Source organism: Oncorhynchus kisutch, linkage group LG4 (genome assembly GCF_002021735.2).
Source record: "Oncorhynchus kisutch isolate 150728-3 linkage group LG4, Okis_V2, whole genome shotgun sequence".
NCBI classification, from domain to species: Eukaryota; Metazoa; Chordata; class Actinopteri; order Salmoniformes; family Salmonidae; genus Oncorhynchus; species Oncorhynchus kisutch.
The window spans coordinates 35,323,840-35,565,380 of NC_034177.2; the positions used below are offsets into that span (position 1 = coordinate 35,323,840).

The window sequence follows — 241,541 nt, forward strand, 5'->3', positions numbered from 1 at the left end:
GGGACAAAGTTGTGGAGAAGTACAGATCAGGGTTGGGTTATAAAAAAATATCTGAAACTTTGAACAGCCCACGGAGGACCATTTAGCCAGACCTCAATCCAATTGAGAATCTATGGTATGATTTAAAGATTGCTGTACACCAGCGGAACCCATCCAACTTGAATGAGCTGGAGCAGTTTTGACTTAAAGAATGGGCAAAAATCCAAGTGGTTAGATACCCCAAGAGACTTGCAGCTGTAATTGGGGGGGTGAATGGTTATGCATCAAGTTTATTTGGTTTTATTTTTTTTGTTTTTATTTCTTGTTTGTTTCACAAGAGAAAATGTTATCTTCAAAGTGGTAGGCATGTTTAAATCAAATGATACACCCCCCCCCCCCCCCCCCCCCCCCCCCCCCCCCCCATTCCAGGTTGTATTGCAACAAAATAGGAAAATGCTAAGGGGGTGAATACTTTCGCAAGCCACTAACTCTATTTTATAAATGAGAATTGGGGCGGGGTCACAATATTCAAATATGCTCAATGTATTGATATAAAAAATATAAATAAATTAAACATTTGCTATGCTACGACAGGCAACCACGCACCGCCGTCAGAAATAATCTAAAGCAAATGTAATAATAATCATAATTTAACAAATTGCCTTTATTATTACTACCGGTTCTAGTATTACGGCGTACTGCAGTTCTGCGTGTGGTTTGTCCAAGTGAAGTTGCCGGGCCCCAGCAGAAGACGTTGCTGGACTGCTATGTGTAGGTACAATCTATGTCAAACACTGTACTGTCTCTCTTTTATTACTTTCAAATGTATTAAAACGTGGGAAACCTAGAATGTAATATGAATGTTACGTGGGCTATAACACTGTCGATTGTGCTAGTTTTAACGTCAACGTCATTTTGCGCTGGAACTGTAATTGTGGAAATAAATAATATTTAGCTAAAAGTGTCAGTAATTGCATGGAGTGGAAACAAACGTTTTTGGTGAAAACAGGCCGATTTGCGAGTGCTAATCAATCACCCATCGCTAACGTTAGCTATCATAGCTAAGTTACATAGAAAGTTAATTAGCCACACATTCACCCAGCGACCAACAATGGTGCTCACGGGCGTATTCAACTAACTTTAATGTCTTTATTACGTTATATTTGTCAGAAAGCTTATGCGAAGTCTGAGTAAGGTGTCAATCATTTGTTGCGCTGCATGTGTAATTTATGTAGACAGTAGTACCTTTTCATTTACTGCATATTTGTATACTGTATATGCTTATGATTAACAGCATTATTAGTGTTTGTTTGATTAAAGTTCAAGCAGTTTTATTAGTCAGCTTTTATTCACAGTGATGTTATCATGAGCAAGAGGAAGGGTGGCAGTGACATTCGTCAGTTTATTTTTTTGGACCTCAGAAAAGTATGTTGAGAAAATGAGTACAAACCGATATAAGTATACAGTAGTACAAGAGAAGAGTCAATGTTTCTTGATATAATAATCATTGCCATTCAAATCAGAAATGTTTAGTAATCCATTCCTGAACATCAGGGCAAGAAACCCCACTTGTTTACTGATATTTATTTCATGGTCACTCTGGTGCATTCAGAGTAAAGAGAAAGCATGAGGATGCTAACAGGGCAGGGAGAGCAGATGACATGGAGGTGAGTGAGAAAAGGAGCAAATATTGATGACTGATCTGATATCTCCATGTTGGTGTTGTTCCTACGACATAATTAATGTTGGCACAACTGAGCTTAGTGGCTGGCACCTGTGCCTTAACCTGAGGTTAGGGTTAGGTCAAAGGGTGGGGTGCTAGGGAATATTCTGTCTTTGGACTGGGGTAACCAACTAACTACAGGTCAGTTGCAATGATGGTCCAGGAGAAACAATGTCTTAGGAACAACACCAAGACGGAGATATCAGATCGTGCAAATATTGATGGTTAAGAGTCTTGTATCCGCAAGCCTACAAAGCGTTACACCAGTCAGGCTGCCAGAGGTCTCTTCAGTCAGGTGGAAGCTTTATTAAGGCTTCTGCTGATCGTCCCTGCCTCCTCTGTAGAGGCTGAGAGGAGTTTTAGTGCCCTGAGGAGACTTAAGACATGGCTTAGATCATCGATGAGTCAAACAAGGCTAAATAATGTGGCCATGTGTCACATGCAACTGGACAGACTGGACCTTGAAGGAATATGCCAGTATTTTATTAGTGTCAACAATAAGCGCATAAAGGCCTTTGGATCCTTTGCTTGAAGAATGGCAAGTCAAAACACATGTCATTGCCTGGAGGGGAGATGAGAGGAGAGCAGAGCAGAGGAGATGACTGGAGAGCAGGGGAGAGGATCGGAGAAGAGGTGACTGGAGAGGAGAATATAGGAGGGCTGCAGAGCAAATGCCCCTGCTGCCCACCCAAGTTTACTTGTAAATATGTAAGTAAAAACAGCAGATTGCGTAACCTTGGACACAATATTTGTACTTGTCTTCATAACAATGCATAGATTTGTTTTATGGTTATGGTTGTACTTTATTCATCCCTAATCTCTGCCATTACATACAAGAAAAGGTCAAGAAAAAAGAGCAATGTAATACATTGTAATAAATAAATAAAAAATATTCATCCCATGTGTTAGTGTATTTTTAAATATTTTAGAATTGCTGGAAATTAGTTGAAATGTTGAGTTTCCCCCCCCCCCCCCCCCCCCCCCCTATAAGGTGAGTCAAAAGGAACACATAATGTGGGCTACATAGAGAACATAAATACAACTGTTTATTATGGATTCTCATAACAATTAGGTTGGCATACGCTACATGGTGTATGTGAATTGACACTACTCTCCACGCAATTTTGACCCCGTTGATGGTGTGGTTTCGGCTTAATTTCCTTTGTACAAATGACCCACGCAAGGTATCTTTTTACCAGCATTGCTCCGTGTAGACTGGAGAAAAATATACTACTAATTTTACGTGCGATTACACTGTTGACGCTAGAGGACAGATTTGTTATAAGGGATATTATACTTTAGTAATCCACAATTACCTGGTGATGTAATGTCATTATTAGATTTTTATCTTCCATTTTCCTACAGATAACTGGTGAATATTTCAAAACAATGACCTACAGTTACCGTGTAGGGCACTGCAAGGTTGGGTGACCAGGGCCATCTGGGACTGTCTCCTGGAGGAATTCAGGCGTGTGAAGGCTACCTATGTCCTTCATAACTTCATGAGGATGAACACGAGGTCCAGAAGAAGATCTGCAGCTCACCGCCATGTGCCAGAGGAGAAGTCTGCTGCTCTGCAGGATGTTTCAAGGATGGTGTCCAACAACGCAGCAAGAGGCAATCTGTGTGCGGGAGATCTTCACCTCCTACTTCTTCGAAGAGGGTGCTGTTCCCTGGCAACACCATAGAATACACTATGCACAACCAAAGGCTCTTTTAAGACCCATCCACATTGCAATAAGAGTATTCTTCCATTTACTTAGCTATGTCAACTGCAGTTTCAATTCCCATTTTCTCTCCCTTTGATTTCTACTTCTCAGGTGAGGGTGCTGTGTAGGTAAGGGTGTGATATATGTACAAAAACAAAACAGGTTATTTTAAGTCACCCATATTGATTTTTTTTTTTGAACAATTAGACACCCTATAACCCACACCTACACACATGTATCAATCGGATTGTTGTGCAGTAAGCAGGCTCAGGTGTATAACTGTGGCTCCTTCCACCTTCAAAGAATAGGCAAGAGGGCCAACCATGGAGAACAGTAAGACACTTCATTATTTCTATGCTATATTGTTTGTCCTCGTGTCTGCATGTTTTTCAGTATAAAGTACTCTGCAGCCACTTAGTGTGGACACCAGGTGAGGCCACAAGCACGTATTCAGGTCAGGTCAACGGGAAGTATTATTAAAGAGATGCTTTACATTGAAATAGAGATAATGATCCAAGGTCAGTTTTGCATTTCACCTCCTGATGATTGATAACTGACAGTGTTAGAATAAAAAACAAGGCTTAAACATCTCTCCATCTGTCTCTCGTCTGCAGGTATGTTCGTATATGTGAGAGAGGATGCCAACCCCCAGTCCCGTCATCGCCACCTCACCCGCTCTTAAGATAACCTTCGGGTCGACTGGGAGCCCAAGGTTCATAGGCTAGGTTCTGAACTAATATGTATACCAAACGTTTTAGGGTCCATACACAGATCAGCTACATAGCTAGCTACACATCCATAGGCATACAGGTTTTTTAAATTCTCCATTGCACAATAAGCAAGAAATGAGTTAACTAGCTACTTTATTTAACCTATCTGTATTGCATGGCAAATATCAGCAAGGCAAGCTTACACAATTGTACATTAAATGTGCAGTAAATGCTTTAGCTAGCTAGATTCTTTACATCCACTGTTTCACAAGACGACAGCCTGGTTTGTTGGTTGTTTCAGGAGTCCATACAGCCAGAATGACAATTTCATACTCATGTCACAACACCCATAACGCTAGCCAGCTAGCTGGCGAATGTTAGACAGTCAAATCGCGATTTTCGTAAATAAACTTTACGACAAAAAAATGCATAATCGTTTGTCTCTACATTAACTTTTTTTGCATGATTTGTTATGGCGTTATAATCACTTACATTTGCTTCCATCCTAGTATTTTTGTCAGCCGTCTTTGCTAAAGAAAGTCTCCAGCCTTGGGTCGAATAGTGTCAAATTCGTCATGGGAGCCACTCGTTATGATTGGTCACCGCTGCTGACTTTCCATACATTTGGGAAAAGTTTATGTTTCACCGCCTCCCACGCCACCTTTGCACCGCCCAAAGGACCCACGACCTCTCCGGTTCTCACCGCTCCCCCCCATTGAAATGAATGGGAAGTGGTGTTTCACCGCGCAGCATCTTGTGCTAATTGTACATGGGCCGTCATCACACACTATATGCATTCTATTTCCAGCGTTCGCGCACTCTAATTTATTTTATTTTGAATTGGGTTTATGTGGATGGAATGGCTCTCTCGTTCTCTGGATGATAGTGTCATTGGACCCATTTCTGAAAGCAGTTACCCCATAACAAGTACCCCTGTATGTTTTATGTCTGCTAGCAAAGGACATTTTTAGTGACTTGTTTTTGATTTGTAGGGCCAGGGGTGTTGTAACCGCAGGGAAACTAATCAGCAGTGGTTCATGTTTAGTGTGGGGGTATGCTAGGAAATGGGTCATATAAAATAAATGCATACCTATAATAGTATTATACAGGACTGTTTTGTCTGGGACCATTCTGTAGGAATCTAGCAGTTACAGAGTAGCTATGGCACAAAGGCGTATTTCTTGGCAGAGATTACTATGCCTTTTTTTTTTTTAATCAAACATCTTGCCAAATAAATATTCCTGGGCCATGACTATGTTTGGGAAAGGAGCAGGGCTCCTAAATGCTTTGACAGTTTGTTCAGTATTTTTTTTTTGAAGGCAAAATCTTAATATAATTGTGGGAAATAGCAAGAGGAATGGGGGCAGAGAGATTGTTCTGCTGTGTGCTCTCAAAATGAAATGGCTTCAGATTGACTCACAATGGGAGTGCAAAATGGCATAAACCGTATGGGTGAAAGGTTTGAGTAGACCTGCAGTACATCAAGGCCTACAGACTAATGCCCCATTTATGTAGAGCCATTTTTATTTAACTAGGCAAGTCAGTTAAGAACAAATTCTTATTTACAATGACGGCCTACCGAGGAACAGTGGGTTAACTGCCTTGTTCAGGGGCAGAAGGACAGATTTTTACCTTGTCAATTCGATCCAGCAACCTTTCGGGTTACTGGCCCAAAGCTCTAACCACTAGGCTACCTGCCGCCCCAAAAATATGTATTGAATGCTGGTCACCTCATATTCTGTTTTATATACTGTTGTTTACTCACTGTGTATGTATATATTGTATTCTAGATATAGCTCATCCTAATACTGTACATACCATTTTCTTTCCCAAATTATATACGGTCTATACACACCACATTTATATTCTGGATTCTCACATATGCTCAATCCAATATATCTACTTGGATTGTTATTTCTTGTTTTTTGGGACAAAGCAGGAACAACAATATTGAACAAAGTTCAAGTTTACCATCTGATACAGAATTAATTTGAATGCTCTATAAAAAGACAACGTATTTAAATGTGTTCAATGTGTCAGTCATTCCATCCTGGGGTAGTTTGTTAATTCAACCTGGTGACGTGGTATTTCTGCTGTCCTCTCAGATGTGCCGGTTCCATCTCCTCCTGCAGCTCCATAGATGTGACCCACAATTCTGGATCTGTCTGGCCGTATTCCGTCTGACTGTGCTCTGTCTGGCTGCAGGCTCTGTTGTAGGAGTGAACATAGTCCTCCACACTCTTTCCTCTGAGCTCAGGAGGGGAGTGGCACAGCAGGCCAGAGTGGCTCACCCCTGGGTGCAGACGTAGCCAGTACACCAGGTAGTGGATGCTGAAATATTAATTGATCTATTTATTTCATGGTTTATTTATGAGGGACAGGCCCATTTGAAACATTGACACATTGAATGATTCACGGTCAAATGCATTGTACCTGTAATAAGTTGTTAGAGTTACCTAAAAGTAGTGCTACCCACCTGTAGTCACAGACCCAGGGGTTTCCCCCCAACCTTAGCAGGGACAGGAAATAGAGGTCTTCTAGAACACCATAGTGGAAGAAGTGCAGGTTGTTGTTGGAAAGGTCCAACTCATGGAGGTGGAGAAGGCCAGACAGGGAGGCTGAGAAGCAGAGAAGTGTGATTATCAAGGTCAAACTACACTTAAGAAAAATATAAATGCAACATGTAAAGTGTTGGTCCGATGTTTCATGAGCTGAAATAAAAAGATCCCAGAAATGTTCCATACACACAAAAAGCTTATTTCTCTAATTTTCTGCACAAATGTGTTTACATCCCTGTTAGTTAGCATTTCTCCTTTGCCAAGATAATCCACCCACCTGACAGGTGTGGCATATCAAGAAGCTGATTAAACAGCATGATCATTACACAGGAGCACCTTGTGCTTAGGACAATAAAAGGCCACTAAAATGTGCAGTTTTGTCACACCACCCAATGCTACAGATTTGAGGGAGAGTGCAATTGGCATGCTGACAGCAGGAATGTCCACCAGAGCTGTTGCCAGAGAATTGAATGTTAATTCGTTTTAGAGAATTTGGCAGTATGTCAAACTGGCCTCAAAGCCACACGTGGTCTGTGGTTGTGTGTTCGCGAGCGGATTGCTGATGTCAACTTTGTGAACCGAGTGCCCCATGGTGGTGGTGGGGTTATGGTATGGGCCGGCATGTGCTATGGACAATGAACAAAATTGCATTTTATCGATGGCAATTTGCACAGAAATACCGTGACGAGATCATGAGGCCTATTTATTTTAAGGTATCTGTGACCAACCAATGCCCATCTGTATTCCCAGTCATGTGAAATGTATAAATTAGGGCCTAATCAATTTATTTCAATTGACTGATTTCCTTATTTGAACTGATTTCCTTATTTGAACTGTAACTCAGTAAAATCTTCATTGTTGTATGTTATGATTTATATTTTAGTTCAATATAATATTTTCTTCCCTTTTTAAGTACTTCCAAGACTGTCCTGTGGATTCAAACATAATTAGTTCTCTGGCAATGCAAATGCTTCAAACCTCCCATGTGTTATTCATCTGCTGATGGGATACACAACTGTGTTTTATAGGTTTCTTCTGGATATCAGTGAATAGTAAACATATGGTTTTCATTTATCCATGATCTGGTTAAGGAATATTCTACCTGTCTGACTCCCACTCATAACAGGTTGATATTATAATTAGGCTTTCTGTTTCTCTGCCCCTTTCTCACTATCTCTCTCTCTCACTTACACACACACCTGTGTCCATGTCCTCCAAGTTGTTGTCGCTGAGATTGAGTGACCTTAGGCTTCTGGCCTCCACAAAGTCTCTGGCCTTCAGGCGCCGGAGGGTATTTTGGGACAGGTCCATGTGAACCATGTCCCCTGGGATGTCTGCAGGAACCTCCGCCAGATCTAGAGACCGAGAGGGGAATAGGGGAGATAACAGAGAGAGTTTATGGGTGATAGTCATTCTCTGTCGCAATTGTTTTTCCAAACTTTCCCCTCTAACAGATCGGCATGGAACAAGATGGCTGTAGTTAAAGGGGCAATCTGCAATTGCTACATACATTTTTGGACTTGTGAATTAATTGTATGTATCCATTGATTCTTGAAGAATATAACTTCCAAATGCCTCATGAGCTTAGTTCAACTGTCGAACCCCATCAGAACCCCAAATATAGGCTTGTTTTATTCCAATGTTTGGGACAGATGGAAAACTGGTAGGGGGACAGTTTGAAACTCCTCTGATTGCCCTGTGCAAAGCATCCCCTGGTGCCCTGACAATGGCTCAGTCCTGGATTTATAGTGGTTTACTTTATTCCCAAATAAAATTAAGACGTTATTGTTTCAGAGGGATTGTAGTCTGTTAGATATTGCTTGTTAGATATTAGTTGGACCTATAAACACAAGTATTTCGCTACACCCGCAAAAACATCTGCTACATGTGTATGTGACCAATAAAATGTGATTTGATTTTAATCTGATTTGGCATATAGATCGCTGATCCCTTATAAAGAGAGAGAGGAAAATATACTTCAGTATTCCATAGTAACATCTGACAAAAATATCTGAAGACACTGAGGCAGCAGACTGTGAAAATTAATATTTCTGTCATGCTCAAAACTTTTGGCCACGACTATATAAAACCGTGGGATTAAGTCCAAGAGAGTGATAGAGACTGAAAAATAGGACACCTGCCAGCCATGATCTCCCTCTCTCCAGCTCTGTCTCTAATTGTATGAATCCTCAGAGGAATGGGGGGTTGTCATTCCTGTGGTGTGACATGGTCTAGTAAGATTTTCACAAAGATACGTGTTCTCTGACATACAACATGGAGTGATTTCTTTCATCTGTCCTGTTGTGTTCGTAGCACGGGTTCTAAGTACTAAACATACACACGCAGATACACATGTACCAGGCATGGCCATAGTGTCTAACCATGAACCCACGTCAAGACATAGCTCTTTTCGTCACTTCCTGTTGAATGAGGGAGAGCTCGGTTTGTTGTTTTGGAAAGTGTATTGGAAAGTTTATTAGTAGCTTGCTAACATTTTAGTTTGGATCCAGCAATGCAGTTGGCATCAGTTGCTGGGACTGCTACTCTCTGTCCAGTGATCCTGCCGACCAAGGCCGGGTCTGAGGAGCTATTTGACAAAGCAGCTAGCCTAGCTGCTAGCTAACTGCCTATCAAGCTAGCAGGGTTCTTGAGGGCTTGAACGCAGCCCGTGACGCGGTTAGCCATTGTGGCTGGGACCGTGGATTGTCCCGGGTTTGTGGCTGTCTAGATCCCTGCTGTTTGTTGTTTTCAGACTTTCCTGTGACCTGCCCTGTCTGGAACTGCGATGAGTAACAACGTAACCTACATTGCTAGCTACCATGACAAAGACCAAAGCCAACAGGAGTACTGTTGAGGACAGTGGTGTCTCTCTATCACAGGTGAAGGATCTTTTAAACGATCAACAAGAGTTCTATAAGCAGTTGTCATAACACCAAGAAAATGGCTTCATGTGTTTTGTCCAAATACTGGTGGATTCAACTAATAAAATAATGGACGACCTGACCAGAGAGGTCCAGGACCTAAAGAACAGCTTTTATTTTCATTTAATTTTAATTCACCTTTATTTAACCAGGTAGGCCAGTTGAGAACAGGTTCTCATTTACAACTGCGACCTGGCCAAGATAAAGCAAAGCAGTGCGACAAAAACAACATCACAGAGTTTACATAAACAAACGTACAGTCAATAACACATTAGAAAAATATATGTACAGTGTGTGCAAATGTAGAAGAGTAGGGAGGTAAGGCAATAAATAGGACATAGAGGTGAAATAATAATTTAGCATTAACACTGGGGTGATAGATACTGGGGTGAAAGAGGATAAATAACAACATGGGGATGAGGTCATTGGGTGTGCTATTTACAGATTGGCTGTGTACAGGGATCGGTAAACTGCTCTGACAGCTGATGCTTGAAGTTAGAGAGTGAGATATAAGACTCCAACTTCAGTGATTTTTGCAATTCGTTCCAGTCATTGGCAGCAGAGAACTGGAAGGAAATGTGGCCAAAGGAAGTGTTGGCTTGGGGATGACCAGTGAAATATACCAGCTGGAGCGCGTGCTACAGGTAGTATATGGGGCTTTGGTAACAAAACGGATGGCACTGTGATAGGCTACGTCCAGTTTGTTGAGTAGAGTGTTGGAGGCTATTTTGTAAATGACCACCGAAGTCAAGTATCGGTAGGATAGTCAGTTTTACGAGGGTATGTTTGGCAGGATGAGTGAAGGAGGCTTTGTTGCAAAATAGGAAGCCGGTTCTAGATTTAATTCTGGATTGGAGATGCTTAATGTAAGTCTGGAAGAAGAGTTTACAGTCTAACCAGATACCTAGGTATTTGTAGTTGTCCACATATTCTAAGTCAGAATCGTCCAGAGTAGTGATGCTAGTCGGGCGGGCGGGTGTGGGCAACAATCGGTTGAAGAGCATGCATTTAGTTTTACTAGCATTTAAAAGTAGTTGGAGGCCACGGAAGGAGTGTTGTATGGAATTGAAGCTCGTTTGGAGGTTTGTTAACACAGTGTCCAAAGAAGGGCCAGATGTATACAGAATGGTGTCATTTGTGTAGAGGTGGATCAGACAATCACCAGCAGCAAGAGCGACATCATTGATATGTACAGAGAAAAGAGTTGGTCCGAGAATTGAACCCTGTGGCACCCCCATAGAGACTCCCAGAGGTCCGGACAACAGGCCTTCCAATTTGACACACTGAACTCTGTCTGATAAGTAGTTAGTGAACCAGGCGAGGCAGTCATTTGAGAAACCAAGGCTATTGAGTCTTCCGATAAGAATGTGGTGATTGACAGAGTCGAAAGCATTGCCCGGGTCGATGAAGACAGCTGCACAGTACTGTCTTTGTGAGATTGAGGGCATCTAGCTTAGATTGTAGGACAGCCGGGGTGTTAAGCATATCCCAGTTTAGGACACCTAACAGTATGAACTCTGAAGATAGATGGGGGGCAATCAATTCACGTATGGTGTCCAGGGCACAGCTGGGCCTGAAGGGTGTCTATAACAAGCAGCAACAGTGAAAGAATTGTTTCTAGAAAGGTGGATTTTTAAAAGTAGAAGCTTGAATTGTTTGGGCACAGACCTGGATAGTATGACAGCCTGCAGAATTCTATCTCTGTAGTAGATTGCAACTCCGCCCCCTTAGGCGGTTTTATCTGTCACGCCCTGATCTGTTTAACATGTCCTTGTGATTGTCTCTACCCCCTCCAGGTGTCGCTTATTTTCCCTGGTGAATTTATCCCTGTGTTTCCTATCTCTCTGTGTCAGTTCGTCTTGTATGTTCAAGTCAACCAGCGTCGTTTTCCCGTGCGCCTGCTGTTCTACTCTCTTTACTAGTCTTCCCAGTTTTGACCTCGGCCTGGTTTTCTGGACTCCATACCCACCTGCCTGACCATTCTGCCTGCCCTGACATCGAGCCTGTCTGCCATTCTGTACCTCTTGAACTCTGAACTGGTTTTGACCTTTTGCCTGTCCACGACCATTCTGTTGCCTACCCCTTTTGGATTGTTAATAAACATCTTGGACTAATCATCTGCCTCCTATGTCTGCATCTGTGTCTCGCCTTGTGCCCTTATACTATCTTGTTGGAAGATGTTATAGTTAGCGATGGAAATTTCAGGAATTTTGGTTGCCTTCCTAAGCCATGATTCAGATACGGCTAGGACATCAGGGTTGGCAGAGTGAATAAGCATGAAGCCAAGGCTTTTACGGTTACAGAAGTCAACAAATGAGAGTGCCTGGGGAATGGGAGTGGTGCTGGGGGCTGCAGGGCCTGGCTTAACCTCTACATCACCAGAGGAACAGAGTAGGATAAGGGTACGGCTAAAGGCTATAAGAACTGGTCGTCTAGTGCATTCGGAACAGAGAGTAAAAGGAGCAGATTTCTGGGCACGGAAGAATAGATTCAAGGCATAATGTACAGACAAAGGTATGGTAGGATGTGAGTACAGTGGAGGTAAACCTAGGCATTAAGTGACGATGAGAGAGGTTTTGTCTCTAGAGGCACCAGTTAAGCCAGATGAGGGGATGGAACAAAAGGGCTATTTAAGGCATATTGAGCAAGGCTAAGCGCTCTACAGTGAAATAAGACAATAATCACTAACCAAAACAGCAATGGACAAGGCATACTGACATTAGGGAGAGGCATGTGTAGCCGAGTGATCATAGGGTCCAATGAGTAGCACTAGACGAGTCAGGGAGCCAATTCCGTAGTTGCTGCTATGCTAGGCGAGCTGGAGACACAGTGATTCAGACAGCTAGCGGGCCGGAAGAGGCTGTTGAGACCACCTCGGACGGTTACGTCGGCAGACTAGTCGTGATGGATCGGCGGGGCTCTGTCAGCAGTAAAGGGTCCAGGCCAATTGGCAAAAGAGGTATTGTAGCCCAAGAAATGACTGGTGGACCTCTTTGGCTAGCCGGGAGATGGGCCTAGCTCAAGGCTAGCTCCAGTCTAACTGGTGCTTGCTTCGGGACAGAGACATTAGCCAGGAGTAGCCACTCGTATAGCAGCTAGCTAGCTGCAATGATCTGGTGTAAAGGTTCAGAGTTTGAGGTAGGAATCCGGAGATGTGGTAGAGAAAAAGCAGTCCGATATGCTCTGGGCTGATATCGCGCTGTGCAGACTGGCAGGAATTGACTGGGTTGAGACTGGCTGATGTCCGAGTTAATTGTGAGGACCGCTAGCAGTGGCTAACTGACTACTAGCTAGTTAGCTGGCTAGCTCCTGAAGTGGGTTCCGGTTCTAAACTATAAAAATAGCAGATCCGTACCACATTGGGTGAGGCGGTTTGCAGGAGAGTATATTCAGTCCGTAGATGGAAAATTAGATTAAAACATCTACAAAATATACATGAAGAAAAATATATACACGGGACAAGACAAAGACACACGTCCAACTGCTACGCCATCTTGGATTGAGATCCAGGCTTGCAGTTCTCCCAGGGTCAGCTCGATGAGGTGAAACAGGAGAACGACAAGATGACAGCAATCTGTAAATCATTGAGAGAGGACATCAGTTCTGTCTGTGAATCCATGATAACAATGACGGATAAATCAGACTTGAGGGACAATCAAGGCGGAATAACATGCTTGTGGACGGAATTGCAGAATCTCCATATGAGACCTGGACGGAGTCTGAGGACAAAGTGAGGGAAATGATCACTGATAAATTGAAGATGGACCACAGGAAGATTGAGGAGGAGCGTTCCCACAGGACTGGAAAACCCACCACCGGCACAGGTGACATGCCCAGGCCGATAGTGGTCAAGTTTCTGAGGTTCAAGGACAAGATAGCTGTTCTGTAAAGAGCCAACCAGGACCATCCTGAAGCTGTGCGCCAGAAGAGGAAAGAACTTATCTCAGCCATGAAAGCTGCCAGACCGTGCGGGGACATTGCTTACATCCACTATGACAGGCTCATTGTCCACCCTCCCTCTCAGAAGTCTGGAAGGGATGAGGGAGCCAAGCATATGGGTTCATAGCCTCAACCCCGCAGCACACACACACACACACACACACACACACACACACACACACACACACACACACACACACACACACACACACACACACACACACACACACACACACACACACACACACACACCAACTGATTAATAGACTGCTGAATGTCTATTTTTTCCTTGCTTTGTTTGCTCTTTTCCATATTATGTCTCTCTCTGATAAGCTACCCAGGAAAAGGCTGAACATAGCCCATATTAATATATGTAGCCTTAGAAATAAGGTTCATGAAATCAATATCTTGCTAACATCAGATAACATTCATATATTAGCCATTTCTGAGACTCACTTAGATATTTCATTTGATGACACAGCAGTAGCAATACAAGGATATAACAAATATAGAAGAGACAGAAATTCTTATGGGGGAGGTGTTGCTCTATATATTCAGAGCCATATCCCTGTAATGCTTAGAGAAGATCTTATGTCAAGTGTTATTGAAGTGTTGTGGTTACAGGTTCACTTGGCACATCTGTCAGTATCTAAATAAATAGTCAGTATCTAAATAATATATGTGAAATGCTTGATAGTTAGTGTATGTGATGTAAACAGAGAGGTCTTTCTTGGGGACCTGAATATTGACTGGTTTTCATCAAGCTGTCTGCTCAAGAGGAAGCTTCTCACAGTAATCAGTGCCTGTAATCTGGTTCAGGTTATTAATCAACCTACCAGGGTGTTTACAAACACTGCAGGAACAAGATAATCCACATGTGTCAATAGCATTTTTTTCTAATACTGCAGAACTTTGTTCTAAAGCTGTATCCGTACCCATTGGCTGCAGTGATCACAATATAGTGGCTATATTCAGGAAAGCCAAAGTTCTAAAATAGTATATAAGAGATCATACAAAATATTTTGCTGTGACTCTTATGTGGATAATGTTAAAAATATTTGTTTGTCTGATGTGATTAATAAGGAGCATCCAGACACTGCAGTTGATGAATTTATGAAATTGCTTCTTCCAATTATTGATAAACATGCACCTGTTAAGAAACTGACTGTTAGAACTGTTAAGGCTCAATGAATTGATGAGGAATTGAAAAACTGTATGGTTGAAAGAGATGGGGCAAAAGGAGTGGCTAATAAGTCTGGCTGTACATCTGACTGGCTTACTTACTGCAAATCGAGAAATTTTGTGACTAAACTCAACAAAAAAGAAGAATAAACTATATTATGAAGCCAAGATCAATAATATAAAGAAAGATGGAAAAAAAACTTGAGTATTTTAAATGAAATTATGGGCAGAAATACAAATTCAACTCAATCTTTCATCTAATCAGATGGCTTATTTATCACAACACCATTTGATGTTGCCAATTATTTTAATGATTACTTCATTGGAAAAGTGGGCAAACTTAGGCAGGAAATGGCAATAATGAACAGTGAGCCATCATATTCATACATAAAAAACTAATAATGAAAGAAAATCATTGCAAGTTTGAATTTTGTAAAGTTATTGTGGGAGAGGTGGGACAATGATTGTTATCGATCAATAATGACAAACATGTCATTGACAACTTAGATGGAAAGCTACTGAGGATGGTAGCTGACTCTATAGCCACTCCTATGTGTTATATCTTTAAACTGAGCCTAGAGGAAAGTCTTTGTCCTCAGACCTGGAGGGAATCCAAAGTCATTCCGCTACTAAAGACTGGTGAAGCGGCCTTTACTGGTTCTAACAGCAGACCTATAAGCTTGCTGCCAGCTCTTAGCAAACTGTTCGAAAAAATGTTGTTTGACCAAATTCAATGCTATTTCTCTGTAAACAAATTAACAACAGACTTTCAGCATGCTTATAGAGAAGGGCACTAAACATGTACTGAACTGACACAAATGACTGATGACTGGTTGAAAGAAATTGATAATAAGAAGATTGTGGGAGCTGTAGTGTTAGATTTCAGTCAAGCATTTGATATTATTGACCATAACCTGTTGTTGAAAAAACGTATGTGTTATGGCTTTTTATAAACTGGGTGGTTCGAGCACTGAATGCTGATTGGCTGACAAAGGGTACGACAAAACAGTTATTTTTACATCTCCAATTACGTTGGTAACCAGTTTATAATAGCAATAAGGCACATTGGGGATTTGTGATATATGGCCAATATACCGTGTTGCGTCGTGCCCAAGAACAGCTCTTAGTCGTGGTATATTGGCCATATACCGCACCTCCTCGGGCCTTATTGCTTAATCAACCTCTGCCATTCAGAGCTATCTATCTAATAGAACTCAAAGGGTTTTCTTAAATGGAAGCTTCTCTAATGTCAAAATCTACCTTCCGACAGCTCCTGGACATACAGACAGAGGGGGTTTAAGATCAATATGTGAACAGTGCTGGGCCACAACTGGCTGTGTGTTAGCTTCATATTCATACTGGATGTTCTGAAGGCACCTCTAAAGATCTATGATTTGTAACAAGTAATTTGACAAGTAATACTCCATAGTATTTATAAAGACAATGTGTTCTTTTATCACAGCTCTGCACCTGCAGCCTGTTATCAGCCTGATTCCACTAATTCAAGTCTTCTCACTTTCTCCGATTTGTGTAGGTGTGGGTTTTGGGGTTATGACAATATATGACTGATTATTTGACTTCTGGTAGGGTTTCCCCAGGTGAACGACCAACGTAGGAGGGCAAGAAAGGGGTGAGCGGGTTGGTGGAGGGATGTGAGGTAGGCAGTCGTAAATTGACTGTGGCATTTGATTGGGAGAAACTTTTTAACCTGAGTTTAGTCCTTGATAATCAGGAGGAATCCCATAAGAACAGCAGAGGAAGGACGGACAGAGAGAGAGAGAGAGAGGAGGAGAGGAGGGACTACCAGAGAAAGAGGGACGTGTAGGTATGTGTTGACAGCAGCACTGACAGTCAGATGGTTAAAAGTCTTTGGAAATGAACTGAAATAAGACTTTATTTCTGCAGGTTCATTCTTAGCCAGCTCTGTGAAGCAATTTCCAAAAATGTATTCTCTATGAGCTCATAGGTTTTAACAGAAAACCTAGCCTATGGAATTGCTTTCAGGTGTAAAATGTTTTGGAATATAAACACTAATGGAGAGGGTACAAAGACACATGGTCAAGGTCCCTGTTAATCGAAGGCTGTTCGGGTCAGTAGACAGCTTGTTATTTAACGTCTTAATTTTGACATAAAGACCTGAACGGCCTTCCATGCCTTTTGGGTTTGACAGACAAAGCCTGGTTTGGTTTTTCTCTCTCTCTGTTTCTCTCATTCATTGTTTCAGCTTGCCACATTATCTCACTACATAACTGGGATAACAGTATTGGGCAATCATAACTAGCGTACGGTTGAAGTCAGAAGTTTACATACACCTTAGCCAAATACATTTAAACTCAGTGTTTCACAATTCCTGACATTTAATCCGAGTAAAAATGTCCCTGCCTTAGGTCAGTTAGGATCACCACTTTATTTTAAGAATGTGAAATGTCAGAATAATAGTAGAGAGAATAATTTATTTCAGCTTTTATTTCTTTCATCACATTCCCAGTGGGTCAGAAGTTTACATACACTCAATTAGTATTTGGTAGCATTGCCTTTAAAATGATTAACTTGGGTCAAATGTTTCGGGTAGCCTTCCACAAGCTTCCCACAATAAGTTGGGTGAATGTTGGCTCATTCCTCCTGACAGAGCTGGTGTAACTGAGTCAGGTTTGTAGGCCTCCTTGCTCGCACAGGCTTTTTCAGTTCTGCCCACAACCTTTCTATAGAATTGAGGTCAGGGCTTTGTAATGGCCACTCCAGTACCTTGACTTTGTTGTCCTTAAGCCATTTTGCCACAACTTTGGAAGTATGCTTGGGGTCATTGTTAGAACGTATAGATTCAATGGTTGAAAAGATAGAGAGAGGTCTGTCCGTAATAAAGCAGACACCACACTCCACAAAGCAAGTCCTGCAGGTTCTAGTTTTATCTTATCTTGGTTATTGTCTCGTCATATGGTCAAGTGCTGCAAAGAAAGACCTAGTTAAGCTGCAGCTGGCTAAGAACAGAGCGCTACGTCTTGCTCTTCATTGTAATCAGAGGGCTGATATAAATACTATGCATGCCAGTCTCTCTTGGCTAAGAGTTGAGGAGAGACTGACTGCATCACTTCTTCTTTTTATAAAAAAAAACATGAATGTGTTGAAAATCCCAAATTGTCTGCATAGTCAACTTACACACAGCTCTTACACACACACTTACCCCACCAGACATGCCACCAGGGGTCTTTTCACAGTCCCCAAATCCAGAACAAATTTTAAAAAGTGTACACTATTATATAGAGCCATTATTGCATGGAACTCTGTTCCATCTCATATTGCTCAAGTTAACAGGAAACCTGGCTTAAAAAAAACAGATAAAGCAACACCTTTTTATTTTTTTTAAATGTATTTAACCTTTATTTAACTAGGCAAGTCAGTTAAGAACAAATTGACCTGCCTTGTTCAAGGACAGAATGACCTCATGGCACAAAGCCTCTCCCCTATTTGACCTAGATAGTTTGTGTATATGTATTGACATGTCGGCTACGTGTGCCTTTCGTAATGATAATTTATTCATTTTTGATGTATTTATGTAGTTCTGTCTTTGAGCTGTTGTCTATTAATGTTCTGCATTATGTCATGCTTCATGTCTTGTGTGGACCCCCAGGAAGAGTAGCTGCTGCTTTTGCAACAGCTAATGGGGATCCAAATAAAATACCAATAAAATACCAAATACCAATTTCTACACACAAACTCACATGTACACATTCTCTTGTTTTCATTCTAACCTGCCCTCTGACAAAGTAAATTGATGTAATTATGGTAATCCACATCTGTAGTGAATTTCCAGAGAAACACAAACATAAGGTTGGATAAAACATGCTGATTTGGTTAAGATATTCACAACCTACAGCTGCCAACTGTTAATGCTCCTGCTGCTTCGCTTCCTAGCGTAAAAGCAACCAGTCTGTAAACAGGTCTGCCTACACATAGATAGATAAAATGGTACAATGAAACCAATGGAATAGTTCCAAAAGTGCAAATACCACCCACCCTACATGCTGGTCAAGCAAGCTACACTGAATAAAAAAGATCCAGAGGCCTATTGTTGTGCCATTCATCAGCCGCAATCACCTCATGATTCAGCATGATAATGCATGGCCCCATGACACAAGGATCTGTACACAATTCCTGGAAGCTGAAAATGTCCCAGTTCTTCCATGGCCTGCATACTCACCAGACATGTCACCCATTGAGGACAACAGCGTGTTCCAGTTCCCGCCAATATCCAGCAACTTCGCACAGCCATTGAATTGGAATTGGACAACATTCGACAGGCCACAAGCAACATCTTGAGATGTGTCAAGCTGCGTGAGGCAAATGGTGGTAACACCAGATACTGACTGGTATTCTGACCCACGCCCCTACATTTTTTAAGGCATCTGTGACCAACACATGCATATCTGTATTTTGAAATTGTTGCATGTTGTGTTTATATTATTGTTCAGTGTAAATAAAGCGCACCTCAAGTATTTGAACCAGTTAGGTCTGATAGTTTGTGACCTCACCTCTGCTTCTGCAGTCCAGTCGGGGTGTGGGGAACAGGTAGGTATGGCAGGAGGTGGTGGCGTCAGGCTTGCCCCTGATGGGGATGGGCTGCAGAGGGTATGTGGAGTCCCTCTGGTCCTCCCACTGCGGGTCTGGGGGGTCGCTGGGAGGCTCCAGCTCCACACACAGCAGCTCTGGGTCCACCTGTCTCAGCTTCCTGCCCCTCAGCCCAACTGGCTCCGCACACCTAGATTGTGTTCAGTAGAGCATTTGTTTTAAACAGGGATGTGCTATAGCAACATGAAGATGAGAACATAGATTTCTGTTGTCCATTATATAAAGTATAGTACACTTATTTAGACCAATGCCCACAGATGTCATTTGGGACACCTCTGTTGAGCCCTGTGTCACATTCTATTCCCACCCACCTGGCATGGTTCCCCAGGTTACGGTTGCTGGGCACCTGCAGGGTGCGAACCAGACTGTCGAGTGTGCAGCGGCAGCTCCAGGGGTTGTCATGGAGACGCAGGTAGCGCAGGGCTGGCATGGGGATGAGAGCCTCCTCGCTGAGCGTGCCCAGACGGTTGTGCTGCAGCAGAAGGGTGGTGAGGTGTATCAGGCCCAGGAACACCCCCTCCTCCAACACTGAGATCCGGTTCTGCTGCAGGTCCAGGCTCCTGAGGCCCTCGAAGCCAGAGAAGGCCCCGTCGTGGAGGGCCCGGATACGGTTACGGGCCAGCAGGAGGTGGTCTGGAGCCCGTGACCAGGCTGACAATAAGAATGATCATGATATTATGTTTAATTTCCATAACACTTTTCAAGCAAAGCACAGGCGCAACGTGTTATATTTTGTTACAGTGAAGGTTGCAGCAGAAGTAAACTCCTTTATCGACGACTCAATATTAGGAAGGTGTTCACTGATGCCAAAAAATACATTTGTTCATATTGGCAGAAATTTTTATAAAATAAATAAATACAAATTCGCTGCCTTCCTTTTAGATGGAATAAATAAAACAGGGTTGGATGAATAACTTGAAAAATGTAATCCATAAGCCTACTAATACATTGATCGGCATAAATAACCTATGTAAAGTCTGTCCCAGTTAGCAATGAGGAACTGATTCCCGGGGGACCGGGACTGATTGAATTGGCCCAGAATCGGGTGTCGGACTCGGCCTGGAATCAAAATGAATGACTGCTCAGAATTGTTGAGTGCGCGGTGGTTCTGTACGCAGCGCAGTACCATCCACAAAACGTTTTGCGCGCCAAAAAGACAGATACTGTAAGCACTTTTCAAGACACTCGGCCCTCGCCAGTGACCTGATACTAGATTAATCCAGTCCTGGACTAAAAACCGTGTTCAGTGAAGAATCCCCATTGAAAGTTATGTTTTGTCCAGGAGTAGGCTAAATCTGTCCCTATTTGATCTTTATAGGCAGTAAAATCATAAAGTAAATAAGCTAGAATCCAGCGCATTATAATTACATGAGGCAGTGGGGATGGAGGAAAGTTTTCGCCCTTGGCAGTCCACGAAGAGGTCTTCAGAGTCGCTGTACTCTGAGCATTCAGGGACCTGATGCCTGGAGTCTCCTGACCTGCCCTGGCGCCCCTGACCTCTCACCCTAATGAGGAGAACAATACATTTTAGCATAATTAATGTATATAATATTTGAAGCTAAATAGACTTACTTATAACACCTAATAAAATCAATAAAACATTGTGGTTCAAACGAGTAAGATATAAAATGAGAGAAACCACCTAGAATCCATCCATACCTGTCCCGTCTGAGGAGGCGTCTGCCTACTTTGAGCCGCCTTCCCTGGCCTGCCTTCCTCAGTTGGGAGGGTGGTGGGAGCAGCAGGAGTACTAGGAGAGCCAGGAGGAGAGGGGAGGTCCTACGCATCCTCAGCCCAGCTGGGGCTGCCTCTCGCTCGGGATAGCTGGAGCGAAGCAGTGGGTGGAGTGGAGGTTTTACTGGAAAATGGGAGTGGAGGATTGCATGTTGACAGTGTCTGATATAATGGGATTCAGCTGCTGTTCCTGCAGAGAGAGAGAGGGAGGGAGAATGGGAAAGAGAGAAAACAGACAGTGTGAGTGACTGGGACAGAGAAAACAGACAGTGTGAGCGACTGGGACAGAGAAAAACAGACAGTGTGAGTGACTGGGACAGAGAGAAAACAGACAGTGTGAGTGACTGGGACAGAGAAAAAGTTGACAGATGGCATTAAAGCAACACAATGGTTAAATTTCAAGATTTCGAATATTGTTTGTAATTCTTTCTGCATTTAGCAGTTGCTTATTTTACTTACACGTGACAGTAAATTCAGCTGAAACCATGAAATCAATGTGGGCGAGATTACCCAGATAAAAACAGCTTTGTAAAACTTGATGAGACAAGTCATGGCAGAAACCAGTCCCTCCCTGTAAACATTCATCACAGTCAGGGATTTGTTTGTTGGTGTGTGTTTATATGTATTTGCTCCTGAGTATATTATTTCAAATAAAGCACACACATCTGGAAACATTCTTATGTTCCTTCTGCTGCTTTTCCATCTCACCGCTCTCTCTTTCTGTATCCCCCTCTTTCAGAGGTGAATGCAGAAACCTACAGGAGCTGAACCTGCCACTGTTCCAACATTAACATGAGTAACGGCAACATCCTGTCACGGGTACAAACTACCCTCTTATCTTATCTTCCAGGGGGGGAATTAACGGTAGAACAGGAAGAACATCTTTAGTTTATGCTTTTCATTCATTCCCTTTTGATAATGGGTGCAAACTTTGCACAGGTACAAACACCTTTGTAATCCAAGTGCTTAGCCTTGATGGGAATGCCACTGTTCTGAAGCTCATCACCACTCAGACTGACAGTTGGAGTCAGATTATTAAAACTAGACATTGCTTGATTATACAGCACCACTACTATTATCTACAACATGACATTAAGAGGACTACAGGGAATCATTCCTTTTTCCTTTATTCCATATGTTGTATACTTCCCAATACTGTTTAGTTGTAAAGCTACAGTGAAATCAGTACCACATGGGGACTCGGGTGGAGGGGGAAACTGCTTGTCGCATAATGTGATTTACAGTCACCATTCATCTTTACCGATAACACTACATTCTTTAAATAACATGTCATTACTGTAAAAAAATAGGGACACATTTTATATACCATTGGGTTCTTGGTTACCTCCCTGATCAAGGCCCTTCTCCCCCGATTACTTAGTTTGGCCGGGCTGCCAGCTCTAGGAAAAGTCTTGGTGGTTCCAAACATCTTCCATTTAAGAATGATGGAGGCCACTGTGTTCTTGGGGACCTTCAATGCTGCACACATTTTTTGGAACCCTTCCCCAGATCTGTGCCTTGACAAAATCCTGTCTCGGAGCTCTACGGACAATTCCTTCGAACTCATGGCTTGGTTTTACTCTGTGGGAGCTGATATAGACAAGTGTGTGCCTTTCTAAATCATGTCCAATCAACTGAATTTAATCATGTTGTAGAAACATCTCAAGGATGATCAATGGAAACAGGATGTAACAGAGCTCAATTGTGAGTCCCATAGCAAAGGGTCTGAATACTTATGTAAATAAGTTATCTATGTTTTTCATTTTTAATACATTTAAAAAATAAAAAATAAAAACCTGTTTTCACTTTGTCATTATAGGGTACTGTCTGTAGATTGCTGAAAGAAATCAAATATTTTATACATTTTCGAATGGGCTGTAACGTAACAACATGTGGAGAAAGTCAAGGGGTCTGAATACTTTCCAAAGGCACTGTACATATTGTTGTTTGTTAAGTGGCCCTGTTTGATTTTTTTTATGAACCATCTAATGAACTCTGAGGGCTTGTTTGTTATAAGGGACTACTGTGCCTTGCAAAAGTATTCACAAGGAGCTCTCCAAACAGGTCAGGGACAAAGTTGTGGAGAAGTACAGATCAGGGTTGGGTTGAAAAAATATCTGAAACTTTGAGCCTCCAACGGAGCACCACTAAATCCGTTATTCAAAAATTGAAAGAATATGGCACCACAACAAACCTGCCAAAAGAGGGCGGCCCACCAAATCTCACGGACCAGGCAAAGAGGGCATTAATCAGAGAGGCAACAAAAATACCAAAGATAACCCTGAAGGAGCTGAAATGTCCATAGGACCACTTAAGCCATACACTCCACAAAGCTGGGCTTTACGGAAGTGGCCAGAAAAAAAACATTGCTTTAAAGAAAAAATAAGCAAACACGTTTGGTGTTCACCAGAAGGCATGTGGGAGACTCCCCAAACATATGGAAGAAGGTACTCTGGTCAGATGAGACAAAAAATAGAGTTTTTTGGCCATCAAGGAAAATGCTATGTCTGGCACAAACCCAACACCTCTCATCACCCCGAGAACACCATCCCCATGCTGTGGGGATGTTTTTCATCGGCAGGGACTGGGAAACTGGTCAGAATTGAAGGAATGACGGATGCCGCTAAATACAGGGAAATTCTTGAGGGAAACCAACTTAAAGGAGCTGGAGCGGTTTTGTCTTGAAGAATGGGCAAAAATCCAAGTGGCTAGATGTGCCAAGCTTATAGAGACATATCCCAAGAGACTTGCAGCTGTAATTGCTGCAAAAGGTAGCTCTACAAAGTATTGACTTTGGTGGGGTGGGCGTGAATAGTTATGCATGCTCAAGTTTACAGTTTTTTCAATGTTGTCTAAATCAAATGATACACAACCCCCCAAAAACCTATTTTAATTCCAAGTTGTAAGGCAACAAAATTTAACAAATGCCAAGGGGGTGAAGACTTTTGCAAGGAACAGTATATGCATGCTTATTTAGTCTTATAATGCTATATGAGTGTGATATGTGATAGGACCAGGAAAATTATGTCGACTTATTGAAGCAACATCTCAAGACATCTGTCAGGAAGTTAAGGCTTGGTCGCAAATGGGTCTTCCAAATGGACAATGACCCCAAGCATACTTCCAAAGTTGTGGCAAAATGGCTTAAGGACAACAAAGTCAAGGTACTGGAGTGGCCATTACAAAGCCCTGACCTCAATCCTATAGAAAGGTTGTGGGCAGAACTGAAAAAGCCTGTGCGAGCAAGGAGGCCTACAAACCTGACTCAGTTACACCAGCTCTGTCAGGAGGAATGAGCCAAAATTCACCCAACTTATTTTGGGAAGCTTGTGGAAGGCTACCCGAAGTGTTTGACCCAAGTTAATAATTTTAAAGGCAATGCTACCAAATACTAATTGAGTGTATGTCAACTTCTGACCCACTGGGAATGTGATGAAATAAATAAAAGCTGAAATAAATGATTCTCTCTACTATTATTCTGACATTTCACATTCTTAAAATAAAGTGGTGATCCTAACTGACCTAAGACAGGGACTTTTTTACTAGGATTAAATGTCAGGAATTGTGAAACACTGAGTTTAAATGTATTTGGCTAAGGTGTATATAAACTTCCGACTTCAACCGTAGGCCAGTTATGATTGCCCAATACTGTTAGCCCAGTTATGTAGTGAGATAATGTGGCAAGCTGAAACAATGAATGAGAGAAACAGAGAGAGAGAAAAACCAAACCAGGCTTTGTCTGTCAAACCCAAAAGGCATGGAAGGCCATTCAGGTCTTTATGTCAAAATTAAGACGTTAAATAACAAGCTGTCTACTGACCCGAACAGCCTTCGATTAACAGGGACCTTGACCATGTGTCTTTGTACCCTCTCCATTAGTGTTTATATTCCAGAACATTTTACACCTGAAAGCAATTCCATAGGCTTTGTTTTCTGTTAAAACCTATGAGCTCATAGAGAATACATTTTTGGAAATTGCTTCACAGAGCTGGCTAAGAATGAACCTGCAGAAATAAAGTCTTATTTCAGTTCATTTCCAAAGACTTTTAACCATCTGACTGTCAGTGCTGCTGTCAACACATACCTACACGTCCCTCTTTCTCTGGTAGTCCCTCCTCTCCTCCTCTCTCTCTCTGTCCGTCCTTCCTCTGCTGTTCTTATGGGATTCCTCCTGATTATCAAGGACTAAACTCAGGTTAAAAAGCTTCTCCCAATCAAATGCCACAGTCAATTTACGACTGCCTACCCCACATCCCTCCACCAACCCGCTCACCCCTTTCTTGCCCTCCTACGTTGGTCGTTCACCTGGGGAAACACTACCAGAAGTCAAATAATCAGTCATATATTGTCATAACCCCAAAACCCACACCTACACAAATCAGAGAAAGTGAGAAGACTTGAATTAGTGGAATCAGGCTGATAACAGGCTGCAGGTGCAGAGCTGTGATAAAAGAACACATTGTCTTTATAAATACTATGGAGTATTACTTGTCAAATTACTTGTTACAAATCATAGATCTTTAGAGGTGCCTTCAGAACATCCAGTATGAATATGAAGCTAACACACAGCCAGGTGTGGCCCAGCACTGTTCACATATTGATCTTAAACCCCCTCTGTCTGTATGTCCAGGAGCTGTCGGAAGGTAGATTCACTGTTAAATGCTTACAGTACCTGGCCAAAGGGAAGGGCTGCCACAAGCTCATCCACCTCAATCTCTCCGGCTGCACTCAGTTCAGTTTCTGCGGTCCTCTCTGATCCATATGTCTCCTCTTCTATCTGCTTTAACTATATCCAGATCAGTTTTCCAACACATCTGTGTTCTCTGCCCCCTGGCTGCACTGGAGTCAGTTTGTGTGCTCCTCTCCAAGTCTGTATGTTGACCCTGGGGAATGAGAAAGGTTCTCTCTCTGGCTCTGAAAGGGAGAGAGAGAGGGAGAGAGGGAGAGAGGAAGGGAGAGAGAGAGAGAGAGAGAGAGAGAAGGAGGGGGCTCCAGCTTACGCACTGGTTTTAAATTACAACACACACACCCACATGCACATGTACTCCAGCATGAACAAGGACCAGGGCCAGCATTTTTCTAGCTGGTTAAGTGGTTGTACTTTGCTGCGAGAGAGAGACAGAAAGGTTGCAGCTAACTTGTTTGTTGAAAATTACATGTCCATATTCACCCGCTCCCTCTCTCACCCCACTGCTCTCTAATGTTCTAATGTAGTGTGTGTGTATGTGTGAGTGGGTGCGTGCGCGTGTCTTGTCCCTAAAGATCTCAGTGGATGGTTTCAGGTACATAGCAGCGGGCTGCCGTCTCAGACAACTAATTTAGGCTCTGGCCAATAGTTGTTCTCTTTCTAGGGAGTAGTACCATATTTTTTAACCACCATTGGCTACCTGTGTATTTTGTGAGTGAATGAGTTAATGGACCTCTGCCTGTCACTGTCTGGTTTCCTCCAGTTGGAGCTAGACTCTAAGTATCACTCTCTGTCTGCCATCTCCCTATGGAACACGGCCCATCTCTCAGACTTTGTCCATCTCTGAGATGGACAACCTCACCAAGTTCAGAGTGGATGGTGAGGGTCTGTGAGTGTGTGTGCCACGACTCATGTTCCATATCTGTGTATAAGTTTTCGTTGATTGTCTTGGCAACTATCGTTGTGGTGAGTCTCATTGCCGGGGTGATGTTTACAGGGAATCTGATTGGGTGACTAAGTGACAAGCTACAGGCCTTATTTCATGTGATTGGTCTGTGACATCAAACCATGATGCAGCATCCAGCAGCATGGAGAGAAACATCTTGTGGGCCAACCCTGGAACTTTGGAAATCCACACATTTTTGGCCTTATACAGTGCTGTATCTGGCACAGGTCACTGTTAAGTGATCAGCCAATGATTATAGCTCTTCAGCCAAAGGAGATAGTCAGTTTGTTTCTGAAGATGTGATTAGTCAAGACAGATGGTTCAGGGGCATTATCAACACACACATAGTTTGTTATGGTATGTGTTGTTCTGACAGTATATCTGTGTGTTCCTGTAGGTAGCAGTCAGAGCTCTGTGTCATAGCTCTCCAGGCCTCGCTACACACCATGCTGCTTACTGCCCCAGAATGACTGACGCCAGTCAAGTCTATGGGTGCCATCCAAAACCTGGTCTATCTCAACATCTCACACTGCAGTAGGTGTTTGTGTGTGTGTACTGTCTCTCATCTCAACATCTTTTATATGCATTACAACAGATTATTGAATTTCATTTACATCATACAGCAAAACAGTTTTGCAATGAAATCATATTCAAAAAACAAAATTGCCTCAATTATTTAATTGTCAGTGTTCATGTCAACACTTTTCCCAGTATTTTTTATTCACAGTAAATTGAACCCCCCATGAATAGTTTAAAATAAAAGGCAACAACAAACACTTGTCATTCTTTTACGAAGCATCCCAAAACATTTTGTACATTATGCAGTTTCACCCTACGGTCAGAAAGTCTTAAGAGTGAGGTTCTCCTGGTTTGTCATAACAAACAAGACAATTATTTTCCTCAATAGTGTGTAATGAATTCTACTCGATGAAAAGCCAAAATGAATATACATCCTGCCATTAAAAGAAATCTAAAACATTTACATTTCACATACTATCAAACTTTCTATTTTCGCATAGTATTTAAAACACAAGCGCGGGCATTCAGAAACAGCCAATGACTGAACTAGCCTGGCTGCCACTAGATTCATGGGGCGTCAGGGTAGCCTAGTGGCTAGAGCATTGGACTAGTAACCGAAAGGTTTCATGTTCAAATCCCCGAGCTGACAAGGTACAAATCTGTCGTTCTGACCCTGAACAGGCAGTTAACCCACTGTTCCTAGGCCGTCATTGAAAATAAGAATTTGTTCTTAACTGACTTTTGCCTAGTTGAATAAAGGTCAATTTTATTTTTTTTTAAATTATGCTTAAGCCATTTCATGACAACAGTTGGCTAAAGCAGAAACATGATCGTGATCATGTTTTGCAACTGCATTTAGACACGTAATAAAGCCTAGTAGCCGTTGTCAATGCTACAGATATGATTTAAACTTGATCATGAAATTCACCAAAAACTATTGATTAAGAACAGAAATCAATGAGATTTTATTTGGTTTAAATCTGCTCTCATGGGGTTCTCCGTCTGCATGTGTCAAGGCTCCCAGAGGGCGATTCATTTCATCGTATCACTGATCTGTCTCCCAGTTCCACATTGGCAACTTTCTCTTTTCTTTTTTTTCTCCTCTTCTATGTCAGCTCAGCAGTAACCGAGAAAGACAACTGTGGTTGGACTCTGCCCAACAGTCACAGTCAATGAGATAGTTATGCCTACAATTCTTGTCCCTGGGGACTTAGTTTAGTAGGTAGAGCGGAGGTAGGTAGGACATTTTTGGAATGGGGCGTAGCAGTGAAGCCTCAGCTGCCCAGCTTCAGAGACTCAAACCAGCTCTGTGCCTTCAGGGTGATGGAGCCTCTGTCTGCCTGGGCCCTGATCCACTGGTCACCCTGGAGTTGCCCATTCATATGGCCTACAGGGAGAGCAGAATAAATGGAATCGGGTGGGTTTAGTAATAACAGTAGCAGTTGTGTACTATACTCACTGGGTGAGTAAACATAGTAGGAGTAAGTGTAACTCATTGGTGAGTTTAGTCCCAGTAGTATTTATAGGGATGACTGACCAGTGACAGTAGTCATGCTATCTTTGGAATCTCTCTCTGCTTGCTGAAGGACTATCTCTGGGCTGATCTCTACTGACATTCCACACAGCTGCACTCCTGCTCTTATAGAGGAGGGGACACGCACAGACACTGCACCTGAGAGAGGGAGAAAGAAGGAGGGGGGGGGAATAGAAAGCAAAAGGGAGAAAATAGTGATGGTAAGACAGTGACAGGAGAAGACTGGGTCAGAGGTGTAACATTGGAGAGAGAGAAAGAGTCAATTCAGAAGGATGACCAGATGTGGCTCATCCTATTGAGCATTCTGTACCCAGTACATCCACCCAGAATGTTATGTTTACCTTGCTGAGAGTGGAGTTCTGCACTGCCATTGTCTCCTACATATGCATCAATGTTTCCACTCTTTGACAACACCTTCAGGTAGCCATTGTTAGAACCATCTGGCAAAACGTGTCAAAGTAAAAAAAAAAGAACAACGCTTAAAATCAGGTTAAAATAGCCTCAAACAAAATTTGACACAATCGGTTTTCAAATGTAGAACAGAGTATTGTCCCACTTACCTACAATTATATCTCCAGTCTCATTCCGCACTGTGGCATCGCCTGTATGACAAAGAAACTAAACGTGAGATGCTGATGTACCCAGAGAGCTCACAGGCTAATGGTTTCCATGTCCTCTAGAAGAACAGAGAGGCTGTCTATCTCAGAGGAAATCTCCATTAATTATGGCTGACTCATCCTCTTCTCGCCTCACTTTCTCTCTGTTAATTGCTCTTCCTGGTTGTTTTCTTTACCAGAGGTTCCTCTTCTTCTTTCACTCTACCTAACCTTGATTCATCTAAGCAGTGACTCACTCAGGCCATCCACAACTTAATCATCTTGTTTACACCAAGTTAGGGAAAGCATTTAAGTCTCTAGTCTAATGGTAGTCACTAAACCAAAACAGTACTGACCAGGAAAAACTCTGTGCCTTAGATATAGCTGATAAATAGTGCCCAGGGTTTTTGCATGACATGTCAAGTGTTCACTAAAAATTCAGGGCCCTAACTAAAAGTGCTGGCCAGTATTTGGCAGTATACAGTTGAAGCAGATGGCAGCATGAGCAGATTATTTCACTTATAATTCACTGTATAACAATTCCAGTGGGTAAGAATTCACATACACTAAATTGACTGTGCCTTTAAACAGCTTGGAATATTCCAGAAAATTATGTCATGGCTTTAGAAGCTTCTGATAGGCGAATTGACATAATTTGAGTCAATTAGAGGTGTACCTGTGGATGTATTTAAAGGCCGACCTTCAAACTCAGTGCCTCTTTGCTTAACATCATGGGAAAATCTAAATAAATCAGCCAAGACCACAGGAAAAATAATTGCAGACCTCCACAAGTCTGGTTCATCCTTGGGAGCAATTTCCAAACGCCTGAAGGTACCATGTTCATCTGTACAAACAATAGCACACAAGTATAAACACCATGGGACCACGCAGCCGTCATACCGCTCAGGAAGGAGACACATTCCGTCTCCTAGAGATGCACTTTTCGCACCAAAGTACGTTCAAATCAATCCCAGAACAACAGCAAAGAACCCTGTGAAGATGCTGGAGGAGACAGGTACAAAAGTATCTGTATCCATAGTAAAACAAGTCCTATATCGACATAACCTGAAAGGCCGCTCAGCAAGGAAGGAGCCACTGCTCCAAAACCTCCATAAAAAAGCCAGACTGTTTGCGACTGCACATGGGGACAAAGATCGTACTTTTTGGAGAAATGTCCTCTGGCCTGATGAAACAAAAATAGAACTGTTTGGTCATAATGACCATCGTTATGTTTGGAGGAAAAAGGAGGAGGCTTGCAAGCCCAAGAACACCATCCCAACCGTGAAGCACGAGGGTTGCATCATCATGTTGTGGGGGTGCTTTGCTGCAGGAGGGACTGGTGTACTTCACAAAATAGATGGCATCATGAGGCAGGTTGGATATATTGAAGCAACACCTCAAGACATCAGTCAGGAAGTTAAATATTGGTAGCAAATCAAATCAAATCAAATTTATTTATATAGCCCTTCGTACATCAGCTGATATCTCAAAGTGCTGTACAGAAACCCAGCCTAAAACCCCAAACAGCAAGCAATGCAGGTGGAGAAGCACAGTGGCTAGGAAAAACTCCCTAGAAAGGCCAATACCTAGGAAGAAACCTAGAGAGGAACCAGGCTATGTGGGGTGGCCAGTCCTCTTCTGGCTGTGCCGGGTGGAGATTATAACAGAACATGGTCAAGATGTTCAATGTTCATAAATGACCAGCATGGTCGAATAATAATAAGGCAGAACAGTTGAAACTAGAGCAGCAGCACAGTCAGGTGGAAGTTGAAACTGGAGCAGCAGCATGGCCAGGTAGACTGGGGACAGCAAGGAGTCATCATGTCAGGTAGTCCTGGGGCATGGTCCTAGGGCTCAGGTCAGTTGAAACTGGAACAGCAGCATGGCCAGGTGGACTGGGGACAGCAAGGAGTCATCATGTCAGGTAGTCCTGGGGCATGGTCCTAGGGCTCAGGTCCTCCGAGAGAGAGAAAGAAAGAGAGAAGGAGAGAATTAGAGAACGCACACTTAGATTCACACAGGACACCGAATAGGACAGGAGAAGTACTCCAGATATAACAAACTGACCCCAGCCCCCCGACACATAAACTACTGCAGCATAAATACTGGAGGCTGAGAAATGAGTCTTCCAAATGGACAATGACCCAAGCATACTTCCAAAGTTGTGGAAAAATGGCTTAAGGACAACAAAGTCAATGTATTGCAGTGGCCATCACAAAGACCTGACCTCAATCCCATAGAAGATTTGTGGGCAGAACTGAAAACGTGTGCACGAGCAAGGAGGCCTAGAAACCTGACTCAGTTACCAGCTCTGTCAGGAGGAAGGGGATAAAATTCCCCCAACTTATTGTGGGAAGCTTGTGGAAGGCTACCTGAAAGGCAATGCTACCAAATACTAATTGAGTGTATGTAAACTTCTGACCCTCTGGGAATGTGATGAAAGAGAAAAAAAGCTGAAATAAATTATTCTCTCTACTATTATTCTAACATTTCATATTCTTAAAATAAAGTGGTGATCCTAACTAACCTAAGACATGGAATTTTTTACAAGGATTACATTTCAGTAATTGTGAAACTTAGTTTAAAAGTATTTGGCTAAGGTGTATAGAAACTTCCGACTTCAACTGTATATGACTAGGTATACAGTATTATATTGTGGCCAAGATGTACAGTCCATTCGGAAAGTATTCTGACCATTTGACTTTTTCCAAATATTGTTACGTTACAGCCTTATTCTAAAATGTATTACATTCATTTTTGTTCCTCAAATCTACACACAACATCCCGTAATGACAGTGAAAACAGGTCTTTAGAAATGCCTTATGTAAATAAGTATTCAGACCCTTTGCTATGAGACTCCAAATTGAGTGCAGGTGCATCCTGTTTCTATTGATCATCCTTGAGATGTTTCTACAATTTGGAGTCCACCTGTGGTAAATTTAAATGTATTTAGCGAAGGTGTATGGAAACGTCCGACTTTAACTGTATGTGTGAATTCAAACCGATATCACAACGACAAAGTATCCCACAAACCACTGTCATTACCATTGACTCATAAAAGCCAAAGCTCTGGGGTGACAATGTTTCAAGTCTCATGAAGGCCATGTTACTATGCAATCCTAACTGTACCATCCACTATATGCGCAGCACTCCCCTCCTCACCATGTATGTGTCCCAGCTGTATCCTCCCTGAAGAGGACGATATGGAGGTGGACTCAGCGTAGATGGCTTTCACCTTCAGAGGGCCATGTTCTGTCGACACGTTCATAGTAGTACCCTGGATCTTCTTCACATTCACCGCCTACAGACACAGAGCACAGAAAGAGCTTATATCTAGTATTAACTGTAATACTCATAACATTCAACACAAATATACTTATATAAAATAAACATAATTGGGTAGGGTAGGTCTCAGAGTATAACAGCAGCTATTGTACACTGTGTCCAGATGTGCTGATGTCCACATTGCCATGGATGGTTCCCACCCCAGTGACGTTGCCCCCCTGGGACTGGACCTGCACCTGGTGACCCTGTAGAGTAGAATAAGAGATTTTTTACGATGGAAATATTTTTTGCTCCTCCCATTGCCCCCAAAACCCACACAAGAAAATGCATGCCCAAGCAATATCTAATCTCCCCCTAACCTTCTAGGCATAGCCACGGGAAGTAGGGGTGCTGAGGGTGAAGCACCCACTGACAAATCGAAATCAACCTTTCACCTGTGAGTTCCAAATATGTCTAATGGTCATCCCAGCGTGAGTTGTTTTATGCACGTGATGTCCGAATGCAATCACGGTTACAAAATGTGATTATTATGCAACAGGACACCCGCGCTGCCTGCTAATTATATTTTTATCATGTTGTTTCTACTGTATGTATATATATCTATGATAATGTATTTACTGTATTATTCACATGTTTTCAAGTACTGTGACAAATAATGCATTCCGATTATCGCATTGATTGTAATGGACACCTATGATGCTAAAGGCTAGACTTGTAGCCTACATTTTCCGGTTTGCATGATTGTGTTATGCTTGTGTTATCCAGTCAACAGTTAATTAAATAGAAATTGTATAGAGGGGAATAGTCCTATAAATAGTCCTATAATTCCTATAATAACTACAACCTAAAACTTACCTGGGAATATTGAAGACTCATGTTAAAAGGAACCACCAGCTTTCATATGTTCTCATGTTCTGAGCAAGGAACCGAAACGTTAGCTTTCTTACATAGCACATATTGCACTTTTACTTTCTTCTCCAACACTTTGTTTTTGCATTATTTAAACCAAATTGAACATGTTTCATTATTTACTTGAGGCTAAATTGATTTTATTGATGTATTATATTAAGTTAAAATAAGTGTTCATTCAGTATTGTTGTAATTGTCATTATTACAAATACATTAATTTTTATATATATATATTATTTTTTGCAATCTTTTTTTTAAATGTATTTTTTCACATTTAAAATCGGCCGATTAATCGGTATCGGCTTTTTTGGTCCTCCAATAATCGGTATCGCCGTTGAAAAATCATAATGGGTCGACCTCTACCCTCGACGGTTCTGACTTAGAATATGTGGACAACTACAAATACCTAGGTGTCTGGTTAGACTGTAAATTCCCCTTCCAGACTCACATTAAGCATCTCCAATCCAAAATTAAATCTAGAATCGGCTTCCTATTTCGCAACAAAGCATCCTTCACTCATGCTGCCAATCATACCCTCGTAAAACTGACCATCCTACCGATCCTCGACGATGTCATTTACAAAATAGCCTCCAACACTCTACTCAACAAATTGGATGCAGTCTATCACAGTGCCACCTGCTTTGTCACCAAAGCACCATATACTAACCGCCACTGCGACCTGTATGCTCTCGTTGGCTGGCCCTCGCTTCATACTCGTTGCCAAACCCACTGGCTCCAGGTAATCTACAGGTCTCTGCTAGGTAAAGCCCCGCCTTATCTCAGCTCACTGGTCACCATAGCAGCACCCACCCGTAGCACGCGCTACAGCAGGTATATCTCACTGGTCACCCCCAAAGCCAATTCTTCCTTTTGCTGCCTTTCCTTCCAATTCTCTGCGGCCAATGACTGGAACGAACTGCAAAAAAATCACCGAAGCTGGAGACTCACATCTCCCCCTCACTAGCTTTAAGCACCAGCTGTCAGAGCAGCTCATATCACTGCACCTGTACATAGCCCATCTGTAAATAGCCCATCCAACTACCTCATCCCCATACTGTATTTATTTAGCTCCTTTGCACCCCATTATTTTTATTTCTACTTTGCACATTCTTCCACTGCAAATCTACCATTCCCGTGTTTAACTGGTATATTGTAATTACTTCGCCACCATGGCCTATTTACTGCCTTAACCCCTTATCTTACCTCATTTGCACACATTGTATATCAACTTTTTCTAACTGTATTATTGACTGTATGTTTGTTTATTCCATGTGTAACTGTTGTTGTATGTGTCAAGCTGCTTTGCTTTATCTTGGCCAGGTCGCAATTGTAAATGAGAACTTGCTCTCAACTAGCCTACCTGGTTAAATAAAGGTGAAATAAAATAAAATGAAAGCTGTGGATGTAAACGTGGTTAATATAATGTTTTGATTCAGTCTCGTGTCAGGTGAACCTTTGTGTCCTCACCTTTTGGTCTAATAATTTTCTCAATCTCCAAACTGTTTCTTTTCAATTGCTACCATGTTTATCTATATGCTTTATATATTTATTCTGTATTAACTTGCTTTGGCAATGTAAACATGTGTTTCCCATGCCAATAAAGCCCTTTGAATAAGAATTGAAGGGGCTGCTTGGCCATTATAACAGATGTGGCTGTAGTTTTAATCAAACTATAACCTTATTCATATTTCACTTGACTGTACAGACTTTAATCATATTTACCTTGATTGAGTGCAGCACACAATTCCCCCTCTCTGTCTGCACCCTGCAGGTATCACACTCCATCTTCTGGACATGCACGTTGCCCTCTCCTTGAGTGGTGATGTAAAGGTCTGACACACACACACACACACACACACACACACACACACACACACACACACACACACACACACACACGATTTCACTCACCGTTTTGTTGTCATATCTAACTAATCACTGGTTTTATAAGAGGGAGGGGAAGTGCTTGGCTTGGGGTCATCATATCAATAATGTAATCATGAGCATCAGCTGACAGTCTGATCCTAGTACAGTTGGTACACCTAGAGCCATTCTCTTAATGGACTTAATTCATGAAGCAGACAGTGCCTCTAAACTCGTGATTCAACTTCACAAACCAAAACACTCACCGCTTTTGATGGGAGCGGTCAGCTCCACTGACACGTTGCTGTTTTTGACCTCGGACAAGATGGACAGTTCCTTGTTTTGGTCATCATAGTGTACCTGGAAGTTGTCTAGTTGGACGGCTTGATCTGCGCTGGTGCCATGAATGGTGATGAAGGCCCGGTTCGCCTCGGGGAAAGCGTGCGGGTCCAGAGGTCGTACGGAGATGTTACATTGGAGCTGAACCCGTACTTTGCTGAAGGGGTTAACAACAAGAGTCCACTGCTTCAAGGGTTTGCTCGCCTCTTTATTGGTTGAAGAGCAGGGAGAGGTCGAGAACGCCTTCAGCATCAACAAGGAAGAGTCTTGGAGGTTATTTGGACACGCTGCCAGAGACCTCCAGCGTAGAAGTCCGAGACTTATACGTTGGTTCGCGGAACAACAAAACATCACGGTCACAGATCATAAACAGTCTTGAAAAGACTTAAACATTTGCACCAGGGCTCCTTTATTGCGGCGCGGAACTCCGTTGCGTTACGCTCCACGTCCTACGGGAAGACAATACTTTTGGCCAAAGAATGATGAAACAAGTTCGAACTCCTTAGGTGATATTCTAACCAAATACAGGTTTCGAACCACTGTGTTTTTGCCCTGTCCAAAAATAAACCAGCCTCTCGTCACTCACTATCAGCGTCTAAGTACTTCCGGGTGAGGGAATTTTTGAAAATGTCTAAATAAAAGTCCCCCGCGTAATAGTAGAAAACTGTAATTAACCTGTATTTATCATAACATATGAAATATAATTGTCTAAACATTAAACAATGATTCATATTTGCTCATATTTAAGTGACATTTACATTTCCCCACAAAGTTAAACAAATGCCCCCAATGCAATACACTGTAGACCTATAAATTACACATTGGCTTGTAGAGAAAAAAGTATTCTATGTACCACTGTAAGAGGAGGGTTGGGAAACCTGTCGAGCCTGTAGCACAGGTGGTTGGTGGAACCTTAATTGGGGAGGACGGGCTCATGGTAATGGTTGGAGCAGAATCGGTGGAATGGTGTCAAACACATGGTTTCTATGTGTTTGATGCCATTCCATAAGCTCCGTTCCAGACATTATTATGAGTAGTCCTCCCCTCAGCAGCCTCCACTGGTGTAAAATCTATATATGGTCTTATTTCATGGGGGACTCTGGTCTAAATACCCAGCAACACTTTATACTCCACCCCAATGCAATAATACAAAAATGATTTTTTAGCCTACCCTGTTTGCTTCCAGTGTGAAATAAAATGCCATTCCATACTAGACTTTCATGAACTCATGCCTTGCCCTAATGGAGGTGCCAAATACTAATTATTAGTAGGTGATTAGTTACTTCAAAGACACAATGTAGGACTGACATACTAACCTAGATTAAGGATGAGCCAGTCGCGCCTTATACACATTTTAGTCATTTAGCAGATGCTCTTATCCAGAACCACTTACAGTAGTAGTGAGAGCATACATTTTCGTACTGGTCCCCCATGGAAATCAAGCCCACAACCCTGGCATTGCAAGCACCATGCTCTATTAACTGAGCCACACGGGACTACACATTAAAATCAACACAAGGCCAGCCTTGACCTGTGCCAAAAAATGTATCTTGGCCAGACGTGTAAAATATTTTTGAGGCCATATCCTAGTAAAATCATATTGCTATACTTTTATATTATCCCAAATATTCATTGCCTTCCAACGATTCTGTTAAACCCACATTGGTCTCAATACAGTGTTTTGGTTGTTATTGGTACATTTTTTGTCACTATTACTGTGTATGTATGGAGGTCTATGTGTTGTTAATTTAATAGGTCTACATGAGTTGGAGTCAAATTGAAGTCAATAAATTCTGGAAGTAATTGTAAATTAGAAAATTGAGAGAAAAAATAGCTTCTTGACTTTAAATAGCTTTCCTTATCAGCTTATTTAGAAGAAAATGAAAATAAACAACCTTCAGTTCAAATTGAGCCCAACCCTGAGGCCTAAATCCAGCACTCAAATGAGATGAGGATCGCACTGCACTCAATGCTTCACAGATCCATAGGCTATCCAATTCACATTCATTTACAGTTGAACTCCATGTTCAAGTAGGTATAGTTATCAATAGTGTGTTTCTTTGTTGTAATTGTTAGTCATTCAAAATGTATGGGCCTCTTGTGTTTTCTTGTGAGACATTAGTATCTGTGCATTAGACACTAATCAAAACCCTTACTTTAAGAAAGGGCTGTTGGACACACTTTTCAAAAACGTTCTCCCTGTAAAACAAACTTGGTCTGACCTTTGACAGGAAATGTACAGAGGTTTTCTGCATCATAAAAGTCAAAACCAAGACGGAATAAGTAGAGCAATTAGTGAGGTAATGTTCAAAATCATAGTTTTATTTCTTGATGATACAAAACATAGAATTGACGAGTGCATTGTCAAAATCTATACTCTGCATAAAGCTATCCAGAGAAACATATGTGAGAAAACCTAACTTGGAAATCCCAAAAGGCAACGCATACTTCCGAACCCGAGGAAAGCTGTGAGAAAAGGGGGGGGAAAAATCACCAAAGCATCTCTGTAGGTCTTTTCAAATGATTCCAGCTATAAGTTCTGAATCATTCAGTCTTAATGAAAAAGACAGGGATGAACAATGATCAGAATTTACTGTGTAATGTGCCAAATCTGGTCAATAGGTTGACATTTCAGCAGGATTTCTTAAACGATACAAAGATAAAAATATGTAGATTTGCAAACAGGGCTTCAAACTGTTGGTTCAACTCATCCTTGCATCATTGTTATATCTCCGGATAGTGAATTCTACCTTCAAACATTTTGACCCACAATCCATGGCAAAATGTTCAGATATTAAAGAAGAACTTTGCTGCTCTCTTGTTGTCTGCAGTTCAGAGGCCTGGACACATCTAGATTTGACGTATCAATTGCTCCTGGTTAAAATAGTTGTGCATTTAAACAGTGATCAGTGCTATGCATACTGATAGCTGTGAAACTTGCAAAAACAGCATCTCACACAATGAGAATTACTTCAGCTACATTTTTCAGGTTAGTCTAAATACAGACACATCATTGCTAGATATTATATTCAGACAATTAATCACTAAAGGGGGTGCACACACAAAATGCAGTCAATGTGATGGTGTATTGATTAGACAGACTGATTGGACCACCACACCAGATATTCTTGTTATGTCTGTGCCCCATGTAGCAGAAAATGGTAGAAAAGCTGTGCTTGGTTGTGTATCATTATGGAGAATTTTATAAAAATTAACACAACTGCTTCCTAACGCCCTGCATCTTCATTACAGAATAACACCTCACCTCATGGAAGCAGCAGTCGATCAAGGCATCTCCCAGATGGTCAGCGAACAGGAAGACCTACTTCGCCAACAACACGACCAGCTGGCTCAACTGGTGACGGCTATTGGCGAGGTGTATCATCGTTGCCCAAGAGGCTGGGATACTGTTGAGCCAGTATACCAGCCTATCCAGCAGTCTGTCCAGGTCAGCTCTGTTCAGGGGGGTCTTCGATCATCCACCAGAGATGGAGGTGAGTGCTTACTCCACCTACGGCAGGAAGGCCAGACCTCTGCGGATTACACCCTCATCTTCAGGACAGTGGCAGCATCCAGCAGATGGACTGAGCCGGCACTCCGCACCCTATTCCAAAGAGGGTTGCGCGAGGAAATCCAGACGGTGTTGGCGTGCTGAGATCTCTCCTTGGACGCACTTATCGTGATGGCCATCCATCTAGATAACCTTCTGCGGGAGCGTAGGTACCACCACCTCTCTCCCTCCTTCATTGACCAATCTGAGTCAGAGCCTGAACCCATGGAAGTAGGGGCCCCTCGCCTACCTGTGGCTGAGCGACAGTCGGAGACAGCTGGGGATCTGTCCCTATTGCGGACAGGAGGGGCACCAGCTTCAGCAGTGTCTGATATGCCCAACCCGGGGTCCACAAGAGTAGAGGGACGGTCCCGTGATCATCCGTCTCCTGGGTTTGTATTCCACCATCCTAACTTTCCGCCAAACCCTTTCTAGAATCCATATCACTAGCCGGCTGTCCCTCAAATGTAACCCCACCATCTCCTGATCGAGGATGAGAATCACCGCCTGGGCACCAGGATGCCGGAGCACCTGCTTTCCCTCACCTTGTGGTTCCACTTCTGAGAGCCGGGTAGCGCCCACCAGCCTATCCCGCCTTTACTGTTGGCCCCGTGTTTTGGGACGTGGATGTGGACATCCGCCAGGCTCTGGAGAGGGAAACCTCTACCTGCCCTCCTGAAAGCATCTACATCCCCCTCGGAGGTAAGGAATAGGCTATTGACTTGGGCGCACACATCCCATACTGGACACCCAGGTATCACTCACACTATTCACTCCATCTCTGAGAAATACTGGTGGCCCACCTTGGCGCAGGACACGGCCCACTAGATAAACTCATGTTCCGTATGTGCCCAGACAAAATCCCCCTGGCATGCTCTAGCAGGGAAGCTCCCTTCCCGTGCCTCAGCATCCCTGATCTCATCTGTCCATTGACTTTGTTACTGATCTCCCCTCTGATGGTTACACCACCATTCTGGTGGTTGTAGACAGATTTTCTAAATCATGACTGTTTATTTGTCTCTCTGGTCTCCCTACCGCTCTCCAGGTCACTAAGGCACTGTTCCATCAGGTCTTCCGACACTGGCCTTCTGGAGGACATTGTCTCCGACCGTGGCCCCCAATTCATGTCACAGGTATGTAGGGCTTTCATGGAGAAACTGGGGGTCACAGTCAGCCTCACTTCCAGGTACCGGCCTCAGTCCAACGAGCAGGTGGCGAGGACGAATCAGGAGCTGGGGAGGGTCCTGAGGAGTCACTACCAGGACCGGAAGGGGGAGTGGGCCCGACTGCTTCCCTGGGTGGAATACGCCCAGAATTCATTACATCACTCCTCCACCGGGCTTACTCCCTTCCAGTGTGTCCTGGGTTATCAGCCAGCCCTGGCTCCGTTGACTCTGAGCCAGACTGGACCTACTCACTGTCACAGTCATACTCTGGACCTAGTTTTGTCCACTGGAATAAATGTTGTGGATCTTAATGTTTTTTTCTCATAATCCTGGACTATCGGACCACCATGTTATTACGTTTGCAATTGCAACAAATAATCTGCTCAGACCAAGGAGCATCAAAAGTCGTGCTATAAATTCCCTGACAACACAAAGATTCCTTGATGCCCTTCCAGACTCCCTCTGCCTACCCAAGGACGTCAGAGGACAAAAATCAGTTAAACACCTAACTGAGGAACTCAATTTAACCTTGCGCAATACCCTAGATGCAGTTGCACCCCTAAAAACATTTGTCATAAGAAACTAGCTCCCTGGTATACAGAAAATACCCGAGCTCTGAAGCAAGCTTCCAGAAAATTGGAACGGAAATGGCGCCACACCAAACTGGAAGTCTTCCGACCAGCTTGGAAAGACAGTACCGTGCAGTATCGAAGAGCCCTCACTGCTGCTCGATCATCCTAGTTTTCCAACTTAATTGAGGAAAACAAGAACAATCCTAAATATATTTTTGATACTGTCACAAAGCTAACTAAAAAGCAGCATTCCCCAAGTGAGGATGGCTTTCACTTCAGCAATAATAAATTCATGAACTTCTTTGAGAAAAAGATCATGATCATTAGAAAGCAAATTACGGACTCCTCTTTAAATCTGCGTATTCCTTCAAAACCCAGTTGTATATTATATGTAAAAATATATTTTTATTTGTATAACACTTTTCTGATTACTACATGATTTCATATGTGTTATTTCATAGTTTTGATGTCTTCACTATTATTCTACAATGTAGAAAATAGTAAAAATAAAGAAAAACCCTTGAATGAGTCGGTGTGTCCAAACTTCTATTTCCAATATAGTCACATTTTCAGACAAAAACTAAGTTGTGAAATGGTATACATGTCATGAAAAGCTTTGGCATGTAAACTGCACTGAGACATCAAAGTTGTCAGTGGCTGTAGTTTAGAATTACTCAGCAAATTGCTGCACAAAGACACATTTTGTCATGTTGCATATGACTGGATAAGTAGAGTAGAGGTTCTCCACTTTGGTCTCAAAACGTAATTCACTAATGCACTGTCTAATGCAAGGAATGTGAATTTTTTTCAACGTAAAGACATTCCTAAGCCAATTCAGAGAAAACTGTCTTCACTAACCGCTGAGGATTTTGATTCAATAAGCAATGGAAAATGGTTCAGTGATAAGAATTTGTGTTGCTTGATCTTGTAAACTCTTATTTGGAGGATCACTTTGAGTTGATGTGCCCCACTTATTTTGTTAGCCAACAATTACAGAATCTCTGTTCTGAGAGGATAGATGTTCTGCCTAAGGTACCTAGAATAGCATGCAATTGGCAATGTTTGAGGCAGAGGTCCAGTGTCTATGTTCTTTTGCCCATCTTTAATATTTTATTTTTATTGGCCAGTCTGAGATATGGTTATTCTTTGCGACTCTGCCTAGAAGGCCAGTATCCCGGAGTTGCCTCTGTTGACGTTGAGACTGGTGTTTTGCGGGTACTATTTAATGAAGCAGCCAGTTGAGGACTTGTGAGGGGTCTGTTTCTCAAACTAGACAATCTAATGTACTTGTCCTCTTGCTCAGTTGTGCACTGGGGCCTCCCACTCCTCTTTCTATTCTGGTTAGAACCAGTTTGCGCTGTTCTGTGAAGGGAGTAGTACATAGCGTTGTACGTGATCTTCAGTTTCTTGGCAATTTCCCACATGGAATAGCCTTCATTTCTCAGAACAAGAATAAACTGACGAGTTTCAGAAGAGAGTGCTTTGTTTCTAGCCATTTTGAGCCTGTAATCGAACCCACAAATGCTGATGCTCCAGATACTCAACTAGTCTAAAGGCCAACTTTATTGCTTCTTTAATCAGCACTACAGTTTTCAGCTGTGCTAACATAATTGCAAAAGGGTTTTCTAATGATCAATAAGCCTTTTAAAATGCTAAACTTGGATTAGCTAACATAATGTGTCATTGGAACACAGGAGTGACGGTTGCTGATAATGGGCCTCTGTACGCCTATGTAGATATTCCATTAAAACATCTGCCAATTCCAGCTACAATAGTAATTTACAACATAAAAAATGTCTACACTGTATTTCGGATCAATATGTTATTTTAATGGGAAAAAATTAGCTTTTCTTTTAAAAAAAATGACATTTCTAAGTGACCCCAAACCTTTGAACGGTAGGGTACATTACCCAACAAAATAGACAGAAAATCTATCCCTTCCATATCTATCCAATATGTGATCAACATAGACATCCTCTAGAATCATTCACGCACAATTGCAACAAAGGTGTACTGCCTGTAATCAAATGTAAGAAATTTGATGAAACAAATGAATGAAAATAAAACATAACGTTTAGCACGCATTAATTTGCATCAAGACTGTGTTGAGCATTTGGCCATAAATTCTCATCCATATCACAGTGAATGTCATTGTTCATGCACCGTGGGAAAAACCTTCTGGTATGGCGAATCCAAGCCTGACATTGGTCTGCATTAATATCGTTGCATGTCTCATCCATGGCCAGAAGGAGGGTGGCATGCTCATGGGGATGTCGATCGTACACCTTCCACCTCCATACTAAAACAAAATACTCAATAGGTTTGAGGAAAGGAGAGTATGTGGGCTGGTATAGGGTCATGAATCGGGGATGGGCCCAACAGCCTGAACCAATTCAGCATGGTGTAACCTGACATTGTCGAGCACAATGACATAGGTGACCCCTTCACCTTGCCTGCCTGCTCAATTTTATTGAGAAACACAATGAGGTGTGCAGCATTGTATGGTCCAAGTAATGGCCTACCACACCATCTTCAGAGAAGGCTGCGCGCATAGAGATGTTTCCCCCACGTTTTACAGGCACTTGGACAGTCGCCCGTTGGCCGATGAGGATCTGCCCAAGGTGCCGAGTTTTGGCCAGGTTGAAGCCCACTTCATCAACAAAGATATACTTGTGATGGTTCACAGCAGCATCAAGCACCATCATCCTCTACATTTTTGGGGGAGTTAGTTATTTTTACAGTATAGTTCCAATATGATATTGTGAAGTAGCATGTGCATCAAATAATAACAATAATAGTGTATAGTGCTGTACCTGAACATACTTGACCCACAGTTGTTTTACCCGATTGTTAATTCTTTCAAAAGGCAACAGGTAAATGTATTTCATGATGGAACACACATTGGCAAAGGTGACATCGTTCTCCTCAATAGCCTACTTTATTTTGGACAGCCGTATGTCATTCCTGGCCCTCACCATTTCCACCACTGTCCAGTCCTGCTGGTCGGTCAGCACACGGCCACCACCATGTGTTCTCCTGTCAATTCTGAAGGTAGTATAGAGTATACTGTAACATGTTTAGTGAATTTACATGCATTACAATACGCAATTTACTGTAAATGTAATGATAATGCATAATGTATATCCTGCAGACTTACCAGTTTTCTTGGCGAAATGTTCTCATGATCGAATTGACAGTTGATCTTTTCAGATTGGTGTGAACTAATCTGTCAGCCTCTTACCACATGGTCAACGACGATGTCCCGGACTTCATTAGAAACAACCTGCCGTCTGCCCAGTGGTGGAAAAAGTACTCAATTGTCATACTTGAGTAAAAGTAAAGATACCTTTTCGAAAATGACTCAAGTGAAGTCACCCAGTATAATACTTCTTTAGTAAAAGTTTTAAAGTATTTGGTTTTAAATATACTTAAGTATCAAAAGTAAATGGAATGGCGGCCTCCCGGGTGGCGCAATGGTCTGGTGCTGTGCCACCAGAGACTCTGGGTTCGAGCCCAGGCTCTGTCGCAGCCGGCCGCGACCTTGAGATCCATGGGGCGACGCACAATTGGCCTAGCGCCATTCGGGTTAGGGAGGGTTTGGCCGGTAGGGATATCCTTGTCTCATCGCGCACTAGTGACTCCTGTGGTGGGCTGGGCGCAGTGCACGCTGACCAGATCGCTAGGTGTACGGTGTTTCCTCCGACACATTGGTGCGGCTGGCTTCCGGGTTGGATGCGTGCTATGTTAAGAAGCAGTGCGGCTTGGTTGGGTTGTGTTTCAGAGGACGCATGGCTCTTGACCTTTGTCTCTCCCGATCCCGTATGGGAGTTGTAGCGATGAGACAAGACAGTAACTACTAACAATTGGATACCACGAAAAAGGGGGTAAAAAGTAAATGGAATTGCTAAAATATACTTAAGTATCAAAAGTAAAAGTATAAACCATTTCAAATTCCTTCTATTAAGCAATCCAGATGGCACAATTGTATATTTTTTTATTTTTAATGACGTATAGCCAGGGGCACACTCCAACACTCAGACATAATTTACAAACAAAGCATATGTGTTTAGTGAGTCAGAGGCAGTAGGGATGACCTGGGTAGTTGTCTTGATAAGTTTGTGAATTGGTGTCACGTTCTGACCTTAGTTCCTTTGTTATGTCTTTGTTTTAGTATGGTCAGGGTGTGAGTTGGGTGGGTTGTCTATGTTCCGTTTTCTATGTTGTGTTTTGCGTTTGGCCTGGTATGGTTCTCAATCAGAGGCAGGTGTCGTTAGTTGTCTTTTATTGTTTTGTTCAGTGTTCTTATTAAAAACCAAGATGAACACTTACCCCGCTGTGTATTGGTCCGATCCTTGCTACTCCTCCTCAGAAGAGGAAGAGGAAAGCCGTGACAGAAACACCCACCACCAAAGGACCAATCAGCATGGTAACGGGCAGCAGCAGCGATCTCAGGACTCCTGGTCATGGGAGGAGATTCTGGACGGCAAGGGACCCTGGGCACAGGCTGGATAATATCGCTGCCCCAAGGCTGAGCTGGAGGCAGCGAAAGCCGAGAGGCGGTGGTATGAGGAGGCAGCACGGCAGCGCGGCTGGGAGCCCGAGAGGCAGCCCCAAAAATGTATTGGGGGGGGGGGGGGGGGGACACGGGGAGTGTGGCAAAGTCAGGTAGGAGACCTGTGCCAACTCCCCGTGCTTACCGTGGAGAGAGAGGGACCGGGCAGGCCCCGTGTTATGCTGTGAGGCGCATGGTGTCCCCGGTGCGCAGGCATAGCCCGGTGCGGTACATAGCAGCGCCTCGAATCGGCCGGGCTAGGTTGGGCATCGAGCCAGGTGCCATGAAGCCGGCTCAGCGCATCTGGTCTCCAGTGCGTCTCCTCGGGCCGGGGTACATGGCACCAGCCCTACGCATGGTGTCCCCGGTTCGCCAGCACAGCCCAGTGCGGGCTATTCCACCTCGCCGCACTGGCCTGGCTACGGGGAGCATTCAGCCAGGTAGGGTTGGACAGGCTCGGTGCTCAAGACCTCCAGTGCGCCTTCACGGTCCGGTCTATCCGGTGCCACCTTCATGCACCAGCCCTCCGGTGGCAGCCCCCCGCAAAAAGGTTGTCTCTCCGTTTCCTCCCTACAGAGTCTTCCTCCTGCCCAGCGCTGTCAGAGTCTCCCGTCCGTCCTGAGCTGCCGGAGTCTCCCGTCTGTCCTGAGCTGCCGGAGTCGCCCGTCTGTCCTGAGCTGCCGGAGTCGCCCGTCTGTCCTGAGCTGCCGGAGTCGCCCGTCTGTCCTGAGCTGCCGGAGTCGCCCGTCTGTCCTGGGCTGCCGGAGTCGCCCGTCTGTCCTGAGCTGCGGGAGTCGCCCGTCTGGCCTTTTCCCACTTGTGTTTCGTGGGTGTTTATTTTCCGTGTCAGTGTTTGTTTCCACCCTCAGACTGTTAAGCAGTCATCACTAACATAGAAAGGCTGCTGCCAACATACAGACTCAAATCATTGGCAATTTAAATAATGCCATTTTAATAATGTTTACATATCATACATTACTCATCTCATATGTATATATTGTATTTTATACAAGATGCAATATATCTATTGCATCTTGCCTATGTCGCACGGCCATCGCGCATCCATACATTTATATGTACATATTATTTTTCCATCCCCTTACATTGTGTGTATAAGGTAGTCGTTGTGAATTTGTTAGATTACTTGTTAGATATTACTGCACTGTCGGAACTAGAAGCACAAGCATTTCGCTACACTCGCATTAACATCTGCTAACCGTGTGTATGTGACCAAAAACATTTGATTTGAGCGGAGTAACCGGATGGTCCTACTTAAATTAGCTTTTGAAGATACTTTACTTAGGACAGTTTATCAGCTGTACCAGTGATTCTCTGGGAGGTGAGTTTATCATGTCCACCTCGTGTTGAGATTCAAAGTTCAAACCACTTTAAATGTGCAGCTGCAGCTTCACACTTTTCTGGTCTCGTGTTTTTTTCTTAACCCATCGATAATAGAGTTTGGTCGAAAGAGGTGGTTCCGGCAGGCTGGCGCGCTCTCTGACCTCACTCCGGGAGGTAACTACTCACTGTTCAAAGTTAGGTAAAACAATTATCTCTTATAGCTCCTCAAATCACATCCCTCTATTAACAAAAAGACTCGTAATTTTTCATATTACATGCACAACGCAGAGTATGGAAACTTTATATACTGTACTTTACAAATTACAGTATTTCAAAATAACAAACAAAATGACAGTGTTCTATAGATCGCCTCTGACCATTCCCCACATTCTATGTTAGAAATATTGTTCCAGTACTCACTTTTGAATGTGTTAGAGGTTCAGTGGGGAAAAGTACATTCCTTTGATGAATCTTGAGAGTGCAGGCCTGAATCTTCTCCCTTGATTTACAACAGGGTGTGAGTTGTTAACCCCTACTAGTTTTTTCCTTAACTCTCTAGGGTGAGATGGGTTCTGATTGAAGTTATTCATTGCAAACCTGATCTGACCTAACTGGATTCTCGTGGACAGTCATGACAGTTATCATACATGTAATTTCGATGTTTATTCTTTCCAAACACATGTTAAATCCATATATAGTAGACAAACCAGTTTAAAATCTATAGGTTTATCAAACGGTTAAGTGATTATCCAGTAAGCCCAGTTGAATTAACTGATGGCCAACTATATTTAAACAAATGAGAAGAGAATCATATGAAAATTATTGTAAGCATTGCATTGTGAAAGGCAATTACTTTAAATGAAATTTATTTCTAGATGAAACACTGATTAGATTTGGTGAAGAAGTTACTGTGTAATTTTGGTTTTGTGTGATCATCAAAAACAGCCTTTTTGATGATCTGTTTGAGTGGTGAAGTTTTACCACGTACTTGTGAAAATAGTACCAAAGCGATAAAAAAACTGTAATACCTGTGAATTTAAAAGTACATTGGACGGCCATCACTATAAACATGAAAAATAAAGTATTTGCTCGCAATAGTATAACATTGAGTGTTAAAAAATGTACTCCTTAAAGCAGTATGAGAAGGAACTGGAGGGCATTCTTCACTCACTACAGAAATATCTGGGGCTACAGTATTTAGCATTAAATGGGAAGATTGTAAATTAATTAACTCACAACACTGACCCTGCATTGTAAATGTGTGTCACGTCCTGACCTTGGTTCCTTTTTTATGCCTCTATTTTAGTTTGGTCAGGGCGTGAGTTGGGGTGGGCATTCTATGTTTTGTGTTCTATGTTTTCTATTTTTATGTGTTTGGCCTGGTATGGTTCCCAATCAGAGGCAGCTGGCAATCGTTGTCTCTGATTGAGAACCATACTTAGGCAGCCTGTTTTCCCACTATGGGTGTGGGTAGTTATTTTCTGTTTAGTGATTTTGTTGCACCTTACAGAACTGGTTGTATGTCAGTTTGTTGTTTTGTTCAGTATTCATTCTTTCTTAAATTATTATGAATACGTACCACGCTGCACTTTGGTCCTCTTCTCATTCTCCCGATGACAATCGTTACAATGTGGCTGTCACGAGTCCGACCGAGGGTGGCTTCCCTTCCTGGTCGGGTGGCGCTCGGTGGTCGTCGTCACCGGCCTATTAGCTGCCACTGATTGTCTTTCCTCCCCCTCCTTGTATGTTTATTGGTAGCACCTGTTTGTGAATGATTAGTTGGGCTTTATTAGACAGCCGGCCCGCCTTTTTGTTGTGCGGGATTAATTATTGTGACCTTCGGTTCTGTATTAGAGGAACGTGTTTGTTTCCTGGTCGTGTATTTCAGTTGTACATTTTTCGTCCCCCGTGTTTGGGGCCGTTATTGTTGTGAGCACCCTGTGGTGCGTTTGTGCATTAAAGAGCACAGCATTGCACTCTCTGTCTCCTGCGTCTGACTCCACACCCACGACACCCGGAGCGTTACAGTGGCGCTGGCACTGACCCTGTAAATGGCTTACTTTCTCTGTCTTTTTCTTATTTCGTATTTCTTGTGTGTTTAAAAAAATCGACTTTAGACTATTTTATATACGGTAGTATGGCATAAGTCACATAATCCAATAGAGAGATTGGGCTAAGGCAGAGAGCTTTGTCAATATTTAATCATTGGACATATGGAAGTGTAGCGGGTCTTATATGCACCACAGGAGAACCAAGAATTGAAGAGCGACACCACGGCTGTCTTTTAGGCTGCAATAGTATCTGCAATAGTATTGTGTAAAGACAGGACACGAACACATCAGTCTCCAATGCACCATCTGACAAGTTGTTCTCTCTCTCTCAGTGTTTTCTCGGACTCACACAATCACACTCATACATAAAGCCATAATGTATACTATAAAATAAGAACCAGTCCTTAATATAAAGAATGTAAAATCTTAATTCTTAGACAATAGAACCATACCTGCAATAGTATTGTGAAAAGAGGACAGGAACACATCAGTCTCCAGTGCACCATCTGACAAGTTGTTCTACACAGGAGCATGAAGAAAGGTAAAACACATATCCTGTCTCACATCCCCAATACATTGCTAGGTGCTTTCAGTATTGACAGTACCAAAATACAACAACTCATGTACAAAAACACTGCAACACAGACAAGTTACAACGTGAAGTCGACACTATCCCATTCAAACCTTAGAGGACCAAACTACATCTCCCACAATGCAACGGCAGCTCAGCTAACCGTATGCATCACAGAAAGGCATGCTAGCTAGCAACAGCAGCACTTTTAGCACTCTGTAAACTATATTAATAACAACAATAAAACTCTGAAAGTTACATGTTTCAATAGTCTCACACTCCCTTATAACAATATCTACAGCATTAACCTTGGGATGTTTGATTTATTTCACGTTATGGACTTCTACAAAGGACTAAACTGCAACACATACCTTTCTCAGTGTTTTCTCGGACTGAGGAGAACGGGAGCTACGGGTAGTACCAGGTGTTAGTAGGTGATGCAAGCACCCAGATGAAATAAAATACATTTAATGAAACAAAACCCGAAGATGTTAACATCATTCAGCTACTGTAGCTGCCTATCTAACATCAGCAGGCAGCACCAGTAGCGCAACAATTAAAAATAGACACCAAAAGTAAAGTTCCTGGCGATCATAGCGATCTGACTGTCTGAACTTCTGTCTGAACTTGGAATATTCCTGTTCACGGGCTTTGGCCACTGACCCTCAACCTGGTTGTTCTGTTCTGCGTTGTGTACTATTCTAATCATTTGAAGTTTGATGGAATAACCATTTTAACTCTACTACAGAAGCACTACAGCACTGACTTCAAGAAATGGGTCAATGCACAACTTCCTTAGAAGTTCTGATGTACCAAAGGTATAGTACTGTACTATGACTAAGTGGATCTAAGTCTAGATGATGACTTCATAACATGTAGTATTTTTTTATTTAACCTTTATTTAACTAGGCAAGCCAGTTAAGAACAAATTCTTATTTACAATGACGACCTACCAAAAGGCAAATGTCAGTAATAGATTTGATCGAGGACACATTGCTTCTTTGGAACTGCATTGGATTCCTATTCCATGATGGATGCGTTGTTTGCAAAGCTTTCCACCAAAATGTTATTGCAGTTTTATTTCACAGCATTTCTGCCATGTAAATAGAGCGTCAAGTCCTATTCCGAGCTCTGGCTTTAGGAACTTAAGCTCACACTCTGCAAATACACACACACACACACACACTCAGTAAACACTGCATCTCTTAAAAAGCCACAGGGAAATTCCTTTCCTCTCTTTTCCCCTTCTCCCTGAGATTGAAATAAAGTGTCAGCCACAGTTAGAAAGAAAGGGGATAATGGGGGAAAAGACTTGCAAACTTGGACAGTGTTGCTAAAACAAAGTGGCCTTGAATAATAATTCAGGGGAACAGATATGTGCTACAGTAAGAGAAGACAGACAAATGAAAGCTAGATGGGAGCATATGCTGTACTGTTGGTTAGATAATTTTGTGTTGAATAAGCTGTTGCACTCATTCATAGACACAGTACATGATAGTAAACAGGTAAATGCTGTACATAAAGGTACAGAATATTGAATAGAGCAAGACAACATACAGTGCCTTGCGAAAGTATTCGGCCCCCTTGAACTTTGCGACCTTTTGCCACATTTCAGGCTTCAAACATAAAGATATAAAACTGTATTTTTTTGTGAAGAATCAACAACAAGTGGGACACAATCATGTAGTGGAACGACATTTATTGGATATTTCAAACTTTTTTAACAAATCAAAAACTGAAAAATTGGGCGTGCAAAATTATTCAGCCCCCTTAAGTTAATACTTTGTAGCGCCACCTTTTGCTGTGATTACAGCTGTAAGTCGCTTGGGGTATGTCTCTATCAGTTTTGCACATCGAGAGACTGACATTTCTTCCCATTCCTCCTTGAAAAACAGCTCGAGCTCAGTGAGGTTGGATGGAGAGCATTTGTGAACAGCAGTTTTCAGTTCTTTCCACAGATTCTCGATTGGATTCAGGTCTGGACTTTAACTTGGCCATTCTAACACCTGGATATGTTTATTTTTGAACCATTCCATTGTAGATTTTGCTTTATGTTTTGGATCATTGTCTTGTTGGAAGACAAATCTCCGTCCCAGTCTCAGGTCTTTTGCAGACTCCATCAGGTTTTCTTCCAGAATGGTCCTGTATTTGGCTCCATCCATCTTCCCATCAATTTTAACCATCTTCCCTGTCCCTGCTGAAGAAAAGCAGGCCCAAACCATGATGCTGCCACCACCATGTTTGACAGTGGGGATGGTGTGTTCAGGGTGATGAGCTGTGTTGCTTTTACGCCAAACATAACGTTTTGCATTGTTGCCAAAAAGTTCAATTTTGGTTTCATCTGACCAGAGCACCTTCTTCCACATGTTTGGTGTGTCTCCCAGGTGGCTTGTGGCAAACTTTAAACAACACTTTTTATGGATATCTTTAAGAAATGGCTTTCTTCTTGCCACTCTTCCATAAAGGCCAGATTTGTGCAATATACGACTGATTGTTGTCCTATGGACAGAGTCTCCCACCTCAGCTGTAGATCTCTGCAGTTAATCTAGAGTGATCATGGGCCTCTTGGCTGCATCTCTGATCAGTCTTCTCCTTGTATGAGCTGAAAGTCTAGAGGGACGGCCAGGTCTTGGTAGATTTGCAGTGGTCTGATACTCCTTCCATTTCAATATTATCGCTTGCACAGTGCTCCTTGGGATGTTTAAAGCTTGGGAAATCTTTTTGTATCCAAATCCGGCTTTAAACTTCTTCACAACAGTATCTCGGACCTGCCTGGTGTGTTCCTTGTTCTTCATGATGCTCTCTGCGCTTTTAACGGACCTCTGAGACTATCACAGTGCAGGTGCATTTATACGGAGACTTGATTACACACAGGTGGATTGTATTTATCATCATTAGTCATTTAGGTCAACATTGGATCATTCAGAGATCCTCACTGAACTTCTGGAGAGAGGTTGCTGCACTGAAAATAAAGGGGCTGAATAATTTTGCACGCCCAATTTTTCAGTTTTTGATATGTTAAAAAAGTTAGAAATATCCAATAAATGTCGTTCCACTTCATGATTGTGTCCCACTTGTTGTTGATTCTTCACAAAAAAATACAGTTTTATATCTTTATGTTTGAAGCCTGAAATGTGGCAAAAGGTCGCAAAGTTCAAGGGGGCCGAATACTTTCGCAAGGCACTGTAACTTAAGCTTCTTGGATCAAATATATGGTGTTCATGTTGTGTGTCATGCTGACTATAAGCAGTGTACTGTAAAAGTCCTTACTATCAGCCTACTAACACTGCAGCAGTGGTGTACAGTACTAAAGTAAAAATACTTGAAAGTACTCCTCAAGTAGTTTTTTGGGGATATTTGTACATTACTTTACTATTTATATTTTTGCCTACTTTTACTTCACTACATTCCTCAAAAAAATGATGTACTTTTTACTCCATATATTTCCCTGACACCCAAAAGTACTCTTTAGATTTTGAATGCTTAGCAGGACAGGAAAATTGCCTAACTCGCATATTTATCAAGAGAACATCCCTAGTCATCCCTACTGCCCCTGATCTGGCACTCACTAAACACATTGCATCATTTGTAAATGAGCATGAGTGTTGGAGCATGCCCCTGGCTATCTGTAAAAAAAAAAAAAAAAAAGAAAATGATGCTGTCTGGTTTTCTTTTTTAAGGAATTTGAAAATATTTATACTTTTACTTTTGATACTTAAGTATATTTAAAACCAAATACTTTTAGATTTTTACTCAAGTAGTATTTTACTGGGTGACGTTCACTTTTACTTGAGTAGTTTTCTGCTACCAGCGGCGCTTCTCCCCAGCCTACCCCGGCTTCCCGAGAACCCCGCCTACCTCCTCCAGAGCGCTATGCTGGAGATCCAGGAGCCTGCCGGGCGTTTCTCTACCAGTGTTCCCACATCTTCGAGCTGCAGCCCTCTTCGTTTCCCTCTGATCGCTCGAAGATAGCGTACCTGATAACGCTGATGTCGGAGAGGGCACTCGCCTGGGCTACGGCAATGTGGGAGCAACAATCCACCGTTTGCCTCAGTCTGGAGGACAACGATTCTCCGTTGTCTATGAGAGAGGTTGCTCGGAAGCTACTTCAACTGCGTGGTAGTGCCTGGAACCCATAATCTCTGTTTGACACATTCCTTCATGGATTATCGGAGGTGGTTAAAGATGAGCTCGCAGCCCGGTAGCTTCCCATGGACCTCAACGCTCTCATAACCTTTACCGGATCGATGGGCGGCTACGTAGGAGGGAGAGGAGGTCTGTTCCCTGAAACACTCTCTCATCAACAGCTCCCACCTCGCTTTTGAGGAATCCCGGAAGTTCCCGGCATCTACAACACCAGGATAGTCCGATGTCACCGAAGTTCCCTCAAGAATCACTGAGGGCTGTCGACTGGGCAGGGCTAGATTGTCTCCTGCTGAAACTTACGCAGACTGAGCACCAATATCTGTCTGTATTTTGGAACAACAGGACATTACATATCTACCTGTCCATTAAAAGATCAGGCTCATCAGTAGGTACGAGTACACTGGTGAACCGTACGGGGAGTTTCCAATCCTTCATTACTCGTATGCCTTTCCATAACATCCTGTTGTGGAGTGACCAGTCCAAATCTCTTCGTGTGCTCATTGACTGGGGCCGGCGAGAGCTTTATGGACACTACCCTGGTGTTGGAGCTGGGAATCGCCACACAACCATTCTCCATTCCCATAGAAGTCAGAGCACTGGATGGGTGTTCTATTGGCACAATAAGGTCACCCACAATAAGGTTCCTATTAACCTGTGAGTGTCAGGTAATCACAATGAGTCTATGCAGTTCCTGCTCATTGAATCTCCTCATGTACCCATGGGTTTGGGGTTTTCATGGCTACTGAGGCACAATCCCCTGGTCGACTGAGCTACTGGTTCTAACATGGGTTTGGAGCCCGTTCTGCTATGCACATTGTCTGAAGTTTGCGCAACTTGCCCTGGGACGTCATCCTGTGGGCTTGGGAGAAGCCTTGGATCTCTAAGCCATTCCCGCAGAGGACCTGCGGGAGGTTTTCAACAAGACCCACGCTACATCTCTCCCTCTGCATAGACCCTACAACTGCACTATCAACCTTCTCCCAGGAACTACACCGCCTGGGGGGCGGCTTTATTCCTTGTCGGGTCTGGAGACCAAGACTATGGAAAAGGTACATTGAGGACTCTCTTGCTGCAAGATATCTGCTTCCCCCGCCACCGCAAGGTTATTATTTGTGGAGAAGGACAAAAGCCTGCACCCGTGTATCGACTATCAGGCCTTAATGACATCACGGTTAAAAAAAACGTTGCCCTCTACCACTCATCTCCTCGGCTTTCGAGCATCTCGGGGGGGCGGCGATCTTCTCGAAGTTGGACCTTCGGAATGCCTACCATATGGTTCTGATACGTGAAGGAGACGAATGGAACACAGCCTTTAACACGGCTAGCAGACACTACGAATACCTTCTTATGCCATAAGGACTGATCAACGCTCCCTCAGTTTTTTGGTCAACGATGTGCTCCGTGACATGTTGAATTCAGCGTCTCTTGAGTTGAGTTTATTTTTTTATTTTTACAGGGACAGTGCACATTAATCAACATTTCAGTAAAAGTGCCGGTTTTAGCCAACCGGCTAATTTTCAACCGCAGTCCCTGGGCAGGTTATTAAAAACAATTACAATATAGACAATAGCAACATAGAACAAGCAAGACATAGCATACAGACAGAGCAACATAGGACAAGCAAGACGTAGCATACAGACAGAGCAGCATAAAACAAAAAGCAGCAAGACAAAATTCATAAAAGCAACAAAGTGTTTCCACACCTCACAAGCTACAGACAACAGACAACATGGAGTGGCAACACACAGCTAGGGACCATGTTCACAAATCTGATTGACCTTTAGCCATGTCTTCAAGCATTTTGTGAAAGTGTGATATGTGGTGCAGTTATGTGTGTCTGATGGCAGTGTATTCCAGACATGGGAAGCTCTCACAGAGAATGCAGATTTACTAAAGGTGCATTTCCTTAGGGGAACTATACAGTCACCTCTCATGGCAAACCTTGTGGATCTGCTGCCATATGTCTGGGTTTTCTGTTTAACAAAAATATTGAGTGGAGGGGGAGCCAGGCCATTGAGGATCTTGAATACAAGACATGCGTCGGTGTATTGCACAAGATTTTCCCAACTCAAGAGCTCATGCTTTCTAAGGATGTGACAATGATGATGGCTATTGGGCTTCCTATCAAGCACTTTGAGAGCCTGTTTGTAGACAGACTGAATAGGTTTTAATGTTGTACAGCAAGCTTGGGCCCAACTAGTCAAGCAGTATGTTAAGTGGGGGAGTATCATAGATTTGAAGTACAGTTTTGCTACCTCTGTAGTCAAACAATTTCGTATAAATCGGAAATTAGCTAGGTTGAATTTGGTTATTTGAATTACCTTTTTCACATGCTTTTTAAAAGAGAGGTTGGAATCAAGTATGATGCCAAGGTACTTAAAATCGGATACCACCTGGAGCTTCTCCCCTGACACATAGACATCTGGCTCAGTAGCATCTGTTGCCCTCTTTGTGAAGAACATGCAAACAGTTTTTTTCACATTGAGATGCAAACACGAGTCACTGAGCCACTTTGTAACCTGGACCATTACAGTAGTGAGTTCTTGTGCAGCTTGTTGTTTGCTCTTTGCATGCACATATATCACTGTATCATCTGCATACATTTGAACTTCAGACCCAGTACAGACAGAAGGCAGATCATTAATGTACAGAGAACCAGCTTTTTGTTAAAGCAGATAAAAATGTGAGTTCCATTGCTCCACCATCTCCTTCCTAGGATACGCCATCGCCATCGCTGCAGGAAATACTCAGATGGATTCTGACAAGGGCTAGAGTGGTGGTGGATTGGCCTCAACCTACATCCAGAGTGCAGCTGCAACGTTTCTTGGGGTTTGCTAATTTCTACAGCTGTTTCATCCGGGTTTACAGCACCCTGGCCTCCCCCTTCTCAGCACTCACCTCCCCCAAGGTTCTGCTCACGTGGTCTCCAGCAGCTGACCGGGTGTTCTCATACCTCAAGCACTGATTCACTACAGCTTCCATCTTAATCCATCCGGATCCGTCCTGTCAGTTCGAGGTGGGGGCCGTCCTGTCCCAGCGTTCTGCCCAGGACCAAGGACCAAAAGCTGCATCCCTGTGCTTTCCTTTCCCATCGTCTTAACCTCGCTGAGAGGATCTATGACGTAGGAAATCGAGAACTACTCGCGGGCAAGATGGCGTTGGAGGAGCGGAAGGACTGGTTAGAGGGGGTGGAATATCCATTCTTAGTGTGGACTGGCCATAAGAACATGGAATATCTCCGCACAGCTAAGTGCCCCAACTCAACTCGATGGGCCCTGTTATTCACTCTGTTAAATTTGACTATCTCCTCCCGGGTGGCGCAGTGGTTAAGGGTGCTGTACTGCAGCGCCAGCTGTGCCATCAGAGACCCTGGATTCGCGCCCAGGCTTTGTCTTAACCGACCGGGAGGTCCGTTGGGCGACGCACAATTGGCCTAGCATCATCCGGGTTAGGGAGGGCTTGGTCGGTAGGGATGTCCTTGTCTCATCGCACACCAGCAACTCCTGTGGCGGGCCGGGCGCAGTGCGCGCTAACCAAGGTTGCCAGGTGCACAGTGTTTCCTCCGACACATTGGTGCGGCTGGCTTCCGGGTTGGATGCGCGCTGTGTTAAGAAGCAGTGCGGCTAGGTTGGGTTGTGTATCGGAGGACGCATGACTTTCAACCTTCGTCTCTCCCAAGCCCGTACGGGAGTTGTAGCGATGAGACAAGATAGTAGCTACTACAACAATTGGACACTACGAAATTGGGGAGAAAAAGGGGTCAAAAAAAAAAAAAAGGGTTTGACTATCTCCTACCGCCCTAGGTCCAAGTATGTGAAGCTTTATGCACTCTCACGCCTGTATAGCCCCACTGCTACACCATCTGACCCCGAGACTATCCTCCCTACCTCAGTCACCTGTAACTGAGTCAGGTTTGTAGGCCTCCTTGCTCACACACACTTTTTCAGTTCTGCCCACACATTTTCTATGTGATGAGGTCATGGCTTTGTGATGGCCACTCCAATACCTTGACTTTGTTGTCCTTAAGCGATTTTGCCACAACTTTGGAAGTATGCTTGGGGTCATTGTTCATTTGGAAGACCCATTTGCGATCAAGCTTTAACTTCCTGACTGATGTCTTGAGGTGTTGCTTCAATATACCAACATAATTTTCCTGCCTCATGATGCCATATATTTTGTGAAGTGCACCAGTCCCTCCTGCAGCAAAGCACCCCCACAACATGATGCTGTCACCCCTGTGCTTCATGGTTAGGATGGTGTTCTTCAGCTTGCAAGCTTCCCCCTTTTCCTCCAAACATAACAATGTTCATTATGGCCAAACAGTTCTATTTTTGTTTCATCAGACCAGAGGACATTTCTCTATGTGCAGTTGCAAACCGTAGTCTGGCTTTATTATGGCGGTTTTGGAGCAGTGGCTTCTTCCTTGCTGAGCGGCCTTTCAGGTTATGTTGATAGAGGACTCGTTTTACTGTAAATATAGATACTTTTGTACCTGTTTCCTCCAGCATCTTCACAAAGTCCTTTGCTGTTGTTCTGGGATTGTTTTGCACTTTTCACACCAAAGTACGTTCATCTCTAGGAGACAGAACGCGTCTCCTTCCTGAGTGGTATGACGGCTGTGTGGTCCCATGGTGTTTATACTTGCGTACTATTGTTTGTACAGATGAACGTGGTACCTTCAGGCTTTTAGAAATTGTCAACTTAATGTATGTAAACTTCTGACCCACTAGAATTGTGATTAAGTGAAATAATCTGTCTGTAAACAATTGTTGGAAAAATTACTTGTGTCATGCACAAAGTAGATGTCCTAACCGACTTGCCAAAACTATAGTTTGTTAACAAGACATTTGTGGAGTGGCTGAAAAACAAGTTTTAATGACTCCAACCTAAGTGTATGTAAACTTCCTACTTCAACTGTATACAGTGTGCGACTTTATTTATTTATCTTTAATCAATTGCTCACTGATATTTAAAAATAGTTGTAAAGATGAACAAATAATCTGCAAATCATGAACATGAATGCCTTATAAATTATTTATTCATCAATTCAATTTATTATAAAGTGTTACCTTCTAATTTAATAATATGGTAATTTAGCAGATGCTCTCTTGTTCTCTTTCACTTGAGTTACCTGTGTTAGTGTTTTCTTCTCTTTCAACTCTCTCTCTCTCTCTCTGTATCTCCGTCTCTCCTTCCTATGGCCTTTCTACGGCCTTCCGGCAGTGATCAATCAAATGGTTCTCCTCTCACATGTTGATGTAAGTGTGAGATGCACTATTCATGATGAGTTTGGAAGAAATTATCTCTGCATACTGTTTGTCATCACTCTAGTGGAAAGTTGCTTTGATCTGATTTTAATGTTGTTTTTTAACTTTATTTTCTCCACAACTCTACTTCTGTACAGGTTCTTACTGGAGTTCAACGTCTGTGGGTTGTGGCGCTCGGATTACGTTGTAGACGGTAAGTTATGTTCTTAATACTCTATGTGACAAAGGCCATTGCAAAGAGGATATTTGGATACATACCTGTGGAGGGAGAGTCTTTACGTGCTAGCTGAGAGGTTTGCATAGATAGTCTACAAGTTATACATGTATAGTCAACACCATGGTGTGACTGAACACATCAACAAAGGAATTAAGTTCTGTTTTATTGACCTCATTTAATTTTTCCCGTAAAAAATACTGAGAATTAAAAAACATTACAACAATCAATCGTCAGTCAATCATTCCAGTACAATTTCAGTACAATTTCATTACCCTCCTCAAAGAGTATTTCTCTTTCTCGTCACAGGAGAAAGACTTCTATGAAACTTTTTTCCAACAATACTTTCACACTGTAACCTTACATAGATAATAAGAAGACATCTTATAAATTACTTCAGGAACTCTGAACATCTTTTCCACAGTTTGAGTGTTCCATTTGAAACCATAAACCATGGTGTTTCGTTTCAGACCACTAAGTGGCAGTATTTTACCAACAGAGCAGGCTTTTCCGAGGCCCACTAATATTTATCAAGAAATTAAGAAGATTTAGGTGTTGTTGACCCGCCTGAATCAGAGATTTAATATTTGAAAGATTAAATGAAATGATGGAATATATTAAAAATGCTTGTTAAACAAAAGGCATTATAAACCCCCAAAATATGAAACAGCAGTACAATCAAACAGTGCTCCTCCATAAAAAAATCTGATTTTTAACATTGAGCATTTGATCTGCTTTTTCCTGCTTTTGTCATGGACCCATTGAAAAATCTCGGAGACCTCATAGGGGTCCCCGGCCCCCCTATTTGAGAATTGCAACAGCTGAGAACGCCAACCGAGGAGCCAGCCGTAGATCACTTTGCATAGCCCCTTGGCCTGATCATCATTCTGACAGTCTTGAAAGATTGTCTGTCATTAGTCGGGTAGTACTCTGTGGATATGTTATGCCACGTCCCCCAGTAGATTCCGTTCCGCACCCCTTTGTATTTTCCCACATAATATCTCCCGTTGAGGTTGGAAGCCATGCAGGCGTCAAACCACCAGCCTGAGCTGTAGTAGGCCCCACAGTTCCCTGAAGGGTATCGGTCATAGTCCCTGTCAGGAGTCGTAAAGAACCTGTTGTTGTGGTCGTAACTCTTGCTAAATTGAAGTGCATCTCCTGCCGTGCCCGAGTACCCACCCACAGACAGGCGGTAGCGTAGCCGCTCGCCAGCCACACGGAAGAGCCTGTACTCTGCGTACTCCATCATGCCGTTAAAGTCCTCCAGCTCCACCCTAAGGACCATCACCCTGTTTCTTGTCAGCAGGTGGATGTGGTCGTTGCCCAGCCAGAACTCCCCAACCATCAGGTCACCAAAGCCTGTCCGGTATTCAGCCCAGGTCCGATTGAAGTCCACACTGCCATCCTGACGGAGCTGAATGACGGTCCACCCTCCGCCATGAGACTCCATGTCACAGAACACTGCAATGGTTCTGTTCTTAGGGTCAGGGGTCACTTGGTAGACTCTGCTATTCCTCTCCCCCCTGGCCATGTGGTCAGAGCAGTCTCTGGGTGCCATGGTAACTGTTGAGTGGAAGGATAGTGAAATGACAAAATTAGATTGGAGTAGTCTGTAATCTTTGTTGAAGAAAAGGTGCCTTGCAGCATAACACAAATAGACATGTTCTTACTGTAGGCCTACAGAAACTAAACTGGTTGAATAAAGGTTATTTTATTTTTTATTTTTTGCAAACAAAATACAATTTTTCACACATTTGAAACTATACACACAAGATTAGAATATGATTGTATCATGCTGAAATAGCTAAGATTTATCGGTTACCATAAATTTGAAGTATTTTTATGTTAAAGAAAATGTCCCTGAAACAGATTTAAGTTAAATGTCAATTAGAGTTGTTAAGTCTGTAAGACATTTAGGTGCTTGGCTTAAAGTGGCCTTGAACATGAATAAAAGCTAGCAATAGCTTTGTGTGACACTTAATTTGTTATTTGATATATGTGCCACTCAGCAATAACAATGTGTGTTTAAGCTGACTATGACCTAAAAGCATGCTCTGTACAGTCACACCTTGATCCCTATTTAAGCCACACACACTCACAGACAAGCACATGCTCACATATATAAACTCTTAATTTAACAGAGAATAACCACAAACCACACAACATCTGTTACAAAGATGATGATCTCAAACCTCCACCACATTATAATAGGCTCATTAAACATCACCTTAGGTCGCTTGGACTTCAAAGTTACAATCCTCATCATTTATAATGGAGATGATATCACACTGATATAAAGTTGATTGAGCAATATTTAAAAGAAAATTCCAGAACAACATTGTTCCACTCACAACAATATATTTTCCAGTCACAATTTCCACTGTTATCTGCCATAACCTAGTGCAATGCAGGACATTTAAAACTTGTAGTGTATTTGACGTTTAAAAAGCCTTCTTTTTGTCATTTGCCATTTCCACTTAGACGTGTCATACTTGATTTTCCATTATGAAAAATGTATTAACCTCTACAAAAATGTCCATTAATTATAATCCACATAATAATTAAAATCTCCTGTTGCTGCAGGATTATTTTCCTGCCGTAGCAATCTGGCTCAAATGAAGATCCTACATCTGTGTAGGCTGTCATCAGAATTTGTAGTGCCGTATTTGTATAGCACGATTCTATTAAGTTTACAAAAAAGTGGCATCTTAATAACTTAATAACAGTGAATGGCCTTTCTGGATCTTGCTTTGAATAAGTCAACACATTTGGTAGCTACGTACTATAGGCTACCTGGTACCAAATAATATATAATACGGCTTGATTCAGTGAACCCATAAGAAAGCTCAAACTAAACTTTACGTCATTATCAATTACAATGTAATTATCATAATGCCATTTAAATAGCAGACAATAGCATGTAAAGTAAAATATAATGAATTAATCTTACCTCCTGGTGAAATCTGTGCAGGGCTTTGAGGCTGGTTCTCCGTCCTGTTAGTCTTGCTGCCTACCTGGTCCCTTTCTGTGAGCAGGTTTAACCCAGGACGGACCTTTGGATGCCCTCCTCGAGAAACCTTTGGCCCTCCGCTTGTATCCTTTGTGTCATTCAGACTAGCAGATACCTGGCTGGTCTTCACACGCAGTTCTCTCACACTTGGGGTGGAAGACTCCGGTATGGGGCTGGGGGTAGGGGAGTTGGGGCTGGGGGTAGGGGTGTCGGGGCTGGTGGTAGTAGGGCTATGGTTAGAGTTGGCCAATGGAATGGGACTAGTAGTGCTAGTTTTGGGGCTAGGCCTTGTGCTAAATTGTTGCCTTGAGCTGGTATTTTTTAGACTGGCGATAGTAGTGGTCATTGTGACAGGGCTAGTGGATGTTTTCAGGCTAGTTCTAGAGATGATTTTTGCGCTAGAGCTGAGGGTAGTTTGTTGGTTAGGTCTTGTAGTTCTTGAGCCAGGGCTTGTGGCCATTTGTGGGCTGGGGTCAGTCATAGTCCTTTGGCTATTGGATGTCTTGGGGCTAGGTGTGGAGGAAGTGGTCCTTGGACCTTGGGTGGTGGTTTTGGGCCAAGGCTTTGGAGCAGGTCTGGGCTTCAGCACAGGCTTTGGTCTTGGTCCAGGTTTAGGTGTTCGGTCTGGAATAGGTATTGGGTCTGGTTTGGGCTTTGTGCCAGGTTTAGGCTTACGTTCAGGTTTAAGCTTTAGGCCAGGTCTGGTAGTTGTTGTGCTGGGTTCTAGCTTTTGGGCAGACTTTGTCTCAGGACTGATGCTGATACTGGTGGTCATTGAACTGGAACTTATGGAGGTTGTGGTTGCTGGAGTTGTGGTTGCTGGAGTTTTGCTGCTTGAGCTGGAAGAGTTGGTCCAAATTCTTGAACTGGTGATCTTTAAGCTAGTGTTCGTGGTGGTTGTGGGTTCTGAAGTTGGGCTACCGCTGGTGCTGGTCCCGATGCTGAGCCTGAAGGTTCTGTAGTTCATCCTGAATCCTGGACTAGTGACCTTTGGGTCAGGATTAGTGGTGATTCTGGTTGCTGAAAATGAGCTCAGTGTTGTACTACTTCGGCTTGAGCTGGAAGGTCCATTCCGGATGCTTGGACTGGTGGTCGTTGGGCCAGGGCTACTGGTGGTGGCTATAGAGTGGATCTGTGTAGTGCTGCTTAGACTAGTACTGGTCCTGGTGTCCCGTAGAGTGGGGCTGGTAATGCTGATCCCAGGGCTGAAGCTGGTAGTCCTGAACCTTGAACTGGTAGTATTGGAGCTTGGGCTATGGATAGTGGTAAGAGATGGGTCAGGCCTGGGTGTGATTTTTGGGCTGGAAGAACTAGTAGGATTGGGTGGTCTGGGCTTTAGGACAGACTTTGGTTTTGGTCTTGGTTTGGGTCTTAGGCCTGGAATAGGCCTTGGGCCTGGTTTGGGATTTGGTTCAGTTTCAGGCCTTAGGTCATCTTTAGGCTTTAGGCTGGGTCTGGACTGTAGGCCTGGTATGTGTTGTGGCCCAGATTCTGGCTTTGTGCTAAGTCTGGGGATCCACTGGGACCTGGTGATTGTTGGCCTGGGTCTAGCATTTTGGTCAGACTTTGTCACATGGCCGGAGCTGGCGCTGATGCTCAGTGAGCTGAGTCTAGTAAAGCTGGTTGATTGGCTGGGGATAGTGGCGGAGGAGCTGGCCTTGATAATTGGATTGGTGGTGGTTGTAGTTGCTGGAGTGGGACTACTGCTGGTTCTGGCCCCAGGGCTAAGGCTAGTGGTGGTGGTTGAAGTTGAGCCGGGTTTGAGTGTGGTCTTTGGTCCTGAACTGGAGAAGCTAGTCGGGCTGGGTGTTCTGGGCTTTAAGACTGATTTAAGCTTTGATCCAGGTTTAGGCTTTGAACTTGGAATAGGCCTTCGGCCTGGTTTGTGCTTTTGGTCTGGTTTGGGTTTTAGGCCAGGTGTGGGCTTAATGCTAAATCTGGGGGTTGTTGAGCTGGGTTCAGGATGTTGGGCAGACTTTGACTCAGGACTGATGCTGGTATTGGTGGTCCTTGAGCAGAGGCTAGTGAAGCTGGTGCTTGAGCTGGGGCTAGTGGTGGTTTTGGTTGCTGGAGTTGGGCTTAGTGTGAATCTTCCTGAGCCTGCCTGGATGCTAGAACTGGTGATCTTTGGGCTAGAGCTAGTGGTGGTTGTGGTTGCTGGAGAGTGACTTGGTGTGGTTCTGCTGAGACTGCCCGAACTGGGGTTTGTAAAGCTAATCTCAAGGCTGGAGCTAGTAGTCCTGGAGTTTGGACTTGTGGTCTTTGGGCTGAGGCTAGTGGGGATGTCTGGAGTTGAGCCAGGTCTGGGAGTGGTCTTTGAGATGGAGCTGGGGGAGCTGGTTGGATTGGGTGGTCTGGGCTTTAAGTCAGGTGTGAGCTTTGGTCCAGGTTTGGGTATGGGTCCTGGAATAGGACTTAAGCCTGGTTTAGGCTGTAAGCCAGGTCTGGGAGTCAACCAGAACCTAGTTCTGGAGCTTGGATGGGTGGTCCTTGAGCTAGGTCTAGCAGTGGTTGTAGTTCCTGGAGTGGGGCTACCACTACTGCTACTGCTGATGCTGACCACAGGGCTGGAACTAGTGGTCTTGTAGCTTGGGTTAGTAATCTTTGTGTTAGTGCCTGGAGAGGGGCCTGGTGTGGTGCTACTTTGGCTGGTACTTGTCCGCGTGGTCTGCCAACTGTGGCTTGTGATTCCAGGGCTGAGGCTAGTGGTGGGAGTTATGTTACTGGTCTTAGGGTTGAGGCTGGTTGGGCTGGGTGGTCTGGGCTTTAGGATGGGCTTTGATTGTGGTCCAAGTTTAGGCCTTAGGCCTGGAATAGGCTTTGCGCCTGGTTTGTTCTTTAGTTCAGGTTTAGATTTCAGGCCAGGTTTGGGCTGTAGGTTAAGTCGAGACTGTAGGCCAGGTCTGGGCTTGATCCTAAGTCTGGCAGTTGTCGTGTTTGTTTCAGGGATTTGGACAGACATTGTCTCAGGGCTGGAGCTGGTACTGGTGGTCTTTGAGCTGAGGCTAGTGAAGCTGGTCCTTGGGCTGTGGCTAGTGGTGGTTGTTGCTTCCTGAGTTGAACTTGAGCTGAAAGAGCTGGTCGGGATGCTTGAACTGGAAGTCTTTGGGATAGCGCTAGTGGTGGTTACTGGAGAGTGCCCCGGTGTGGTGCTGCTTTTGCTGGTACTTTTCTTAGTGGTCTGTTGACTGGGTCTTGTAAAGCTGATCCCAGGGCTAAAGCTTGTGGTGGTGGTTGAAGTTGAGACACTTCTTGGATAGGTATTTGGGCTTGAGCTAGATGACCTGGTTGGTTTGAGTGGCCTGGGCTTCAAGACAGGCTTTGGTTTTGGTCCAGGTTTGGGTCTAGGGCCTGGAATGGGTTTTGCACCTGCTTTGGGCTTTAGGCCAGGTCTGGGCTTAATCCTAGGTCTGGTAGTCATTGTGATGTGTTCAAGGTTTTGGGCGGATGTAATCTCAGGGCTGGAGCTGGTACTGGTGGTCCTTGAGCTAAGGCTAGTGAAGCTGCGGCTAGTGGTAATTGTAGTTGCTGGAGTTGAACTTGATGGTGTGGGATTTAGGACAGGCTTTGATTTCGGCACAGGTTTTTGTCTGTGGCCTGGAATAGGCTTTGCACCTGGTTTTAGCTTTACGCTGGGTGTGGGGGTCCACAAGGACCCAATTCTGGCACTTGAACTGGTGGTCCTTGGGCTAGATCTAGCGGTGGTTGAATTTCTTAAAGTTGGGTCACTGCTACTGCTGGCCCAAGGGCTGGAACTAGTCACCCTATAGCTTGGGCCAGTAATCATTGAACTAGGATTAATGGTGGTGGCTGAAGAGTGTCCCAGTGTGGTGCTACTTTGGCTGGGTTTTGTACCTGGTTTTGGCTTTAGGCCAGGTCTGGGCTTAATCCTAGGTTTGGTAGTCATTGTGCTGGTTTCAGGGTTTTGGGCAGATGTTGTCTCAGGGCTGGAGCTGGTACTGGTGGTCCTTGAGCTGAGGCTAGTGAAGCTGGTCCTTGAGCTGCGGTTAGTGGTGGTTGTTGTTGCTGGAGTTTGTCTTGGCCTTGTGCTGTTAAAACTGCCTTGACTGGGGCTTGGATTACTAATCCCTGGGCTGGAATTGGTAGTAAAGGAGCCTGGACTGGTGATATTTGTGCTGAGGTTTGTGCTGGTGTCTAGAGTTGAGCCAGTTCTGGAAGTTGTCTCTGGGATGGCTAGGGAAGATCCAGTTGAGCCTGATGGTGTGGGCTTTAGGACAGGCTTTGATTTTGGTCCAGGTTTGGGTCTGGGGCCTGGATTAGGCCTTGCACCTGGTTTTGCCTTTAGACTGGGTCTGTGGGTCCACCGGAACCCAATTCTGGAGCTTGGACTGGTGGTCCTTGTGCTAGGTCTAGTGGTGGTTGTAGTTCCTGTAGTTGAACTACTGCTAATGCTGTCCCCAGGGTTGGAACTAGCAGTCTTGTAGCTTGTGCTAGTCATCTTTAAGCTAGGACTATTGGTGCTGGCTGAAGAGTGTCCCGGTGTGGAGTTGCTTCGGATGGTACCTTTCTTAGTTGTCTGTAGATTGGGTCTTGTAAAGCTGATCCCAGGGCTAAGCCAAGTAGTGGTTGTTGAAGTTGAGCCAGTTCTGTGATATGTCTTTGGTCTAGAGCTGGAGGAGCTTGTTGGACTGGGTGTTCTGTGCTTTAGGACAGGCTTTGATTTTGGTACAGGTTTTGGTCTGCGGCCTGGAATAGGTTTTGTGCCTGGTTTGGGCTTTTGGCCAGGTTTGGGGTGTAGGCCAGGTCTGGGCTTAATCCTATGCGTGGTAGTCATTGTGTTGGGTTCAGGGTTTTGGGCAGATGTCGTCTCAGGGCTGGTACTGGTGGTCCTTGAACTGAGGCTAGTGAATCTGGTCCTTGGGCTGCGGCTAGGGGTGGTTGTAGTTGCTGGAGTTGAACTTGAGCTGGAAGAGCTGGTTGGGACGCTTGAACTGGAAGTCTTTGGCCTAGGGCTAGTAGTGGTTACTGGAGAGTGTCCCGGCGTGGTGTTGCTTTTGCTGGTGCTTTTCTTAGTGGTCTGTAGACTGCGTGTTGTACAGCTGATCCCAGGGCTAAGGCTGGTTGAAGTTGAGCCAGTTCTTGGATAGGTCATTGGGTTTGAGCTTGTTGAGCTGGTTGGGCTGGGTGGTCTGGGCTTTAGGACAGCCTTTGGTGTTGGTCCAGGTTTGGGTCTGGGGCCTGGAATGGGTTTTACTCCTGTTTTGGGCTTTATGCCAGGTCTGGGCTTAATCCTAGGTCTAGTAGTCATTGTGCTGGGTTCAGGGTTTTGAGCAGATGTCATCTTAGGGCTGGAGCTGGTACTGGTGGTCCTTGAGCTGAAGCTAGGGAAGCTGGTTCCTGGGCTGCGACTAGTGGTGGTTGTAATTGCTGGAGTTGAACTTGTGCTGGCAGAGGTGGTTGGGATGCTCGAACTGGAAGTCGATGGGCTAGTGGTGGTTGCTGAAGAGTGTCTTGCCATTGTGCTGTTAAGACTGCCAAGACCGGGGCTTGTATTATTAATCCCTGGGCTGTAGCTGGTAGTGCAGGAGCCTGGACTGGTGGTATTTGGGCTGAGGCTTGTGCTGTTGTCTGGAGTTGAACCAGGTCTGGAAGTGATCTCTTGGTCAGAGCTGGAAGAGACAGTTTTCCTTGATGGTGTGGGATTTTGGACAGGCTTTGGTTTTGGTCTAGGTTTTGTTCTGGGGCCTGGAATAGGCTTTGCACCTGATTTTGGCTTTAGGCCAGGGCTATGGGTCCACAAGGACCCAATTTTTGTGCTTGGACTGGTGGTCCTTGGGCTAGATCTCGCGGTGGTTGAAGTTCCTGGAGTTGGGCTACTGGTACTGCTGACCCCATAGCTGGAACTAGTTGTCTTGAAGCTTGGGCTGGTAATCTTTGAGCTTGGACTAGTGGTGGTGGCTGAAGACTGTCCCAGTGTGGTGCTGCTTTGGTTGGTACTTGACTTAGTGATCTGTAGACTGGGTCTTGTAAAGCTGATTCCAGGGCTAAGGCTTGTGGTGGTGGTTGAAGTTGAACCAGTTCTGGAAGTGGTCTTAGGGTTGAAGCTGGAGGAGCTGGTTAGGCTGGGTGGTCTGGGCTTTTGGACAGGCTTTGGTTTTGGTCCAGGTTTGAGTCTGGGGCCTGGAATGGGTTTTGTAACTGGTTTGGGCTTTGTGCCTGTTTTGGGCTTTATGCCAGGTCTGGACTTAATCCTAGGTCTGGTAGTCATTGTGCTCGGTTCAGGGTTTTGAGCAGATGTCGTCTCAGGGTTGGAGCTGGTACTGGGGGTCCTTGAGCTGAGGCTAGTGAAGCTGGTTCCTGGGCTGCGGCTAGTGGTGGTTGTAGTTGCAGTAGTTGAACTTGAGCTGGAAGAGCTAGTTGGGATGCTTGAACTGGAAATATTTGGGCGAGAGCTAGTGGTGGTTGCTGGAGAGTGTCTTGCCATTGTACTTCTAAGACTGCCTAGACCGTGGCTTGTATTACTAATCCTTGGGCTGGAGCTGGTAGTAAAGGATCCTGGACTGGTGGTATTTTGGCTGAGGCTTGTGCTGTTGTCTGGAGTTGAGCCAGGTCTTGGAGTGATCTCTGGGACAGAGCTCGAAAAGCCAGTTGGGTTTGATGGAGTGGGCTTTTGGACAGGCTTTGGTTTGGGTCCAGGTTTTGTTCTGGGGCCTGGAATAGGCTTTGCACCTGGTTTTGGCTTTAGGCCAGGTCTATGGGTCCACAATAACCCAATTCTGTCACTTGGACTGGTGGTCCTAGGGCTAGATCTAGCAGGGGTTGAAGTTCCTGGAGTTGGGCTACTAGTACTGCTGGCCCCAGGGCTGGAACTAGTTGTCTTGTGGCTTGGGCTGGCAATCTTTGAGCTCAGACTAGTTGTGGTGGCTGAAGAGTGTCCCAGTGTGGTGCTGCTTTGGTTGCTACTTGTCTTAGTGGTCTGTAGAATGGTTCTTGTAAAGCTGATTCCAGGGCTAAGGCTAGTGGTGGTGGTTGAAGTTAAGCCAGTTCTGGAAGTGGTCTTAGGGTTGAAGCTGGAGGAGCTGGTTGGGCTGGGGGGTCTGGGCTTTAGGACATGCTTTGGTTTTTGTCCAGGTTTGTGTCTTTGGCCTGGAATGGGTTTTGTGCCTGGTTTAGGCTTTAGTCCAGGTCTGGGCTGTAGGCCTGGTCTGGGCTTAATCCAAGGTCTGGTAGTCACTGTGTTGGGTTCAGGGTTTTGGACAGACGTTGTCTCATGGCTGGGACTGGCACTGGTGGTCCTTGAGCTGAGGCTAGTCAAGCTGGTCCTTGGGCTGCGGCTTGTGGTGGTTGTAGTTGCTGGAGTTGAATTTGAGCTGGAAGAGCTGGTCGGGATGCTTGAACTGGAAATCTTTGGGCTAAGGCTTGTGGTGGATACTGAAGAGTGTCCCAGTGTGGTGCTGCTTTTGCTGATACTTGTCTCAGTGTTCTGTAGACTGGGTATTGCACAGCTGATCCCACGGCTAAGGCAAGTGGTGGTGGTTGAAGTTGAGCCAGGTCTTGGATAGGTCTTAGGGCTAGAGCTTGATGAGCTGGGTCGTCTGGGCTTTAGGACAGGCTTTGTTGTTGGTCCAGGTTTGGGTCTGGTACCGGGAATGGGCTTTGCTCCTGGTTTGGGCTTTAGACCAGGTCTGGGCTTAATCCTAGGTCTGGTAGTCATTGTGCTGTGTTCAGGGTTTTGGGCAGATGTCATTTTAGGGCTGGAACTGGTACTGGTGGTCCTTGAGATGAGGCTAGTGAAGCTGGTTCCTGGGCTGCTGCTAGTGGTGGTTGTAATTGCTGGAGTTGAACTTGAGCTGGAAGAGCTAGTCTGGATGGATGAACTGGAAGTCGTTGGGCTTGTGGTGGTTGCTGGAGAGTGTATTGGTGTTGTGCTGTTAAGACTCCCTAGACTGGGGCTTGTATTACTAATCCTTTGGCTGGAGCTGGTAATAAAGGATCCTGGACTGGTGGTATTTGGGCTGAGGCTTGTGCTGTTGTCTGGAGTTGAGCCAGGTCTGGGAGTGATCTCTGGGACAGAGTTGGATGGTATGGGCTTTGGTTTTGGTCCAGGTTTGGTTCTGGGGCCTGCAAAAGGCTTTGCACCTGGTTTTGGCTTTAGACCGGGTCTGGGGGTCGACAAGAACCCAATTTTGGCACTTGGACTGGTGGCCCTAGGGCTAGATTGAGCAGTGGTTGAAGTTCCTGGAGCTGGGCTATTGCTACTGCTTGCCCCAGGCCTGGAACTAGTCATCTTGAAGCTTGGGCTGGTAATCTTTGAGCTAGGACTAGTGGTGTTGGCTGAAGAGTGTCCCAGTGTGGTGCTGCTTTGGTTGCTACTTGTCTTAGTGGTCTGTAGACTGGGTCTTGTAAAGCTGATTCCAGGGCTAAGGCTAGTGGTGGTAGTTGAAGTTGAGCCAGTTCTGGAAGCGGTCTTATGATTGAAGCTGGAGGAGCTGGTTGGGCTGGGTCGCCCGGGCTTTAGGACATGCTTTGGTTTTGCTCCAGGTTTAGGTCTTAGGCCTGAGAATGGCTTTTCACCTGGTTTAGGTTTTCGTTTATCTTTAGGCTTTATGCTGTGTCTGGGCTTTAGGCCTGGTCTGGGCTGTGTCCCAGATTTTGGCTTTGTGCTAGGCCTTGGGTTCCACCATGACCTGGTAATTGTTGGGCTGGGTCCTGGGTTTTTGTCCGTCATTGTCCGTGCAGTGCTGGAGCTGGTGGTGGTGGTCCGTGAGCTGAGGCTGGAGGAGCTAGTCAGGCTGGGTGGTATGGGCTTAAGGCCAGGTCTGATGGCCTGGATAGTTTGGTTGGGCTTGTGCTTCTGGGAAGGTCTGTTTCTTGGGCTAATAATACTTTCTGATGAGCTGATGGTTGTTTGGTGTGAGCTTGTTTTGATACTTGGGATGGTTCTGTCAGTCCTGTAGTTGGTGCCTGAACTTGGGGTTGTGATGGGGCCAGACCTGGTGGCTCCTTGGCGAGGTAAAGAGGAGATGGTCCTTTGACTTGAGCTTGTGTTCAGAATCGATTTCCTTGTGCTGGAGATGGAGGAAAATCTTGGGCTAGAGGTTGAGCTGGAGGAAGGACTTGGAATATATCCACCGGCAGTGTCTGATCTAGATCCTGGGCTGGGATTGGTGGCAGGGCCTGAGATGGAGGTGGATGTTTGGTCTGGTCCTGAGGAGTGAGGTCTGGGGATTGAGCCCTGTGTCAAACCACTGCTTGGGCTAGTTGAGGCTATGTCCTGATTATCACTTGACCCATCTGTCGTCACCACTATGCTGTGTCTCTGCACTTTTTGGACTCTTTTTTCTACCTCTTTCTCTATCTTCTTTATTGTCTCCTCTCTCTGATTCTCTTTCTTTTCTTCTGTCTGTCTGTGGCTTGGGGTTTGCTTCTCTCTCTCTTTCTTCTTCTGCCATTCTTTCTCTCCCTGGGTCTTCTTCCCTTGCCAAGGATGTTGGCTCTGCCTCTCCTTCTCTTTCTTTTTTTCACTATCTTTCTCTATCTTCCCCTCCCTTTCCCTCTCTATCTCCACCTGATGTTGTCCCTTCTCCTCGATCTGTTCCCTATTTCCCCACCCTCTCTCTTCTTTCTCTCTACTCTCGCGCTCCAGATCCTTCTCCCTTAACTTATCCCCCTGACTCTCCTCGGTTTCCACCTTTATTTCCCATAACCTCTCTCTTTCATTTTCACTCCCCCTGTTTTTCTCTATCTCTCCCCCTCTCCCCATTTCCCCTTCTAAAATGTTCTCCTTCTCCATCTCTGTCTCCCTTCCCTCCTCTTCCTCTCTCTTGGTCTCATTCTCAATTTTTCTCTCCCTTTCTATCGCCCATTCCCTGTTTCCCCCTCTTTCTCTCTCATTTTCCCTCTCCCACTCTTTCTCCCGTTCTCTCTTTCTTATCTCAACAATATTGTTCTCAATCTCCCTGGCCCTCTCCTCCACTCCCTCTCTCTCTTCCACAATTGTTGTCTCCCTGCCTCTTGCCCCCTCTCCTTCCTTGTCCATCTTCCTTTCTCTGTCTCCCTGTCTCTCTGTCTTCTTCTCCCACTCCTTCTTCCCCTCTTTCTCCTTCTCCCTCTCTCCCAATCTCACCTTCTCCTTCTCTTCTTTCTCCCTCTCTCTGTCCCCCAGCCTCTCTCTCTCCCGCTCCATCTGGCTTATCCTGCACTCCATGCAGGCTCTCTTCAGCTGCTCCACGGTCTCCTTTAGCCTCTGCACCTCCTTCACCGTCCTCTCCAATTCCCTGAGCTGCCGGGGCAGCATGACGTCCAGCGGTGGCAAGGTCACTCGGTAGGGGCATGCGTCCTCGTCCATCCCCTCTCCCCCACACTTCCCTGCAGGCTTTATAGTTACCAAGCAGCTCCCAGAATCTGTACCCCAATTAAAGTCTCCCTTGCTGAGGTTTGCATAGTTCCCAGGGGGCGTGGAGAAGGCCAGCAGGGTCCCGCACACGCAGAGCACAGCCAACCTCATCGCTATCCTGAGCTATAAGAATTCTGAGAGAAGAGAAGGCGAGAGAGGGTGCATGAGGATGCCAAAGACCCACCTCGGTGTGTGTGAAGCTGTGACAGAGAGTGGGAGGGAGGAAAGAAGGGAAAGAAAGAGGAGGGGGCTGAGGGACTTCTTGAAAGTGGTGTTTGCTTGTGTGAGAAGGATTTAGAGGAGAGAGAGAGAGAAAAGGAATGGGAGTGAGGGATTAAAAATTGGGCGTCCACTTCAAGGGGGTATCCATGTCTGTGAGTGAGACAGGAAAGGATGAGATGAAGAAAGAGGGAGTGAGAGGTAAAGAGAGAGAGGGGAGGAAAGAGAGAAAGAGATAATTGGGGGATTATAGCAGTCTTTGGCTGCTTCAGCATGTCACCAAAAGAGTTAACAGGTACGGTGCTAAATTGGATATAAAAGGCAGGAAAAGCTTTAAAAACGAAAGGCATTTATACAGCATATCGTAATCCTATTATTATTTTCCACATTGTCTTTAACCAAATCAAAACATCTAATGAGGACCATTCGCAACGCATTCTTATTCCATGCTGTAATGATAAGCACACATTGTTTTCTCTTCTTGTATATCACTGCAGTGAATATGCATCTGTGTGATGGTCGCTTTGGCATCCATCTCCCCATGTGTCCTGTTAATAGGGCCGACAGACATGCGAATGACAGATGACATGGGTCCAAATATGCATTTGAAGCACAAAGTCGTCGGGCCCCGGGCTGTGGCTTTATGTTTGTTATGTTACTGTTCAGACATATCTGATATCTCGCTGTCTCTGAGTCTCAGTTCTCTCTGGCTTGAGTGGAATAACAGGCAAGAATTTATCCTCACATATTTATCCAAGGGGGTTTGTGGTTACTAAATACAGTGTATGATTAATGAATTGTCTTAGTTAGAGATAAGGATTATGGGCCAATTGTATGCATTCTATTCATGGAAAGAGCAAAGTTTTACGCCTTTGGAATGTGCCACAGAATACTGTACTGGTATAAATCCACAGTGCCTACGTAGTCGAAGAATGAAGTTGCCCCCGATACACATGACTAGGCACCCACCCCAATGGCTCAGGTTATGATTTGGGTGGGTGAATTTTTTAAATCCTAGATATGTGCCTAAGGGCAACTTCTACCCAGAACGATGGCACTACACTGCACAACCAATTTCCTTCATATTTATTTTAGACCCAGGCCATTAACACCCTCTGCTGTTTCCATTGCCATGTTTGGTCGGGAGGGGGGTTTTCATCCTCAGGGTGCCCTCTTTCTGAACGCGGTGTTTTGAATTCCCATGGTAACCTGTCTTGGTCTACTCTCTGTCCTGGGTTGTGTAAGCACTAAGCAGCACTATAGTTTTTACTTAAACCGGCAAAAATAAACATCTTACTATCAGTGAGGCTTTGCTACCTAGACTGGACTACTAGATCAGGCCTCCCGGCAGGCCTCCCCGTCGCCATCCACTCTAGGCAGAGAAGTGACTGTCGTTGGGCCTGTATGTTTGTCTGTGTGTGACTGCCCTATTCCTAACTGAGCTGGATTCACATGTCTGTCTGCGATGCCATGCCACTTCCCTGTAATGCCATAATTCCTGGTAGGCCACTCCAACTCTGGAGCGAGATGTGGCAGGTGTGTTGGCTCTATGCTTAAGTTTTCTTCGCAGCCCCAACCAGAGTCTCATCTGTCTGTGACGCCATCCTAGTCCCCTGTAATGCAGCACTTGGCATGTGGGTCTGATAGCGTAAACACAGTAATGTAATGCGCTATTAGGCATGACAAGTCACCTGTCATTACCATGAGGTTATGTTTAGTCTAGAAACTGTAGTTGAGACTCGTCAGCTGTGTTCTGGCTAGATAGGACAAGGACGGGAGCTTTTTTGTATTTGTATTGATTAGGATCCCCATCAGCAGTTACTCTTCCTGGAGTCCGAGCAGGATACATTATTGTTTTAATCCTACATCATAAATCAAATCAAATAACACAACCTAAACAAAACAACACATCATACAAGACATTACATCATTACTATATCCTCACACATCTACAACATACATTTTACAATACTACAATACAACAGTGTTAAAGTACTACAGTGTATGTGTGTGTGTTTGTGTGTGTCTCTTCGCAGTCCACTTTGTGCCGTGAGGTGTTGTTTTATCTGTCAACTAATTACTACACACACACTTACACACTTGAACACTAATTAGTTCACATCTTCTCCAGTCTCAGTCAACCCTCTGTCCATACTGAATAACTTCCTGTTCTTCCGTGTAAAAGTTCTGCACTTATTCATTGGTCAGTTGCCTGATTTCTTAAAAATGAGAAAGCGAGGACTTCGAGTCCCACACATCTGGGTTGGATTTCCTACACAGTGTCAAACACAGATAACGTCAGGTCATTTTTGTTTCTGTTTCAAGAGCCTGTACCTCATTAAGACATTGTTTGACAATTCTCTCTAAGATTCCCTGAGTTGATACAGGGTCTGGAAAATGTGCTTTAAAGGGGGAGTCGATTGTTTGGTTCTAACACCTCTCACCCAGGGGAGTCTGACTCTCAACCATCCACACAATTGTTATAAAAAAAACGTTATATTTTTCCCCTGAAGGAGAAGTTGTGATGTACTGGAAAACAGTTTGTTTGTACCTTTATTTTTGCCAGCAAATTTACAACAGGACATTCTAGTTTTATAATCCTCATATTGTGTCCTGAGGGACCACTATATTGTATAACTTGTTTAACTGTGAATTTCTCCATTTAGTTTCACAGTGCGCTAATGGAGGAGGAGTGGAAACCAGCAGTAAACAAGATAATTGAGATGTGTCAATTCATTTGACCCTTATCGTGCTTCGCAATAGTGTGAAATCTTCCTCTCTTTATAGTCATATCTATCTTCATCTGCATAGATGTGAAAGAGCAGGACATGTGAAAGCAAATTCCATATGTTTTTAGATAAGAGGAGGACAGGGAGAAGAGGACACTTCAGACAATTGACTCCAGGCGTACAAATGACCTCGACTAACCTGTACCCCACACATTGACTCAGTACCGGTACCCCCTGTACATAGCCTCGTTATTGTTCTTTTATTGTGTTACTTTTATACATTTTTTTAACTTTTGTTTATTTAGTAAATATTTTCTTAACTCTATTTCTCGAACTGCATTGTTGGTTAAGTGCTTGTAAGTAAGCATTTCAGGGTAAGGTCTACCTACACCTGTTGCATTTGGCACATGTGACAAATAAACATTTATTTGATTTGATTTGACATGTTTGTGGATGGAGAGTGTGTGTGAGGGTCGAAGGGGAGTTACTTACTCTTTCCAGTGAGTCATCACCATCTCCATGGTAACCCACTCATTCAGCGTCAGTTCTCTGTCCAATATACACTCAAGAACAATTTAGGGCCAGAGAAATAAACACACTCTGTTAGAATAATCCACTGTCAGGTTTGAACTGAATGCTGTGTTTATTCTGTACTCTCCATTGTCTCTGATGGATTTTAACCTCTACTTGAATGTTGCATTTAAAGGATAGAGTGATACTCAAAAATGGATCCCTTTGCCGAAGGTGCACTTGAACAGAATTATTTAGATGAGGGATAGTTTGCACATTTTCACTGTGTTTATTTCTGATTTATGTTTGCATGCAGAGAAACTTCCCTTTTTCAGATAACCAGTGCATTACTGGGAACATGTTGGAATGCTGTTTACAGCAAGTTGTTTATTCGGTAACTGAGACGCAAGCTAGGTAATATAAATAATCAATAAATGTGAAAAGACACAGCTGAAGTTGAGCGTAAACAGGCCTATTACTATTATCGAGGTTGGATTGTGTAATCTGAGTCGTGTTTTGAAATGACATCACTCTCTTCATGTATTTGGGTTTTAACTAGTTCTGTGAAAACAGCAGAGGTTTAAAGTGCACGTGATGTCTCTCTCCGTCTCTCAATTTTCCCTCTCACTTATATTTTTCCATTTCCCGTTCTTCTCTCTTCCTCCCTCCCTTCCTTCCTCCCTCCTTTCATACAAGTACTTGGGAGTATGGCTAGACAGTACACTGTCCTTCTCTCAGCACATATCAAAGCTGCAGGCTAAGGTTAAATCTAGACTTGGTTTCCTCTATTGTAATCACTCCTCTTTCACCCCAGTTGCCAAACTAACCCTGATTCAGATGACCATTCTACACATGCTAGATTACGGAGACTTTATAGAGAGAATTTATAGATCAGCAGGTAAGGGTGCTCTAGAGAGGCTAGATGTTCTTTACCATTCGGCCATCAGATTATCCACCAATGCTCCTTATAGGACACATCACTGCACTCTATACTCCTTTGTAAACTGATCATCTCTCTCTACCCGTCGCAAGACCCACTGGTTGATGCTTATTTACAAAACCCTCTTTTACCTCACTGCCCCCTATCTGAGATACCTACTGCAGCCCTCATCCTCCACATACAACACCCGTTCTGCCAGTGACATTCTGTTAAAGGTCCCCAAAGCACATACACCCCTGGGTCGCTCATCTTTTCAGTTCGCTGCAGCTAGCGACTGGAACGAGCTGCAACAAACACTCAAACTGGACAGTTTTATCTCCATCTCTTCATTCAAAGACTCAATCATGGACATTTACTGACAGTTATGGCTGCTTTGCGTGATGTATTGTTGTCTCTACCTTCTTGCCCTTTGTGCTGTTGTCTGTGCCCAATAATGTTGGTACCATGTTTTGTGCTGCTATCATGTTGTGCTGCTGCCATGTTGCTGCTACCATGCTGTGTTGTCATGTGTTGCTGCAATACTATGTTGTTGTCTAAGATCTCTCTTTATGTAGTGTTGTGGTGTCTTTTGTCGTGATGTGTGTTTCGTCCTATATTTTTAATCCCAGCCCCTGTCCCCGCAGGCCTTTTGCCTTTTGGTAGGCCGTCATTGTAAATAAGAATTTGTTCTTAACTGACTTGCCTAGTTAAATAAATAAGCTTTCTCTCCCTCCCTCATACTCTGGTCCGCACATGAGTAACTATTGGGCCCAGACGTCAGCTCAAAGTGTAGTTTTGATTGACATTTCCTTGAGTTGTCAACTAACGTGAATTCAGTGTGAAAACAACTAAATAATGTCACCATGTCAATTTCAGCAATAAGAGTCTCCCCCCCTCTCGTCAACACCCCCCCCCCCCCCCTCTCTCTCTCTCAACAGCAAGACATGGATGTCATTGTTAAGTGAGTCGTTCCTCTGCTGCCACCGTGTGGTATATTTTAATTTTGCAGCATAGCCGTGATTATGTATGTTTTTTAACCTTTATTTTTAAGAACAAATTCTTATTTTACATTGATGGCTTACCCCGGTCAAACCCTCCCTTAACCCTGACAATGCTGGGCCAATTGTGCGCCGCCCTGACGGACGGTTGTGATACAGACCTCCCGAGTTGCGCAGCGGTCTAAGGCACTTCATCTCAGTGCTAGAAGCGTCACTACAGACACCCTGGTTCGATTCCAGGCTGTATCACAACCGACTGTGATTAGGAGTCCCATAGGGTGGCGCACAATTGACCCAGCGTCGTCTGGGGTTGGCTGGTATAGGCCGTCATTGTAAATAAGAATTTGTTCTTAACTGACTTGCCTAGCTAAATAAATAAAAAATACAGCCTGGGATTGAACCAGGGTCTGTAGTGATGCCTCTAGCACTGAGATAAATTGTCACTCAAACGGTTGGTGTAGTGAGTACCCAAGCAAGGAAAAAAAATAGTCAAATGTGGATTAATGTTTTTTTTACAGGAAAGACGCTCATACTCATATATTCTCTATCGTCCAATCTCTTTCATGTATGTCACTATGTCAATGATATATCTCATATCACATTGATAGTGAGAGATGTTACAGTACAGTGGCAATGTCAATATTGTACTATATGCATTGTAACAGTGTAGCTGAGGTACAGGGTGCATTGTATAACATTGTATCAATGACAGCTAGACTTTCCCGTTTGCAAAGTGTTTACTGTTTTTCCCCCTCCACCCTCTTGTCTTCTGACGTACTACACAAGGGGTCCGCCCCTCCCTGTCTCTCACGCAGCAGTTACGTATGAGCGTAAAAAATAGAAACTTTCAAGATGGCTGAGTCCGTAGGATCCATGCATTTCGCAGCTAATGGCAAAATAAATCCCCCAAAACCCTTGGTACCCAAAATACCACCTGAGAGTCGACCACAGTCTTCCAACGATGTCTTCCCCCCACCGCCCAAGAAAGTCAGAATTGAGGAGAAGAGCTTGAAGCAAAAGAAATTGAACGGGGACGTAGTGTGCGCAGGGGAAAAACACAACGGGAAGCAGAGTTATGGAAGCCCAGCGAAATGGAGTTTCGGCCCGGCCAAGCCGAGCAACTCCACATCGCCAGCTCCCGCACGAAAGATCTTCAAGATCAGCAACTTTCTCGCCTCTCCTTCGAAAGTGAAGAAACCGAAGGAGAAACGTCACAAGGAAAAAGAGAAGAGCACTAAAATGCAGAGCTCAATCCTGGAGAAAGTGAGCCTTCCGAGTTGCCATACAAAAACGGAGAATGGTGATGTAAAGATGTTACGAGGTCAGTCTTCTGAATAACGGATTTCATGTTAAAAGTCATGGAAACTAGGTTTTAAATTACTAAGGCCAGCTGATAACATTAGTTACAGTGCCACTGTACAGTAGGCCTACATAATGCCACTAGGCCCAGCTGTTTATAATACTACTGACTGACCTACACTTGAGAAGTTGAACATGAATGACGTGTTGATTGATCATTATCAATATATTTGTTACTACATAATCTGTATTACATTTCAATTTTTAAGATCATACTGGCAAAGATGAGGAAAGAGAGAAGAAAAGGGAGAAGGATACTGATAAGGAGAGGGACAGGGAGAAGAAGAACCACCCAGGGATGGTTGTGAATGATGTTGCGAGGGAGAATGGAGAGGTGAAAATGCCACTGAAAGGTATGGATGAGAGAAGCTCTTCGTGGTGATTGATGCCATGTTTGTCATTCCCATGTCAGAGGTGTTCACACTGTTTTAGTTTCCCTCCCATAATACATTTAGTCTAAAGCTGTAAAGTAGCTAGGTCATTTACCAGGGCTAGTGCCTTCAAGATGTATGCACATCTTATTTACACCTGTTGGCTTACACGTCTTCTCTTCCATGCAGACTCAACAGAAAAGCCAAAATTCAACTCTGAGGACGAGCTCCTCTTGAAAAAGTTAAAGAAAAAGAAGAAAAAGAAGCACAAAGACGGAGAGAGGGAAAGACGCAGCCGGCCCAAGATGTACCACCGCTCCAGCCAGACTGTGTGTTCGGGTGTATCTGTGGACCTGCCTGACCTGCTCAACACACCAGACAGAAGTAACAACAGCAGCAATAACAGTTTCTTCCAAACCTTCCCAAGTCCCCATCAGGATTCTTCCAGCATCACCACTAGTACTTCTGTGTCCACCTCCACAGCCTCCATGGTCAGGGAGAGGTTGGGCTATGGCTCCCCCCTCCACAGTGCCCCGTCCCTCGGCATGGCGGTGCTGGAGTTTGGCAGTCTGATCCACGTGGAACAGCAGGCCAACGGCGGAGCCTTGGTGGCCCACGCCTACACCCAGCAGCTGGCCTGTCTCTCACCGGCTGAGATGCAGCGCTTCGCCCAGGAGTTTGTCACCCTGTCATTCAGCGAGGACCAAGCTGACGCCGCCCATTACGTCATGGGCATCATCCATGGAGCGGCCTCCTACCTACCAGACTTCCTGGACTACTTCTCCTACAAGTTCCCCAACGCACCCGTCAAGATGGAGGTGCTGGGGAAGAAGGATATAGAGACCACCACCATGACCAACTTCCACACTCAGGTCAGTGGATGGATGAGAGAGAATGCTTTATAATGCTGGTATAATACTGTTGTGCTTTATAAGCATCCCAAAGAATCACCACATCAGTACCAGTCACTTCCACACACTGGTGCCGATGTTGTGTATGTGTGACTTTGAAGTGCATGTGGTTTTTGTAGACCGGCGTCTTCACGGGACTAGCCTCTCCATCTGGGCCATACCCATTTTGTTTACATTTAGGCTTTGTTATCTTTGCTCCAAAGTCGTTGGTGAATCTTTGACGCTCCATATGTTGTTAGATTATGGCCTGGATCAGGATTTGAAAGAATGAATAATTGTAGCGAATTCAGGGGCATTTTCTACCAAAAGTGAACATACTCAATGACGCTGACCCGGCTGCTGTATTTACCCTAGAATTGTTTTTTTATGCTTTCTTTTCCTTACAGTAGGAAAGCATTGGGCTTCTTCCGACAATCCTCGCTCCTCTTACCCTGTAAATCTCTCTTTTTAATATGAAAACCCTTCAGGATTCAAACTTGTTGAAGGGTAAATGTGTTTTTATTTTTTTATTTCACCTATTTAAAAAAAAAAAAAAAATCCACCTTTATTTAACCAGGTAGGCTAGTTGAGAACAAGTTCTCATTTGCAACTGCGACCTGGCCAAGATAAAGCATAGCAGTGTGAGCATACAACAAAGAGTTACACATGGAGTAAACAATTAACAAGTCAATAACACAGTAGAAAACAAAGGGGGGGTCTATATACAATGTGTGCAAAAGGCATGAGGAGGTAGGCAAATAATTACAATTTTGCAGATTAACACTGGAGTGATAAAAGATCAGATGGTCATGTACAGGTAGAGATATTGGTGTGCAGAAGAGCAGAAAAGTAAATAAATAAAAACAGTATGGGGATGAGGTAGGTGAAACGGGTGGGCTATTTACCAATAGACTATGTACAGCTGCAGCGATCGGTTAGCTGCTCAGATAGCTGATGTTTGAAGTTGGTGAGGGAGATAAAAGTCTCCAACTTCAGCGATTTTTGCAATTCGTTCCAGTCACAGGCAGCAGAGTACTGGAACGAAAGGCGGCCAAATGAGGTGTTGGCTTTAGGGATGATCAGTGAGATACACCTGCTGGAGCGCGTGCTACGGATGGGTGTTGCCATCGTGACCAGTGAGCTGAGATAAGGCGGAGCTTTACCTAGCATAGACTTGTAGATGACCTGGAGCCAGTGGGTCTGGCGACGAATATGTAGCGAGGGCCAGCCGACTAGAGCATACAAGTCGCAGTGGTGGGTGGTATAAGGTGCTTTAGTGACAAAACGGATGGCACTGTGATAGACTGCATCCAGTTTGCTGAGTAGAGTGTTGGAAGCCATTTTGTAGATGACATCGCCGAAGTCGAGGATCGGTAGGATAGTCAGTTTTACTAGGGTAAGCTTGGCGGCTTGAGTGAAGGAGGCTTTGTTGCGGAATAGAAAGCCGACTCTTGATTTGATTTTCGATTGGAGATGTTTGATATGAGTCTGGAAGGAGAGTTTGCAGTCTAGCCAGACACCTAGGTACTTATAGACGTCCACATATTCTAGGTCGGAACCATCCAGGGTGGTGATGCTAGTCGGGCATGCAGGTGCAGGCAGCGACCGGTTGAAAAGCATGCATTTGGTTTTACTAGCGTTTAAGAGCAGTTGGAGGCCACGGAAGGAGTGTTGTATGGCATTGAAGCTTGTTTGGAGGTTAGATAGCACAGTGTCCAAAGACACTAGGCAAGTCAGTTAATAACAAATTCTTATTTTACAATGATTGCCTAACCTGGCCAAACCCTCCCTAACCCGGACGACGCTGGGCCAATTGTGCACCGCCCTATGGGACTCCCGATGTTAAGCTTAAACACCACAGGAGTTACATCTTGTTTATCCCAATTAAGATAATGGGCTTAATCTATACATTTAAGATCATGTTCACATCACAAACACAATGTTAGCTAAGTTGTTTTGATTTGAATTACTTCCTTGATTTACAAACACAGAATTGGAAGAAGACATGAGTGACAAATATACTTTATTTGTTTGAAATCAGTGCACATATCACACATGCAGGAAAATTAAATTGTTTATAAAATGGAACATTCAAAAGCTAATATGAATTGATCAAAATGCAGTCAGAGCGTTCAGCTAAGGGCTTTTGTGCACAGAGTGAATTAAGAGGAAGGGGAGAACACTGACTAATACATCAAATCACATTGTATTGGTCACATACACATATTTAACAGATGTTATTGCAGGTGTAGCTAAATGCTTGGGTTCCTAGCTCCAACAGTGCTGTAGTTTCTAACAATACACAGCAATAGACACATCTAAAAGTAACAAAATGGAATTAAAAAATATATAAATATTAGAACAAGCAATGTCTGGGTCCGGAGTATAAGTGTGTAATGGGATGTATGGACAGTATGTGGATGGAATATTTGGTGTGTGTATATATATATGTATATACTGTAATAGTTTAATAGAATTGCATTGACTAGACTACAGTATATACATATGTAATGAGTAAAATGGTATGTAAACATTATTAAAGTGACCAGTGATTCCATGTATATGTATATAGGGCAGCAGCCTCTAAGGAGCAGGGCTGAGTAACCGGGTGGTAGCCGGCTAGCGATGGCTATTTAACAGTCTGCTGCCCTTGATATTGAAGCTGTTTTTCAGTCTCGGTCCCAGCTTTGATGCACATGTGCTGATCTCGCCTTCTGGATGATAGCGGGGTGAACAGGCCGTGGCTCGGGTGGTTGATGTCCTTGATGATCTTTTTGGCCTTCCTGTGATATCGGGGGCTGTAGGTGTCCTGGAGGGCAGGTAGTGTACCACCGGTGATGCGTTGGACAGACCGCACCACCCTCTGGAGAGCCCTGCGTGTGCGGTGCAGTTACAGTACCGGGAGGTGATACAGCCTGACAGGATGCTCTCAAGGGTGCATCTATAAGAGTTTGTGAGTCTTACATGCTGACCAGACCGGACACGTTGCAAAATACATTTTGAATATCAATGTTATTCAATTATTGCACCCACACTGCTCGCTCGCGCCAACGAGCGTCTGCGATGCCAAGGCTAAAATAGAACTCCTTTATATTTCTGACGCAGATCGCGCTGCAAGTCCTGCCTCTCCCATCTCCTCATTGGTTTATAAAAGCAGGTACCCACGTGCCATCTCCTCATTGGTTATACTCACGTGGGTGATTGAAAGATTAACTGTTTTGCCGGTCGTCGTGGTAATACTATGAAAGTTTAGATGCCGATCACCATATATGTTCAAAGATGAAAAAGCCTGGAAGGAGGAGAGATGACTAGAAACGATTCGGTTGGCTGTTTTATGTGTGGATTAATTGTCAGAGTAGAGGACCTTGTGCATTTCAGGTAAAATAACAACACAATGTTTATACCCCAGGACAAATTAGCTAGCAAGTGCAAGCTAACTAGCTAAAGTGCCATACATGTTTAATGCTTTTCGACCTGTCCCCAAATTAATGTCATTGGTTATTTTCCTGGCGCCACTCCGTCAGGGCTCTAACCTCCTCCCTGTAGGCTGTCTCATTGTTGGTAATCAGGCCTACTTTTGTCATTGCAAATTTGATGATTGAGTTAGAGGCATGCGTGGCCACACGGTGATGAGTGAACAGGGACTACAGGAGGGGGCTGAGCACGCTCACTTGTGGGGCCCCTGAGGATCAGCGTAGTGGAAGTGTTGTTGGCTATCTTCCCCACCTGGGGGCGGCCCGTCAGGAAGTCCAGGACCCAGTTGCACAGGCCGGGTTTCAGACCCAGGGTCCCAAGTTTAATGATGAGCTTGGAGGGTACTATGATGTTGAAGGCTGAGCTGTAGTCAATGAACAGCGTTCCTACATACGTAGTTATTCCTCTTGTCCAGATGGGATCGGGCAGTGCGATGGCGATTGCATCGTCTGTGGATATATTGGGGCGGTATGGAAATAGGCCTAGGGTGTCAGGTAGGGTGGAGGTGATATGATCCTTAACTAGCCTCTCAAAGAACCTCATGGTGACAGAAGTGAGTGCTATGGGGCGATAGTCATTTAGTTCAGTTACCTTTGTTCCTGTACCAAAGAAAGTAATGGTGGATATCTTTAAGCAAGTGGGGACAGCAGACTGGAATAGGGAGTGATTGAATGCACTACCAGTCAAAAGTTTTAGAACACATTCAAAGTTTATTTTACATTTTTATTTACTATTTTCTACATTGTAGAATAATAGTGAAGACATCAAAACTATGAAATAACACATATGGAATCGTGTAGTAACCAAAAAAGTGTTAAACAAATCCAAATATAGAATCCAAAGATTCTTCAAATGGCCACCCTTTGCCTTGATGACAGCTTTGCACACTCGTGGCATTCTCTCAACCAGATTCAAGGTAGTCACCTGGAATGCATTTCAATTAACAGGTGTGCCTTGTTAAAAGTTTATTTGTGGAACCGTTGTGGGTGAACGGATGATCTCCGCATTTGTACTTCCCACTGTAAAGCATGGAGGAGGTGTTATGTTGTGGGGATGCGTTGCTGGTGACACTGTCTGTAATTTATTTAGAATTCAAGGCACACTTAACCAGCATTGCTACCACAGCATTATGCTGCGATACGCTGTCCCAACTGGTTTGGTCTTAGTGGGACTGTCATTTGTTTTTTGACAGGACAATGACCCAACACACCTCCAGGCTGTGTAAGGGCTATTTGACCAAGAAGGAGAGTGATGGAGTGCTGCATCAGATGACCTGGCCTCCACAATCACCCGACCTCAACCAAATTGAGATGGTTTGGGATGAGTCGGACCGCAGAGTTTAGGAAAAGCAGCCAACAAGTGCTCAGCATATGTGGGAACTCCTTCAAGACTGTTGGATAAGCATTCCAGGTGAAGATGGTTGAGAGAATGCCACGAGTGTACAAAGCTGTCAAGGCAAAGGGTGGCTATTTGAAGAATTTCAAATATAAAATGTATTTAGATATGTTTAACACTTTTTGGTTTCTACATGATTCCATATGTGTTATTTCATAGTTTTGATGTCTTCACTATTATTCTGTAGGAAATAGTCAAAATAAAGAAACACCCTTGAATTGGTAGGTGTGTCCAAACTTTTGACCGGTAGTGTATGTCTGTAAACAATCCAGCCAGCTTGTCTGCGTATGCTTTGAGGACGTGGCTAGGGATGCTGTCTGGGCCAGCAGCCTTGCGAGGGTTAAAGCGCTGAAATGTGTTACATCGGCCATGAAGAACGAGAGCCCACAGTCCTCTGGAGTGACGTCGGTGGCACTGTGTTATCCTCAAAGCACCTGAAGGTGTTTAGCTTGTCCGGGACCAAGATGTTGGTATCCGTGGCGTGGCTGGTGTCCCTTTGTAATCCATGATTGTCCTTGCCACATACGTCTCGTGTCTGAGCCGTTAAATTGCGACTCCACTTTGTCTCTACTGACACTGTTTGTAATGTTTGATTGCCTCACTTGAGGGCATAACTGCACTGTTTGTTTTTTACCATGTCTGTTTGCGCCTCAATGAAAAATTGTGCTGTATAAGCTTGAAAAATAGTAATATAGTTAAATAAACACTACAGAGGGACAAACAATTGAACACAAATAATTATATTTCTATAATTGATTGAAAATGGACAGAGACTGGTTGCTGGCTCCATCATGCCCATCCTGTAAGGAGCGGAGGACAGGGGGCTGCAGAGTCCCAGCCGGGCACGGGTTTAGAGGGCACAGACAGGCCAAGCTGGTGGAGTAGCCTGTACAGGAGCGGAGGCCTGATGCAGGTAGAGGTGTGGACTGGATGGTGGGGTGGGGACCTCCAGGTACTCCTTGAAAGTCATTGGCAGCTTTTTGAACTGTGTCTCCTGAAATGGCAAGCATCCTTACTGTCAAAAATATAATGAAGTCAAATCCAAGTTGTTCGTGATATACACAGGAAAACTTAGTGTAAACAGTGAAATGAAATGCTTACTTGCAAGCTACCTGTCAACATAGCCCTTGATAATTCATGACTCTCAATTCCATTCCATTACATGTAAGTCATTGGACCACGGCGTCTTCTGTATGGGGGTTAGAGTTACTACACGCCCATGTCGCCATGCTAGAGCACGTGTTTACGGAAAACAGACGGAAGGCAGTCAACTACCTGTGGTAATTCGCTATCTACGTCTTTTAGGTGTGTGTGAGAGAGAACAGAAGACGGATGCCACAAACGTGTTGTCACTGAAAAATACTGTCAGTGACAACTGTGTTAAAACTGGTCAAAACAGTGTGTGTATTTTGATGTGATATGAAAGTAGAGGGATTTATGTTTCTAGAACCGTACCGTAGTTGAGAATCGATTCACGTTTAGCTTGAGTATTTGGCTGTTTTGGCTGCCAGCCAGTTCACCTTTACACAGAACATGTAAGGTCCTTGGACTATAAGGAGAAACTTTAGGCTCCTTTAGTTCATTGTTACACTACCTCTCAACAGTGCAGTGAAATGTCAAAAACAAAGAACACAATAAGGCAAGTGGTAAACAGCTATTAAAAGGTATAAAAGTAGTAGTAAAACCTAGTAGTAATGGTATGTACTGTGAAATGTGCTATGTCAACAAGTAGATGAAGTGAGCAGTACATATAAATAATATCAGCAGTGGTATGTGAGTGTGCGTGGGCAAGGGCTGTGACTTTAGTGGAGCGGTAGGTAGCAATGCTTTGTCGGAAGCAATACTGTCAGAGTCAGTGGAAACTGTCTCTTACGGTGCAGGTGAACAGCAGATTGTGCAGGTGGACAGCCAGGCTTTTTAAGTCTTATGGCCTGGTGGTAGATGCTCCGGTACCGTCTGCCAGACAGAAGCCAAGAGAACAGGCCGTGGCTGAAGTCCTTGGTGATCATCCGGGGGACGGTGCAGCTGCTTTTACAGGCGGTGATGCAGCCAGATAGGATCTTCTCAGTCGTGCATCTGTAGAAGCTGGTGTCTTTCAGGACAAGGCTCCCATCTGACAACTTGCTATGGAAATAAGGGGGGGTTTATTGATGAGTATAAGATGTAAAATGTAATCACAGTGAGCAAATTGGGTGTGTAGATGGAATATTTTATATGAACAGTGTCTAACCTTTACCTAACATCTCAACTCTCTCAGCACATTATAACACACACAAGCATAAGCAAGTGCATGTTTATTCAATGTCAACATCTAGATAGCTTTAAATTACTTAAATGAATAATGTGGCTATCTGACTTTAACTAGCTGGGCAACAAAACTTAGGCCTGCTATAAAATCACACTAGGATTTCAGCCTAGTATGGAAATATTGGGGCTGACATGAAGAGACAAACTATTTTGACAACCTGTCAAAACATGCAGCTCGCCACTGTAAGTACTGTAGCTAAGTTGTTAGCCAACTGTATTCGTGATGATCGTACCTGCTAGTGATAGATGTTCCAATTGAAAACAGCAGACAACTTCTGATTTCAGAAAAAGATAATATAAGACGAGAACTTTTTAACTTTACTGTTGGATGAAATGTTTGTTAGAGACAGAGGAGAGGCTCCTCTTCTAGTTCCGGACACTTCCATAGCTCTATTCTCATTGGTCAATTCTTGGTAACGTCTTGATTGCGCTGGCGTCTCGGATTGGTTGGCAGGTGCAATTTTTGGTTACCTCTTGGTTGTAGATGGCGATATGATTGGTTGTCACAACCAGAAATTTCCTTGACTCACTGTTGTCAGGGGTCCTCACTAGATGCATATTAAATACATGATTGGAGATGGAACACCTCAAGGATGACCCAATCAGCTCATTCTCTTCCCTCCTATGTTTGTGAAAGCTAGGCTATGCGTGCCTAGCGTGACTTCTTAACTCTGCACTAGGTCCTGCTAGTGTGACTCCTTGATTCTTCTCCGAGTGTTTGTTTCCGTTCAGAATCTGCATTTATATTTCCCCCCGACCAGGGACTCTTACTCCTGTATCCTAGCAACCCTGTTTCCTTCCTCCCTGCAGATAGCTTGAAAGGTCTACTGCTCTCTCTGAGACGTCACGTGGTTGAACATTCAGCGATGCTAAAAATGAAAGGCAGTCACTTACTACTCGACTTGATTCCATCATGTGAACAAACACTGCAGGGTGTTGAAGGGTTATTAGTGAGCTTCTGTTACCATTAGTAGCTGTGTGTATTGGGCCATGAGAGAGACACCTGCTACAGCTAGATGTTGCTGACATTAATGGATTCTTGATGGATAGATGGTCAGCTTGTCTTGCGATATAATGTTACGGTGTTAACAGTCCATTTCTGCATGATGGGAAGAAGATGATGAATCAGCCGAGTGCTTGTATTTAGGTTAAACTTTGTTGTCAAAATTACAGTAACAATTCTCAACCTCAGTGGTTATTTTTACTGACCCAAAATTTGCATGGTAAAAGAAAAGTTGAAAAGCGAAGTTTGTTGAATATTAATCTTCTGTCTGTTGGTAGATGTCTTTCTAGCCTTATTTACTATTTCAGCAGCTGTGTATCTGATGCTAGTGTCCATCATTTGCAAATAATTTCATTAAAAATCCTACAATGTGATTTTCTGGATTTTTCTCTCTCGTTTTGTCTGTCATAGTTGAAGTGTACCTATGATGAAAATTACAGGCCTCATCTTTTTAAGTGGGAGAACTTGCACAATTGGTGGCTGACTAAATACTTTCTTGCCCCACTGTATCTGTCCATTCACATCTCCCATTCTGTGTCTGTCCCCAGGTGAAGCGTACCTACTCCCAGGGGACGTACCGCGCGGGGGCCATGCGGCAGGTCAGCCTGGTGGGGGCCGTGGACGAGGAGGTGGGAGACTACTTTCCCGAGTTCATAAACATGCTGGAGGAATCGCCCTTCCTTGAGGTGGGTGTAGAGTATAGGTCTTCTCGGATCCCAAACATCCGAATTGGATCTGTTAAATTCCTCCCCGACAGGATCCGGTAATAAAAAATAAATAATCTATGTCCGATTTGGATCTGAGGTGGACCAGATACGACCCAAAACATGTCACACCTGAGAGAGAATAAGATCCAAATTGGTTCGGCCTGTATCCTACCAATGGATCCGAAATATACATATTTTTTAAATGCAGCTTTTTTGCAGCGCAAGACAGCGAAATGGTTTTGACTTGTCTGGCAGTGAACTTTAATGTGTATTTTCAGTTGTATCTAAAATAATTGATCTGTGGTCTCCAGCTTAGTATTTTCATAATAACATCCCTATAGTTAGATGGAGAACATGAGGTTTTCAGAAATGTTTACTTATTTCTGTTGATCAAATATTTCTTTGTGGTGATCATCGTGTGCCAGAATGAGAGCAGTGAATAGTTCACTTTTGTCTGTAACCTAATATTTTATATGCCTATTTTACTGAGCAACATTACAATCTAGCCTATTTAACTGTTTTGATCAACATTGATTTAGACTAAAGCTAGGCTATAGCCTGTGACCTGCAAGCTTCAAATAGTCATGTCATTTCCAACAATTGGGATTTGTCTAGATACGTTTTTCCGCTATGACAGCACTATAATTGAATGTAAAATATTTTGAAGTTTTCAGAGATCTGTTTTGTTTCTGTTGACTAGTTCTCTTGTGGTGATTTTTAAGACTATGAAAATCACCACAATATGTGGTGAGTGCTGTGTGTTAGACAAACAGTACAAGTCAAAAGTTTGGACACACCTACTCATTTATTTTTTACTATTTTCTACATTGTAGAATAATAGTGAAGACATCAAAACTATGAAATAACACACATTGAATCATTTAGTAACCAAAAAAGTGTTTAAAAAATCCAAATATATTTAGATTTCAAGTCAAAGTAGCCACCCTTTGCCTTGATGACAGCTTTTTTGCACACTCTCGGCATTATCTCAACCAGCTTCACCTGAAATTCCTTTTCAACCATCCCACATATGCTGAGCACTTGTTGGCTGCTTTTCCTTCACTCTGCGGTCCAACTCCTCTCAATTGGGTTGAGGTCAGGTGATTGTGGAGGCCAGGTCATCTGATGCAGCACTCCATCACTCTCCTTCTTGGTCAAATAGTCCTTACACAGCCTGGAGGTGTGTTTGGGGTCATTGTCTTGTTGAAAAACAAACGGCAGTCCCACTAAGCGCAAACCAGATGGGATGGCGTATCGCTGCATAATGCTGTGGTAGCCATGCTGCCTTGAATTTTAAATCAATCACTGAGTGTCACCAGCAAACACCCCCACACCATCACACCTACTCCATGCTCCACAGTGGGAACCACACATGTGGAGATCATCCGTTCACCTACTCTGTGTCACACAAAGACATGGCAGTTGGAACCAAAAATCTCAAATTTGGACTCATCAGACCAAAGGACAGGTTTCCACCGGTCTAATGTCCATTGCTTGTGTTTCTTTGAAATGCATTCCAGGTGACTACTTCATGAAGCTGGTTGAGAGAATGCCAAGAGTGTGCAAAGCTGTCATCAAGGCAAAGGGTGGCTACTAAAATATATTTTTATTGGTTTAACACTTTTTTGGTTACCACATGATTCCATATGTGTTATTTCATAGTTTTGATGTCTTCACTATTATTCTACAACTTATAAATAGTAACAATAAAGAAAAACCCTTGAATGAGTAGGTGTGTCCAAACCTTTGACTGGTACTGTAAATATATCAAAGTAAATGAGGTGATGTGTAACTGTGTGTGTGGTCCCAGCGTACCCTGCCCTGGGGCACGTTCTCCAGCCTGCGCCTGCGGAGTCCCACAGAGAGTGATGATGGGCCCATCATGTGGGTCAGACCAGGGGAACAGATGATCCCTGTGGCTGACATGCCCAAGTCCCCCTACAAGAGAAAGAGGTGTGTTGAGTTGTTTTGTTTGGCATGGTTGTTTGACCACCATAGTGAAAAGATTGCGTTTAGTCTAGGCTTGGTAGGGACAAGAACCAAGGCATGGCAGCAAGCCACCAACATGACATAAGACTTTAGACTTAATAGCTGACAACAATGAAGTAGTCCGAGGTATCTTAGGATTTGTTATCCTTATGCCACATCCTTTGGCATTTTGTTACTACTTTTAAGGTCAATTTACATTTCCCCCTGTTCCAGGTCAACCAATGAGATCAAGAACCTGCAGTACCTGCCGCGGGCAAGCGAGCCCAGGGAGATGCTATTTGAGGACCGGACCAGAGCCCACGCCGACCACATCGGACAGGGCTTCGAGAGACAGACCACCGCCGCCGTAGGGGTGCTCAAGGCTGTGCGCTGTGGAGAGGGGTGGGTACACACCTGGCCTTTGTACCCCTGATCTAGTACACACACACACAGCCCTTCCATATCTGTACACACCTGAGCTCCTCTTGCTGACAGTGTCTCTCTCCCCTTGACTGTCCCTGTAGTGATGCTCCTGCCAGGATTACCAAAGACGTGGTGTGTTTCCACGCTGGAGATTTCCCTGAAGTGGTCCAGAGGCTCCAGCTAGACCTGTACGAACCACCCCTCTCACAGGTACTTCTAAAATCAATGGATTCTACATGGATTATTAGAACAGATTATTAACCAATGATTGTGTGTCAATGGTGGCTTTAACCTACAAAGTAATCTCCTCTACTGCCCCTTCCACTCCTCCTTTTTGCTCCCTCCCACTCTCACACCCACCCACTCTCCCACCCACCCACTCTCACACCCACCCACCCACTCTCACACCCACCCACCCACTCTCACACCCACCCACTCACTCTCACACTCTCCCACTCACTCTCCCTCCCACTCACTCTCCCTCCCACTCACTCTCCCTCCCACTCACTCTCACCCACCCACTCACTCTCCCTCCCACCCACCCACTCACTCTCCCCCCACCCACCCACCCACCCACCCACCCACTCACTCACTCACTCTCCCTCCCTCCCACCCACCCACTCACTCTCCCTCCCTCCCACCCACCCACCCACTCACTCACTCACTCACTCTCCCTCCCACCCACCCACTCTCCCACCCACCCACTCACTCTCCCTCCCTCCCACCCACCCACTCACTCTCCCTCCCACCCACCCACTCACTCTCCCTCCCTCCCACCCACCCACCCACCCACCCACCCACCCACCCACTCACTCACTCACCCACCCACCCACTCACTCACTCTCCCACCCACTCACTCACTCTCCCACCCACTCACTCACTCTCCCTCCCACCCACCCACCCACTCACTCACTCTCCCTCCCACTCACTCCCTCCCTCCCTCCCTCCCTCCCTCCCACCCACCCACTCACTCTCCCTCCCTCCCACCCACCCACCCACTCACTCTCCCTCCCACTCCCTCCCTCCCTCCCACCCACCCACCCACTCACTCTCCCACCCACCCACCCACCCACCCACCCACCCACCCACCCACCCACCCACTCACTCACCCACCCCACCCACCCACTCACTCACTCACTCACTCACTCACTCACTCACTCTCCCTCCCACCCACCCACCCACTCACTCACTCTCCCTCCCACTCACTCCCTCCCTCCCTCCCTCCCTCCCACCCACCCACTCACTCTCCCTCCCACCCACCCACCCAACCACCCACCCACCCACTCTCCCTCCCACCCACCCACCCACTCACTCTCCCTCCCTCCCACCCACCCACTCACTCTCCCTCCCACCCACCCACTCACTCTCCCTCCCACCCACCCACTCACTCTCCCACCCACCCACTCACTCTCCCTCCCACCCACTCACTCACTCTCCCTCCCACTCACTCACTCTCCCTCCCACCCACCCACTCACTCTCCCTCCCACTCCCTCCCACCCACCCACCCACCCACCCACCCACCCACCCACCCACTCACTCTCCCTCCCTCCCTCCCACCCACCCACTCACTCTCCCTCCCTCCCGCACCACCCACCCACTCACTCTCCCTCCCTCCCACCCACCCACCCACCCACCCACCCACCCACCCACCCACCCACCCACCCACTCACTCACTCACTCACTCACTCACCCACCCACCCACTCACTCACTCTCCCACCCACCCACCCACCCACTCACTCACTCACTCACTCTCCCTCCCTCCCACCCACTCACTCTCCCTCCCACCCACCCACCCACCCACCCACACACCCACCCACCCACCCACTCTCCCTCCCTCCCACCCACCCACCCTCCCACCCACTCTCCCACCCACTCTCCCACCCACCCACTCTCCACCCACTCTCCCTCCCACCCACTCACTCTCCCTCCCACCCACCCACCCACCCACTCACTCACTCCCTCCCTCCCTCCCTCCCACCCACCCACCACTCCCTCCCTCCCACCCACCCACTCCCTCACTCTCCCTCCACCCACCCACTCCCTCACTCTCCCTCCCACTCCCTCACTCTCCCTCCCACCCACCCACTCCTCACTCTCCCTCCCACCCACCCACTCCCTCACTCTCCCTCCACCCACCCACTCCCTCACTCTCCCTCCCACCCACTCCACTCACTCTCCCTCCCACCCACCCACTTCCCTCACTCTCCCTCCCACCCCCACCCACCCACCCACCACCCACCCACTCACCCACTCACCCACCCACCCACCCACCCAACCTCACTCACCCACCCACCCACCCACCCACTCACCCACTCACCCACTCACTCACTCACTCACTCACTCACTCTCCCTCCCACCCACCCCACCCACTCTCCCTCCCACCCACCCACCCACCCACCACCCACTCTCCCCACCCACTCTTCCCTCCCACCCACTTCACTCTCCCTCCCACCCACCCACCCACTCACTCTCCCACCCACTCACTCTCCCACCCACCCCACTCACTCTCCCACCCACCCACTCACTCTCCCACCCACCCACTCAGCTCACTCTCCCACCCACCCACTCACTCACTCTCCCAACCCATCCCACTCACTCACTCTCCCACCCACTCACTCACTCACTCTCCCACTCACTCCACTCTCCCACCCCACCCCCACTCTCCCACCCCCCACTCTCCCACCCACCCACTCTCCCACCCACCCACTCACTCACCCACCCACTCACTCTCCCCCACCCACCACTCACTCACGCTCCCACCCACTCACCTCCCACTCACTCACTCTCCCACTCACTCACTCTCCCTCCCACCCACTCAACCCCATCACCCACCCACTCTCCCGTGCCCTCCCTCCCTCCCCTCCCACTCTCCCTCCCACCCACTCACTCACTCTCCCCCTCCTCCCACCCACCCACTCACTCTCCCTCTCCCTCCCACGCCCTCCCACCCACCCACCCACCCACCCACTCACTCTCCCACCCACCCACCCACCCACCCACCCACTCACTCACTCACCTCTCCCTCCCTCCCACTCACTCCCCCTCCCTCCCTCCCTCCCTCCCACCACCCACTCACTCTCCCCGTCCCACCCACCCACTCACTCTCCCTCCCTCCCACCCACCCACTCACCTCTCCCTCCCTCCCTCCCACCCACCCACCACTCACTCTCCCCTCCCTCCCCTCCCACCCACCCACCCACGTCACTCTCCCTCCCACCCACCCACCCACTCACTCTCCCTCCAACCCACCCACCCACCACTCTCACTCTCCCTCCCACCCACCCACTCACTCTCCCCACCCACCCACTCTCCCCACCCACCCACTCACTCTCCCACCCACTTCACTCTCCCACCACCCACTCACTCTCCCTCCCACCCACTCACGTCACTCTCCCCTCCCACCCACTCACTCACTCACTCACTCTCCCTCCCCACCCACCACTCACTCTCCCTCCCACTCCCTCCCACCCACCCACTCACTCTCCCTCCCTCCCTCCCACCCACCCACTCACTCTCCCTCCCTCCCACCCACCCACTCACTCCTCCCTCCCCCCTCCCACCCACCCACTCACTCTCCCTCCCTCCCACCCACCCACCCACTCACCCACCCACCCACCCACTCACCCACCCACCCACTCACTCACTCACTCTCCCACCCACCCACCCACTCACTCTCCCTCCCACCCACTCACTCTCCCTCCCACCCACCCACTCACTCTCCCACCCACTCACTCACTCTCCCACTCACTCACTCTCCCACTCACTCACTCTCCCTCCCACCCACTCACCCACCCACTCTCCCTCCTCCCTCCCTCCCACCCTCCCACCCCACTCCTCCCTCCCTCCCTCCCACCCACTCACTCCCTCCTCCCACCCACTCACTCTCCCTCCCTCCCACCCACCCACCCACTCACTCTCCCTCCCTCCCTCCCACCCACCCACTCACTCACTCTCCCTCCCTCCCTCCCACCCCACCCACTCACTCACCTCCTCCCTCCCACCCACCCACTCACTCACTCTCCCTCCCACCCACCCACCCACCCACTCACTCACTCACTCACTCTCCCACCCACCCACCCACTCTCCCTCCCTCCCTCCCTCCCTCCCTCCCTCCCTCCCACCCACCCACTCTCCCTCCCTCCCACCCACCCACTCTCCCTCCCTCCCACCCACTCTCCCTCCCTCCCACCCACCCACTCACTCCCACTCACTCACTCACTCACTCTCCCACCCACCCACCCACCCACCCACCCACCCACCCACTCACTCTCCCACCCACCCACTCACTCTCCCACCCACCCACTCACTCACTCTCCCACCCACCCACCCACCCACTCACTCTCCCACCCACCCACCCACTCACTCTCCCACCCACCCACCCACTCACTCTCCCACCCACCCCACTCACTCACTCACTCTCCCACCCACCCACCCACCCACTCTCCCACCCACTCACTCACTCTCCCACCCACCCACTCACTCACTCTCCCACCCACCCACTCTCCCACCCACCCACTCACTCTCCCACCCACCCACTCACTCACTCTCCCACCCACTCACTCTCCCACTCACTCACTCACTCTCCCACCAACTCACTCACTCACTCTCCCACCCACTCACTCTCCCACCCACCCACTCACTCACTCTCCCACCCACTCACCTCTCCCCACCACCCACTCACTCACTCTCCCACTCACCCACTCACTCACTCTCCCACTCACTCACTCACTCTCCCACTCACTCACTCACTCTCCCACCCACTCACTCACTCTCCCACTCACTCACTCACTCTCCCACTCACTCACTCACTCTCCCACCCACTCACTCACCCACCCACTCACTCACTCACCCACCCCACTCACTCACTCTCCCTCCCTCCTCCCTCCCTCCCTCCCTCCCACCCACCCACTCTCCCACCCACTCTCCCTCCCACCCTCCCTCCCACCCTCCCTCCCACCCACTCTCCCTCCCACCCACTCTCCCTCCCTCCCACCCACTCTCCCTCCCACTCACTCACTCTCTCCCTCCCACCCACTCACTCACTCACTCACTCTCCCACTCACTCACTCTCCCACCCACCCACCCTCCCACTCCTCCCACTCTCCCTCCCTCCCCACTCACTCACTCACTCTCCCTCCCACCCACTCACTCACTCTCCCACTCACTCTCCCTCCCACCCCACCCACCCACCCACTCACTCACTCTCCCACCCACCCACCCACTCACTCACTCTCCCACCCACCCACTCACTCACTCTCCCACCCACCCACTCACCCACCCACCCACCCACCCACTCACTCTCCCACCCACCCACCCACTCACTCTCCCACCCCACCCACCCACTCACTCTCCCACCCACCCACCCACTCACTCTCCCACCCACCAACTCACTCACTCACTCTCCCACCCACCCACTCACTCTCCCACCCACTCACTCTCCCACCCACCCACTCACTCACTCTCCCACCCACTCACTCTCCCACCCACCCACTCACCTCTCCCTCCCACCCACTCACTCTCCCACCCACCCACTCGCCCACCCACCCACTCTCCCACCCACTCACTCACTCTCCCACCCACCCACTCACTCACTCTCCACCACACCCACTCACTCACTCTCCCACCCACTCACTCACTCTCCCACCCACTCACTCACTCTCCCACCCACTCACTCACTCTCTCTCCCACCCACTCACTCACTCTCCCACCCACCCACTCACTCACTCTCCCACCCACCCACTCACTCACTCTCCCACCCACCCACTCACTCTCCCACCCACCCACTCACTCACTCTCCCACCCACTCACTCTCTCTCCCACCCACTCACTCACTCTCTCTCCCACCCACTCACTCACTCTCTCTCCCACCCACTCACTCACTCTCTCTCCCTCCCACCCACTCTCTCTCCCTCCCACTCACTCACTCTCCCTCCCACCCACTCACTCTCTCTCCCACCCCCCGCCCGCCCACCAACTCACTCTCCCACACACCCGCCCACCCACTCACTCTCCCACCCACCCGCCCACCCACTCACTCTCCCACCCACCCACATACTCTCCCACCCTCCCACTCACTCTCCCACTCACTCTCCCACCCTCCCACTCACTCTCCCTCCACCCACTCACTCTCCCTCCATCCACTCACTCTCCCTCCCTCTCACCCACCGAACCACTCTCTCTCCCACCCACCCACTCACTCTCCCTCCCACCCACCCACTCACTCTCCCTCCCACCCACCCACTCACTCTCCCTCCCACTCACTCTCCCTCCCACCCACTCACTCTCCCTCCCACCCACTCACTCACTCTCCCTCCCTCCCTCCCTCCCTCCCACCCACCCACTCTCCCTCCCTCCCACCCACCCACTCTCCCTCCCTCCCACCCACTCTCCCTCCCTCCCACTCTCCCTCCCTCCCACCCACTCTCCCTCCCTCCCACCCACTCTCCCTCCCACCCACTCTCCCTCCCACCCACTCACTCTCCCACCCACTCACTCACTCTCCCTCCCTCCCACCCACTCACTCTCCCTCCCACTCACTCACTCACTCTCCCTCCCACTCACTCACTCACTCTCCCTCCCACTCACTCTCCCTCCCTCCCACTCACTCACTCTCCCTCCCTCCCTCCCACTCACTCTCCCTCCCTCCCTCCCACTCACTCTCCCTCCCTCCCTCCCACTCACTCTCCCTCCCTCCCACTCACTCACTCTCCCTCCCTCCCTGTAGTGTGTGCAGTGGATAGATGATGCCAAGCTGAACCAGCTGAGGAGAGAGGGCATCCGCTACGCCCGTATCCAGCTCTACCACGACGACATCTACTTCATCCCTAGGGGAGTGGTGCACCAGTTCAAGACTGTGTCTGCTGTCTGCAGCCTGGCCTGGCACATCCGCCTCAGACAATACCACCTGGACCAAGAGAGGGAGGAAGAGGAGGAGAGCTGTACTTCTACACAGGCAACAAGTCAAGTCATAGAGGAAGCGGAAGAAACGGAGGAAAGTGAGGAGGAGGAGGGAGGGAAAGAGGACACTCCTACACAGCCACAGACGCACATAAAGACTGAGGAGGCAGGGGCAAGGACGCCCGTACAGGAGCCGCTGTCAGTTTGCAAGGAGGAAGAAGACACACGGGAGGAGGGAGCGGAGAGAGGAGGCTGTACAGCTACACTGGCATTCCCTTTAGTCAAGGAGGAGAGAGGGAAAGGAAACGCAGTCACAGAAACACTACTGGAAATCAAGAAAAGAAAGGAGGATGATGACCATCACAAGATGGAAGAGAGAGTGAGAAAAAGAGCAAGAGATGGCACTACACCCCCACAGATGCCACCACAAGTGCTGATGGAGGGAGATGGAAAAGATAATGAACTATTAAAGGCATCACAGCAGGCTGGCATAGAGAGAGACGAGGAAGAAAGACATCAGAAGACACCTCCACAAGTCCAGAATGAAAGGCAGAGGGTAATAGATTGTAGCACAGCCACACAAACACCTCCACAAGTCAAAAAAGAGAAGGACAAAGGGAAGGGGAAAGATTTGGAGAAAGTGGAGAGGGAGAAGGAGAAGAAGGAACAGGGGAAAGAGAAGGAGGAGCGGGGGAAAGAGAAGAAGGCGAAGGTGAAAGATAAGGACAGAGAAAGGGAAAGAGGGAAAGATAAGGAGAAGGATAGAGTGAAGGAGAAAGAGAAGGGGAAAGATGAGAGTGTTATGGAAATCACCACACAAACAGAGATATCTCCACCCATTAGGAAAAAGGAGGATGAGGAGAGGAAACACACACATCAACCCCAACACACCCAGAGGGAGAAGGGAGTGAGGGAGACAGACACTGCCTCAAAGACACAGCCTCAAATCAAGAAGGAACGAGACAGGGACAGAGGTGGTAATGGTGCACAGACACAGTCTCACACACGGTTAGAGAGAGAGGAGGGCAGAGAGAGCAGCACACACAGACACAAACCCTCTCATGGAAAGAAGGACAGAAATGGGTATAGAGAGGGGAAAGAGGGTAACCCATCCACACACCCCAATCCAGGGAGAGAGGAGGATGGGAAGGTTCTCTCTCCTAGACCCACACCCTCTCATGTGAAGGAAGGAAAGAGAGATCGAGAGGTCAACCATAAGGACGAGAGGAAGAAACCTCACCCTGCCCCTAGCTGCCCCCCCTCGTACCACAAACCCCCACGGACACTCGTAACCTTTGACCTCTTTAAGCCTATGGATGCACTCCAAGCCCCGCCCCTCTCCCTGGCAGACAGGTCTCACCACAGTGACTGTCGAGGCGCTCGCTCCAAGTCTGAGAGTCGGACACTAGCGCCCTCTAAAGGACCAAAAGTAAAGGACACGACACACACCAAACCTGCAGTTCCTCTCCAGGACACGAGGCCGCAGCACTCGTTAAAACACCCCCTGAAACCCCACACCACACATCCACAGCATAAAGACTTTTTATTATGAACGTGTAGTTCTCTCTATTGTACAACTTACTTAGCCTTCTCCAAGATCTGTTGCTGCTTCAGCAATACTATAATTGACATGCCATAGTACATACACAGAGGAGTTGAATTGGCTAAGGCATATACAGATCTGGGATCAGGCTACAACTTACAGTAAGGCCCTGTTTGGAACTTTGAAATGCATCCTTTCTTTCTTCCTCCATTCCTTGAAGTAATAACTGGTCTAATACAGTTGGAGGGTAAAAACTAGTCCAATGGACTAAAGGAGCCTAAAGTTTCTCCTTGTAGTCCAAGGACCTTTACATGTTCTGTGTAAAGGCGAACTGGCTCTGGCAGCCAAAACAGCCAAATACTCAAGCTAAACTTGAATCGATTCTCAACTATGGTACGGTTCAAGAAACATAAATCCCTCTACTTTTATATCAAAAGAATTTCACAAATGGAAAATATACGCTTACTGTAGACTGTTTAACCGGTGTTAACAGCTACAGCCGACAGTATTTTTCAGTGACAACACGTTTTTGGAGTCTGTTTACCATTTACATAACTAATTAGCACAGGTACGCCTCTATCTTCCGTTTGTTTTCTATAAACAAGTGAAGTAACATGGAAATATGGCTGTGTGGGAACCCTCATCATATTTAGGTGTGTAGTAATTTAGCCTTTTAAAAATTATTATTTTGTTGCTAATATGAAAAGATGCGTTCCTTATGTTTCCAAAACCATACCGCAAGCGACGCATTTTAACGTTCAGAACGAGCGTCGGGGTTCTTACAACTGCCCTAGCCACAAGATACTATCGTCAATAGGCGCTACGGTAGTTAGCCTCTGAATGTGTGACAAACCCAGGTGTTACACCACGTAGTGCACTCTCTGAGGAAGGATGCATTTCATAGCGTCTGAAGAGGGTTGAAGAAGGAATGTACGCTAAGTAGCTCACTTCACGTTTGTTAGTGAATCTACGTAGGTTCTTTCTATGAAAAGCGTTGTGACCCGTGCGTTAGTGCCTGTGCCCTACTTAGCTACACTTTGTTCTTCAGGCACCTATTCTAGGTACCCAATGGCTCAGTCCCAAAACAGCTCCTTGGCTCCTTTGTCTTCTCCTAGCCTTTCCCTCTTTAAAGTTTGCAGATCTGAAGGGACTGGTTAGTTGTTTGTAGGCAATATGTTTCCCCATCTAGGCTCAATTACAAATCGACTCCTAACCCCAAACCCTTGAAGTCTACACTAGACTATACTGAAGTGGTTAATAGGGATAGGGCTCTATTTGGAATGTAGAACTAGCCTTCCTGTATGCTATGGGGAGCATCTACTATATTGCTTATACCTATCCAGGCACTTCAGGTTTGCCAACACTGAAGGGCTCAGAGCTAGGGGCTATTTTTGGACCAGTCTTGTATGATTCAACACAGGGCTGTAAATGATACTTACCGAATCTGTACAGTATAGATGTACTTGTACTGATGTGAGAAAATGTATACATAAATGCATATATTTTTTGTAAGCTGAGTTTTATTTTCCATAGAACTTATTTATATCATTTTCAGTCTGTTTTTATTTCAGATGTATGTGAGAAACTCTGTTGTAAATGCCTTTGATCTTCTGAGATTAAGACTTGGTAGTGTGATTTATACTCTGACCAGAACCTTTCAATAAAAGGTTTCTAATATTACAATGGTCTCTTCATTGTGCTCATTCAATCTGTATGGCGGTGGTTCAGCGCTATAGCGTGATTGATATTTAAAGGCAATGTTAGAAAACAGTATTCACAGTAAACACTGCATATGTCAGCTCAATCGCAAATTACATTTAAATTGTACTGAATAAAGATTGAATCGATCCCTTAGTTAAACTGAATTGACCCCAACTCCGATTGCACACACTGACAACCACCAATCATCCAAATAATGTAGTTACATTTGATTTACATAATGCATGTCTGTCACTCGGGACATAATACCAGGCACACCACACACTTCTTTACAGAATCATCCATAGTGCTACTGCCATATGAGTATATACATTTTAAGTGGAACTCTCAACCCATACCATGGGCCCTACAGACAAAGCCATGACCGGGAATATCCCAAATCCCCTTCAGTGTCTACAGATCTCAGGGAACCTGATCTGATAGGTGTAAGGCTGCTGACACAATGGCATTTTGTGTCTGAGAATTTTGGATGGAGATTATGCTTTTTCAATAGGTGCTGGATGAATGACAACGGATGATGATTCTCTGACAAAAAAACGCAGTCTTTTGACAGACAAACTCATCCGATAATAGTTGACTTGAGTTGTACTTTTGACGGACAATGATGTACACTGTGGCCAGTTTATTAGGTACGCCCTTATCGTACTCGGTCGGATCCCCCTTTTTCTCCAGAACAGCCTGAATCCTTCGGAGCATGGATTCTGCAAATCAAATTTATTTATATAGCCCTTCGTACATCAGCTGATATCTCAAAGTGCTGTACAGAAACCCAGCCTAAAACCCCAAACAGCAAGCAATGCAGGTGTAGAAGCACGGTGGCTAGGAAAAACTCCCTAGAAAGGCCAAAACCTAGGAAGAAACCTAGAGAGGAACCAGGCTATGTGCGGTGGCCAGTCCTCTTCTGGCTGTGACGGGTGGAGATTATAACAGAACATGGCCAAGATGTTCAAATGTTCATAAATGACCAGCATGGTCAAATAATATTAATCACAGGCAGAACAGTTGAAACTGGAGCAGCAGCACAGCCAGGTGGACTGGGGACAGCAAGGAGTCATCATGCCCGGTAGTCCTGAGGCATGGTCCTAGGGCTCAGGTCCTCCGAGAGAGAGAAAGAAAGAGAGCATACTTAAATTCAAACAGGACACTGGATAGGACAGGAGAAGTACTCCAGATATAACAAACTGACCCTAGCCCCCCGACACGTAAACTACTACAGCATAAATACTGGAGGCTGAGACAGGAGGGGTCAGGAGACACTGTGGCCCCATCCGATGACACCCCCGGACAGGGCCAAACAGGAAGGATATAACCCCACCCACTTTGCCAAAGCACAGTCCCCACACCACTAGAGGGATATCTTCAACCACCAATTTACTGAGACAAGGCCGAGTATAGCCCACAAAGATCTCCGCCACGGCACAACCCCTCGGAAACATTCCACAGGGATGTTGGTCCATGCTGATGCGATGGAATCATGGAGTTGCTGCAGATTGGAAGTGGATTGGAAGTGGTACATTAATGTTGTGAACAGCCCGTTCCACCTCATCCCAGAGATTATCTATTGGGTTTGGTTAGAAACACTGTTCAGATATGGACCAGGCAATGTTTTTCCACTCAATTGTCCAGTGTTGGTGATCGCGTGCTCACGGGCACCACTTCTTCTTGTTTTCAGCTGATATGAGTGGAACCCAGTGTGGTCATCTGCAATAACCAATCCATGACAAGGATGATGAGTTGTGTATTCCGAGATGCCGTTCTGCACACCACTGTTGTACTGTGCTGTTATGTCTGTTTGTGGCCCGCCTGTTAGCTTGCACAATTCTTGCCCTTCTCCTTTGACCTCTCATCAATGAGCTGTTTTCGCCCAAAGGACTGCCGCTGACTGGATGTTTTTTGTTTGTCGCAACATTCTCAGTAAACCCTAGACACTGTCGGTCGTGAAAAGCCCAGGAGGACGGGTGTTTCTGAGATACTGGATCGGGCACGCCTGGCACCGATGATCATACCACGCTCAAAGTCACTTAGGTCACTCATTCTAACGTTCTATCGAACAGTAACGGGATGCCTGTCTGCCTGCTTTATATAACAAGCCACGGCCACGTGACTCACTGTCTGTAGGAGCAATCCATTTTCGTGAACAGGGTGGTGTGCCTAATAAACAGGCCACTGAGTGAAAATCATGATTTCATCCATGTTCACACATTGAGTGTGGCTGTAGCTTAACGGATAAAAAAAATAAGGGAAGGTTCTAAAGGTTTTTGTCAGACCTTCAGCCAGCAACAGGCCCTTTGTACAGTGTTTCTCAATCCATTCCTGTGAGACTCCAAAAATATGCACATGTTGGTTCTAACCCAGGACCATGCATTGGCCTTATTCCGCTAACATAGTTGATTACTTGCTTAGTACAATCAGGTGTGTTAGTGCTTGACTAGAACAGAAAACAAATACATGCACCCTCCTGGGTGAGCCACAGGACTAGATTGAGAAACTCTGCCTTAGCAAACAACAAATCATCACAGAAGACATTAGTTATTATAGCACTTTCTAACCCCGATGCCCTGGCTGCCAGTAGCAGTACGAGTTCTGTCCATGATACACCAATAAGCTGACCTCTTACAGAACACCCCCAGAGGGCAGGTAATCCCTGCCTCTGTTCTCTTTGGAGTGGGTCAAGTTACCAGTTATGTAATTCTCTTTATATCAGACTCGCCTTGTTCCAACACTTATAGAATGTACACTTCATTTCTCCCTTTGAAGTCACAGTCAGCAGGTTATGCTGTAGGTCCTGTCACAGTCAGCAGGTTATGCTGTAGGTCCTGTCACAGTCACAGTCAGCAGGTTATACTGTAGGTCCTGTCACAGTCAGCAGGTTATACTGTAGGTCCTGTCACAGTCAGCAGGTTATACTGTAGGTCCTGTCACAGTCAACAGGTTATGCTGTAGGTCCTGTCACAGTCAGCAGGTTATGCTGTAGGTCCTGTCACAGAAGATGGGTCATACTGCTCACACCAATCCAACCCAGCAAAGTTGAGGAATTGTAAATATTTATTTTTGTGTGTGTTTCTCCGTATCCACAGAAAAACAGATCCCTACCACTTCAAAAGACACATAACTAATGTTCACATATAAACCCATTGGACCTAACAGTCCCAGTTATCTGAGAGTAACAAAGGCACATGCACAGATCAGTCAGTCTGTCAGGAGGTCCAGTCTGCTTATGAATACCCTGAATTCTCATCCAGAGTCCATCATGGCAAAGACCAACATGGCTGCAACATTTCTTGCTGTATCACTAGGGTTAAATAAAGATTACATTTGTAAGCAGCATAAACCCATAAAATATATTACCATATCACTACTCTCTCTTGTAGTAATCTCTCTTGTAGTGGTCTATACATACTGTACTAGTGGAGTAAACTAAATCAATTCCCTTTTCCATCTCCCCCCATTCTTTCAGTCTTTGCTGTAGTGAAAATGAACAATTTTTCATCTCCATATTCTTCAGTTCAGTTTCTCCTACAGTGGATTACAACAATCTCACATTCATCTCCCCTACAGACTAACTTTCAGTCTTTATATCCTAGACGGAGCAAATAAAATCAATCTCCATCTTTCTCCCTCTCCATCCTCTCACTCTCTGCGGTAGTGAAAGACACTGTAGCCCAGCTCCACCATGGCCCCGACCAGCAGGGACCAGAGGGGGACACACACCACACTGAGCCAGATTTCCATCAGCCTCTCCAGCCGGGCGCACAGCGTCAGACAGAAGCCCAGCTTCAGCAACATGGCCACTAGGTACCACACCCTCCGTCGCAGGTTCTGCTGGCCTCCACGCGGGTCATAGCCGGGCTTGCACCGACCTGCCATCTTTACCACGAGCATGAGGATGAGGATGGTGTCAAAAATCCATACGGGGAGGAAGATGAGGAACCAGTTCCAGGGGATCTTGGAATCCAGTTTGAGGACCAGCATGATGAGGAAGATGAGGGAGAAGATCCAGGTCAGGAGGACTCTTTGGGCCAGAGACATTCTCATTTAAGGGATGGGGGTGGTGCCCTGGAGGGGGAACGTTAACACTGTGGCACTGGCAAGTCAAGAGTGAGACGAACCTGAAGATAGGAGAGACATACATGAGTGACATACACACCTATGATGTGAGCCAATACTAGCTAGCATACCAGATTGTACAGGTTGTGATAGGAAGGTATAGCAATGTTGTCCTCCTGGCAATGTTTATTTTTTTGTGGGTTGAGGGCATGCTAAACGTATGCTGTAGGTAGCTAACATTAACTACTGTAGCGAACTAGTCTCTTCAACGTGCAGTCTGAGTCTGCAAGCACACTAACGTTAACTAGTTGACACACTTATTGTAATGGGGGATCATCATGATCAGATTATCTAGCTTGCGTTGGATACATTGCGATTTATATTTAGTCAAATAAATGCATGACAACAATATTGGTTAGCGAAAATAGCATTAGCTTAGCAGCAGTTAGCTAGCTAGCTAAATCTATCCGAACTCACATATGGCCAACCAACATTATGCTTACCTGGATCGGAGGATTTGTCACCTAAGTATCTTTAAAAATCCATATTATAGAAAAGCTTGTATTTTATTGCACTTTCCGTTACGATAAAAACGAAAAGTGTCTAGGGGATCTTCCGGTTGTCGTTATTAAAAACATTTTTTTTTACCATGCTATTATCCACTAGGATTGGCCATTCTCTGTCAATCATACAAAACAGCCCTCTGATTGAAGGAAAATAAATACGTGAAATAGAGCATTACCGTAAAGTACACAAAAGGTGTTCATATTTGTTTAGCTCAGTCAATGGTATACATTAAGTAAATGCACTAAATATATATATATATATTTTAAGGCAATAGAAATCTGTACTTAGCCATTAGAATTTTTATTCAAATCTGATATCACAAATGAATGATAATTACAACCTTGGATAAAAATGTCTCATTACAGATTGTCAAAAAAAGCTAAGTATTAAAAAACGGTTGAGGTAAAACATCATAAAAATAGCTTCAGTTAAAAAGCCCTTATTGAAATCACAAGTTAAGTTAAAAAGCTTACTTCACAATACCTAGCTGTCCTAAAAAACGATTTATTTACAGTTGAAGTGCCACACAACACAGTAAATGAGACAACATTAATTCTCGTTAAACCCTATGTTTCTCATCATAAGTAAACAGTAAACAACAATTACAGTTCAATATTTAGTTTCTATGGGTAATACATAACATGAATGCTTTATGACCTTTGAAAAGAGGATGACAGACTGGTCCCAGAAGTACTTTAGCCAACTTCTCTATCATTGTCACACCATACATGTCATGTTTGGCATGACAGTAAAAAAACACACAGAGGAAGGGGAACATACAGATGGGACAAGCCAGGTTAACACAGATTGGACAAGGCAGGTTCTTAGAATGAGAAGCAAGATGCGACCAAATTACATTCACATAGTGTATTTACTCCAAAAGCTACTTTTATCTTTTCATTTTATGGTAACTGCAGTGCTCTAAGTTTTGTAGAAGAAAACCCAGACACAATCCAAGGGCCCACATCCAAGGGCCTACAAGGTATGGCATCATAGTGGTGAGAGTCAAGTTTCAAAACACGCAAAACATAAGCATCCCAAAAAAGCAGATATATTCAGATCTAATCAAATGCTTAGAAAAGTTAGTTTTTTCTCTAAGTAAATGTTGACTAAAAAGAGGCCTCTTGTGGGGAGAAGTATGGAGTGCACTTAACCATGTCTTTTTAGGTCTAGGTTGCCTCTCGCCTAGCCACTGATCTAAGGTCAGTTTAGCATTTTCCCCCTAATGTCTAAGATAAGATATTTGGGGAGGGCAAGCTACCCATGATTCCCTTTACTCAGTGCTCTGCCTAATCTCCCGACCATATCTCATTGACTCTGATCAGCGGGGCTGGGAATTCTATGAATATCCCATCTGAATCTAAGTCCAGGGACTCCAGCACCTGTCCAATGACGGTCTCCGGGCTGGAGGATCCGCTGAGTGGAGAGGAGGGGGCAGCCTTGTCCATGTCCGTAAGGGTCATTGTTGCCTCCGTCCCATGGAGGGGTCCTGGGGAGTGCAAGTGGAGGGGGAGGATGGAGGGGGAGGGGAGAGGAGACTCCATGGTTCCTGGCAGAGGGAAGGTTGTGGGTTAGAATCAATCTGTCTGGCAAGAGTATTTTCTTACTTTTAATACTCTGGCAACTTTTCCATCCTTCGCCTTTGGAAGTTTCCAGTTTGTAGTGCATGCATAACGTAAACCTAGTGAGGAGGACAGATGACCTACCTCTGAACTGTGGAACCACACAGAGCCTGTTAGCAGAGGCGCTGGAGGTGGATGCGTCGGACCTGGAGGCTATGTCAGCGTAGGCCAGCCCCTGTTCCTCCAGGCAGGAGATGATCTCACAGGCAGAGTGGCGTCGGATGCCCCCACTGCCCACCGAGCTGGCATCAGGGTCATACTCTGCCACGGGTGTCAGGAGGAGAGGGATGTTGTAACTCTTAGAACGGACCACAGGGTTCTTAGACGACTGGTCCACAGGCTGCTTAGGCCAGCACCACTGCAAACGCTTCTCTGTGAGGGAGGGGCATAGTGTGTAAGAGAAAGAGAAAAGAAAGCAAAGGAGAGAGAAAACATAGTGGGAGAAGAGTGAACAGCGCAGTGTATGCTTCTTACCCAGCACACAGGAGCAGTGTGCCACGCTGCCATCTCCAGAGTAGAGACCGTGGGTGCCCAGGTAAGGAGAGACCACCCTCTGGACCAGAGACTCCAGACGCAGGTAGTCCTCACTTACACCCCGCGATTCATGGACACCCTAGAGGGAGAGAGAGGAGAAAGGTCAGAGCGAGTGCGAGTGTGTGTGTGTGTGTGTGTGTGTGTGTGTGTGTGTGTGTGTGTGTGTGTGTGTGTGTGTGTGTGTGTGTGTGTGTGTGTGTGTGTGTGTGTGTGTGTGTGTGTGTGTGTGTGTGTGTGTGTGTGTGTGTGTGTGAGAGAGAGAGAGATAAAGAGAGAAAAAACGACTCAAAGATGTAAAGGGGAAACATATAAAGACAGAATAAGTGAGCGATAAAGAGAGAGAATGAAAGAGAGGCGTACTGTACCTACCTGCAGTATAAGCAGCATCTGTGTGACGGAGGGGGGAATGCGGGCGCGGGGCCGAGACAGAGCATCCTCCAGCTTCACACTCAGAACTATGGTGTTCCTGAAGTGGAGCAGAGCCAGCTGTCTCACATTGGGCTCCTTACCCTGCAGACAGGAGAGGAAAAGGGGAGAGATAGACAGAAGAATGGAGCGAAGGGTGAGGAGAGGGGGGTGTAGCGTTATGAAAACGTAGCTTTAAATACCTGAGAGAATATTCTTATTTAATGTCTGCTGAGAAATACAGAGAGAAAAAGAGAGAGAGAGACAGAGAGACAGAGAGATTGAGGGTGAGCAGGTTGGAGGAGAGTCAGGGCAGAGTGACATAGAGACTGAGCCAGTGACAGCGAGATTAAGGAAAAGAGTCAGGGGATTGATACCTGTACTGGGTGAAAGATGGCCTGCAGCGTATTGAGAACATCACAGAAGAAGAAGTCCCATGTCTCTGCCAGAGAGTCCAGTGACTTCTGACCTGCACACCAACAGGAGGAACAAACCGTCTGCTGTTAGTCAGAGAATAATCTCACAATGCACAGCTGCTAGGGACCTACGGCCTCAGATGACTTTGGCGTGTTAAACACAGAACATCACAGACCCTGACAAAGGTCATGTAAGCTTCAGTTCAACTCTTCTTCTTTGGAGCACTGACTGCTCTCTACTGTGTCAGTAAACACATCTACTAATATTCAATTAACAGTGAGACACCCCAAATACCTTCGTAGAATCTTATTTTGTCCCGTAGAATGACCATGCCCTTTGTCAGCAACTGGTTCTGAGGGACAGAGAGGTTCAATGAAACAACTTGAACTTGATATATTATCATAACTATCTATGATATTATTTCACCATTTAACAGAACCATCACTTACCTGGAGGTATTCTGTGAAAAACGACCCCAGCTCGGTTTTCAATAGGTATCTGAGTAAACAAAGACAGGAGTTCACCCACTAGAGCTATAGGGTACATTTGACTAGTGCAATACACTGATAACACAAAACAGGCAAAAGCTTCAAAACCAACTATGTAAAATTAGATGATAGCATATTATTGGTTAAGTACATGTATATTACTGTGTAGGTACATGTATTCACACCAAGGAATGTACAGTACATCTCATATAACTGCATGGTATCTGGGTAAGTGCAACCCAGCTTTCTCTTTTAAACGTACTGTTCATGTTTGTCTCCAGTGGTATAAGTACATGTTGAAACAGTGTTAGGAATAGACCCTATGATTGACTCAGCTCTCCAAGTGTGTGATGCGTGTGATTTCAGTTGTTTACTAGGCTATAATGGAGGCTGATATGACAGAACTGATGGCTCTAATGTCAGGTCTGGAAAGATAATGAGACATCTGGCAAGGCCACATGGCTTCACACACACACACAGACACACACACACACACACACACACAAATGCCATGTTAGCAAACCAGTGTGTGTGTGTTTGTTAGTGTTTAGAACTCACCTGACACCTTCGTTGAGGACATAGAGTTCATTGTCAGACAGACCTTTCTTCTGGAAGACGGCAATGACAGCATTGTGGATGCTAGTGAACACACACACACACACACACACACACACACACACACACACACACACACACACACACACACACACACACACACACACACACACACACACACACACACACACACGCACACAGACATCAACATGTACTGTTTAGATTACATTTACCCATTAGATGATAGTTCATATTCATACAAATGTAGAATCTTAATTTGAGCGTGTTTGCTAAAGCAGGAAAACAAATGTGAGTTATTATATGGATTATAATTAACAAACATTATTGTAGGGGTTGATGTATTTTTCGTAAGGGAAATTTGAAATGTCTAAGTGGAAATTATAAACTTAAAATACAATACATGTTTTACAATTCCTGCATTGGAGTAAAGTTATCCTGCAAGAGGGTGATCAAATGAAGTTCCTACATCTGTAACAGGCACAGACTACATGCATGGTCAGGCTGCAGCATACCTGTTCCAGGTAGCGTTGGCCCCGGCCCTCTTCTGTTTCTCTCCTCTCTCCTCCGGTGATCCCTTCTCACTCTTTCCCAGTTCACTGAGACTGGGGGAGCTCATCAACTTCAGCCTGTGTAGAGTCCTCATAAAGGCAGAGAGGAAGGGAGAGAGAGAGAGACAGCACACTAAGTATTGAACTAAAGCAAAGACTAGAGACTGAAATACTAGAAGAGAATGAAAATAGGGGAGTAGAGAGAGGGCATGCGAAGAGAAGAGAAGAGAAGGAAGAAAGAGTGCAATGTGAAAGAGGGAAAGAGAGACATCTGGCATCTGGTTGAGGCAGAGACCAGAGCAGAAGACTGAATGAGAGAGTGAGGAGAAGAGAGAGAGAGGAGAAGAGAGAGCGAGAGCGAGAGAGAGAGAGAGGAGGAAGGAGGGGCTATCAGAGCTGTCCTTTGCAAGGACTAAAGGGATTAAATGTGACATTTATCCTATAGATCTACATAACCTACTCCACATTGTCAAAGTAAAAGAAAGTTCTAGAACATTTTCCAAATTCAGAAAGAATAAAACTGAAATATCAAAATTGGAAAAGTCTCCACTGTGCTGAGTTAGTACTTGCTGAAAGCACCTTTGGCAGGGGTGGGCCATGGTGTGACTTTACTCTCTCTCTCTCTCAATTCAATTCAAAGGGGCTTTATTGGCATACAAAACATATGTTTACATTGCCAAAGCATGTGAAATAAATAAAAGTGAGAAGAAACAAATTTAACAGTAAATATTGCACTCAAAAAGATTTAAAAAATATAAAGACATTTCAAGTGCTATATTATCAGCTATTTACAGTGTTTTAGCAATGTGCAAATAGTTGTAGCACGAATAATGGGGGGATAAACAAACAGATATATATTGGTGGTATTTATAATGTTGTTTGTGCTCCACTGGTTGCCCTTTTCTCGTGGCAACGGGCCACAGATCTTGCTACTGTGATTGCACATTGTGGTATTTCACCTAACAAATATGGGAGTTTATCAATGTTTGATTTGTTTTCAAATTCTTTGTGGGTCTGTGTAATCTGTGGGAAATATGCATATTTAATGTAGTCATTTGGCAGGATGTTAGGATGTGCAGCTCAGTTTCCACCTAATTTTGTGGACAGTGGGCACATATCCTGTCTTCTCTTGAGAGCCAGGTCTGCCTATGGCAACCTCACTCAATAGCAAGGCTATGCTCACCTACTCTGTACATAGTCACGGATTTTCTTAATTTTGGGTCTTTCACAGTGGTCAGGTATTCTGCCACTGTGTACTCTCTGTTTAGGGCCAGATATCGTTCCAATTTGCTCAGTTTTTTGGTTGAGGCTCTCTCTCCTTCGCTCTCTATCTCATATACACACATACTACACTGACACTCCAACACACACACACATACTACATTCGCTCACACACACACACACACACACACACATATATATTGACACCCTACATACACAAACACACTTTCATATACGCTGCTACTATTCTGTTTATTATATATCCTGATTGCCTAAGCCACTTTTACCCCTACCCACAGGTACATGATGTACTATCTCAATTACATCAACAACCTCGTACCCCTGCACACCTACTCGGTACTAGTACTCCTTGTGTACAGTCTCGTTATTTCCTTTTATTCTTAGCAAATAGTTGTCTTACTTTTTAGCTCTGCACAGTTGGGAATGGGCTCATAAGTAAGCATTTCCCTGTAAAGTCTACACCTGTTGTAAATCAAATTTGATTTGATGACAGTGTCTAAAGAAAGTCTACACCCCTTTAACTTTTTTCACATTTTGCTGCTTTAAAGTTACATCTAAAAGGGATTAAATGTGACATTTATCCTATAGATCTACATAACCTACTCCACATTGTCAAAGTAAAAGAAAGTTCTAGAACATTTTCCAAATTCAGAAAAAATAAAACTGAAATATGAAAATTGGAAAAGTCTCCACTGTGCTGAGTTAGTACTTGCTGGAAGCACCTTTGGCAGCCATTACAGCTGGGAATCATGTGGAGTAAGATTTGACCAACTTTGAAGAACTCTTAGGGCAATATACACAACCGGTCAAAAGGTTTAGAACACCTACTAATTCAAGGGTTTTCCTTTATTTTTTACTATTTTCTACATTGTAGAATAATAGTGAAGACATCAAAACTATGAAATAACACATATGGAATCATGTAGTAACCAAAAAAGTGTTAAACCAAATCAAAATATATTTTATATTTGAGATTCTTCAAAGTAGCTACCCTTCGCCTTGATGACAGCTTTGCACACTCTTGGCATTCTTTCAACCAGCTTCACCTTTACTGCTTTTCTTTTTTGTCTTGAAGGAGTTCCCACATATGCTGAGCACTTGTTGGCTGCTTTTCCTTCTCTCTGCGGTCTGACTCATCCCAAAGCATCTCAATTTGTGGAGGCCAGGTCATCTGATGCAGCACTCCATCACTCTCCTTCTTCGTAAAATAGCCCCTACACATCCTGGAGGTGGGTTGGGTCATTATCATGTTGAAAACCTAATGGCGTATCGCTGCAGAATGCTGTGGTAGCCATGCTGGTTAAGTATGTCCTGAATTCTAAATAAATTACAGACAGTGTCACCAGCAAAGCACCCCCACACCATAACACCTCCTCCTCCATGCTTCACGGTGGGAAATACACATGCGGAGAACATCCGTTCACCCACACCGCGTCTCACAAAGACACAGCGGTTGGAACCAAAAATCTACAATTTGGACTCCAGACCAAAGGAAACATGTCCACAAGTCTAATGTCTTTTGCTCGTGTTTCTTGGCCCAAGCAAGTCTCTTCTTCTTATTGGTGTCCTTTTGTAGTGGTTTCTTTGCAGCAATTCGACCATTAAGGCCTGATTCACACTGTCTCCTCTGAACAGTTGATGTTGAGATGTGTCTGTTACTTGAACTCTGTGAAGCATTGATTTGGGCTGCAATTTCTGAGGCTGGTAACTCTAATGAACTTATCCTCTGCAGCAGAGGTAACTCTGGGTCTTCCATTCCTGTGGCGGTCCTCATGAGAGCCAGTTTCATCATAGCGCTTGATGGTTTTTGAGACTGCACTTGAAGAAACTTTCAAAACTGTTGAAATGTTCCGTATTGACTGACCTTCATGTCTTAGAGTAATGATGGACTATCATTTCTCTTCATTTCTCTTAGTTTCTCTTTGCTTATTTGAGCTATTCTTGCCATAATGTTGACTTGGTATTTTACCAAATAGGGCTATCTTCTGTATACTCCCCTACCTTGTCACAACACAACTGATTGGCTCAAACACATTAAGAAGGAAAGAAATGACACAAATGTAACGATTAAAAAGGCACACCTGTTAATTGAAATGCATTCCAGGTGACTACCTCATGAAGCTGGCTGAGAGAATGTCAAGAGTTTGCAAAGGGTGGCTATTTCAAATATAACATATATTTTGATTTGTTTAACACTTTTTTGGTTACTACATGATTCCATAGGTGTCATTTCATAGTTCATAGAAAATAGTAAAAAGAAAAGAAAAACCCTTGAATGAGTATGTGTTCTAAAACTTTTGACCGGTAGTGTATATCCATTGTTTTTATAAAAATTGCTCAACCTCGTTAAATTTGGCTGGGAATCGTTGATGGACAGCAATATTCAAACTTTGTCTCAGATTTTCAAGCAAATTTAAGTCAGGACTGAGACTAGACCACTCAGGAACACTCAACACGTCTTGGAAAACCATTCTGTTGTGTCTTTGGCATTAACATTTGTGTGCTTGTCTCGCTGAAAAATAAAACTATCCCAAGGTTAGGTTTTCAGAAGACTGAGGTGGGTTTTCCTCTAACCTGGGCTTTGCTCCTTTCATATTGATTTTGATCCTAACAAACCCCCCAGTCCCTGCCAATGACAAGCATACCCATAACATGCCACCACAATGTAATTCTGCCCTATGACACCCATCAATTTCTTTCAAGTTTCCAGTTAGTTCCATGGTAGTTGTACCAATCAGATTGTAGGGCAACTCTCTGTAGTGCCATCTGCCATCCACTACATAAGGAATGGGGCTAGGGGTTGATTTCAGACTGGCTATAGCTTTATGACCAACCTCATAAGAGGGCTAACTAGAAGGCAAATTTTGAATGTTAATCCTTTGAGTTGATCCTCACCTTCTGATTGGATGATGATTGCTGTCAATATCAGGGCTTGGGGGCGGGGCTGAGAAGGTGGTGAAGTTGAGTGACAGGGGTCGGGGGGAAGGGCGAGAGCTGTGCCTCCGACGGAGTCCATCCAGCATCTGCCAAAAGAAACATTGAGAAAACAACAACATAAAATTCATCAACACAATTAACTGCAAGAAAACCTTGACTCACCAGGGTCTTATTATTCAGGTTGGGTTCAGGTTTCAAAGTGACCAATGCTCAGAAAGAACCGTAATATACAGAACAGGCATTTCTCTTCATCATGCAGAATAGGAACTTGATTGTGTCTGTCAGCTCTATATTTTATAGATTATTATTATGTCACAGCAGCTAGCCAACCAGGAAACATTGAGCACATGGAAAGAGAGAGAGAGCAGTCAAAACCACAGTGAACTCTGAACAGCCTGGTATTGGATGTTCTCTCTATCACTGGATACTGTTGCTGTAGCAGCCTGTCATTTGAGAAGTGTAACAACAGTGGTATTTTGAAATCAGAAGGGTGTTTAAGGCTAACTCACTGCTAACTCAAACTCATTCAGTCTACATGCACGCACACACACACGCATGCACAGACAATAGAAATACAAGGGTTAGTTTTAGTTTATAATATTTTGCATGCGATGTGTATTCCATTGATAGTATGTCAAGGTGTCGTCCAATGATGTGACAAATAATACTAGGGCGCCATCAGCTGGTTATTGGGAAAAACTACACTCTAGGCGCTCTGTTAATTTAACAAAGAGTATCAATAAAGAGTTGTTTTGATCCTAAAAACGTAATGCAGTGGGCATATCTGAGACTAAAGGTAATTAGAGATACATTTCTTCCAATATTACACAGGTCTAATGCTACACAATAACCAGGCCTCACTGTTGTGTCTGCACAAAGGATATTGGTACATAGGGCTGTTGCAATTTGTAACGACAGTTCCTAAAAAAGACAGTAATTTTGTAATGATTGAATAGGAGCCTACAACCCAATAAAATAAAATAAAGTCATTCACTCAACTAACAAATCCTACTTCCAATGGTACCATTTACTTAATGTCATACTGTAGCATAATAATTGTGACTGGAGATTACAATATGCAGATTAATCTAATAAATAATAATAGGAGGATCCAAGCACGTCTGGGGCTGTCCAGAGGTTGGGGCAATGTGTGTCAGACTATGAACATGTCAGGTGTTCTCTTTGTATGGCAGGCGTGTGTTGTTGTCTCTGCGTAAACTGGTCGTTGGAGCAGACGCAGACTCCACACACACACGCACTCCCTTCGGACTGTCTGCCCCGCATGCCACGCCAGTCTGGATATTCATTTGGATATTCTGCATTTGTTCTTGCGGAGCGGCTGAGGTCCCCTTTCTTCCATAACAATCTAGAGATCGATCGCTTTAATTTGAAAACGAGGGCATTTACCTCGTTAATTTATGAGAACCCCTAGACTACATAATAATATCCTTGCTTTATACGATATTTGATGTGTACAGCCTACACAAAGGAAATATATTCCAAATATATCCCCATCATAGAACACGATGGCCATGTCACAGGGAGGAACGTAGCCTACATTACAGTGCGTACGTGGAGTAGACAACTTTAACATGTGCTACAGGATATGCAAACAAACTAGCCCATGTAAACAATGCGACAGTAGACTATCTTAGATTTCCCAATCAACAGACGCCCATACCTTAAAAATGTGACTATAAATAGCCTACCCGGTAGGCTATCATTCAAAGTTCACTGTACACACACATCCATAGCACGCTACGTACTCACCGTTCTCTCTCCTGATCGTGTTGCTTATAATATAATGATATGGATATCATATATGGATGATCACTAGCATTGATGTATAGCCTATTAGCAATAAACACCATAGTCTATCTCATTGTTGATTCCCAGTCTGGACTGACCAAACAGCCATTGGGGTGCAGATGTGGGGTGCGCCAGCGACCTATGCTGCGGGAGTCATTCCATGAGCATGCATGCTCGCCCCCGTGTTGTTTTGACGAGATCTGATCCACTGGACCAGACGCCTTGCGTGTTTTGCGTCTGTTGGTGCTTTCAAGGCAACTCGAAAACTCGGAATCTCCGGGTTTAACTATACGTTTATTTGCGTAGAGAATTTCTATTGGTAAATTCAGACATTTTTCAAGTGGTAACGAGTTGGACATTTCCGACTTTCCCGTGTTATAAGTTGTCTTGAAAGCGGCATGTGAGCGTGTACGCGCGTTTTGGTGTCTGGTGTTGTAGGGTGGACGAGATAAACATTCTCATTCAAGCAAGGAAGTTGTAAAAAGGAAAAGAAGATCAGGATGGGCAATTTCAATTAGGCCTATAGATGTTTATATTATATTTTACAGCACTCTTCACATTCCCCTTCCGGAGAGCTGAATAGTTTTGAATTAGACTAGTAACATCATTTTTCCTAGTTACACAGTTACAGGCTGTAACTATTTACCAGTGGTGGAAAAAGGACCCAATTGTCATACTTGAGTAAAAGTCATGATACCTTAATAGAAAATGACGGAAGTAAAAGTGAAAGTCACTCAGTAAAACACTACATGAGTAAAAGTCAAAGTATTTGGTTTTAAATATACGTAAGTATCAAAAGTAAATGTAATTGCTAAAATATGCTTAAGTTTCAAAAATAAAAGTATACATCATTTCAAGTTCCTTATATTAAGCAAATCAAACGGGACAATGTTTTATTTATTTATGATTTACGGATAGCCAGGGGCACACTCCAACACTCAGACATAATTTACAAACGATGCATTTGTGCATTTGAGTCCGCAACACACACACACACCCACACACACACACACACACACACACACACACACACACACACACACACACACACACACACACACACACACACACACACACACACACACACACACACACACACACACACACACACACACACACACACACACACACACACACACACACACACACACACACACACACACAGCTCTCATGGCAAGATTCTCTTGGCTATCAGGCTACATTCTTGTGGGCTTCTGCAGCCTAGATGTAATGTGCAATTCCCATTTTGATTATGACCACTATCTCCCCATAAAGTCCTGACTAATGAGGTTAGAAACATGCGCTCTATATCCAGCATTGACCCCAATCTCACCCAGTTTAAGCACAGCAGAGAGGGCTTTCCTCTATGCCATCTGTCACATCATCATGACACGAATGACGGGGGCCACTTTAGTGCAGCACAAGGTTGGACGAGAAACTGCGATTATAAATATTTTTATTTTGACAAAGGTCGAGGTTATTTATTTTTCACATATTACAGCTATCTATGTGACTGAAAACAATGACATATGAATTAATGATGATGATGATTAATTTAGGACATGAATGCACAAAACCTAACATCCTTAAAAATAAACCCACTTAAACCCACTTAACTCGCGTACGACCAATGAACCAAGCGGGGGGTTTGGCTAGGGTAAAATTCGGGACAGGTAATGGCGGCTTGTAGAGCACATTTCTTTGTCAACATTTTTTTGTCGACACGTAACATGGAGACAAATTGAAGATACAATAACCATTTGAACAGTTTGCTATTACAGCAGATGAAGTGGATTTGTCTGTCTTATGTGTGCACGTGTATTTGGATTTTATGAGATACCCTGTGAGAGCAGTCATGACTAAACCCATGCAATGTGAAAAAAGGAAATTATTTGGCCATGTGTCAAGTGTATGTAGATGAGATGAGTATCGTATGCTGCAATTGTGGTGGTGAACATGCACCTGCATTTCTGTAGTGCCCTGTTAGGGTGAAGGAGACGCAGCTGGCAAGAATAAGGGCTGTCCATCATGTGTCCTGTCCAGAGGTGGTGAGAAGAGTGGAGTGACGTTAAAGAAGTAATGGTAGTAGGAGTAGAGACACCAGATGATGTTCCTTGTCAACAGAGGGATCCTGACATGTTGCATGCTATGAATTTGGACTTTGTAGCATTTCTTACATTGGTTATAAACTGTATAGCGCAAACAGAGAGGAAATCAGAAAGAATCGTCATTGTTGTGAGTGCGGCTGAGCGTTTTTTGGGGACTCTACAGCAGAGACATTACAAGGAGACTTGTAGATGAATGCTCTGTCCTCACAGGCGCCTGAGCAGGAATGAGGTGGTTGTTTTACCACCCCATACAGTAGGTGGCGGCAATACACCAATAGGTTGTAGTCTGCCATAAAACCTTAAAGAAGAAGAAGATGATGCGTCACTAGAACTTCGACTCTGGGGCAAGCGGGAAATACAATATTTTGTAGCTAGCTATAAATTAAACACGCTCTAAACTCTAAGGTAATTTACGGAACATGTCTTAACTTTCCAACGTTTGTGAATAATACAGCTTCACCTCATAGCTAGCTAATTTTTATCGGCCAATGTATGCCAAAACAACTGCTAGCCAATTAGTTATAGCGAGCCAACGGGTTAACGTTAGCTAGCTAGACACGTTCCAGAAATGAGCAGTTTGTGTCAAAGCGATAGCTACATTGTAACTATTCAAATCAAATTGTATTGGTCACATACACAACATGGTTAGAAGGTGTTATTGCGAGTGTAGCGAAATGCTTGCTTATTAAGGTCAAAGTATCGAGTTAGTTTTGCAAACTGCGGACTTCGTTATGTCAGCATTTACATTTTCTAACGGTACGTTGCCTTTTTGGACAGTAATACAGCTGGATACGTTTTATTAGTCGTATGTACTGGATACACATGGCATACACCGTCCAGCGAAACGCTTACTTGCAGTGTCATTCTCGACACTAAGTAAGAAACACATATATAACAATACGAACAAAGTAACTGGCTCAGTAAGAATAGAATACACATTTAACCACAAGTAGCTATAATGTTAATACAGGAAGCACAGGAGGTTGGTGGCACCATAATTGGGAAGGACGGGCTCGTGGTAGTGCATCTTTAAGGGGCGGCAGGTAGCCTAATGGTTAAAGCATTGGGCCAGTAATGACAAGACAAGGTAAAGATCTGTCGTTCTGACCCTGAACAAGTTAGTCCACTGTTCCCCGTCTTTGTAAATAAGAATTTGTTCTTAACTGTCTTGCCTAGTTAAATAAAGGTTAAATAAAAACAAGGTCTGGACCGTTATTAGTGGAATGGTATGAAACAAATGGTTTCCACCTGTTTGATGCAATTCCGTTCCAGGTATTATTATAAGCCGTTCTCCCCCCACAATTGAATGCTTAGAGACTGTCAGTTTGTGGCCGTGGGTCCTTTATCATGCTGCGGGCCTTTTACAGCCACCATTTCGAGGAGATGTCCTAGATGGGTGAGAGCACGGTCCCAGTGATGTACTGGGCCGTCTTCACCACCTGCTGGAGGACCTTGCAGTCGTGGATGGAATAATTCCCATACCAGGCCTTCATGCAACCGGTTAGGACTTGATTGACTGTCTGTCATACACTTTTTGCAGCACCTGCCACAGTATTGATAAACTGGAGACTGAAAATATGCACCATGATACAGAGGAGGACAAGAGCAGCCAAGCATTCAACACGCGCTTTGGGCAGGTAGGTTTGTGGTACATCTCAGTAGTCTAAAGTGGCTCCAAATCCTCTATCCTTTCATGTAAACACTGATGTGAAAGAACTGGACAAGGGAATGCGTCATCCATCCTTTGTTTTCAGATCAGTTAAAGCTGCAGTATGTCACTTTTTGGGTGACCCTACCAAATTCACATAGAAATAGAGATCTGCCATTCTCATTGAAAGCAAGTCTAAGAAGTTGTAGATCTGTTGTGAACTATTGCTATGCTTCCCATTAAGTTTAGTTTTAGCAGCTTTTACTTTAAAAGTACTTCTGAAAGTACTATATTTTTGGTTATGGAAAATATATTTCACAGTGGTTTAGATAGTGCAGACTATAAATAATCATTGTACTATGCTTGTTTTGTCACAAACTGAAATTAAGCAAACTTAGAATTTGAGTAACCATGAAATGGCAGAGTGATTTCTGCATAGTGTATCTTTTAAGATGCAAGATAAGAAAGACTCTTTAGACTATAGAAAATACCTTAGACTTTTTTATCCATCCAAATGGATAAAAACAGTGTAGAACACAGACCTTTTTGCTTTAAAATGGCAAGCAAACCTCAACCAAGACTTTATCTTTCCAGTATAACTATACTGCAGAGGAGTACCAGGCAGTCCAGAATGCACTGCGACAGAAGCTGGGACCTGAATACATCAGCTCCAGGATGGCTGGAGGGGGCCAGAAGGCAAGGCCAAGTCACACAAACTCTTTTGTTGTTGAAAACAACTTTGAATTACATCCTAATCTACCCAAGAGAAAACTAACCAATAAGTACACACTTCATCATCAGCCTTTACTCACTAAAACGCCCGCTTGGAACTAAAGACAGTGTTGTTCTTGTTGCAGGTGTGTTACATCGAGGGGCACCGTGTGATCAGCCTGGCCAATGAGATGTTTGGATACAACGGCTGGTCTCACTCCATCTCCCAGCAGAATGTCGGTAGGAGAGCTGGAGCATCGCTAGCTATTAAACAGTATATTTAGAAACTTACTTCTGTCTTCAGTGTAACCTTTATTATTTATTTATGACCCACTGGGTACTGTATATGAATGTGTCAGTGTAATGCACAGTCACAACACAGCGACGGACTGTCCCCTCACAGACTTTGTTGACCTCATCAATGGGAAGTTCTACGTTGGAGTCAGTGCGTTTGTCAAAGTCCAACTGAAGGTGGGTGATGGGCAGAGAAGTCAACCATTGTTATTTAAAATCTACAGTGCCACTGTTGGCTCTTCCCAGTTTTGGAAGTGTGTTTCAAGGGAGGGTGCAATGAGTTGTGTATTGTTCGGCAATGCGGTGCCAACATTTGGTTTTTAGGTTTACCCATTAAATAGTTGGGAGCATCTATAGTACATACAGTGGGGCAAAAATGTATTTAGTCAGCCACCAATTGTGCAAGTTCTCCCACTTATAAAGATGAGGCCTGTAATTGTCATCATAGGTACACTAAACTATGACAGACAAAATGAGAAGAATCTGCAATAGGTAAGCAGCTTGGTTTGAAGAAATCAACTGTGGGAGCAATTATTAGGAAATGGAAGACATACAAGACCACTGATAATCTCCCTTGATCGGGGCTCCATGCAAGATCTCACCCCGTGGGGTCAAAATGATCACAAGAACGGTGAGCAAAAATCCCAGAACCACACAGGGGGACCTAGTGAATGACCTGCAGAGAGCTGGGACCAAAGTAACAAAGCCTACCATCAGTAACACACTACGCCGCCAGGGACTCAAATCCTGCAGTGCCAGACGTGTCCCCCTGCTTAAGCCAGTACATGTCCAGGCCCGTCTGAAGTTTGCTAGAGAGCATTTGGATGATCCAGAAGAAGATTGGGAGAATGTTATATGGTCAGATTAAACCAAAACATAACTTTTTGGTAAAAACTCAACTCTTTGTGTTTGGAGGACAAAGAATGCTGAGTTGCATCCAAAGAACACCATACCTACTGTGAAGCATGGGGGTGGAAACATCATGCTTTGGGGCTGTTTTTCTGCAAAGGGACTAGTCTCCAGATCTCAACCCCATAGAAAATCTTTGGAGTGAGTTGAAAGTCCGTGTTGCCCAGCAACAGCCCCAAAACATCACTGCTCTAGAGGAGATCTGCATGGAGGAACGGGCCAAAATACCAGCAACAGTGTGTGAAAACCTTGTGAAGACTTACAGAAAACGTTTGACCTCTGTCATTGCCAACAAAGGGTATATAACAAAGTATTGAGAAACTTTTGTTATTGACCAAATACATATTTTCCACCATAATTTGCAAATAAATTCATAAAAAATCCTACAATGTGATTTTCTGGATTTTTTTTCTCCTTTTGTCTGTCATAGTTGAAGTGTACCTATGATGAAAAGTACAGGCCTCTCTCATCTTTTTAAGTGGGAGAACTTGCACAATTGGTGGCTGACTAAATACTTTTTTGCCCCACTGTATATAGTAGTACATACGCTGAGTGTATAAAACATTGACACCTTCTAATATTGAGTTTCAACCCCCCCCACCCCTTTTGCCATCAGAACTGCCTCAGTTTGTTGGGGCATGGACTACAAGGTGTCGAAAGTGTTCCACGGGGATGCTGGCCCATGTTGACTCCAATGCTTCCCACAGTTGTGTCAAGTTGGCTGGTTGTTCTTTGGGTGGTGGACCATTCTTGATACACACGGGAAACTGTTGAGCGTGGAAAACCCTCTCGGCGTTGCATTTCTTGACACAAATCGGTGCGCTTGGCACCTACTACCATACCCCTTTCAAAGGCATTTAAATCTTTTGTCTTGCCCGTTCACCCTCTGAATGGTGCGCGCACACACACAATCCATGCGTCAACCCTTAAAAATCCTTCTTGAACCTGTCTCCTCTTCATCTACATGGATTGAAGTGGATTTAACAAGTGACATCGATAAAGGATCATAGCTTTTACCTGGATTCATCTGGTCAGTCTATGTCATGGAAAGAGCAGGTGTCCTTAATGTGTTGTACACTCAGTGTCTATAGTAGCATATGTACAACTTTCGTTTTTTTAATACCGTTTACTCTGTTAGCATCGCTACAATTTTGGGTGTGTCAACTCACGCTTTTTACTATAATGTATTTCACACACTTACTGTATTACTAAGTGTGTTTGTGTCTCTCTCCCCATAGGACGGGTCGTTCCATGAGGACGTTGGCTACGGGGTGAGCGAGGGACAAAAGTCCAAGGCCCTGTCACTGGAGAAGGCCAGGAAAGAGGCGGTCACTGATGGACTGAAGAGAGCACTCAAGTACAGGGGGAGACACTACACTTAATGTACCATGAACTACTTTTTACTGTGCGTGTGTTAGTGTCTGAGTTTGTTGTAGTTCTGATATTTGATCCCCCATCCTTCCAGATGTTTTGGAAACGCCCTTGGGAACTGTATCATGAATAAAGAGTACCTCATATCCATCAACAAGATCCCTAAACAGGTTAGATACTGTTCCTGTCAACTGTCATTTACATCCATCCACCCTTTCCAGTGTTCACTGTCTCTGTCTCTCCCAGCCTGCTCCCCCTCTGGACCCAGCCCAGACCAAGCGTTCTGACAGTGAGCCGTCAGTGGAGAAGGCCCGGCTGTCTAGCTTGGCCCGGTGGGAGAGTGCTGGGCCTGGGTCAGGGAGGGCACCACTGGAGCAGACCAGGGCCCACAACCACCACCAGGCTCCCCCAGGGGAGCACGGGGACAGAGGGGGAGCCAGGACCTTTCTCTCACACACCCCTACTGCTGCCTCTGGACCAGTAGCCCCCTCAGCTCCATCAGATAGTGAGAACAAGCGCTGTAATCTTGTCAGGTGAGCAACAGCCAGATGACTGTCAAACCTTTCTTGTGTATTGGTTTTATTACAGGTGTCTGTCTCTAAATTTCCTTCCTGTACCCAAACTCTTACTCTCACCTCTGTTCTCTCTCTTTGTCTTATCCTCTCTATCCCTCACGTCCTCCCTCCTTCAGGTCTTTATCAGATGTGGAGGACCTCTGTCTCTCTGACGCCCACACAGACCCCAAGCAGCAGAGGAAGCTCAAGCAGCAGCAGCTGCAGCAGAAGTTCCGCCAGGAGATGGAGGCGAAAAAGCTCCTGCAGGGACAACCTCTGCTCCAGCTCAAGACAGAGGGCCCAGACACAGCTATTGCACAGGCACCCAGTGGAGCTCATGGTAAGACAATAAGCAAGCAAGAAAATACAATATTTTGGAGGACCGGTGCTTGACTTGGGCAGGAGCTCACCGGAGCTGAGTACCGGCACCTAAAATATAAACAGTGCCGGTACCCAAAATGATTTCCGGCACCTATTTCAGTCCAAGTCGTGCACTGTGGAGGACCATAAAATGTGTTAGCAAGAAATGTCCAAGTTCTGTTTTAATGCAGTATGGCGTTTGTCTGTTAGCCATGTTCTTTGACTGTGGTTGTTCGTCTTGTACTAGTGTTGCCATGCTCTTTGGGAATGGGATACCTCTCTCCTTCCAGATAGGTTTAGCACCCCTGACCAGGGACAAAGACCACCATGGCTTACAGCACACCTAGTGGACACAAAGAACCCTGCAGCAGGGATGAGTATCTTGCCAGTACCGTAAACCACCACCAGGGGGCTCAAGTAGAAAGAATGGGAACTACTCTGAAAATGATTCAGATTACACATATCTACAATGTTTTGCGGAAATCTACCTCCCTATGCTGGCGTCTGTTTCATGTGTACCTGAATACTGTGGCTGCTTCTAGTTGTTACTGTTCTAGGGGCTATAAAATCCCCATAGTGTGACAAATATACTGGATATTTGATAAAACACTTGTCATCGTTCCCCCAAGATAACCCAGAGCTGTGGGACTTCACTCTTGACGGCATCCAGGAGTTAGAGGCCCCAGCAGGTGGACCTTCATCAACATCATCCTCGTTACGACCCAGCACGCCAGGGGGTAGTCACCAAATGCTGACCCGCAGTAAGACCCCTCAGAGAGGGGCTTCACCATCCCTACGACCCCCCGTCAGGCCCCACGAGCCCCCACCACACGGCCAAGTACAGGGGGGAAACCAACCCCAGTATCACAACCAGCACCCTAGGACATCTGACAGGACAGGTGAGACTGGGTAATGAATGAGCTGCTTTAAAACAGTGGACATCATTAACCCTGGGGGACTACTGGGCATGCTGTGTTTTGTTTGACCTTAACTAACACATCCGATTCATCAACACCTTGATTAGCTGAATCAGGTATTCTAGCAAAGTAAAGTAACCACGGCAGAGTAGCCTAGTGGTTAGAGCGTTGGACTAGTAACCAGACGGTTGCGAGTTCAAACCCCCGAGCTGACAAGGTACAAATCTGTCGTTCTGTCCCTGAACAGGCAGTTAACCCACTGTTCTTAACTGACTTGCCTGGTTAAATAAAGGTAAAATTTAAAAAAATTACCAGTTTGAGAAACATTCTTGTTATTGGTACAGCATTTTCTAGATTATTAATTGCCTTTTCTTGTCACAGGTGAGGCATTCAGTCCATCTAGACAAGGACAGTACATGAAGAAACGCAAGCTGGACACTTGAGAAAAGGCTTTTTCACTTACCTAAAAGCCATTTTACCAACAAGTCTTCATTTGTATTTTATTTTAATTGATATGTTGAGTATATGAGCATCTCTTGCTGCTAAATGTGAAGAATTGTTTATGGTTTTTGTAAATAAAATCAGGGATTTCTGTTTGCCTTTCAAAAAACTGGACTATTCTCTTACTTGTAACCTTTGTTCTGAATATCATGTTCCTGGCCACACCAACCTCATTGGTAGAAATAGGTCTACTTGGTGCATGTAAAAGATGAAGCAATATGATTTCAGTTGCATTTATTTATTTTTGTACAACGTGAAAAAACAACCATAGAGTAGGCTGGTCCTTAGAGCAAGAGAAAATGGGGACGAGTACAACATGAAATGTCAGTAGCCTAAGGAGACAGAATTGTGCTGGTAGAATATCTTCACCACTTGTGGATAATTGGGTGATTAGTAGCTTGTGCTGTACAGTGGGTTGTTGTAGGTAAGCCAAAGGTCTAAAACCAGTTAGCATGCAGAATTCAGGAAACAGATGCCAATATTATTGAGATACATTGACACCTGAGCAATTCAAGATCGGCACTTTGTGTGGACTCATAGAAAAAAAAGCAGGATTTCCCAATATCAAAAACACTAAGTAACAACCGTCGGCATGAAAACATTCCCCCTTGGTCCCTATTAAACATTGCATATTCTGCATTGCAGTAACTTATTATTCTCTAGAGAAGTTAAAGTAGTAGTTCAAACCAGGAGTGGGTGAGGTCACTGTATCGAGGGGAATGGCACTCATCACGTAAGGTGGCAAAGAAGCAAGAGAATGGTGCCAATGGAGAGAAACCACAAGACAAGTTTAGTTTGCTCATCTGTTGAAAACAAGTGCTGTTATGCAATACTGTACTGATTACGTTCAGACGACCCACTTAGACAAATCATTCCCCTTTTCAATAACTAACAAACACAAATGCTGGTTTTGGTGACCACAGCTCTGCTTTACATGAGTCAGTCCTGTGTTATAAGACTCACCTGCCTCTTCTGACAGACTAACTTCTAACTTTCACATTAAACATTTACCAATGTCCATGGACGTTTGATGGATCTCACAGGTCGGCAGTTAACTGGTCTTTCAGTCACTTGACTCTAGTCCATCAGAAAGAACAGTAGGGCTCGGTCATTATGGTGGAATGTCTCAGTAGTGAGGATGCGAAGCACTAAAGAGTTCTGAAAGTTTACAGGGCTGGGCATGTGTGTACTGTGTGGGGGTGGGTAAATCGCAAGACATAGTACTCTATGGCGATGAGCATTATATGAAATCATTATTTAAACGCAACACATGTACCTTGCATGTAGACATATACACACAGTAAAACAAAAAAAGACAGGGTGGTGTATGATAAGAGCTGAAGAAGCACAGGACTACTCTGCTGTTACGGAGTACAATACCAATAATAACCCTGCAATTGCACGTTATAATCCTTTAACTACATGTTGTTCAACAACACTTAAGTTAGTGACATATCTAAATCTGATGGCTGAATACAGGTCCATAGAGAGCATCTTGTATTTGTATTTAAATAAACCACAGAAAGGGAACCCCAGACAATTTGTCATGATTTTGAAATATGACGACAACAGGAAATAAGGTTGGATAGATTTGTGAAAAGTTTACATTTCTAAGGTCTGTGTGAAAATCATGCCCCGTTCACTGCTAGATAATATACCAGTAGTATCTATAGATAGTCGCAGGAATGTACCGAGGGCCATAGCCTTGCTTATCAGAGTGACAACAGTACACCAAGTGGTGAGGTGAGACAACCAACACGGTAGCTAAAGTCTAAAACCCCAAACCAAATTGTCACAGTTGCTGAAGCCTACAACTCAAACCACTCAAACAGTTGATAAGCCTAACCAGTCTCTAAAGCGTAAACCAAAATCACTCATGGATAGTCAGGCTAAATCCAAAGCATGGACATGACAGGAAGTAGATAATGATAAACTATCTACAGACAGGTCTGTTACTTAACTCACGCTAACAGGTTATGGTCTCAAATAAGAAAGTAACACCCGCAGTCAGGCACAACATCTCAGAGGGACAGATAGTCAAATATAACCATGGAATCATAACCTAGGACAAGAAATATTTGTTATACAAAGAAAATGTGCACATGCATTTAGGGATTGAAGGCCACTGTTACACGGGGCCAGGGACTCACTCCTTTCCCCACAATGCTATTATTGCATCTTACTGTATGGCGATGATATGGGTAACCACTATCCAGTAAAACCTTACCGGCTTCCATTCACTCTCATTCCACCTCTTCTTTCCGTCTCTACATACTGTGTCTCTCTCGACTTTCTTTATACAAACTTGATACCCACAATTCATCTGTTTCTCACCAAGACAGCTTCCCATACCATTCAACAACCCCGAATCTCAGCCAATGACAGTAGGGCTAGGAGGTGCGTGTGTGTTGGTGGGGTTTCTCTCCATCTTCTAAATTCTGTCCTAGTTAAGCTTAAGGCCAGTTACAGTCAAGAAGTGATTAAGAGTTCCCCCTCCCTATCCTCTCCTTCAAGGGAATGGTCACAATGGTGCTTTCAACAGACGTCTCTGGCCGTTGCCGTTCGTGCTCTTGGGTCAATGGCTTTCATTGGACAAACCTAAATGTCACAGCCCGCTTCCACAGCCATTGGCAGAAAAGACTGGGCCCTGGTAGGGGTGAAGGTGTGATTGGTATGCTATGGGTATGTATTGAAATCTCCCTCCAACCAACAGACAGACCTCTTTTTTCGTCTGACAGGACCACAGTCTCCTCTTCTTTTTTTCCACCTCACCAATAAGCGAAACAGAACAAAACACCAGAGTGCTAGTAGTTGTCCTATAGCGCTCTTCCTCCCTGCCCCCAGCCCAGCCTGACTAACCCAGGTCCAGGCTACGTGGGCCTCAGGTTGGGGCCTCCAGGGTTGCTGACAGGTTTCTGAGTGGCTCCCGCGTGGAATGCCTGCTGAAGGGGGGCTGAGGCCGAGGAGGGGGCTTGGGGCTGGTACTGGGCCTGCGGCAGGGTGGAGGCTAGGAGGCCCACCTGACAGGGACCTGTAGGTCCTGCCCACTGGGGGGTGCTGTAGGTGGATGGGCCGTAGCCGAACACCTGGGCAGGGGTGCCCAGAGAGCCCTGACGCGGGCAGAGGGGGATGGAGGGGTTGGTGGAGGGGTGGGTAGTAGGGCAGAGGTGGCCGGGGGCAGAAAACTTTCGGCCCATGTTGGCTTGAGGAGGGATATGTAGAGGGATCTGTAGTTAGGAAGAGGGGACAGGAGAGAAGGAGAGGAATAAGGGGAAGTTAGTTAGATAAAAAACACTATTAAGTGAGCAAAAAAAAAGCAAACATCATCATGTAAAATAGAGCTAAAAACATAGATTGGCAGATTATGGAAATGGCTGGTCATTAGACTGAGTCATGAGGCCTTACGTCATGTCCGGGTCCCTGGGCTGTCCCCTTGGGTCCTTTCTTGCCATGGGAGAGGCTGATGGCGTCTCGGGCCCAGTTGTCAACTAGCAGGTGCAGGTCGTCTGTGAATGTGCCCTTGCGACTCTGTGTTACAGCCGGGGCCATGTTGGGGCCTGACGGCTGGCACTGGCTGGTGTTCGCTCCACTGTCTGAACTGGTCCCACTCACTCCTGGAAGACACACAGAGACGAGTTCAACCTGGGAAGCCAACTCGTTTCTCAAATCAAGTTTGGCTTCTCTTCTGGAGATGTATCATCTCTTGGTTTGATGAATATTATGTGGGTTTGTCTTTCTAAAACATGTAGTGAAGGAGCATAGACAATAGGAGTGCCGCTGCGTTTGCTTACCCATGGTGGAGGTGCTAAGGCTGGGCAAGGAGGGGGAGAGTTTGAGATTCTGGGGGGAGGTCCGGCTGCCTGGCTCAGAGAGCCCTGCCGTGGGGCGAGATGACTGCTTAGAGGAGGACTCTGGGGAGATCTGGCCTGTGACTTGGGCTCCTAAACACACACACACACACACACACACCAACCACAGAGAGGAGTGGAGAGAAACACCTGATCACATTACCCCTTCTAAGCTAGCAGTCTCTACCTTTTAATATTGACTGATTACTCGTTGCTTGCAGTCGAACATTTGTATATTAATTTCCATTCAGCAGTGTGCAGATAGTCCCTCACTAGATGCAGACAGCTGGACTGACCAATCACAACTCGTGTTACCTGTGTGCAAGGGACCGGGCTGGGTGCTGCTGCGGGCTGATTTGCTGGCCTTGGTCTTGGCCCTGCGTCTGCCCCCAGCCATGGCCACAGAGGGGGAGAGGACAGCCGAGGAACGAGGTTTACCCAGCCTGGTGAACAGAGCATCGATTTCCTCCTTGTGACGGGAGTGGAGGGTCTGGCTCTCTATCATATGTCTGTGGAGGGAAGGAGGAGTGGAGAAAGAGAGGAGGAGGGCAGAGTGAGGCAGGGTTGTAACAAATACAGTACAACAGTCATCACTTCTCTCTTACACCACTAGTAAGTGATCCCATTGAAATGTAAAATCATATAAAAGAGAAATATTGCCCAAAACAACAAACAAACAGGTTACATCTTGGAGGAGTGAAGGTAACATACTTCTCTCGGAGGTGGCTGACTTCCCTTTCAAAGGCCTCGTCCTCTGGCCCCGAGTCGTCCTCGTTGTCGCTGGTCATGTAATGATTAAACAAACCTCTGTTCCCTGCGGAGGCGGAGCTACAGGGGTCAGAAGTTGCTGAAGAGGAAGGGCCGTTCTGATGGGAGGAGCTAGATCCCGAAGGAGCCGTGGTATTGGCTGCAGCTGGCGTCACTGAAAAACGGCCCACTTTGGAGACAGAGTTGGGGCTGGGTGTGACACTGGCAGTCACCTGAAAGCGTCCGATGGTGGCGGGCTGCGTTTGGAAGTGAGAAGTGAGCCCATCTACGGAGTCTCCACTCCAGACTCCTTTGGAGAGGGAGGAGGAGCGGTGGAGGGTGTTCTCTGGGCTGGAAAAGGAGGAAGACGAGGAAGAAGGGGAGGAGGACGAAGAGGGTGTGAGGGAGGAAGAGGAGGCGATGGTAGAGGGGTCAGGAGTGCTGCCGGCGCCAGCTTCTGAGACCTGGAAACGTCCCAGTTTGACGACCCCTGTGGAGGGCGTTGCTGTTCTACTGCTCCCTGGAATGGTCTCAGGGCTCACAGCTCTCCTCAGCTGGCCGTCCAGACTACCAAGAGGCTGCTGGGACTGGACACACACACACGAGACATGTCAGCAACAAACATACCAACACAACTCACTCAGAAAACATTCAAAATAACTAACGCAACTAATATAGGTAAGATAACACAACAGAACATGCACAACTTTGTGTGTAATGTGTAACTCTGTGTCGTTGTATGTGTCGAACTGCTTTTCTTTATCTTGGCCAGGTCGCAGTTGTAAAAGAGAACTTGTTCTCAACTGGCCTACCTGGTTAAATAAAGGTGAAATAATTGTTTTTATTTAATAAAAACTCTAGACACACCACTCAAAGATGACATTCACCTATTCCACACATCTACAAAACATTACAGTACATAACTTAAAACTTCTCAAGGGGACAAGTTCTGAAAAGAGGACTAACCTGGTTTGGTACTGGGAATGGAGGCAATTGCTCAGAGGTAGGGGTGCCTGCCTGCTCGGAGACACCAGGATACATACGACACACACACAAAGATGTATCATTATTATCAAGGTAGGAGAAGAAGAAAAAAAAGCTTTTAGTACAAATAGTTTATCTTATCAGTCACTGGAGAATCAGAGTTCCCTCTACTGTACCTGCGCTCTGATGGCTTGGCCATGCTTTATCTTATCAGTCACTGGAGAATCAGAGTTCCCTCTACTGTACCTGCGCTCTGATGGCTTGGCCATGCTTTATCTTATCAGTCACTGGAGAATCAGAGTTCCCTCTACTGTACCTGCGCTCTGATGGCTTGGCCATGCTTTATCTTATCAGTCACTGGAGAATCAGAGTTCCCTCTACTGTACCTGCGCTCTGATGGCTTGGCCATGCTTTATCTTATCAGTCACTGGAGAATCAGAGTTCCCTCTACTGTACCTGCGCTCTGATGGCTTGGCCATGCTTTATCTTATCAGTCACTGGAGAATCAGAGTTCCCTCTACTGTACCTGCGCTCTGATGGCTTGGCCATGCTTTATCTTATCAGTCACTGGAGAATCAGAGTTCCCTCTACTGTACCTGCGCTCTGATGGCTTGGCCATGCTTTATCTTATCAGTCACTGGAGAATCAGAGTTCCCTCTACTGTACCTGCGCTCTGATGGCTTGGCCATGCTTTATCTTATCAGTCACTGGAGAATCAGAGTTCCCTCTACTGTACCTGCGCTCTGATGGCTTGGCCATGCTTTATCTTATCAGTCACTGGAGAATCAGAGTTCCCTCTACTGTACCTGCGCTCTGATGGCTTGGCCATGCTTTATCTTATCAGTCACTGGAGAATCAGAGTTCCCTCTACTGTACCTGCGCTCTGATGGCTTGGCCATGCTTTATCTTATCAGTCACTGGAGAATCAGAGTTCCCTCTACTGTACCTGCGCTCTGATGGCTTGGCCATGCTTTATCTTATCAGTCACTGGAGAATCAGAGTTCCCTCTACTGTACCTGCGCTCTGATGGCTTGGCCATGCTTTATCTTATCAGTCACTGGAGAATCAGAGTTCCCTCTACTGTACCTGCGCTCTGATGGCTTGGCCATGCTTTATCTTATCAGTAACTGGAGAATCAGAGTTCCCTCTACTGTACCTGCGCTCTGATGGCTTGGCCATGCTTTATCTTATCAGTCACTGGAGAATCAGAGTTCCCGCTACTGTACCTGCGCTCTGATGGCTTGGCCATGCTTTATCTTATCAGTCACTGGAGAATCAGAGTTCCCGCTACTGTACCTGCGCTCTGATGGCTTGGCCATGCTTTATCTTATCAGTCACTGGAGAATCAGAGTTCCCTCTACTGTACCTGCGCTCTGATGGCTTGGCCATGCTTTATCTTATCAGTCACTGGAGAATCAGAGTTCCCTCTACTGTACCTGCGCTCTGATGGCTTGGCCATGCTTTATCTTATCAGTCACTGGAGAATCAGAGTTCCCTCTACTGTACCTGCGCTCTGATGGCTTGGCCATGCTTTATCTTATCAGTCACTGGAGAATCAGAGTTCCCTCTACTGTACCTGTGCTCTGATGGCTTGGCCATGCTTTATCTTATCAGTCACTGGAGAATCAGAGTTCCCTCTACTGTACCTGCGCTCTGAAGGCTTGGCCATGCTTTATCTTATCAGTCACTGGAGAATCAGAGTTCCCTCTACTGTACCTGCGCTCTGATGGCTTGGCCATGCTTTATCTTATCAGTCACTGGAGAATCAGAGTTCCCTCTACTGTACCTGCGCTCTGATGGCTTGGCCATGCTTTATCTTATCAGTCACTGGAGAATCAGAGTTCCCTCTACTGTACCTGCGCTCTGATGGCTTGGCCATGCTTTATCTTATCAGTCACTGGAGAATCAGAGTTCCCTCTACTGTACCTGCGCTCTGAAGGCTTGGCCATGCTTTATCTTATCAGTCACTGGAGAATCAGAGTTCCCTCTACTGTACCTGCGCTCTGAAGGCTTGGCCATGCTTTATCTTATCAGTCACTGGAGAATCAGAGTTCCCTCTACTGTACCTGCGCTCTGATGGCTTGGCCATGCTTTTCTGGATGGATCTGTGCATGTTCTGCTGGTGTGAGGCCCTGTCCTGGGTTGGGGGGGGGGCCCAGGGCTCCCTGTTCCCCTGAAGTGAGGGACAGGTTGTAGGAGGGCACCAGGGCTGCCAGATGGGGAGGGGAGATGGTCTCTGTGGAGGAAGAGGTGGTCTCAGGGTTGCCAGTGTCAGCGGAGGTGGAGTCCTTAAAGAGGGAGCGCAGCTTCTTTTCTAGGGCATGGATGTCATCTATACCAGGGGCCTTGGACTGGGACTCTCCCCCATCTGGGTCTCCTGGCTGCAGCTGGGACGGTTGGGAGGGCAGGGTAGAGGGTGGAAGATGGGTGGGGGCCATTGCAGGCTGTGCCACAGGGACAAAGGTAGGGACAGGCTGAGACTGGGAGGAGGTGGGCTGAGTGACAGGAATGGACACAGGGATAGGCTGAGAGGACAGGATAGGAACAGGAACAGAGTTACTGGGTGGAGATCCAGAGACGGGGGCAGAGGCTGGGGGGAAAGAGGACGAGGTGGCCTGGGGGGGCTGGAGAGCAGCTGAAGGGGGGAATGTGATTTGGGCAGGAGCAGGTTGAGAGGGGGCAGCTTGGCAGCCAGGCTGGGGGTGTGGTATTAGCTCACTGGTAGCAGGTGCAGGGGCTGAAACTTGGGTTGGAGACCCCCTCCCGGTTGCAACTTGGCATGTGGAGGGGGGAAGAGAGGAGGACCCAGAGGGGATGACAGAGACATGAGGCAGGGTGGTGGTCGGGTGCAGACCAGCCTGGGAGAAGGGGACTGTGCTGGTGGCTCGTCTCTCCCCATGCGTCTCCCTCATCTCAGTGAAGGCCTGCTGGAGGCGGCTTGAGGGGGCAGACAGGGACAGGCCCAGACTCACTGGGGCAGCGGGGAGGTACACAGAGAGAGGAGTCACTTACATAACCTGGGCTCTTACAACAAGTCATTTATCATCATGACGTCAAACACACTAATGTTGGTAAATGCATCAAGCAACATGTTTTAGAGTTCTCAAACATGCCAAGGTTGGAAATGGGGCACATGTTTGGAACACAGAGTTCTAACATTCTATATGTGAGTTCTGGTTGCACTCTATGGTCCAGAGATTCCAGTCAGTCTCACCTGGATGGGGCTCGTCCCCAAACGAGGTGGTAGCCGAGGGAGGGCCGAAAAACTGCTCTCTCAAACGGGACTCTGGGACAGGGCTGACGATGAACCTCCGGCCTGCAGAGTGGACCACCTGAGCTGCAACGCCTAGGCAACAGGGGTGAGAGGTGAGGGGTGAAGAGGCGGAGCCCAGACAATCATAATTCAGTAGAGATAGTAAATGTGTAGGTGCATGTTTACCAGACAGAGGAGTGGGCTTGTCACGCTGCTGTAAGGGGTCATCTACCACAATCTGTGGAGAGAGAAGGACAACACCATGTCAACTAAAGGCTGCCTAGGAGTTAGTGGGTGGGTAGTGTGGTATGTTACCTGAGTGAAGGGCGGTTGAGCGCAGCCTTCCTTCATGCCCTCTCCTTTATCGCCCGGCATTTCGATGACCTCCCGGACCTGCTCGATGAACGACTTGCGTTCGCTCTCCAGGATAAACTTACTCAGGACCTGAGAGAAGGATATACATTTAACTACAATAATACAAAAACTCATGCGTATCAAATCCACATTTCCAGCTGTGGAAAGAGACCCGTGGAGCTACAAAACAAATACATCTAATTTCTTTACTCTTGACAATTACAGAGACTTGGGGGAAGAGATCAATACAACTCAGATCAGTGCTTTTTAGTTTCTTATCATCCTTACCATGATCCGTGCGATCTCTTCAGGGTTATCTCCATCCAGGTCAAACTTAAAGGTGACCATCTTCCTGTTGTGGGTCTCCAGCTGGCACTCTGCCACCCGGTCTCCCATGTTGGAGATCTGAAAACAGACACACAGAGAGAGGACACCAGCTGAAATACGACCAGACGTCTGTAGACACAGAGAGCGGGTGAGCGGCCAATAGGGCTGCAAAATTCCTGTAACTTTTTCTGAAATGCCGGTTAGAAGATTGTCCGGAATCCGAAGGGAATAAGCAGGAAATCTAAAATCCTCCAACCAGTATTTCTGGAAAACCTGGGTATGTTGAAAATGACTGGAATTTTGGCTTGAGGAGATAGGTGGCCATGTGGGGACTGTGTGTGACTTCTGTTTGAGCCAGGGCGCTCCACATAGATGAAGACAGGCAGACATTGAGTTGAGGTGAAAGTCTGACCATGTGACTCTTACATTGAGGACGATGAGCTTGGCCTTGGCGGTCTTCTCGTGGCAAGAGTGGCTGCGTACAGAGTTCTGCTGGTGCCGCTTGATCATGGAGCGCCCTTCGTGTCTACCATTTGATGTCCCCTCAAAGCCGTCACTCAAACCTGAAGACACGTTCGAAAGGCAACTGGGGGGGGGGGGGGGGGGGGGGAGAAAGAAAGAAAGAAAGAAAGAAAGAAAGAAAGAAAGAGAGAGAGAGAGATATCACAAGGAACAAAGGGCCGTATCATACAGTATATAGATGTATTTTCAATAGAACATATTGAGTAGCAGAAAATGCTTTCTGGTGTGAGCTAGGTATAAAGCTGATGTGATGCCTTACTTCTCCACAGACTGAGGCACCAGCACTGTCTGGCCTGCTGCCTTCTCTGCTGACGCCGGCTGGGATACACTCACAGAGGCCTGAAACATCGTCACACACACACACACTGTTCATTAAAAGGAGCTTTACAACCATGTCATGTAAAGCATGAAAGCAAGGGTGTGTGATCTGACCGCAAGGGTGTGTGATCTGACCGCAAGGGTGTGTGATCTGACCGAGTAATTGGAAATGCTTTGAGCACACACACACACACGGTTTTGAGCACACACACACACACACACACTGAAGGTACTTCTAGTAGGACATGTTTTGTATGTGTGTTTGTAGGCTCCTTACAATACTATCACATGCCAGCCTAACAACCAACACTCATCTCACTCACACCCACACGTTACCCCTGGTCTGTGTGTACCTGCGGCATAGAGAGGTTTGCAGCCTGATAGAGGAAGTAGAGGTGCTCTGCATTGATTGGAGGAGATAGGATAGGAGGGCTCGGTTCATTGGCCCATGACTGACAGCCATGCAGGAAGAAGCAGCAGCATGCAAGAGGAATGTATGAAAGAAAGAGTAGAGCCACGGAGCTTTTAGTCCAGTGTTTCCCAAACTCGGTCCTCGAAACCCCAATAGGTGCACGTTTTGGTTTTTGCCGTGACACTACACAGCCGATTCAAATGATCAAAGCTTGATGATCAGTTGATCACTGATGTGTAATGCTAGGGCAAAAACCAAAACGTGCACTCATTGGGTTCCCCAGGACCGAGTGAAACCCTGTGTTAGTCATAAAAATAGAAAAAAAGAGGGAAAGAATAGAAAAGAGAAGGAATGACAGGACTGTACTAGCCTGATACAAATAGATGGAATACATGCTGTGTCCTTGTTTGGGACTGTTTTAGCGTTAGTAAGAGCGTAAGCTGGGGTTGTTGTGAACTAGTGTGTATGTCTCACCTGTATTTGCTGGGCAACAGGCTGGAGCGGTGGTAGTGTTGTGCTTTGAGGTGCAGTGCTGCCCACTGGCTGTGGCTGCTGGAGGTGCACGGGAAGGATGGGATGAGATGAGGGGGTGGAAGAGACAGAGACAAATCAAACAACCATATCTGCAGACAAGACAATCTCTTCATTATCTATTCACCAACACACTGCTCCTCAAACAAACCCACTATTCCTCCCGCAGAGGCCTAACCGCCTCATAGCTTCTCTCTCATCCACAATCCAACTCCCCCAGGAATATACCTACTGCATCACATAGCAACACTATAAATCAGTCTCATATAGCTTCAGTACAGGTCTTACAGCATGGATTATACCACACACACACTCCCTACTCTAGTCAAAAAGCCGTGAAGGATACCATACAATAGGCTTGGGGGGTATCCAGATTTTCACATCGTCATACCGTCCTTCTCTCATCCTGGGATTTACAGTATTACCGGCATAGCACACAAGGGGGCGCTAAAACGCAAGAAAAGGCCATTGGGCCTCTATTACCAAAATGCTAACAAAATGAGCACAAACAAGCTAACAATAAACAAACTAATTGCAAAGAAAGACAAATACAGCTCATAAAGTTATACAAGCATAGTTAGTAGCTACCGAATGTCATTTTTGGTGAGAACAAGATACATTTAGCAAATGAACAAAGTTGTGATACATTCCTTTCTGAAGTATGAGAAGCATGTGTATATGGAACAGAAGGGAAAATAACCAATGGACAAAATACATGCTAAATAGGAAGCACCTGGAGAAAATGGCAACTGTACAGATAATTCATCAAGAGCTCGTTGACTTCTGGCAGAAAGCCATTATAAAATACAGTATCTGATATCAAACATTTACAGTGCATTCGGCAAGTATTCAGACCCCTTAACGTTTTCCACATTTTGCTACGTTACAGCCTTCTTCTGAAATTCATTATTTTGAAAAAGGTATTATATTAAATTTCCCAGAATGCATTAGTTTAACCATCAAGTTGACCCTAAAGCCTTTCAAAACAAAGCCAAACAAATTAAATAGTTGGTGGAAATGCACAGTGCATTCGCAAAGTATTCAGACCCCTTGAGTTTTTCCACATTCTGTTAGGTTACAGCCTTATTCTAAAATGGATTAAATAGTTTTTTCCCCCTCATCAATCTACACACAATACCCCATAATGACAAAGCAAAAACAGGTTATATACACACACACACACACACACACACACACACATACATACATACGATTTTCAATATTTTTGTCAGATGTTACTATGGAATAATGAAGTAGAATTACAAGCATTTCATAAGCGTCAAAGGCTTTTATTGACAATTACATGAAGTTGACGCAAAGAGTCAATATTTGCAGTGTTGACCCTTCTTTTCAAGACAATCTGCAATCTGCCCTGGCATGCTGTCAATTAACTTCTGGGCGACATCCTGACTGATGGCAGCCCATTCTCGCATAATCCATGCATGGAGTTTGTCAGAATTTGTAGGTTTTTGTTTGTCCGCTAGCATTGGGGATTGACCACAAGTTCTCAATGGGATTATGGTCTAGGGAGTTTCCTGGCCATGGACCCAAAATATCGACGTTTTGTTCCCCAAGCCACTTAGTGATCACTTTTGCCTTATGGCAAGGTGCTCCATCATGCTGGAAAAGGCATTGTTCGTCACCAAACAGTTCCTGGATGGTTGGGAGAAGTTGCTCTCGGAGGATGTATTGGTACCATTCTTTATTCATGGCTGTGTTCTTAGGCAAAATTGTGAGGGAGCCCACTCCCTTGGCTGAGAAGCAACCCCACACATGAATGGTCTCAGGACGCTTTACTGTTGGCATGACACAGGACTGATGGTAGCGCTCACCTCGTCTTCTCCGGACAAGCTTTTTTCCGGATGCCCCAAACAATCAGAAAGGGGATTCATCAGAGAAAATGATTTTACCCCAGTCCTCAGCAGTCCAATCAGTCTGTCCCTGATGTTTTTCCTGGAGAGAAGTGGCTTCTTTGCTGCCCTTCTTGACACCAGGACATCCTCCAAAAGTCTTCGCCTCACTGTGCGTGCAGATGCACTCACACCTGCCTGCTACCATTCCTGAGCAAGCTCTGTACTGGTGGTGCCCTGATCCCGCAGCTGAATTAACTTTAGGAGACAGTCCTGGCACTAGGGATGTTGCCTGGTTTCCTCCAGACGTGAAGCTTGGCATTCAGGCCAAAGAGTTCAATCTTGGTTTCATCAGACCAGAGAATCTTGTTTCTCATGTTCTGAGTCCTTCACGCGCCTTTCGGCAAACTCCAATTTAATCCATTTAAAATAAGGCTGTAACGTAACAAAATGTGGAAAAAGTCAAGGGTCCTGAATACTTTCCGAATGCACTGAAAATGTAGAGGGAGGCTGTGGGTATGAGAGTAGAGGGAAGAGGTGTGCATTTACAAGGGACGGTTTTTATATAGTTGAGGGGGAAGCGATGGGTGGCAGTAACCTCCATACTACAATAACAAACAAAATACAACAAAGGGTAAGAGAGGGAAAGGTGGAAAAAACGAGAAAGACAGAGGGAGGCGAGCAGAAGGAAGGAACAGAGACCAAGAGAAAGAGGGCTGATAGAGAGGAAAAGCGAGGAAAATATAAGAGGGGGATACCAGTGCATCTGAAGAAAGAAAAAGAGAGACAATGGAAAGGAACACATGAAGAAACCGAAAGAAAGAGGGAGAGAGGGTCCACCATTGTTTTCAAAAACATGTCTACATTGGTCTTTTGGTAACAGCCCACAAGAACCTCTCATCATGGTGTTTCCATCTATGATCAGTTGAGGAACAGCAGTGGTGTGCTGTGATGTTATTGTGATGGAGACGTGTACCTGTTGTGGAGCCCCAGGGACAACAGTGGCAGTCTGGGCAGCAGGAACCACCTGACAAACAGGACAGAGGGAGGAGGAGAGAGGATAGAAGGAGGGAGAGAGAAAGTCAGATGTAGTTTCTATTATACTGTACACACAGAGACAAGAGTTGGGTACTGTTACTGTAAGAATATATTAAATACATTGCGTGCCACGATAATGACACTCACCATGGTCTGCTGTGGCTGCTGCTGCGATTGGTCGGTTTGGACAGGGGGCGTGGCCTGTGGGTATGGGGCCTCTGGCTGAGGCTGCTGACAGGGCAGAGAGCTGTATGACACCACCGGCTGAACCAGGTGCGTCTCGGGAAGGATGGAGGAACTATCTGTTATTTGATTGGCTGAAAGAGGGAGGGGTAAAGAATAGGTTTATTAATTGATAGTTCATAAAAACACTAGATTAAGACTAGGTCAATACTACAGAGCACTGAGTGCAACAAAAAAAAAAGTGCCAGGCAGAATGTACAGACCTGTCTCAGTCTGCTGCGGGTACTGGTCCACCTCTGGCGCCTCTGACTCTGGCTGGGCTGGAACTTGGGATGATACTGGGACTGGGAGCTGCCCTGTAGACTGGGGTATGTAGGGAACTCCCTGGGGCCCCAGCTGTGCCGTCTGAGGGGGGATGTCGGGTGTCGTCTGCAGGTTGGGCTGTGGTGGCTGCTGGGTGGGCTGTGGCTGGGTGTAGGGGGCAGCCTGTTGGCCTGGCTGGGAGGCCTCTGTGCCGGGCTGCTGCTGTAGAATTAGTTGTTCTTGTTGTCGTTGACCCTGCTCCTCCTCCAGCCTCCTCTTCTCCTGCTCCTCTCTCACCTTCAATATCATAACATCAAGTTCACCTCAGTTTAATTCATTTGAATGCAATATTATAAAACTTTACATTCAGGATTCAGAACTAAGATTCTGGTACAGACCTGTTGCCTCTGCTCCCTCTTCCTGCTGATGAGGGAAACCCTGTCCTTTATGGCCTTGGCCATGGTCTTATGGTCCCCTTCACACACGTAGCCAGACTCCACCTGCGACAGAGAGACACACACAGAGAGAGAACAGAACAGGGGACCAGGGAAGTGTTAGGACTTTAAAGATTCCTAAATAATCAGAAAGAATAGACTCCCAAGTGGCACCCTATTCGCTATTGGCCCTGGTCAAAAGTAATGCACTATATAGATAATATGGTGACGTTAGGGGTGCAGCCAATATCTCTGAAGTGGACATTGTGTCGTCACCCACCATCTCCTGGGCCACGTCCTCGGGGACGTCCTTGCTGAGGTCGAAGGAGAACTCGATGGCCTCGTTTTCCTTGTACTTCCCCTTCAGTTTCTTGACGTCCTCTATCCTCAGCCACAGCTTGATGGCCTCCATCTCCCCATCATCTTCCTCAGCCAGCTCCACACGCACCCCGGTCTCCTCCTGGAAGAAGGCATGGTTCAGCAGGTCCTTTATTGAGTACCTAGGAGAGACGGGAAGAGTAAAATCAACAGAGATATTTTTGACACAACAAAACCCTTTTAAAGTCTTCTCATTTTGAGAAGGTCCTGGGTGCATGAGTAGGAATACTCTCCCTGCATCCGTGACTCTATAGCTGGACTTCGCAGAAATCACACTGGGTAAGAGTGTCTGCTAAATGAACAGAATGTGAGTGTGAGCTGACCTCTCGTCCTTGTTCTGTCTGATGCATCCCTCGATGATCTCCTTCACCTCAGGGATGGCCACCTTGTCGAAGCTGGCCGGCTTCACCCCCTATAGGACACACACACACACACACACACACAACTCCCAGTCAACAACCCACACATGGTCAACGTAGAAAGATTATTCTTCCGTGATTCTAACTTCCTGGGCCTGTTTTCCCGATAGCGATGGAACAAGCTTACAAGTGTTTTATGATGCATCTTTCCATCAGAAGATGTAACATGGTTTTCCAAAACACCACACAGAGAAAAGTGTGTCATTGAGGCCTGTGTTGATATGGATTGGATCGAAAGAAAGGCAGCACTGCTCTGGGATCAGCGTTCTCCCTTTCGAATCTAATCTTAACATTAGAATTATTCCACAATACTGATGACGGATCAGCTCCTAGAGCGATATTATTATCCAAGGCTACAAATATTGATGCGCCTTATTCTAACGCATAACTATAATAATGAACTAAATCAAGATTTGGTACATCATTGCGCACATGTTACACATCATGAAATACATCGAGTCAAATAGATAAAAAGCACACAAATATCTAAATATAACTTCATTGAATTAACATGAAATTCTAATATATATATAGGTCTATGTAGCCTATACTGTATTTATCTTTTGATACAGTTCTCGGTTTTCATTTGAAGTTTCTTTATATCATTCACTTGTTATGCAAAGAAATCAGCAACTTTGTATTTGTAGTCACTGTCACACTTGTTCTGAAGCTATTGGCGGTCACAGAAAGAAAGATAAATATAGATTTGGGGTTTAGCGGAGATCTTCTGTGTATAAAATGACGCGAAAGTGCAAAACTGCATCTAACGACGTACTTAGCTGCTCTGAAGCAGTTGTTAAATAACAAACATTTTCAAGAGCAACTTTAGTAACAATGGTTTTGGGAAACCGTTCAGAGATTTAGCGATGCACCTACAAAAAGGTTCTAACGATGAAAGCAGCCTTAAGATGCTTTTGAGGAACCGGGCCCTGGTCTACTCAGGGTTGTGTTCTGGAGGGCACAAGGTTGCAGAGAGAAATGATGTGTACAAAGCTGAAATGATTCCATATTCTACATGCCAGAAGTATGTCTGTCTACATAATATATTTATATCTGAACGTTCTGTGGCATTGCCCTGTCACCTCCTAGCAGCACTGTATTAGAACAGAGTATAACCCTTTACTGGGCAGCAGTGCATGCTTTGTGTTTAAACCCATGTCATTTAATGTGATGTACTTGAATGTCCCAAATGTTTTTGTGGGAAAACATTGTTGAGGGGGAATAGAGTCACCGGTTACAGTGCTCTCATCTCAGAGCAAGGTTCAGTAGCTACAGTACCCACTGAACCCTGGGCCTGTTTTGAGGGCCACTGATCTAAATTCTACATGTGCATTTAGGAGTTATGGTGACACTCCCACCCTTTGAAAATTTGTGACTAGGGCTGTTACTGGGAGGGAGGGAGAGGGATGTAAATAAGGAGAGGATTTACTTCTGGGTAACAGAGATAAGCTCTATAGAGACAGCAGGAGACTGCCTGGCTCTACAGAGGTATGGAGGGCTGGATAAGTGCTGTAATCACAGTCACATTAAGACAGCTCTGATAGACAGTCATACGTTTGCACAATTCTGTGATAAGTATGTTGTGTATACTGATTCCTGGAATGCAAGTAACTTATCAAGGGAGTTTAACAATGTTTAACTGAGGTAAAAAGGTAACCTGTGTCATAAACAGGGTTGGGAAATTAACACCAACCCTGCCAAATGCGGGTAGATTTTGTAATTGGTGGGTAAGAATGTCTATTTCACCAGCAGGTGATCACACATATATTTGGAATATATACATTTTTTTTATCCATATGTTGAAGTTGGTCAAATTGACTAGAAAAGGCTACTAAGTGTGACTTTTTCCTCAAGTTTCTTGGCCAGTTATATCACTTTGTTCATATGCTAGGTTGATTTTTTTGTTAGTTACAGTGAACTCAAATTGTCTGCTGAAATGTTTTTTTTCTCATTAGAGACAAGTGCATATCCAAGTTACCACGGTAACAGCCAGTCCCTTAAAGGGGCAGCTGAGCGTTTGTCTCACCTATTGATTGTGCTTGATTCAGTAGGGATCTCTCTCCTAAAAGCTTTTATTAATCAACTTTTAGTCATTTCTTATCATTAAAAACTCTAAAATAGTTTAGATTCTACATTTCTACTTAAGCCATATCACTCAGCCTTTTGTAGCAGGTAAGCACTTTGTTGATTTGTGATGTTCAGCTGTAGAACTGTTTACTATCTAAACTTCATCTTTGAACCAATGTATATTAAAAAACACAGGTCACACACACATTATGAAATTAAGCAATATACCCCATTAGTTCTTACTATACTGAACAAAAATAAACTCAGTGTTGATCCCATGTTTCATGAGCTGAAATAATATTTCACAGAAGTTATCCATTTGCACAAAAACCTTATTTCTCTCAAATGTGCACAAATCTGTTAACATCCCTGTCAGTTAGCATTTTATCCTTGGTCAAGATAATACAGCCATCTGACAGGGGTGGCATATCAAGAAGCTGATTAATGGAATCCTGACCTGTTCACCGGATGTGCTACCTGTCCCAGACCTGCTGTTTTCAACTCTCTAGAGACAGCAGGAGTGGTAGAGATACTCTTAATGATCGGCTATGAAAAGCCAACTGACATTTACTCCTGAGGTGCTGACTTGCTGCACCCTCGACAACTACTGTGATTATTATTATTTGACCATGCTGGTCATTTATGAACATTTGAACATCTTGGCCATGTTCTGTCCATCTCCACCCGGCACAGCCAGAAGAGGACTGGCCACCCCACATAGCCTGGTTCCTCTCTAGGTTTCTTCCTAGGTTTTGGCCTTTCTAGGGAGTTTTTCCTAGCCACCGTGCTTCTACACCTGCATTGCTTGCTGTTTGGAGTTTTAGGCTGGGTTTCTGTACAGCACTTTGAGTTATCAGCTGATGTACGAAGGGCTATATAAATAAATTTGATTAAAACTCCATGATCATTACATAAATTAACCTTGTGCTGGGGACAATAAAAGGACCCTTTAAAATGTGCAGTTTTGTCATATCACAATGCCACAGATGTCTCAAGTTGAGGAAGCGTGAAATTGGCATGCTGACTGCAGGAATGTCCACCAGAGCTGTTGCCAGAGAATTTAATGTTCATTTCTCCACCATATGCTGCCTCCAACATCGTTTTAGAGAATTTGGCAGTACGTCCAACCGACCTCACAAATCGCAGACCACGTGTAACCATGCCAGAGCCCAGGAGCTCCACATCTGGCTTCTTCACCTGCGGGATCGTCTGGGGCTGAGAAGTATTTCTGTCTGCATTAAAGCCCTTTTGTGGGGGAGAAATTCATTCTGATTTGCTGGGCTTGGCTCCCCAGTGGGTAGGCCTGTGCCCTCCCAGGCCCACCCATAGCTCCGCCCCTGCCCAGTCATGTGAAATCCATAGATTAGGGCCTAATGCATTTATTTCAATTGACTGATTTCTTTATATGAACTGTAAATCAGTAAAATCTTTGAAATTGTTGCATTTATATTTTTGTTCAGTATAGATATAATTTCTTGTTTTAGAAAAACAGAATGCATGCTCATCCGCTTATATTTTTGTTGTAATTATGGCTAAAATAATATTGTCTGGTAAAAAAAAATCTGAGTGTCTGGTAGATAAAAAAAAAAATCTACCTGCGACAGTAGCTGGTGGACCAAGAAGTGAATTTCCCACCGTGGTCGTGCAGCGCTCACGGAAGTGAGAAGGTGTACCTACTACCTCCCAGTGTAGTTGATGAACAACTGTGATCATTGAGCGTGGCAGCAGAGATTACATTACTAGAATGGCAATGCTGATTGGTGACAAAATAGGCTCACCTTCCATATCCATTTCTAACCATAAATCATGGAGTATCTATGTCGAGGTGTGTGTGTTATTGCTCCTCCTTTGGATCCAAGCCAAAGACCATTTCCAGTATCAGCCAGAGGGAAATAACAGGGCAGTGCAGGACAACAGGGAGAGGGGGGTGGCAGAGCGGGAGGACAACAGGGAGAGGGGGGTGGCAGAGCGGGAGGACAACAGGGAGAGGGGGGTGGCAGAGCGGGAGGACAACAGGGAGAGGGGGGTGGCAGAGCGGGAGGACAACAGGGAGAGGGGGGTGGCAGAGCGGGAGAGCAACAGGGAGAGGGGGGTGGCAGAGCGGGAGGACAACAGGGAGAGGGGTTTGGCAGAGTGGGAGAACAGGGAGAGGGGGTTGGCAGTGGGAGGACAACAGGGTTCATGGAATGAGGGTTGAGGCCGGGGAGACTTACGCTGGTGACTCTGCGGTAGATCTGTGCAGCGTTCTGGCACTCGGAGTATGGGTACTCTGAGGTGGCCATCTCCAGCATGCACATCCCAAAGGCATACACATCCACTGACTCGTCGTACTTCTCCTCATACATCTCAGGCGCCATGAACTCAGGGGTACCTTAAATCAAATACAACCATTCAGAACTCTGTGTCTCTCTCCCTCTCGGAGTGTCACACCCAAAACGCCCCACTTCTCCTCTAACCGAAGAGGAGGAAGAAGAAGAGTGACCCGTCGCCGCTGCCTCCGGGTGAGCAGAGCCTGCGAGAGGAGAGAAAGAGAGAGAGAGAGGGGGGAGGAGGAGAGCAACAAAAAAAAGGGGGGAAGCTGGGCTCAGTTAGACTGTAGTGAAAGAGGCACACGTCTCTCAGTGTAAGACCTTGTTATCTGGGGGGGGGGGGGGGGTACACCTAGTATAGGGGTCTAAAGAAGATGGCTGGTGTACAGAACACACTGTGGGAAAATTGGTGTTAGACACATGTCAGTTCAACTACTGACAGACTGTAGAATTACCCAGTTTACCGGTCAGAACCCGGTTATTGAGTTGAGTGATCAGGGGCTTCAATATGGCAGAGAAGGGGCATGAATTGTAAGACTAGCTATGGAAATAACTTGTGTCAAGACCTTACCTTTCACAAACAAACACTCAAACATCACCCGTTTCATACAAACTTACCTTTAAGTAGGCTGACTTACCTGTCCTCATTGACCTGGGGAGTAAGGTGTTACGGTGAGGGCCCGAGAGAAGCAGATCTCATAGCTAGTTAATGAAACAGTGTGTGGCTGGACACCAGCCGTATTCAAATAGCAGATACTCTGCTTTCAATCTTCTGAGGGTCTTACACAGAAAAACTCAAGATGGATATTTGAAATGAATAGGTTTTTGTAAGATGTGTGTCACAGTGCACTCGCACACTTACCAGGCCCATAACAATAGTCACTTACCAGCAGTACCCTACTTATTCCTTTACTGCAGCATGGAGCACATCTGAGGCTACAGCCTACAGTACAAAACATACCCGAGAATGAAAGGAAAAAAAGAAAAAAGGTCTGATAAAGGAGAAGTGGGTAGGGGGGGGCTTTCCAGACAGAAAAAGAAGCAGACATTCTCTCTGCTCCTAAAATGGTTTAAAAGACAGAGAAACACTGACAAAAACCTGTGGGAGCAAACCCTTAAAAAAAAGAGAGACAAACGGGAAATGTTATTGGCATCATTGGCAAACAGACCACATATTTCCAAACCACAGAGCAAAGACCAGTCTGAGACAGAACATAGAACCAGTGGCCATACCCGTTGCCCTGGTCTGGCTAGCCTGACGGTTAAGGCATGACAGGTGGATTGAGATTCATATTTCACCGAGAGATTGGAGGCGCTACTTACTCTTAGTAGGAGCCTGACACAGCAAACTTTCACTCTATGGAGGAAAAAGACTATCTAATCGATTCTGTCACTGAGTAACCAGCCCCGGCGGACTCACTGACATGACAGTGTGTAAAGAAAGGGTTTGTGGGTCTCCCCCTGACCTGGCCTCCGCTTGTGCTGTGGTTTGATTGGAGAGCTGAAACATTGTGGTCTGTTTTCCAACCACATTGTCATAAGAAAAAGATGATCAGAAACAAAAACCTAACCCCCCCCCAATCAAACCCTTCATAACCTCAAGGTCAACCACAGTATAAGAACCTTACACAAGACATCCCTTTGGAGTGTAGCGAGGAGGAAAGCAGGGCACAGTAAAAGGAAGTGGGTGATATTGGAGTCTTACCTATGACACTCTTGGCGAAAGATGACCTCTTGAGTGTGGCCAATCCCAGGTCTCCTATCTTGACGGAGCCTGTGGGGCCGGTGATGAAGATGTTGTCACACTTCAGGTCCCTGTGAATGATGGGAGGGGCTCGGGTGTGGAGAAAATGAAGGCCCTTCAGGATCTGCCTACACCAGCTCCTCAGAACCTTAATCTTCATCACCTTGAAACGCTTCAGATACCTACAGAACAGGACAGATCTAGGGTTAAAGATGGACGTCACACATCCATCCTCATTACAATTCACTGACTCAGGAACCTAGTGCAGACAGTTTCATTATGACCATCGTTGAGAAAGAACACACAGAAGAGAGCAACACCATTTGCATGACGTCCAGCACTGGACTGGTGTTGACACCTGTGTGTAAGAGTGATACTCACGTTTTCAGTGTTCCGGAGGTCATGAGTTCTGTGACCAGCACAATGCACTTCCTGCCTTTAACGGGGGCCTCCCAGGATTCATAGAAGCGGACAATGTTGGGGTGCTGCAGCCCCTTCAGCATGCCAGCCTCCTCCTTGAACCGCTGCCGTTCCGACTTGGACAGCTTGCGGTCCTATGGGGGGAGGGGTCATAGGAACATCAGTGTTAGACAGTCAGTAGAGAGAGAATAAACACAGGTCTATGAGAGTAGATTTAGCTTACAGACAATATGGCATATACTCTTTTCATTCAGCAAAGGTCAAACAACAATGCGAACAGTAGCCTTTTACTAGTATGATGTCAAAGTGAAAGTGGCTCTACGTCGTGGCACAAACATTCATGTTGATGCTTTTTTAAGTGTGGGGATTTGCAATATGAGGAGTGTTTAGCTCACTAAACTTTTGGAAAGAGGTCAAATCCTCAAACATTTCTGTGAGCTTGCTTTCAGTTAGCGAATGCTTGGGACAGAATACATCATCACTTGTTTATTTCAAAGCAGTATAGTGACTGAGTTGGACAAAAGTGCTTGACAGTTCATAAAAAACAAGTACGAATAGGCCGACGTATATTCATCAAATTACAGTACCGGCCAAAAGTTAGAACACACCTTGTCCTTCAAGGGTTTTTATTTATTTGTACTATTTTCTACATTGTAGAATAACAGTGAAGACATACAAACTATGAAATAACATAGTAATCAAAGAAGTGTTAAACAAATAAAAACATGTGAGATTTTTCAAAGTAGCCACCCTTTGACTTGATGACAGCTTTGCACACGCTTGGCATTCTCTCAAATGTCTTCATGAGGTAGTCACCGGGAATACATTTCAATGCTCCCGAGTGCGCAGCGGTCTAAGGCACTGCATCTCAGTGCTTGAGGCGTCACTACAGACAACCTGGTTTGATTCCAGGCTGTATCACAACCGGCCATGATTGGGTGGCGCACAATTGAACCAGCGTCGTCCAGGTTTAGCCGGTGTAGGCCGTCATTGTAAATAAGAATTTGTTCTGAACTGACTTGCCTTGTTAAATGTTGAATAAAAAAAATAATTAATTAACAGGTGTGCCTTGTTAAAAAGTTCATTTGTGGAATTTATTTCCTTCTTAATGCGTTACAGTCAATCAGTTGTGTTGTGACAAGGTAGGGCTGGTATACAGAAGATGGTCTTTTACCAAATAAGGCTAAGTCTATATTACGGCAAGAACAGCTGAAATGAGCAAAAAACGACAGTCCATCATTACTTTAAGACATGAAGGTCCGTCATTCCGTAAAATTGAAACAACTTTGAAAGTTTCTTCAAGTGCAGTCGCAAAAACCATCAAGCGCTATGATGAAACTGGCTCTCATGAGGACCCCCACAGGAAAGGAAGACCCAGAGTTACCTCTGCAGCAGAGGATAAGTTCATTAGAGTTACCAACCTCAGAAATTGCAGTCCAAATAAAATGGTCAGAGTTCAAGTAACAGACACATCTCAACATCAACTGTTGAGGAGACTGCGTGAATCATGGTCAAATTGCTGCAAAGAAACCACTACTGAAGGACACCAATAAGAAGAGAGTGAATAAGAAGAGAAGAAAGACAAGCAATGGACATTAGACCGGTGGAAATCTATCCTTTGGTCTGATGAGTCCAATTTTGAGATGTGTTGTTCCAACCGCTGTGTCTTTGTGAGACGCAGAGTAGGTGAACGGATGATCTCCACATGTGTGGATCCCCACCGTGAAGCATGGAGGAGGAGGGGTTATGGTGCTTTGCTGGTGACACTGTATGATTTATTTAGCATTGAAGGCACACTTAACCAGCATGGCTACCACAGCATTCTGCAGCGATACGCCATTCCATCTGGTTTGCGCTTAGTGGGACTATCATTTATTTTTCAACAGAACAATGATCCAACACACTTCCAGGCTGTGTAAGGGCTATTTGACCAAGAAGGAGAGTGGTGGAGTGATGCATCAGATGACCTGACATTCACAATCACCCAACCTCAACCCAATTGAGATGGTTTGGGATGAGTTGGACCGCAGAGTGAAGGAAAATCAGCTAACAAGTGCTCAGCATATGTGGGATGGTTGAAAAATAATTTCAGGTGAAGGTGGTTGAGATAATGACAAAAGTGTGCAAAGCTGTCATTAAGGCAAAAGGTGGCTACTTGAAGAATCTAAAATATATTTGGATTTGTTTAACTTCTCTAGGGTAGGGGGCAGCATTTGGAATTTTGGATGAAAAGCGTACCCATATTAAACTGCCTTCTACTCAGGCCCAGAAGTTAGGATATGAATATAATTGGTAGATTTGGATAGAAAACACACCAAAACTGTTAAAATAGTTTCTGCGAGTATAACAGAACTGATTTGGCAGATGAAAAAGTGTGGAAGTAGAATTTGTTTGTAGATTTCTATTTAATGCCATTACAGTATCCATTGACTTAGGACTCAAATTGCAGTTCCTATGCCTTCCACTAGATGTCGACAGTCTTTAGAAATTGTTTCAGGCTTGTATTCTGAAAAATGAGGGAGTAAGAGCAGTCTGAATGAGTGGACCCTGCTGTGTCACAGAGCTTTTTCATGAGCGAGACCAAGAGAGTGCCTTTCTTGTTTACCTTTTATATTGACGACGTTATTGTCCGGTTGAAATATTATCGATTATTTAGGCTAAAAACAACCTGAATTGAATATAAACATCTTTGACATGTTTCTATGAACTTTACGGATACAATTTGGATTTTTGGATATAAATAGACTTTATCGAATAAATGGAACATTTACTGAATAAATGAATGTCTTCTGAGTGCAACCATATGAAGATCAAAGGTAGGTGATACATTTTCTCTACTTCTACTTGGCTGGTTACAGTTTGTAATGATTTGTTTAATGGGCGATGTTCTCAAATAATCGTAAGGTATGCTTTCGCCGTAAAGCATTTTTGAAATCTGACACTGTGGTTGGATTCACAAGAAGTTCATCTTTAAAACCTATGTAAAATGATTGTATATTTTCGGAATTTTTATAATGAGTATTTCTGTATTTGAATTTGCCGCTCTGCAATCTCACTGGATGTTGGCCAGGTGTGACGCTAGCGTCCCACATACCCTAGAGAAGTTAACACTTTTTCAGTTACTACATGATTCCATGTGCAATTTCTTAGTTTTTTTCTTAGTTCACTATTATTCTACAATGTAGAAAATAGTAAAAATAAAGAATAACCCTTGAATGAGTAGGTGTGTCAACTTTTGACTGGTACTGTACATTAACTTCTTTGGGATATGTCAGACGCTAGAGTCCCACCTCACCAACAGCCAGTGAAATTGCAAGGCGACAAATTCAAAACAGAAATCCCACAATTCAAATTCCTCAAACATACAAGTATTTCACACCATTTTAAAAAGTAAACTTCTTGTAAATCCAGCAACAGTGTCCGATTTCAAATAGGCTTTAGGGCGAAAGCACACCAAACGATTATGTTAGGTCAGCACCTAGTCACAGAAAACCATACAGCCATTTTTCAGCCAATGAGAGGGCTCACAAAAGTCAGAAATAGCGATTAAATTAATCACTAACCTTTGATAATCTTCATCAGATGGCACTCACAGGACTTCATGTTACACAATAAATGTGTGTTTTGTTCGATAAAGTTCATCTTTATGTCCAAAAACCTCATTTGAAATTGGTGTGTTATGTTCAGAAATGCATCGCCTCAAACAAACATCCGGTGAAAGTGCAGAGAGCCACATCAAATTACAGAAATACTATAATAATAATAATAATAAATATTATAATAATAATAATAATAATAATAATAAAAGATACAAGTGTTATGCATGGAATTATAGATAAACTTCTCCTTAATACAACCTCTGTGTCAGATTTCAAAAAGGCTTTACGGTGAAAGCACACCTTGCGATTATGTTAGGTCAGCACCTAGCCACAGAAAAACATACAGCCATTTTCCAAAGAAGGAGAGGTGTCACAAAAGTCAGAAATAGCGTTAAAAATATTCACTTACCTTTGATGATCTTCATCGGAATGCACTCCCAGGAATCCCAGTTCCACAATAAATGTTTGTTTTGTTCGATAAAGTCTATCATTTATGTCCAAATACCTCCTTTTTGTTCTCGCGCTTAGCCCAGTAATCCAAATGCATAATGCGTGATCACTTGTTCAGACGAAATGTCAAAAAAGTTCTATTACAGTTAGTAGAAACTAGAGGTCGACTGAATAAATCGGAATGGCCGATTTCAAGTTTTCATAACAATCGGAAATCGCTATTTTTGGGCGCCGATTTAATTATATTTATATATATTTTTACACCTTTATTTAACTAGGCAAGTCAGTTAAGAACACATTCTTATTTTCAATGATGGCCTAGGAACGGTGGGTTAACTGCCTCGTTCAGGGGCAGAAAGACAGTTCACCTTGTCAGCTCGGGGGATCCAATCTTGCAACCTTACAGTTAACTAGTCCAACGCAATAACAACCTGCTTCTCTCTCGTTGCACTCCACAAGGAGACTGCCTGTTATGCAAATGCAGTAAGCCAAGGTAAGTTGCAAGCTAGCATTAAACTTATCTTATAAAAAACAATCAATCATAATCACTAGTTAACTACACCTGGTTGATGATATTACTATATATATATATATATATATTATCTAGCGTGTCCTGTGTTGCATATAATCTGACTGAGCATACAAGTATCTGACTGAGCGGTGGTAGGCAGAAGCAGGCGCGTAAACATTCATTCAAACAGCACTTTCGTGCGTTTTGCCAGCAGCTCTTCGTTGTGCGTCAAGCATTGCGCTGTTTATGACTTCAAACCTATCAACTCCCGAGATGAGGCTGGTGTGACCGAAGTGAAATGGCTGGCTAGTTAGCGCGCGCTAATAGCGTTTCAAACATCACTCGCTCTGAGCCTTGGGGTGGTTGTTTCCCTTGCTCTGCATGGGTAACGCTGCTTCGATGTGGTGGCTGTTGTCATTGTGTTGCTGGTTCAATCCCAGGGAGGAGCGAGGAGAGGGACGGAAGCTATACTGTTACACTGGAAATACTAAAGTGCCTATAAGAACATCCAAAGGTCAAAGGTTAATGAAATACAAATGGTATAGAGGGAAATAGTCCTATAATAACTAAAACCTAAAACTTCTTACCTGGGAATATTGAAGACTCATGTTAAAAGGAACCACCAGCTTTCATATGTTCTCATGTTCTGAGCAAGGAACTGAAACGTTAGCTTTCTTACATAGCACATATTGCACTTTTACGTTCTTCTCCAACACTTTGTTTTTGCATTATTTAAACCAAATTGAACATTTCATTATTTATTTGAGGCTGAATTGATTTTATTTATGTATTATATTAAGTTAAAATAAGTGTTCATTCAGTATTGTTGTATTTGTAATAATGACAATTACATTTTTGCAAATTATTTTCATTTTATTTTTTAAATTAAATCGGCGTTGAAAAAAAATCATAATCGGCCGAACTCTAGTAGAAACATGTCGAACTATGTATAGAATCAATCTTTTGGAAGTTATCATAAATCTTCAATAATGTTTCAACTGGACAATTCCTTTGTCTTTAGAACTGAAAAGGACCGCAGCTACCTCTCACGGCCACGCGCATGATTTAGCTCATGGCATTCAGACACCTGACTCAAACAGCTCTCATTCTCTCCCCCTTCACAGTAGAAGCCTGAAACAAGGTTCTAAAGACTGTTGACATCTAGTGGAAGCCGTAGGAAGTGCAATATGACTCCATAGACACTGTATATTCGATAGGCAATGACTTGAAAACTACAAACCTCAGATTTCCCACTTTCTGGTTGGATTTTTTCTCAGGTGTTTGCCTGCCATATGAGTTCTGTTATACTCACAAACAGTTTTAGAAAATTCAGAGTGTTTTATTTCCAAATCTACTAATAATATGCATATCTTAGCTTCTGGGCCTGAGTAGCAAGCAGTTTACTCTGGGCACCTTATTCACCCAAGCTACTCAATACCGCCCCAAAGCCATAAGAAGTTAAAGACATGCTCAGTTAGTCAAATTTCTGCCCTGCTAGAGCTGCCCCGGTTAAGTGTATGTGCTGTTAATGTGAAGTGGAAACATCTAGGAGCAATACCGGCTCAGACGCGACATGGTAGACCACACAAGTTCACAGAACGGGACCACCGAGTGCTGAAGTGTGTAAAAATAGTTTATCCTCGGTTGCAACACTCAGAGTTCCAAACTACCCCAGGAAGCAACGTAAGCACAATAACTGTTTGTCAGGTACTACATGAAATGGGTTTCCATGGCCGAGTAGCCGCACAAAAGCCAAAGATCACCATGCGCAATGCCAAGCGTTGGCTGGAGTGGTGTAAAGCCTGTCGCCATTGGACTCTGGAGCAGTGGAAAATGTGTTCTCTGGAGTGATGAATCATGCTTCACCATCTGGCAGTCCGACGGAAGAATCTGGGTTTGGCGGATGCCAGGAAAATGCAACCTGCCCCAATGCATAGTGCCCATTGTAAAGTTTGGTGGAGGAGGAATAATGGTCTGGGGCTGTTTTTCATGGTTCGAGCTAGGCCCCTTAGTCCAGTGAAGGGAAATCTTAACGCTACAGCATACAATGACATTCTAGACAATTCTCTGCTTCCAACTTTGTGGCAACAGTTTGGGGAAGGCCCTTTCCTGTTTCAGCATCACAATGCCCCCGTGCACAAAGCAAGGTCCATACAGAAATGGTTTGTCGAGATCGATGTGGAAGAACTTGACTGGCCTGCACAGAGCCCTGTCCTCAACCCATCGAACACGTTTGGGATGATATGAAATGCCGACTGTGAGACAGGCCTAATCGCCCAACATCAGTGCCCGACCTCACAAATGCTCATGGCTGAATGGAAGCATGTTCCAACATCTAGTGGAAAGCCTTCCCAGAAGAGTGGAGGCTGTTATAGCAGCAAAGTGGGGCCCAACTCCATATTAATGTCCATGATTTTGGAATGAGATGTTCAACGAGCAGGTGTCCACATACTTTTGGTCATTTAGAGTAGCTGCACATATGGAATGTAGCATGCCATTTTCGGAGATCACTTCGCTGGTGAGTGCTACTTTAAGAACTACTGGCTAAAAAGTATACAAAAGTACTGGGAGAGTCACTTTAAACTTTAATATAATTTGATGTAAATATATAGGCAGAGGTAAAACTGAAATAACTTTCACACTATCAAACAATTGTACGCGCGCACACACCCACGGACGTAGGACCTTGCGCCTGTTCTCTCTGGCATGGGGCAGTGACATGAGGAATGTGTGCAGCTTTGGCATACTTTCCCACCAAACTGAAAACAAAAAGGGCCAAAGCGTGACTGAGCGAGTGACGAAAGTGGAAACGTGAAAAACCTCATTCTTCCTGTCTACTAACCAAATCCCCTCAGTCTACCATCGCAAATCATACATAACATGTATAACATTTCTCATCGGTAGGGACGGGAGTTTCTTGGTCAGGTCACGTGTTAAAAAAAACAAAAAACTGCTGTCTCTACTCAGACAACAGCCAAAGCTAGCCTACCACAAAAAAAATAAACAATACAGCTTCATACATCTGAAACAATAGATTGCTGATAAATAGTTCAAGACAGATTAAGTAGGCCACACTTACTACTACTATACCTAGGCTTCTCATAGTGCACTCTTATCCAAATAAACAGAGCTCTGTCCGGTAACATTCAACAGGTGGCCAGCATAAAGCCCTGACAGAATATCAAGTACAAGTCAAATCAGATAGCTTCATGCATTTGTAGACTATAACTCTTTGGAACACTTTATGATCGCCAACGCCTTCATTCTTGGACCAGTAAAAGTCAACAATAATCAAAACCTTTTCTTAAGAGGGGCAGCAAATAAATTCTAACTAAAAAGTATAATTTCACTTCGACAATAGGCCTATTTAAATACTAAAACAGGGGTAAAAGGCAACAGAGCTTGTGCACAGGCCTGAGACCTTTATGCCTCAGTCTCAGTGTTGCCAGATACACTGCTAGGCCTAGATCTACTCTCTGATCTGCTAAAAGTGCCAACCCAGACCAGAGACCAGACCACAATATGAAACAACATCAGTGCAAGATCTGGCAAGTGGCCAGGTTGTCCAGGAAACGCTCCCTATTGTGAGTGTGAGAGGAAGAGAGAGAGACAGGGAGCTTTCCACTGTCAGACTGACATCTGACTACATTTAGAAAGGAACTGAGCTGTTCTGGCTCTGGGGCTTTGGTCTGACTGTTACGTGTTAGGTGTCTTTGGGGCTGTGGTTACTAGGGAGGGGGGGTTTGGAGGACAGGGAGGTGGAAGGATGGGGGGGGTACACACAGGGATGAGGGGTGACATGGAACCAGAGTATATTTCAGGAGGAGGGGTGACCCTGAGCCTGGATATGGGCTGAGGTTGAGTCAGGGGCGAGGGGGTGCTTGCTTTGCTCTCTAACTAACTGACCTAGTTTCAGTTCATCTGTTGTGCCCATGGCATGGGCCAGCAGTTCCCCTTCCCTCAACTCTTCCCGTTCTGTAGTGCATATGGAAAAATGTGCGGTTCGATACCATGGTTGTGCGCAATTCTGAATTTTGGAATCAACTCATGAGTTGAAATTCGAATTGAATTGGCCAGGATGTAAACGTTCACAGGACAAAGACCCTAATCACACAGCCAAGACAACGCAGGAGGGGCTTTGGGACAAGTCTGAATGTCCTTGAGTGGCCCAGCCAGAGCCTGGACTTGAAACTGATCTCTGGAGAGACCTGAAAATAGCTGTGCAGCGGACACTCCCCATCCAACCTGACACGAGCTTGAGAGGATCTGCAGAGTAGAATGGGAGAAACTCCCCAAATACAGGTGTGCCAAGCTTGTAGTGTCATACCCAAGAAGACAAGGCTGTAATCGCTGCTAAAGGTGCTTCAACAAAGTAGAGTAAAGGGTCTGAATTCTTTCTGAATGCACTGTATATATCCGTAGATATTGACAGTCTTAAAAATAACAACAATGTTAACGATAACCTTACGTTTTTAAAGAATCGGTTGATTAAATAAATTAAACCATTCAATTATTTATAACATTACAAGTAATTTCCTAAATTAAGATGTATACCAACCTTATTTATACAAATAGCCTTTGTTCTCTTATTCCATACTTTTGGCCTGGTGTGAACATTTTAACAGCAGCTGTAAAAATCTGTTGTTCTGCCCCCGAGCAAGGCAGTTAACCCACTGTTCCCCAGGCGCCGAAGACGTGGATGTCGATTAAGGCAGCCCCCTCACATCTCTCTGATTCAGAGGGGTTGGGTTAAATGCGGAAGACACATTTCAGTTAAATAAATTCAGTTGGACAACTGACTAGGTATCCCCCTTTTCCTGTTTTTATAGAAGCAGCAATTGAAACCCAAAGTGTGATAACTGAAATGCTGAGAAAATGTTTGTTTTCTTAAATCCCAAATAAATAGAACATATTGTTGATGTAATAAAACATGACATTAAAATCAGTCACGACAGGGTCAGAAATGTTGTGACAAAAACCATGTGCCTACACCTAATTCAAACCACTCCGCCCCATTGTCTTTACATGTGTTCACCATTCCACAACTGCTTCACTGGCTGACTCCAAACACAGTTCACTGCAACGGACTGGTCGAACACACCATTCCCTTACGGTAATTAAAACCGTTCATTACAACAGTTTAACACTAGGAACTCCTCTGACATTATCATCTCAAAAATAGCATATATGGAGTATAAAGCAGAACCTTATTAGGCAAGTTATGTAGTTCACACTTACAAAGCAACGCAAATTACTTCCTGCATTAACCTGAGCATGGACATCTGTTACTGACAAGTCCCCCTTAGCTTGTCACATACAAGCAACAAAAGACACTCCATGTAGTAACAACCATGTAGTAACACTGCACATTACATGGTCACGAGAGATCACTGGCTACAAAAGATGCTAGCAATAATATATACTACATTTCAGTTCAAAACATCTTATGCATGTTTATAATTAGCTTATATCACACATGCTCATAGCTTAAAACTGAGCATTTCCGTTATTTTGTTGTGGTTGAACAACTACAGATGTCTGAGTAAAACAATAACAAAAGAGGAATAACATCCATACCACAATACCGGGCTGTTTGCAAATGCGTCATTGGTTAGACTTATTTACATACCAATAATGTTACTGCTGATATTTACAAAGAAGTGCCAATACAACTGAGTGATACTAGTGTCCTAATCACAATGTTACACAATTATATCCTCTTAGTATGAATAGATTGTTTTTATACATCCTTAGAAAATAGTGTTAGGTTCAAGTTCTGTGTATGAGAAATGTAATTACAGTGCACTCGAAAGTATTCAGACCACTTCCCTTTATCCAGTTACGTTACAGCCTTATTCTAAAATGGTTTAAACATTCCCCCCCCGCCCCCATCAATCAATCTACACACAATACCCCATAATGACAAAGTGAAAATGCACTGTATTTACTGGACTGCAGGAATGTGTACTCCCACTACCTCAAAGCCTCTCCTGACTGATAAGGTGATCTGCACGAAGAAGTACGGAGAAATCCTGGGTGATGGAAAAGTACATCTTCGTGGCAGGTGGATGCATCCTGTCAGTAACAGTGGATAGAGCCATAGTTACTAAATCCGAGGGGATACAGCCCCAATTTATGAATATGATGGGAATGAGAGACGTTGTGTAGATCTGGTGAGTTCATTGAACCAATACATTTGTGACGGAGAAGTCCGTCACTGGCCGCAGGCAGAGTTTGGTACACTAACAGGCGGACTACACCGCTCAAGTCGCGTGCGATGCAAAATACATTTAGAAATCTATATTATTCAATAATTGCACCCACACTGCTCGCGAGCGTCTGTGTTGCCAAGGGCTAAAATAGAAGTCAGTTCTATTTGTGATGCAGATCACGCTGCAAGTCCTTCCTCTCCCATCTCCTCGTTAGTTTATGGAAGCAGACACCCACGTGCCTTCTCCAAAATACCCACGTGGGTAAATGAAAGATGTGGCGGTCAGTGGCGGTAATGCACCTAATTTATGAAAGTTGCCAATCGCAATATAAAGTCAAGAGAAGGAAAATGCCTAGAAGGAGATGACTAGAAACGATTCGGTTGACCGTTTTATGTGCGGATTAATTGACCAGTGACCACAAACAGTGAAGCAATTGTGTGAGAAAGAAGAAGGAGTTTAAAAGAGTCTATAAAGGTTGTTAAAAGAGGTGATCGTGGGATGTTACGCTCCAGAGTCTATAACCCACAGAAAAAGCTGGGCCCCTATGCAACTGTGTAAATGGTTAGATTAGAAACAACATCAGTCAATTCAAAACCATAGACAATAGTTAAGACAAACAAAATTGGAAACGAGGCAGAAAGCGGTAAGGAGTAGTTCAATAGATACAGTACATTTAGAATTTGGTGAACATTGGTGTGATGACTGATGTATTTTATAATTTGGAAGCATTACATATTAACCTCAAAATAAAGACATTCATGAATGTGCAGCAAATGAATATACAACGGAGATTGGTAATAAATATGTACAGCAAAAAAAGATAGGGTAGACTAAAATACACGAAGCCAGGGGGGGGCAGTGGCCTGCCTGTGAAAATAAGTTTTGTTTTGTCTGTAATTAAAACCTTTTTGTTCACCTGGTAAAATAATGTTAGAGGGAAAGAGAGGTAAAAGCATAGAAGATATGTTAAAGGTAATGTCTTCAGATGTTACTTCAATATATCCACAATTTCTCCTCCACATGATGCACTCTATTTTGTGAAGTGCACCAGTGCTTCACGGTTGGGATGGTGTTCTTCGGCTTGCAAGCCTCCCCTTTTTCCTCCAAACATAACGATGGTCATTATGGCCAAACATTCCAACTAGACCAGAGGACATTTCTCCAAAAAGTACAATCTTTGCCCGCATGTGCAGTTGCAAACCGTAGTCTGGCTTTTTTTTAATGGCAGTTTTGGAGCAGTGGCTTCTTCCTTGCTAAGCGGCCTTTCAGGTTATGTCGATATAGGACTCGTTTTACCGGTTTCCTCCAGCATCTTCACAAGATCCTTTGCTGTTGTTCTGAGATTTACTTTTCGCACCAAAGTACGTTCATCTCTAGGAGACAGAACGCGTCTCCTTCCTGAGCGGTAGGATGGCTGCGTGGTCCCATGGTGTTTATACTTGCGTACTATTGTTTGTACAGATGAACATGGTACCTTCAGGCGTTTGGAAATTGCTCCCAAGGATGAACCAGGAGGTCTACAATGTTTTTTCGGAGGTCTTGGCTGATTTATTTTGATTTTCCCATAATGTCAAGCAAGGAGGCACTGAGTTTGAAGGTAGGCCTTGAAATACATCCACAGGTACACCTCCAATTGACTCAAATAATGTCAATTAGCCTATCAGAAGCTTCTAAAGCCATGACATCATTTTCTGGAATTTTCCAAGCTGTTTAAAGGCACAGTCAACTTAGTGTATGTCAACTTCTGACCCACTAGAATTGTGACAGAGTGAATTATAAGTGAAATAATCTGTCTGTAAACATTTGTTGGAAAGATTACTTGTGTCGTGCTCAAAGTAAATGTCCTAACTGATTTGCCAAAACTATAGTTTGTTAACAAGAAATTTGTGGAGTGGTTGAAAAACAATTTTAAGTGACTCCAACCTAAGTGTATGTAAACTTCAACTGTATGTATACTACTGAAAGTAGAAGAAAGTGAGTTCGGAGTAGAAAGAAAGGAAATGGAAAGATTCATGTTACCATCCATCGTTTTTTGAATTTTCTAATGCTCCATGACTGTCCAGCTTTAATTGTTGCCCGTAAATGATTGGAGATTACCAAACAAATTTTGTTGGGTCTTCACGAAATGTATAGTAATCTAGACTTTAAAAATGCATTGAGACAATGATCTGTCATTAACATGCCACTCGCGCCGGTATAATACAAACGGGGACCATACTGAGAAAAATGTATGCTACAAATTTAAGATGAATGAAGTTCATGTTTGCAGGATATCTCCCTTTCTGTAAATGTGTGTCTGTTTGTGCTAAATTGAGGGTCGATTGATAGACTCAACGTGAGGTACCCTTTCATAGGGTTTCGGGCATGTCACAAAATGCACGTGTCACTGTCCCAGTAGCAATCGATTTCGGCTGTGGAGCAGTGACAGTTAAATTAAGAATGGGGTCTATTTGACTACATCCATAGTTTTTATTCCATCGTTCTCATCAATGACTATGCCATTGAACGCTTTGACGGAAGGGGGGGGGGGGGGGGGGGGGGGAGAACAGAGACACGACCCAGTATACCGGACACCAGGGTGTCAAGAAGTGTTTGAGAAGTTTAAACAAACGCTGTGCGAAGTCCCCACTCTGGGAATACCAGATGTAAATAAGGAGTTTGAGATGATTGTACACGAGGATAAGGGACTACCACTCTACATTTGGGTTGGATCATTTATCAATAGTTCTGATTCGGATGGGAGGGAGAGAGCTGCCCCTGGACCGTGAAGCACAAAGGGAGGGGCGCGTGCGCTACTCAACAGTGATTGAAGGGTGAAAGAGAAACCGGTCTAGTCTATTTGACAATTTCTTGAATTACCTTATGGAATTCCCTTTACTGTTATTTTAAAAGAACGAGAACCAGTTAATAACGTTATTTTACATTCCGGGCATTTTTTACAGTCCCACAACAACGCAACAAAGTGCCTATGCAAAGCTTTCACTCACGAACGAAAGCAAAGCTACTCCTACACATTTCTGTGCCATCATTCATATTTTGTGCAGAGGTGTCATATGATTTCAGACTTGGCGATGTCATCATACAGGTTGTTTCTGAAACTAATAAATCTTTGTAAGAATTAATAGAGTCTAAATTTGAGGGTTTCCTTCCTGAGAGAGAAGGCCCTGTTGTACACTCAAGCTACTCTGTCAGTGGTTATACCAACAACAATGATGTATGTAATGGTTAAGTTAGTCACCTGGAAGCTTAGCTAAATATGGTCTAACGGTTTATTGAAACTAGAGGTCAACCGATTATGAGTTTTCAACGCCTATACCGATTATTGGAGGACCAAAAAAAGCAGATACTGATTAAAATCGGCTGATTTTTATTTATTTGTAATAATGACAATTACTCACCTGCTAAAATCGGTTTCCTAATTAACATACTTCTTTCAGAAATAAATAGTATAGTTTGTTTACATTTTAGGGTATCTGAGGAGTAAATAGAAACGTATTTTGACTTGTTGAAACAAAGTTTAGGGGTAGATTTTCAGATTCCTTTCTCTGAAAGTTGAACGAGTGGATTACTCATATCGATGGTCGCCAACTAAACTGACTTTTTGGGAGGTAAAGAAGGATTTTATCTAAAAGACACTACATGTTATAGCTGGGACCCTTTGGATGACAAATCAGATGTGGTGTACAGTCCTCAAACAATCGCATGGTGTGTTTTCACTGTAATAGCTACTGTAAATCGGACAGTGCAGTTAGATTAACAAGAATTTAAGCTTTCAGTTGATATCAGACACTTATAAATGTTTAAAATCCATAATATTTACGATTATTTATTAAATTACGCGCCCTCCAGTCTCACCGGAAGTTGTCCCGCTAGCGGGACCCCGATCCTTTTCACCGAGCAGGGAGTCAAGAAGCAGTGCGGCGGGCCTCCGGGTGGAGCAGTGGTCTTAGGCACTGCATCGCAGTGCTAGCTGTGCCACCAGAGACTCTGGGTTAGATATACTGGTAAAGTTACCAGATAGATGAAAAAAAAATCTGCCAGCCACTCAGAATACTTACCAGTCATAATAACATCAAAAACCACAACAACAAAAAACTACTCTGTTTAGTTTTTCCAGGTTCACTCAAAATCTATTCTTTTTTTAATTTAAAAAATATATAATTTGATGTTCCAAGTCCATAACAATGATTAAAACCACATCAGGAGATCACTTTTGAGGCCAGGAGAAGAAAATAAAATATATTTGATGGTACTTGGCATCGCTAACTGGCTACACAAAGTGGTAGACAGGCATTCCCATGCAGTTCTCTTCAGAAAGTTACAAGAACTACAAATCGCTGGTGCATTCTATACAATATTAAAGAATCTGTGCTCACTTTTTTCTCTAGGCCACTCAAACAATTGCACAGTGAAGCCTATCATTACAACAATTATTATCTGGGTGATTTTTTCCCCCCTGGTCGCACTGGTGCTTCCAAAATAAAATGTTAGGTCCCACAGCAAAATATCAAAGAACACCTAATAGAGCCCTGGTGATACCCGTCCTCCGTGACCAGTCTTCACACACCGGCTTTGTCTGGAGCTGGGAGGCTGGAAAGCATGTCTGGTCTATTCTAGTCTGTGAGGGAAGAGATGGGCCTCGGTGTACATTGGGGTTGGGGTGGGTGTTGTACACTGCTCAAAAAAATAAAGGGAACACTTAAACAACACAATGTAACTCCAAGTCAATCACACTTCTGTGAAATCAAACTGTCCACTTAGGAAGCAACACTGATTGACAATAAATTTCACATGCTGTTGTGCAAATGGAATAGACAACAGATGGAAATTATAGGCAATTAGCAAGACACCCCCAATAAAGGACTGGTTCTGCAGGTGATAACAGACCACTTCTCAGTTCCTATGCTTCCTGGCTGATGGAGACAGGCCAGTACATCAGGAGACGTGGAGGAGGCCGTAGAAGGGCAACAACCCAGCAGCAGGACCGCTACCTCCGCCTTTGTGCAACAAGGAGGAGCAGGAGGAGCACTGCCAGAGCCCTGCAAAATGACCTCCAGCAGGCCACAAATGTGCATGTGTCTGCTCAAACGGTCAGAAACAGACTCCATGAGGGTGGTATGAGGGCCCGACGTCCACAGGTGGGGGTTGTGCTTACAACCCAACACCGTGCAGGACATTTGACATTTGCCAGAGAACACCAAGATTGGCAAATTCGCCACTGGCGCCCTGTGCTCTTCACAGATGAAAGCAGGTTCACACAGAGCACGTGACAGACGTGACAGTCTGGAGACGCCGTGGAGAACGTTCTGCTGCCTGCAACATCCTCCAGCATGACTGGTGTGGGGTGGCATTTCTTTGGGGGGCCGCACAGCCCTCCATGTGCTCGCCAGAAGTAGCCTGACTGCCATTAGGTACCGAGATGAGATCCTCAGACCCCTTGTGAGACCATATGCTGGTGCGGTTGGCCCTGCGTTCCTCCTAATGCAAGACAATGCAAGACCTCATGTGGCTGGAGTGTGTCAGCAGTTCCTGCAAGAGGACGGCATTGATGCTATGGACTACCCCAGACCTGAATCCAATTGAGCACATCTGGGACATCATGTCTCGCTCCATCCACCAACACCACGTTGCACCAGACTGTCCAGGAGTTGGCGGATGCTTTAGTCCAGGTCTGGGAGGAGATCCCTCAGGAGACCATCCGCCACCTCATCAGGAGCATGCCCAGGTGTTGTAGGGAGGTCATACAGGCACGTGGAGGCCACATACACTACTGAGACTCATTTTGACTTGTTTTAAAGGACATTACATCAAAGTTGGATCAGCCTGTAGTGTGGTTTTCCACTTTAATTTTGAGTGACTCAAAATCCAGGCCTCCATGGGTTGATAAATTTGATTTCCATTGATAATTTGTGTGATTTTGTTATCAGCACATTCAACTATGTAAAGAAAAAAGTATTTCATAAGAATATTTCATTCATTCAGATCTAGGATGTGTTATTTTAGTGTTCCCTTAATTTTTTTCAGCAGTGTATAACCTAGACTATGTCTGGGGAATAAAGCCTTGTGCTTTAGTTTTACTGATCATAGGCCAGCTTTAATAACCGTGTGAGGGCATTTCAGCACCTCCCAGCATAGTGCCTACTAGGGTTGGGTGGTATTGACTTTTGGAATGTCATACCATTCCTGTACCATACCATGGTATACGGTATTACCACACAATGGGCAATATTTCATTCAAAAAACATATATATTTTTTTACGCTCAAAAAATATTTAGGCAGCGGGGATCTTGATCCAGGAGGAGATTGTCTCTTCTGTACCCAAGAAGCTTGATCTTGCAAGCTAGCAAACCAAATGCATAGCTGGAGCCCTGAGCTGGAGATCATTTATTTTGCAGATCTTAGATAGTTAATTTATACTCCTCAGCAATGGCGTAGCACGCACCAATTTATGTTTGTGACAAAGATTTGAAATGTAGAGTTCGAGAGGGAGCATAAAATAAAGAAAAGGCAAGAATATATCCTGAGGCAATAGAAAATCAAATGTGCAGCTTCATTGGTTATATGCTTTATGTCTGAATCCTGGGGAGAGATTAGTCACATGCCACTATCAGCATAATCTCTGTAGAATGGATGGAGTGTGGAAGGGGAGAGAGAAGGGACTAAGTGGAGGGGGGGAGGAGGGGATAGAAGATGGATAGATAGAGAGCTGAAGAAACAGGCCTTGGCAGGCCAGCCTGCTGCACTTCACACAGGAGATTAGAAATTCATCAGTCAGGAATCTGACCCATTTTAAATTCACAAAAGCAATGAGCTCAGGGGCGGACTGAGCATGTGCAGAATTCTCTCTCTGGACTGAGGAGGGGGAAGGGCTGTGATACCAAGAACGTGGAGATGCTGCTATGTGTGGGATCTGTGATTGTTATGACAGGCTCAGAGAGTGCAGACCGTGCATTCGGAAAGCATTCAGACCCCTTGACTTTTTCCACTTTCCACCTATCAGGCCTTCATGGTAGTGGCTAAACGGAAGCCAATTCTCAGTAAAAGGCACAACAGCCCACTTGGAGTTTGCCAAAAGGCACCAAAAGACTCTCAAACCATGAGAAACAAGATTCTCTGGTCTAATGAAACCAACATAGAACTCGTTGGCCTGAATGCCAAGCGTCAGGTCTGGAGGAAACCTGGCACCATCCCTACGGTGAAGCACGGTGGTGTCAGCATCATGCTGTGGGGATGTTTTTCAGCGGCAGGGACTGGGAGACTAGTCAGGATTGAGGCAAAGATGAAGGGAGCAAAGTAAAGAGAGATCCTTGAAGAAAACCTGCTCCAGAGTGCCCAGGACCTCAGACTGGGGCGAAGGTTCACCGAACAAATACCCCAAGCACACAGCCATGACAATGCAGGAGTGGCTTCAGGACAAGTCTCTGAATGTCCTTGAGTGGCTCAGCCAGAGCCCGGGACTTGAACCCGATCGAACATCCCTGGAGAGACCTGAAAATATCTGTCCAGCGACGCTCCCCATCCAACCTGAGAGCTTGAGAGGATCTGCAGAGAATAATGGGAGAAATTCCCCAAATACAGCTGTGCCAAGTTTGTAGTGTCATACCAAAGACACCAGGCTGTAATCGCTGCCAAAGGTGCTTCAACAAAGTACTGAGTAAAGCGGCTGAATACTTATTTAAATGCAATATCTGTTTTTAATAAAGGTTTGCTTTGTCATTATGGGGTAGTGTGTGTAGATGGATTAAATTATTTTCCTTCATCAAATTTTAGAAAAAGGCTGTAACGTAACAAACTGTGGAAAGTCAAGGGGTCTGAATACTTTCCGAATGCACTGTATATGGTCTTTTTTTTTTTTTTATATATACAGGGTAAAGTTGATAATTTCATAACCAACCTTTGTGAATTCTCATCCGAGTGGAGAAGTGTCTGATGTGGAGCAGAAAGTTTATTTATTTATTTATTCTGCATTAACGCGAGACACATTACTAGCTTACACGTTTAATCGGCAAAAATGACAAATTAGTGGGTGATTTTCTTCAACATGAAGTTGTAATTTAACATCATGACCTTCAAGACAAAACATGCAACACAGCTCTGTGTGACTGTACGAGTAAAGGATAAACACATTGTGAAACACTTGTCAAACCAATACCGCAATGAGGAAGAACACATTCTTTACATAAAAATAAATAAAAAAACATCACAAAATGAGGAAGTGTGGGGCCACTCTAGCGCCCTTCCTCTGACCAGAAAGAATCCAAACAATTAAAAGGGAAAAAAGCTGTGGCTGTGACTCAGGAGACTGAATCAGGGAGGAAATCACTCTGGCTGTGGGCCACGAGATTCTACTGGAACGTGAACAGTCACCGGTGTTGTGGTGGCATAGACCCATGTAGTAGGTACTAAACGGTCAATATGAACACATTGTCAAATTCCATTTAAAAAGCTTTGCTGCATTGTGCACTAATGAAGATGACCCTTATATTCAGGAAGGGGTCCATCCTGATCGAAAATATATTGTTGTCCCTAGGGCTGGGACAATACCAGAATCCCAATATTTTTTCCATGGCAAAAATTAAAACACGAAGCAGGCCACACACTCTGGTTCTTTAAAAACCTGCGGTATGTAAAATAGTGTGCTATAGTCTGGAAAATAAATCCATTTGACTCTGGATGACAAAATAATGACGTTTGTTTCCGACATTAGGGATGTTTTCCTAAACAAGTTAAATCCCCTGTGTTTTGTTTCCTTGTCACAATATTGGCATTGTCACAACCCTAGTCAGCTCTGTAACATTGCTATTGGCAACGGGCTAGATCTCAAAGAGGAAATGCCAGGAACTCGACTAACGAGATAAGGCCTATAATAAATACAAAGGTGAGGGTTCGGAAGAACAAAAGAGACATTGCACTAGTGTACTAAACTAATATCAGGAGGATTATTAGCAACTATTTTACAACAGATATTTGATACGGCTTTGAGATACAGCACGCGCATTGGCCATTGCGATTGCATAGGCCTCATTGGGTGGTAGGCTACAACTGCAAAGCTTTTTAGGATATTACATTTATTAATAGACGGCTACTAGCAGTGGGTATAATATTTAGAGTTGGCAATCTAACTCATGTTTTTTTTTGTTTCCACTTACTCAGTTGGTGAATTACCCCCTAATAAATTAGCCTATGATATCAGTGCACGTAAAGTTGCATGTAAATTTGCATCACCAGAGCACGGCAATGTGAAGGGACACGCTGGGATGACTGTGACTGATTTAAAACACCTGAGGGTGTGTCACCAGTGACACACACAGTTTATGTCCAAATGCCCTGAATGTGACTCAGACCGCATGACAGTACCACAGTCACAGGAAGGAAAGATGGGTAGGTAGACTTATGGGCCTAGACCTCAGTAGTCATGAAGAGAGGGATTTGAGGATACACATTTATTAAATAGATAGTATTGAGATGCAGGTAGCCTAGTAGTTAGTGTTGGGCCAGTAAACGAAAGGCCTAGTTAAATAAAGGTTAAATCAATTAAAATTTAAAAAGCCCATGCTCTTACCTGCAGCTCACACCATGCCACCTCCACTGTAGTCTCTGTGTCCAGGCCCTTGTAGACAGTCTTGAAGGAACCACGTCCAATCTCAATGTCAAACTTCAGGAAACGCCCATCCGGCGACGTTCCCACCGCTTTAGTCTCTGCTTCCTCGATGTCATCCTGCACCTTTTTCTCGGCCTCTCTCTGTTCAGCCTCCACCCGGGCTTTCTCCTTCTCTTCCTCCCCCTCTTCCCTCTCTTTCACTTCACCGCCACTCCCAGGTTCTGTCGTATGGCTTGGCGGTTGGGCAGCTAGACTGTATGCTGGCTGAGTCACTACTGCTTCCCCATCACAGATATCTTGTACTACGGCAGCCTCCTGCTCTACAGACACATCTACCTTCACTTCTCCTCCTTCACTCTCCGTCACAGTCACACGGGGTGCAGGTCTTGGGGTGGGGGGTGGACCGGCAGGATGGGACACATCATCTTGCACGGGGGGTACAATGGGAGCGAAGATAGGGATTGTACTGGGTAAGGGGAGGTCAAGGGCGGTGGCATTAGAGTCGCTGATGACGCTGCGGCGGAAGAATGGTCGATATTCGGCGGTGCAGCGATCGCGCTCCATGGTGTGGTGGCGGTGCCTCACCTCCACTGCCACCCTTTCACCAACAAGTGAGTCCGAGCCAGATCCGTTGTTTACGTTGCCATTACCACTCTTGGAAAGGGGAGCCAGGAACTTCACCATCTTGTCGTTGGGCTTTTCCGACATCCCACCACCCAACGCGAGAGTGAGCGGATACGATTCAACAGAGAAAAGGGAAGTCAAACTTCCTCCATACAGGTTTTGGAATTAAACAAATCTATCTGGTCAACAAAAAAATATTTTTAAAATATTTTTAAATCAGACTGCCACTAAACAGGAGCTTGTTTTTCAGATCTCCCCTCTCCTATTCCTAGCTGTGTGCTTGTTGCTTTAAAACAGTCTGCAGGTGTACAGGGCTCCGCGTCTGGATGGAGGGTGTTCTTTTGTAGATGGAAATGAACAGAACACCGTCACGGAACAGGAAAAGCTGATGCTGATACACAAGACCCTTTAGATACACACCACCCATGCTGCAAGAAACCAGGTACAACCGCGATCCATCATAAGGAGCCACCAGGGTGGGGGAAAGAGCTAGACTCTGCTCCAGGCACTGAGCTTCACTGCAGGCAACGACAGGCCACACACTGCCAGCTGAGATCAAGTGTCACTGCAGGGGGAAAGAAGCAGGGAGAGATGAGATCAGCATAACAAAATTCAGGGGGGAAAGGGAAAACTGGTTTAAGAGCAGGCGAGGGTTTGGTCAGAAAATCTAGAATTCCTGACTTATCAGGCAAAATTCCCACAATGAGTGCAAAGAGGTTTGAGGAATGTCTGTTTAAAAAAAAGTTGTTAAGAAGCAGTACATTACAGAGTGAATATCTGTAGCTACCTTGTTGTGGTGGTCAAGTGGCAGACAGTTATCTCAAGCTTTACAGTACACAGCAGAGTAACAGTGATTCAACTAGGTAACTAAATATCACAATATTTACACATAATACGACAGTAGCTTCATTGGCTTGAACGTTGTAGTCGACTGCATTCAACGCCAACCCAACAGCAGCTTTGAAACACTACAATGTTTTATGCAACCCTCTGTGCTAGTTATGTCATACTGTTATGGGTCTAAACCACATTGATTAAACCCCCTAGAGTCGATTGACACACCTGTGCCTCACAAAGTGACGTCATTTTGAATAGCTCCCTGTGTGTTTAGGCTGCAACTCAAGGCCCTCGTTCCACCGATATAAAGTTTACGCCTATTCCATAACATGGGAGCTTGTGAAAGTGGCCTTTTTCTACACGAGGATCCAGACAAGAAAATTGTCACGAAACCGTCTGTAAAACCCGAACCGTCTGAGCTACAAACTAATATGTGACAGTGTCGGTTGTTTGGCTGTACGACAACAATCGTCTCAACTCTGTCACCGACTTTGTCATTTTGAAGAGGTCATCTCACAAAACCGAATGTCCAGACCGAACCGTCAGAGTTACACACCAATATCGAAAGGGGAGACTCACAAACAAAGGTGTTCTGCTCTAAGACACACACAACCTTCAGGGGAGTAAGTACCGGGCTGTAAAACATGCATAGGGGGTAAAATGTGCCAAAAATAATATGACCAAACATGGGTGTACATTTATTTTTTCTAAGTTCTTTTCCCTCTCAGATATAGATCTCACTTCAAAACCTTGTTCCTTATTATTTATTTACTTTCTGTTTTGTCATATTTGAATGTGTTATTCAATACATTTCTATGGGCTATAGCAGTAAATGCCAAATTCAATATTTAATCAGTTATTTTGTTTGTGTATGTGTGTGTGTGTGTGTGTGTGTGTGTGTGTGTGTGTGTGTGTGTGTGTGTGTGTGTGTGTGTGTGTGTGTGTGTAAATGCAACATGCAACAATTTCAAAGAGTTACAGTTCATATACAGAAAATTGGTCAATTGAAATGAATTCATTAGGCCCTAATCTATGGATTTCACATGACTGGGAATACAGACATGCATCTGTTGGTCACATACCTTGTGACCAACAGAAAACCAGTCAGTAGATCAGAAAACCAGTCAGTATCTGGTGTGACCACCATTTGCCTCATGTAGCGCGACACATCTTCGGCTGTTGATTGTGGCCTGTGGAATGTTGTCCCACTCCTCTTCAATGGCTATGCGAAGTCGCTGGATATTGCCGGGAACTGGAACACACTGTTGTACACGTCGATCCAGAGCATCCCAAACATGCGCAACAGTGTGACATGTCTGCTGAGTACACAGGCAATGGAAGAACTGGGACATTTTCAGCTTCCAGGAATTGTATACAGATCCTTGCAACATGGGGTCGTGCATGATCATGCATGAGGTGATGGTGGGGGATGAATGTCAAGACAATGGGGCTCAGGATCTCACCACGGTATCTCTGTGCATTCAAATTGCCATCGATAAAATGCAATTATGTTGGTTGTCCGTAGCTTATGCCTGCCCATACCATAACCCTACCGCCACCATGGGGCATTCTGTTCACAACGTTGACATCAGCAAACCGCTTGCCCACACACCTGGTTTGCAGTTGTGAGGCGTTTGAACATACTGCCAAATTCTCAAATTACGTTGGAGGCGTAAAAACCCCATGTTGCAAGGATCTGTATACAATTCCTGGAAGACAATTAACATTAAATTCTCTGGTAACAGCTCTGGTGCACATTCCTGCAGTCAGCATGCCAATTGCACACTCTTGAAACATCTGTGGCATTGTGTTGTGTGACAAAACTGGACATTTTAGAGTGGTCTTTAGTTGTCCCCAGCACAACATGCACCTGTGATCATGCTGTTTAATCGGCTTCTTGATGTGCCACTGTAACGGATGTAAAACGGCTAGCTAGTTAGCGGTGGTGCGCGCTAAATAGCGTTTCAATCGGTGACGTCACTTGCTCTGAGACCTTGAAGTAGTGGTTCAATGATGGCCTAGGAACAGTGGGTTAACTGCCTTGTTCAGGGGCAGAACAGATTTTTACCTTGTCAGCTGGGGATTCGATCTTGCAACCTTTCAGTTACAAGTCCAACACTCTAACCACTAGGCTACCTGCAGCCCACTAACACGGATGTTAACAAATTTGTGCACAAAATTAGAAAAACCTTTTGGTGCGTATTGAACATTTCTGGGATCTTTTTGGGTTCAGAGTTTGATAAATCAGAGAAGTGAAAGATTACTTCTTAGCTGTTCATTTTCTCGAACTCTAAAGTAACAACCTTGATTATAGCTAACGTCATAACTAGTTGAACACGTTATTATTCCCAACCTCGTGAAAGTGAAATGTTTTAATTTCCCTAAAAGCAACTTGATATTAAAGGAGTGCCTTTGATTTTGCGGCCTACACATGCGCAGTTCGGCCAAGGCGACAGTTACACCTATTTATATACGAGTTTAGCGAGTTTAACGTCGCCTGCAATCAAAGATGTTACAATTGTGATTGGGGATTTATATTGGATTAACAGTTTTAGCCTAACTTTTTCTCTATTTTCCCCCTAAAATCACATACTCAAATCCAACTGCCTGTAGCTCAGGCCCTGAAGCAAGAATATGCATATTCTTGGTACCATTTGAAAGGAAACACTTTGAAGTTTGTGGAAATTTGAATTGAATGTAGGAGAATATAACACAATAGATCTGGTAGAAGAAAATACAAAGAAAAAAACAAACCGTAAAAAAACAAATCTGTATCGTCTTTTTATTTATTTTTCTGTATAGTCTTTCGACAAAGGTTAGCTACTAGTTAGTTCCATTGCGACAGCGCAGTTAGCTAGCTAGTATTATTAACTTACCTAAAAATGAGTGATAGAAATATAAAACGTTTCTAAACCCAAAGCCGCAACATTGCAAGACCTCCGGGAATGCTTGAGAAACAGACCAATCAAACCAGAGAAGTGAACAATTCTTACTTGGTTGTTAATTTTCTCAAAATCTAAAGGCGCAACCTATATTGAGGCAAATGTCTTAAGTGGTTTAAAATCTTATTACTCCAACCTCGTGAAACTGACCAACTGGCACGTTTTCATTTTCGTAAAAAAATTACTTTATATCACAGGAGTGCCTTTGAGTTGAAAGCCTGCACATGCGCAGTTCGGCGCGAGACGACCGTTAGACCCGACGACGTGTTTCTACGCATGAGCTAAGGTAGCCAAGGTCCCCATGGTATCGCCAACTAGTGTGGTCGGAGAAGCAGTTAGCCTACCTTCACACTGTACTGTCTTTAGAAATATCTCATAGTTAGCTAACTACTTTAAGTTACCGAGCTACGATGGCGAATAGCAACTTAACAGTTAGCTACCCCAACTTGATAAAATAACAATTGATTAACCTTTGTCAAATTACATCATCGTGAAATCGAAACGATAACACAAAACAATAATAATAATAATACAAAGACAAAAAACGAACATGAGATTTGGCACTTGACTGTTTGAAATCTGTCTGATTCGCGTTGGCTAGCTGGAGCGAGAGTTCTTTGTTAGCCCATCTCCGCATAGAACATCGAAGGACAGTTCCGCGTTGCCAAAACTGCGATTTCTCTCCCGCTCATAGAATGCTAATACTAATAGAAATACGTTAATCGGTAGTTTCATTTACCGTTGTGTGGTCAAGTTTCCATCCATAAGTAGCCATCAAGTTGTGAGAAAACTCCGAGACGTTTGTTTACCCAAGAAGGTCCTTGCCAAAGGAGCCGGTTGGAGCCTTCCAAACACAAACAGGCAGCGTTGATTCTTCTTCTTTGGGTTTATTGGCGAACGACACGGAAAAATGTACATTGTCACCACCAACTGGACAGGGGTGAAAAATGCACTAAAGAAAAGTCAATTTCACTGTCTCCAGGAAAAATCGAATTAACATTATTCCACACAAACTACGAAAATTAACCTGTGTGTATGTGTGTGTGGGCCAGTGACATAAAAAAAAGGATTTCATTTTAAACTTAAGCTGTATCACAACAAATGTGGAAAAGTCAAATGGTCTGAATAGTTTCTGAATGCATTGTTCATCATTGGTACTGACTCGTGTGGTCCCATCCTGTCGAGCCTGAGCAGGGGATTTGAGGTTTCAAATGACTGAAGGAGCGGGAATATTTACAGTGTATTTACAGTATAATATGGACCGTGCCTTCAGAAAGTATTCAGACCCTTTGACTTTTTCCACATTTTGTTGTGATACAATTTTTAAATTGTCACTGGCCCATACACACACAATACCCCATAATGTCAAAGTGGAATTATGTTTCTTTTACGAATTCATAAAAATGCTGAAATGTCTTTAGTCAATAAGTATTCAACCCCTTTGTTCTGGCATGCCAAAATACATTCAGGAGTAAATATGTGCTTAGCAAGTCACATAATCAGCTGATTGGACTGTGTGCAATAATAGTGTTTAAAATGTGTGTTTTTTGTGACTACCTCATCTCTGTACCCCACACATGCAGTTATCTGTAAGGTCCCTCAGTCGAGCAGTACATTTTAAACACAGATTCAACCATGAAGACCAGGGAGGTTTTCCAATACCTCGCAAAGAAGGGCACCTATTGATAGATTGGGGATTGATCAACAACTTTGTAGTTATTCCACAATTCTAACCTAATTGACAGAGTGAAAAGGAAGCCCGTAAAGAATACAAATATTCCAAAACATGCATCCTGTTTGCAACAAGGCATTAAAGTAATACTGCAAAAAAATGTGGAAAGGAATTAACTTTTTGTCCTGAAAACAAAGTGTAATGATTGGGGCAAATCCATTACAACACATTACTGAGTACCACTCTCCATATTTTCAAGCATAGTGTTGGCTGCATCACGTTATGGGTATGCTTGTAATTGTTAAGGACTGAGGAGTTTTCAGGATAAAAAATAAATGGAATGAAGCTAAGCACAGGCAAAACAATCCAAGTGTGGAACGCTCTTAGAGACAGACTTACCCATAAAAACTCACAGCTGTAATCGCTGCCAAAGTTGCTTCCACAAAGTATTGCATGTACATTTTATATTTCTACTTATCTAAAAAATATATTTCTTTATTTCATTTTCAATACATTTGCAAAAACATGTTTTCACTGTCACCCATCAACCAATAGGTGCCCTTCTTTGCAAAAAAATCTAAATTGATTTCATTTTAAATTCAGGGTGTAACACAACAAAATGTGTAAAAAGTCAAGGGGCCTGAATACTTTCTGAAGCCACTGTACATCATTGGTACTGACTCGTGTGGTCCCACCCTGTCGAGCCTGAGCAGGGGATTTTAGGTTTCAAATGACTGAAGGAGCGGGAATAAATATATATATAGTTTTTTCCCCCGTTTTTTCATAGTTTGTGTGGAATAATGTTAATTTGATCTTTCCTGTAGACAGTGGAATTTACTTTTCTTTAGTGAATTTTTCACACCTGTTGGTGGCGACAATAAACATTTTTGCGTGTAGTTCTCAAATAAACCCAAAGAAGAACAATCAACTCTGCCTTTCTGTGTTTAGAAGGCACCAATCCTCTCCTTGGCAAGGACCTAGTATGTGTAGATAGGTGAGAAAAAAATAGAGTACATTTAATCCATTTTTAATTCAGGTATGAAAACCTTCTGAAGTTCGGAAAGCATTCAGACCCCTTGACTTTTTCTACATTTTGTTACCTTATTCTAAAATGTATTAAATAAAAAATATCCTCAGCAATCTATGCACAATACCTCATAATGACAAAGATAATCGTTTTTTTTGCAAATGTATTAAAAATAAAAAACTGAAATACCTTATTTACATAAGTATTCAGACCCTTTGCTATGAGAATCGAAATTGAGCTCAGGTGCATCCTTTTTCCATTGATCATCCTTGAGATGTTTTTACAACTTGATTGGAGTCCACCTGTGGTAAATTCAATTGATTGGACATTATTTGTAAAGGCACACACCTGTCTATATAAGGTCTCACAGTTGACAGTGCATGTTGGAGCAAAAACCAAGCCATGAGGTCGAAGGAATTGTCTCTAGAGCTCCAAGACAGGATTGTGTCGAGGCACAGATCTGAGGAAGGGTACCAAAAAATGTCTGCAGCATTGAAGATCCCCAAGAACACAGTGGCTTCCATCATTCTTAAATGGGAGAATGTTGGAACCACCAATACTCTTCCTAGAGCTGGCCACCCACCCAAACTGAGCAATTGGGGAAGAAGGGCCTTGTTCAGGAAGGTGACCAAGAACCCGATGGTCCTTCTGACAGAGCTCTAGAGTTCCTCTGTGGAGATGGGAGAACCTTCCAGAAGGACAACCATCTCTGCGGCACTCCACCAATCAGGCCTTTATGGTAGAATGGCCAGATGGAAGCCACTCCTCAGTAAAAGAAACATGACAGCCAACTTGGAATTTGCCAAAAGGCAGCTAAAGACAACTAAGACCCTGAGAAACACGATTCTCTGGTCTGATGAAACCAACATTGAACTCTTTGGCCTGAATGCCAAGCGTAACGTCTGGAGGCAACCTGCCACCATCCCTATGGAACATTTCTGGGATCATTTATTTCAGCTCATGAAACATGTTACGTTTATATTTTTGTTCAGTGTAGTTCAGCTGCAGAAACAATGATGTCAATCTTTCTTGAACACTTTTCAATTTGTGCAGTGCCATTTATCACCATTGCTATAAAAGCGACAAAGTCCACTTTCTTCAGCGTTGATTCTAACAGACTAGGCGGGTCTTGATACTCTCGTGCCACCCGAGGCCTAGAACCTCCTCCTTCCCGCTAATGACAGCAGTTTGCTAGCTAGTTTAAAACTGGGCACTCCCCCGAATTCATCCTGCTTGTGGCTACATAAGCTACTACTATGTGTGAGCTATGGTCATTCGACTGAATGGCCTGAAATGTAGGCACCACTGCTTGCCAGTGATCATCAATGAATACTGCAACCTCACATAAACACTAAAGTTACAGTGCAAGTTAAGAGAACTACCGTAGCAGGTTAGGATAATTGAGGTGGCAGGTTAGGAGAATAAAATTAAGGTTAGGAAAGGGGTTAGCTTTGCTAAAATGTATAGCTGGTTTGGATAATTAACGTGGCAGGTTAGTAGAATGAGGTTAAAGTTTGGAAAAAGGTTAAGGTTAGGCTTAGCTAAAATGATACAGTTAAACAATAAACTGGTCTTGCATCCCAATCAGCCACGCAAAATAGTCTTGAGTGGCAAGAAATCTCCCCAATTAGGATGATCCGCTTTCAATACACCCACTTCTGTTGACAAGCTCACTTTCATACGCACTCCAAGAATGCAGATAGAACAATGAGCCAGATATTCCACCAGATGTATAAATTTGAAGCAACCGGTTGGCGGTTCCACTAACTACCAAATATGGTGATGAGAGGAATCCCAGTGGCAGGCAGTTGGGGAAGATGAAGCTGACATTCTGCAAATGTTCTTATCGATTAAACAGGTTTCTGTTTCCAAAACTAGAAACGGAAACAAACAGAGTAGACTGTGTTTTGTATGCTTCACCCTTTGCCAACGTTTTAAAAAATTGTGAGAAGGAGTGCAAGGGAATATTGCGTTATTGCATACAGGGTAGGCGTTCCATAAAGGAAATATGCAAATAAATGCTAGAACGCGCCAATAGGATCTCACTAGCTCGTGCTTGGCTCTGCCCACCTGCTTTCTTGTTCTGCCCACTATGACGCGACCGGATTTGGTCTATCTTGGGTTAGTTATAACAATCTTTGGCAAAATATTTGGCGCTGTCCCTGCAATACTATTGGCCTACTGTCCTGTCCACTGCTGCTCCAGAAAAACACGAAGACCCGGTGTAAACCATTTGATGATGAAAAAGTAAGCAAGACCACCCCCTTCAGGTGAAAATTAAATGTAGGCAGAGTTTTAGAATGCATAATGTTCCGTTATCTATATATCATGACACGTTCGTGATAATGTAGAAGAGAAAATCACACAAGACAACAATGACAAAACGGGACAAAACATACCAAGAATTTGAGTAGACATTCTACAGGGAAAGTTCAATCCCCTCCTGTACTCCCTGTTCACTCATGACTGCGTGGCCAAGCACGACTCCAACACCATCATTAAGTTTGCTGACGACACAACAGTGATAAGCCTGATCACCAACAACAATGAGACAGCCTATAGGTAGGAGGTCAGAGACCTGGAAGTGTGGTGCCAGGACAACAACCTCTCCCTCAACGTGATCAAGACAAAGGAGCTGATCGTGGACTAGAGGAAAAGGAGGGCTGAGCACACCCCCATTCTCATCAAAAAGGCTATAGTGGATCAGGTTGAGAGCTTCAAGTTCCTTGGGGTCCACATCACCAACAAACGATCATAGTCCAAACACACCATGACAGTTGTGAAGAGGGCACCACAATGCCTATTTCCCCTTAGGAGACTGAAATGATTTGGCATGGGTCCTCAGATCCTAAAAAAGTTTGACAGCTGCACCATTGACAGCATCCTGAGTGGTTGCATCCCCGCCTGGTATGGCAACTGCTCGGCATCCAACCACAAGGAGCTACAGGCCATCATTGTAAATAAGAATTTGTTCTTAACTGACTTGCCTAGTTAAATAAAAGGTTATATTAAAAATATATATTAAAAAATACAGAGGGTAGTGCGTGCGGCCCAGTACATCACTGGGGCCAAGCTTCCTGCCATCAGGACCTCTATACCAGACGGTGTCAGAGTAAGGCCCTAAAAATGCCAAAGTCTCCAGCCAACCTAGACTGTTCTCTCTGCTACCACATGGCAAGCAGTACCAGGAACGCCAAGTCTAGGTCCAAAAGGCATCTTAACAGCTTCTACCCCCAAGCCATAAGACTGCTGAACAGCTAATCAAATGGCTACCTGAACTATTTGCATTGACCCCGCCCCCATTTTTTTTACTCTTCTGCTACTCACTGTTTATTAACTATGCATAGTCACTTGACCCCTACCTACATGTACCGTACCAGTCAAAAGCTTGGACACACCACATTCAATGGGCTTTCTTTATTTTAAAATATTTTCTACATTGTAGAATAATAGTGAAGACATCAACACTATGAAATACTACATAATTCAATATGTGTTAACCAAAAAAGTTTTAAAAAATATTTTAAATTTGAGATTCTTCAAAGTAGCCACCCTTTGCCTTGATGACAGCTTTGCACGCTCTTGGTATTCTCTCAACCAGCATCACCTGGAATGCTTTCCCAACAGACTTAAAGGAGTTCCCACATATGCTGAGCACTTGTTGACTGCTTTTCCTTCACTCTGCGATCCAACTCATCCAAAACCATTTGAGGTCGGGTGATTGTGGATTCCAGGTCATCTGATGCATCACTCCACCACTCTCCTTCTTGGTCAAATAGCCCTTACACAGCCTGGAGGTGTGTTGGGTCATTGTCCTGTTGAAAAACAAATGATAGTCGCACTAAGCGCGAACCAGATGGGATGGAGTATCGCTGCAGAATGCTGTGGCAACCAAGCTGGTCAAGTGTGCCTTTAATTCTAAATAAATCACAGACCATCACACCCCCACACCATCACACCACGTCCTCCATGCTTCACGGTGGGAATCACACATGTGGAGATCATCCGTTCACCTACTCTGCGTCTCACAGAGAGACCGCCGTTGGAACCAAAAATCTCAAATTTGGACTCATCAGACCAAAGGACAGATTTCCACCGGTCTAATATCCATTACTCGTGTTTCTTGGCCCAAGCAAGTCTCTTCTTATTATTGGGGTCTTTTAGTAATGGTTTCTTTGCTACAATTTGACCATGAAGGCCCGATTCACGCAGTCTCCTCTGAACATTTGATGTTGAGATGTGTCTGTTACTTGAACTCTGTGAAGCATTGATTTGGGCTGCAATTTCTTAGGCTGGTAACTGTAATGAACTTATCCTCTGCAGCAGAGGTAACTCTGGGTCTTCCTTTTCTGTTGCGGTCCTCATGAGAGCCAGTTTCATCATAGTGCTTGATGTTTTTTTTGCGACTGCACTTGAAGAATTGTTCAAAGTTCTTGGAATTTTCTGTATTGACTGACCTTCATGTCTTAAAGTAATGATGGACTGTTGTTTCTCTTTGCTTATTTGAGCTGTTCTTGCCATTATATGGACTTGCTCTTTTACCAAATAGGGCTATCTTCTGTATATCACCCCTACCTTGTCACAACACAATTGGCTGGTTCAAACAAAGACCCAGAGTTACCTCTGCTGTAGAGGAACTCCTTCTTGATGTCATCAGACCAGAGACTCTTGTTTCTCATGGTCTTAGTCTTTAGGTGCCTTTTGGCAAATTCCAAGCGGGCTGTCATGTGCCTTATTACTGAGGAGTGGCTTCCGTCTGTCCACACTACCATAAAAGGCCTGATTGGTGGAGTGCTGCAGAGATGGTTGTTCTTCTGTTTCTCCCATCTCCACAGAGGAACTCTAGAGCTCTGTCAGAGTGACCATCGGGTTCTTGGTCACCTGCCTGAACAAGGCCCTTGGTGGTTCCAAACATCTTCAATTTAAGAATGATGGAGGCCACTGTGTTTTGCTCTGACATGCACTGTTAACTGTGGGACCTTATATAGACAGGTGTGTGCCTTTCCAAATAATGTCCAATCAATTGAATTTACCACAGGTGGACTCCAATCAAGTTGTAAAAGCATCTTAAGGATGATCAATGGAAACAGGATGCACCTGTGCTCAATTTCGATTCTCAAAGCAAAAGGTCTGAATACTTATGTAAATAAGGTATTTCAGTTTTTTATTTTTAATACATTTGCAAAAATAAAAATGTTTTTGCTGTGTCGTTATGGGGTATTGTGTATAGATTGCTAAGGATTTTTTATTTATTTAATCACCCTACCACTGAGGGGATTAGATTAAGCTGGCCCTGCTGCCCGTGTGGGCGGAGTTTGCACCGGGTGGACAAAAAAATAAAAAAATGTAAAGTGTAAAGTATGTAAAGTGTTGGTCCCATGTTTCATGAGCTGAAATAAAAGATCCCAGAAATGTTCTATATGCACGAAAAGCTTATTTCTCTCAAATTTTGTGCACACATTTGTTTAACTCCGTTAATGAGCATTTTTCCTTTGGATTATCTTGGCATTCACCTGACAGGTGTGGCATATCAATAAGCTGATTAAACAGCATGATCATTACACAGGTGCACCTTGTGCTGGGGACAATAAAAGGCCACTCTAAAATGTGCAGTTTTGTCACACAACGCAATGCCACAGATGTCTCAGGTTTTCAGGGAGTGTGCAATTGGCATGCTGACTGTAGGAATGTCCACCAGAGCTGTTGCCAAATAATTTAATGTTAATTTATTTACCTTAAACCATCTTCAACGTCATTTTAGGAAATTTGGCAGTATGTCCAACCCGCCTCACAACCGCAAACCACATGTATGGTGTCATGTGGGCAAGCAGTTTGCTGATGTCAATGTTGTGAACAGAGTGCCCCATGGTGGCGATGGGGTTATGGTATGGGCAGGCATAAGCTACGGACAACAAACACAATTGCACAGATATACCGTGACGAGATCTTGAGGCCCAATGCAAGGCCCATTTTTTAAGCTATTTGTGACCAACAGATGTATATCTGTATTCCCAGTCATGTGAAATCCATAGATTAAGGCCTAATGTATTCATTTCAATTGACTGATTTCCTCATTTGAACTGTAACTCAGTAAAATATTTGAAATTGATTCATGTTACATTTATATTTTTGTTCAGAATATTTTATGGAAAATAGATATTAACAGTATTACCGTGCGGCTCAGATTACTGTTCGATTTAAGCTGGGAAGGCCTCCCTCACCGGTTTTGTCCCCTTATGTTACGGGCCATAGCCCGGTACAACACAGGCTAGCTCAGCAGAATCCCCTCAGTGCCTCAGAATCAGTTGAGGCCACCCCCTCTATCTTACTACCCTAACAAGCAGTTCATGAGGCAGTCCATCTGCCTGTTTGCCACGCTGTACTTGGGCCCCCCAACGTACAGCTGCAGGGTCCGCTCCATGCCCAGCCCCTCACACCACCTATCTAGGACCATGACCGAGAGATAGAGGGAGAGAGAGAAAGTTAGAGGAGAATTGCCCACTGGCTTCATAACCAAACCGAGGAATTATGTCAGGTATCAACCATCTGACTCAATTTATTTTTTTAAGGAAATTAATTCATTTTTACCATCCTCCTCTTGGATATTGCAACCCTAAAATTGGTTCTCAAACACTTTAGGCCTATCTGGTGAAACAGTTCTAGGCTACACAAAATAACAGACTTAGGTAAAAAGGCTAGTAAATTAATTGTAACGTAAACCGACTTTCTGTACATTATGGTATGTCGTCGGGAACACGCCTTTGGGATTAAAGCGTAGCGATGACAGTCGTGAACGCGCATCGCGGGCTTGACGTCACTGAAGCGCCCAGGCTCTCCAGAGCGAGAGCCGCTGGTTGTGTAGGCAAAAAATATGGGAAAATTAGATAGAGGTATGCTGAGGAAATAAGGGAAAATGTCCGTATATGTGCCGTTTTCCATTTGACGCAGGATACAACAAACTGACTTGACTGACCCCCATCAGACAGAGCTACAGCACGGTAGGCTAGTTCACTCTATAAGTGATTTTCGTCATCATTGTGTTCATTTCTAAGGATTCTGCTTGACCATATCATATTTATGAATATGTATGCATCAGAATATTATGACATTTTTGGAAAGTAAATAACGGCATTATTGTTAGTCTTTTATAGGGGGGAGCAAATTTCTTTAAATGAAGGAAAACCCCGAAAATGATGTTCAGCCCTACAGCAATGGAGGAGGAAAAGAATGGATATTTGAGAGGGTGCGATTGGGTGGCTCCTGTATTTAACGATTTTTTTTTTTTTAGATGTTGTCCATTACTAAAGATTTTAGACGTCTTGCCATCCAAGTTGACAATCGTATTACCTTCAGACCATTTATCAGTTTTGTTAGCAGTTTATCTTGCATCCATGAGGTTTTTATTCCCCAATGTTTAAATGGCCAGCCCTTTCAGTCATAGCTAACGTAGCGAACAAGAAACAATGTAGCACGCTACCGTGCGCGATATAGGCTAGTGCAAGATCCATCTACATTCAATTTCGGAACAGTGTTACATTGCAATAATATTTTTTTCGATATTGCAGCAAAACGTTACATTGTAACGGTTGATAAGTCACATTAGCGTCATTTTTGCTCTTAGCTAGGTTGCCATTTGAAACTCCAACTAGCTATGGATACGTTTATGAGGAGTCTACAATCGAAATAGTCCGTGGTGTAATGTATCACGGATAAAGATAGTATTTGAGTTTTCTTAGGGAATTCTGTACTATCGGTCGCATTTTTGGGCCCACAACTCGCAGTCATTGGATACAATTGAAAAGGGGCGCTCCTCCCTACATTAGCCAGGTGACGTGACACATACTGTACCATAACGTACCAGCGTCCCTACTTGAAATTCTATTTGACGCTGAACGTAAGAGGGGGGGGGGGGGGGGAAATCGAAATTATCTATACAAAACGGTCTTTGCAGAGTCTACTATTGAACTGTAGGTGTAGCGGATTTCACATACGTATTGATACAACTGCACATTCATTCATAGTAGCAATAGGCCTACATTAACACGGCAATATGGGAATTATTCCCTAGTAGCCTTTATACATTGGCTAGTAGAAATAAAAAATGTCAACTAACCTTTTCTTGTCGATACTTTCTTGGTTCTCTATTGGGAAGAAACGTATTTTACATGCCCGTATTCAGTTGCAGGTGGTTCTCAAAAATCTGAGAATATTCAGAAAGATAGTCAAATTCATATCTTTCCACAAAGTAAGGAGTTCCCTCCTTTAATCTGCAGGACATCTTACATTTCCCAAAATATTTTCAGGAACAAATCGGCGAGAAGTCAGAGCAAAACAGGAAAAATAACATACTTGCTTTATGAAACATAATACACAACATCCGGGACTAGCATTAGCCACTGTAGCATGGTGGGGGAAAAGGGTGTTTCATGAAGAAAGTATGCATATTTTCCCCGTTTCTTTTTGCCTTCTCTCCATTAAGTCGAATGAAGGCGAAAACCGACGCCGTTGCAGCCTGAATGGACAATGTTTTATGTACGAACCGGTCCACGGGGGATACGAGTGTATAGCTGGCTGCATACATTCCATTCGGATGGTAAGATGACATGACTCTATCGACATCGTTTCTATGTGACACAACCGGGGCCATGTGTAGAAGTAGATGACAGTGCAACCAAAACAAAAATCAACACAAATACAAGAGGGGCGCCATAAAGCTCAGGTGTGAGTGCTACGCCACTGCTCATTAATTAGTTCATTTATTTGCCACCTCTTAGATAGTTATCTCCAGTTCAGGGTTCCAGCTATATGTTTCCAGTTCAGGGTTCCAGCTATATGTTTCCAGTTCAGGGTTCCAGCTATATGGTTTGCTAACTTTCCATCTAAGTGGCAAGCTTGCTAGATCAAGCGTCTTGGTTACAGGAAATACCTCTTGGATCAAGATCCCTGCTGCCTAAATTAGTTTTGTGTGCACTACTGGTAATACTGTATACCCTGGTATGGTAAAGGAATGGTATGAAAATCTGGATAACGCCCAACCCTATTTCTCACTCCATACAAAATGTGGATTTGACCATTTTTCATTATATTCTCTTGTTTTTGGAGAACCGCCTGCAACTGAGCACAGACATTTACAAGATGCATGCTTTGTTCTCAATTCGGTAGAAAAGTGTATCGGCTAAAACAGGTTCATTTGAAAAATAGCTTGAAACACTTTTTACTAGCCACGGTATAATGGCTACTATGGAAGAATTCCCATATCACTGTTTTAATGGATATCTACACCCAGTTGGTGGGCTGTCTATATGGGAATTTCTTACTGGACATGCTCAAAGCATCTGCCAAAATGCATTGGCCCTTTGAAAAACGTTAGAGCAGGTTTTATTGCAAGATTATGCCCATTGTAGGTAGTCTGGTTTCCACTCTGGTTTCTCCTTTAGTCAGCTTGTCTTTGTTGTATTTGGAAAGGCAACAATGTAGTGTTGTTGAATGCAGAAACATGAGTATGACCTCTTCTGGAGTGTGGATGTACTGTCATGGCCAAAAGTTTTGAGAATGACACAAATATAAATTTTCACAGTCTGCTGCCTCAGTTTGTACGATGGCAATTTGCAAATACTCCAGAATGTTATGAAGAGTGATCAGATGAATTGCAATTAATTAATTCCCTCTTTGCCATGCAAATGAACTGAATCCCAAAAGAACATTTCCACTAAATTTCAGCCATGCCACAAAAGGACCAGCTGACAACATGTCAGCGATTCTCTCGTTAACACAGGTGTGACTGTTGACGAAGACAAGGCTGGAGATCACTCTGTCATGCTGATTGAGTTCGAATAACAGACTGGAAGCTTCAAAAGGAGGGTGGTGCTTGGAATCATTGTTCATCCTCTTGTCAAGCATGGTTACCTGCAAGGAAACACGTGCCGTCATCATTGCATTGCTTTGCACAAAAAGGGCTTCACAGGCAAGGATATTGCTGCCAGTAATATTGCACCTAATCCAACCATTTATAGGATCATCAAGATCTTCAAGGAGAGCGGTTCAATTGTTGTGAAGAAAGCTTCAGGGCGACCAAGAAAGTCCAGCAAGCTCCAGGACCGTCTCCTAAAGTTGATTCAGCTGCGGGATCGGGGCACCACCAGAACAGAGCTTGCTCAGGAATGGCAGCAGGCAGGTGTGAGTGCATCTGCACGCACAGTGAGGCGAAGACTTTTGGAGGATGGCCTGGTGTTAAGAAGGGCAGCAAAGAAGCCACTTCTCTCCAGGAAAAACATCAGGGACAGACAGATATTGGGGTGGCAGGGTAGCCTAGTGGTTAGAGCGTTGGACCAGTAACTGAAAGGCTGCAAGTTCAAATCCCCAAGCTGACAAGGTACAAATCTGTCGTTCTTCCCCTGAACAGGCAGTTAACCCACTGTTCCTAGGCTGTCATTGAAAATAAGAATTTGTTCTTAACTGACTTGCCTAGTTAAATAAAGGAAAAATAAAAACAATTCTGCAAAAGGTAAAGGGATTGGACTGCTGAGGACTGGGGTAAAATCATTTTCTCTGATGAATCCCCTTTCTGATTGTTTGGGGCATCCGGAAAAAAGCTTGTCCGGAGAAGACGAGGTGAGCGCTACCATCAGTCCTGTGTCATGCCAACTGTAAAGCATCCTGAGACCATTCATGTGTGGGGTTGCTTCTCAGCCAAGGGAGTGGGCTCACTCACAATTTTTCCTAAGAACACAGCCATGAATAAAGAATGGTACCAACACATCCTCCGAGAGCAACTTCTCCCAACCATCCAGGAACAGTTTGGTGACGAACAATGCCTTTTCCAGCATGATGGAGCACCTTGCCATAAGGCAAAAGTGATCACTAAGTGACTCGGGGAACAAAACAGACCTTAACCCCATTGAGAACTTGTGGTCAATCCTCAAGAGGCGGATGGACAAACAAACACCCCACAAATTCTGACAAACTCCAAGCATTGATTATGCAAGAATGGGCTGCCATCAGTCAGGATGTGGCCCAGAAGTTAATTGACAGCATGCCAGGGCGGATTGCAGAGGTCTTGAAAGAGAAGGGTCAACACTGCAAATATTGACTCTTTGTATCAACTTCATGTAATTGTCAATAAAAGCCTTTGACACTTATTAAATGCTTGTAATTCTACTTCAGTATTCCATAGTAACATCTGACAAAAATATCTAAATACACTGAATCAACAAACGTTGTGGAAATTAATATTTGTGTCATTCTCAAAACTTTTGGCCATGGCTGTACAGTACCAGTCAAAAGTTTGGACACCTACTCATTCAAGGGTTTTTCTTCATTTGTACTCATTTCTACACTGTAGAATAATCATGAAGACATCAAAACTATGAAATAATAAAAATGTATTTTATATTTGAGATTCTTCAAAGTAGCCAGCCTGTGCCTTGATGACAGCTTTGTACACTCTTGGCATTCTCTCAACCAGCTTCATGAGGTCGTCACCTGGAATGCATTTCAATTAACAGGTGTACCTGTTTTAAAGTTAATTTGTGGAATTTATTTCCTTCTTAATGCATTTGAGCCAATCAGTTGTGTTGTGACAAGTTAGGGGTCGTATACAGAAGATACCAATTCCATGTTATGGCAAGAACAGCTCAAATAAGCAAAGAGAAACAACAGTCCATCGTTACTTGAAAACATGAAGGTCAGTCAATACGGAAAATGTCAAGAACTTTGAAGTGCAGTCGCAAAAAACCATCAAGCACTATGATGAAACTGGCTCTCATGAGGACCGCCACAGGAAAGGAAGACCCAGAGTTAGTTACCTCTGCTGATATGTTCATTACAGTTACCAGCCTCAGAAATTGCAGTTCTTAGAGTTCAAGTACAGACACATCTCAACATCAACTGTTCAGAGGAGACTGCTTGAATCAGGCCTTCATTGTCGAATTGCTGCAAAGAAACCACTACTAAAGGACACCAATAATAAGAAGAGATTTGCTTGGGCCAAGAAACACGAGCAATGTACATTAGACCGGTGGAAATCTGTCCTTTGGTCTGAGTCCAAATTTGAGATTTTTGGTTCCAACCTCGGTGTCTTTGTGAGACGCAGAGTAGTTGAACGGATGATCTCTGAATGTGTGGTTCCCACCGTGAATCATGGAGGTGGGGGTGCTTTGCTGGTGACACTGTCTGTGATTTATTTAGCATTTAAGGCACACTTAACTAGCTTGGCTACCACAGCATTCTGCAGCGATACGCCATCCCATCTGGTTTGCGCTTCCTCCAGCTGTCATTTTTTTATCAACAGGACAATTGTGTGCTGCCCTATGGGACTCCCAATCACGGCCCGTTGTGATACAACCTGGAATCTAACCAGGTTCTGTAGTGACGCTTCTAGCACTGAGATGCAGTGCCTTAGATCGTTGCGCTACTAGGGAGTGAAGGAAAAGCAGTCAACAAGTGCTCAGCATATGTGGGAACTTCTTCAAGACTGTTGGAAAAGCATTCAAGGTGAAGTTGGTTGAGTGAATGCTAAGAGTGTGCAAAGCTGTCAAGGCGAAGGGTGGCTATTTCGAAGAATCTCAAACAGAATTTGTTTTGTTTAACACTTTTTTGGGGTTACTACATGAATCCATATGTGTTATTTCATAGTTTTGATGTCTTCACTATTATTCTACAATGTAGAAAATATATATAAAAAAAAAAAAGATAAACCCTTAGGTGTGTCCAAATGAGTAGGTGTGATATTCAACTTGTTCCTCATTTCATGCATCATGGCTAGATCGATATTACAGTAAAGCAGCGATGGTATGCTTTTGCCTTTCGGTGTACGGACTTTCTCATTTAGCCAACTCTGTTCCTTCCAGATCAGTCTCCTGTGTATCGACCCTCTGAATGGTCGTTATCTAACCAAGAGCAGCTGTCACTCAGTCCCTTCTGAGATTGAGAGAGCACTCAGCTGTTTCACATGAAACAAGCGCTCACTTACTTCAGTTGAGTCTGTCACACACTAGACAAGGCTACATCTCCACGTTTCGGACACTGCACCTCTTCCCACCATCCAGCCGTCCACTCCTCTGCTTCAGCGAACATGTACGGCAGCGCCCGTTCCGTTGGCCGAGCGGATGCCAACCACAGCGGAGGAGGGAGAGACGCTGGGAGGGATGGGGGGAGCAGCCAGGGTTCTGGGCGCTCCCCTCGTCTCCCCCGCTCACCACGGATGGGTCACCGTCGCACAAACAGCACGGGGGGCAGCGGAGGATGTCCAGGCGGAGCGGGGGGTAAGACCCTCTCCATGGAGAACATCCAGTCCCTCAATGCAGCCTATGCCACCTCAGGACCCATGTACCTGAGCGACAACGAGGTCGCCATGTCCGACCGCGTTAACAAGAGCGGTCGGGAGATGACCACAATGGGGCGACAGAGGGTGACATACGGGTCAAGGGCGAGCGCAGGTGGGGGTGGAGGCGTGGCAGCCAGCACACCAAACATCGCCACATCGGCCCCAGCCAACGCTGTGCTCCCTGGGGGAATGATGGCAGGTGACTCCCTGGCTTTTGGGGATCACCACATGGCCTCTACGGTGCCCCACTCCCTGAGACAAGCCCGGGATAACACCATACTGGACCTGCAGGCCCAGCTCAAAGAGGTCAGTAGCCCCAGTTGCAGCTATCTAATTTACTGATTTGCATATTTTAGTGAGACTGGAAGCTGTGATGTCATAAGGACATTTTGCAATGACACGTTTGACATGTACCGTATTTTGAGCAGCGCATCCAGTTTGACTTTTGCATAGTGTCTGCCATTCCAAGGTTTGTGTGAGAACGTTTCGGTGCAGAGTGTGTGTGAGTGAAAGTCAGACGGTATGTTTGACTGACTGAGTCTCCTTGTCCCTCAGGTTCTGCGTGAGAATGAGTTGCTGTGTCGTGAGGTGGAGGTGAAGGAGAGCAAGCTGAGTTCCTCCATGAACTCCATAAAGACCTTCTGGAGCCCTGAGCTGAAGAAGGAGAGAGCCCTAAGGAAGGACGAGGTGTCCAAGATCACTGTCTGGAAGGAACAATACCGCGTGGTGCAAGACGAGACACAGGTTAGTGTGGGTGATATTTTACATCCATGTAATTGTTAAAGAAAGAATTGGGGGCAATTTACTACCTCGAGCAAAGGGAAGGTTAGAGCCTATTGACTGTGTGTGAGAGGGGAGAGACGTAGGCTGTAACCTATCCTATAGCTATCGGCAGTGTGTGTCTGAGGGAGGATGTGTAGCTTTAGCAACATCAGCTAATCCTCTTATATGCAGCTATGTGCTCATGCTACAAACTGTAGATGAAAGAGGGGTGTTAGGTTAATGGCTGCATAAGTCTGTACACAACATCCCCCTTTTGTTAAAGGAATGGGAGGATGTAGTGAGCAGATATGAGAGGAAACCTGTGAAAAATGAGCTTCAGATTGAGCTAGGGGGATGTTACAACGCTACTGTACTGTACCTGCCATAGAGAGAAAATAAATAATGGATACAGCAGAACAGCCTCTTGGGGATAAGACGTAGAGTAAATAGCAGGCTCTTGGGAAAAGCATATAAAAGCAAGCGTTTAGTCCCCCCCCACCCCCCTGTGTGTGTGTGAGAGAGAGAGAGAGCAAGCTTTTAGTTTCCTCACATTGCTGTCTTATGTGGTGACAGCTCACAACTCGGCATACTGAAGACGAACTTGCTAATCAGAGACCAAGGGCTCTATTTTTGGCTGCTGCTACGGCGGTGCGAGTACCGAACACATGGTAGTTTGCATTTTCAGCATGTAAAAACTGGCCCCATGCGCCAGGTTCATGCCTAATATCAGCTCACTTGCGCTGAGGTGGGAGAGATGGCAATGTTTGAGGTGTGTCCTTAAAAACAAGCACAAAATGGAATTTAATGCGGTGCATATCGGGAGATTTAAGACCAATGAAAAGCAGGTAGGTCTTAGCAGTAACGCGGTTGGTAATGGCATGGATTTTGTGAGTGGAAGGGCAACCAACCTAGCTGTGATGCACAGTGCCCTTATGCTCATCGAACAAGAGAGGGGCTGTGTTTTTTTGTAGGTAGCCTTGTGGTTAGAGCGTTGAAAGGTTGCTGGATCAAATCACCGAGCTGACAAGGTAAAAATCTGTCGTTCTGCCCCTGAACAAGGCAGTTTACCCACTTCCCCAGTAGGCTGTCATTGTAAATAAGAATTTGTTCTTTAACTGACTTGCCTATTTAAATAAATAAAATAATAAACCAAGCATATAGCCTCCCCTCAATTAATGCTGCTTTCAAGCCTGAAAGGGTTTGACTCGTGAGAGTGCTTTGAAATTAATCTTAATCTCCAACGCTTTATTCAAATATCAAGTTTGGGAGCAGCAAAACAGTGAGCCAACATCCCCTTTTTATGTGTTGCGTAGGCCTACATTATTTTAGACAGCTCTCGTTTTGGGTGTGCGTAAACTAATAGGCTACATGTGTCCATATGCCCATCACCAAACGAGATATGAGATGATGCTGGTGCCCCTTGTGTTTAGAACTTATTTTCCTCGAACAATTGCTTGTTTTCCATTTCACATGATTAAAAATCATTCCCTCCGTAGGCTACCCTCACCCTAGACCTATAGGCTGTAACAACACATGATTAAAAAGCATTCCCTCCGTAGGCTACCCTCACCCTAGACCTATAGGCTGTAACAACACATGATTAAAAAGCATTCCCTCCGTAGGCTACCCTCACCCTAGACCTATAGGCTGTAACAACACATGATTAAAAAGCATTCCCTCCGTAGGCTACCCTCACCCTAGACCTATAGGCTGTAACAACACATGATTAAAAAGCATTCCCTCCGTAGGCTACCCTCACCCTAGACCTATAGGCTGTAACAACACATGATTAAAAAGCATTCCCTCCGTAGGCTACCCTCACCCTAGACCTATAGGCTGTAACAACACATGATTAAAAAGCATTCCCTCCGTAGGCTACCCTCACCCTAGACCTATAGGCTGTAACAACACATGATTAAAAAGCATTCCCTCCGTAGGCTACCCTCACCCTAGACCTATAGGCTGTAACAACACATGATTAAAAATCATTCCCTCCGTAGGCTACCCTCACCCTAGACCTATAGGCTGTAACAACACATGATTAAAAAGCATTCCCTCCGTAGGCTACCCTCACCCTAGACCTATAGGCTGTAACAACACATGATTAAAAAGCATTCCCTCCGTAGGCTACCCTCACCCTAGACCTATAGGCTGTAACAACACATGATTAAAAAGTAGGCTACCCTCACCCTAGACCTATAGGCTGTAACAAAGGCTGGTTCATCATGTCTCTTTTATCCTGTTGGTTTTATGATATCATGGTTCTGACCCCAAGCTATTTAGAAATATTGTTGTAAAAAAAAAGACAGTGATTTTGTTTTAATTTGATTAAAAAAACAACTTATTAGAATGATTCACCGTCCTAGCTTTGTGATGAGATCATCCAGCTCGCATGCAATGGAATTTAGGAACCGTCTGTTATTTCTGGTGTGAATGCCATCTGTAAGATGGCTCCATTATGTTTCTGAAACATATTTGGGAGCAGTATAACGGTTGATGTTCTCTTTATATTGGAGCTTTGTCCAGCTTCTGTGAAAAGTTTGATGTGTGTAAAACCTTTGTCTGCATTGCCTTATATTATGCTCATGGGAACAATTTATGGTGCCTGTAACTATATTTATGTATAGCCTATTTTAAAACAAGTTTTGATTTAAATTTTATTCAAATTTTTCCCTCTTTTTAGGCCTTGTCAATAGTAAATTAAATCTTGCTTATTGACTACATTTGGCATGTTCTTGGCTCAGACATAATGCAATTTACAGTAGTCTCTTCCCCTGATTCAGAGGGGTTGGGTTTATATTATGTATTTATTTATAGACAACCATTTTTTTCACCTCTTCCACACTGACTTTACGAATTCAAATGTACAATTCTTGTCTTTCATAATTTGGTCCGGTATACTTGGATGTGTAGTGTCAGCATTTGTTGCTGACATGTCATCCCTAAGTTTGCTAATCTTGCCAATGAAAAAGTAATTAAATATTTTGCAATATCAGTTGGTTTTGTGATGAAGGAGCCATCTGATTCAATGAATGAAGGAGCCGAGTTGCCTTTTTTTCCCAAAATGTCATTTAAGGTTCCCAAAGCATTTTACTAGCATTCTTTATATCATTTATCTTTGTTTCATAGTGTAGTTTATTTTTTATTTAGTTTAGTCACATGATTTCTTAATTTGGAGTACGTTGGGCTGCCAGACTTAATTGCCATACCTTTTGCCTCATCCCTCTTAACCATACCATTTTTTCTCATCAATCCAAGGGGATTTATCAGTTTTTACAGTCATTTTCTTAATGCGTGCTTATTAGTAACTGGAATAAGTAGTTTCATAAATGTGTCAAGTGCAGCGTCTGGTTGCTCCTCATTATACACCACAGACCTGCAAATATTCTTTACATCAACAACATATGAATCACAACAAAGCTTCTCGTATGACCTCTTATACACTATATTAGGCCCAGCCTGACTCTTATACACTATATTAGGCCCAGCCTGACCTCTTATACACTATATTAGGCCCAGCCTGACCTCTTATACACTATATTAGGCCCAGCCTGACCTCTTATACACTATATTAGGCCCAGCCTGACCTCTTATACACTATAGTAGGCCCAGCCTGACCTCTTATACACTATATTAGGCCCAGCCTGACCTCTTATACACTATATTAGGCCCAGCCTGACCTCTTATACACTATAGTAGGCCCAGCCTGACCTCTTATACACTATATTAGGCCCAGCCTGACCTCCTATACACTATAGTAGGCCCAGCCTGACCTCTTATACACTATATTAGGCCCAGCCTTTGGAACGTTGGTTTCCCTAGATATGTCTATTATATTGTGATCATTACATCCTATGGATTTGGATACTGCTTTAAAGCAAATATCTGCAGCATTAATAGAGATATGATCAATACATGTTGATGATTTAATGCCTGTGCTGTTTGTAACTACCCTGATAGGTTGACTGACAACCTGAATCAGGTTGCAGGCAATGATTACAGTTTGTATTTTTTTCCTGAGTGGGCAGCTTGATGTTAGCCAGACAATATTTAAATCACCCAGAAAATATACATCTCTGTTGATATCACATACATTATCAAACATTTCACCCACATTATCCAGATGCTGACTGTTAGCACTTGGTGGTCTATAGCAGCTTCCCACCAGAATGGGCTTTAGGTGAGGCAGATGAACCTGTAGGCATATTACTTCAACAGTATTTCACATGAGATCGTCTCTAAGCTTTACAGGAATGTGGTTCTGAATATAGACCGCAACACCCCCTCCGTTGGCGTTTGTCTTTTCGGGTAGATGTTATAACCATGGATTTCTACCACTGTAACATCATAGGTATTATCTAAGTGAGTTTCAGAGATCGTCAGAATATGAATGTCATCTGTTACAAGCAAGTTATTGACTTCATGGACCTTGTTTCTTAGGCTACATATGTTCAAATGGGCTATTTTTTTTGTGCTTTTCTGGGTTGTTTGATTATTTTTTATGCTTTACTGGGAAGCTTATCAGAGGTAGACTTACTCATGTTATTTACATTGGAGCTGATAGTGCAGGGTGAGCTGCATAAAGATGTCTTCCTACTATTGCACACCGCCTCAGTGCTAACAGTGTAACTCTGGTTTATAGGCTCATGATTAAATGCGGAAGACACATTTCAGTTGGACAACTGACCAGGTATCCCACTTTCCTTTCCCTATATTAGTAGGAAGTATAATATATTTCAATATTGAAGCCATTCAATTACCTAGAACAATGTGGACTGCAAACTTGTTCAACATATTATGCAAAGATGGGATAGGCTGACATTTTGTTTCTGGAGACTATTTAATAAACTAGGCTATAAAAGACTAACATTCGAATTGGAATTGATGACAACACGGTACAGAAGACTTCAAATACACAAGTTGAATCAACTGCATATTTAGCCAAGGAGCACATTCTGATTGGCTAGTGAGGGGTCAAGCCACCAACTTATTTATTCATCAAAACTCCTACTTTAGCAGTCAATGGCATTTGATTCTTACCACCTCCTGTCTCCTTGAGTTTGTGCCAAGTTCAATTCCACATCAGGTGCTTTAAACACAGCTACCCGCCTCTCTGTTTCTCCTGCTCTTCAGAGTGAGTGAGAGGAGACGCTGCCTCTGCGTTTAGGATAATGCCCAGCTCAGCACCCCATCACTGCGTGTGTATAATGTGTGGATGCTGGCAGGGGGATTTTCTGCACTCCAACCTTCTGTCATCGTGTGTGTGTGTTTGTTAACTAGCAATAGCAATCCTGGTTTAACAGGAGATTAACTGTCTGAGAAATGGGGATCAATTCTGTTTCAGAACTAGTGTATTTAGGAAATCATCTATAATCCAGATGTCTGGAAAACATGGATGATTTTTCACTTCATGTTTTGGACTTCACTAATCAAATTAATGTATTTCCCCTCTGAACACTGGCATCCTGACATAAGGCATGTCTTTAATGATTAATGGCCTGATCTGGATAATTTGGTGTTTCTTTTCCTGCCCATTATGCCCTGCTGAGTCACACACACACACACACACACACACACACTACGGGAGAGTGGCTGTGTGAGGGGGCTGACGGTTAGATGGACAGGGTAATTACCCAGATGCCTGTGCAGTAGGGGGCTGACAGTCTGAAAACAGCCATCTATAAATTAGAGCATTAGAAGCTAGTGAGGCTACTGTAGGGCTAATCAGCGGGTGCTCAAATTTAAAGATGGCTGTTTTCAGACTGTCAGCCCCCTCACACAGCCACTCTCCTGGTGTGTGTGTGCGTGCGTGTGCGTTGGTTGCAGCTCTTGTCATCCCAGTAGAAAATAGAAGACATTGATCCCCTTCATCCCCAGTGATAAGTGACTGCTATTAGTCTCAGAATGTGTGGCGAGCGCTGTAAAATGGCTGTCATCTTCCATCTCCTACAGTAGTACGACTGATACTCAGCTATTTTATATTGCCTGTTACTCACTAAACACCACTCGCCTCGCCACTCAGATACACCATTTGTCATGTCAGAAATGTTAAAAATGCTTAATTGGCTCATATTAAAGTGGATGTATAAGAGATTTGTGGTAAGATAGGGAATGAATACAAATGAGAGGGAGGGATAAATATATAAAGAGAGAGGGAGGGAGTGTCAGTGTTGATATGTTAGTGTTTATCGTACGTTTGACCCATATATAGCATTGTACTGCAGTGTGTTGTGCTGCAGAGCTTTGCCTACTGTGTGTGTGTGTGTGTGTGTGTGTTCTGTTTAGATCAGCTTGCTGTATCCAATCTCTTAAACGCCTCTCTGTTGTCTCCTCATGAGGGAGAGGAATGGGGCGAGGGATCAGTGAGTCAGACTTAGTCACTGGGTCTGGGAGGGGCGAGGAGGAGAGAGGATGAGGGAACGTGTGACAGAAACGGGAGGGTGAGGAGGGGAGTGAAAGAGAGAGCGAAGGAGGGAGCGAGGGATACAGACACGGACTTGTCTTTGCGCTGTTGTCTGAAACACCTCCCAGCTGATCCAAAGCAGAGAATAGAGCACAGCATTGTATTTCTGTCACATAGCTACTCTGTCAAAGAACTGTGGCAGTACAGGCTGCAAACAATGAATGCTGGCTGATTGTGCTTTTGCTCTCTGTATTTCACTACATGGGAACGCCAAAATGTCCTGATTGAGTAGGTGGTGTATTTGTTGCTGTACCCACCGATCCTTCTCTTCTCTCCCCTTTCCTCCCCTTTTTGATACATATAACTTCTCCCCCTATCTCTTGCTCTCTCTAGCACCTCCACATGACGGTCCAGGCCTTGCAGGATGAATTGAGGATCCAGAGAGACCTGAACCAGCTTCTCCAGCAGGACCCTGCCAGCCAGGGTCGCGAACTGGCCCTGAACTCTGAACCCACGGAGGAGAACTACCGGCGGCTTCATGGGGACCACGAGCGTCAGGCCAAGGAGCTGTTCCTGCTCAGAAAGACCCTGGAGGAGATGGAGCTGAGAATAGACACCCAGAAACAGACCCTGGGTGCCAGGGACGAGTCCATCAAGAAACTGCTGGAGATGCTGCAGAGCAAAGGTGGGTTACTGGGACACAAACAGCGACCCATATTAGTCATTTTCCAATGTTAACGCATCTTCTAAATGACCATATTGTTGTATTCCAGGGCCGTCGGCTAAGGCCTCAGAGGAAGACCAGGAGAGAACCAGGAGACTGGCTGATGCTGAGATGCACAGACACCATCTAGAGTCCCTACTGGACCAGAGAGACAGGGAGACGACTGCTCTACGAGAGGTGAGGGACACTGGGAGAGATGAGGAGGAGAGAGGGGAGACGGGGGAAGGTAACACATAGAGGGGCTTTAGTTGGGTCACAATACAAACCATTTGGGATTGAGTGTTGTGTAGTAGACAATGTGTATGAGCTGTGACAACCTTGTTCTCTTTAGGAGCTGCATCGTCGATACGAGGGAACCCCAGAGTCCACCAAAACCAAGGCTCTACAGACAGTCATCGACATGAAGGTACCTGTCTCTGTGTGTGGCTGTGTCTGTCAGTGTATTTGTCTGTGGCATAACCCCTTATCTCTCCGGTGTGTGTCAGGATGCTAAGATCAACTCTCTGGAGCGAGGTCTGAGGGACATGGAGGAGGAGGTGATGATGCTCAAGTCCAACGGCCTGCTGAGCTGTGAGGAGAGACAGGAGGATATGAAACAGATGGAGGTCTACCGCAGCCACACCAAGTTCATGAAGAACAAGGTTAGACCAGTTCCCATTGGTCTGAATTCAGTTGCCCTTGGTTCTGATAGGTCAGAATTCAGCTCAATATCAATCTGTTCTATAGTTGTTCGTGTTCTCATTATGTTCTCTTCATAGCCATGCACTCCTTCCTCTCCCTCTGCTCATCACCCACTACTTCTCTACCATTCCTCTTCTCCCCTCTCCTGCTCTTGTTTTCCCTCTTCCTCCACCTCTCTCTCTCTCAGATGGACCAAGTAAAGCAGGACATGTCCAGGAAGGACACAGAGCTGCTAGGTTTACAGACCAAGCTGGAGACTCTGACCAACCAGTTCTCTGATAGCAAACAGCACATCGAGGTCCTCAAGGAGTCGCTGACCGCTAAAGAACAACGAGCTGCCATCCTACAGACAGAGGTACACACACACACACACACACGCACACACACACAGAGCCAGTATGCTGAGCGGTTCCCCTCTGCTGGCCAGGTGGATGCGTTGCGTCTGCGTCTGGAGGAGAAGGAGACCACGCTGAACAAGAAGAGTAAACAGATCCAGGAGATGTCTGAGGAGAAGGGCACGCTCAACGGAGAGATCCACGACCTCAAGGACATGCTGGAGGTCAAGGAGCGCAAGGTCAACGTCCTGCAGAAGAAGGTGGAGCTTGACTATATATCACGCTGTATAATGCAAAAGTCATACTACGTCCTGTTTAGTAAGCGTTTTGTGTATGTTTTTCGTCTAGCTCACCTAATTTTGTGTGTGTGTGTGTCCAGATTGAGAACCTGCAGGAACAGCTGAGAGACAAGGAGAAGCAGATGAGCAGCCTGAAGGAGAGAGTCAAGTCTCTACAGACAGACACCTCTAACACAGACACAGCTCTTAACACACTGGAGGAGTCCCTCGCTGAGAAGGTACACACATACACACACTAGAGTCCTACATTGGTCAGTTTTTTGGAGCCGCGCCTACCACATCAATTCCGATACCTACCTGACATCAGGACAGGTTGTTCTCCCAAAACCGACCCACGCGCTTAGAATTGTTCCCGAGAGCCGGTCCATTACCCACCAAATTGCATCAGTTTATTTAATTGTTTTTATAACTCCAGACAGTAGGCTATTCCTTTTCCCTGCTAGAATGAATTTGTCTCCATGTCTATTCAACAGTTGGATAAAAGAAACCATGCGGCACATTGATAACTCAAATAGCTTTGAATGAGAGCCTTCTTACCTAAAGAAAGCTATAGGCTTAGCCTACATAGCAAAACATGACCTTTGCATTCAATATTGTTTTGATTTTCAAATAGTTTAATTGAAACTTAAATAAATAATTGCCCGAATTGAATATAGCCCACAAAAATACGTAAACCTTTTCCAGCGTCACCGGTCAAATGCAAATTATATGGCCAGTGTATGGTGAATGAAAGTCTGAATTGCGAATGCCTCTGCACGTGGACAAATTCAACTGTTTCAGCCCCAATAACGGACAGTTCCCTGCTCCACACTCTCACTGTGGCTGGGTCTGACACCGCTCACACAATGGGATTTACACCAATAAAACAGCTCCACACTCTCACTGTGGCTGGGTCTGACACCGCTCACACAATGGGATTTACACCAATAAAACAGCTCCACACTCTCACTGTGGCTGGGTCTGACACCGCTCACACAATGGGATTTACACCAATAAAACAGCTCCACACTCTCACTGTGGCTGGGTCTGACACCGCTCACACAATGGGATTTACACCAATAAAACAGCTCCACACTCTCACTGTGGCTGGGTCTGACACCGCTCACACAATGGGATTTACACCAATAAAACAGCTCCACACTCTCACTGTGGCTGGGTCTGACACCGCTCACACAATGGGATTTACACCAATAAAACAGCTCCACACTCTCACTGTGGCTGGGTCTGACACCGCTCACACAATGGGATTTACACCAATAAAACAAGCTGCGGGGTTTGTACAAATTGTATAAGCATGATTTAAAACATTTCTGACCCGCAATATAATTGTTCTGAACTGCGAGCCAACCCACGGGTTCAAGGAGTGCTTTCATTCCACCCACTAGCAGACTTTTTGTTGTTGTTGTGGGTCACCCGTGGGGAACCTTCGGTACCCGATGCAGTGCTCGAACACACACACACACACACACTGTCCAACTCCGGCAGAGACTCATGAGCAGTGCTGTTTCTGTCCGGGGTGTTTGTACTCTCATATGGACTCTGAAATGACGCCTCTGTAGGAGCGTATCATCGAGCGTCTGAAGGAGCAGAGAGACAGAGACGACAGGGAGAAGACTGAGGAGATCGACAGCAACAAGAAAGAACTGAAGGATCTGAAGGAGAAAGTCAGTCTGCTGCAGGGAGATCTGTCTGACAGAGAGGTACACACACACACCCAAAGTGTAGTGACACTGTTGACACAGTTTATAAAATACATATATTATTATTTTTTATTAAAAGATTAATAATAATTTGTGTTGTTGTTGGGAAAAACACAATATATCCATTGTTTAGCTGGAACGGAATGTTCATATCCTGTATATTTGACTGTGATACGTGGTTGTCTCACCTAGCTATCTTAAGATGCATGCACTAACTGTAAGTCTCTCTGGATAAGGGCATCTCCTAAATGACTAATGTCAAATGTAAAGGTTTTACATAGAGGTCATATTACTGTATATAATTATTTAAAAAAAAAATGTAAACATTGATATCACAAATGTATTTAAAAAAAAATGTAATGTAGTTATTTGTGACATTTTACTATGTAAAACCAAGCAGTACTCCTTATTTCCCTGAGAGTGAGTCATTTACACTGAGTGTACAAAACATTTCCATGACAGACTGACCAGGTGAATCCAGGTGAAAGCTATGATCCCTTATTGATGTCACTTGTTAAATCCACTTCAATCAGTGAAGATGAAGGGGAGGAGACAGGTTATAGAAGGTATTTTAAGCCTTGATGCAATTGAGACATGGGTTGTGTGTATCATTCAGAGGGTGAATGGGCAAGACAAAAGATTGAAATGCCTTTTGAACGGGTATGGTAGTAGGTGCCAGGTGCACCTGTTGTAGTGTGTCAGGAACTGCAACGCTGTGGGGGTTTTCACGCTCAACAGTTTCCTGTGTGTATCAAGAATGGTCCAACACACCCAGCCAACTTGACACAACTGTGGAAAGCATTGGAGTCAACATCCCTGTGGAAAGCATTGGAGTCAACATCCCTGTGGAAAGCATTGGAGTCAACATCCCTGTGGAAAGCTTTTGACACCTTGTAGAGTCCATGCCCCGACAAATTGAGGGCAAAAGGCGGGGGTGCAACTCAATATTAGGAAGGTGTTCTTAATGTTTTGTACACTCAGTGTATGTAGCATTTAGCAACAAAAAAAACATGATTATTTGTCTCTGAAATGAAACCATCAAGTGATAGACATGTATTTGTTTCAAACCTGTCATTGAACAACCCCATGCCATGATTAGTGAAAAAACACACATCCCTTTCATAATTTCTTTAAACAATAAAAGCTAATTTACCAACATTTCTGAAATGGATTTATAGCATTTTGGAATGAAACTCTTTAATTTATGAACCCCCTCTCCCTCTCCAGACCAATCTGTTGGACCTAAAGGAGCATGCATCATCCCTGGCCTCCTCGGGGCTGAAGAAGGACTCCAAGCTGAAGAGTATGGAGATTTCTCTGGACCATAAGAAGGAGGAGTGTCTCAAACTGGAGAACCATCTTAAGAGGGTGAGATGTTGCCTCTAGACAATGATCTAAGGCCACGTTTACTTACTTGTCTGATCATAGAAAAAAAATGTGCCTGACTGTGTGTGTTTTCAGGCCCAGAATGCGACTTTGGAGGCCAAGGCGAACACAGAGCTGTCGGAACGCATCACCTCCCTGGAGCAGGAAGTGACCCGACACAGAGAGGATTCTGGCAAGGCTCAGGCGGAGGTGGACCGGCTGCTGGAGATCCTGAGAGAGATGGAGAATGAGAAGAACGACAAGGACCGCAAGATCAACGAGCTGGAGAAGTATGTGTGTCTTTCTCTGACCCTGACTCTACTTGTTTGTGACTAACTCAGTCTCTGTAAACAGCACTTTATCTATATACATGTGTACCTGGTCTAATGTAGGTGTTTTCCTCTGAAATACCACACGGTCCTCCTCTTCTCCTTCCTGTCATCTTGTCTTCTTGCTCTCTGAATCTGTTTCTCTTGCCTTCTTGTCTTTATGCTGGAACTCTCTTGTCTCCTCTCCAGTCAGTCCTCCAGGTTAGTAACATGTTCTCTGCTCTGTCTACTGGCTGGACTTCCTACCTTTCCCCCACCACCCCCACTCTCTTTTAATCTCAATTGCTTTTGCTCTCCCTGCCCTCTCACTTTCACCACTCTCTTCACTTTATCCCACTTCACCCCCCCTCTCTCTAACCCCCTCTCCCTCTGTGATGCTTTAGTGTTATGAGTGTAACCTTATGGGAATGTCTGTAACCCAGTCCTCTTGTGTCCCATGGTGCCTTGCAGGCAGACCAAGGACCAGAGTAAGAAGGTAGCGTCCCTGAAACACAAGGAGCAGGTGGAGAAGAGTAGGAACGCCCGACTGGTGGACGAAGCTAAAAAGAGAGAGGACAACATCTCAGAGAGCTCTCAACAGGTCAAGGTAAGGTGTGTGTGTGTGTGTGTGTGTGTGTGGGGGGGGGGGGGGTCTATGGATGTGTGACTAATAACAACACTGATATAGAAAGCTCTTCTTGTTGCACAATTTTTTTTCGACATACAGAACTAGTCAAAAGTTTGGACACCTCCTAATTCAAGGGTTTTTATTTATTTGTTTAAATTTTCTAAGTTGTAGAATAATAGTAAAGACATCAAGACTATGAAATAACACATATGGAATCATGTAGTAACCAAAAAAGTGTTAAACAAATCAAAATATATTTGAGATTTGAGATTCTTCGAAGTAGCCACCCTTTGCACACTCTTGGCATTCTCTCAACCAGCTTCATGAGGTAGTCACCTGAAATTAATTTCAATTAACAGGTGTGCCTTGTTAAAAGTTAATTTGTGGAATTTATTTTTTTCTTAATGCATTTGCGCCAATCAGTTGTGTTGTGACAAGGTATGGGTGGTATACAAAAGATAGCCCTTTTTGGTAAAAGACCAAGTCCATATTATGGCAAGTCAGCTCAAATAAGCAAAGAAAAATGACAGTCCATCATTACTTTAAGACATGAAGGTCAGTCAATCTGGAAAATTTCAAGAATTGTAAAAGTTTCTTCAAGTGCAGTTGCAAAAACATCAAGTGATATGATGAAACTGGATCGCAATGAGGACTGCCACAGGAAAGGAAGACCCAGAGTTACCTCTGCTGCATGACCTCCAGGCGGTGTAAGGGTTATTTGACCAAGAAGGAGAGTGATGGAGTGCTGCATCAGATGACCTGGCCTTGACAATCACCTGACCTCAACCCAATTGAGATTGTTTGGGATGAGTTGGACTGCAGAGTGAAGGAAAAGCAGCCAACAAGTGCTCAGCATATGTGGGAACTCCTTCAAGACTGTTGGAAAAGCATTCCAGGTTATGCTGGTTAAGAGATTGCCAAGAGTGTGCAAAGCTGTCATCAAGGCAAAGGGTGGCTACTTTGAAGAATCTCAAATCTCAAATATATTTTGATATGTTTTAACACTTTTTTGGTTACTACATGATTCCATATGTGTTATTTCATAGTTTTGATGTCCTCACTATTATTCTACAATGTTGAAAATAGTACAAATAAAAACCCTTAAATGAGTATGTGTGTCCAAGCTTTTGACTTACTATAAATATCCTTTATGTAAAATGTCTTTATCTACCTGTCTTCTCTCCCTTCCCATCTAGGACTCTCTGCGGTTGAAGACTGAGCGTATCGAGGAGTTAGAGGAGGCTCTGAGGGAGAGTGTTCAGATTACAGCAGAGAGAGAGATGGTGCTGGCACAGGAGGAAGCTGCCAGGAACCACCAGGAGAAACAGGTACACATGCACAAACACCTGGAGGAGGTGTTGGAGATGAAGTGAAACGCGCAACACAAGGGTACACACGCAAAACACACGCACACATGTGTAACACAAATACAGCTTCGATATCCTTTCAACCTCTCATCCTATCTGCTGGCCACATTTCACTCTGTCCCTCCCTTCCTACCTGCTGTCCCACCTTTTCTCAGTTTTCTTGTCTCTCATTTTCTCCTGTCTTCTCTGTTACTTACTGCCTCTCAGAAGCACTCACACAAACCAATGCATGAGTCCAACCACGTCCACTTTAAGTGGTCTAAGGTATGACGTAATGATCCTCCTCTGTTGTATTTCACCCTTTTGGATCAGTAGCTCTTTAGACCATGTTATCATGTACCATTTACCTACTATTCACTTTGAAATGACATGGTGTAAACTAAACCAGAACCATCTGATACTTCTTTCTCGTGACGCCAATCTATAACTTGTTGGTAACCAATGATACCAACATTGCACCTCAGAGAAAGTCAATAGTTATTATTTAGCAATGTTGGGTTGTACTATTAACCATGTGACTTCTAAGTAAATGTCAGTTAAATGAAAGTACGACAGTGAAGTCGTACCTTTTATTGCTGTTTAGATCTGTCATTGGAGCCCCTTGTTGTACGTTCAACACCTCAGTGGGGTTGGATCCAGAAACAACCCCTAGCCCTGTTCACCATATTGCTGGTCTATTACCCATCAATCCGTTCAGATTTACACTAGTACCTAGGTGCTATAGGGTGTAAGAGCTAGTGCCAATGGGATAGGGTGTAAGAGCTAGTGCCAAGGGGATAGGGTGTACGAGCTAGTGCCAAGGGGATAGGGTGTACGAGCTAGTGCCAAGAGGATAGGGTGTACGAGCTAGTGCCAAGGGGATAGGGTGTAAGAGCTAGTGCCAAGGGGATAGGGTGTATGAGCTAGTGCCAAGGGGATAGGGTGTATGAGCTAGTGCCAAGGGGATAGGGTGTATGAGCTAGTGCCAAGAGGATAGGGTGTATGAGCTAGTGCCAAGGGGATAGGTTGTAAGAGCTAGTGCCAAGGGGATAGGGTGTAAGAGCTAGTGCCAAGGGGATAGGGTGTAAGAGCTAGTGCCAAGGGGATAGGGTGTAAGAGCTAGTGCCAAGGGGATAGGGTGTAAGAGCTAGTGCCAAGGGGATAGGGTGTAAGAGCTAGTGCCAAGGGGATAGGGTGTAAGAGCTAGTGCCAAGGGGATAGGGTGTAAGAGCTAGTGCCAAGGGGATAGGGTGTAAGTCAGGAATCATCAACTAGAGCAGCCGCGGGACCATTTTGTTTCTTTCGCGGATGTTCAGGGGGCCGGAATCTAATTACAAATCATTTGTAGACTGCAAATTCAACACAAGCCCAAACTGATGTAATGTTTGACTAAATAATTTCAGTCCTTGCTTATATTTGTATACGATCATGTGTGTCTCTCTATTTTGCATGGGAATACTTGGGAACAGATTTACAAAATTATATAACTTGGAGCTGATTTCCTGACTTTTTTCCAGTCTTTTATGTCCAACAATGAACATTAGAAAACTTATCGGTGGCAAATATTTGGCCTGCAGTCTGCCAGATGGGTAACCCTGGTGTAAGGGCTAGTGCCACGGGTGTAGGGGCTAGGGGTTCTTTCTTGTGTGCCTTTGATTGACAGCTCATCAAAATGGGTCTGTACTTGAGGAAGGTTATGTCTTTGAATGATAAACATGATCTAATACATTTTCACTCGCTCTGCTTGTCTTTGTATCGTCTTATTTTTATTATGTGTGCGTGTGTACAGATTGAGGAGCTCCTGGGGGCCATGGAGAAGGTAAAACAGGAGCTGGAGTCTATGAGGGCCAAGCTATCATCTACCCAACAGTCCCTGTGTGAGAAGGAGACTCACCTGACCACTTTGAGGGCCGAACGCAGGAAACACCTGGAGGAGGTGCTGGAAATGAAGTAAGACACGCACGAAGACACACGCATCATACACTGTATATACACCCATTCCCTCCACTTTCACATTTTGCAACATGTCTGCTGACTTGGTAGTCAGGTAATGCTGTAATACAGTCAGGTAATAGAATATCCTGTAAATGACTCATTCTAAAATGCCACCCTGTAATACCTCCTTGGTGCAGACAGGAGGCGCTGCTGGCAGCCATCAGTGAGAAGGACGCCAACATTGCCCTGCTGGAGCTGTCCTCGTCCAAGAAGAAGAAGACGCAGGACGAGGTGGCTCTGCTAAAGAGAGAGAAGGACCGTCTGGTACAACAGCTCAAACAGCAGGTAGGGAACAATCCCTCATCATGTTACCTAGGTCCAGCAACATAGGCCTCTGTAAAGTCACTTCCTCTACTCATCTCCTTCACCTGAAATGGGGGGAGACTAAACAGACCTCAGACAGTTTATAGGTATAGCTTTTAACTTTGCAGCAAGTGCCAAAATCAAAAAGTAGGCATCCATAAACTTCTCTGAGCTGTCTGCTCAATACACCATGATTAGGGTGGCAGGTAGCGTGGCGGTTAAGAGCGTTGGGCCAGTAACCAAAAGTTCGCTGGTTGAAATCCCGAAGAAGACTAGGTGCGAAATCTGGCTGTGCCCTTGAGAAAAGCATTTAACCCTAATTGCACCTGTAAGTCGCTTTGGATAAGATCTCTCTCTCTCTCTCTCTCTCTCTCACTCAGACTCAGAACCGTATGAAGCTAATGGCAGACAACTATGAGGATGACCACTTGAAGACCGCTCCCGACCAGACCAATCACAAACCTTCTCCAGATCAGGTGGGTACACAGTCAACCAAACAGAATCATATTTTTTGCAGTTGAAGGCTATCTAGATGCTATTATTGTGAGAACACACGTGTAGCTTAACCAGAATATACCATCTTTCTCCAGTATATAAAGTTATCACGGACGGCCAGCTCATTAGGCTGGATTACACCTGCCTGCTTGCTGTTTAGGGTTTTCGGCTGGGTTTCTGTACAGCACTTTGTGACATCAGCTGATGACAGAAGGGCTTTATAAATACATTTGATTGAAATTGGATTTGGCAGCCACCTATGGCGGCAGATTGATGAGGGCGGCATCTTCTGAACTAAACTGACCTAGACACACCTCCAACAACAAATAAAACCTCACATTATTCTGCTCAAATACAATGACAATTTCTCTCAACCAGTGGCATATGGGCTTTTTATGTGATCGCTGATGCCGCCCTGTGATAAACAGTGGCCACTTTGTCAAAGGTAGGGGCCCAAAATATTTTGCTTCTCCAGCGTGCCTCCCCAGGGTGCTGTTGGAGAGACTCATCGCTGCGGCGCTCCACCAACGTTCCGTCCAAAAAATAATCTAACATAAATCATGTAGCAGATATAGAGTAGGGTTTCCCAAACTGGGTGAACTTTTTGTTTTCTGCCCCAGGACCGAGTTTGGGAAACTCGGATATAGGATATGGTAGAAAGAGTATGTGGCCTTTTCTGTAGCTTGCAGGCTGGAGATAAAATATATGACAATGTAATGAGATGGACACTTTTTACATCATGCAGGTTTCTCCGATCAAATTGCCTAACTAACCTAAATGGTGCTAAATCAAATAAAATTTTAACAAACAACATATCCTAAAAACAGGACAGGTCAAACAAAGTAAAATGGACAAAATGGAATGGACAATCACAGCTGTTGTCCAGGAGTTTCACCCCTTTGTCATGATCAATGGTTTAAAGTTTGTATCTGTACAAGCTGATCATAGTGAAAAAGAAAATCATTCTGCTTTCCCCGCCGTGTAAACACATTGCAAACAGGCTCACGATAACTCCTGATAAAGTTGAGTAGCTGATATACAGAACTTAAATAGCCAAATTGATTATTCACAGGAATCAGGACTAATAAAGCCAATACAACAGCCTGTTTTTACAAATGGTGGTCCTACCACATGAATGGGCATTCATAACATGCAGACATGGTAGGCTACACCTCAGTAAGCACGGACTGACGCAGATGCCTTGTGGACATCTTTTTTTGACATGGTCCAGACTGGCCTTGATTTCAACGTCCACAGACATTGATTTTTGGTCAGTTTTCTGTCTCGCACTCCTATTTTTCTCTGTCACACTCTCTCTCTCACACACACATACACACACACACACTAACCAAGTGTTTTTTTCTAATGCTGCAATTGGCTAAACCATCTGTCCAATAGGATGATGAGGAGGGTATTTGGGCATAGCCAACCCCGCGCCCCCCTCCCCTCTCTCTCAGCCATTTTGTTCAGAAGGGTGAGAGCACAAATGAATGTCCGAGTCATCTGTCCATTTTTTCACCACCTTCCTGGCATGTATGCCCGTCTCTCACTCCATCGTCAGTGTGTCCCGTTTTGCTCCTCCATTTTGTTTTGTCATCCGTTTCTCCTCTCACCATTTTATGTTGGTGCAGTGAGTTGGTCCGTGCAGTGAGTTGGTCCGTGCAGTGAGTTGGTCCGTGCAGTGTTTGGTACATGTCATCTGTTCTCATATTTGTATTTTTTGCGGGAATGATATTTCTGTTGTTACTTTGTTACCTTGGATGGTGTTTCAGTGTTTGTCTGCCCACCATGTACTGTAGCTTGGACACTGTTTGTGAACAACTGAGTCAATCAAATAGGCAGACACACACACACACAACACACTTCTGTCCCACATACCAGACTCCACAATCTTTTCTCCTTGTGATCTAATGCATGTGAGATGCAGCCTTTTTCCTCCTTCTGCATGCTCCATGATTTTGGTTTAGCATGGTTTAGTCTCTCACACAGGGACCGAATGTCATTTTTCTTATCTCTCTCTTATCCAATTGGCTCTTCCATTTCTTTCTCCCTTTCCTCCCCCCCTTGCATCTCTCCCCTCCAGATGATCCCCCCTCTCCTGTCCCTGAGTGAGAATCGCAATAAGCTTAAGCTCTACATTGCCCACCTGACTGACCTCTGCCACGACCGAGACCCCAGCATCCTCAGTGTCCTGACCCCACCCCCCCACTATCACCACGCCAACCCACCAGCCTGGGAGGAGGAGCTACACAAGATGACTTTGGAGCAGGTAACAGAGGAGTCCCGACCCTCTGGTGTTTTCTCTCTCTCTTGTTCCCCGTCTCTTTCTCACCCTCTATCTTTCTTTCTGTGCTCTGTCATATCTTACTCTTAACAGGAATGAGTGAAGCTTTTAAAGCCTCAAGGGAGATGGTGGGGGAGGAGAAGTATGCTAACTCATTATCTCTCCCTCTGTCCCTTTTTCTCCCCCCCTCCCTTCCTCCTTAGTTGGAACTGGAGTTGGAGTTGTGTGAGAAGGAGAGCGGGGAGCTGCAGGAGTATGCCAACTCAGTGCTGCAGCAGATCGCTGACTACTGCCCTGACATCCTGGAGCAGGTGGTCAACGCGCTGGAGGAGTCCTGCTGAACTCTCACCTTTATAGACCACCCCCTGATGACCCCAGGACCCTGCATGAGCTTCAGACAACCTTCCTCCCATCTATCCACACGTGATCTTGGCGGAGGGAGGACTGAGCGATCATACTACACCCCCACATGCTCAATTCTCATTCCTGGGGAGATTCACCAGCCTGAGGAGATGATGATTATTAACTGATGAAGAACAGTCACACAGTGGGCTAATGGTGGAAGGATGTAGATGCATGCTGGTCATGGGTTGTGTTCAGTCGTGCACATCGCACAAAAACGTTTTGAAAGAGAAAACAAAGTTAAGGTAGCACCTCCCTGTTTCATTTTTTTCAAAGTTTTCTACGTTTTTGTCCCTACTGACACAACCGTTGTTTTCTCTTTGTATCTAAACCAGTGTTTTTTCTGAATGGTGGGGAGTCATGGCATGGAAATGTTTAAAAACCAGTGACCATTAAAACAAAAACATTTAGCATATATTATGTGTTATTTCCTATGTTTGACATTAAGAATCTCCTATGTGAGTTTCTGAACAACAAAACTTTTCCCATTTCCCCCTCAACCACCCAATGAGAGAGAGAGAGAGACTAGCTGGGTTTTAGGGCTTGTGGGGCTTTATCTCTGGCTGACTTACTGCATGTTCTGTGAACGTATCTTAAGACATAAGAGGGAGGAATCCTAACTCAATATCCTAACTTGAACTTCCACACACATCTCCCATTGACATCAGTGTCTGATTTACATCAAGTAAGGATTTTGACCGGGGGGGGGGACAGGCAGGCAGGCAGTGGTTGGTTTTAGATGGTTTTGCACACAGCACCCTCTTCAATATGTGGTATGCAACGTTAGTTTATTTTAGCCACGTACACTTCTAGTAGTGGACCACAGGAGGTTGGTGGCACCTTAATGGGTGAGGACAGGCTCGTGGTAATGGCTGTAGGGGAATGGTATCATATACATCAAAAACATGGTTTCCATGTGTTTGAATCCATTCCATTTACTCCGATCCATGCCTTATTATGAGCCGTCCTCCCCTCAGCACCCTCCACTGTAGTGCACTATATGGAATATGGTGTCATTTGGGGACGGTACGATAGAGTGGCCTTTGAGTGTGCAAAGGGATCAATACTGGACCTACATGAGGGACCTTTTTCTTCCTCAGTTCTATTGGTGCTACAGCTTGACATAAGACATGAAGAGATTACCAGTCATAGGATCTCATCCAAAGTTTCTATAGATATGACTTTGTAAAACATTATCATTGTTTAATTTATGATTGAATTATGTTCCCTGAGATTGACGTTGCCCCTTTTGTGCATTTTTCCAAAGCTTCTGAGTGTACGGTTCTTGTAATGAAATGATAGTGAATCCTACTTAAAAGGATATGAAAGTCCCTTCCCAGTGGGTTTGAACCTTTTTTTAAATCAATTAGTGACTCATTAAATACGTAGTGACTAGGGTTGAATATTTTCCTGGTGTTTTAGAAATGTTCCGTCCCGAAAATAAATCCCTTTTCTCCTGGGTAACCTGGTGTTTCCCACCAAAACCGGAGGTTTCATTCAAAAGAATTATAAAGCATATATGTTTGGATTTGATTAGAGCTTTGATCAGCATGAACATTCTAACCTGAATCTAGCTGAGCCTGATGAGCCATATATTTTAAAAACATTTATGAGCCCTACATTAACAACATTTAATGAGCCTAAGCCCAAAAATGCCCAAATGATTATGCCATTATGATTATGCCATTATCCAATACATGTATGATAAAGGCTACTGCACATTATGCGTGACAGAAAAACATAGAAGCCCCTAGATGTAGCCAGCTATAGCCTATGCTCTCTTGGGTAAATAAATGAAACTAGCTCCAGTAGGCTAATATTTTTGACTGTGGACTGTATTGTATTATATGGACTGGAATTAGGCACGTCATTGAAACCATGATGAAGCAGAAGAGAACATGCAATTCTGGTGCAGCACATGCGGCCTACAAAGTTCAAAGTATTGGCTAGCGAATTTGATTTTAATTTTGAAATATAATTGGGCCTATTTGTATAATTAGTAGGCTGACATTTCTATACCTACCTGTTTATAAACCCTGAATGTTATCCTCTTTCTCTCATTCTTTCCGTGCTTTCAACAATTCAATTAAATGCGTTTCGTTGTCCTTATCTTCATCATTCTAATGACATTCTTGAATAATATAGGACTAGAATTAGATGCAACAGGCTTTCACTTCGCATCACAAAGATTGAATGGTTATGGGTCTAAATAAATAACTGCTATAGCCTACCGCCATCGCGAGTTCACTCATCTTTCAAATTACCCATGAGTTCTATTGACTTCTGTGTATAACATTCAGCTAAAAAGAGAAGGCATCCCTCTTCAAATAGTCTATTAGTATAAAAAAAAGCTTTAAAAAATGATGTCCAGCAAGCTATTCTGGTCTAGCTTTTCCTGCATGGGACTCCAAGAGCTAAGGAGTGTTTTTTTTAAGGATAGAGGTCAGCGGAGCACAGGTGCTTGCGTATTGGATAAGAGACAGAGGCTATAAGTTAAAGCTTATTATGCATAACCCATCATTAATTAGCTAAATATAAGGCTAATACTGCATTGAACGTATTACCCGTAGAAGGTAGGCTAGAACATCTCTATATATAGGGCTATATATCAATCTAGAACAGGATTATCTATTTTGGATGGAGTTGATGGAGAGCGACAGAGAAAAAACAAGACCCCCGTAAGCCAGAAGGAGATGGGTAAATTAGATCTTTATATTACTGTAACATAGGCCATGCTGCAGCAAATGTAGTCCCACCTGTCACAAGAACAAAAAGTTGAGATGATAGGTCTACATGCATTATGAACTGTGCTCCATACTGAGATGGGCTGCTGTCTGTCCCCACCCTGAGCGCTGATTCATGCAGAGGCCGTAGAGAAGCCAGATTTAGATATAGCATATAATGTAACAGTTCCATTTCACACCATACTGTTCATATAAATCATTTATTATAATTTACCGGTTTCTCGCAGTTATTTATCCCAGGGAAAAGCGAGTGATTTTTTAGAGGTAAATCCCGGTAACCGGGTTCCCACCGTTCAACCCTAGTAGTGACTACATAAATGTAACCCAGTGGAAGATGTTGTGAATTCTGTAAAAAAACAAAGTGAGAAGCTAAAAGCAGTGCAGTTAGTTGTCTATTTTGTGTGTGTGTGTCTCAATTTGTCTGAAGACAAAAGATATGACCGTACTGCCATAAATTGCAGAAAGTCATGTTCTATAAATATATATACATATAAAAGTATGATGTTGACCATATGGATATATATGCATTGAATGTTTGCACAGAATCGTGAGGAGCAAGGCTCTCTGAACAAAATGGCAGACCGTTCTAGTGTCTTCAGCTAAAACTGGAGAAATATTTCTAAAAAATAAAATAAAAAACTTTTATAAATGTCAAATTACATGTAAACTTCAAATGTTTTCAAACTGTGACTGTGTAGAGGGAGAGTACTTTTTATTTTATTTCATTTATGTATATTTCTTGAATTTTTTATGTATACTTTTTCCACATGATGTAAACGTATTACCCTGAGGTTCCAGTGTTTAGTTATTTCATATGTCCGAGATGTTTGTGGGAATGACGCCCCCTAGACTGTGTTCCCCTGTTCTCCACATGTCTCACACAGTAGTCTGACCGTTTAGGACAGAACGGTCTCCAACCATGGTTCTCCTGATATTCAGTGGCCTGATTTACAGAGCACGCTGCCAGTCTCTGGCATTTAGAAATGCTCTGTACAGTACATTTCTATTTCAATCTGTCCATGGTTGAACAATGATAAGTTACAAATCAGCTTGGTCTCCAGGACCAGAGTTGGAGACTAGGCTACTGTTTAGGTTCTCTTATCCTGCCCCTTGTCCATAAACCAGGATGTGATTCTAAAGTACTCTCTATGGCCATCTCCCTTTCCAGAAGTAATTACTGACCTGATAAAATCGTAGAGGTAAAAGCAAAGGGTTTCACTGGTCAGCTTTCACCTATCCAGGTCATGTGAACAGTTTTATTTCAGGAAGGAGGGAAAAAAAATGTGTCTTTCAAAAAAGTTGCAACGGGGCCCTAGCCTGTGTATCCCTGCCCTTGCCTTAATGTCTGTGGACTCACCAGTCTGTGATGGTCTTTGTTTTCAACTCTTCATTCAGGAACACAGTGCTGTTAAAGGGGCTACTTCTAAAGTCATGGTTCTCGTTTAATTTTTTTAAACTTTCTTTTGCATTTGTTAAAGAAATGTACTGCCTTCCGTCTGTGTTAATGATGAAAAATGTTACGTAAAATTAAAGCAAAACAGACACGTTTGAGTATTTGCATTTTGTATGTATGTAAATAAACATATCCTATCAGTCTTTCACTCTCTGTGGGGATTTTTGTTTACAATACTGCCATTGTGCATATTTAGCAGCATAATTAAGTGTAACATAAAACAAAATGATTTGTCACACACCGGATAAACGGCACAGTGATGCTGAAATGTTTTTGTTTTTACCCAATAAATTACTGGGAGGTTATACATATGAAGTGTGCGACCCCAAATGGTTGTTTCTGGACCAGCATAACTTGTATTAGAGTAAGATAATGGAATGGCCCCTAATGTTCTGAACACCCTGCACCTTCTGCCATATTTAGTACCTGCTTTTTCATAGTAAGGCCCTCCTATAAACCTCAAATGGGCGACAGAACTCAAAATAAACCATTTCGCAAAAGAAAAATCAGCATTTTTATTAATAAATATCACTGTTGTATGAATATAAAACCATTTTAAAATGACCCTTTTTTAAAAAACACACCAATGATCTTTCCATGAAGGCGTTACAGGAGAAAATATGATGTAGGTTATTGATATGTTGCATACAGACTTCAAATACATGCTCTTGATAACCAAGGGCAAGATAAAGTCTATTTTTCCACTCTCCATTCTAAAGTCCCCAGGGGGGAGAAGGCAGATAGTTTACCCCTGTCATATCCACACTGTTCATATTTACCAGAAGGAATTAGGAAAGGCAGATTACAATGTTAGATACAGTACAACTCCTCAGGCATTGAAACTACCAATTCAAAAAGGTGTACTTCAAAAACAAACTATTCACTTCAATTTGAAGTACAATGTTCTGGCTTACAGCCATTCATTATAAAACATATTTATTAACATAAGAAAAATACTTCTTAGTCAAAGCTTCAATCCAAGGCATGAAGGCCTTCATTTGAGGGACTGTGTTAGAACATAGTTGTTTTGCATGAGTCTATCATCAATACTGGTAAACAGTTAAAGGGAAAGTTGAAAAATGTGGCAGATATCCCATATTTATTTTTGTTTGCATGGAGAGACAGTGGGGTTGTGTCCCAGGCACTCCAGTTTCTTCAATGAATGAGGTAGCTAGTAAAAACCTTATAACATGTGATACAATGACAGGATAGTTAACATGGAAATAAGGGAGAAAGCAATTATACCAAAATAAGGGGTGGAATAATGCTATGACAGTGAATGTTTAAAAGGGTTGATCCCTTCTACTAAAATTAAGGTCACAGTATTATAGTTATTAAAAGGTAATGTAAAAGTATACAAACTGACCCGCTCTGGTATTCTATGAAGATGAAAAATAATACACCTTCCACGGTGAAAACCCCCACTTCTTCCTCCCAGCTTGGCTTTCACCTCACTTTCTCACTCTCCGTCATTTGCCATAGTCCCAGGTTTAACACTTTAAGGCACGGGAGCTGCGTTATCCTCTCCAGCCCCCGCTTGGTGATTTTGGTACACCCGTACAGGTCGATACCGGTGAGCTGCGTCAGGTGGTCGGCGATTAGCTCCAGCCCCTTGTCAGTGATGCGTACGCACTGCCCGATGTTCAGGGTCTTGAGCTCGTGCATCTGGCGCACCATCCGGTTGATCCCGTCGTCACTGATGTGGCAGGAGCACAGGGACAGAGACTTGAGCTGGTACAGCCCCTGGGCAATGTAGGCCAGGCTCTGGTCACCTATCTTGTCGCAGAAGGACACGTCGAGGCCAGAAAGCTGTAGAGAACCCATTGCCAGGTGCATGATGCCTGTGTCACTTATGTTGTCACACGACCGCAGGTTGAGGCTCCACAGGTGAGTCATATTCGACAGGTGGATCATACCGGCGTCCGATATTCCTCCGCAAAAGCTGAGGTTGAGCACCTTGAGATTGGCCAGTCCCTTGGAGACGTGTTTGAGGGACAGGTCCGTCAGCTTTTGGCAGTCTTGCAGGGTCAGCTGCTCCAGAGAGAGGCAGCCTTCGGCAGCGCTTCGGGTCATCCCAGCCAGGTGACCGATGCCCACGTCTGACACATGCCTGCAGCTCCGCAAATTAAGGCTCTTTAGTTTGTGCAAGCCCCAGGCAATGAGCAAAAGGCCTGTGTTGGTGATGTTACTGAGGCCACCGAGTTCCAGCACCTCCAGATTTTTTAGATACTGGGCAATCCTGCCCAGGCTTGAGTCTGTGATTGGTTTGCAGAGGCTGAGGTTGAGGATCCGCAAGGAAGGGATGTCCTGAACAAAAGCATGTCCGAGGCCATTGTCCGTGAGGTTAAAACAGCCACATAGGTTAAGGCTTTCAATGTTTGGCATCCCCTGGATCACGTAGCTCAGGCTGCGCCGCAGGCTGAGGATCTGGACCTTCTTGATACCCCGGGTATGGAGGCTGGGGAACAGGGACGGATTGGCCCTCCGCAGATGAAGCTTCGCTTCCACCCCCCTCCACACAGACTTGTGGTACGAAGCGTCCCTCCAGGCCGCACACACTTGGGCCACTCTACCTTTGTCCCTTACGTCCAAGTAACTGAAAATCATAGCTAAAATTTCCGGGAAAAGGCCAGATATGTGTGTCTCCATTTCAAACATGTTTGGAAGGGGAGAGGTTAGCCAAAACTAACCAGGTATCCTATTATTCGAGTAGGCTAGCTAACGTTAACTGTTCGCGAAGTTAACTAATGTAACTCAGAAAAAGAACATGTTCAAAGTCCAGGAATCCCAAGCCAGCTTTACATAATACATATCTGAAAATCCAACGCGAAGTTCAGGTTGTGTTATATTATTCCAAATCAACTGAGATAGTTAGCTACCTGCTTCCCATGAAAACGTAGACAACTAGCTGACGTTAGCTTGCCTGGCTAGTAGCCTAGGCTAGCTAGCGAACCATAAGGCGGAAAACAGAGACCGTCAGGCGACTCTACCCATGTTCAAGTCAGATGACGGTTGTCGTTCTTCAAGTGGATCCAGTCGGTCGTTCATTTTCAAAATAAAAACTGAAAATGTATCTCTTAAACCCGCAGTATTCTTTTCTTCTGTGTAATGGGTAAAAGGGCACCGTTTATATTAGCATTTCAGTTCTGTTGATGGATTCATGGCGCTTCTTCCCGTGGCTACGCTGTGCTGCCTTTGTCTGGCCAACCATTTCAAACTGACGACGTAGGAAATGCCGTGCTTGGTGGGGGGGTACAAAAACAATTAACATTAATATGAGAAGACGTAATAAATGTAATTGGCCGTATTTAATAACATAAATATTAAAAAGTTTGAGATTTTATACATAATCACTTTCCTCAGAAATTATTTTAAAGATAATAACCTTTTTTAGGACCACCACATTTTTTTATTTTTGGTTTCGCCCAATTCGCTACAAATTAGTGGTCCTCTGGAAAATCAATGAAATGCTTTTATTTTAATCCATTGTGAATGATAATATATTCTCACAGTGTGAAATAGTATAATGTAACTCTCTGAGGATCCCATATAGCCAGTGGAAATTTCATAAAATGCCTGAAATTTTTCCCCACAGATAGAGGGGGTAACTCAGACACGTCACGTGGGCTATTAACCGTTTAGAACGTTTTCTCACTACCAAATATGGTAGTGAGAGGAAGTTCAGTCGGTAGCGGGAAAAGATGCAACTAGGTGAAACTGGTCCGATCTTCTGCACATTGTCTCATTGATTAAACATCTGATCTCAATACATTTTCTGTTCCCAAAACTACAAATCTGTTACGAACACAGTGCCCTAAAATTTCTAGACTTGACGCTATGCCAAAGATTTTTTAGCAGGAGTACAAGGTCGAATTGAGTTTGTGCGCACGCGCACTTCACAGAGGAGGGGTTCCCTAACGGAAATATGCAAATAGGTGCTACAACGCGCCATTAAACTCGTGCTTGGTGAACCTCCTTGCTTGTTCTGCTCACGATGCTTCATTTGCTCCCATGTAAAAGACAGATATTTAATTATCTTGGGTTAGTTATACATTTATTTGATTTCCCTTTTCAAAAACGGCTGTGTCTGTCCAGAGATCACTGACGCGGGGAACTTTGAGGGCCTGGAAATAGGCACATTAATAACCCGTTATTATTCGGGATACTAAAGTATTCTGTTTTTGAGATAATCAAAAAACCTTGTATTCAGGTTATGCTAAACCAGGACAAAATGTCAGGTGTATGCTGATTTTAACGGGATGCTGTGGCATATAAACATTTGATCCCGTTTACTGTTATTTTTCGCGGTCTGCGCAGGCTCAGTGGCGCATATCCTGGGTGTTGTGCAGTCTATGGGGTTGTGTTATGATGTTTTCATCTGATTGTCAAACAAATCACTTAAAAAAGTTGTCTACCTGCACAGTTCGATCCACCATAATATACCATACTCGCTACTTTCACCCCTAATTTACAAACGTTCTTGCTTATAATTTCCGACATTTGGTAGGCCATATTACAACTTTGGACATTTGGTAGTCCATTTGTTTGTCAACTACAACAGTTAGAAATAAATCATTTTTCTCCACTTCTGTTCCTGAGACAAAATGTAACCTACATTTGTTGTTTCATTTTACTGCAAGAAATGCATAATTCTGCTGGAGTTAATATTATATTACGCTACATATATATAGGCCTAAAGTCAGTGTTCATTCAGTTACTATTCCATTTAACCCATATGAACTTAAATGAGGAATATTCTGTTTATTCAAGGTACAGGGACACTATAGTTAGATACATGCAGCTTATTTTATGTTTTATGTCATAACTCCAAAATAGTGGAAAGATTGGTCCTGTGCTAAATGTCCAATGTCATCCGTTTGACCAATTTTAAGGAAATTAAAAGCTGAGAAAAATGATTAAACATGTTTCTGATAAGACTTCAGTTCGTCTTGGGTGCATATTTTATGTGGTTGAAATACTGTCTGCTTGCATAACAGTCAAAGATTACCCATTAGGCTACATGCACCTTTGCATTTTCTCAAGAGATGCTGACGCTGAAAGAAAGAACTCATATTTCTCCACTCCTGTTCCAGAGACAAAATTAACATTTATTAAATCCTTTTACTGCAAGAAACACATAATTCCGGCCTCATGAGTGGCACAGCGATCTAAGGCAATACCGTGCTTGAGGCGTCACTACAGACTCGGGTTCGATCCCAGGTTGTGTCACAACCTGCAGTGACCCGGGGTCCCATGGGGCTGCGTACAATTGGCCCAACGTCGTCTGGATAGAGGAGGGTTTGGCAGGGAGGGATTTACTTGGCTCATTGCGACTCCTTGTGGCGGCTGAGCATCTGCAGGCTGACTTCAGTCTTCAGTTGAACATCTTTTCACCAGCACTAATAATCGGGCTGGTGTAAAGAAGCATGGTTTGGAGGGTCATATTTTGGAGGAGGCATGACTTGACCTTCACCTCTCCCAGGCCGTTGGGGAGTTGCAGAAAATCAAATCAAATTTTATTTGTCACATACACATGGTTAGCAGATGTTAATGTGAGTGTAGCGAAATGCTTGTGCTTCTAGTTCCGACAATGCAGTAATAACCAACAAGTAATCTAACTAACAATTCCAAAACTACTGTCTTATACACACAAGTGTAGGGGGATAAATAATATGTACATAAAGATATATGAATGAGTGATGGTACAGAGCGGCATAGGCAAGATACAGTAGATGGTATCGAGTACAGTATATACATATGAGATGAGTATGTAAACAAAGTGGCATAGTTAAAGTGGCTAGTGATACATGTATTACATAAAGATGCAGCAGATGATATAGAGTACAGTATATACGTATACATATGAGATGAATAATGTAGGGTATGTAAACATTCTATTAGGTAGCATTGTTTAAAGTGGCTAGTGATATATTTTACATAATTTCCCATCAATTCCCATTATTAAAGTGGCTAGAGTTGAGTCAGTGTGTTGGCAGCAGCCACTCAATGTTAGTGGTGGCTGTTTAACAGTCTGATGACCTTGAGATAGAAGCTGTTTTTCAGTCTCTCGGTCCCAGCTTTGATGCACCTGTACTGACCTCGCCTTCTGGATGATAGCGGGGTGAACAGGCAGTGGCTCGGGTGGTTGTTGTCCTTGATGATCTTTATGGCCTTCCTGTAACATCGGGTGGTGTAGGTGTCCTGGAGGGCAGGTAGTTTGCCCCCGGTGATGCGTAGTGCAGACCTCACTAACCTCTGGAGAGCCTTACGTTTGTGGGCGGAGCAGTTGCCGTACCAGGCGGTGATACAGCCCGCCAGGATGCTCTCGATTGTGCATCTGTAGAAGTTTGTGAGTGCTTTTGGTGACAAGCCGAATTTCTTCAGCCTCCTGAGGTTGAAGAGGCGCTGCTGCGCCTTCTTCACGATGCTGTCTGTGTGGGTGGACCAATTCAGTTTGTCTGTCATGTGTAGGCCGAGGAACTTAAAACTTACTACCCTCTCCACTACTGTTCCATCGATGTGGATAGGGGGGTGTTCGCTCTGCTGTTTCCTGAAGTCCACAATCATCTCCTTAGTTTTGTTGACGTTGAGTGTGAGGTTATTTTCCTGACACCACACTCCGAGGGCCCTCACCTCCTCCCTGTAGGCCGTCTCATCGTTGTTGGTAATCAAGCCTACCATTGTTGTGTCGTCCGCAAACTTGATGATTGAGTTGGAGGCGTGCGTGGCCACGCAGTCGTGGGTGAACAGGGAGTACAGGAGAGGGCTCAGAACGCACCCTTGTGGGGCCCCAGTGTTGAGGATCAGCGGGGTGGAGATGTTGTTGCCTACCCTCACCACCTGGGGGCGGCCCGTCAGGAAGTCCAGTACCCAGTTGCACAGGGCGGGGTCGAGACCCAGGGTCTCGAGCTTGATGACAAGCTTGGAGGGTACTATGGTGTTAAATGCCGAGCTGTAGTCGATGAACAGCATTCTCACATAGGTATTCCTCTTGTCCAGATGGGTTAGGGCAGTGTGCAGTATGGTTGAGATTGCATCGTCTGTGGACCTATTTGGGCGGTAAGCAAATTGGAGTGGGTCTAGGGTGTCAGGTAGGGTGGAGGTGATATGGTCCTTGACTAGTCTCTCAAAGCACTTCATGATGACGGAAGTGAGTGCTACGGGGCGGTAGTGGTTTAGCTCAGTTACCTTAGCTTTCCTGGGAACAGGAACAATGGTGGCCCTCTTGAAGCATGTGGGAACAGCAGACTGGGATAGGGATTGATTGAATATGTCCGTAAACACACCAGCCAGCTGGTCTGGGCATTCTCTGAGGGCGCGGCTGGGGATGCCGTCTGGGCCTGCAGCCTTGCGAGGGTTAACACGTTTACTCACCTCGGCTGCAGTGAAGGAGAGGCCGCATGTTTTGGTTGCAGACCGTGTCAGTGGCACTGTATTGTCCTCAAAGCGGGCAAAAAAGTTATTTAGTCTGCCTGGGAGCAAGACATCCTGGTCCGTGACGGGGCTGGTTTTCTTTTTGTAATCCGTGATTGACTGTAGACCATGCCACATACCTCTTGTGTCTGAGCCGTTGAATTGAGATTCTACTTTGTCTCTATACTGACGCTTAGCTTGTTTGATTGCCTTGCGGAGGGAATAGTTACACTGTTTGTATTCGGTCATGTTTCCGGTCACCTTGCCCTGATTAAAAGCAGTGGTTCACGCTTTCAGTTTCACGCGAATGCTGCCATCAATCCACGGTTTCTGGTTTGGGAATGTTTTAATCGTTGCTATGGGAACAACATCTTCAACGCACATTCTAATGAACTCGCACACCGAATCAGCGTATTCGTCAATGTTGTTGTCTGACGCAATACGAAACATATCCCAGTCCATGTGATGGAAGCAGTCTTGGAGTGTGGAATCAGATTGGTCGGACCAGCGTTGGACAGACCTCAGCGTGGGAGCTTCTTGTTTTAGTTTCTGTCTGTAGGCAGGGATCAACAAAATGGAGTCGTGGTCAGCTTTTCCGAAAGGAGGGCGGGGCAGGGCCTTATATGCGTCGCGGAAGTTAGAATAGCAATGATCCAAGGTTTTGCCAGCCCTGGTTGTGCAATCGATATGCTGATACAATTTAGGGAGTCTTGTTTTCAGATTAGCCTTGTTAAAATCCCCAGCTACAATGAATGCAGCCTCAGGATGTATGGATTCCAGTTTGCAAAGAGTCAAATAAAGTTTGTTCAGAGCCATCGATGTGTCTGCTTGGGGGGGAATATATACGGCTGTGATTATAATCAAAGAGAATTCCCTTGGTAGATAATGCGGTCGACATTTGATTGTGAGGAATTCTAAATCAGGTGAACAGAAGGACTTGAGTTCCTGTATGTTGTTGTGGCCACACCACGTCCATGAAGCATACGCCCCCGCCCCTCTTCTTACCAGAAAGATGTTTGTTTCTGTCGGCGCGATGCGTGGAGAAACCAGCTGGCTGCACCGACTCCGATAGCGTCTCTCCAGTGAGCCATGTTTCCGTGAAGCAAAGAACGTTACAGTCTCTGATGTCCCTCTGGAATGCTACCCTTGCTCGGATTTCATCAACCTTGTTGTCAAGAGACTGGACATTGGCGAGAAGTATACTAGGGAGTGGTGCACGATGTGCCCGTCTCCGGAGTCTGACCAGAAGACCGCTTCGTTTCCCTCTTTTACGAAGTCGTTTTTTTGGGTCGCCGGCTGGGATCCATTCCGTTGTCCTGGGTGAAAGGCAGAACACGGGCCTCCCGGGTGGCGCAGTGGTTAAGGGCGCTGTACTGCAGTGCCAGCTGTGCCATCAGAGTCCCTGGGTTCGCGCCCAGGCTCTGTCGTAACCGGCTGCGACCAGGAGGTCCGTGGGGCGACGCACAATTGGACTAGCGTCCTCCGGGTTAGGGAGGGCTTGGTCGGTAGGGATGTCCTTTACTCATCGCGCACCAGCGACTCCTGTGGCGGGCCGGGCGCAGTGCGCGCTAACCAAAGTTGCCAGGTGTACCCTCCGACATATTGGTGCGGCTGGCTTCCGGGTTGGATGCGCGCTGTGTTAAGAAGCAGTACGGCTGGTTGGGTTGTGTATCGGAGGACGCATGACTTTAAACCTTCGTCTCTCCTGAGCCCGTACGGGAGTTGTAGCGATGAGACAAGATAGTAGCTACTACAACAATTGGATACCACGAAATTGGGGGGGAAAAAAAGAAGAAAAAAAAAAGAAGGCAGAACACAGGATCCACTTCGCGAAAGGCATATTCTTGGTTGTACTGATGGTAAGTTGACGCTGCTCTTATATTCCGTAGTTCTTCTCGACTGTATGCAATGAAACCTAAGATGACCTGGGGTACTAATGTAAGAAATAACACGTAAAAAAAACAAAAAACTGCATAGTTTCCTAGGAACGCGAAGTGAGGCGGCCATCTCTGTCGGCGCCGGAAGTAACCTAAAGTAAGCATGAAACAAGATTAAGATTGGGGAGAAAAAATGGAGGTAAAATACACATATATATATATATATATATATATTTTTTTTTTTTTTTGCATAATTCCATATGAACATATGATATGATATGATAAGGAATATTCAGTTTATTCACAGGTATAGGGATACTCATGATTGGGATATCAAAGGTGCAGGTAAACAGCTTATCCCGAATAAGACCTTAAGCAGGATATGAGCTACTATCTGGAATACTATGCGCATGTAAACGTGGTACCTGTTGCAAGTTCGCTAGCCACAGCTTTGGGCTGGACCTTCACAGTTATTGGGCTGGACCCAGTTGATTTGATAGACTACAATGATGCACTTCACTAGTGATAGCTCAAGTTAAGACAGATCCACTCTTAGAAAAAATGGTTCTTTGGCTGTCCTCACAGGATAACCCTTTTTGGTTTCAGGTAGAACAATTTTGGGTTACATGTAGAACCCTCTATACAAAAGGTTCAACCTGCAACAAAAAATGGTTCTTCAAAGGGTTATCTTATGGGGACAGCCAAAGAACACTTTAAGGTTAAAGATAGCACGTTTTTTTCGAAGAGTGTAGAAAGGGAAGCAGACAGGCAAAGTAGAAAGATTCATGTGATTGAAAGAACCTGCATTTTCATCAGGATATTTCAGTTTGTATGTGTCATTGTTTTTGTAGGCTATTTTTAATTAGTTGACAATTATAGGCCTACTACTACATTGGCCTAGGCTATCTCTTAGTTCCATGCACTCATGGTGCATCAATGTGTCCATATAGCAGAGGCTGGTGCTCACCCATTAGTGGAATTTTAACTTTAACTTTATGATTTTAATTCAATTTGTATTATTAAGCAAGTGGCAATGATCTTGAGAAACAAAAAGTTATTATTGAAATGAAACTGTTCCAAGAAAATGCACATATGAAAATCATGACTGGCACGCAGATTGGTAGAAATGATAGAAGAAATGAAATTGTAAGCTTCCCCAAACTTGAAACTCACAAACTTGAAACTCAGGTGCAGCCTAGGATTAGACAATTCTGAAAAGAGCGTACATTTCTTTGTACTGCATAATTACAGGTGTACAGTTGAAGTCGGAAGTTTACATACACCTTAGCCAAATACTTTTAAACTCAGTTTTTCACAATTCCTGACATTTAATCCTAGTAAAAAATCCCTGTCTTAGGTCAGTTAGGATCACCACTTTATTTTAAGAATGTGAAATGTCAGAATAATAGTAGAGAGAATGATTTACTTCAGCTTTTATTTCTTTCATCACATTCCCAGTGGGTCAAAAGTTTACATACACTCAATTAGTATTTGGTAGCATTGCCCTTAAATTGTTTAACTTGGGTCAAACGTTTCGGGTAGCCTTCCACAAGCTTCCCACAATAAGTTGGGTGAATTTTGGCCCATTCCTCCTGACAGAGCTGTCAGGTTTGTAGGCCTCCTTGCTCACACACGCTTTTTCAGTTCTGCCCACACATTTTCTATAGACTTGAGGTCAGGGCTTTGTGATGGCCCTCCAATACCTTGACTTTGTTGTCCTTAAGCCATTTTGCCACAACTTTGGAAGTATGCTTGGGGTCATTGTCCATTTGGAAGACCCATTTGGACCAAGCATTAACTTCCTGACTGATGTCTTGGGATGTTGCTTCAATATATCCACATAATTTTCCGTCCTCATGATGCCATCTATTTTGTGAATCAAATGTTGAAAAACCATGAAAAATGGTGAAGCCCCAAAATTGCCCTCTCTGAAAGCCTGTGTTTTAGACATAAGGAAGTGAATGGCGGCAAATGTTCTACTTTTAAACTCTGACAAAACAGTGATGCTAGTTCTAGGTTCCAAGAAACAAAGAGATCTGTTGAATCTGACAATCAATCTTGATGGTTGAACAGTCGTCTCAAATAAAACTGTGAAGGACCTCGGCGTTACTCTGGAACCTGATGTCTCTTTCGACAAACATATCAAGACTGTTTCAAGGACAGCTTTTTTCCATCTTCGTAGCAATGCAAAAATCTGAAACTTTATGTCCAAAAATGATGCAGAAAAATTAAGCCATGCTTTTGTCACTTCTAGGTTTGTCAAACGGTGGGTTTAGCTGGTGCATGGAAGTCAGGCGCAGGAGAGCAGAGATGAGTGGACAAAGCACTTTACTCAGGCAATATTTAAAACAGGACACAACCGCGTCACAAGAAACAAATACCCAAAGAACAAGTGAGGCAGCAGAAAGTACACACAACCAAGTACAAAGTACCGGCTGCCACAAAGCACGGGTACAAAACAAAACCCGGCGTACACCAGCCGTAAGTGTACCAACCTGACAATAAACAATTTCACACACAGACATGGGGGGAACAGAGGGTTGTGTACACAACAAGTAATGAGGGAATGTAAACCAGGTGTGTGGGAAAACAAGACAAAACAAATGGAAAATGAAAGGTGGATCGGCGATGGCTAGAAGACCGGTGACGTCGACTGCAGAACGTCGCCCGAAGAAGGAGATGAACTGACTTCGGCAGAAGTCGTGACAAGGTTAGACTACTGCAATGCTCTACCTTCCGACTACCCGGATAAAGCACTAAAAAAACTTCAGTTAGTGCTAAACAAAGCTGCTAGAATCATGACTAGAACCAAAAAATTTGATCATATTACCCCAGTGCTAGCCGCTCTACACTGGCTTCCTGTTAAGGCTAGGGCTGATTTCAAGGTTTATCTGCTAACCTACAAAGCATTACATGGTCTTGCTCCTACATATCTTTCCGATTTGGTCCTGCCATACATACCTACACGGACGCTACGGTCACAAGATGCAGGCCTCCTTACTGTCCCTAGAATTTCTAGCAAACAGCTGGAGGCAGGGCTTTCTCCTATAGAGCTCCATTTTATGAAATAGTCTGCCTATCCATGTGAGAGACGCAGACTCAGTCTCAACCTTTAAGTCTTTATTGAAGACTCATCTCTTCAGTAGGTCCTATGATTGAGTGTAGTCTGGCCCAGAAGTGTGAAGGTAAACGGAAAGGCACTGGAGCAACGAACCATCCTTGCTGTCTGCCCGGCTGGTTCCCCTCTCTCCACTGGGATTCTCTGCCTCTAACCCTATTATGGGGGCTGAGTCACTGGCTTACTGGTGCTCTTCCATGCCATCCCTAGGAGGGGTGTGTCACTTCAGTGGGTTGAGTCACTGACGTGATCTTCCTGTCAGGGTTGGCGCCCCCCCTTTAGTTCGTGCCGTGGGGGAGATCTTCGTGGGCTATACTCGGCCTTGTCTCAGGATAGTAAGTTGGTGGTTGACCATATCCCTCTAGTGGTGTGTGGGCTGTACTTTGGCAAAGTGGGTGGGGTTATATCCTTCCTATTTGGCCCTGTACGGGGGTATCGGCCACAATGTCTCCCGACCCTTCCTGTCTCAGCCTCCAGTATTTATGCTGCAGTAGTTTATGTGTCGGGGGGCTTGGGTCAGTCTATTATATCTGGAGTATTTCTCCTGTCTTATCCGGTGTCCTGTGTGAATTTTAGTATGCTCTAATTCTCTCTCTTTCTTTCTTGCTCTCTCTCGGAGGACCTGAGCCCTAGGACCATGCCTCAGGACTACCTGGCCTGATGGCTCCTTGCTGTCCCCAGTCCACCTGGTCGTGCTGCTGCTCCAGTTTCAACTGTTCTGCCTGAGGCTATGGAACCCTGACCTGTTCACCGGATGTGCTACCTGTCCCAGACCTGCTGTTTTCAACTCTCTAGAGACAGCAAGAGCGGTAGAGATACTCTGAATGATCAGCTATGAAAAGCCAACTGACATTTACTCCTGAGGTGCTGACCTATTGCACCCTCTACATCCCTGTTGTATGCTGTAGCACTAAGATTTTCCATCATTGGAGCATGAAAAACAGCCCCAGACTTTTATTCCTCCTCCACCAACTTTACAGTTGGCACTATGCATTTGGACACGTAGCATTCTCCTAAAATCCACCAAACCCAGATTCGTCCATCCGAAATGCCAGATGGTGAAGCATGATTCATCACCAGACAATGGGTTTCAACTGCTCCAGAGTCCAATGGTGTTGAACTTTACATCACTCAAGCCGACGTGGTGGAGTGGTGAAAACATACAGTGCCTCCAGAAAGTTTTCACACCCCTTTACCTTTTCCACATTTTGTTGTGTTACAGCCTGAATAAAACATTTATTAAATTGAGATTTTGTCTCAATCTCCTTGGCCCTCTCCACTCCCTCTCTCTCTACCACAATTGCTCTCTCCCTGTCACTTGCCCCCTCTCCCTCATTGTCCATCTCCATTTCTCTGTCTTCCTGTCTCTCTACCTTCTTCTTCTCCTCTTTCTTCTTTCTTCTTTCTCCCTCACTGTCCCCCAGCCTCTCTCTCTTCCTCTCCATCTTGCTCATCCTGCACTCCATGCAGGCTCTCTTTAGCTGCTCCACAGTCTCCTTTAGCCTCTGCACCTCCTTCACCGTCCTCTCCAGTGGTTCTTCCTTTAAAAGTTGCATCACACTGCAGGTACTGGGTGCCACAGAATTCTATGGCATGTTATTTAAGTGTCAGCAATTGTTGACATTAATGCTAGTTAATGCTAGTTTGACCACCAGAGGGCATCTTTGAGAAGTTAAGTTAATGAAATGACATGGAGCTGTGGACCTAAGAGTCCTGTTTACTGTACAGTAGCTGTTTTAGCGTAACTTACTTATTGGCATACAGACCTACTTCAATATACAGTATATCAATCAATCATTCATTCATTTGTGCATGTCATCACACAGTGTAGAAGTCATCCATGTCTTTAAATACATGCAAGCATTTTTGTTATAAAATGAAATAACAAAGGTAGCCTTGAATATTTAAACAATGAATAAACCTCAATATGTTGTCTAAAGTGATTGAGTTCAGGAATACATTTGACTGTTGCCTATGCCTTTGCCAAGGTGGTGGCAGAGGCATAGGATGGGAGGCAGGCTTAAGGTCAAGGGTAGGCAGAGTGGTCAGGCAGACAGGCTCAGATTCAGGACAGGCAAAGGTCAAAACCAAGAGAGCGAGAAAAAGAGAGACTGGGGAAAAGCAGGAGCTGAGACAAAATGCTGGTTGACTTGGCAAACAAGACGAACTGGTAACGGACAAACAGAGAACACAGGTGTAAGTACCTAGGGGATAATGGGGAAGATGGGCGACACCTGGAGGAGGATGGAGACAAGCACAAGGACAGGTGAAACAGATCAGGGCATGACAATTAGGGCTTTGAGGAGGAACAAAAATCTACTGGAGACATTTCAAAAATACTGTTAGATTTAGGGTTTATGTAGCTGAGATGTACGGTAGTTGAAATAAACATCTGCATTTCCAAAGAGTATTTTTATCAATATTTTATTAACGAAAAAATAAAGATGTTGATGAAAAAATACTGTACATTAAATGCTTTGTCCTACATTTTGCGGTTATATGAGGTTTGGAGATAGAAATGTAAAACTTTAGAGTACTTAATACACTACTGTAAATAAAAACACAGCATCTACAGTGGTACAAATCTATTATTGAACTCATTAAGAGGCAGCTTCTAAATGAAAATACCTGCAGATCAATAAACTGTAGGTCTAATTAAATTTAGAGGATTGGAGGATTCTAAATTAATATCTAAGAGGCATTTTTCGTTAGGACAAATATGGTCTGTGAGAATATCTAAGGGGCTTTTATATAATTATAATAGAGGGTTAATAATAATAATAATAATAATAATTGTTGGATAACAGATCGGCTCTCGGAAGTCATTAAGAGGCTTCAATATGCTTTAAATGCTCCAGGACCACTGACATTTTTTTTTGCCTGATGCAGGACTCTAGTGCCAGAGAAGAGAGACTCTCAGACTGAAAACACCTCCATTAACACCTCCACCGATAGATCAGCGTTCTAACTCCACCTTGATAGCGTGGTTTAATGACAGAATGCCACTATCTACCACTAACTTTTAACGAAAGCTCCACTGTACACACAATACCCCATAATGTCAAAGTGGGATTTTGTTTTCAAAATTTGTACAAATTAATTAAAAATGAAAAGCTGAAATGTTTTGAGTCAATAAGTATTCGACCCCTTTGTAAGTTCTGGAGTAAAGATTCTGCTTAATAAATTGCATGGACTCACTCTTTGTGCAATAATAGTGGTCAACATGACTTTCGAATGACAACATTCACATTTTAGCAGACACTCTTATCCAAAGCAACTAGGACTAAGTGCCTTGCTCAAGAGCACATCAACATATATTTCACCTAGTCAACTTGGGGATTTGAACTAGCAACATTTCAGTTGCTGGCCCGACGCATTTTACCACTAGGCTACCTCATATCTGTACCCCACACATACAGATAATTGTAAGGTCCCTCAGTCGAGCATTGAATTTCAAACAGATTCAACCACAAAGATTAGGGAGGTTTTCCAATTCCTCACAAAGGTTAGATGGGTAAAAAAAAAACATTTTTAAACAGACACTGAATATCCCTTTCAGCATGGTGAAGTTATTAATTACACTTTGGATAGTGTACAACGATACAGGCGTCCTTCCTATGTCAGTTGCCGGAGAGGAAGGAAACTGCTCAAGGATTTCACCATGAGGCCAATGGTGACTTTAAAACAGTTACAGAGTTCAATGGCTGTGATAGGAGAAAACTGAGCATTGATCAACAACATTGTAGTTACTCCAAAATACTAACCTTATTGACAGAGCAAAAAGAAGGAAGCCTGTAAAGAATACAACATTTTCCAAAACATGCATCATGTTTGCTAAAAGGCACTAATGTCATATTGCAAAATAAATGTGGCAAAGTAATTAACTTTTTGTCCTGAATACAAAGTTTGGGGCAAATCTAATACAACACATTACTGACTACCACTCTCCATATTTTCAAGCATAGTGGTGGCTGTATCATGTTATGAGTATGCTTGTAATCGTTAAGGACTGGGGAGTTTTTCAGGATAAAAAGTAAACTATATTGAGCTAAGCACAGGCAAAATCCTAGAGGCAATCCTGGTTCAGTCTGCTTTCCTGAAAATAAAAGAGAGCCGCACACTCTAAGAGCTCAGATGCAAAAATATAATACCAACGCTTTCCACCAGACACACCAGAGATATCTACTGCAGCCCTCATCCGCCACATGCAACACCCGTTCTGCCAGTCACATTCTGTTAAAGGTCCCCAAAGCACACACATCCCTGGGTTGCTCGTCTTTTCAGTTCGCTGCAGCTAGCAACTGGAACGAGCTGCAACAAACACTAAAACTGGACAGTTTTATCTCAATCTCTTCATTCAAAGACTCAATCATGGACACTCTTACTGACAGTTGTGGCTGCTTTGCGTGATGTATTGTTGTATCTACCTTCTGGCCCTTTGTGCTGTTGTCTGTGCCCAATAATGTTGGTACCATGTTTTGTACTGCTACCATTTTGTGTTGCTACCATGTTCTTGTCATGTTGTGTTGCTACCATGCTGTGTTGTCATGTGTTGCTGCCTTGCTATGTTGTTGTCTTAGGTATCTCTTTATGTAGTGTTGTCTCTCTTGTTGTGATATGTGTTTTGTCCTATATTTATATGTTATTTATTTTTATTTTTTTAAACCCAACTCCAGTCCCCGCAGGAGGTCTTTTGCCTTTTGGTAGGTCGTGGTTGTAAATAAGAATATGTTCTTAACTGACTTGCCTAATTAAATAAAGGTTAAATAAAATAAATAAATAAAAAAACACTGAAAGATGAATTCACCTTTCCGCAGGACAATAACCTAAAACACAAGGCTAAATCTACACTGGAGTTACTTACTAAGAAGACAGTGATTGTTCCTGAATGGCCGAGTTACAATTGTGGCTTAAAATCTACTTGAAAACGTATGGTAAGTCCTGAAAAAGTTTATTTAGCAAGGATCAACAATCGAGCTTGAAGAGTTTTCAAAATAATAATAGGCAAATGTGGCACCTGGAAAGCTCTTAGAGACTTTAAAAAAACCTTTATTTAACTAGGCAAGTCAGTTAAGAACAAATTCTTATTTTCAATGACAGCCTACCAGGGAACAGTGGGTTAACTGACTTGTTCAGATGCAGAACAACAGATTTTTACCTTGTCAGCTCGGGGATTCAATCTTGCAACCTTTCAGTTACAAGTCCAACGCTCTAACTGCTAGGCTACCTGCCACCCCTTACCCAGAAAGATTCTCAACTGTAATCACTGCCAAAGGTTCTTGTACAAAGTATTGACTCATTCTTATTTAAATGAGATATTTCTATTTTTAATTTTCAATTAATTTGCATAAATGTCTAAAAACATGTTTTCCATTTGTCACTATGGGGTGTTGTGTGTAGATGGATTCAGGCTGTAACACAACAAAATGTGGAATAAGTCTTATATTTATGAAGGCACTGTACATTTCACAATGCCATAGACTCTCAATATTCATACATTTAAAAGGAATAACGTGCCAGAAAAGAATGCTTTCAGTCATTTCTAGGGCTGTCAGAGTTAATCAGTTAACTGTTTGTAATTTTTGTGCACAAATTATTTTTAATTGTGATGAATCGTATTGTATGAAAGCGTTCATAATACACTGAAAACATCCAAAATACACAATATATTCAACTAAAAACAACACTGTAATGTCAAAACAGGTTGACATTGCGATTAAAGAAAGTGTGCTTCATCTGTTTACCTGGATTCTACTTACCATTAGTTTTGAAAAAAAATCAAGATGTCAATATTTTTGTCATGCTTTTTGTATCAATTGTTTTAAAATACGGCTCAATTTGATCAAATTCAGAATTTGCGATAAATCACAATGTATCACAGTAAATCCAGCGATGAACTCAATTGCATTTTTGTATCATTTGACAGCCATAGTAATTTCATTATCTGTTGTAATTATATCCCGACTGTTTTATTTGGACCATTTTCCATTTTTGTCTGGTGATCTCTGGACCCAGCTGAATCAAATTATTTCCTTTTCTTTAGTTTTTCTTGTCTCTTTGTTGCCTGTTTGGCCTGGTGAGCATGCAGCACAGTCACAGCTTCATCCACCTTGGAGCGGAGAAACTCTGGAGACTCCAGCATGTAGAGCAGCTCAGAGTTGTCAATCTCCAGCAACATGCCAGTGATCTTTCCTGCCAGACTGGGGTGCATGTTCTGGATGAGCGGGTAGAGGCGTTGACCCAGCATTTCCTTCTGTTCCTGAGGAGGAGCAGCAGCCAGCTTGGAGGCAGTCAGAGGCTCCTGGTCCTGCACATGGACAGCAGGCTGCTGCTTAACAACCTGGGGAAGTGTATGAATGTATGAAGGCTTGCGCACTCCTGCAGCATACTTGTACTGAGGCATGTGCACTGGGGTTACAGCAGGTGTAGCCTGAGCAGGCATGCGATGAGGGGTCACCATGTGAGACACATTGGGCCTCACAGTGCTGAAGGTCGCTTGCATGTTCTGAAAATATTGTTGTTGGGTTATCCAGCGAGGGCTGGGTCTCCGGCCTGCCAATTGGTTGGAATTGTAATAAGAAGTATGTGGAATGGCATCCATGAAGTAGTCAGAGGGAGGTGCTAAGGGAGAGATGCACTGATTGATTTAAGTCAGCTTGATAATTGGTGTTTTGACAGTTATTTCAATCACAGGTTTATGTATCCATTCCTCAGTAACCCAGAAGATTAAAATGAAAGTCCCCATAATAGAATGTGGGTGTATTTTATAATCTGTTATTATTTGGGCAATTACACACCAGACCACCAGGGGCAGACAGATGGTGGTGGTAAACACACATCAGGTGATCTATAAAGACAGTTGTTTGAACCTATGGTGAGTGTGGATGGTGGGAGAGCTCACTGTTCTTACCACAATCAAAACAACACAAATGAATGCAAGAAAATGCAAGAAACCCCGAACAAGATACAAAGGATTACTACAGTCAACTCTATGGTTCAACATTCATTCAAGGTAACCACTGTTGCTCATTTTGAGGCATGTAAAAAACATGTCTATTTGATACTTCTCACCTACCTTCCCATGATAGTTTGGCAATTTCCTTCTTGCAGATATCCTCTAGTTGTTCTGTCACCTCAGATACAAAATTATTCACAAGATGAAAAGATATGTGTGGATTGACAGATATGCTGGGTAAGGCATCAGATCCAGGAGGGACACAGAGAGACTGAAAACTCTGCAGGGAGAAACAGGTTGAAAAACAGAAATGTGGAGATGTTTTATCTAAAGTTTACAAGTTCTTTTAGATTTTTTTGCTGATATAGACAGACTGACGTCACCTGGAAGAAATGGATGTGATCCTCTGTGTGTGAAAGCTGCTCCAGCTCAGCATCTCTCCTCCTCAGCTCAGCTATCTCCTGCTCCAGCTGCTCCAGCTGCCTTTTAGCCCGACTCACTTCAGCATTTTCCTGGGCTGTTATCTGTTGCTTCACCTCAGAGTTCCTTCTTTCAATGGAACAGATCAGCTCAGTAAAAATCCTCTCACTGTCCTCCACCGCTACCTGTGCAGAGAGCTGTTAGAACACACAGAGAGAATGAGGGTCCATTTCATTCAGCCCAGGATAGACTATAAGGACTTTTCTTACCAGCATTCCATTGACAGCCAACATCTAAAACTGATCCTTACCTTAACCCTAACCTTACACCAAACCCTTTACCCTGACCCTAACATAATTTTAACCAATTCTAAAATGAAATATTGGTTTGCTGGTCATGTTAATATACATTTAATTTAAATATAAATGGCCCTAAAACTCACCTTCAGAGAGACCACAGCCTGTCTCAGCTCCTGCATCTCCTTCTCTTTCTGCTGGATTCTCTGCTGGGATTTCTGCTGATTCTCTACCAACTGTTTCTGCAGAGAATGGTGACAAGACTTTGTAAAGGCTCCTTCCATGATGTTCATGTGAAATAGGATAGTCCTTCAAACCACTGAGACGCAGAGATGCAGCCAAAAGAAGGAGATACAGTGCCTTGCGAAAGTATTCGGCCCCCTTGAACTTTGCGACCTTTTGCCACATTTCAGGCTTCAAACATAAAGATATAAAACTGTATTTTTTTGTGAAGAATCAACAACAAGTGGGGCACAATCATGAAGTGGAACGACATTTATTGGATATTTCAAACTTTTTTAACAAATCAAAAACTGAAAAATTGGGCGTGCAAAATTATTCAGCCCCTTTACTTTCAGTGCAGCAAACTCTCTCCAGAAGTTCAGTGAGGATCTCTGAATGATCCAATGTTGACCTAAATGACTAATGATGATAAATACAATCCACCTGTGTGTAATCAAGTCTCCGTATAAATGCACCTGCACTGTGATAGTCTCAGAGGTCCGTTAAAAGCGCAGAGAGCATCATGAAGAACAAGGAACACACCAGGCAGGTCCGAGATACTGTTGTGAAGAAGTTTAAAGCCGGATTTGGATACAAAAAGATTTCCCAAGCCTTAAACATCCCAATGAGCACTGTGCAAGCGATAATATTGAAATGGAAGGAGTATCAGACCACTGCAAATCTACCAAGACCTGGCCGTCCCTCTAAACTTTCAGCTCATACAAGGAGAAGACTGATCAGAGATGCAGCCAAGAGGCCCATGATCACTCTGGATGAACTGCAGAGATCTACAGCTGAGGTGGGAGACTCTGTCCATAGGACAACAATCAGTCGTATAGTGCACAAATCTGGCCTTTATGGAAGAGTGGCAAGAAGAAAGCCATTTCTTAAAGATATCCATACAAAGTGTTGTTTAAAGTTTGCCACAAGCCACCTGGGAGACACACCAAACATGTGGAAGAAGGTGCTCTGGTCAGATGAAACCAAAATTGAACTTTTTGGCAACAATGCAAAACGTTATGTTTGGCGTAAAAGCAACACAGCTCATCACAATGAACACACCATCCCCACTGTCAAACATGGTGGTGGCAGCATCATGGTTTGGGCCTGCTTTTCTTCAGCAGGGACAGGGAAGATGGTTAAAATTGATGGGAAGATGGATGGAGCCAAATACAGGACCATTCTGGAAGAAAACCTGATGGAGTCTGCAAAAGACCTGAGACTGGGACGGAGATTTGTCTTCCAACAAGACAATGATCCAAAACATAAAGCAAAATCTACAATGGAATGGTTCAAAAATAAACATATCCAGGTGTTAGAATGGCCAAGTCAAAGTCCAGACCTGAATCGAATCGAGAATCTGTGGAAAGAACTGAAAACTGCTGTTCACAAATGCTCTCCATCCGACCTCACTGAGCTCGAGCTGTTTTGCAAGGAGGAATGGGAAAAAATGTCAGTCTCTCGATGTGCAAAACTGATAGAGACATACCCCAAGCGACTTACAGCTGTAATCGCAGCAAAAGGTGGCGCTACAAAGTATTAACTTAAGGGGGCTGAATAATTTTGCACGCCCAATTTTTCAGTTTTTGATTTGTTAAAAAAGTTTGAAATATCCAATAAATGTCGTTCCACTTCATGATTGTGTCCCACTTGTTGTTGATTCTTCACAAAAAAATACAGTTTTATATCTTTATGTTTGAAGCCTGAAATGTGGCAAAAGGTCGCAAAGTTCAAGGGGGCCGAATACTTTCGCAAGGCACTGTATGTTTAAATATAATACAATAATGATTGCATTTTGTGACGTGTCAAAGTATTATTGTTATTATTATTACTTATGAGAGTCACCAAATTACTGCAACAATATAATCAGGCAATTTTGTTCAAGTACTTTGACATCTCCGGGCGTTGGATGTTTTTCTTACTCTTCCAGTTATATCACCTTTGACATAAAACACTTCCATTTGATATGAGGTACATCAACAATATGTTGTAAAGAGATTAACAAATGTCTAAATGCAGATCTATGATGTTTAACAGTGGAGTTGTCATCCTTACCTGTTTCTCAGTCCTTTCTGCTGCAGCTGTATCATGGCCTTTATGTTCATTCATTGTACACAGATAACAGATACACTGCTGATCGGTACGGCAGTAAACCTCCAGTGGTTTGTCATGATGAGAGCAGATCTTCTCCTCTAGTTGTGTGGAGGCTTTGACCAGCTTGTGCTTCTGAAAGGCAGGGGATTCAAAGTGAGGCTGGAGGTGAGTCTCACAGTAAGATGCCAGACACACCAGGCAAGACTTGACAGCTTTGAGTTTCCTCCTAGTGCAGAAATCACACTCCACATCTCTAGGTCCAGCATAACAGAGAGCTGGAGGAGCAGATTTTAATCCTGTCTTCTTCTGTTTCTCCATTAATTCAACCAATAAGATGTTTTTCCTCAAAACAGGTCTTGGGATGAAGCTTTCCATGCACAGTGGACAGCTGTAGACACCTTTCAGATCTTCCTGATCCCAGCAGCCCTTAATGCAGCCCATACAGTAACTGTGTCCACAGGCAGTAGTCACTGGATCCTTCAGTACATCCAGACAGATTGAACAGCAGAAGGGATCCTGACCCAAAGTTGCCTCTGCCATGTTGATACACACACTGACTGACTGAACAGTTGTGGACAAGCATTGGGGTGTTGTCTGTCTGCTTACTTTCGTTTTCTCTGAAAATGTTTGTGACTTCCTGGTTCTGCCTGTCTAACCACATTGAGGGTTTGTTTGGCTAATGGCCAAAATATAGTCATAGATTGTAATTTATGTTTTATTTAATCTTTATTTAACTAGGCAAGTCAGTTAAGAACAAATTCTCATTTACAATGACAGCCTACCAAACGGCAAAAGGCCTCCTGGTCGGACTGGAGCTGGGACAAAAAAAAATATATATATATAGAACAAAACACACATCATGACAAGAGAGACAACACAACACTACACAAAGAGAGACTTAAGACAACAACATACATAGCATGGCATCAACACATGACAACACAGCATGGTAGCAACACAACATGACAAAAACAAGGTAGCAACACAACATGGCAGTAGCACAGGGTACAAAGATTATTGGGCACAGACAACAGCACAAAGGGCAAGAAGGTAGAGACAACAATGGTAGGCCTACTAAATGGAAGGAGACCATTAAAACATGTTATTTATGAAATTATATTATTCCATATACAGAAATATTTAATTAGAAAATCAACATTCTCTCTGGGGTACTTGGGGATAAGTAACAGACTAGATTGAAATCACTGAAAAACAAATCTAAGTTTTAGATTTATTATTTTCATCCAGTAGGTGGCAGAAAAGTTTAAAGTAGAAATTCGACTTGAATGTCTTTTCTCTCCAAGAAAAGGAGTACTCAACAACCCGAGAGCCGGAGGAAATGAAAGGAAAATGTAGAAAGAACAGTGTTCTCTTTACTATGGTTTTACTTTTACTCTCACCTTAAGGACGAAAGGATCATGTGAGAAAAATATAGGCTAAGAAATAAAGTAACCTAATAAAATCGATGGAACAATGTATGGTAACGATTGACTCAACGCCTTGATTTGATAATTAATGAATTAATGAATTATATTATTATCAATGTTATTATAATGGGTTTAGTTTAAACAGCGTTTACTTAGTTTAAGTTAAAAAATAAAAGGCAGCCTCTAAGAATAGTCTAAATCAAGATGTATCTCATTTTGTTTTTCGATGTTCGAGTTTAATCAATAAAATGCTTAATTCGTTAAATTGTTTAGTAAGCCTATTTATGAGTCGGTGAATGGACAGGGACAGGCTATGTTGTGCAACATGAAACCAAAAGTCGCAATTTTGAAATACATCGATTTAAAATACATATAATTAAAATAGTCTTCTTTTTGAACGATAACTGGTAAATTCGGGGATTCTCATCAAATCGCATAGGCCCACTGTATTCAGAGGACAATACTCCACCTCCACATCATTATTAATGCACATGGCCCGCCTGCACATCTACCAGCAGGGGTAGAGCACGAGGGGTGACCAGCCGGCTGCGTCTATTCTATAATGTATGGTTTGGACAATGGGTGCGCGTGGACAGATTTCAACGCAACTTTAGAGGTTGAAAAGGTTTGAAATCCAAACCGCTCCTCTCTGACGAACTCAGCCCGGATCAGCTGAAAGGGTGAGATCTATTTTTCAAAGTAGGCCTCTATGTATGTCTGTGTAATTATCAACAGCAGGTGAATGGGAGAAAATTGGAGTATGGAGGATGTTCACCGGCTGTAGGTCTATATATTGAGGGGATGTGATCTACAGTTCGAGCGGGACCTTTCAGTGACAGAGCCCCATTTCGAGCAACGGGAGGGAACATGGTTATGGAGGAAGATTCATACCACACCCGATGGACAGCACAGGTTGTATAAAATGTGTCTCTGAGCTGAAATGGCTTGGATAAAAAGGAAAGCATGAAGCTCTTTGCTTGGGCTAAATAAAAGGTTTTGTGTTGTTTATAAATAGATTGTTTTAAGTATAGACTATAGGCCTATCCTAAAACTGGAAAGGCAAAGAACTTGTGAGTGGAAAACTAGATTAACACAAACTAATTATTTACCTACATCACATTTTTTCTAAAGCCTCCACGTCAATATGGGGATGAAGGTGAACGGCCGTGGAGGGTAACGCTTACTGCATGGCATGGAGTGGGCCTAGGCTAGAGAATAGAAATCCTCATCCTCGAGAAAGAACTGTTGCACTGGTTCACTATCCGCCATATGAGGAGCGTCATTCGATGCTGCCGCAGTGTGAGCGCAGGAGCTGCAGGCGCACTCAACAAGCCCTAAAAAACTGAGAAATCTGTGCGAACGCTTTAGAGGCTAAGGACATTAATAGTATAATGAACATTTAATGCTCGTAACAGTAGGCCTATAGCCAATACACTTAAAAAACGATAATACAATCAAATATAATTATTGTCACCATCAGCAATCTTAATAGGCTATGTTCGCAATATCCGTCAAGTGACACACTGCACGGGACTACTGTACGCGCCGCACGCGCTAAAGAGTTCCGTGACACTGATGAACTGTTCACCAGCAGCAGGAGGAGAGGGATGAGGGCAGCATGGATTACTCCCTCTCCACTGGGTTAAGATGCTTACCAACTAATTACCTTTCCATCTGAAAATCCCCGGCCACGCAGCCCCAACAGACCGAGTGCTAGGAGAGATGAAGAGATAGAGGGACGGGGAGGCCGGTGGTGGAAAGAGGAGAGGATGGGTGTTTGTGTTTCTTTTTTCATTTCAGGATGAGGATGCTGTCCTTTGGGTGATGTGGCCTTCGTTCAGGTATGGAGCTATTCCTCGAAGAGGGGGAGGTAGGGGGAGAGGGGTGAGTAGGAAGAAAACAGTCCTCGACTAGACAAAGTTGTATAGACAAAGTTGTATAAGCTTTATACACGGTATTATTTTTACGTAGGTAAAGTGCGGTTTAATAATTTCGTTTCATGATTATGTAGAGTTATTTCGCAGTGCGCTTTATGGAATGTAATTCCAGTCACTGCATTTTAAAAGAGAAAACGATAGGCCTATTTTTCAATACAAAGATAATAAAACTTGGCATTTGGTTCGAAATGAATGTTTTCTATGCGGTGTTGATTCAAGTGCATAAATGTTTTATAGGCTATTGCATGTTAACTGTGTCATTGCAGCCTGAGGCCTAATACAATTAGCAAATAAAAACTAGTAGCTTCGCCTTCTGAAAAATGTGTTTTATTCAAATTGTAATTGTATTTAACCTTAAAATATATAATTTCCTCCTACAATGCAGTTGAATCAAATACAATTACTTAGCACTCTAAGTAGCCTAATTACAATTCGTTCAGGTTTGCTACTTATGCGTTATAGATCATTTATTTGTAGGCCTACAAAAAACCATGTAATCACTTTTAGTCCACATGAAAGTTAAAGCAGTGACCTCGCGGGTTAAACTGTAACAAAATATATCAAGGTCATACCTGGACAGCTATGGGCCTTAACTACCCTCTTGGTGAACCCTCTCGTGCACTTCTTCAAGGGTTTGTATTTCTAAAACGTTCCTAAAAGAACAGGTGGAGGAGCGTAGACTGCATAATCATCACAGACAAATGCGATTATCCACCAGCATCGAGGGCATTCTAAAGAAAGGTGAACGTCGCTCCCGCACGCAACAAGGCCTGTGGCTAACCTACTCTCCAAATCGTATTCCTGCCTATGGGATTAGGCGACTGAATAATAAAAAAGTAACAGACTGTTTTCTGAAGAAATTTAAACGAAGCCTATAACCTAATATGTATTATTGCTGCTATATCTTATTTATTCGTTTAATTGAGGCTTTTTGATTTGCATATAGGCAACCGGAATTTAACGGTTGGGCAGATAGGGTTGTAACGTTTTTATAACGTTATAAATGAGCATTTGCTTTTTCTAATAGAAAAGGCTTATAATACCAGTGAAACGTCTGTTGCTAACCATTTTCAGGGGCATTCCTCTCACCATTGCAAAGGGCCCACTCAACTTGCTTAATGACAGAGGTCTCTCTCTCTCTTTCTCTCTCTCTCAACCAACGTTGCTCTTTAGGTCTATTGACGATTTCTTCCAGAAGCGGGAAGAAGAGCTCTGGGACCCATTTGAAGCATCTCAAAAATCACTTAGTGCATCATTCCACACGGCTGTGATCAATCTTCGAGCTGGGTAGTGGGTCTGCATGGCAGAGATGAATGTCTGCCCCTTTCTCCATGTCCTGATAAGGGATGTTTGTTGTAACCTGTTTGTTTTAACCCGATGGACAGAAGGCATGTGCAACGCAGCCCATGAGGACATGGATATAAGAAACTTGTTGCGGATTTTAAGATTTTAAGTGGTAGTATTGAATACATGGCTAATGCTGTGTTGAACGACATGTTGGAACACATTCTGTTAGAACACATAGAGAATAATTATTCTCTGTGTAGTGTGGAGTAAGGTCTGGTGTTTTAGTCATGCATTTCATTCAAGCTCTGCCTTTCTGCCCCGTCCATTCCCCTTTTGTGGATCAGAAACAAGGTAGAAGATGTAAGCAATAATTTGACTTGAGTTTCTATCATATTTCTCTGACCTATCCAAGTTCACAGGGGCGGGCGACCTGTCCATCTGGCATTTTGGGTAATGCCAGATGGGCTGGTCAA

General features: G+C 44.2%; 11 protein-coding genes across 22 annotated transcripts; 3 read left to right on the forward strand and 8 right to left on the reverse strand.

Moving 5' to 3' along the window:
- Nucleotides 1-4,229: 4,229 nt before the first annotated feature.
- On the reverse strand, nucleotides 4,230-26,031 carry LOC109889465 (leucine-rich repeat-containing protein 17). 6 transcript variants are annotated; one of them, XM_031822888.1, is made up of 10 exons: nucleotides 25,754-25,997; nucleotides 25,355-25,386; nucleotides 25,166-25,252; nucleotides 21,007-21,271; nucleotides 20,716-20,852; nucleotides 19,659-19,998; nucleotides 19,251-19,477; nucleotides 7,879-8,034; nucleotides 6,598-6,739; nucleotides 4,230-6,452 (listed from the first exon to the last, which is right to left on the reverse strand). In XM_031822888.1, the coding sequence occupies exons 4-10, from the start codon at nucleotides 21,132-21,134 to the stop codon at nucleotides 6,185-6,187; spliced, it is 1,398 nt and encodes a 465-aa protein (XP_031678748.1). In that variant the 5' UTR covers nucleotides 21,135-21,271; nucleotides 25,166-25,252; nucleotides 25,355-25,386; nucleotides 25,754-25,997; the 3' UTR covers nucleotides 4,230-6,184. The 6 variants fall into 6 exon arrangements, 5 of the variants coding, with proteins under 5 accessions (XP_031678748.1, XP_031678746.1, XP_031678745.1 ...); XM_031822886.1 differs by lacking the exon at nucleotides 25,355-25,386 and having other exon boundaries at nucleotides 25,754-26,031; XM_031822885.1 differs by having other exon boundaries at nucleotides 25,166-25,386.
- A 1,346-nt stretch (nucleotides 26,032-27,377) lies between these two features.
- On the reverse strand, nucleotides 27,378-36,362 carry fam185a (family with sequence similarity 185 member A). Its single transcript, XM_020480915.1, has 8 exons — nucleotides 35,687-36,362; nucleotides 35,280-35,389; nucleotides 32,801-32,893; nucleotides 32,526-32,664; nucleotides 29,328-29,369; nucleotides 29,109-29,207; nucleotides 28,771-28,905; nucleotides 27,378-28,620 (listed from the first exon to the last, which is right to left on the reverse strand). Exons 1-8 carry the CDS (start codon nucleotides 36,108-36,110, stop codon nucleotides 28,508-28,510), a joined length of 1,155 nt encoding a protein of 384 aa, XP_020336504.1. The 5' UTR covers nucleotides 36,111-36,362; the 3' UTR covers nucleotides 27,378-28,507.
- Nucleotides 36,363-59,352: 22,990 nt separating this feature from the next.
- On the reverse strand, nucleotides 59,353-72,752 carry LOC109888874 (mucin-5AC-like). The gene is made up of 2 exons (XM_020480039.2): nucleotides 62,140-72,752; nucleotides 59,353-60,752 (listed from the first exon to the last, which is right to left on the reverse strand). Exons 1-2 carry the CDS (start codon nucleotides 72,665-72,667, stop codon nucleotides 60,043-60,045), a joined length of 11,238 nt encoding a protein of 3,745 aa, XP_020335628.2. The 5' UTR covers nucleotides 72,668-72,752; the 3' UTR covers nucleotides 59,353-60,042.
- A 5,995-nt stretch (nucleotides 72,753-78,747) lies between these two features.
- LOC109888875 (lysine-specific demethylase RSBN1L) lies at nucleotides 78,748-101,950 on the forward strand. Of its 2 annotated transcripts, XM_031822890.1 has the most exons (8): nucleotides 78,748-79,252; nucleotides 79,500-79,643; nucleotides 79,851-80,533; nucleotides 89,279-89,416; nucleotides 91,248-91,390; nucleotides 91,640-91,807; nucleotides 91,930-92,038; nucleotides 98,555-101,950. In XM_031822890.1, the coding sequence occupies exons 1-8, from the start codon at nucleotides 78,784-78,786 to the stop codon at nucleotides 100,277-100,279; spliced, it is 3,579 nt and encodes a 1,192-aa protein (XP_031678750.1). In that variant the 5' UTR covers nucleotides 78,748-78,783; the 3' UTR covers nucleotides 100,280-101,950. The 2 variants fall into 2 exon arrangements, with proteins under 2 accessions (XP_031678750.1, XP_031678751.1); XM_031822891.1 differs by lacking the exon at nucleotides 79,500-79,643 and having other exon boundaries at nucleotides 78,754-79,252.
- A 3,066-nt stretch (nucleotides 101,951-105,016) lies between these two features.
- Nucleotides 105,017-106,712, reverse strand: tmem60 (transmembrane protein 60). Its single transcript, XM_020480919.2, has 2 exons — nucleotides 106,540-106,712; nucleotides 105,017-106,098 (listed from the first exon to the last, which is right to left on the reverse strand). The coding sequence occupies exon 2, from the start codon at nucleotides 106,022-106,024 to the stop codon at nucleotides 105,620-105,622; it is 405 nt and encodes a 134-aa protein (XP_020336508.1). The 5' UTR covers nucleotides 106,025-106,098; nucleotides 106,540-106,712; the 3' UTR covers nucleotides 105,017-105,619.
- Nucleotides 106,713-106,887: 175 nt separating this feature from the next.
- On the reverse strand, nucleotides 106,888-117,373 carry LOC109889477 (proline-rich protein 5-like). Its single transcript, XM_031822892.1, has 11 exons — nucleotides 117,143-117,373; nucleotides 115,331-115,458; nucleotides 111,158-111,283; nucleotides 110,628-110,708; nucleotides 110,031-110,079; nucleotides 109,876-109,933; nucleotides 109,542-109,633; nucleotides 109,129-109,269; nucleotides 108,700-108,838; nucleotides 108,310-108,597; nucleotides 106,888-108,152 (listed from the first exon to the last, which is right to left on the reverse strand). Exons 2-11 carry the CDS (start codon nucleotides 115,456-115,458, stop codon nucleotides 107,893-107,895), a joined length of 1,362 nt encoding a protein of 453 aa, XP_031678752.1. The 5' UTR covers nucleotides 117,143-117,373; the 3' UTR covers nucleotides 106,888-107,892.
- Nucleotides 117,374-119,563: 2,190 nt separating this feature from the next.
- On the forward strand, nucleotides 119,564-126,673 carry rad52 (RAD52 homolog, DNA repair protein). 2 transcript variants are annotated; one of them, XM_020480913.2, is made up of 11 exons: nucleotides 119,564-119,694; nucleotides 120,830-120,926; nucleotides 121,532-121,633; nucleotides 121,795-121,888; nucleotides 122,052-122,119; nucleotides 124,090-124,208; nucleotides 124,317-124,392; nucleotides 124,469-124,755; nucleotides 124,914-125,116; nucleotides 125,766-126,035; nucleotides 126,435-126,673. In XM_020480913.2, the coding sequence occupies exons 2-11, from the start codon at nucleotides 120,867-120,869 to the stop codon at nucleotides 126,494-126,496; spliced, it is 1,341 nt and encodes a 446-aa protein (XP_020336502.1). In that variant the 5' UTR covers nucleotides 119,564-119,694; nucleotides 120,830-120,866; the 3' UTR covers nucleotides 126,497-126,673. The 2 variants fall into 2 exon arrangements, with proteins under 2 accessions (XP_020336502.1, XP_031678755.1); XM_031822895.1 differs by having other exon boundaries at nucleotides 119,607-119,694; nucleotides 120,657-120,926.
- Nucleotides 126,674-126,773: 100 nt separating this feature from the next.
- wnk1a (WNK lysine deficient protein kinase 1a) lies at nucleotides 126,774-174,646 on the reverse strand. 2 transcript variants are annotated; one of them, XM_031822894.1, is made up of 25 exons: nucleotides 174,512-174,646; nucleotides 169,331-170,558; nucleotides 148,957-149,129; nucleotides 148,537-148,757; nucleotides 146,736-146,893; nucleotides 142,360-142,448; nucleotides 141,939-142,158; nucleotides 141,623-141,724; nucleotides 141,185-141,521; nucleotides 140,886-141,055; nucleotides 140,677-140,727; nucleotides 137,794-137,868; nucleotides 136,849-136,928; nucleotides 136,494-136,653; nucleotides 136,029-136,145; nucleotides 135,702-135,830; nucleotides 135,573-135,624; nucleotides 135,348-135,479; nucleotides 134,200-135,104; nucleotides 132,116-132,166; nucleotides 131,114-131,736; nucleotides 130,718-130,911; nucleotides 130,346-130,495; nucleotides 129,960-130,168; nucleotides 126,774-129,781 (listed from the first exon to the last, which is right to left on the reverse strand). In XM_031822894.1, exons 2-25 carry the CDS (start codon nucleotides 170,075-170,077, stop codon nucleotides 129,425-129,427), a joined length of 5,502 nt encoding a protein of 1,833 aa, XP_031678754.1. In that variant the 5' UTR covers nucleotides 170,078-170,558; nucleotides 174,512-174,646; the 3' UTR covers nucleotides 126,774-129,424. The 2 variants fall into 2 exon arrangements, with proteins under 2 accessions (XP_031678754.1, XP_031678753.1); XM_031822893.1 differs by having other exon boundaries at nucleotides 137,794-137,871; nucleotides 174,512-174,645.
- An 8,620-nt stretch (nucleotides 174,647-183,266) lies between these two features.
- On the forward strand, nucleotides 183,267-214,165 carry LOC109889462 (ELKS/Rab6-interacting/CAST family member 1). Of its 4 annotated transcripts, XR_004209713.1 has the most exons (22): nucleotides 183,267-183,469; nucleotides 189,320-190,101; nucleotides 190,351-190,539; nucleotides 197,354-197,645; nucleotides 197,734-197,861; nucleotides 198,016-198,090; nucleotides 198,170-198,325; nucleotides 198,553-198,720; nucleotides 198,793-198,960; nucleotides 199,080-199,217; nucleotides 200,559-200,699; nucleotides 201,927-202,067; nucleotides 202,161-202,354; nucleotides 202,583-202,594; nucleotides 202,844-202,979; nucleotides 204,197-204,328; nucleotides 206,136-206,296; nucleotides 206,479-206,626; nucleotides 207,025-207,120; nucleotides 208,538-208,613; nucleotides 209,223-209,408; nucleotides 209,627-214,165. XR_004209713.1 is itself a non-coding variant. In XM_020480903.2 (21 exons), the coding sequence occupies exons 2-21, from the start codon at nucleotides 189,544-189,546 to the stop codon at nucleotides 209,762-209,764; spliced, it is 3,357 nt and encodes a 1,118-aa protein (XP_020336492.2). In that variant the 5' UTR covers nucleotides 183,272-183,469; nucleotides 189,320-189,543; the 3' UTR covers nucleotides 209,765-214,165. The 4 variants fall into 4 exon arrangements, 3 of the variants coding, with proteins under 3 accessions (XP_031678758.1, XP_020336492.2, XP_031678756.1); XM_020480903.2 differs by lacking the exon at nucleotides 208,538-208,613 and having other exon boundaries at nucleotides 183,272-183,469; XM_031822896.1 differs by lacking the exons at nucleotides 183,267-183,469; nucleotides 208,538-208,613 and adding an exon at nucleotides 184,636-185,064.
- Nucleotides 210,298-217,277, reverse strand: LOC109889469 (F-box/LRR-repeat protein 14). Its single transcript, XM_020480914.2, has one exon. It carries the CDS (start codon nucleotides 216,678-216,680, stop codon nucleotides 215,469-215,471), a length of 1,212 nt encoding a protein of 403 aa, XP_020336503.1. The 5' UTR covers nucleotides 216,681-217,277; the 3' UTR covers nucleotides 210,298-215,468.
- A 15,196-nt stretch (nucleotides 217,278-232,473) lies between these two features.
- Nucleotides 232,474-237,023, reverse strand: LOC109889464 (E3 ubiquitin-protein ligase TRIM47). The gene is given in 6 exon segments (XM_020480905.2): nucleotides 232,474-232,620; nucleotides 232,623-233,051; nucleotides 233,506-233,665; nucleotides 233,769-234,002; nucleotides 234,248-234,343; nucleotides 236,379-237,023. Coding segments are annotated over 6 exon segments (1,527 nt in total). The 5' UTR covers nucleotides 236,958-237,023; the 3' UTR covers nucleotides 232,474-232,591.
- Between the last annotated feature and the right edge of the window lie 4,518 nt (nucleotides 237,024-241,541).

Excerpts from the sequence above, each read along its gene's own strand:
- LOC109889465 (XM_031822886.1), bottom strand. The coding sequence starts at position 21,134 with ATGCGTAGGACCTCCCCTCTCCTCCTGGCTCTCCTAGTACTCCTGCTG. Across the intron at positions 19,999-20,715 it reads CTCCATCCCCACTGCCTCAT|CCTGGTCACGGGCTCCAGAC; the intron begins GTAATTATAATG and ends TCTTATTGTCAG. Across the intron at positions 19,478-19,658 it reads AACCTGGGGAACCATGCCAG|GTGTGCGGAGCCAGTTGGGC; the intron begins GTGGGTGGGAAT and ends AACACAATCTAG.
- fam185a (XM_020480915.1), bottom strand. The coding sequence starts at position 36,110 with ATGTTTTGTTGTTCCGCGAACCAACGTATAAGTCTCGGACTTCTACGC. Across the intron at positions 28,906-29,108 it reads AGAACTCCACTCTCAGCAAG|GTGCAGTGTCTGTGCGTGTC; the intron begins GTAAACATAACA and ends TCCCTCTCTCAG. Across the intron at positions 28,621-28,770 it reads TAGCATGACTACTGTCACTG|GCCATATGAATGGGCAACTC; the intron begins GTCAGTCATCCC and ends CTCTCCCTGTAG.
- LOC109888874 (XM_020480039.2), bottom strand. The coding sequence starts at position 72,667 with ATGAGGTTGGCTGTGCTCTGCGTGTGCGGGACCCTGCTGGCCTTCTCC. Across the intron at positions 60,753-62,139 it reads TGCACAGATTTCACCAGGAG|TTACCATGGCACCCAGAGAC; the intron begins GTAAGATTAATT and ends TCCACTCAACAG.
- LOC109888875 (XM_031822890.1), top strand. The coding sequence starts at position 78,784 with ATGGCTGAGTCCGTAGGATCCATGCATTTCGCAGCTAATGGCAAAATA. Across the intron at positions 79,644-79,850 it reads GGTGAAAATGCCACTGAAAG|ACTCAACAGAAAAGCCAAAA; the intron begins GTATGGATGAGA and ends TCTTCCATGCAG. Across the intron at positions 80,534-89,278 it reads TGACCAACTTCCACACTCAG|GTGAAGCGTACCTACTCCCA; the intron begins GTCAGTGGATGG and ends GTCTGTCCCCAG.
- tmem60 (XM_020480919.2), bottom strand. The coding sequence starts at position 106,024 with ATGAGAATGTCTCTGGCCCAAAGAGTCCTCCTGACCTGGATCTTCTCC.
- LOC109889477 (XM_031822892.1), bottom strand. The coding sequence starts at position 115,458 with ATGCTGGATGGACTCCGTCGGAGGCACAGCTCTCGCCCTTCCCCCCGA. Across the intron at positions 109,934-110,030 it reads TTTTCACAGAATACCTCCAG|AACCAGTTGCTGACAAAGGG; the intron begins GTAAGTGATGGT and ends TCTGTCCCTCAG. Across the intron at positions 108,839-109,128 it reads AGATGCTGCTTATACTGCAG|GGTGTCCATGAATCGCGGGG; the intron begins GTAGGTACAGTA and ends CTCTCCCTCTAG.
- rad52 (XM_020480913.2), top strand. The coding sequence starts at position 120,867 with ATGCACCATGATACAGAGGAGGACAAGAGCAGCCAAGCATTCAACACG. Across the intron at positions 121,889-122,051 it reads CATCTCCCAGCAGAATGTCG|ACTTTGTTGACCTCATCAAT; the intron begins GTAGGAGAGCTG and ends GTCCCCTCACAG. Across the intron at positions 124,756-124,913 it reads AAGCGCTGTAATCTTGTCAG|GTCTTTATCAGATGTGGAGG; the intron begins GTGAGCAACAGC and ends TCCCTCCTTCAG.
- wnk1a (XM_031822893.1), bottom strand. The coding sequence starts at position 170,077 with ATGTCGGAAAAGCCCAACGACAAGATGGTGAAGTTCCTGGCTCCCCTT. Across the intron at positions 141,725-141,938 it reads AGGACGTGGCCCAGGAGATG|GTGGAGTCTGGCTACGTGTG; the intron begins GTGGGTGACGAC and ends TCTCTGTCGCAG. Across the intron at positions 130,912-131,113 it reads GTCAGCCACCTCCGAGAGAA|ACATATGATAGAGAGCCAGA; the intron begins GTATGTTACCTT and ends TTCCCTCCACAG.
- LOC109889462 (XM_020480903.2), top strand. The coding sequence starts at position 189,544 with ATGTACGGCAGCGCCCGTTCCGTTGGCCGAGCGGATGCCAACCACAGC. Across the intron at positions 190,102-190,350 it reads TGCAGGCCCAGCTCAAAGAG|GTTCTGCGTGAGAATGAGTT; the intron begins GTCAGTAGCCCC and ends CTTGTCCCTCAG. Across the intron at positions 197,862-198,015 it reads AGACGACTGCTCTACGAGAG|GAGCTGCATCGTCGATACGA; the intron begins GTGAGGGACACT and ends TGTTCTCTTTAG.
- LOC109889469 (XM_020480914.2), bottom strand. The coding sequence starts at position 216,680 with ATGTTTGAAATGGAGACACACATATCTGGCCTTTTCCCGGAAATTTTA.